Source organism: Ammodytes marinus, assembly GCF_949987685.1.
Source record: "Ammodytes marinus genome assembly, chromosome: 19".
NCBI lineage: Eukaryota > Metazoa > Chordata > Actinopteri > Uranoscopiformes > Ammodytidae > Ammodytes > Ammodytes marinus.
Window position 1 is genome coordinate 153,917 of NC_137223.1, and position 246,084 is coordinate 400,000.

At 36.7% G+C, this 246,084-nt stretch overlaps 4 protein-coding genes and 1 pseudogene across 6 annotated transcripts; 3 read left to right on the forward strand and 2 right to left on the reverse strand.

Annotated features, from left to right (window-relative positions):
* Positions 1–110,625: 110,625 nt before the first annotated feature.
* On the reverse strand, positions 110,626–118,702 carry LOC307266223 (hydroperoxide isomerase ALOXE3-like; annotated as a pseudogene). Its single transcript, XR_013845622.1, has 11 exons — positions 118,635–118,702; positions 117,064–117,145; positions 115,829–116,033; positions 115,638–115,719; positions 115,406–115,528; positions 115,138–115,241; positions 114,446–114,618; positions 114,112–114,253; positions 111,553–111,756; positions 110,892–110,978; positions 110,626–110,751 (listed from the first exon to the last, which is right to left on the reverse strand). The product of XR_013845622.1 is annotated as a hydroperoxide isomerase ALOXE3-like (transcript).
* Positions 118,703–119,145: 443 nt separating this feature from the next.
* Positions 119,146–127,411, reverse strand: LOC307265977 (F-box only protein 30-like). Of its 2 annotated transcripts, none has more exons than XM_080047837.1 (3): positions 127,287–127,411; positions 121,523–123,652; positions 119,146–119,900 (listed from the first exon to the last, which is right to left on the reverse strand). In XM_080047837.1, exons 2-3 carry the CDS (start codon positions 123,593–123,595, stop codon positions 119,706–119,708), a joined length of 2,268 nt encoding a protein of 755 aa, XP_079903963.1. In that variant the 5' UTR covers positions 123,596–123,652; positions 127,287–127,411; the 3' UTR covers positions 119,146–119,705. The 2 variants fall into 2 exon arrangements, with proteins under 2 accessions (XP_079903963.1, XP_079903964.1); XM_080047838.1 differs by lacking the exon at positions 127,287–127,411 and adding an exon at positions 125,895–125,944.
* Positions 127,412–131,728: 4,317 nt separating this feature from the next.
* On the forward strand, positions 131,729–158,608 carry grm1a (glutamate receptor, metabotropic 1a; the record flags this gene model as incomplete). Its single annotated transcript, XM_080048003.1, has 8 exons — positions 131,729–132,437; positions 135,286–135,535; positions 149,351–149,586; positions 150,998–151,244; positions 151,886–152,063; positions 153,029–153,155; positions 155,642–156,578; positions 157,822–158,608. The coding sequence occupies exons 1-8, from the start codon at positions 131,732–131,734 to the stop codon at positions 158,606–158,608; spliced, it is 3,468 nt and encodes a 1,155-aa protein (XP_079904129.1). The 5' UTR covers positions 131,729–131,731.
* Positions 158,609–161,377: 2,769 nt separating this feature from the next.
* Positions 161,378–177,723, forward strand: rab32a (RAB32a, member RAS oncogene family). The gene is made up of 3 exons (XM_080048004.1): positions 161,378–161,695; positions 171,616–171,893; positions 176,496–177,723. The coding sequence occupies exons 1-3, from the start codon at positions 161,419–161,421 to the stop codon at positions 176,643–176,645; spliced, it is 705 nt and encodes a 234-aa protein (XP_079904130.1). The 5' UTR covers positions 161,378–161,418; the 3' UTR covers positions 176,646–177,723.
* A 1,300-nt stretch (positions 177,724–179,023) lies between these two features.
* On the forward strand, positions 179,024–242,763 carry adgb (androglobin; the record flags this gene model as incomplete). Its single annotated transcript, XM_080048199.1, has 36 exons — positions 179,024–179,079; positions 179,602–179,731; positions 179,915–180,004; positions 181,517–181,588; positions 181,761–181,940; positions 185,178–185,317; positions 186,798–186,884; positions 191,009–191,163; positions 195,765–195,841; positions 196,711–196,885; positions 197,594–197,687; positions 198,857–199,007; positions 201,328–201,417; positions 201,504–201,549; positions 203,904–204,027; positions 204,137–204,200; positions 204,385–204,492; positions 206,247–206,355; positions 206,626–206,764; positions 208,359–208,473; positions 216,969–217,136; positions 217,544–217,682; positions 218,056–218,190; positions 219,893–219,986; positions 220,615–220,746; positions 220,994–221,147; positions 222,119–222,306; positions 226,016–226,182; positions 226,667–226,815; positions 230,080–230,191; positions 232,629–232,741; positions 233,670–233,825; positions 233,991–234,081; positions 234,245–234,347; positions 241,821–242,004; positions 242,560–242,763. The coding sequence occupies 36 exons, from the start codon at positions 179,024–179,026 to the stop codon at positions 242,761–242,763; spliced, it is 4,491 nt and encodes a 1,496-aa protein (XP_079904325.1).
* Between the last annotated feature and the right edge of the window lie 3,321 nt (positions 242,764–246,084).

Consider the following 246,084-nt stretch of genomic DNA (forward strand, 5'->3'; position numbering starts at 1 on the left):
CTCACTGAAATAAGGCTAATTTTCAACTTTGTTCAAAAGTGCTGTAACTTTTGTTCCAAATGGTTTTCAAGAGTCTTTCATGGCTTGCCAAGCAGAACTCAGCATGCTAAACTAGTTATATATAGTATTTGTATTGAAATATTAAGTCAATTTTATCATCAGCTTTCAGTGAAATTTTATTGCTTCTTTCTGCAGCTCTCACTGAAATAAGGCTAATTTTCAACTTTGTTCAAATGTGCTGTAACTTTTGTTCCAAATGGTTTTCAAGAGTCTTTCATGGCTTGCCAAGCAGAACTCAGCATGCTAAACTAGTTATATATAGTATTTGCATTGAAATCTTAAGTCAATTTTATCATCAGCTTTCAGTGAAATTTTATTGCTTCTTTCTGCAGCTCTCACTGAAATAAGGCTAATTTTCAACTTTGTTCAAATGTGCTGTAACTTTTGTTCCAAATGGTTTTCAAGAGTCTTTCATAGCTTGCCAAGCAGAACTCAGCATGCTAAACTAGTTATATATAGTATTTGCATTGAAATATTAAGTCAATTTTATCATCAGCTTTCAGTGAAATTTTATTGCTTCTTTCTGCAGCTCTCACTGAAATAAGTCTAATTTTCAACTTTGTTCAAATGTGCTGTAACTTTTGTTCCAAATGGTTTTCAAGAGTCTTTCATGGCTTGCCAAGCAGAACTCAGCATGCTAAACTAGTTATATATAGTATTTGCATTGAAATATTAAGTCAATTTTATCATCAGCTTTCAGTGAAATTTTATTGCTTCTTTCTGCAGCTCTCACTGAAATAAGGCTAATTTTCAACTTTGTTCAAATGTGCTGTAACTTTTGTTCCAAATGGTTTTCAAGAGTCTTTCATGGCTTGCCAAGCAGAACTCAGCATGCTAAACTAGTTATATATAGTATTTGTATTGAAATATTAAGTCAATTTTATCATCAGCTTTCAGTGAAATTTTATTGCTTCTTTCTGCAGCTCTCACTGAAATAAGGCTAATTTTCAACTTTGTTCAAATGTGCTGTAACTTTTGTTCCAAATGGTTTTCAAGAGTCTTTCATGGCTTGCCAAGCAGAACTCAGCATGCTAAACTAGTTATATATAGTATTTGCATTGAAATATTAAGTCAATTTTATCATCAGCTTTCAGTGAAATTTTATTGCTTCTTTCTGCAGCTCTCACTGAAATAAGTCTAATTTTCAACTTTGTTCAAATGTGCTATAACTTTTGTTCCAAATGGTTTTCAAGAGTCTTTCATGGCTTGCCAAGCAGAACTCAGCATGCTAAACTAGTTATATATAGTATTTGCATTGAAATATTAAGTCAATTTTATCATCAGCTCTCAGTGAAATTTTATTGCTTCTTTCTGCAGCTCTCACTGAAATAAGGCTAATTTTCAACTTTGTTCAAATGTGCTGTAACTTTTGTTCCAAATGGTTTTCAAGAGTCTTTCATGGCTTGCCAAGCAGAACTCAGCATGCTAAACTAGTTATATATAGTATTTGCATTGAAATATTAAGTCAATTTTATCATCAGCTTTCAGTGAAATTTTATTGCTTCTTTCTGCAGCTCTCACTGAAATAAGGCTAATTTTCAACTTTGTTCAAATGTGCTGTAACTTTTGTTCCAAATGGTTTTCAAGAGTCTTTCATGGCTTGCCAAGCAGAACTCAGCATGCTAAACTAGTTATATATAGTATTTGCATTGAAATATTAAGTCAATTTTATCATCAGCTTTCAGTGAAATTTTATTGCTTCTTTCTGCAGCTCTCACTGAAATAAGGCTAATTTTCAACTTTGTTCAAATGTGCTGTAACTTTTGTTCCAAATGGTTTTCAAGAGTCTTTCATGGCTTGCCAAGCAGAACTCAGCATGCTAAACTAGTTATATATAGTATTTGCATTGAAATCTTAAGTCAATTTTATCATCAGCTTTCATTGAAATTTTATTGCTTCTTTCTGCAGCTCTCACTGAAATAAGGCTAATTTTCAACTTTGTTCAAATGTGCTGTAACTTTTGTTCCAAATGGTTTTCAAGAGTCTTTCATGGCTTGCCAAGCAGAACTCAGCATGCTAAACTAGTTATATATAGTATTTGCATTGAAATATTAAGTCAATTTTATCATCAGCTCTCAGTGAAATTTTATTGCTTCTTTCTGCAGCTCTCACTGAAATAAGGCTAATTTTCAACTTTGTTCAAATGTGCTGTAACTTTTGTTCCAAATGGTTTTCAAGAGTCTTTCATGGCTTGCCAAGCAGAACTCAGCATGCTAAACTAGTTATATATAGTATTTGCATTGAAATATTAAGTCAATTTTATCATCAGCTTTCAGTGAAATTTTATTGCTTCTTTCTGCAGCTCTCACTGAAATAAGGCTAATTTTCAACTTTGTTCAAATGTGCTGTAACTTTTGTTCCAAATGGTTTTCAAGAGTCTTTCATGGCTTGCCAAGCAGAACTCAGCATGCTAAACTAGTTATATATAGTATTTGCATTGAAATATTAAGTCAATTTTATCATCAGCTTTCAGTGAAATTTTATTGCTTCTTTCTGCAGCTCTCACTGAAATAAGGCTAATTTTCAACTTTGTTCAAATGTGCTGTAACTTTTGTTCCAAATGGTTTTCAAGAGTCTTTCATGGCTTGCCAAGCAGAACTCAGCATGCTAAACTAGTTATATATAGTATTTGCATTGAAATCTTAAGTCAATTTTATCATCAGCTTTCAGTGAAATTTTATTGCTTCTTTCTGCAGCTCTCACTGAAATAAGGCTAATTTTCAACTTTGTTCAAATGTGCTGTAACTTTTGTTCCAAATGGTTTTCAAGAGTCTTTCATGGCTTGCCAAGCAGAACTCAGCATGCTAAACTAGTTATATATAGTATTTGCATTGAAATATTAAGTCAATTTTATCATCAGCTTTCAGTGAAATTTTATTGCTTCTTTCTGCAGCTCTCACTGAAATAAGGCTAATTTTCAACTTTGTTCAAATGTGCTGTAACTTTTGTTCCAAATGGTTTTCAAGAGTCTTTCATGGCTTGCCAAGCAGAACTCAGCATGCTAAACTAGTTATATATAGTATTTGCATTGAAATCTTAAGTCAATTTTATCATCAGCTTTCATTGAAATTTTATTGCTTCTTTCTGCAGCTCTCACTGAAATAAGGCTAATTTTCAACTTTGTTCAAATGTGCTGTAACTTTTGTTCCAAATGGTTTTCAAGAGTCTTTCATGGCTTGCCAAGCAGAACTCAGCATGCTAAACTAGTTATATATAGTATTTGCATTGAAATATTAAGTCAATTTTATCATCAGCTCTCAGTGAAATTTTATTGCTTCTTTCTGCAGCTCTCACTGAAATAAGGCTAATTTTCAACTTTGTTCAAATGTGCTGTAACTTTTGTTCCAAATGGTTTTCAAGAGTCTTTCATGGCTTGCCAAGCAGAACTCAGCATGCTAAACTAGTTATATATAGTATTTGCATTGAAATATTAAGTCAATTTTATCATCAGCTTTCAGTGAAATTTTATTGCTTCTTTCTGCAGCTCTCACTGAAATAAGGCTAATTTTCAACTTTGTTCAAATGTGCTGTAACTTTTGTTCCAAATGGTTTTCAAGAGTCTTTCATGGCTTGCCAAGCAGAACTCAGCATGCTAAACTAGTTATATATAGTATTTGCATTGAAATATTAAGTCAATTTTATCATCAGCTTTCAGTGAAATTTTATTGCTTCTTTCTGCAGCTCTCACTGAAATAAGGCTAATTTTCAACTTTGTTCAAATGTGCTGTAACTTTTGTTCCAAATGCTTTTCAAGAGTCTTTCATGGCTTGCCAAGCAGAACTCAGCATGCTAAACTAGTTATATATAGTATTTGCATTGAAATCTTAAGTCAAAAAAAAAAATTCGTAAAAAAATTCTTCCTATGTTAAAAAAAATCTTCCTCTCAAAATGTAATCTTCCACCAAAAAGAAAAATTTTGCCCAAACTTTTTTTCCAAATGGTTTTCAAGAGTCTTTCACAGATTGCCAAGCTGAACTCAGGATGCCAAACAAGTTGTACATAGTGTTTGTATTGAAATATTAAGAACACATATGCCATTGAAAAGAAAAAAGTTCCCCACAACAGTCACCTCAAAAAAATTCATCCTTGAGAAAAAAAAAAAATCGTAAAAAAAATTCTTCCTTTGTTAAAAAAAATCTTCCTCTCAAAATATAATCTTCCACCAAAAAGAAAAATTTTGCTCAAACTTTTTTTCCAAATGGTTTTCAAGAGTCTTTCACAGCTTTCCAAGCTGAACTCAGGATGCCAAACAAGTTGTACATAGTGTTTGTATTGAAATATTAAGAACATTTTGGAAGCAGTTTTCATTTGCCTTTGAAAAAAAAAAAAGTTCCCTACAACAGTCACATCAAAAAAATTCTTCCTTCAGAAAAAAAAAATCGTAAAAAAATTCTTCCTATGTTAAAAAAATGTTCCTCTCAAACTATAGTATTCCATCAAAAAGAAAAATTTCCTCTAACTTTTTTTCCAAATGGTTTTCAAGAGTCTTTCACAGCTTGCCAAGCTGAACTCTGGATGCCAAACAAGTTGTACATAGTGTTTGTATTGAAATATTAAGAACAAATATGCCTTTGAAAAAAAAAAGTTCCCCACAACAGTCACTTCAAAAAAATTCTTCTTTCAGAAAAAAAACAATCGTAAAAAAATTCTTCCTATGTTAAAAAAAATCTTCCTCTCAAAATGTAATCTTCCACCAAAAAGAAAAATTTTGCCCAAACTTTTTTTCCAAATGGTTTTCAAGTCTTTCACAGATTGCCAAGCTGAACTCAGGATGCCAAACAAGTTGTACATAGTGTTTGTATTGAAATATTAAGAAAACATATGCCATTGAAAAAAAAAAGTTCCCCACAACAGTCACCTCAAAAAAATTCTTCCTTCAGAAAAAAAAAATTCGTAAAAAAATTCTTCCTATGTTAAAAAAAATCTTCATCTCAAAATATAATCTTCCACCAAAAAGGAAAATTTTGCCCAAACTTTTTTTCCAAATGGTTTTCAAGAGTGTTTCACAGCTTGCCAAGCTGAACTCAGGATGCCAAACATTGCAATAAGAAGAACATTTCGGTAGCAGTTTTCATATGCTATTGAAAAAAAAAAAAGTTCACCACAAAAGTCACCTCAAAAAAATTCTTCCTTCAGAAAAAAAAAATCGTAAAAAAATTCTTCCTATGTTAAAAAAAATGTTCCTCTCAAAATATAATCTTCCACCAAAAAGGAAAATTTTGCCCAAACTTTTTTTCCAAATGGTTTTCAAGAGTGTTTCACAGCTCGCCAAGCTGAACTCAGGATTCCAAACATTGCAATAAGAAGAACGTTTTGGTAGCAGTTTTCATATGCCATTGAAAAAAAAAAGTTCCCCACAACAGTCACCTCAAAAAAATTCTTCTTTCAGAAAAAAAAAATTCGTAAAAAATGTTTTCCTATGTTAAAAAAAATCTTCCTCTCAAAATATAATCTTCCACCAAAAAGGAAAATTTTGCCCAAACTTTTTTTCCAAATGGTTTTCAAGAGTGTTTCACAGCTTGCCAAGCTGAACTCAGGATGCCAAACATTGCAATAAGAAGAACATTTCGGTAGCAGTTTTCATATGCCATTGAAAAAAAAAAAGTTCACAACAGTCACCTCAAAAAAATTCTTCCTTCAGAAAAAAAAAAATTCGTAAAAAAAATTCTTCCTATGTTAAAAAAAATCTTCGTCTCAAAATATAGTCTTCCACCAAAAAGAAAAATTTTGCTCAAACTTTTTTTCCAAATGGTTTTCAAGAGTGTTTCACAGCTTGCCAAGCTGAACTCAGGATGCCAAACATTGCAATAAGAAGAACGTTTCGATAGCAGTTTTCATATGCCATTGAAAAAAAAAAGTTCCCCACAACAGTCACCTCAAAAAAATTCTTCCTTCAGAAAAAAAAAAATTCGTAAAAAAAATTCTTCCTATGTTAAAAAAAATCTTCGTCTCAAAATATAGTCTTCCACCAAAAAGAAAAATTTTGCTCAAACTTTTTTTCCAAATGGTTTTCAAGAGTATTTCACAGCTCGCCAAGCTGAACTCAGGATTCCAAACATTGCAATAAGAAGAACGTTTCGGTAGCAGTTTTCATATGCCATTGAAAAAAAAAGTTCCCCACAACAGTCACCTCAAAAATATTCTTCTTTCAGAAAAAAAAAATTCGTAAAAATTTTTTTCCTATGTTGAAAAAAATCTTCCTCTCAAAATATAATCTTCCACCAAAAAGGAAAATTTTGCCCAAACTTTTTTTCCAAATGGTTTTCAAGAGTGTTTCACAGCTTGCCAAGCTGAACTCAGGATGCCAAACATTGCAATAAGAAGAACATTTCGGTAGCAGTTTTCATATGCCATTGAAAAAAAAAAAGTTCACAACAAAAGTCACCTCAAAAAAATTCTTCCTTCAGAAAAAAAAAATCGTAAAAAAATTCTTCCTATGTTAAAAAAAATGTTCCTCTCAAAATATAATCTTCCACCAAAAAGGAAAATTTTGCCCAAACTTTTTTTCCAAATGGTTTTCAAGAGTGTTTCACAGCTTGCCAAGCTGAACTCAGGATGCCAAACATTGCAATAAGAAGAACATTTCGGTAGCAGTTTTCATATGCCATTGAAAAAAAAAAAGTTCACAACAGTCACCTCAAAAAAATTCTTCCTTCAGAAAAAAAAAATCGTAAAAAAATTCTTCCTATGTTAAAAAAAATGTTCCTCTCAAAATATAATCTTCCACCAAAAAGGAAAATTTTGCCCAAACTTTTTTTCCAAATGGTTTTCAAGAGTGTTTCACAGCTTGCCAAGCTGAACTCAGGATGCCAAACATTGCAATAAGAAGAACGTTTCGATAGCAGTTTTCATATGCCATTGAAAAAAAAAAGTTCCCCACAACAGTCACCTCAAAAAAATTCTTCCTTCAGAAAAAAAAAAATTCGTAAAAAAAATTCTTCCTATGTTAAAAAAAATCTTCGTCTCAAAATATAGTCTTCCACCAAAAAGAAAAATTTTGCTCAAACTTTTTTTCCAAATGGTTTTCAAGAGTATTTCACAGCTTGCCAAGCTGAACTCAGGATTCCAAACATTGCAATAAGAAGAACATTTCGGTAGCAGTTTTCATATGCCATTGAAAAAAAAAAGTTCCCCACAACAGTCACCTCAAAAAAATTCTTCTTTCAGAAAAAAAAAATTCGTAAAAAAATCCTTCCTATGTTAAAAAAAATCTTCCTCTCAAAATATAATCTTCCACCAAAAAGGAAAATTTTGCCCAAACTTTTTTTCCAAATGGTTTTCAAGAGTGTTTCACAGCTTGCCAAGCTGAACTCAGGATGCCAAACATTGCAATAAGAAGAACATTTCGGTAGCAGTTTTCATATGCCATTGAAAAAAAAAAGTTCCCCACAACAGTCACATCAAAAAAATTCTTCCTTCAGAAAAAAAAAATCGTAAAAAAATTCTTCCTATGTTAAAAAAAATGTTCCTCTCAAAATATAATCTTCCACTAAAAAGGAAAATTTTGCCCAAACTTTTTTTCCAAATGGTTTTCAAGAGTGTTTCACAGCTTGCCAAAATGAACTCAGGATGCCAAACATTGCAATAAGAAGAACGTTTCGTTAGCAGTTTTCATATGCCATTGAAAAAAAAAAGTTCCCCACAACAGTCACCTCAAAAAAATTCTTCCTTCAGAAAAAAAAAATCGTAAAAAAAATTCTTCCTATGATAAAAAAAATCTTCGTCTCAAAATATAGTCTTCCACCAAAAAGAAAAATTTTGCTCAAACTTTTTTTCCAAATGGTTTTCAAGAGTATTTCACAGCTTGCCAAGCTGAACTCAGGATTCCAAACATTGCAATAAGAAGAACATTTCGGTAGCAGTTTTCATATGCCATTGAAAAAAAAAAGTTCCCCACAACAGTCACCTCAAAAAAATTCTTCTTTCAGAAAAAAAAAATTCGTAAAAAAATTCTTCCTATGTTAAAAAAAATCTTCCTCTCAAAATATAGTCTTCCACCAAAAAGGAAAATTTTGCCCAAACTTTTTTTCCAAATGGTTTTCAAGAGTGTTTCACAGCTTGCCAAGCTGAACTCAGGATGCCAAACATTGCAATAAGAAGAACATTTCGGTAGCAGTTTTCATATGCCATTGAAAAAAAAAAGTTCCCCACAACAGTCACATCAAAAAAATTCTTCCTTCAGAAAAAAAAAATCGTAAAAAAATTCTTCCTATGTTAAAAAAAATGTTCCTCTCAAAATATAATCTTCCACCAAAAAGGAAAATTTTGCCCAAACTTTTTTTCCAAATGGTTTTCAAGAGTGTTTCACAGCTTGCCAAAATGAACTCAGGATGCCAAACATTGCAATAAGAAGAACGTTTCGTTAGCAGTTTTCATATGCCATTGAAAAAAAAAAGTTCCCCACAACAGTCACCTCAAAAAAATTCTTCCTTCAGAAAAAAAAAATCGTAAAAAAAATTCTTCCTATGATAAAAAAAATCTTCGTCTCAAAATATAGTCTTCCACCAAAAAGAAAAATTTTGCTCAAACTTTTTTTCCAAATGGTTTTCAAGAGTATTTCACAGCTTGCCAAGCTGAACTCAGGATTCCAAACAAGTTGTACTTTCAATTATTTGCATTGAAATATAAAGCAGATTTCAGAAGCAGTTTTCATTTGCCTTCAAAAAAAGAATTCCCACTGTCAACCGAAAAAAAATTCTTCCTCCAAAAAAAACCAATGTCGATAAAAAAAATCTTCCTGTGATAAAAGAAATCTTCCTCTCAAAATATAATCTTCCGCCAAAAAGAAAAATTTTGCTCAGCTTTCAGTGAAATTTTATTGCTTCTTTCTGCAGCTCTCACTGAAATAAGGCTAATTTTCAACTTTGTTCAAATGTGCTGTAACTTTTGTTCCAAATGGTTTTCAAGAGTCTTTCATGGCTTGCCAAGCAGAACTCAGCATGCTAAACTAGTTATATATAGTATTTGCATTGAAATATTAAGTCAATTTTATCATCAGCTTTCAGTGAAATTTTATTGCTTCTTTCTGCAGCTCTCACTGAAATAAGGCTAATTTTCAACTTTGTTCAAATGTGCTGTAACTTTTGTTCCAAATGGTTTTCAAGAGTCTTTCATGGCTTGCCAAGCAGAACTCAGCATGCTTAACTAGTTATATATAGTATTTGCATTGAAATCTTAAGTCAATTTTATCATCAGCTTTCAGTGAAATTTTATTGCTTCTTTCTGCAGCTCTCACTGAAATAAGGCTAATTTTCAACTTTGTTCAAATGTGCTGTAACTTTTGTTCCAAATGGTTTTCAAGAGTCTTTCATGGCTTGCCAAGCAGAACTCAGCATGCTAAACTAGTTATATATAGTATTTGCATTGAAATCTTAAGTCAATTTTATCATCAGCTTTCAGTGAAATTTTATTGCTTCTTTCTGCAGCTCTCACTGAAATAAGGCTAATTTTCAACTTTGTTCAAATGTGCTGTAACTTTTGTTCCAAAATGTTTTCAAGAGTCTTTCATGGCTTGCCAAGCAGAACTCAGCATGCTAAACTAGTTATATATAGTATTTGCATTGAAATCTTAAGTCAATTTTATCATCAGCTTTCAGTGAAATTGAAACACTTGTACACTTGTACATAGTGTTTGTATTGAAATATTAAGAACATTTTGGAAGCAGTTTTCATTTGCCTTTGAAAAAAAAAAAAGTTCCCTACAACAGTCACATCAAAAGAATTCTTCCTTCAGAAAAAAAAAATCGTAAAAAAATTCTTCCTATGTTAAAAAAATGTTCCTCTCAAAATATAGTATTCCACCAAAAAGAAAAATTTCCTCTAACTTTTTTTCCAAATAGTTTTCAAGAGTCTTTCACAGCTTGCCAAGCTGAACTCTGGATGCCAAACAAGTTGTACATAGTGTTTGTATTGAAATATTAAGAACAAACATGCCATTGAAAAAAAAAAGTTCCCCACAACAGTCACTTCAAAAAAATTTTCCTTCAGAAAAAAAAAATCGTAAAAAAATTCTTCCTATGTTAAAAAAAATCTTCCTCTCAAAATGTAATCTTCCACCAAAAAGAAAAATTTGCCCAAACTTTTTTTCCAAATGGTTTTCAAGTCTTTCACAGATTGCCAAGCTGAACTCAGGATGCCAAACAAGTTGTACATAGTGTTTGTATTGAAATATTAAGAAAACATATGCCATTGAAAAAAAAAAAAGTTCACCACAACAGTCACCTCAAAAAAATTCTTCCTTCAGAAAAAAAAAATCGTAAAAAAATTCTTCCTATGTTAAAAAAAATGTTCCTCTCAAAATATAATCTTCCACCAAAAAGGAAAATTTTGCCCAAACTTTTTTTCCAAATGGTTTTCAAGAGTGTTTCACAGCTTGCCAAGCTGAACTCAGGATGCCAAACATTGCAATAAGAAGAACATTTCGGTAGCAGTTTTCATATGCCATTGAAAAAAAAAAAAGTTCACCACAACAGTCACCTCAAAAAAATTCTTCCTTCAGAAAAAAAAATCGTAATAAAATTCTTCCTATGTTAAAAAAAATGTTCCTCTCAAAATATAGTATTCCACCAAAAAGAAAAATTTCCTCTAACTTTTTTTCCAAATAGTTTTCAAGAGTCTTTCACAGCTTGCCAAGCTGAACTCTGGATGCCAAACAAGTTGTACATAGTGTTTGTATTGAAATATTAAGAACAAACATGCCATTGAAAAAAAAAAGTTCCCCACAACAGTCACTTTAAAAAATTTTTCCTTCAGAAAAAAAAAATCGTAAAAAAATTCTTCCTATGTTAAAAAAAATCTTCCTCTCAAAATGTAATCTTCCACCAAAAAGAAAAATTTGCCCAAACTTTTTTTCCAAATGGTTTTCAAGTCTTTCACAGATTGCCAAGCTGAACTCAGGATGCCAAACAAGTTGTACATAGTGTTTGTATTGAAATATTAAGAAAACATATGCCATTGAAAAAAAAAAAAGTTCACCACAACAGTCACCTCTAAAAAATTCTTCCTTCAGAAAAAAAAAATCGTAAAAAAATTCTTCCTATGTTAAAAAAAATGTTCCTCTCAAAATATAATCTTCCACCAAAAAGGAAAATTTTGCCCAAACTTTTTTTCCAAATGGTTTTCAAGAGTGTTTCACAGCTTGCCAAGCTGAACTCAGGATGCCAAACATTGCAATAAGAAGAACATTTCGGTAGCAGTTTTCATATGCCATTGAAAAAAAAAAAAGTTCACCACAACAGTCACCTCAAAAAAATTCTTCCTTCAGAAAAAAAAATCGTAAAAAAATTCTTCCTATGTTAAAAAAAATGTTCCTCTCAAAATATAATCTTCCACCAAAAAGGAAAATTTTGCCCAAACTTTTTTTCCAAATGGTTTTCAACAGTGTTTCACAGCTTGCCAAGCTGAACTCAGGATGCCAAACATTGCAATAAGAAGAACGTTTCGATAGCAGTTTTCATATGCCATTGAAAAAAAAAAGTTCCCCACAAAAGTCACCTCAAAAAAATTCTTCCTTCAGAAAAAAAAAAATTCGTAAAAAAAATTCTTCCTATGTTAAAAAAAATCTTCGTCTCAAAATATAGTCTTCCACCAAAAAGAAAAATTTTGCTCAAACTTTTTTTCCAAATGGTTTTCAAGAGTATTTCACAGCTTGCCAAGCTGAACTCAGGATTCCAAACATTGCAATAAGAAGAACATTTCGGTAGCAGTTTTCATATGCCATTGAAAAAAAAAAGTTCCCCACAACAGTCACCTCAAAAAAATTCTTCTTTCAGAAAAAAAAAATTCGTAAAAAAATTCTTCCTATGTTAAAAAAAATCTTCCTCTCAAAATATAATCTTCCACCAAAAAGGAAAATTTTGCCCAAACTTTTTTTCCAAATGGTTTTCAAGAGTGTTTCACAGCTTGCCAAGCTGAACTCAGGATGCCAAACATTGCAATAAGAAGAACATTTCGGTAGCAGTTTTCATATGCCATTGAAAAAAAAAAGTTCCCCACAACAGTCACATCAAAAAAATTCTTCCTTCAGAAAAAAAAAATCGTAAAAAAATTCTTCCTATGTTAAAAAAAATGTTCCTCTCAAAATATAATCTTCCACCAAAAAGGAAAATTTTGCCCAAACTTTTTTTCCAAATGGTTTTCAAGAGTGTTTCACAGCTTGCCAAAATGAACTCAGGATGCCAAACATTGCAATAAGAAGAACGTTTCGTTAGCAGTTTTCATATGCCATTGAAAAAAAAAAGTTCCCCACAACAGTCACCTCAAAAAAATTCTTCCTTCAGAAAAAAAAAATCGTAAAAAAAATTCTTCCTATGATAAAAAAAATCTTCGTCTCAAAATATAGTCTTCCACCAAAAAGAAAAATTTTGCTCAAACTTTTTTTCCAAATGGTTTTCAAGAGTATTTCACAGCTTGCCAAGCTGAACTCAGGATTCCAAACAAGTTGTACTTTCAATTATTTGCATTGAAATATAAAGCAGATTTCAGAAGCAGTTTTCATTTGCCTTCAAAAAAAGAATTCCCACTGTCAACCGAAAAAAAATTCTTCCTCCAAAAAAAACCAATGTCGATAAAAAAAATCTTCCTGTGATAAAAGAAATCTTCCTCTCAAAATATAATCTTCCGCCAAAAAGAAAAATTTTGCTCAGCTTTCAGTGAAATTTTATTGCTTCTTTCTGCAGCTCTCACTGAAATAAGGCTAATTTTCAACTTTGTTCAAATGTGCTGTAACTTTTGTTCCAAATGGTTTTCAAGAGTCTTTCATGGCTTGCCAAGCAGAACTCAGCATGCTAAACTAGTTATATATAGTATTTGCATTGAAATATTAAGTCAATTTTATCATCAGCTTTCAGTGAAATTTTATTGCTTCTTTCTGCAGCTCTCACTGAAATAAGGCTAATTTTCAACTTTGTTCAAATGTGCTGTAACTTTTGTTCCAAATGGTTTTCAAGAGTCTTTCATGGCTTGCCAAGCAGAACTCAGCATGCTAAACTAGTTATATATAGTATTTGCATTGAAATCTTAAGTCAATTTTATCATCAGCTTTCAGTGAAATTTTATTGCTTCTTTCTGCAGCTCTCACTGAAATAAGGCTAATTTTCAACTTTGTTCAAATGTGCTGTAACTTTTGTTCCAAATGGTTTTCAAGAGTCTTTCATGGCTTGCCAAGCAGAACTCAGCATGCTAAACTAGTTATATATAGTATTTGCATTGAAATATTAAGTCAATTTTATCATCAGCTTTCAGTGAAATTTTATTGCTTCTTTCTGCAGCTCTCACTGAAATAAGGCTAATTTTCAACTTTGTTCAAATGTGCTGTAACTTTTGTTCCAAATGGTTTTCAAGAGTCTTTCATGGCTTGCCAAGCAGAACTCAGCATGCTAAACTAGTTATATATAGTATTTGCATTGAAATATTAAGTCAATTTTATCATCAGCTTTCAGTGAAATTTTATTGCTTCTTTCTGCAGCTCTCACTGAAATAAGGCTAATTTTCAACTTTGTTCAAATGTGCTGTAACTTTTGTTCCAAATGGTTTTCAAGAGTCTTTCATGGCTTGCCAAGCAGAACTCAGCATGCTAAACTAGTTATATATAGTATTTGCATTGAAATATTAAGTCAATTTTATCATCAGCTTTCAGTGAAATTTTATTGCTTCTTTCTGCAGCTCTCACTGAAATAAGGCTAATTTTCAACTTTGTTCAAATGTGCTGTAACTTTTGTTCCAAATGGTTTTCAAGAGTCTTTCATAGCTTGCCAAGCAGAACTCAGCATGCTAAACTAGTTATATATAGTATTTGCATTGAAATCTTAAGTCAATTTTATCATCAGCTTTCATTGAAATTGTATTGCTTCTTTCTGCAGCTCTCACTGAAATAAGGCTAATTTTCAACTTTGTTCAAATGTGCTGTAACTTTTGTTCCAAATGGTTTTCAAGAGTCTTTCATGGCTTGCCAAGCAGAACTCAGCATGCTAAACTAGTTATATATAGTATTTGCATTGAAATCTTAAGTCAATTTTATCATCAGCTTTCAGTGAAATTGTATTGCTTCTTTCTGCAGCTCTCACTGAAATAAGGCTAATTTTCAACTTTGTTCAAATGTGCTGTAACTTTTGTTCCAAATGGTTTTCAAGAGTCTTTCATGGCTTGCCAAGCAGAACTCAGCATGCTAAACTAGTTATATATAGTATTTGCATTGAAATCTTAAGTCAATTTTATCATCAGCTTTCAGTGAAATTTTATTGCTTCTTTCTGCAGCTCTCACTGAAATAAGGCTAATTTTCAACTTTGTTCAAATGTGCTGTAACTTTTGTTCCAAATGGTTTTCAAGAGTCTTTCATGGCTTGCCAAGCAGAACTCAGCATGCTAAACTAGTTATATATAGTATTTGCATTGAAATATTAAGTCAATTTTATCATCAGCTTTCAGTGAAATTTTATTGCTTCTTTCTGCAGCTCTCACTGAAATAAGGCTAATTTTCAACTTTGTTCAAATGTGCTGTAACTCTTGTTCCAAATGGTTTTCAAGAGTCTTTCATGGCTTGCCAAGCAGAACTCAGCATGCTAAACTAGTTATATATAGTATTTGCATTGAAATCTTAAGTCAATTTTATCATCAGCTTTCAGTGAAATTTTATTGCTTCTTTCTGCAGCTCTCACTGAAATAAGGCTAATTTTCAACTTTGTTCAAATGTGCTGTAACTTTTGTTCCAAATGGTTTTCAAGAGTCTTTCATGGCTTGCCAAGCAGAACTCAGCATGCTAAACTAGTTATATATAGTATTTGCATTGAAATATTAAGTCAATTTTATCATCAGCTTTCAGTGAAATTGTATTGCTTCTTTCTGCAGCTCTCACTGAAATAAGGCTAATTTTCAACTTTGTTCAAATGTGCTGTAACTTTTGTTCCAAATGGTTTTCAAGAGTCTTTCATGACTTGCCAAGCAGAACTCAGCATGCTAAACTAGTTATATATAGTATTTGCATTGAAATCTTAAGTCAATTTTATCATCAGCTTTCAGTGAAATTTTATTGCTTCTTTCTGCAGCTCTCACTGAAATAAGGCTAATTTTCAACTTTGTTCAAATGTGCTGTTACTTTTGTTCCAAATGGTTTTCAAGAGTCTTTCATGGCTTGCCAAGCAGAACTCAGCATGCTAAACTAGTTATATATAGTATTTGCATTGAAATCTTAAGTCAATTTTATCATCAGCTTTCAGTGAAATTGAAACACTTGTACACTTGTACATAGTGTTTGTATTGAAATATTAAGAACTTTTTGGAAGCATTTTTCATTTGCCTTTGAAAAAAAAAAGTTCCCCACAACATTCATCTCAAAAAAATTCTTCCTTCAGAAAAAAAAAATCCGTAAAAAAATTCTTCCTATGTTAAAAAAAATCTTCCTCTCAAAATGTAATCTTCCACCAAAAAGAAAAATTTTGCCCAAACTTTTTTTTCAAATGGTTTTCAAGAGTCTTTCACAGATTGCCAAGCTGAACTCAGGATGCCAAACAAGTTGTACATAGTGTTTGTATTGAAATATTAAGAACACATATACCATTGAAAAGAAAAAAGTTCCCCACAACAGTCACCTCAAAAAAATTCATCCTTGAGAAAAAAAAAAATTCTAAAAAAAAATTCTTCCTTTGTTAAAAAAAATCTTCCTCAAAATATTATCTTCCACCAAAAAGAAAAATTTTGCTCAAACTTTTTTTCCAAATGGTTTTCAAGAGTCTTTCACAGCTTTCCAAGCTGAACTCAGGATGCCAAACAAGTTGTACATAGTGTTTGTATTGAAATATTAAGAACATTTTGGAAGCAGTCTTCATTTGCCTTTGAAAAAAAAAAAAGTTCCCTACAACAGTCACATCAAAAAAATTCTTCCTTCAGAAAAAAAAAATCGTAAAAAAATTCTTCCTATGTTAAAAAAATGTTCCTCTCAAAATATAGTATTCCACCAAAAAGAAAAATTTCCTCTAACTTTTTTTCCAAATGGTTTTCAAGAGTCTTTCACAGCTTGCCAAGCTGAACTCTGGATGCCAAACAAGTTGTACATAGTGTTTGTATTGAAATATTAAGAACAAATATGCCATTGAAAAAAAAAAGTTCCCCACAACAGTCACTTCAAAAAAATTCTTCCTTCAGAAAAAAAAAATCGTAAAAAAATTCTTCCTATGTTAAAAAAAATCTTCCTCTCAAAATGTAATCTTCCACCAAAAAGAAAAATTTTGCCCAAACTTTTTTTCCAAATGGTTTTCAAGTCTTTCACAGATTGCCAAGCTGAACTCAGGATGCCAAACAAGTTGTACATAGTGTTTGTATTGAAATATTAAGAAAACATATGCCATTGAAAAGAAAAAAGTTACCCACGTCACCTCAAAAAAATTCTTCCTTCAGAAAAAAAAAAATCCGTAAAAAAATTCTTCCTATGTTAAAAAAAATCTTCCTCTCAAAATATAATCTTCCACCAAAAAGGAAAAATGTTGCTAAAATTTTTTTTCCAAATGGTTTTCAAGAGTATTTCACAGCTTGCCAAGCTGAACTCAGGATTCCAAACATTGCAATAAGAAGAACGTTTCGATAGCAGTTTTCATATGCCATTGAAAAAAAAAGTTCCCCACAACAGTCACCTCAAAAAAATTCTTCCTTCAGAAAAAAAAAATTCATAAAAAAATTCTTCCTATGTTAAAAAAAATCTTCATCTCAAAATATAATCTTCCACCAAAAAGGAAAATTTTGCCCAAACTTTTTTTCCAAATGGTTTTCAAGAGTGTTTCACAGCTTGCCAAGCTGAACTCAGGATGCCAAACATTGCAATAAGAAGAACGTTTCGATAGCAGTTTTCATATGCCATTGAAAAAAAAAAGTTCCCCATAACAGTCACCTCAAAAAAATTCTTCCTTCAGAAAAAAAAAATTCGTAAAAAAAATTCTTCCTATGTTAAAAAAAATCTTCGTCTCAAAATATAGTCTTCCACCAAAAAGAAAAATTTTGCTCAAACTTTTTTTCCAAATGGTTTTCAAGAGTATTTCACAGCTTGCCAAGCTGAACTCAGGATTCCAAACATTGCAATAAGAAGAACGTTTCGGTAGCAGTTTTCATATGCCATTGAAAAAAAAAGTTCCCCACAACAGTCACCTCAAAAAAATTCTTCTTTCAGAAAAAAAAAATTAGTAAAAAAAATTCTTCCCATGTTAAAAAAAATGTTCCTCTCAAAATATAATCTTCCACCAAAAAGGAAAATTTTGCCCAAACTTTTTTTCCAAATGGTTTTCAAGAGTGTTTCACAGCTTGCCAAGCTGAACTCAGGATGCCAAACATTGCGATAAGAAGAACGTTTCGATAGCAGTTTTCATATGCCATTGAAAAAAAAAAGTTCCCCACAAGTCACCTCAAAAAAATTCTTCCTTCAGAAAAAAAAAAATTCGTAAAAAAAATTCTTCCTATGTTAAAAAAAATCTTCGTCTCAAAATATAGTCTTCCACCAAAAAGAAAAATTTTGCTCAAACTTTTTTTCCAAATGGTTTTCAAGAGTATTTCACAGCTTGCCAAGCTGAACTCAGGATTCCAAACAAGTTGTACTTTCAATTATTTGCAATGAAATATAAAGCAGATTTCAGAAGCAGTTTTCATTTGCCTTCAAAAAAAGAATTCCCACTGTCAACCGAAAAAAAATTCTTCCTCCAAAAAAAACCAATGTCGATAAAAAAAATCTTCCTGTGATAAAAGAAATCTTCCTCTCAAAATATAATCTTCCACCAAAAAGAAAAATTTTGCTCAAACTTTTTTTCAGCTTTCAGTGAAATTTTATTGCTTCTTTCTGCAGCTCTCACTGAAATAAGGCTAATTTTCAACTTTGTTCAAATGTGCTGTAACTTTTGTTCCAAATGGTTTTCAAGAGTCTTTCATGGCTTGCCAAGCAGAACTCAGCATGCTAAACTAGTTATATATAGTATTTGCATTGAAATATTAAGTCAATTTTATCATCAGCTTTCAGTGAAATTTTATTGCTTCTTTCTGCAGCTCTCACTGAAATAAGGCTAATTTTCAACTTTGTTCAAATGTGCTGTAACTTTTGTTCCAAATCGTTTTCAAGAGTCTTTCATGGCTTGCCAAGCAGAACTCAGCATGCTAAACTAGTTATATATAGTATTTGCATTGAAATATTAAGTCAATTTTATCATCAGCTTTCAGTGAAATTTTATTGCTTCTTTTTGCAGCTCTCACTGAAATAAGGCTAATTTTCAACTTTGTTCAAATGTGCTGTAACTTTTGTTCCAAATGGTTTTCAAGAGTCTTTCATGGCTTGCCAAGCAGAACTCAGCATGCTAAACTAGTTATATATAGTATTTGCATTGAAATATTAAGTCAATTTTATCATCAGCTTTCAGTGAAATTTTATTGCTTCTTTCTGCAGCTCTCACTGAAATAAGGCTAATTTTCAACTTTGTTCAAATGTGCTGTAACTTTTGTTCCAAATGGTTTTCAAGAGTCTTTCATGGCTTGCCAAGCAGAACTCAGCATGCTAAACTAGTTATATATAGTATTTGCATTGAAATATTAAGTCAATTTTATCATCAGCTTTCAGTGAAATTTTATTGCTTCTTTCTGCAGCTCTCACTGAAATAAGGCTAATTTTCAACTTTGTTCAAATGTGCTGTAACTTTTGTTCCAAATGGTTTTCAAGAGTCTTTCATGGCTTGCCAAGCAGAACTCAGCATGCTAAACTAGTTATATATAGTATTTGCATTGAAATCTTAAGTCAATTTTATCATCAGCTTTCATTGAAATTGTATTGCTTCTTTCTGCAGCTCTCACTGAAATAAGGCTAATTTTCAACTTTGTTCAAATGTGCTGTAACTTTTGTTCCAAATGGTTTTCAAGAGTCTTTCATGGCTTGCCAAGCAGAACTCAGCATGCTAAACTAGTTATATATAGTATTTGCATTGAAATCTTAAGTCAATTTTATCATCAGCTTTCAGTGAAATTTTATTGCTTCTTTCTGCAGCTCTCACTGAAATAAGGCTAATTTTCAACTTTGTTCAAATGTGCTGTAACTTTTGTTCCAAATGGTTTTCAAGAGTCTTTCATGGCTTGCCAAGCAGAACTCAGCATGCTAAACTAGTTATATATAGTATTTGCATTGAAATCTTAAGTCAATTTTATCATCAGCTTTCAGTGAAATTTTATTGCTTCTTTCTGCAGCTCTCACTGAAATAAGGCTAATTTTCAACTTTGTTCAAATGTGCTGTAACTTTTGTTCCAAATGGTTTTCAAGAGTCTTTCATGGCTTGCCAAGCAGAACTCAGCATGCTAAACTAGTTATATATAGTATTTGCATTGAAATCTTAAGTCAATTTTATCATCAGCTTTCAGTGAAATTTTATTGCTTCTTTCTGCAGCTCTCACTGAAATAAGGCTAATTTTCAACTTTGTTCAAATGTGCTGTAACTTTTGTTCCAAATGGTTTTCAAGAGTCTTTCATGGCTTGCCAAGCAGAACTCAGCATGCTAAACTAGTTATATATAGTATTTGCATTGAAATATTAAGTCAATTTTATCATCAGCTTTCAGTGAAATTTTATTGCTTCTTTCTGCAGCTCTCACTGAAATAAGGCTAATTTTCAACTTTGTTCAAATGTGCTGTAACTCTTGTTCCAAATGGTTTTCAAGAGTCTTTCATGGCTTGCCAAGCAGAACTCAGCATGCTAAACTAGTTATATATAGTATTTGCATTGAAATCTTAAGTCAATTTTATCATCAGCTTTCAGTGAAATTTTATTGCTTCTTTCTGCAGCTCTCACTGAAATAAGGCTAATTTTCAACTTTGTTCAAATGTGCTGTAACTTTTGTTCCAAATGGTTTTCAAGAGTCTTTCATGGCTTGCCAAGCAGAACTCAGCATGCTAAACTAGTTATATATAGTATTTGCATTGAAATCTTAAGTCAATTTTATCATCAGCTTTCAGTGAAATTGTATTGCTTCTTTCTGCAGCTCTCACTGAAATAAGGCTAATTTTCAACTTTGTTCAAATGTGCTGTAACTTTTGTTCCAAATGGTTTTCAAGAGTCTTTCATGACTTGCCAAGCAGAACTCAGCATGCTAAACTAGTTATATATAGTATTTGCATTGAAATCTTAAGTCAATTTTATCATCAGCTTTCAGTGAAATTTTATTGCTTCTTTCTGCAGCTCTCACTGAAATAAGGCTAATTTTCAACTTTGTTCAAATGTGCTGTTACTTTTGTTCCAAATGGTTTTCAAGAGTCTTTCATGGCTTGCCAAGCAGAACTCAGCATGCTAAACTAGTTATATATAGTATTTGCATTGAAATCTTAAGTCAATTTTATCATCAGCTTTCAGTGAAATTGAAACACTTGTACACTTGTACATAGTGTTTGTATTGAAATATTAAGAACTTTTTGGAAGCATTTTTCATTTGCCTTTGAAAAAAAAAAGTTCCCCACAACATTCATCTCAAAAAAATTCTTCCTTCAGAAAAAAAAAATCCGTAAAAAAATTCTTCCTATGTTAAAAAAAATCTTCCTCTCAAAATGTAATCTTCCACCAAAAAGAAAAATTTTGCCCAAACTTTTTTTTCAAATGGTTTTCAAGAGTCTTTCACAGATTGCCAAGCTGAACTCAGGATGCCAAACAAGTTGTACATAGTGTTTGTATTGAAATATTAAGAACACATATGCCATTGAAAAGAAAAAAGTTCCCCACAACAGTCACCTCAGAAAAATTCATCCTTGAGAAAAAAAAAAATTCTAAAAAAAAATTCTTCCTTTGTTAAAAAAAATCTTCCTCAAAATATTATCTTCCACCAAAAAGAAAAATTTTGCTCAAACTTTTTTTCCAAATGGTTTTCAAGAGTCTTTCACAGCTTTCCAAGCTGAACTCAGGATGCCAAACAAGTTGTACATAGTGTTTGTATTGAAATATTAAGAACATTTTGGAAGCAGTCTTCATTTGCCTTTGAAAAAAAAAAAAGTTCCCTACAACAGTCACATCAAAAAAATTCTTCCTTCAGAAAAAAAAAATCGTACAAAAATTCTTCCTATGTTAAAAAAATGTTCCTCTCAAAATATAGTATTCCACCAAAAAGAAAAATTTCCTCTAACTTTTTTTCCAAATGGTTTTCAAGAGTCTTTCACAGCTTGCCAAGCTGAACTCTGGATGCCAAACAAGTTGTACATAGTGTTTGTATTGAAATATTAAGAACAAATATGCCATTGAAAAAAAAAAGTTCCCCACAACAGTCACTTCAAAAAAATTCTTCCTTCAGAAAAAAAAAATCGTAAAAAAATTCTTCCTATGTTAAAAAAAATCTTCCTCTCAAAATGTAATCTTCCACCAAAAAGAAAAATTTTGCCCAAACTTTTTTTCCAAATGGTTTTCAAGTCTTTCACAGATTGCCAAGCTGAACTCAGGATGCCAAACAAGTTGTACATAGTGTTTGTATTGAAATATTAAGAAAACATATGCCATTGAAAAGAAAAAAGTTACCCACGTCACCTCAAAAAAATTCTTCCTTCAGAAAAAAAAAAATCCGTAAAAAAATTCTTCCTATGTTAAAAAAAATCTTCCTCTCAAAATATAATCTTCCACCAAAAAGAAAAATGTTGCTAAAATTTTTTTTCCAAATGGTTTTCAAGAGTATTTCACAGCTTGCCAAGCTGAACTCAGGATTCCAAACATTGCAATAAGAAGAACGTTTCGATAGCAGTTTTCATATGCCATTGAAAAAAAAAGTTCCCCACAACAGTCACCTCAAAAAAATTCTTCCTTCAGAAAAAAAAAATTCATAAAAAAATTCTTCCTATGTTAAAAAAAATCTTCATCTCAAAATATAATCTTCCACCAAAAAGGAAAATTTTGCCCAAACTTTTTTTCCAAATGGTTTTCAAGAGTGTTTCACAGCTTGCCAAGCTGAACTCAGGATGCCAAACATTGCAATAAGAAGAACGTTTCGATAGCAGTTTTCATATGCCATTGAAAAAAAAAAGTTCCCCACAACAGTCACCTCAAAAAAATTCTTCCTTCAGAAAAAAAAAAATCGTAAAAAAAATTCTTCCTATGTTAAAAAAAATCTTCGTCTCAAAATATAGTCTTCCACCAAAAAGAAAAATTTTGCTCAAACTTTTTTTCCAAATGGTTTTCAAGAGTATTTCACAGCTTGCCAAGCTGAACTCAGGATTCCAAACATTGCAATAAGAAGAACGTTTCGGTAGCAGTTTTCATATGCCATTGAAAAAAAAAGTTCCCCACAACAGTCACCTCAAAAAAATTCTTCTTTCAGAAAAAAAAAATTAGTAAAAAAAATTCTTCCCATGTTAAAAAAAATGTTCCTCTCAAAATATAATCTTCCACCAAAAAGGAAAATTTTGCCCAAACTTTTTTTCCAAATGGTTTTCAAGAGTGTTTCACAGCTTGCCAAGCTGAACTCAGGATGCCAAACATTGCAATAAGAAGAACGTTTCGATAGCAGTTTTCATATGCCATTGAAAAAAAAAAGTTCCCCACAAGTCACCTCAAAAAAATTCTTCCTTCAGAAAAAAAAAAATCCGTAAAAAAATTCTTCCTATGTTAAAAAAAATCTTCCTCTCAAAATATAATCTTCCACCAAAAAGAAAAATGTTGCTAAAATTTTTTTTCCAAATGGTTTTCAAGAGTATTTCACAGCTTGCCAAGCTGAACTCAGGATTCCAAACATTGCAATAAGAAGAACGTTTCGATAGCAGTTTTCATATGCCATTGAAAAAAAAAGTTCCCCACAACAGTCACCTCAAAAAAATTCTTCCTTCAGAAAAAAAAAATTCATAAAAAAATTCTTCCTATGTTAAAAAAAATCTTCATCTCAAAATATAATCTTCCACCAAAAAGGAAAATTTTGCCCAAACTTTTTTTCCAAATGGTTTTCAAGAGTGTTTCACAGCTTGCCAAGCTGAACTCAGGATGCCAAACATTGCAATAAGAAGAACGTTTCGATAGCAGTTTTCATATGCCATTGAAAAAAAAAGTTCCCCACAACAGTCACCTCAAAAAAATTCTTCTTTCAGAAAAAAAAAATTAGTAAAAAAAATTCTTCCCATGTTAAAAAAAATGTTCCTCTCAAAATATAATCTTCCACCAAAAAGGAAAATTTTGCCCAAACTTTTTTTCCAAATGGTTTTCAAGAGTGTTTCACAGCTTGCCAAGCTGAACTCAGGATGCCAAACATTGCAATAAGAAGAACGTTTCGATAGCAGTTTTCATATGCCATTGAAAAAAAAAAGTTCCCCACAAGTCACCTCAAAAAAATTCTTCCTTCAGAAAAAAAAAAATTCTTAAAAAAAATTCTTCCTATGTTAAAAAAAATCTTCGTCTCAAAATATAGTCTTCCACCAAAAAGAAAAATTTTGCTCAAACTTTTTTTCCAAATGGTTTTCAAGAGTATTTCACAGCTTGCCAAGCTGAACTCAGGATTCCAAACAAGTTGTACTTTCAATTATTTGCAATGAAATATAAAGCAGATTTCAGAAGCAGTTTTCATTTGCCTTCAAAAAAAGAATTCCCACTGTCAACCGAAAAAAAATTCTTCCTCCAAAAAAAACCAATGTCGATAAAAAAAATCTTCCTGTGATAAAAGAAATCTTCCTCTCAAAATATAATCTTCCACCAAAAAGAAAAATTTTGCTCAAACTTTTTTTCAGCTTTCAGTGAAATTTTATTGCTTCTTTCTGCAGCTCTCACTGAAATAAGGCTAATTTTCAACTTTGTTCAAATGTGCTGTAACTTTTGTTCCAAATGGTTTTCAAGAGTCTTTCATGGCTTGCCAAGCAGAACTCAGCATGCTAAACTAGTTATATATAGTATTTGCATTGAAATCTTAAGTCAATTTTATCATCAGCTTTCAGTGAAATTTTATTGCTTCTTTCTGCAGCTCTCACTGAAATAAGGCTAATTTTCAACTTTGTTCAAATGTGCTGTAACTTTTGTTCCAAATGGTTTTCAAGAGTCTTTCATGGCTTGCCAAGCAGAACTCAGCATGCTAAACTAGTTATATATAGTATTTGTATTGAAATATTAAGTCAATTTTATCATCAGCTTTCAGTGAAATTTTATTGCTTCTTTCTGCAGCTCTCACTGAAATAAGGCTAATTTTCACCTTTGTTCAAATGTGCTGTAACTCTTGTTCCAAATGGTTTTCAAGAGTCTTTCATGGCTTGCCAAGCAGAACTCAGCATGCTAAACTAGTTATATATAGTATTTGCATTGAAATCTTAAGTCAATTTTATCATCAGCTCTCAGTGAAATTGTATTGCTTCTTTCTGCAGCTCTCACTGAAATAAGGCTAATTTTCAACTTTGTTCAAATGTGCTGTAACTTTTGTTCCAAATGTTTTTTAAGAGTCTTTCATGGCTTGCCAAGCAGAACTCAGCATGCTAAACTAGTTATATATAGTATTTGCATTGAAATATTAAGTCAATTTTATCATCAGCTTTCAGTGAAATTTTATTGCTTCTTTCTGCAGCTCTCACTGAAATAAGGCTAATTTTCAACTTTGTTCAAATGTGCTGTAACTTTTGTTCCAAATGGTTTTCAAGAGTCTTTCATGGCTTGCCAAGCAGAACTCAGCATGCTAAACTAGTTATATATAGTATTTGCATTGAAATCTTAAGTCAATTTTATCATCAGCTTTCAGTGAAATTTTATTGCTTCTTTCTGCAGCTCTCACTGAAATAAGGCTAATTTTCAACTTTGTTCAAATGTGCTGTAACTTTTGTTCCAAATGGTTTTCAAGAGTCTTTCATGGCTTGCCAAGCAGAACTCAGCATGCTAAACTAGTTATATATAGTATTTGTATTGAAATATTAAGTCAATTTTATCATCAGCTTTCAGTGAAATTTTATTGCTTCTTTCTGCAGCTCTCACTGAAATAAGGCTAATTTTCAACTTTGTTCAAATGTGCTGTAACTTTTGTTCCAAATGGTTTTCAAGAGTCTTTCATGGCTTGCCAAGCAGAACTCAGCATGCTGAACTAGTTATATATAGTATTTGCATTGAAATATTAACTCAATTTTATCATCAGCTTTCAGTGAAATTTTATTGCTTCTTTCTGCAGCTCTCACTGAAATAAGTCTAATTTTCAACTTTGTTCAAATGTGCTGTAACTCTTGTTCCAAATGGTTTTCAAGAGTCTTTCATGGCTTGCCAAGCAGAACTCAGCATGCTAAACTAGTTATATATAGTATTTGTATTGAAATCTTAAGTCAATTTTATCATCAGCTTTCAGTGAAATTTTATTGCTTCTTTCTGCAGCTCTCACTGAAATAAGGCTAATTTTCAACTTTGTTCAAATGTGCTGTAACTTTTGTTCCAAATGGTTTTCAAGAGTCTTTCATGGCTTGCCAAGCAGAACTCAGCATGCTAAACTAGTTATATATAGTATTTGCATTGAAATATTAAGTCAATTTTATCATCAGCTTTCAGTGAAATTTTATTGCTTCTTTCTGCAGCTCTCACTGAAATAAGGCTAATTTTCAACTTTGTTCAAATGTGCTGTAACTCTTGTTCCAAATGGTTTTCAAGAGTCTTTCATGGCTTGCCAAGCAGAACTCAGCATGCTAAACTAGTTATATATAGTATTTGCATTGAAATCTTAAGTCAATTTTATCATCAGCTTTCAGTGAAATTTTATTGCTTCTTTCTGCAGCTCTCACTGAAATAAGGCTAATTTTCAACTTTGTTCAAATGTGCTGTAACTTTTGTTCCAAATGGTTTTCAAGAGTCTTTCATGGCTTGCCAAACAGAACTCAGCATGCTAAACTAGTTATATATAGTATTTGCATTGAAATATTAAGTCAATTTTATCATCAGCTCTCAGTGAAATTTTATTGCTTCTTTCTGCAGCTCTCACTGAAATAAGGCTAATTTTCAACTTTGTTCAAATGTGCTGTAACTTTTGTTCCAAATGGTTTTCAAGAGTCTTTCATGGCTTGCCAAGCAGAACTCAGCATGCTAAACTAGTTATAGTTTAAGTCTATTTTATCATCAGCTTTCAGTGAAATTGAAACACTTGTACACTTGTACATAGTGTTTGTATTGAAATATTAAGAACTTTTTGGAAGCATTTTTCATTTGCCTTTGAAAAGAAAAAAGTTCCCCACAACAGTCACCTCAAAAAAATTCAACCTTTAGAAAAAAAAAATTCGTAAAAAAAATTCTTCCTTTCTAAAAAAAATCATCCTCTCAAAATATAATCTTCCACCAAAAAGAAAAATTTTGCTCAAACTTTTTTTCCAAATGGTTTTCAAGAGTCTTTCACAGCTTTCCAAGCTGAACTCAGGATGCCAAACAAGTTGTACATAGTGTTTGTATTGAAATATTAAGAACATTTTGGAAGCAGTTTTCATTTGCCTTTGAAAAAAAAAAAAGTTCCCTACAACAGTCACATCAAAAAAATTCTTCCTTCAGAAAAAAAAAATCGTAAAAAAATTCTTCCTATGTTAAAAAAATGTTCCTCTCAAAATATAGTATTCCACCAAAAAGAAAAATTTCCTCTAACTTTTTTTCCAAATGGTTTTCAAGAGTCTTTCACAGCTTGCCAAGCTGAACTCTGGATGCCAAACAAGTTGTACATAGTGTTTGTATTGAAATATTAAGAAAACATATGCCATTGAAAAAAAAAGTTCCCTACAACAGTCACCTCAAAAAAATTCTTCCTTCAGAAAAAAAAAATTCATAAAAAAATTCTTCCTATGTTAAAAAAAATCTTCATCTCAAAATATAATCTTCCACCAAAAAGGAAAATTTTGCCCAAACTTGTTTTCCAAATGGTTTTCAAGAGTGTTTCACAGCTTGCCAAGCTGAACTCAGGATGCCAAACATTGCAATAAGAAGAACGTTTCGCTAGCAGTTTTCATATGCCATTGAAAAAAAAAAGTTCCCCACAACAGTCACCTCAAAAAAATTCTTCCTTCAGAAAAAAAAAAATTCGTAAAAAAAATTCTTCCTATGTTAAAAAAAATCTTCGTCTCAAAATATAGTCTTCCACCAAAAAGAAAAATTTTGCTCAAACTTTTTTTCCAAATGGTTTTCAAGAGTATGTCACAGCTTGCCAAGCTGAACTCAGGATTCCAAACATTGCAATAAGAAGAACGTTTCGGTAGCAGTTTTCATATGCCATTGAAAAAAAAAAGTTCCCCACAACAGTCACCTCAAAAAAATTCTTCTTTCAGAAAAAAAAATTCGTAAAAAAATTCTTCCTATGTTAAAAAAAATCTTCATCTCAAAATATAATCTTCCACCAAAAAGGAAAATTTTGCCCAAACTTTTTTTCCAAATGGTTTTCAAGAGTGTTTCACAGCTTGCCAAGCTGAACTCAGGATGCCAAACATTGCAATAAGAAGAACATTTCGGTAGCAGTTTTCATATGCCATTGAAAAAAAAAAGTTCCCCACAACAGTCACCTCAAAAAAATTCTTCTTTCAGAAAAAAAAAATTCGTAAAAAAATTCTTCCTATGTTAAAAAAATGTTCCTCTCAAAATATAGTATTCCACCAAAAAGAAAAATTTCCTATAACTTTTTTTCCAAATGGTTTTCAAGAGTCTTTCACAGCTTGCCAAGCTGAACTCTGGATGCCAAACAAGTTGTACATAGTGTTTGTATTGAAATATTAAGAAAAACATATGCCATTGAAAAGAAAAAAGTTACCCACAACAGTCACCTCAAAAAAATTCTTCCTTCAGAAAAAAAAAAATCCGTAAAAAAATTCTTCCTATGTTAAAAAAAAACTTCCTCTCAAAATATAATCTTCCACCAAAAAGAAAAATGTTGCTAAAATTTTTTTTCCAAATGGTTTTCAAGAGTATTTCACAGCTTGCCAAGCTGAACTCAGGATTCCAAACATTGCAATAAGAAGAACGTTTCGATAGCAGTTTTCATATGCCATTGAAAAAAAAAAGTTCCCCACAACAGTCACCTCAAAAAAATTCTTCCTTCAGAAAAAAAAAAATTCGTAAAAAAAATTCTTCCTATGTTAAAAAAAATCTTCGTCTCAAAATATAGTCTTCCACCAAAAAGAAAAATTTTGCTCAAACTTTTTTTCCAAATGGTTTTCAAGAGTATTTCACAGCTTGCCAAGCTGAACTCAGGATGCCAAACAAGTTGTACATAGTGTTTGTATTGAAATATTAAGAACATTTTGGAAGCAGTTTTCATTTGCCTTTGAAAAAAAAAAAAGTTCCCTACAACAGTCACATCAAAAAAATTCTTCCTTCAGAAAAAAAAAATCGTAAATATATTCTTCCTATGTTAAAAAAATGTTCCTCTCAAAATATAGTATTCCACCAAAAAGAAAAATTTCCTCTAACTTTTTTTCCAAATGGTTTTCAAGAGCCTTTCACAGCTTGCCAAGCTGAACTCTGGATGCCAAACAAGTTGTACATAGTGTTTGTATTGAAATATTAAGAAAACATATGCCATTGAAAAGAAAAAAGTTACCCACAACAGTCACCTCAAAAAAATTCTTCCTTCAGAAAAAAAAAAATCCGTAAAAAAATTCTTCCTATGTTAAAAAAAATCTTCCTCTCAAAATATAATCTTCCACCAAAAAGAAAAATGTTGCTAAAATTTTTTTTCCAAATGGTTTTCAAGAGTATTTCACAGCTTGCCAAGCTGAACTCAGGATTCCAAACATTGCAATAAGAAGAACGTTTCGATAGCAGTTTTCATATGCCATTGAAAAAAAAAGTTCCCCACAACAGTCACCTCAAAAAAATTCTTCCTTCAGAAAAAAAAAATTCATAAAAAAATTCTTCCTATGTTAAAAAAAATCTTCATCTCAAAATATAATCTTTCCCTCAAAAAGGAAAATTTTGCCCAAACTTTTTTTCCAAATGGTTTTCAAGAGTGTTTCACAGCTTGCCAAGCTGAACTCAGGATGCCAAACATTGCAATAAGAAGAACGTTTCGATAGCAGTTTTCATATGCCATTGAAAAAAAAAAGTTCCCCACAACAGTCACCTCAAAAAAATTCTTCCTTCAGAAAAAAAAAAATTCGTAAAAAAAATTCTTCCTATGTTAAAAAAAATCTTCGTCTCAAAATATAGTCTTCCACCAAAAAGAAAAATTTTGCTCAAACTTTTTTTCCAAATGGTTTTCAAGAGTATGTCACAGCTTGCCAAGCTGAACTCAGGATTCCAAACATTGCAATAAGAAGAACGTTTCGGTAGCAGTTTTCATATGCCATTGAAAAAAAAAAGTTCCCCACAACAGTCACCTCAAAAAAATTCTTCTTTCAGAAAAAAAAAATTCGTAAAAAAATTCTTCCTATGTTAAAAAAAATCTTCATCTCAAAATATAATCTTCCACCAAAAAGGAAAATTTTGCCCAAACTTTTTTTCCAAATGGTTTTCAAGAGTGTTTCACAGCTTGCCAAGCTGAACTCAGGATGCCAAACATTGCAATAAGAAGAACATTTCGGTAGCAGTTTTCATATGCCATTGAAAAAAAAAAGTTCCCCACAACAGTCACCTCAAAAAAATTCTTCTTTCAGAAAAAAAAAATTCGTAAAAAAATTCTTCCTATGTTAAAAAAATGTTCCTCTCAAAATATAGTATTCCACCAAAAAGAAAAATTTCCTCTAACTTTTTTTCCAAATGGTTTTCAAGAGTCTTTCACAGCTTGCCAAGCTGAACTCTGGATGCCAAACAAGTTGTACATAGTGTTTGTATTGAAATATTAAGAAAACATATGCCATTGAAAAGAAAAAAGTTACCCACAACAGTCACCTCAAAAAAATTCTTCCTTCAGAAAAAAAAAAATCCGTAAAAAAATTCTTCCTATGTTAAAAAAAATCTTCATCTCAAAATATAATCTTCCACCAAAAAGGAAAATTTTGCCCAAACTTTTTTTCCAAATGGTTTTCAAGAGTGTTTCACAGCTTGCCAAGCTGAACTCAGGATGCCAAACATTGCAATAAGAAGAACGTTTCGATAGCAGTTTTCATATGCCATTGAAAAAAAAAAGTTCCCCACAACAGTCACCTCAAAAAAATTCTTCCTTCAGAAAAAAAAAAATTCGTAAAAAAAATTCTTCCTATGTTAAAAAAAATCTTCGTCTCAAAATATAGTCTTCCACCAAAAAGAAAAATTTTGCTCAAACTTTTTTTCCAAATGGTTTTCAAGAGTATTTCACAGCTTGCCAAGCTGAACTCAGGATTCCAAACAAGTTGTACTTTCAATTATTTGCATTGAAATATAAAGCAGATTTCAGAAGCAGTTTTCATTTGCCTTCAAAAAAAGAATTCCCACTGTCAACCGAAAAAAAATTCTTCCTCCAAAAAAAACCAATGTCGATAAAAAAAATCTTCCTGTGATAAAAGAAATCTTCCTCTCAAAATATAATCTTCCACCAAAAAGAAAAATTTTGCTCAAACTTTTTTTCAGCTTTCAGTGAAATTTTATTGCTTCTTTCTGCAGCTCTCACTGAAATAAGGCTAATTTTCAACTTTGTTAAAATGTGCTGTAACTTTTGTTCCAAATGGTTTTCAAGAGTCTTTCATGGCTTGCCAAGCAGAACTCAGCATGCTAAACTAGTTATATATAGTATTTGCATTGAAATATTAAGTCAATTTTATCATCAGCTTTCAGTGAAATTTTATTGCTTCTTTCTGCAGCTCTCACTGAAATAAGGCTAATTTTCAACTTTGTTCAAATGTGCTGTAACTTTTGTTCCAAATGGTTTTCAAGAGTCTTTCATGGCTTGCCAAGCAGAACTCAGCATGCTAAACTAGTTATATATAGTATTTGCATTGAAATCTTAAGTCAATTTTATCATCAGCTTTCAGTGAAATTTTATTGCTTCTTTCTGCAGCTCTCACTGAAATAAGGCTAATTTTCAACTTTGTTCAAATGTGCTGTAACTTTTGTTCCAAATGGTTTTCAAGAGTCTTTCATGGCTTGCCAAGCAGAACTCAGCATGCTAAACTAGTTATATATAGTATTTGTATTGAAATATTAAGTCAATTTTATCATCAGCTTTCAGTGAAATTTTATTGCTTCTTTCTGCAGCTCTCACTGAAATAAGGCTAATTTTCAACTTTGTTCAAATGTGCTGTAACTTTTGTTCCAAATGGTTTTCAAGAGTCTTTCATGACTTGCCAAGCAGAACTCAGCATGCTAAACTAGTTATATATAGTATTTGCATTGAAATATTAAGTCAATTTTATCATCAGCTTTCAGTGAAATTGTATTGCTTCTTTCTGCAGCTCTCACTGAAATAAGGCTAATTTTCAACTTTGTTCAAATGTGCTGTAACTTTTGTTCCAAATGGTTTTCAAGAGTCTTTCATGGCTTGCCAAGCAGAACTCAGCATGCTAAACTAGTTATATATAGTATTTGCATTGAAATCTTAAGTCAATTTTATCATCAGCTTTCAGTGAAATTGAAACACTTGTACACTTGTACATAGTGTTTGTATTGAAATATTAAGAATTTTTTGAAGCATTTTTCATTTGCCTTTGAAAAAAAAAAGTTCCCCACAACATTCATCTCAAAAAAATTCTTCCTTCAGAAAAAAAAAAATTCGTAAAAAAATTCTTCCTATGTTAAAAAAAATCTTCCTCTCAAAATGTAATCTTCCACCAAAAAGAAAAATTTTGCCCAAACTTTTTTTTCAAATGGTTTTCAAGAGTCTTTCACAGATTGCCAAGCTGAACTCAGGATGCCAAACAAGTTGTACATAGTGTTTGTATTGAAATATTAAGAACACATATGCCATTGAAAAGAAAAAAGTTCCCCACAACAGTCACCTCAAAAAAATTCATCCTTGAGAAAAAAAAAAATTCGTAAAAAAAATTCTTCCTGTTAAAAAAAATCTTCCTCTCAAAATATAATCTTCCACCAAAAAGAAAAATTTTGCTCAAACTTTTTTTCCAAATGGTTTTCAAGAGTCTTTCACAGCTTTCCAAGCTGAACTCAGGATGCCAAACAAGTTGTACATAGTGTTTGTATTGAAATATTAAGAACATTTTGGAAGCAGTTTTCATTTGCCTTTGAAAAAAAAAAAAGTTCCCTACAACAGTCACATCAAAAAAATTCTTCCTTCAGAAAAAAAAAATCGTAAAAAAATTCTTCCTATGTTAAAAAAATGTTCCTCTCAAAATATAGTATTCCACCAAAAAGAAAAATTTCCTCTAACTTTTTTTCCAAATGGTTTTCAAGAGTCTTTCACAGCTTGCCAAGCTGAACTCTGGATGCCAAACAAGTTGTACATAGTGTTTGTATTGAAATATTAAGAAAACATATGCCATTGAAAAGAAAAAAGTTACCCACAACAGTCACCTCAAAAAAATTCTTCCTTCAGAAAAAAAAAAATCCGTAAAAAAATTCTTCCTATGTTAAAAAAAATCTTCCTCTCAAAATATAATCTTCCACCAAAAAGAAAAATGTTGCTAAAATTTTTTTTCCAAATGGTTTTCAAGAGTATTTCACAGCTTGCCAAGCTGAACTCAGGATTCCAAACATTGCAATAAGAAGAACGTTTCGATAGCAGTTTTCATATGCCATTGAAAAAAAAAGTTCCCCACAACAGTCACCTCAAAAAAATTCTTCCTTCAGAAAAAAAAAATTCATAAAAAAATTCTTCCTATGTTAAAAAAAATCTTCATCTCAAAATATAATCTTTCCCTCAAAAAGGAAAATTTTGCCCAAACTTTTTTTCCAAATGGTTTTCAAGAGTGTTTCACAGCTTGCCAAGCTGAACTCAGGATGCCAAACATTGCAATAAGAAGAACGTTTCGATAGCAGTTTTCATATGCCATTGAAAAAAAAAAGTTCCCCACAACAGTCACCTCAAAAAAATTCTTCCTTCAGAAAAAAAAAAATTCGTAAAAAAAATTCTTCCTATGTTAAAAAAAATCTTCGTCTCAAAATATAGTCTTCCACCAAAAAGAAAAATTTTGCTCAAACTTTTTTTCCAAATGGTTTTCAAGAGTATGTCACAGCTTGCCAAGCTGAACTCAGGATTCCAAACATTGCAATAAGAAGAACGTTTCGGTAGCAGTTTTCTTATGCCATTGAAAAAAAAAAGTTCCCCACAACAGTCACCTCAAAAAAATTCTTCTTTCAGAAAAAAAAAATTCGTAAAAAAATTCTTCCTATGTTAAAAAAAATCTTCATCTCAAAATATAATCTTCCACCAAAAAGGAAAATTTTGCCCAAACTTTTTTTCCAAATGGTTTTCAAGAGTGTTTCACAGCTTGCCAAGCTGAACTCAGGATGCCAAACATTGCAATAAGAAGAACATTTCGGTAGCAGTTTTCATATGCCATTGAAAAAAAAAAGTTCCCCACAACAGTCACCTCAAAAAAATTCTTCTTTCAGAAAAAAAAAATTCGTAAAAAAATTCTTCCTATGTTAAAAAAATGTTCCTCTCAAAATATAGTATTCCACCAAAAAGAAAAATTTCCTCTAACTTTTTTTCCAAATGGTTTTCAAGAGTCTTTCACAGCTTGCCAAGCTGAACTCTGGATGCCAAACAAGTTGTACATAGTGTTTGTATTGAAATATTAAGAAAACATATGCCATTGAAAAGAAAAAAGTTACCCACAACAGTCACCTCAAAAAAATTCTTCCTTCAGAAAAAAAAAAATCCGTAAAAAAATTCTTCCTATGTTAAAAAAAATCTTCCTCTCAAAATATAATCTTCCACCAAAAAGAAAAATGTTGCTAAAATTTTTTTTCCAAATGGTTTTCAAGAGTATTTCACAGCTTGCCAAGCTGAACTCAGGATTCCAAACATTGCAATAAGAAGAACGTTTCGATAGCAGTTTTCATATGCCATTGAAAAAAAAAGTTCCCCACAACAGTCACCTCAAAAAAATTCTTCCTTCAGAAAAAAAAAATTCATAAAAAAATTCTTCCTACGTTAAAAAAAATCTTCATCTCAAAATATAATCTTCCACCAAAAAGGAAAATTTTGCCCAAACTTTTTTTCCAAATGGTTTTCAAGAGTGTTTCACAGCTTGCCAAGCTGAACTCAGGATGCCAAACATTGCAATAAGAACGTTTCGATAGCAGTTTTCATATGCCATTGAAAAAAAAAAGTTCCCCACAACAGTCACCTCAAAAAAATTCTTCCTTCAGAAAAAAAAAAATTCGTAAAAAAAATTCTTCCTATGTTAAAAAAAATCTTCGTCTCAAAATATAGTCTTCCACCAAAAAGAAAAATTTTGCTCAAACTTTTTTTCCAAATGGTTTTCAAGAGTATTTCACAGCTTGCCAAGCTGAACTCAGGATTCCAAACAAGTTGTACTTTCAATTATTTGCATTGAAATATAAAGCAGATTTCAGAAGCAGTTTTCATTTGCCTTCAAAAAAAGAATTCCCACTGTCAACCGAAAAAAAATTCTTCCTCCAAAAAAAACCAATGTCGATAAAAAAAATCTTCCTGTGATAAAAGAAATCTTCCTCTCAAGATATAATCTTCCACCAAAAAGAAAAATTTTGCTCAAACTTTTTTTCAGCTTTCAGTGAAATTTTATTGCTTCTTTCTGCAGCTCTCACTGAAATAAGGCTAATTTTCAACTTTGTTCAAATGTGCTGTAACTTTTGTTCCAAATGGTTTTCAAGAGTCTTTCATGGCTTGCCAAGCAGAACTCAGCATGCTAAACTAGTTATATATAGTATTTGCATTGAAATATTAAGTCAATTTTATCATCAGCTTTCAGTGAAATTTTATTGCTTCTTTCTGCAGCTCTCACTGAAATAAGGCTAATTTTCAACTTTGTTCAAATGTGCTGTAACTTTTGTTCCAAATGGTTTTCAAGAGTCTTTCATGGCTTGCCAAGCAGAACTCAGCATGCTAAACTAGTTATATATAGTATTTGCATTGAAATCTTAAGTCAATTTTATCATCAGCTTTCAGTGAAATTTTATTGCTTCTTTCTGCAGCTCTCACTGAAATAAGGCTAATTTTCAACTTTGTTCAAATGTGCTGTAACTTTTGTTCCAAATGGTTTTCAAGAGTCTTTCATGGCTTGCCAAGCAGAACTCAGCATGCTAAACTAGTTATATATAGTATTTGTATTGAAATATTAAGTCAATTTTATCATCAGCTTTCAGTGAAATTTTATTGCTTCTTTCTGCAGCTCTCACTGAAATAAGGCTAATTTTCAACTTTGTTCAAATGTGCTGTAACTTTTGTTCCAAATGGTTTTCAAGAGTCTTTCATGACTTGCCAAGCAGAACTCAGCATGCTAAACTAGTTATATATAGTATTTGCATTGAAATATTAAGTCAATTTTATCATCAGCTTTCAGTGAAATTTTATTGCTTCTTTCTGCAGCTCTCACTGAAATAAGGCTAATTTTCAACTTTGTTCAAATGTGCTGTAACTTTTGTTCCAAATGGTTTTCAAGAGTCTTTCATGGCTTGCCAAGCAGAACTCAGCATGCTAAACTAGTTATATATAGTATTTGCATTGAAATCTTAAGTCAATTTTATCATCAGCTTTCAGTGAAATTGAAACACTTGTACACTTGTACATAGTGTTTGTATTGAAATATTAAGAATTTTTTGAAGCATTTTTCATTTGCCTTTGAAAAAAAAAAGTTCCCCACAACATTCATCTCAAAAAAATTCTTCCTTCAGAAAAAAAAAAATCGTAAAAAAATTCTTCCTATGTTAAAAAAAATCTTCCTCTCAAAATGTAATCTTCCACCAAAAAGAAAAATTTTGCCCAAACTTTTTTTTCAAATGGTTTTCAAGAGTCTTTCACAGATTGCCAAGCTGAACTCAGGATGCCAAACAAGTTGTACATAGTGTTTGTATTGAAATATTAAGAACACATATGCCATTGAAAAGAAAAAAGTTCCCCACAACAGTCACCTCAAAAAAATTCATCCTTGAGAAAAAAAAAAATTCGTAAAAAAAATTCTTCCTTTGTTAAAAAAAATCTTCCTCTCAAAATATAATCTTCCACCAAAAAGAAAAATTTTGCTCAAACTTTTTTTCCAAATTGTTTTCAAGAGTCTTTCACAGCTTTCCAAGCTGAACTCAGGATGCCAAACAAGTTGTACATAGTGTTTGTATTGAAATATTAAGAACATTTTGGAAGCAGTTTTCATTTGCCTTTGAAAAAAAAAAAAGTTCCCTACAACAGTCACATCAAAAAAATTCTTCCTTCAGAAAAAAAAAATCGTAAAAAAATTCTTCCTATGTTAAAAAAATGTTCCTCTCAAAATATAGTATTCCACCAAAAAGAAAAATTTCCTCTAACTTTTTTTCCAAATGGTTTTCAAGAGTCTTTCACAGCTTGCCAAGCTGAACTCTGGATGCCAAACAAGTTGTACATAGTGTTTGTATTGAAATATTAAGAAAACATATGCCATTGAAAAGAAAAAAGTTACCCACAACAGTCACCTCAAAAAAATTCTTCCTTCAGAAAAAAAAAAATCCGTAAAAAAATTCTTCCTATGTTAAAAAAAATCTTCCTCTCAAAATATAAACTTCCACCAAAAAGAAAATGTTGCTAAAATTTTTTTTCCAAATGGTTTTCAAGAGTATTTCACAGCTTGCCAAGCTGAACTCAGGATGCCAAACATTGCAATAAGAAGAACGTTTCGATAGCAGTTTTCATATGCCATTGAAAAAAAAAAGTTCACCACAAAAGTCACCTCAAAAAAATTCTTCCTTCAGAAAAAAAAAAATTCTTCCTATGTTAAAAAAAATCTTCGTCTCAAAATATAGTCTTCCACCAAAAAGAAAAATTTTGCTCAAACTTTTTTTCCAAATGGTTTTCAAGAGTATTTCACAGCTTGCCAAGCTGAACTCAGGATTCCAAACATTGCAATAAGAAGAACATTTCGGTAGCAGTTTTCATATGCCATTGAAAAAAAAAAGTTCCCCACAACAGTCACCTCAAAAAAATTCTTCTTTCAGAAAAAAAAAATTCATAAAAAAATTCCTATGTTAAAAAAAATCTTCCTCTCAAAATATAATCTTCCACCAAAAAAGTAAATTTTGCCCAAACTTTTTTTCCAAATGGTTTTTAAGAGTGTTTCACAGCTTGCCAAGCTGAATTCAGGATGCCAAACATTGCAATAAGAAGAACATTTCGGTAGCAGTTTTCATATGCCATTGAAAAAAAAAAAAGTTCAAAACAGTCACCTCAAAAAAATTCTTCCTTCAGAAAAAAAAAATCGTAAAAAAATTTTTCCTATGTTAAAAAAAATGTTCCTCTCAAAATATAATCTTCCACCAAAAAGGAAAATTTTGCCCAAACTTTTTTTCCAAATGGTTTTCAAGAGTGTTTCACAGCTTGCCAAGCTGAACTCAGGATGCCAAACATTGCAATAAGAAGAACTTTTCGATAGCAGTTTTCATATGCCATTGAAAAAAAAAAGTTCCCCACAACAGTCACCTCAAAAAAATTCTTCCTTCAGAAAAAAAAGAAAATTCGTAAAAAAAATTCTTCCTATGTTAAAAAAAATCTTCGTCTCAAAATATAATCTTCCACCAAAAAGAAAAATTTTGCTCAAACTTTTTTTCCAAATGGTTTTCAAGAGTATTTCACAGCTTGCCAAGCTGAACTCAGGATTCCAAACAAGTTGTACTTTCAATTATTTGCATTGAAATATAAAGCAGATTTCAGAAGCAGTTTTCATTTGCCTTCAAAAAAAGAATTCCCACTGTCAACCGAAAAAAAATTCTTCCTCCAAAAAAAACCAATGTCGATAAAAAAAATCTTCCTGTGATAAAAGAAATCTTCCTCTCAAAATAAAATCTTCCACCAAAAAGAAAGATTTTGCTCAAACTTTTTTTCAGCTTTCAGTGAAATTTTATTGCTTCTTTCTGCAGCTCTCACTGAAATAAGGCTAATTTTCAACTTTGTTCAAATGTGCTTTTACTTTTGTTCCAAATGGTTTTCAAGAGTCTTTCATGGCTTGCCAAGCAGAACTCTGGATGCCAAACAAGTTGTACATAGTGTTTGTATTGAAATATTAAGAAAACATATGCCATTGAAAAAAAAAAAAGTTCAACAGTCACCTCAAAAAAATTCTTCCTTCAGAAAAAAAAAATCGTAAAAAAATTCTTCCTTTGTAAAAAAAAATGTTCCTCTCAAAATATAATCTTCCACCAAAAAGGAAAATTTTGCCCAAACTTTTTTTCCAAATGGTTTTCAAGAGTGTTTCACAGCTTGCCAAGCTGAACTCAGGATGCCAAACATTGCAATAAGAAGAACATTTCGGTAGCAGTTTTCATATGCCATTGAAAAAAAAAAAAGTTCACCACAACAGTCACCTCAAAAAAATTCTTCCTTCAGAAAAAAAAAATCGTAAAAAAATTCTTCCTATGTTAAAAAAAATCTTCCTCTCAAAATATAATCTTCCACCAAAAAGAAAAATGTTGCTAAAACTTGTTTTCCAAATGGTTTTCAAGAGTGTTTCACAGCTTGCCAAGCTGAACTCAGGATGCCAAACATTGCAATAAGAAGAACGTTTCGATAGCAGTTTTCATATGCCATTGAAAAAAAAAAGTTCCCCACAACAGTCACCTCAAAAAAATTCTTCCTTCAGAAAAAAAAAATCGTAAAAAAATTCTTCCTTTGTAAAAAAAAATGTTCCTCTCAAAATATAATCTTCCACCAAAAAGGAAAATTTTGCCCAAACTTTTTTTCCAAATGGTTTTCAAGAGTGTTTCACAGCTTGCCAAGCTGAACTCAGGATGCCAAACATTGCAATAAGAAGAACATTTCGGTAGCAGTTTTCATATGCCATTGAAAAAAAAAAAAGTTCACCACAACAGTCACCTCAAAAAAATTCTTCCTTCAGAAAAAAAAATCGTAAAAAAATTCTTCCTATGTTAAAAAAAATGTTCCTCTCAAAATATAATCTTCCACCAAAAAGGAAAATTTTGCCCAAACTTTTTTTCCAAATGGTTTTCAACAGTGTTTCACAGCTTGCCAAGCTGAACTCAGGATGCCAAACATTGCAATAAGAAGAACGTTTCGATAGCAGTTTTCATATGCCATTGAAAAAAAAAAGTTCCCCACAAGTCACCTCAAAAAAATTCTTCCTTCAGAAAAAAAAAATTTCGTAAAAAAAATTCTTCCTATGTTAAAAAAAATCTTCGTCTCAAAATATAGTCTTCCACCAAAAAGAAAAATTTTGCTCAAACTTTTTTTCCAAATGGTTTTCAAGAGTATTTCACAGCTTGCCAAGCTGAACTCAGGATTCCAAACATTGCAATAAGAAGAACATTTCGGTAGCAGTTTTCATATGCCATTGAAAAAAAAAAGTTCCCCACAACAGTCACCTCAAAAAAATTCTTCTTTCAGAAAAAAAAAATTCGTAAAAAAATTCTTCCTATGTTAAAAAAAATCTTCCTCTCAAAATATAATCTTCCACCAAAAAGGAAAATTTTGCCCAAACTTTTTTTCCAAATGGTTTTCAAGAGTGTTTCACAGCTTGCCAAGCTGAACTCAGGATGCCAAACATTGCAATAAGAAGAACATTTCGGTAGCAGTTTTCATATGCCATTGAAAAAAAAAAAAGTTCACAACAACAGTCACCTCAAAAAAATTCTTCCTTCAGAAAAAAAAAATCGTAAAAAAATTCTTCCTATGTTAAAAAAAATGTTCCTCTCAAAATATAATCTTCCACCAAAAAGGAAAATTTTGCCCAAACTTTTTTTCCAAATGGTTTTCAAGAGTGTTTCACAGCTTGCCAAGCTGAACTCAGGATGCCAAACATTGCAATAAGAAGAACGTTTCGATAGCAGTTTTCATATGCCATTGAAAAAAAAAAGTTCCCCACAAAAGTCACCTCAAAAAAATTCTTCCTTCAGAAAAAAAAAAATTCGTAAAAAAAATTCTTCCTATGTTAAAAAAAATCTTCGTCTCAAAATATAGTCTTCCACCAAAAAGAAAAATTTTGCTCAAACTTTTTTTCCAAATGGTTTTCAAGAGTATTTCACAGCTTGCCAAGCTGAACTCAGGATTCCAAACATTGCAATAAGAAGAACATTTCGGTAGCAGTTTTCATATGCCATTGAAAAAAAAAAGTTCCCCACAACAGTCACCTCAAAAAAATTCTTCTTTCAGAAAAAAAAAATTCATAAAAAAATTCTTCCTATGTTAAAAAAAATCTTCCTCTCAAAATATAATCTTCCACCAAAAAAGTAAATTTTGCCCAAACTTTTTTTCCAAATGGTTTTTAAGAGTGTTTCACAGCTTGCCAAGCTGAATTCAGGATGCCAAACATTGCAATAAGAAGAACATTTCGGTAGCAGTTTTCATATGCCATTGAAAAAAAAAAAGTTCAAAACAGTCACCTCAAAAAAATTCTTCCTTCAGAAAAAAAAAATCGTAAAAAAATTCTTCCTATGTTAAAAAAAATGTTCCTCTCAAAATATAATCTTCCACCAAAAAGGAAAATTTTGCCCAAACTTTTTTTCCAAATGGTTTTCAAGAGTGTTTCACAGCTTGCCAAGCTGAACTCAGGATGCCAAACATTGCAATAAGAAGAACTTTTCGATAGCAGTTTTCATATGCCATTGAAAAAAAAAAGTTCCCCACAACAGTCACCTCAAAAAAATTCTTCCTTCAGAAAAAAAAGAAAATTCGTAAAAAAAATTCTTCCTATGTTAAAAAAAATCTTCGTCTCAAAATATAGTCTTCCACCAAAAAGAAAAATTTTGCTCAAACTTTTTTTCCAAATGGTTTTCAAGAGTATTTCACAGCTTGCCAAGCTGAACTCAGGATTCCAAACAAGTTGTACTTTCAATTATTTGCATTGAAATATAAAGCAGATTTCAGAAGCAGTTTTCATTTGCCTTCAAAAAAAGAATTCCCACTGTCAACCGAAAAAAAATTCTTCCTCCAAAAAAAACCAATGTCGATAAAAAAAATCTTCCTGTGATAAAAGAAATCTTCCTCTCAAAATAAAATCTTCCACCAAAAAGAAAGATGTTGCTCAAACTTTTTTTCAGCTTTCAGTGAAATTTTATTGCTTCTTTCTGCAGCTCTCACTGAAATAAGGCTAATTTTCAACTTTGTTCAAATGTGCTGTAACTTTTGTTCCAAATGGTTTTCAAGAGTCTTTCATGGCTTGCCAAGCAGAACTCTGGATGCCAAACAAGTTGTACATAGTGTTTGTATTGAAATATTAAGAAAACATATGCCATTGAAAAAAAAAAAAGTTCAACAGTCACCTCAAAAAAATTCTTCCTTCAGAAAAAAAAAATCGTAAAAAAATTCTTCCTATGTTAAAAAAAATGTTCCTCTCAAAATATAATCTTCCACCAAAAAGGAAAATTTTGCCCAAACTTTTTTTCCAAATGGTTTTCAAGAGTGTTTCACAGCTTGCCAAGCTGAACTCAGGATGCCAAACATTGCAATAAGAAGAACATTTCGGTAGCAGTTTTCATATGCCATTGAAAAAAAAAAAAGTTCACCACAACAGTCACCTCAAAAAAATTCTTCCTTCAGAAAAAAAAATCGTAAAAAAATTCTTCCTATGTTAAAAAAAATGTTTCTCTCAAAATATAATCTTCCACCAAAAAGGAAAATTTTGCCCAAACTTTTTTTCCAAATGGTTTTCAACAGTGTTTCACAGCTTGCCAAGCTGAACTCAGGATGCCAAACATTGCAATAAGAAGAACGTTTCGATAGCAGTTTTCATATGCCATTGAAAAAAAAAAGTTCCCCACAAGTCACCTCAAAAAAATTCTTCCTTCAGAAAAAAAAAATCGTAAAAAAATTCTTCCTATGTTAAAAAAAATGTTCCTCTCAAAATATAATCTTCCACCAAAAAGGAAAATTTTGCCCAAACTTTTTTTCCAAATGGTTTTCAAGAGTGTTTCACAGCTTGCCAAGCTGAACTCAGGATTCCAAACATTGCAATAAGAAGAACATTTCGGTAGCAGTTTTCATATGCCATTGAAAAAAAAAAGTTCCCCACAACAGTCACCTCAAAAAAATTCTTCTTTCAGAAAAAAAAAATTCGTAAAAAAATTCTTCCTATGTTAAAAAAAATCTTCCTCTCAAAATATAATCTTCCACCAAAAAGGAAAATTTTGCCCAAACTTTTTTTCCAAATGGTTTTCAAGAGTGTTTCACAGCTTGCCAAGCTGAACTCAGGATGCCAAACATTGCAATAAGAAGAACATTTCGGTAGCAGTTTTCATATGCCATTGAAAAAAAAAAAGTTCACAACAACAGTCACCTCAAAAAAATTCTTCCTTCAAAAAAAAAAAATCGTAAAAAAATTCTTCCTATGTTAAAAAAAATGTTCCTCTCAAAATATAATCTTCCACCAAAAAGGAAAATTTTGCCCAAACTTTTTTTCCAAATGGTTTTCAAGAGTGTTTCACAGCTTGCCAAGCTGAACTCAGGATGCCAAACATTGCAATAAGAAGAACGTTTCGATAGCAGTTTTCATATGCCATTGAAAAAAAAAAGTTCCCCACAAAAGTCACCTCAAAAAAATTCTTCCTTCAGAAAAAAAAAAATTCGTAAAAAAAATTCTTCCTATGTTAAAAAAAATCTTCGTCTCAAAATATAGTCTTCCACCAAAAAGCAAAATTTTGCTCAAACTTTTTTTCCAAATGGTTTTCAAGAGTATTTCACAGCTTGCCAAGCTGAACTCAGGATTCCAAACATTGCAATAAGAAGAACATTTCGGTAGCAGTTTTCATATGCCATTGAAAAAAAAAAGTTCCCCACAACAGTCACCTCAAAAAAATTCTTCTTTCAGAAAAAAAAAATTCATAAAAAAATTCCTATGTTAAAAAAAATCTTCCTCTCAAAATATAATCTTCCACCAAAAAAGTAAATTTTGCCCAAACTTTTTTTCCAAATGGTTTTTAAGAGTGTTTCACAGCTTGCCAAGCTGAACTCAGGATGCCAAACATTGCAATAAGAAGAACATTTCGGTAGCAGTTTTCATATGCCATTGAAAAAAAAAAAAGTTCACCACAACAGTCACCTCAAAAAAATTCTTCCTTCAGAAAAAAAAATCGTAAAAAAATTCTTCCTATGTTAAAAAAAATGTTTCTCTCAAAATATAATCTTCCACCAAAAAGGAAAATTTTGCCCAAACTTTTTTTCCAAATGGTTTTCAACAGTGTTTCACAGCTTGCCAAGCTGAACTCAGGATGCCAAACATTGCAATAAGAAGAACGTTTCGATAGCAGTTTTCATATGCCATTGAAAAAAAAAAGTTCCCCACAAGTCACCTCAAAAAAATTCTTCCTTCAGAAAAAAAAAATCGTAAAAAAATTCTTCCTATGTTAAAAAAAATGTTCCTCTCAAAATATAATCTTCCACCAAAAAGGAAAATTTTGCCCAAACTTTTTTTCCAAATGGTTTTCAAGAGTGTTTCACAGCTTGCCAAGCTGAACTCAGGATTCCAAACATTGCAATAAGAAGAACATTTCGGTAGCAGTTTTCATATGCCATTGAAAAAAAAAAGTTCCCCACAACAGTCACCTCAAAAAAATTCTTCTTTCAGAAAAAAAAAATTCGTAAAAAAATTCTTCCTATGTTAAAAAAAATCTTCCTCTCAAAATATAATCTTCCACCAAAAAGGAAAATTTTGCCCAAACTTTTTTTCCAAATGGTTTTCAAGAGTGTTTCACAGCTTGCCAAGCTGAACTCAGGATGCCAAACATTGCAATAAGAAGAACATTTCGGTAGCAGTTTTCATATGCCATTGAAAAAAAAAAAGTTCACAACAACAGTCACCTCAAAAAAATTCTTCCTTCAAAAAAAAAAAATCGTAAAAAAATTCTTCCTATGTTAAAAAAAATGTTCCTCTCAAAATATAATCTTCCACCAAAAAGGAAAATTTTGCCCAAACTTTTTTTCCAAATGGTTTTCAAGAGTGTTTCACAGCTTGCCAAGCTGAACTCAGGATGCCAAACATTGCAATAAGAAGAACGTTTCGATAGCAGTTTTCATATGCCATTGAAAAAAAAAAGTTCCCCACAAAAGTCACCTCAAAAAAATTCTTCCTTCAGAAAAAAAAAAATTCGTAAAAAAAATTCTTCCTATGTTAAAAAAAATCTTCGTCTCAAAATATAGTCTTCCACCAAAAAGCAAAATTTTGCTCAAACTTTTTTTCCAAATGGTTTTCAAGAGTATTTCACAGCTTGCCAAGCTGAACTCAGGATTCCAAACATTGCAATAAGAAGAACATTTCGGTAGCAGTTTTCATATGCCATTGAAAAAAAAAAGTTCCCCACAACAGTCACCTCAAAAAAATTCTTCTTTCAGAAAAAAAAAATTCATAAAAAAATTCCTATGTTAAAAAAAATCTTCCTCTCAAAATATAATCTTCCACCAAAAAAGTAAATTTTGCCCAAACTTTTTTTCCAAATGGTTTTTAAGAGTGTTTCACAGCTTGCCAAGCTGAATTCAGGATGCCAAACATTGCAATAAGAAGAACATTTCGGTAGCAGTTTTCATATGCCATTGAAAAAAAAAAAAGTTCAAAACAGTCACCTCAAAAAAATTCTTCCTTCAGAAAAAAAAAATCGTAAAAAAATTCTTCCTATGTTAAAAAAAATGTTCCTCTCAAAATATAATCTTCCACCAAAAAGGAAAATTTTGCCCAAACTTTTTTTCCAAATGGTTTTCAAGAGTGTTTCACAGCTTGCCAAGCTGAACTCAGGATGCCAAACATTGCAATAAGAAGAACTTTTCGATAGCAGTTTTCATATGCCATTGAAAAAAAAAAGTTCCCCACAACAGTCACCTCAAAAAAATTCTTCCTTCAGAAAAAAAAGAAAATTCGTAAAAAAAATTCTTCCTATGTTAAAAAAAATCTTCGTCTCAAAATATAGTCTTCCACCAAAAAGAAAAATTTTGCTCAAACTTTTTTTCCAAATGGTTTTCAAGAGTATTTCACAGCTTGCCAAGCTGAACTCAGGATTCCAAACAAGTTGTACTTTCAATTATTTGCATTGAAATATAAAGCAGATTTCAGAAGCAGTTTTCATTTGCCTTCAAAAAAAGAATTCCCACTGTCAACCGAAAAAAAATTCTTCCTCCAAAAAAAACCAATGTCGATAAAAAAAATCTTCCTGTGATAAAAGAAATCTTCCTCTCAAAATAAAATCTTCCACCAAAAAGAAAGATTTTGCTCAAACTTTTTTTCAGCTTTCAGTGAAATTTTATTGCTTCTTTCTGCAGCTCTCACTGAAATAAGGCTAATTTTCAACTTTGTTCAAATGTGCTGTAACTTTTGTTCCAAATGGTTTTCAAGAGTCTTTCATGGCTTGCCAAGCAGAACTCTGGATGCCAAACAAGTTGTACATAGTGTTTGTATTGAAATATTAAGAAAACATATGCCATTGAAAAAAAAAAAAATTCAACAGTCACCTCAAAAAAATTCTTCCTTCAGAAAAAAAAAATCGTAAAAAAATTCTTCCTATGTTAAAAAAAATGTTCCTCTCAAAATATAATCTTCCACCAAAAAGGAAAATTTTGCCCAAACTTTTTTTCCAAATGGTTTTCAAGAGTGTTTCACAGCTTGCCAAGCTGAACTCAGGATGCCAAACATTGCAATAAGAAGAACATTTCGGTAGCAGTTTTCATATGCCATTGAAAAAAAAAAAAGTTCACCACAACAGTCACCTCAAAAAAATTCTTCCTTCAGAAAAAAAAATCGTAAAAAAATTCTTCCTATGTTAAAAAAAATGTTCCTCTCAAAATATAATCTTCCACCAAAAAGGAAAATTTTGCCCAAACTTTTTTTCCAAATGGTTTTCAACAGTGTTTCACAGCTTGCCAAGCTGAACTCAGGATGCCAAACATTGCAATAAGAAGAACGTTTCGATAGCAGTTTTCATATGCCATTGAAAAAAAAAAGTTCCCCACAAGTCACCTCAAAAAAATTCTTCCTTCAGAAAAAAAAAAATTCGTAAAAAAAATTCTTCCTATGTTAAAAAAAATCTTCGTCTCAAAATATAGTCTTCCACCAAAAAGAAAAATTTTGCTCAAACTTTTTTTCCAAATGGTTTTCAAGAGTATTTCACAGCTTGCCAAGCTGAACTCAGGATTCCAAACATTGCAATAAGAAGAACATTTCGGTAGCAGTTTTCATATGCCATTGAAAAAAAAAAGTTCCCCACAACAGTCACCTCAAAAAAATTCTTCTTTCAGAAAAAAAAAATTCGTAAAAAAATTCTTCCTATGTTAAAAAAAATCTTCCTCTCAAAATATAATCTTCCACCAAAAAGGAAAATTTTGCCCAAACTTTTTTTCCAAATGGTTTTCAAGAGTGTTTCACAGCTTGCCAAGCTGAACTCAGGATGCCAAACATTGCAATAAGAAGAACATTTCGGTAGCAGTTTTCATATGCCATTGAAAAAAAAAAAAGTTCACAACAGTCACCTCAAAAAAATTCTTCCTTCAGAAAAAAAAAATCGTAAAAAAATTCTTCCTATGTTAAAAAAAATGTTCCTCTCAAAATATAATCTTCCACCAAAAAGGAAAATTTTGCCCAAACTTTTTTTCCAAATGGTTTTCAAGAGTGTTTCACAGCTTGCCAAGCTGAACTCAGGATGCCAAACATTGCAATAAGAAGAACGTTTCGATAGCAGTTTTCATATGCCATTGAAAAAAAAAAGTTCCCCACAAAAGTCACCTCAAAAAAATTCTTCCTTCAGAAAAAAAAAATTCGTAAAAAAAATTCTTCCTATGTTAAAAAAAATCTTCGTCTCAAAATATAGTCTTCCACCAAAAAGAAAAATTTTGCTCAAACTTTTTTTCCAAATGGTTTTCAAGAGTATTTCACAGCTTGCCAAGCTGAACTCAGGATTCCAAACATTGCAATAAGAAGAACATTTCGGTAGCAGTTTTCATATGCCATTGAAAAAAAAAAGTTCCCCACAACAGTCACCTCAAAAAAATTCTTCTTTCAGAAAAAAAAAATTCATAAAAAAATTCCTATGTTAAAAAAAATCTTCCTCTCAAAATATAATCTTCCACCAAAAAAGTAAATTTTGCCCAAACTTTTTTTCCAAATGGTTTTTAAGAGTGTTTCACAGCTTGCCAAGCTGAACTCAGGATGCCAAACATTGCAATAAGAAGAACATTTCGGTAGCAGTTTTCATATGCCATTGAAAAAAAAAAAAGTTCAAAACAGTCACCTCAAAAAAATTCTTCCTTCAGAAAAAAAAAATCGTAAAAAAATTCTTCCTATGTTAAAAAAAATGTTCCTCTCAAAATATAATCTTCCACCAAAAAGGAAAATTTTGCCCAAACTTTTTTTCCAAATGGTTTTCAAGAGTGTTTCACAGCTTGCCAAGCTGAACTCAGGATGCCAAACATTGCAATAAGAAGAACTTTTCAATAGCAGTTTTCATATGCCATTGAAAAAAAAAAGTTCCCCACAACAGTCACCTCAAAAAAATTCTTCCTTCAGAAAAAAAAGAAAATTCGTAAAAAAAATTCTTCCTATGTTAAAAAAAATCTTCGTCTCAAAATATAGTCTTCCACCAAAAAGAAAAATTTTGCTCAAACTTTTTTTCCAAATGGTTTTCAAGAGTATTTCACAGCTTGCCAAGCTGAACTCAGGATTCCAAACAAGTTGTACTTTCAATTATTTGCATTGAAATATAAAGCAGATTTCAGAAGCAGTTTTCATTTGCCTTCAAAAAAAGAATTCCCACTGTCAACCGAAAAAAAATTCTTCCTCCAAAAAAAACCAATGTCGATAAAAAAAATCTTCCTGTGATAAAAGAAATCTTCCTCTCAAAATAAAATCTTCCACCAAAAAGAAAGATTTTGCTCAAACTTTTTTTCAGCTTTCAGTGAAATTTTATTGCTTCTTTCTGCAGCTCTCACTGAAATAAGGCTAATTTTCAACTTTGTTCAAATGTGCTGTAACTTTTGTTCCAAATGGTTTTCAAGAGTCTTTCATGGCTTGCCAAGCAGAACTCAGCATGCTAAACTAGTTATATATAGTATTTGCATTGAAATCTTAAGTCAATTTTATCATCAGCTTTCAGTGAAATTTTATTGCTTCTTTCTGCAGCTCTCACTGAAATAAGGCTAATTTTCAACTTTGTTCAAATGTGCTGTAACTTTTGTTCCAAATGGTTTTCAAGAGTCTTTCATGGCTTGCCAAGCAGAACTCAGCATGCTAAACTAGTTATATATAGTATTTGCATTGAAATCTTAAGTCAATTTTATCATCAGCTTTCAGTGAAATTTTATTGCTTCTTTCTGCAGCTCTCACTGAAATAAGGCTAATTTTCAACTTTGTTCAAATGTGCTTTAACTTTTGTTCCAAATGGTTTTCAAGAGTCTTTCATGGCTTGCCAAGCAGAACTCAGCATGCGAAACTAGTTATATATAGTATTTGCATTGAAATCTTAAGTCAATTTTATCATCAGCTTTCAGTGAAATTTTATTGCTTCTTTCTGCAGCTCTCACTGAAATAAGGCTAATTTTCAACTTTGTTCAAATGTGCTGTAACTTTTGTTCCAAATGGTTTTCAAGAGTCTTTCATGGCTTGCCAAGCAGAACTCAGCATGCTAAACTAGTTATATATAGTATTTGCATTGAAATCTTAAGTCAATTTTATCATCAGCTTTCAGTGAAATTTTATTGCTTCTTTCTGCAGCTCTCACTGAAATAAGGCTAATTTTCAACTTTGTTCAAATGTGCTGTAACTTTTGTTCCAAATGGTTTTCAAGAGTCTTTCATGGCTTGCCAAGCAGAACTCAGCATGCTAAACTAATTATATATAGTATTTGCATTGAAATATTAAGTCAATTTTATCATCAGCTTTCAGTGAAATTTTATTGCTTCTTTCTGCAGCTCTCAATGAAATAAGGCTAATTTTCAACTTTGTTCAAATGTGCTGTAACTTTTGTTCCAAATGATTTTCAAGAGTCTTTCATGGCTTGCCAAGCAGAACTCAGCATGCTAAACTAGTTATATATAGTATTTGCATTGAAATATTAAGTCAATTTTATCATCAGCTTTCAGTGAAATTGTATTGCTTCTTTCTGCAGCTCTCACTGAAATAAGGCTAATTTTCAACTTTGTTCAGATGTGCTGTAACTCTTGTTCCAAATGGTTTTCAAGAGTCTTTCATGGCTTGCCAAGCAGAACTCAGCATGCTAAACTAGTTATATATAGTATTTGCATTGAAATATTAAGTCAATTTTATCATCAGCTTTCAGTGAAATTTTATTGCTTCTTTCTGCAGCTCTCACTGAAATAAGGCTAATTTTCAACTTTGTTCAAATGTGCTGTAACTCTTGTTCCAAATGGTTTTCAAGAGTCTTTCATGGCTTGCCAAGCAGAACTCAGCATGCTAAACTAGTTATATATAGTATTTGCATTGAAATCTTAAGTCAATTTTATCATCAGCTTTCAGTGAAATTTTATTGCTTCTTTCTGCAGCTCTCACTGAAATAAGGCTAATTTTCAACTTTGTTCAAATGTGCTGTAACTTTTGTTCCAAATGGTTTTCAAGAGTCTTTCATGGCTTGCCAAGCAGAACTCAGCATGCTAAACTAGTTATATATAGTATTTGCATTGAAATATTAAGTCAATTTTATCATCAGCTTTCAGTGAAATTTTATTGCTTCTTTCTGCAGCTCTCACTGAAATAAGGCTAATTTTCAACTTTGTTCAAATGTGCTGTAACTCTTGTTCCAAATGGTTTTCAAGAGTCTTTCATGGCTTGCCAAGCAGAACTCAGCATGCTAAACTAGTTATATATAGTATTTGCATTGAAATCTTAAGTCAATTTTATCATCAGCTTTCAGTGAAATTGAAACACTTGTACACTTGTACATAGTGTTTGTATTGAAATATTAAGAACTTTTTGGAAGCAGTTTTCATTTGCCTTTGAAAAAAAAAGTTCCCCACAACATTCATCTCAAAAAAATTCATCCTTCAGAAAAAAAAAATTCGTAAAAAAATTCTTCCTATGTTAAAAAAAATCTTCCTCTCAAAATGTAATCTTCCACCAAAAAGAAAAATTTTGCCCAAACTTATTTTCCAAATGGTTTTCAAGAGTCTTTCACAGATTGCCAAGCTGAACTCAGGATGCCAAACAAGTTGTACATAGTGTTTGTATTGAAATATTAAGAACACATATGCCATTGAAAAGAAAAAAGTTCCCCACAACAGTCACCTCAAAAAAATTCATCCTTGAGAAAAAAAAAAATTCGTAAAAAAAATTCTTCCTTTGTTAAAAAAAATCTTCCTCTCAAAATATAATCTTCCACCAAAAAGAAAAAATTTTGCTCAAACTTTTTTTCCAAATGGTTTTCAAGAGTCTTTCACAGCTTTCCAAGCTGAACTCAGGATGCCAAACAAGTTGTACATAGTGTTTGTATTGAAATATTAAGAACATTTTGGAAGCAGTTTTCATTTACCTTTGAAAAAAAAAAAGTTCCCTACAACAGTCACATCAAAAACATTCTTCCTTCAGAAAAAAAAAATCGTAAAAAAATTCTTCCTATGTTAAAAAAATGTTCCTCTCAAAATATAGTATTCCACCAAAAAGAAAAATTTCCTCTAACTTTTTTTCCAAATGGTTTTCAAGAGTCTTTCACAGCTTGCCAAGCTGAACTCTGGATGCCAAACAAGTTGTACATAGTGTTTGTATTGAAATATTAAGAACAAATATGCCATTGAAAAAAAAAAGTTCCCAACAACAGTTACTTAAAAAAAATTCTTCCTTCAGAAAAAAAAAATCGTAAAAAATTTCTTCCTATGTTAAAAAAAATCTTCCTCTCAAAATGTAATCTTCCACCAAAAAGAAAAATTTTGCCCAAACTTTTTTTCCAAATGGTTTTCAAGTCTTTCACAGATTGCCAAGCTGAACTCAGGATGCCAAACAAGTTGTACATAGTGTTTGTATTGAAATATTAAGAAAACAGATGCCATTGAAAAGAAAAAAGTTCCCCACAACAGTCACCTCAAAAAAATTCTTCCTTCAGAAAAAAAAAAATTCGTAAAAAAATTCTTCCTATGTTAAAAAAAATCTTCATCTCAAAATATAATCTTCCACCAAAAAGAAAAATTTTGCTCAAATTTTTTTTCCAAATGGTTTTCTAGAGTCTTTCACAGCTTGCCAAGCTGAACTCAGGATGCCAAACATTGCAAAAAAAGAACATTTCGGTAGCAGTTTTCATATGCCATTGAAAAAAAAAAGTTCCCCACAACAGTCACCTCAAAAAAATTCTTCCTATGTTAAAAAAAATCTTCCTCTCAAAATATAATCTTCCACCAAAAAGAAAAACGTTGCTAAAACTTTTTTTCCAAATGGTTTTCAAGAGTATTTCACAGCTTGCCAAGCTGAACTCAGGATTCCAAACATTGCAATAAGAAGAACTTTTCGATAGCAGTTTTCATATGCCATTGAAAAAAAAAGTTCCCCACAACAGTCACCTCAAAAAAATTCTTCCTTCAGAAAAAAAAAATTCGTAAAAAAATTCTTCCTATGTTAAAAAAAATCTTCATCTCAAAATATAATCTTCCACCAAAAAGGAAAATTTTGCCCAAACTTTTTTTCCAAATGGTTTTCAAGAGTGTTTCACAGCTTGCCAAGCTGAACTCAGGATGCCAAACATTGCAATAAGAAGAACATTTCGGTAGCAGTTTTCATATGCCATTGAAAAAAAAAAAAGTTCACCACGACAGTCACCTCAAAAAAATTCTTCCTTCAGAAAAAAAAAATCGTAAAAAAATTCTTCCTATGTTAAAAAAAATGTTCCTCTCAAAATATAATCTTCCACCAAAAAGGAAAATTTTGCCCAAACTTTTTTTCCAAATGGTTTTCAAGAGTGTTTCACAGCTTGCCAAGCTGAACTCTGGATGCCAAACAAGTTGTACATAGTGTTTGTATTGAAATATTAAGAACAAATATGCCATTGAAAAAAAAAAGTTCCCAACAACAGTTACTTAAAAAAAATTCTTCCTTCAGAAAAAAAAAATCGTAAAAAATTTCTTCCTATGTTAAAAAAAATCTTCCTCTCAAAATGTAATCTTCCACCAAAAAGAAAAATTTTGCCCAAACTTTTTTTCCAAATGGTTTTCAAGTCTTTCACAGATTGCCAAGCTGAACTCAGGATGCCAAACAAGTTGTACATAGTGTTTGTATTGAAATATTAAGAAAACAGATGCCATTGAAAAGAAAAAAGTTCCCCACAACAGTCACCTCAAAAAAATTCTTCCTTCAGAAAAAAAAAAATTCGTAAAAAAATTCTTCCTATGTTAAAAAAAATCTTCATCTCAAAATATAATCTTCCACCAAAAAGAAAAATTTTGCTCAAATTTTTTTTCCAAATGGTTTTCTAGAGTCTTTCACAGCTTGCCAAGCTGAACTCAGGATGCCAAACATTGCAAAAAAAGAACATTTCGGTAGCAGTTTTCATATGCCATTGAAAAAAAAAAGTTCCCCACAACAGTCACCTCAAAAAAATTCTTCCTATGTTAAAAAAAATCTTCCTCTCAAAATATAATCTTCCACCAAAAAGAAAAACGTTGCTAAAACTTTTTTTCCAAATGGTTTTCAAGAGTATTTCACAGCTTGCCAAGCTGAACTCAGGATTCCAAACATTGCAATAAGAAGAACTTTTCGATAGCAGTTTTCATATGCCATTGAAAAAAAAAGTTCCCCACAACAGTCACCTCAAAAAAATTCTTCCTTCAGAAAAAAAAAATTCGTAAAAAAATTCTTCCTATGTTAAAAAAAATCTTCATCTCAAAATATAATCTTCCACCAAAAAGGAAAATTTTGCCCAAACTTTTTTTCCAAATGGTTTTCAAGAGTGTTTCACAGCTTGCCAAGCTGAACTCAGGATGCCAAACATTGCAATAAGAAGAACATTTCGGTAGCAGTTTTCATATGCCATTGAAAAAAAAAAAAGTTCACCACGACAGTCACCTCAAAAAAATTCTTCCTTCAGAAAAAAAAAATCGTAAAAAAATTCTTCCTATGTTAAAAAAAATGTTCCTCTCAAAATATAATCTTCCACCAAAAAGGAAAATTTTGCCCAAACTTTTTTTCCAAATGGTTTTCAAGAGTGTTTCACAGCTTGCCAAGCTGAACTCAGGATGCCAAACATTGCAATAAGAAGAACGTTTCGATAGCAGTTTTCATATGCCATTGAAAAAAAAAAGTTCCCCACAACAGTCACCTCAAAAAAATTCTTCTTTCAGAAAAAAATAATTCGTAAAAAAATTCTTCCTATGTTAAAAAAAATGTTCCTCTCAAAATATAATCTTCCACCAAAAAGGAAAATTTTGCCCAAACTTTTTTTCCAAATGGTTTTCAAGAGTGTTTCACAGCTTGCCAAGCTGAACTCAGGATGCCAAACATTGCAATAAGAAGAACGTTTCGATAGCAGTTTTCATATGCCATTGAAAAAAAAAGTTCCCCACAACAGTCACCTCAAAAAAATTCTTCCTTCAGAAAAATAAAAATTTGTAAAAAAAATTCTTCCTATGTTAAAAAAAATCTTCGTCTCAAAATATAGTCTTCCACCAAAAAGAAAAATTTTGCTCAAACTTTTTTTCCAAATGGTTTTCAAGAGTATTTCACAGCTTGCCAAGCTGAACTCAGGATTCCAAACAAGTTGTACTTTCAATTATTTGCATTGAAATATAAAGCAGATTTCAGAAGCAGTTTTCATTTGCCTTCAAAAAAAGAATTCCCACTGTCAACCGAAAAAAAATTCTTCCTCCAAAAAAAACCAATGTCGATAAAAAAAATCTTCCTGTGATAAAAGAAATCTTCCTCTCAAAATATAATCTTCCACCAAAAAGAAAAATTTTGCTCAAACTTTTTTTCAGCTTTCAGTGAAATTTTATTGCTTCTTTCTGCAGCTCTCACTGAAATAAGCCTAATTTTCAACTTTGTTCAAATGTGCTGTAACTTTTGTTCCAAATGGTTTTCAAGAGTCTTTCATGGCTTGCCAAGCAGAACTCAGCATGCTAAACTAGTTATATATAGTATTTGCATTGAAATATTAAGTCAATTTTATCATCAGCTTTCAGTGAAATTTTATTGCTTCTTTCTGCAGCTCTCACTGAAATAAGGCTAATTTTCAACTTTGTTCAAATGTGCTGTAACTTTTGTTCCAAATGGTTTTCAAGAGTCTTTCATGGCTTGCCAAGCAGAACTCAGCATGCTAAACTAGTTATATATAGTATTTGCATTGAAATCTTAAGTCAATTTTATCATCAGCTTTCAGTGAAATTTTATTGCTTCTTTCTGCAGCTCTCACTGAAATAAGGCTAATTTTCAACTTTGTTCAAATGTGCTGTAACTTTTGTTCCAAATGGTTTTCAAGAGTCTTTCATGGCTTGCCAAGCAGAACTCAGCATGCTAAACTAGTTATATATAGTATTTGCATTGAAATATTAAGTCAATTTTATCATCAGCTTTCAGTGAAATTTTATTGCTTCTTTCTGCAGCTCTCACTGAAATAAGGCTAATTTTCAACTTTGTTCAAATGTGCTGTAACTCTTGTTCCAAATGGTTTTCAAGAGTCTTTCATGGCTTGCCAAGCAGAACTCAGCATGCTAAACTAGTTATATATAGTATTTGCATTGAAATCTTAAGTCAATTTTATCATCAGCTTTCAGTGAAATTTTATTGCTTCTTTCTGCAGCTCTCACTGAAATAAGGCTAATTTTCAACTTTGTTCAAATGTGCTGTAACTTTTGTTCCAAATGGTTTTCAAGAGTCTTTCATGACTTGCCAAGCAGAACTCAGCATGCTAAACTAGTTATATATAGTATTTGCATTGAAATATTAAGTCAATTTTATCATCAGCTTTCAGTGAAATTTTATTGCTTCTTTCTGCAGCTCTCACTGAAATAAGGCTAATTTTCAACTTTGTTCAAATGTGCTGTAACTCTTGTTCCAAATGGTTTTCAAGAGTCTTTCATGGCTTGTGCCAAGCAGAACTCAGCATGCTAAACTAGTTATATATAGTATTTGCATTGAAATCTTAAGTCAATTTTATCATCAGCTTTCAGTGAAATTTTATTGCTTCTTTCTGCAGCTCTCACTGAAATAAGGCTAATTTTCAACTTTGTTCAAATGTGCTGTAACTTTTGTTCCAAATGGTTTTCAAGAGTCTTTCATGACTTGCCAAGCAGAACTCAGCATGCTAAACTAGTTATATATAGTATTTGCATTGAAATATTAAGTCAATTTTATCATCAGCTTTCAGTGAAATTTTATTGCTTCTTTCTGCAGCTCTCACTGAAATAAGGCTAATTTTCAACTTTGTTCAAATGTGCTGTAACTTTTGTTCCAAATGGTTTTCAAGAGTCTTTCATGGCTTGCCAAGCAGAACTCAGCATGCTAAACTAGTTATATATAGTATTTGCATTGAAATTTTAAGTCAATTTTATCATCAGCTTTCAGTGAAATTGAAACACTTGTACACTTGTACATAGTGTTTGTATTGAAATATTAAGAACTTTTTGGAAGCATTTTTCATTTGCCTTTGAAAAAAAAAGGTTCCCCACAACATTCATCTCAAAAAAATTCTTCCTTCAGAAAAAAAAAATTCGTAAAAAAATTCTTCCTATGTTAAAAAAAATCTTCCTCTCAAAATGTTATCTTCCACCAAAAAGAAAAATTTTGCCCAAACTTTTTTTTCAAATGGTTTTCAAGAGTCTTTCACAGATTGCCAAGCTGAACTCAGGATGCCAAAGAAGTTGTACATAGTGTTTGTATTGAAATATTAAGAACACATATGCCATTGAAAAGAAAAAAGTTCCCCACAACAGTCACCTCAAAAAAATTCATCCTTGAGAAAAAAAAAAATTCTAAAAAAAAATTCTTCCTTTGTTAAAAAAAATCTTCCTCAAAATATAATCTTCCACCAAAAAGAAAAATTTTGCTCAAACTTTTTTTCCAAATGGTTTTCAAGAGTCTTTCACAGCTTTCCAAGCTGAACTCAGGATGCCAAACAAGTTGTACATAGTGTTTGTATTGAAATATTAAGAACATTTTGGAAGCAGTCTTCGTTTGCCTTTGAAAAAAAAAAAAGTTCCCTACAACAGTCACATCAAAAAAATTCTTCCTTCAGAAAAAAAAAATCGTAAAAAAATTCTTCCTATGTTAAAAAAATGTTCCTCTCAAAATATAGTATTCCACCAAAAAGAAAAATTTCCTCTAACTTTTTTTCCAAATGGTTTTCAAGAGTCTTTCACAGCTTGCCAAGCTGAACTCTGGATGCCAAACAAGTTGTACATAGTGTTTGTATTGAAATATTAAGAACAAATATGCCATTGAAAAAAAAAAGTTCCCCACAACATTCATCTCAAAAAAATTCTTCCTTCAGAAAAAAAAAATCGTAAAAAAATTCTTCCTATGTTAAAAAAAATCTTCCTCTCAAAATGTAATCTTCCACCAAAAAGAAAAATTTTGCCCAAACTTTTTTTCCAAATGGTTTTCAAGTCTTTCACAGATTGCCAAGCTGAACTCAGGATGCCAAACAAGTTGTACATAGTGTTTGTATTGAAATATTAAGAAAACATATGCCATTGAAAAGAAAAAAGTTACCCACAACAGTCACCTCAAAAAAATTCTTCGTTCAGAAAAAAAAAAATCCGTAAAAAAATTCTTCCTATGTTAAAAAAAATCTTCCTCTCAAAATATAATCTTCCACCAAAAAGAAAAATGTTGCTAAAAATTTTTTTCCAAATGGTTTTCAAGAGTATTTCACAGCTTACCAAGCTGAACTCAGGATTCCAAACATTGCAATAAGAAGAACGTTTCGATAGCAGTTTTCATATGCCATTGAAAAAAAAAGTTCCCCACAACAGTCACCTCAAAAAAATTCTTCCTTCAGAAAAAAAAAATTCATAAAAAAATTCTTCCTAAGTTAAAAAAAATCTTCATCTCAAAATATAATCTTCCACCAAAAAGGAAAATTTTGCCCAAACTTTTTTTCCAAATGGTTTTCAAGAGTGTTTCACAGCTTGCCAAGCTGAACTCAGGATGCCAAACATTGCAATAAGAAGAACGTTTCGATAGCAGTTTTCATATGCCATTGAAAAAAAAAAGTTCCCCACAACAGTCACCTCAAAAAAATTCTTCCTTCAGAAAAAAAAAAATTCGTAAAAAAAATTCTTCCTATGTTAAAAAAAATCTTCGTCTCAAAATATAGTCTTCCACCAAAAAGAAAAATTTTGCTCAAACTTTTTTTCCAAATGGTTTTCAAGAGTATTTCACAGCTTGCCAAGCTGAACTCAGGATTCCAAACATTGCAATAAGAAGAACGTTTCGGTAGCAGTTTTCATATGCCATTGAAAAAAAAAAGTTCCCCACAACAGTCACCTCAAAAAAATTCTTCTTTCAGAAAAAAAAAATTCGTAAAAAAATTCTTCCTATGTTAAAAAAAATGTTCCTCTCAAAATATAATCTTCCACCAAAAAGGAAAATTTTGCCCAAACTTTTTTTCCAAATGGTTTTCAAGAGTGTTTCACAGCTTGCCAAGCTGAACTCAGGATGCCAAACATTGCAATAAGAAGAACATTTCGGTAGCAGTTTTCATATGCCATTGAAAAAAAAAAAAGTTCACAACAGTCACCTCAAAAAAGTTCTTCCTTCAGAAAAAAAAAATCGTAAAAAAATTCTTCCTATGTTAAAAAAAATCTTCATCTCAAAATATAATCTTCCACCAAAAAGGAAAATTTTGCCCAAACTTTTTTTCCAAATGGTTTTCAAGAGTGTTTCACAGCTTGCCAAGCTGAACTCAGGATGCCAAACATTGCAATAAGAAGAACGTTTCGATAGCAGTTTTCATATGCCATTGAAAAAAAAAAGTTCCCCACAACAGTCACCTCAAAAAAATTCTTCCTTCAGAAAAAAAAAAATTCGTAAAAAAAATTCTTCCTATGTTAAAAAAAATCTTCGTCTCAAAATATAGTCTTCCACCAAAAAGAAAAATTTTGCTCAAACTTTTTTTCCAAATGGTTTTCAAGAGTATTTCACAGCTTGCCAAGCTGAACTCAGGATTCCAAACATTGCAATAAGAAGAACGTTTCGGTAGCAGTTTTCATATGCCATTGAAAAAAAAAAGTTCCCCACAACAGTCACCTCAAAAAAATTCTTCTTTCAGAAAAAAAAAATTCGTAAAAAAATTCTTCCTATGTTAAAAAAAATGTTCCTCTCAAAATATAATCTTCCACCAAAAAGGAAAATTTTGCCCAAACTTTTTTTCCAAATGGTTTTCAAGAGTGTTTCACAGCTTGCCAAGCTGAACTCAGGATGCCAAACATTGCAATAAGAAGAACATTTCGGTAGCAGTTTTCATATGCCATTGAAAAAAAAAAAAGTTCACAACAGTCACCTCAAAAAAGTTCTTCCTTCAGAAAAAAAAAATCGTAAAAAAATTCTTCCTATGTTAAAAAAAATGTTCCTCTCAAAATATAATCTTCCACCAAAAAGGAAAATTTTGCCCAAACTTTTTTTCCAAATGGTTTTCAAGAGTGTTTCACAGCTTGCCAAGCTGAACTCAGGATGCCAAACATTGCAATAAGAAGAACGTTTCGATAGCAGTTTTCATATGCCATTGAAAAAAAAGTTCCCCACAACAGTCACCTCAAAAAAATTCTTCCTTCAGAAAAAAAAAAATTCGTAAAAAAAATTCTTCCTATGTTAAAAAAAATCTTCGTCTCAAAATATAGTCTTCCACCAAAAAGAAAAATTTTGCTCAAACTTTTTTTCCAAATGGTTTTCAAGAGTATTTCACAGCTTGCCAAGCTGAACTCAGGATTCCAAACAAGTTGTACTTTCAATTATTTGCATTGAAATATAAAGCAGATTTCAGAAGCAGTTTTCATTTGCCTTCAAAAAAAGAATTCCCACTGTCAACCGAAAAAAAATTCTTCCTCCAAAAAAAACCAATGTCGATAAAAAAAATCTTCCTGTGATAAAAGAAATCTTCCTCTCAAAATATAATCTTCCACCAAAAAGAAAAATTTTGCTCAAACTTTTTTTCAGCTTTCAGTGAAATTTTATTGCTTCTTTCTGCAGCTCTCACTGAAATAAGGCTAATTTTCAACTTTGTTCAAATGTGCTGTAACTTTTGTTCCAAATGGTTTTCAAGAGTCTTTCATGGCTTGCCAAACAGAACTCAGCATGCTAAACTAGTTATATATAGTATTTGCATTGAAATATTAAGTCAATTTTATCATCAGCTCTCAGTGAAATTTTATTGCTTCTTTCTGCAGCTCTCACTGAAATAAGGCTAATTTTCAACTTTGTTCAAATGTGCTGTAACTTTTGTTCCAAATGGTTTTCAAGAGTCTTTCATGGCTTGCCAAGCAGAACTCAGCATGCTAAACTAGTTATATATAGTATTTGCATTGAAATCTTAAGTCAATTTTATCATCAGCTTTCAGTGAAATTTTATTGCTTCTTTCTGCAGCTCTCACTGAAATAAGGCTAATTTTCAACTTTGTTCAAATGTGCTGTAACTTTTGTTCCAAATGGTTTTCAAGAGTCTTTCATGGCTTGCCAAGCAGAACTCAGCATGCTAAACTAGTTATATATAGTATTTGCATTGAAATCTTAAGTCAATTTTATCATCAGCTTTCAGTGAAATTTTATTGCTTCTTTCTGCAGCTCTCACTGAAATAAGGCTAATTTTCAACTTTGTTCAAATGTGCTGTAACTTTTGTTCCAAATGGTTTTCAAGAGTCTTTCATGGCTTGCCAAGCAGAACTCAGCATGCTAAACTAGTTATATATAGTATTTGTATTGAAATATTAAGTCAATTTTATCATCAGCTTTCAGTGAAATTTTATTGCTTCTTTCTGCAGCTCTCACTGAAATAAGGCTAATTTTCAACTTTGTTCAAATGTGCTGTAACTTTTGTTCCAAATGGTTTTCAAGAGTCTTTCATGGCTTGCCAAGCAGAACTCAGCATGCTAAACTAGTTATATATAGTATTTGCATTGAAATCTTAAGTCAATTTTATCATCAGCTTTCAGTGAAATTTTATTGCTTCTTTCTGCAGCTCTCACTGAAATAAGGCTAATTTTCAACTTTGTTCAAATGTGCTGTAACTTTTGTTCCAAATGGTTTTCAAGAGTCTTTCATGGCTTGCCAAGCAGAACTCAGCATGCTAAACTAGTTATATATAGTATTTGCATTGAAATCTTAAGTCAATTTTATCATCAGCTTTCAGTGAAATTTTATTGCTTCTTTCTGCAGCTCTCACTGAAATAAGGCTAATTTTCAACTTTGTTCAAAAGTGCTGTAACTTTTGTTCCAAATGGTTTTCAAGAGTCTTTCATGGCTTGCCAAGCAGAACTCAGCATGCTAAACTAGTTATATATAGTATTTGTATTGAAATATTAAGTCAATTTTATCATCAGCTTTCAGTGAAATTTTATTGCTTCTTTCTGCAGCTCTCACTGAAATAAGGCTAATTTTCAACTTTGTTCAAATGTGCTGTAACTTTTGTTCCAAATGGTTTTCAAGAGTCTTTCATGGCTTGCCAAGCAGAACTCAGCATGCTAAACTAGTTATATATAGTATTTGCATTGAAATCTTAAGTCAATTTTATCATCAGCTTTCAGTGAAATTTTATTGCTTCTTTCTGCAGCTCTCACTGAAATAAGGCTAATTTTCAACTTTGTTCAAATGTGCTTTAACTTTTGTTCCAAATGGTTTTCAAGAGTCTTTCATAGCTTGCCAAGCAGAACTCAGCATGCTAAACTAGTTATATATAGTATTTGCATTGAAATATTAAGTCAATTTTATCATCAGCTTTCAGTGAAATTTTATTGCTTCTTTCTGCAGCTCTCACTGAAATAAGTCTAATTTTCAACTTTGTTCAAATGTGCTGTAACTTTTGTTCCAAATGGTTTTAAAGAGTCTTTCATGGCTTGCCAAGCAGAACTCAGCATGCTAAACTAGTTATATATAGTATTTGCATTGAAATCTTAAGTCAATTTTATCATCAGCTTTCAGTGAAATTTTATTGCTTCTTTCTGCAGCTCTCACTGAAATAAGGCTAATTTTCAACTTTGTTCAAATGTGCTGTAACTTTTGTTCCAAATGGTTTTCAAGAGTCTTTCATGGCTTGCCAAGCAGAACTCAGCATGCTAAACTAGTTATATATAGTATTTGCATTGAAATATTAAGTCAATTTTATCATCAGCTTTCAGTAAAATTTTATTGCTTCTTTCTGCAGCTCTCACTGAAATAAGGCTAATTTTCAACTTTTTTCAAATGTGCTGTAACTCTTGTTCCAAATGGTTTTCAAGAGTCTTTCATGGCTTGCCAAGCAGAACTCAGCATGCTAAACTAGTTATATATAGTATTTGCATTGAAATATTAAGTCAATTTTATCATCAGCTTTCAGTGAAATTTTATTGCTTCTTTCTGCAGCTCTCACTGAAATAAGGCTAATTTTCAACTTTGTTCAAATGTGCTGTAACTTTTGTTCCAAATGGTTTTCAAGAGTCTTTCATGACTTGCCAAGCAGAACTCAGCATGCTAAACTAGTTATATATAGTATTTGCATTGAAATATTAAGTCAATTTTATCATCAGCTTTCAGTGAAATTTTATTGCTTCTTTCTGCAGCTCTCACTGAAATAAGGCTAATTTTCAACTTTGTTCAAATGTGCTGTAACTTTTGTTCCAAATGGTTTTCAAGAGTCTTTCATGGCTTGCCAAGCAGAACTCAGCATGCTAAACTAGTTATATATAGTATTTGCATTGAAATCTTAAGTCAATTTTATCATCAGCTTTCAGTGAAATTTTATTGCTTCTTTCTGCAGCTCTCACTGAAATAAGGCTAATTTTCAACTTTGTTCAAATGTGCTGTAACTTTTGTTCCAAATGGTTTTCAAGAGTCTTTCATGGCTTGCCAAGCAGAACTCAGCATGCTAAACTAGTTATATATAGTATTTGCATTGAAATCTTAAGTCAATTTTATCATCAGCTTTCAGTGAAATTTTATTGCTTCTTTCTGCAGCTCTCACTGAAATAAGGCTAATTTTCAACTTTGTTCAAAAGTGCTGTAACTTTTGTTCCAAATGGTTTTCAAGAGTCTTTCATGGCTTGCCAAGCAGAACTCAGCATGCTAAACTAGTTATATATAGTATTTGTATTGAAATATTAAGTCAATTTTATCATCAGCTTTCAGTGAAATTTTATTGCTTCTTTCTGCAGCTCTCACTGAAATAAGGCTAATTTTCAACTTTGTTCAAATGTGCTGTAACTTTTGTTCCAAATGGTTTTCAAGAGTCTTTCATGGCTTGCCAAGCAGAACTCAGCATGCTAAACTAGTTATATATAGTATTTGCATTGAAATCTTAAGTCAATTTTATCATCAGCTTTCAGTGAAATTTTATTGCTTCTTTCTGCAGCTCTCACTGAAATAAGGCTAATTTTCAACTTTGTTCAAATGTGCTGTAACTTTTGTTCCAAATGGTTTTCAAGAGTCTTTCATGGCTTGCCAAGCAGAACTCAGCATGCTAAACTAGTTATATATAGTATTTGCATTGAAATCTTAAGTCAATTTTATCATCAGCTTTCAGTGAAATTTTATTGCTTCTTTCTGCAGCTCTCACTGAAATAAGGCTAATTTTCAACTTTGTTCAAAAGTGCTGTAACTTTTGTTCCAAATGGTTTTCAAGAGTCTTTCATGGCTTGCCAAGCAGAACTCAGCATGCTAAACTAGTTATATATAGTATTTGTATTGAAATATTAAGTCAATTTTATCATCAGCTTTCAGTGAAATTTTATTGCTTCTTTCTGCAGCTCTCACTGAAATAAGGCTAATTTTCAACTTTGTTCAAATGTGCTGTAACTTTTGTTCCAAATGGTTTTCAAGAGTCTTTCATGGCTTGCCAAGCAGAACTCAGCATGCTAAACTAGTTATATATAGTATTTGCATTGAAATCTTAAGTCAATTTTATCATCAGCTTTCAGTGAAATTTTATTGCTTCTTTCTGCAGCTCTCACTGAAATAAGGCTAATTTTCAACTTTGTTCAAATGTGCTGTAACTTTTGTTCCAAATGGTTTTCAAGAGTCTTTCATAGCTTGCCAAGCAGAACTCAGCATGCTAAACTAGTTATATATAGTATTTGCATTGAAATATTAAGTCAATTTTATCATCAGCTTTCAGTGAAATTTTATTGCTTCTTTCTGCAGCTCTCACTGAAATAAGTGTAATTTTCAATTTTGTTCAAATGTGCTGTAACTTTTGTTCCAAATGGTTTTAAAGAGTCTTTCATGGCTTGCCAAGCAGAACTCAGCATGCTAAACTAGTTATATATAGTATTTGCATTGAAATCTTAAGTCAATTTTATCATCAGCTTTCAGTGAAATTTTATTGCTTCTTTCTGCAGCTCTCACTGAAATAAGGCTAATTTTCAACTTTGTTCAAATGTGCTGTAACTTTTGTTCCAAATGGTTTTCAAGAGTCTTTCATGGCTTGCCAAGCAGAACTCAGCATGCTAAACTAGTTATATATAGTATTTGCATTGAAATATTAAGTCAATTTTATCATCAGCTTTCAGTGAAATTTTATTGCTTCTTTCTGCAGCTCTCACTGAAATAAGGCTAATTTTCAACTTTTTTCAAATGTGCTGTAACTCTTGTTCCAAATGGTTTTCAAGAGTCTTTCATGGCTTGCCAAGCAGAACTCAGCATGCTAAACTAGTTATATATAGTATTTGCATTGAAATCTTAAGTCAATTTTATCATCAGCTTTCAGTGAAATTTTATTGCTTCTTTCTGCAGCTCTCACTGAAATAAGGCTAATTTTCAACTTTGTTCAAATGTGCTGTAACTTTTGTTCCAAATGGTTTTCAAGAGTCTTTCATGACTTGCCAAGCAGAACTCAGCATGCTAAACTAGTTATATATAGTATTTGCATTGAAATATTAAGTCAATTTTATCATCAGCTTTCAGTGAAATTTTATTGCTTCTTTCTGCAGCTCTCACTGAAATAAGGCTAATTTTCAACTTTGTTCAAATGTGCTGTAACTTTTGTTCCAAATGGTTTTCAAGAGTCTTTCATGGCTTGCCAAGCAGAACTCAGCATGCTAAACTAGTTATATATAGTATTTGCATTGAAATCTTAAGTCAATTTTATCATCAGCTTTCAGTGAAATTGAAACACTTGTACACTTGTACATAGTGTTTGTATTGAAATATTAAGAACTTTTTGGAAGCATTTTTCATTTGCCTTTGAAAAAAAAAAGTTCCCCACAACATTCATCTCAAAAAAATTCTTCCTTCAGAAAAAAAAAATTCGTAAAAAAATTCTTCCTATGTTAAAAAAAATCTTCCTCTCAAAATGTAATCTTCCACCAAAAAGAAAAATTTTGCCCAAACTTTTTTTTCAAATGGTTTTCAAGAGTCTTTCACAGATTGCCAAGCTGAACTCAGGATGCCAAACAAGTTGTACATAGTGTTTGTATTGAAATATTAAGAACACATATGCCATTGAAAAGAAAAAAGTTCCCCACAACAGTCACCTCAAAAAAATTCATCCTTGAGAAAAAAAAAAATTCGTAAAAAAAATTCTTCCTTTGTTAAAAAAAATCTTCCTCTCAAAATATAATCTTGCACCAAAAAGAAAAATTTTGCTCAAACTTTTTTTCCAAATGGTTTTCAAGAGTCTTTCACAGCTTTCCAAGCTGAACTCAGGATGCCAAACAAGTTGTACATAGTGTTTGTATTGAAATATTAAGAACACATATGCCATTGAAAAGAAAAAAGTTCCCCACAACAGTCACCTCAAAAAAATTCATCCTTGAGAAAAAAAAAAATTCGTAAAAAAAATTCTTCCTTTGTTAAAAAAAATCTTCCTCTCAAAATATAATCTTCCACCAAAAAGAAAAATGTTGCTAAAATTTTTTTTCCAAATGGTTTTCAAGAGTATTTCACAGCTTGCCAAGCTGAACTCAGGATTCCAAACATTGCAATAAGAAGAACGTTTCGATAGCAGTTTTCATATGCCATTGAAAAAAAAAAGTTCCCCACAACAGTCACCTCAAAAAAATTCTTCCTTCAGAAAAAAAAAATTTGTAAAAAAATTCTTCCTATGTTAAAAAAAATCTTCATCTCAAAATATAATCTTCCACCAAAAAGGAAAATTTTGCCCAAACTTTTTTTCCAAATGGTTTTCAAGAGTGTTTCACAGCTTGCCAAGCTGAACTCAGGATGCCAAACATTGCAATAAGAAGAACATTTCGGTAGCAGTTTTCATATGCCATTGAAAAAAAAAAAAGTTCACCACAACAGTCACCTCAAAAAAATTCTTCCTTCAGAAAAAAAAAATCGTAAAAAAATTCTTCCTATGTTAAAAAAAATGTTCCTCTCAAAATATAATCTTCCACCAAAAAGGAAAATTTTGCCCAAACTTTTTTTCCAAATGGTTTTCAAGAGTGTTTCACAGCTTGCCAAGCTGAACTCAGGATGCCAAACATTGCAATAAGAAGAACGTTTCGATAGCAGTTTTCATATAACATTGAAAAAAAAAAGTTCCCCACAACAGTCACCTCAAAAAAATTCTTCCTTCAGAAAAAAAAAATTCGTAAAATTTTTTTTTCCTATGTTAAAAAAAATCTTCGTCTCAAAATATAGTCTTCCACCAAAAAGAAAAATTTTGCTCAAACTTTTTTTCCAAATGGTTTTCAAGAGTATTTCACAGCTTGCCAAGCTGAACTCAGGATTCCAAACATTGCAATAAGAAGAACGTTTCGGTAGCAGTTTTCATATGCCATTGAAAAAAAAAAGTTCCCCACAACAGTCACCTCAAAAAAATTCTTCCTTCAGAAAAAAAAAATTCGTAAAAAAATTCTTCCTATGTTAAAAAAAATGTTCCTCTCAAAATATAATCTTCCACCAAAAAGAAAAATTTTGCCCAAACTTTTTTTCCAAATGGTTTTCAAGAGTGTTTCACAGCTTGCCAAGCTGAACTCAGGATGCCAAACATTGCAATAAGAAGAACATTTCGGTAGCAGTTTTCATATAACATTGAAAAAAAAAAAAGTTCACAACAGTCACCTCAAAAAAGTTCTTCCTTTAGAAAAAAAAATCGTAAAAAAATTCTTCCTTTGTTAAAAAAAATCTTCCTCAAAATATAATCTTCCACCAAAAAGAAAAATTTTGCTCAAACTTTTTTTCCAAATGGTTTTCAAGAGTCTTTCACAGCTTTCCAAGCTGAACTCAGGATGCCAAACAAGTTGTACATAGTGTTTGTATTGAAATATTAAGAACATTTTGGAAGCAGTCTTCATTTGCCTTTGAAAAAAAAAAAAGTTCCCTACAACAGTCACATCAAAAAAATTCTTCCTTCAGAAAAAAAAAATCGTAAAAAAATTCTTCCTATGTTAAAAAAATGTTCCTCTCAAAATATAGTATTCCACCAAAAAGAAAAATTTCCTCTAACTTTTTTTCCAAATGGTTTTCAAGAGTCTTTCACAGCTTGCCAAGCTGAACTCTGGATGCCAAACAAGTTGTACATAGTGTTTGTATTGAAATATTAAGAACAAATATGCCATTGAAAAAAAAAAGTTCCCCACAACAGTCACTTCAAAAAAATTTTCCTTCAGAAAAAAAAAATCGTAAAAAAATTCTTCCTATGTTAAAAAAAATCTTCCTCTCAAAATGTAATCTTCCACCAAAAAGAAAAATTTTGCCCAAACTTTTTTTCCAAATGGTTTTCAAGTCTTTCACAGATTGCCAAGCTGAACTCAGGATGCCAAACAAGTTGTACATAGTGTTTGTATTGAAATATTAAGAAAACATATGCCATTGAAAAGAAAAAAGTTACCCACAACAGTCACCTCAAAAAAATTCTTCCTTCAGAAAAAAAAAAATCCGTAAAAAAATTCTTCCTATATTAAAAAAAATCTTCCTCTCAAAATATAATCTTCCACCAAAAAGAAAAATGTTGCTAAAATTTTTTTTCCAAATGGTTTTCAAGAGTATTTCACAGCTTGCCAAGCTGAACTCAGGATTCCAAACATTGCAATAAGAAGAACGTTTCGATAGCAGTTTTCATATGCCATTGAAAAAAAAAGTTCCCCACAACAGTCACCTCAAAAAAATTCTTCCTTCAGAAAAAAAAAATTCGTAAAAAAATTCTTCCTATGTTAAAAAAAATCTTCATCTCAAAATATAATCTTCCACCAAAAAGGAAAATTTTGCCCAAACTTTTTTTCCAAATGGTTTTCAAGAGTGTTTCACAGCTTGCCAAGCTGAACTCAGGATGCCAAACATTGCAATAAGAAGAACGTTTCGATAGCAGTTTTCATATGCCATTGAAAAAAAAAAGTTCCCCACAACAGTCACCTCAAAAAAATTCTTCCTTCAGAAAAAAAAAAATTCGTAAAAAAAATTCTTCCTATGTTAAAAAAAATCTTCGTCTCAAAATATAGTCTTCCACCAAAAAGAAAAATTTTGCTCAAACTTTTTTTCCAAATGGTTTTCAAGAGTATTTCACAGCTTGCCAAGCTGAACTCAGGATTCCAAACATTGCAATAAGAAGAACGTTTCGGTAGCAGTTTTCATATGCCATTGAAAAAAAAAGTTCCCCACAACAGTCACCTCAAAAAAATTCTTCTTTCAGAAAAAAAAAATTCGTAAAAAAATTCTTCCTATGTTAAAAAAAATGTTCCTCTCAAAATATAATCTTCCACCAAAAAGGAAAATTTTGCCCAAACTTTTTTTCCAAATGGTTTTCAAGAGTGTTTCACAGCTTGCCAAGCTGAACTCAGGATGCCAAACATTGCAATAAGAAGAACATTTCGGTAGCAGTTTTCATATGCCATTGAAAAAAAAAAAAGTTCACAACAGTCACCTCAAAAAAGTTCTTCCTTCAGAAAAAAAAAATCGTAAAAAAATTCTTCCTATGTTAAAAAAAATGTTCCTCTCAAAATATAATCTTCCACCAAAAAGGAAAATTTTGCCCAAACTTTTTTTCCAAATGGTTTTCAAGAGTGTTTCACAGCTTGCCAAGCTGAACTCAGGATGCCAAACATTGCAATAAGAAGAACGTTTCGATAGCAGTTTTCATATGCCATTGAAAAAAAAAGTTCCCCACAACAGTCACCTCAAAAAAATTCTTCCTTCAGAAAAAAAAAAATTCTTAAAAAAAATTCTTCCTATGTTAAAAAAAATCTTCGTCTCAAAATATAGTCTTCCACCAAAAAGAAAAATTTTGCTCAAACTTTTTTTCCAAATGGTTTTCAAGAGTATTTCACAGCTTGCCAAGCTGAACTCAGGATTCCAAACAAGTTGTACTTTCAATTATTTGCATTGAAATATAAAGCAGATTTCAGAAGCAGTTTTCATTTGCCTTCAAAAAAAGAATTCCCACTGTCAACCGAAAAAAAATTCTTCCTCCAACAAAAACCAATGTCGATAAAAAAAATCTTCCTGTGATAAAAGAAATCTTCCTCTCAAAATATAATCTTCCACCAAAAAGAAAAATTTTGCTCAAACTTTTTTTCAGCTTTCAGTGAAATTTTATTGCTTCTTTCTGCAGCTCTCACTGAAATAAGGCTAATTTTCAACTTTGTTCAAATGTGCTGTAACTTTTGTTCCAAATGGTTTTCAAGAGTCTTTCATGGCTTGCCAAGCAGAACTCAGCATGCTAAACTAGTTATATATAGTATTTGCATTGAAATATTAAGTCAATTTTATCATCAGCTTTCAGTGAAATTTTATTGCTTCTTTCTGCAGCTCTCACTGAAATAAGGCTAATTTTCAACTTTGTTCAAATGTGCTGTAACTTTTGTTCCAAATGGTTTTCAAGAGTCTTTCATGGCTTGCCAAGCAGAACTCAGCATGCTAAACTAGTTATATATAGTATTTGCATTGAAATCTTAAGTCAATTTTATCATCAGCTTTCAGTGAAATTTTATTGCTTCTTTCTGCAGCTCTCACTGAAATAAGGCTAATTTTCAACTTTGTTCAAATGTGCTGTAACTTTTGTTCCAAATGGTTTTCAAGAGTCTTTCATGGCTTGCCAAGCAGAACTCAGCATGCTAAACTAGTTATATATAGTATTTGCATTGAAATATTAAGTCAATTTTATCATCAGCTTTCAGTGAAATTTTATTGCTTCTTTCTGCAGCTCTCACTGAAATAAGGCTAATTTTCAACTTTGTTCAAATGTGCTGTAACTTTTGTTCCAAATGGTTTTCAAGAGTCTTTCATGGCTTGCCAAGCAGAACTCAGCATGCTAAACTAGTTATATATAGTATTTGCATTGAAATCTTAAGTCAATTTTATCATCAGCTTTCAGTGAAATTTTATTGCTTCTTTCTGCAGCTCTCACTGAAATAAGGCTAATTTTCAACTTTGTTCAAATGTGCTGTAACTTTTGTTCCAAATGGTTTTCAAGAGTCTTTCATGGCTTGCCAAGCAGAACTCAGCATGCTAAACTAGTTATATATAGTATTTGCATTGAAATATTAAGTCAATTTTATCATCAGCTTTCAGTGAAATTTTATTGCTTCTTTCTGCAGCTCTCACTGAAATAAGGCTAATTTTCAACTTTGTTCAAATGTGCTGTAACTTTTGTTCCAAATGGTTTTCAAGAGTCTTTCATGGCTTGCCAAGCAGAACTCAGCATGCTAAACTAGTTATATATAGTATTTGCATTGAAATCTTAAGTCAATTTTATCATCAGCTTTCAGTGAAATTTTATTGCTTCTTTCTGCAGCTCTCACTGAAATAAGGCTAATTTTCAACTTTGTTCAAATGTGCTGTAACTTTTGTTCCAAATGGTTTTCAAGAGTCTTTCATGGCTTGCCAAGCAGAACTCAGCATGCTAAACTAGTTATATATAGTATTTGTATTGAAATATTAAGTCAATTTTATCATCAGCTTTCAGTGAAATTTTATTGCTTCTTTCTGCAGCTCTCACTGAAATAAGGCTAATTTTCAACTTTGTTCAAATGTGCTGTAACTTTTGTTCCAAATGGTTTTCAAGAGTCTTTCATGGCTTGCCAAGCAGAACTCAGCATGCTAAACTAGTTATATATAGTATTTGCATTGAAATCTTAAGTCAATTTTATCATCAGCTTTCAGTGAAATTTTATTGCTTCTTTCTGCAGCTCTCACTGAAATAAGGCTAATTTTCAACTTTGTTCAAATGTGCTGTAACTTTTGTTCCAAATGGTTTTCAAGAGTCTTTCATGGCTTGCCAAGCAGAACTCAGCATGCTAAACTAGTTATATATAGTATTTGCATTGAAATATTAAGTCAATTTTATCATCAGCTTTCAGTGAAATTTTATTGCTTCTTTCTGCAGCTCTCACTGAAATAAGGCTAATTTTCAACTTTGTTCAAATGTGCTGTAACTCTTGTTCCAAATGGTTTTCAAGAGTCTTTCATGGCTTGCCAAGCAGAACTCAGCATGCTAAACTAGTTATATATAGTATTTGCATTGAAATCTTAAGTCAATTTTATCATCAGCTTTCAGTGAAATTTTATTGCTTCTTTCTGCAGCTCTCACTGAAATAAGGCTAATTTTCAACTTTGTTCAAATGTGCTGTAACTTTTGTTCCAAATGGTTTTCAAGAGTCTTTCATGGCTTGCCAAGCAGAACTCAGCATGCTAAACTAGTTATATATAGTATTTGCATTGAAATATTAAGTCAATTTTATCATCAGCTTTCAGTGAAATTTTATTGCTTCTTTCTGCAGCTCTCACTGAAATAAGGCTAATTTTCAACTTTGTTCAAATGTGCTGTAACTCTTGTTCCAAATGGTTTTCAAGAGTCTTTCATGGCTTGCCAAGCAGAACTCAGCATGCTAAACTAGTTATATATAGTATTTGCATTGAAATCTTAAGTCAATTTTATCATCAGCTTTCAGTGAAATTTTATTGCTTCTTTCTGCAGCTCTCACTGAAATAAGGCTAATTTTCAACTTTGTTCAAATGTGCTGTAACTTTTGTTCCAAATGGTTTTCAAGAGTCTTTCATGACTTGCCAAGCAGAACTCAGCATGCTAAACTAGTTATATATAGTATTTGCATTGAAATATTAAGTCAATTTTATCATCAGCTTTCAGTGAAATTTTATTGCTTCTTTCTGCAGCTCTCACTGAAATAAGGCTAATTTTCAACTTTGTTCAAATGTGCTGTAACTTTTGTTCCAAATGGTTTTCAAGAGTCTTTCATGGCTTGCCAAGCAGAACTCAGCATGCTAAACTAGTTATATATAGTATTTGCATTGAAATCTTAAGTCAATTTTATCATCAGCTTTCAGTGAAATTGAAACACTTGTACACTTGTACATAGTGTTTGTATTGAAATATTAAGAACTTTTTGGAAGCATTTTTCATTTGCCTTTGAAAAAAAAAAGTTCCCCACAACATTCATCTCAAAAAAATTCTTCCTTCAGAAAAAAAAAATTCGTAAAAAAATTCTTCCTATGTTAAAAAAAATCTTCCTCTCAAAATGTAATCTTCCACCAAAAAGAAAAATTTTGCCCAAACTTTTTTTTCAAATGGTTTTCAAGAGTCTTTCACAGATTGCCAAGCTGAACTCAGGATGCCAAACAAGTTGTACATAGTGTTTGTATTGAAATATTAAGAACACATATGCCATTGAAAAGAAAAAAGTTCCCCACAACAGTCACCTCAAAAAAATTCATCCTTGAGAAAAAAAAAAATTCTAAAAAAAAATTCTTCCTTTGTTAAAAAAAATCTTCCTCAAAATATAATCTTCCACCAAAAAGAAAAATTTTGCTCAAACTTTTTTTCCAAATGGTTTTCAAGAGTCTTTCACAGCTTTCCAAGCTGAACTCAGGATGCCAAACAAGTTGTACATAGTGTTTGTATTGAAATATTAAGAACATTTTGGAAGCAGTCTTCATTTGCCTTTGAAAAAAAAAAAAGTTCCCTACAACAGTCACATCAAAAAAATTCTTCCTTCAGAAAAAAAAAATCGTAAAAAAATTCTTCCTATGTTAAAAAAATGTTCCTCTCAAAATATAGTATTCCACCAAAAAGAAAAATTTCCTCTAACTTTTTTCCAAATGGTTTTCAAGAGTCTTTCACAGCTTGCCAAGCTGAACTCTGGATGCCAAACAAGTTGTACATAGTGTTTGTATTGAAATATTAAGAACAAATATGCCATTGAAAAAAAAAAGTTCCCCACAACAGTCACTTCAAAAAAATTCTTCCTTCAGAAAAAAAAAATCGTAAAAAAATTCTTCCTATGTTAAAAAAAATCTTCCTCTCAAAATGTAATCTTCCACCAAAAAGAAAAATTTTGCCCAAACTTTTTTTCCAAATGGTTTTCAAGTCTTTCACAGATTGCCAAGCTGAACTCAGGATGCCAAACAAGTTTTACATAGTGTTTGTATTGAAATATTAAGAAAACATATGCCATTGAAAAGAAAAAAGTTACCCACAAGTCACCTCAAAAAAATTCTTCCTTCAGAAAAAAAAAAATCCGTAAAAAAATTCTTCCTATGTTAAAAAAAATCTTCCTCTCAAAATATAATCTTCCACCAAAAAGAAAAATGTTGCTAAAATTTTTTTTCCAAATGGTTTTCAAGAGTATTTCACAGCTTGCCAAGCTGAACTCAGGATTCCAAACATTGCAATAAGAAGAACGTTTCGATAGCAGTTTTCATATGCCATTGAAAAAAAAAGTTCCCCACAACAGTCACCTCAAAAAAATTCTTCCTTCAGAAAAAAAAAATTCATAAAAAAATTCTTCCTATGTTAAAAAAAATCTTCATCTCAAAATATAATCTTCCACCAAAAAGGAAAATTTTGCCCAAACTTTTTTTCCAAATGGTTTTCAAGAGTGTTTCACAGCTTGCCAAGCTGAACTCAGGATGCCAAACAAGTTGTACATAGTGTTTGTATTGAAATATTAAGAACATTTTGGAAGCAGTCTTCATTTGCCTTTGAAAAAAAAAAAAGTTCCCTACAACAGTCACATCAAAAAAATTCTTCCTTCAGAAAAAAAAAATCGTAAAAAAATTCTTCCTATGTTAAAAAAATGTTCCTCTCAAAATATAGTATTCCACCAAAAAGAAAAATTTCCTCTAACTTTTTTTCCAAATGGTTTTCAAGAGTCTTTCACAGCTTGCCAAGCTGAACTCTGGATGCCAAACAAGTTGTACATAGTGTTTGTATTGAAATATTAAGAACAAATATGCCATTGAAAAAAAAAAGTTCCCCACAACAGTCACTTCAAAAAAATTTTCCTTCAGAAAAAAAAAATCGTAAAAAAATTCTTCCTATGTTAAAAAAAATCTTCCTCTCAAAATGTAATCTTCCACCAAAAAGAAAAATTTTGCCCAAACTTTTTTTCCAAATGGTTTTCAAGTCTTTCACAGATTGCCAAGCTGAACTCAGGATGCCAAACAAGTTGTACATAGTGTTTGTATTGAAATATTAAGAAAACATATGCCATTGAAAAGAAAAAAGTTACCCACAACAGTCACCTCAAAAAAATTCTTCCTTCAGAAAAAAAAAAATCCGTAAAAAAATTCTTCCTATATTAAAAAAAATCTTCCTCTCAAAATATAATCTTCCACCAAAAAGAAAAATGTTGCTAAAATTTTTTTTCCAAATGGTTTTCAAGAGTATTTCACAGCTTGCCAAGCTGAACTCAGGATTCCAAACATTGCAATAAGAAGAACGTTTCGATAGCAGTTTTCATATGCCATTGAAAAAAAAAGTTCCCCACAACAGTCACCTCAAAAAAATTCTTCCTTCAGAAAAAAAAAATTCGTAAAAAAATTCTTCCTATGTTAAAAAAAATCTTCATCTCAAAATATAATCTTCCACCAAAAAGGAAAATTTTGCCCAAACTTTTTTTCCAAATGGTTTTCAAGAGTGTTTCACAGCTTGCCAAGCTGAACTCAGGATGCCAAACATTGCAATAAGAAGAACGTTTCGATAGCAGTTTTCATATGCCATTGAAAAAAAAAAGTTCCCCACAACAGTCACCTCAAAAAAATTCTTCCTTCAGAAAAAAAAAAATTCGTAAAAAAAATTCTTCCTATGTTAAAAAAAATCTTCGTCTCAAAATATAGTCTTCCACCAAAAAGAAAAATTTTGCTCAAACTTTTTTTCCAAATGGTTTTCAAGAGTATTTCACAGCTTGCCAAGCTGAACTCAGGATTCCAAACATTGCAATAAGAAGAACGTTTCGGTAGCAGTTTTCATATGCCATTGAAAAAAAAAGTTCCCCACAACAGTCACCTCAAAAAAATTCTTCTTTCAGAAAAAAAAAATTCGTAAAAAAATTCTTCCTATGTTAAAAAAAATGTTCCTCTCAAAATATAATCTTCCACCAAAAAGGAAAATTTTGCCCAAACTTTTTTTCCAAATGGTTTTCAAGAGTGTTTCACAGCTTGCCAAGCTGAACTCAGGATGCCAAACATTGCAATAAGAAGAACATTTCGGTAGCAGTTTTCATATGCCATTGAAAAAAAAAAAAGTTCACAACAGTCACCTCAAAAAAGTTCTTCCTTCAGAAAAAAAAAATCGTAAAAAAATTCTTCCTATGTTAAAAAAAATGTTCCTCTCAAAATATAATCTTCCACCAAAAAGGAAAATTTTGCCCAAACTTTTTTTCCAAATGGTTTTCAAGTCTTTCACAGATTGCCAAGCTGAACTCAGGATGCCAAACAAGTTGTACATAGTGTTTGTATTGAAATATTAAGAAAACATATGCCATTGAAAAGAAAAAAGTTACCCACAACAGTCACCTCAAAAAAATTCTTCCTTCAGAAAAAAAAAAATCCGTAAAAAAATTCTTCCTATGTTAAAAAAAATCTTCCTCTCAAAATATAATCTTCCACCAAAAAGAAAAATGTTGCTAAAATTTTTTTTCCAAATGGTTTTCAAGAGTATTTCACAGCTTGCCAAGCTGAACTCAGGATTCCAAACATTGCAATAAGAAGAACGTTTCGATAGCAGTTTTCATATGCCATTGAAAAAAAAAGTTCCCCACAACAGTCACCTCAAAAAAATTCTTCCTTCAGAAAAAAAAAATTCGTAAAAAAATTCTTCCTATGTTAAAAAAAATCTTCATCTCAAAATATAATCTTCCACCAAAAAGGAAAATTTTGCCCAAACTTTTTTTCCAAATGGTTTTCAAGAGTGTTTCACAGCTTGCCAAGCTGAACTCAGGATGCCAAACATTGCAATAAGAAGAACGTTTCGATAGCAGTTTTCATATGCCATTGAAAAAAAAAAGTTCCCCACAACAGTCACCTCAAAAAAATTCTTCCTTCAGAAAAAAAAAAATTCGTAAAAAAAATTCTTCCTATGTTAAAAAAAATCTTCGTCTCAAAATATAGTCTTCCACCAAAAAGAAAAATTTTGCTCAAACTTTTTTTCCAAATGGTTTTCAAGAGTATTTCACAGCTTGCCAAGCTGAACTCAGGATTCCAAACATTGCAATAAGAAGAACGTTTCGGTAGCAGTTTTCATATGCCATTGAAAAAAAAAGTTCCCCACAACAGTCACCTCAAAAAAATTCTTCTTTCAGAAAAAAAAAATTCGTAAAAAAATTCTTCCTATGTTAAAAAAAATGTTCCTCTCAAAATATAATCTTCCACCAAAAAGGAAAATTTTGCCCAAACTTTTTTTCCAAATGGTTTTCAAGAGTGTTTCACAGCTTGCCAAGCTGAACTCAGGATGCCAAACATTGCAATAAGAAGAACATTTCGGTAGCAGTTTTCATATGCCATTGAAAAAAAAAAAAGTTCACAACAGTCACCTCAAAAAAGTTCTTCCTTCAGAAAAAAAAAATCGTAAAAAAATTCTTCCTATGTTAAAAAAAATGTTCCTCTCAAAATATAATCTTCCACCAAAAAGGAAAATTTTGCCCAAACTTTTTTTCCAAATGGTTTTCAAGAGTGTTTCACAGCTTGCCAAGCTGAACTCAGGATGCCAAACATTGCAATAAGAAGAACGTTTCGATAGCAGTTTTCATATGCCATTGAAAAAAAAAGTTCCCCACAACAGTCACCTCAAAAAAATTCTTCCTTCAGAAAAAAAAAAATTCGTAAAAAAAATTCTTCCTATGTTAAAAAAAATCTTCGTCTCAAAATATAGTCTTCCACCAAAAAGAAAAATTTTGCTCAAACTTTTTTTCCAAATGGTTTTCAAGAGTATTTCACAGCTTGCCAAGCTGAACTCAGGATTCCAAACAAGTTGTACTTTCAATTATTTGCATTGAAATATAAAGCAGATTTCAGAAGCAGTTTTCATTTGCCTTCAAAAAAAGAATTCCCACTGTCAACCGAAAAAAAATTCTTCCTCCAACAAAAACCAATGTCGATAAAAAAAATCTTCCTGTGATAAAAGAAATCTTCCTCTCAAAATATAATCTTCCACCAAAAAGAAAAATTTTGCTCAAACTTTTTTTCAGCTTTCAGTGAAATTTTATTGCTTCTTTCTGCAGCTCTCACTGAAATAAGGCTAATTTTCAACTTTGTTCAAATGTGCTGTAACTTTTGTTCCAAATGGTTTTCAAGAGTCTTTCATGGCTTGCCAAGCAGAACTCAGCATGCTAAACTAGTTATATATAGTATTTGCATTGAAATATTAAGTCAATTTTATCATCAGCTTTCAGTGAAATTTTATTGCTTCTTTCTGCAGCTCTCACTGAAATAAGGCTAATTTTCAACTTTGTTCAAATGTGCTGTAACTTTTGTTCCAAATGGTTTTCAAGAGTCTTTCATGGCTTGCCAAGCAGAACTCAGCATGCTAAACTAGTTATATATAGTATTTGCATTGAAATCTTAAGTCAATTTTATCATCAGCTTTCAGTGAAATTTTATTGCTTCTTTCTGCAGCTCTCACTGAAATAAGGCTAATTTTCAACTTTGTTCAAATGTGCTGTAACTTTTGTTCCAAATGGTTTTCAAGAGTCTTTCATGGCTTGCCAAGCAGAACTCAGCATGCTAAACTAGTTATATATAGTATTTGCATTGAAATATTAAGTCAATTTTATCATCAGCTTTCAGTGAAATTTTATTGCTTCTTTCTGCAGCTCTCACTGAAATAAGGCTAATTTTCAACTTTGTTCAAATGTGCTGTAACTTTTGTTCCAAATGGTTTTCAAGAGTCTTTCATGGCTTGCCAAGCAGAACTCAGCATGCTAAACTAGTTATATATAGTATTTGCATTGAAATCTTAAGTCAATTTTATCATCAGCTTTCAGTGAAATTTTATTGCTTCTTTCTGCAGCTCTCACTGAAATAAGGCTAATTTTCAACTTTGTTCAAATGTGCTGTAACTTTTGTTCCAAATGGTTTTCAAGAGTCTTTCATGGCTTGCCAAGCAGAACTCAGCATGCTAAACTAGTTATATATAGTATTTGCATTGAAATATTAAGTCAATTTTATCATCAGCTTTCAGTGAAATTTTATTGCTTCTTTCTGCAGCTCTCACTGAAATAAGGCTAATTTTCAACTTTGTTCAAATGTGCTGTAACTTTTGTTCCAAATGGTTTTCAAGAGTCTTTCATGGCTTGCCAAGCAGAACTCAGCATGCTAAACTAGTTATATATAGTATTTGCATTGAAATCTTAAGTCAATTTTATCATCAGCTTTCAGTGAAATTTTATTGCTTCTTTCTGCAGCTCTCACTGAAATAAGGCTAATTTTCAACTTTGTTCAAATGTGCTGTAACTTTTGTTCCAAATGGTTTTCAAGAGTCTTTCATGGCTTGCCAAGCAGAACTCAGCATGCTAAACTAGTTATATATAGTATTTGTATTGAAATATTAAGTCAATTTTATCATCAGCTTTCAGTGAAATTTTATTGCTTCTTTCTGCAGCTCTCACTGAAATAAGGCTAATTTTCAACTTTGTTCAAATGTGCTGTAACTTTTGTTCCAAATGGTTTTCAAGAGTCTTTCATGGCTTGCCAAGCAGAACTCAGCATGCTAAACTAGTTATATATAGTATTTGCATTGAAATCTTAAGTCAATTTTATCATCAGCTTTCAGTGAAATTTTATTGCTTCTTTCTGCAGCTCTCACTGAAATAAGGCTAATTTTCAACTTTGTTCAAATGTGCTGTAACTTTTGTTCCAAATGGTTTTCAAGAGTCTTTCATGGCTTGCCAAGCAGAACTCAGCATGCTAAACTAGTTATATATAGTATTTGCATTGAAATATTAAGTCAATTTTATCATCAGCTTTCAGTGAAATTTTATTGCTTCTTTCTGCAGCTCTCACTGAAATAAGGCTAATTTTCAACTTTGTTCAAATGTGCTGTAACTCTTGTTCCAAATGGTTTTCAAGAGTCTTTCATGGCTTGCCAAGCAGAACTCAGCATGCTAAACTAGTTATATATAGTATTTGCATTGAAATCTTAAGTCAATTTTATCATCAGCTTTCAGTGAAATTTTATTGCTTCTTTCTGCAGCTCTCACTGAAATAAGGCTAATTTTCAACTTTGTTCAAATGTGCTGTAACTTTTGTTCCAAATGGTTTTCAAGAGTCTTTCATGGCTTGCCAAGCAGAACTCAGCATGCTAAACTAGTTATATATAGTATTTGCATTGAAATATTAAGTCAATTTTATCATCAGCTTTCAGTGAAATTTTATTGCTTCTTTCTGCAGCTCTCACTGAAATAAGGCTAATTTTCAACTTTGTTCAAATGTGCTGTAACTCTTGTTCCAAATGGTTTTCAAGAGTCTTTCATGGCTTGCCAAGCAGAACTCAGCATGCTAAACTAGTTATATATAGTATTTGCATTGAAATCTTAAGTCAATTTTATCATCAGCTTTCAGTGAAATTTTATTGCTTCTTTCTGCAGCTCTCACTGAAATAAGGCTAATTTTCAACTTTGTTCAAATGTGCTGTAACTTTTGTTCCAAATGGTTTTCAAGAGTCTTTCATGACTTGCCAAGCAGAACTCAGCATGCTAAACTAGTTATATATAGTATTTGCATTGAAATATTAAGTCAATTTTATCATCAGCTTTCAGTGAAATTTTATTGCTTCTTTCTGCAGCTCTCACTGAAATAAGGCTAATTTTCAACTTTGTTCAAATGTGCTGTAACTTTTGTTCCAAATGGTTTTCAAGAGTCTTTCATGGCTTGCCAAGCAGAACTCAGCATGCTAAACTAGTTATATATAGTATTTGCATTGAAATCTTAAGTCAATTTTATCATCAGCTTTCAGTGAAATTGAAACACTTGTACACTTGTACATAGTGTTTGTATTGAAATATTAAGAACTTTTTGGAAGCATTTTTCATTTGCCTTTGAAAAAAAAAAGTTCCCCACAATATTCATCTCAAAAAAATTCTTCCTTCAGAAAAAAAAAATTCGTAAAAAAATTCTTCCTATGTTAAAAAAAATCTTCCTCTCAAAATGTAATCTTCCACCAAAAAGAAAAATTTTGCCCAAACTTTTTTTTCAAATGGTTTTCAAGAGTCTTTCACAGATTGCCAAGCTGAACTCAGGATGCCAAACAAGTTGTACATAGTGTTTGTATTGAAATATTAAGAACACATATGCCATTGAAAAGAAAAAAGTTCCCCACAACAGTCACCTCAAAAAAATTCATCCTTGAGAAAAAAAAAAATTCTAAAAAAAAATTCTTCCTTTGTTAAAAAAAATCTTCCTCAAAATATAATCTTCCACCAAAAAGAAAAATTTTGCTCAAACTTTTTTTCCAAATGGTTTTCAAGAGTCTTTCACAGCTTTCCAAGCTGAACTCAGGATGCCAAACAAGTTGTACATAGTGTTTGTATTGAAATATTAAGAACATTTTGGAAGCAGTCTTCATTTGCCTTTGAAAAAAAAAAAAGTTCCCTACAACAGTCACATCAAAAAAATTCTTCCTTCAGAAAAAAAAAATCGTAAAAAAATTCTTCCTATGTTAAAAAAATGTTCCTCTCAAAATATAGTATTCCACCAAAAAGAAAAATTTCCTCTAACTTTTTTCCAAATGGTTTTCAAGAGTCTTTCACAGCTTGCCAAGCTGAACTCTGGATGCCAAACAAGTTGTACATAGTGTTTGTATTGAAATATTAAGAACAAATATGCCATTGAAAAAAAAAAGTTCCCCACAACAGTCACTTCAAAAAAATTCTTCCTTCAGAAAAAAAAAATCGTAAAAAAATTCTTCCTATGTTAAAAAAAATCTTCCTCTCAAAATGTAATCTTCCACCAAAAAGAAAAATTTTGCCCAAACTTTTTTTCCAAATGGTTTTCAAGTCTTTCACAGATTGCCAAGCTGAACTCAGGATGCCAAACAAGTTTTACATAGTGTTTGTATTGAAATATTAAGAAAACATATGCCATTGAAAAGAAAAAAGTTACCCACAAGTCACCTCAAAAAAATTCTTCCTTCAGAAAAAAAAAAATCCGTAAAAAAATTCTTCCTATGTTAAAAAAAATCTTCCTCTCAAAATATAATCTTCCACCAAAAAGAAAAATGTTGCTAAAATTTTTTTTCCAAATGGTTTTCAAGAGTATTTCACAGCTTGCCAAGCTGAACTCAGGATTCCAAACATTGCAATAAGAAGAACGTTTCGATAGCAGTTTTCATATGCCATTGAAAAAAAAAGTTCCCCACAACAGTCACCTCAAAAAAATTCTTCCTTCAGAAAAAAAAAATTCATAAAAAAATTCTTCCTATGTTAAAAAAAATCTTCATCTCAAAATATAATCTTCCACCAAAAAGGAAAATTTTGCCCAAACTTTTTTTCCAAATGGTTTTCAAGAGTGTTTCACAGCTTGCCAAGCTGAACTCAGGATGCCAAACATTGCAATAAGAAGAACGTTTCGATAGCAGTTTTCATATGCCATTGAAAAAAAAAAGTTCCCCACAACAGTCACCTCAAAAAAATTCTTCCTTCAGAAAAAAAAAATTCGTAAAAAAAATTCTTCCTATGTTAAAAAAAATCTTCGTCTCAAAATGTAGTCTTCCACCAAAAAGAAAAATTTTGCTCAAACTTTTTTCCAAATGGTTTTCAAGAGTATTTCACAGCTTGCCAAGCTGAACTCAGGATTCCAAACATTGCAATAAGAAGAACGTTTCGATAGCAGTTTTCATATGCCATTGAAAAAAAAAGTTCCCCACAACAGTCACCTCAAAAAAATTCTTCCTTCAGAAAAAAAAAATTCATAAAAAAATTCTTCCTATGTTAAAAAAAATCTTCATCTCAAAATATAATCTTCCACCAAAAAGGAAAATTTTGCCCAAACTTTTTTTCCAAATGGTTTTCAAGAGTGTTTCACAGCTTGCCAAGCTGAACTCAGGATGCCAAACATTGCAATAAGAAGAACGTTTCGATAGCAGTTTTCATATGCCATTGAAAAAAAAAAGTTCCCCACAACAGTCACCTCAAAAAAATTCTTCCTTCAGAAAAAAAAAAATTCGTAAAAAAATTCTTCCTATGTTAAAAAAAATCTTCGTCTCAAAATATAGTCTTCCACCAAAAAGAAAAATTTTGCTCAAACTTTTTTTCCAAATGGTTTTCAAGAGTATTTCACAGCTTGCCAAGCTGAACTCAGGATTCCAAACATTGCAAAAAGAAGAACATTTCGGTAGCAGTTTTCATATGCCATTGAAAAAAAAAAAAGTTCACAACAGTCACCTCAAAAAAGTTCTTCCTTCAGAAAAAAAAAATCGTAAAAAAATTCTTCCTATGTTAAAAAAAATGTTCCTCTCAAAATATAATCTTCCACCAAAAAGGAAAATTTTGCCCAAACTTTTTTTCCAAATGGTTTTCAAGAGTGTTTCACAGCTTGCCAAGCTGAACTCAGGATGCCAAACATTGCAATAAGAAGAACGTTTCGATAGCAGTTTTCATATGCCATTGAAAAAAAAAAGTTCCCCACAACAGTCACCTCAAAAAAATTCTTCCTTCAGAAAAAAAAAAATTCGTAAAAAAAATTCTTCCTATGTTAAAAAAAATCTTCGTCTCAAAATATAGTCTTCCACCAAAAAGAAAAATTTTGCTCAAACTTTTTTTCCAAATGGTTTTCAAGAGTATTTCACAGCTTGCCAAGCTGAACTCAGGATTCCAAACAAGTTGTACTTTCAATTATTTGCATTGAAATATAAAGCAGATTTCAGAAGCAGTTTTCATTTGCCTTCAAAAAAAGAATTCCCACTGTCAACCGAAAAAAAATTCTTCCTCCAAAAAAAACCAATGTCGATAAAAAAAATCTTCCTGTGATAAAAGAAATCTTCCTCTCAAAATATAATCTTCCACCAAAAAGAAAAATTTTGCTCAAACTTTTTTTCAGCTTTCAGTGAAATTTTATTGCTTCTTTCTGCAGCTCTCACTGAAATAAGGCTAATTTTCAACTTTGTTCAAATGTGCTGTAACTTTTGTTCCAAATGGTTTTCAAGAGTCTTTCATGGCTTGCCAAGCAGAACTCAGCATGCTAAACTAGTTATATATAGTATTTGCATTGAAATATTAAGTCAATTTTATCATCAGCTTTCAGTGAAATTTTATTGCTTCTTTCTGCAGCTCTCACTGAAATAAGGCTAATTTTCAACTTTGTTCAAATGTGCTGTAACTTTTGTTCCAAATGGTTTTCAAGAGTCTTTCATGGCTTGCCAAGCAGAACTCAGCATGCTAAACTAGTTATATGTAGTATTTGCATTGAAATCTTAAGTCAATTTTATCATCAGCTTTCGGTGAAATTTTATTGCTTCTTTCTGCAGCTCTCACTGAAATAAGGCTAATTTTCAACTTTGTTCAAATGTGCTGTAACTTTTGTTCCAAATGGTTTTCAAGAGTCTTTCATGGCTTGCCAAGCAGAACTCAGCATGCTAAACTAGTTATATATAGTATTTGTATTGAAATATTAAGTCAATTTTATCATCAGCTTTCAGTGAAATTTTATTGCTTCTTTCTGCAGCTCTCACTGAAATAAGGCTAATTTTCAACTTTGTTCAAATGTGCTGTAACTCTTGTTCCAAATGGTTTTCAAGAGTCTTTCATGGCTTGCCAAGCAGAACTCAGCATGCTAAACTAGTTATATATAGTATTTGCATTGAAATCTTAAGTCAATTTTGTCATCAGCTTTCAGTGAAATTTTATTGCTTCTTTCTGCAGCTCTCACTGAAATAAGGCTAATTTTCAACTTTGTTCAAATGTGCTGTAACTTTTGTTCCAAATGGTTTTCAAGAGTCTTTCATGGCTTGCCAAACAGAACTCAGCATGCTAAACTAGTTATATATAGTATTTGCATTGAAATCTTAAGTCAATTTTATCATCAGCTTTCAGTGAAATTGAAACACTTGTACACTTGTACATAGTGTTTGTATTGAAATATTAAGAACTTTTTGGAAGCATTTTTCATTTGCCTTTGAAAAAAAAAGTTCCCCACAACATTCATCTCAAAAAAATTCTTCCTTCAGAAAAAAAAAATTTGTAAAAAAATTCTTCCTATGTTAAAAAAAATCTTCCTCTCAAAATGTAATCTTCCACCAAAAAGAAAAGTTTTGCCCAAACTTTTTTTTCAAATGGTTTTCAAGAGTCTTTCACAGATTGCCAAGCTGAACTCAGGATGCCAAACAAGTTGTACATAGTGTTTGTATTGAAATATTAAGAACACATATGCCATTGAAAAGAAAAAAGTTCCCCACAACAGTCACCTCAAAAAAATTCATCCTTGAGAAAAAAAAAAATTCGTAAAAAAAATTCTTCCTTTGTTAAAAAAAATCTTCCTCTCAAAATATAATCTTCCACCAAAAAGAAAAATTTTGCTCAAACTTTTTTTCCAAATGGTTTTCAAGAGTCTTTCACAGCTTTCCAAGCTGAACTCAGGATGCCAAACAAGTTGTACATACTGTTTGTATTGAAATATTAAGAACATTTTGGAAGCAGTTTTCATTTGCCTTTGAAAAAAAAAAAAGTTCCCTACAACAGTCACATCAAAAAAATTCTTCCTTCAGAAAAAAAAAATCGTAAAAAAATTCTTCCTATGTTAAAAAAATGTTCCTCTCAAAATATAGTATTCCACCAAAAAGAAAAATTTCCTCTAACTTTTTTTCCAAATGGTTTTCAAGAGTCTTTCACAGCTTGCCAAGCTGAACTCTGGATGCCAAACAAGTTGTACATAGTGTTTGTATTGAAATATTAAGAACAAATATGCCATTGAAAAAAAAAAGTTCCCCACAACAGTCACTTCAAAAAAATTCTTCCTTCAGAAAAAAAAAATCGTAAAAAAATTCATCCTATGTTAAAAAAAATCTTCCTCTCAAAATGTAATCTTCCACCAAAAAGAAAAATTTTGCCCAAACTTTTTTTCCAAATGGTTTTCAAGTCTTTCACAGATTGCCAAGCTGAACTCAGGATGCCAAATAAGTTGTACATAGTGTTTGTATTGAAATATTAAGAAAACATATGCCATTGAAAAGAAAAAAGTTCCCCACAACAGTCACCTCAAAAAAATTCTTCCTTCAGAAAAAAAAAATTCGTGAAAAAATTCTTCCTATGTTAAAAAAAATCTTCATCTCAAAATATAATCTTCCACCAAAAAGGAAAATTTTGCCCAAACTTTTTTTCCAAATGGTTTTCAAGAGTGTTTCACAGCTTGCCAAGCTGAACTCAGGATGCCAAACATTTCAATAAGAAGTACATTTCGGTAGCAGTTTTCATATGCCATTGAAAAAAAAAAAAGTTCACCACAACAGTCACCTCAAAAAAATTCTTCCTTCAGAAAAAAAAAATCGTAAAAAAATTCTTCCTATGTTAAAAAAAATGTTCCTCTCAAAATATAATCTTCCACCAAAAAGGAAAATTTTGCCCAAACTTTTTTTCCAAATGGTTTTCAAGAGTGTTTCACAGCTTGCCAAGCTGAACTCAGGATGCCAAACATTGCAATAAGAAGAACGTTTCGATAGCAGTTTTCATATGCCATTGAAAAAAAAAAGTTCCCCACAACAGTCACCTCAAAAAAATTCTTCCTTCAGAAAAAAAAAAATTCTTCCTATGTTAAAAAAAATCTTCGTCTCAAAATATAGTCTTCCACCAAAAAGAAAAATTTTGCTCAAACTTTTTTTCCAAATGGTTTTCAAGAGTATTTCACAGCTTGCCAAGCTGAACTCAGGATTCCAAACATTGCAATAAGAAGAACGTTTCGATAGCAGTTTTCATATGCCATTGAAAAAAAAAGTTCCCCACAACAGTCACCTCAAAAAAATTCTTCTTTCAGAAAAAAAAAATTCGTAAAAAAATTCTTCCTATGTTAAAAAAAATGTTCCTCTCAAAATATAATCTTTCACCAAAAAGGAAAATATTGCCCAAACTTTTTTTCCAAATGGTTTTCAAGAGTGTTTCACAGCTTGCCAAGCTGAACTCAGGATGCCAAACATTGCAATAAGAAGAACGTTTCGATAGCAGTTTTCATATGCCATTGAAAAAAAAAAGTTCCCCACAACAGTCACCTCAAAAAAATTCTTCCTTCAGAAAAAAAAAAATTCGTAAAAAAAATTCTTCCTATGTTAAAAAAAATCTTCGTCTCAAAATATAGTCTTCCACCAAAAAGAAAAATTTTGCTCAAACTTTTTTTCCAAATGGTTTTCAAGAGTATTTCACAGCTTGCCAAGCTGAACTCAGGATTCCAAACAAGTTGTACTTTCAATTATTTGCATTGAAATATAAAGCAGATTTCAGAAGCAGTTTTCATTTGCCTTCAAAAAAAGAATTCCCACTGTCAACCGAAAAAAAATTCTTCCTCCAAAAAAAACCAATGTCGATAAAAAAAATCTTCCTGTGATAAAAGAAATCTTCCTCTCAAAATATAATCTTCCACCAAAAAGAAAAATTTTGCTCAAACTTTTTTTCAGCTTTCAGTGAAATTTTATTGCTTCTTTCTGCAGCTCTCACTGAAATAAGGCTAATTTTCAACTTTGTTCAAATGTGCTGTAACTTTTGTTCCAAATGGTTTTCAAGAGTCTTTCATGGCTTGCCAAGCAGAACTCAGCATGCTAAACTAGTTATATATAGTATTTGCATTGAAATATTAAGTCAATTTTATCATCAGCTTTCAGTGAAATTTTATTGCTTCTTTCTGCAGCTCTCACTGAAATAAGGCTAATTTTCAACTTTGTTCAAATGTGCTGTAACTCTTGTTCCAAATGGTTTTCAAGAGTCTTTCATGGCTTGCCAAGCTGAACTCAGGATTCCAAACATTGCAATAAGAAGAACGTTTCGATAGCAGTTTTCATATGCCATTGAAAAAAAAAGTTCCCCACAACAGTCACCTCAAAAAAATTCTTCCTTCAGAAAAAAAAAATTCATAAAAAAATTCTTCCTACGTTAAAAAAAATCTTCATCTCAAAATATAATCTTCCACCAAAAAGGAAAATTTTGCCCAAACTTTTTTTCCAAATGGTTTTCAAGAGTATTTCACAGCTTGCCAAGCTGAACTCAGGATTCCAAACATTGCAATAAGAAGAACATTTCGGTAGCAGTTTTCATATGCCATTGAAAAAAAAAAAAGTTCACCACAACAGTCACCTCAAAAAAATTCTTCCTTCAGAAAAAAAAAAATCGTAAAAAAATTCTTCCTATGTTAAAAAAAATCTTCCTCTCAAAATATAATCTTCCACCAAAAAGAAAAATGTTGCTAAAACTTTTTTTCCAAATGGTTTTCAAGAGTATTTCACAGCTTGCCAAGCTGAACTCAGGATTCCAAACATTGCAATAAGAAGAACGTTTCGATAGCAGTTTTCATATGCCATTGAAAAAAAAAAGTTCCCCACAACAGTCACCTCAAAAAAATTCTTCCTTCAGAAAAAAAAAATTCGTAAAAAAATTCTTCCTATGTTAAAAAAAATCTTCATCTCAAAATATAATCTTCCACCAAAAAGGAAAATTTTGCCCAAACTTTTTTTCCAAATGGTTTTCAAGAGTGTTTCACAGCTTGCCAAGCTGAACTCAGGATGCCAAACATTGCAATAAGAAGAACGTTTCGATAGCAGTTTTCATATGCCATTGAAAAAAAAAAGTTCCCCACAACAGTCAACTCAAAAAAATTCTTCCTTCAGAAAAAAAAAATTCGTAAAAAAAATTCTTCCTATGTTAAAAAAAATCTTCGTCTCAAAATATAGTCTTCCACCAAAAAGAAAAATTTTGCTCAAACTTTTTTCCAAATGGTTTTCAAGAGTATTTCACAGCTTGCCAAGCTGAACTCAGGATTCCAAACATTGCAATAAGAAGAACATTTCGGTAGCAGTTTTCATATGCCATTGAAAAAAAAAAGTTCCCCACAACAGTCACCTCAAAAAAATTCTTCTTTCAGAAAAAAAAAATTCGATAAAAAATTCTTCCTATGTTAAAAAAAATCTTCATCTCAAAATATAATCTTCCACCAAAAAGAAAAATTTTGCTCAAATTTTTTTTCCAAATGGTTTTCAAGAGTGTTTCACAGCTTGCCAAGCTGAACTCAGGATGCCAAACATTGCAAAAAAAGAAGAACATTTCGGTAGCAGTTTTCATATGCCATTGAAAAAAAAAAAAGTTCACCACAACAGTCACCTCAAAAAAATTCTTCCTTCAGAAAAAAAAAATCGTAAAAAAATTCTTCCTATGTTAAAAAAAATGTTCCTCTCAAAATATAATCTTCCACCAAAAAGGAAAATTTTGCCCAAACTTTTTTTCCAAATGGTTTTCAAGAGTGTTTCACAGCTTGCCAAGCTGAACTCAGGATGCCAAACATTGTAATAAGAAGAACATTTTGGTAGCAGTTTTCATATGCCATTGAAAAAAAAAAAAGTTCACCAAAACAGTCACCTCAAAAAAATTCTTCCTTCAGAAAAAAAAAAATTCGTAAAAAAAATTCTTCCTATGTTAAAAAAAATCTTCGTCTCAAAATATAGTCTTCCACCAAAAAGAAAAATTTTGCTCAAACTTTTTTTCCAAATGGTTTTCAAGAGTATTTCAGAGCTTGCCGAGCTGAACTCAGGATTCCAAACATTGCAATAAGAAGAACATTTCGGTAGCAGTTTTCATATGCCATTGAAAAAAAAAAAGTTCACCACAACAGTCACCTCAAAAAAATTCTTCCTTCAGAAAAAAAAAAATCGTAAAAAAATTCTTCCTATGTTAAAAAAAATCTTCCTCTCAAAATATAATCTTCCACCAAAAAGAAAAATGTTGCTAAAACTTTTTTTCCAAATGGTTTTCAAGAGTATTTCACAGCTTGCCAAGCTGAACTCAGGATTCCAAACAATGCAATAAGAAGAACGTTTCGATAGCAGTTTTCATATGCCATTGAAAAAAATAAGTTCCCCACAACAGTCACCTCAAAAAAATTCTTCCTTCAGAAAAAAAAAATTCGTAAAAAAATTCTTCCTATGTTAAAAAAAATCTTCATCTCAAAATATAATCTTCCACCAAAAAGGAAAATTTTGCCCAAACTTTTTTTCCAAATGGTTTTCAAGAGTGTTTCACAGCTTGCCAAGCTGAACTCAGGATGCCAAACATTGCAATAAGAATAACGTTTCGATAGCAGTTTTCATATGCCATTGAAAAAAAAAAGTTCCCCACAACAGTCACCTCAAAAAAATTCTTCCTTCAGAAAAAAAAAATTCGTAAAAAAAATTCTTCCTATGTTAAAAAAAATCTTCGTCTCAAAATATAGTCTTCCACCAAAAAGAAAAATTTTGCTCAAACTTTTTTTCCAAATGGTTTTCAAGAGTATTTCACAGCTTGCCAAGCTGAACTCAGGATTCCAAACATTGCAATAAGAAGAACATTTCGGTAGCAGTTTTCATATGCCATTGAAAAAAAAAAGTTCCCCACAACAGTCACCTCAAAAAAATTCTTCTTTCAGAAAAAAAAAATTCGTAAAAAAATTCTTCCTATGTTAAAAAAAATCTTCCTCTCAAAATATAATCTTCCACCAAAAAGGAAAATTTTGCTCAAACTTTTTTTCCAAATGGTTTTCAAGAGTGTTTCACAGCTTGCCAAGCTGAACTCAGGATGCCAAACATTGCAATAAGAAGAACATTTCGGTAGCAGTTTTCATATGCCATTGAAAAAAAAAAAAGTTCACAACAACAGTCACCTCAAAAAAATTCTTCCTTCAGAAAAAAAAAATCGTAAAAAAATTCTTCCTATGTTAAAAAAAATGTTCCTCTCAAAATATAATCTTCCACCAAAAAGGAAAATTTTGCCCAAACTTTTTTTCCAAATGGTTTTCAAGAGTGTTTCACAGCTTGCCAAGCTGAACTCAGGATGCCAAACATTGCAATAAGAAGAACATTTCGGTAGCAGTTTTCATATGCCATTGAAAAAAAAAAAAGTTCACCACAACAGTCACCTCAAAAAAATTCTTCCTTCAGAAAAAAAAAATCGTAAAAAAATTCTTCCTATGTTAAAAAAAATGTTCCTCTCAAAATATAATCTTCCACCAAAAAGGAAAATTTTGCCCAAACTTTTTTTCCAAATGGTTTTCAAGAGTGTTTCACAGCTTGCCAAGCTGAACTCAGGATGCCAAACATTGCAATAAGAAGAACGTTTCGATAGCAGTTTTCATATGCCATTGAAAAAAAAAAGTTCCCCACAACAGTCACCTCAAAAAAATTCTTCCTTCAGAAAAAAAAAATTCGTAAAAAAATTCTTCCTATGTTAAAAAAAATCTTCATCTCAAAATATAATCTTCCACCAAAAAGGAAAATTTTGCCCAAACTTTTTTTCCAAATGGTTTTCAAGAGTGTTTCACAGCTTGCCAAGCTGAACTCAGGATGCCAAACATTGCAATAAGAAGAACGTTTCGATAGCAGTTTTCATATGCCATTGAAAAAAAAAAGTTCCCCACAACAGTCACCTCAAAAAAATTCTTCCTTCAGAAAAAAAAAATTCGTAAAAAAAATTCTTCCTATGTTAAAAAAAATCTTCGTCTCAAAATGTAGTCTTCCACCAAAAAGAAAAATTTTGCTCAAACTTTTTTCCAAATGGTTTTCAAGAGTATTTCACAGCTTGCCAAGCTGAACTCAGGATTCCAAACATTGCAATAAGAAGAACATTTCGGTAGCAGTTTTCATATGCCATTGAAAAAAAAAAAGTTCCCCACAACAGTCACCTCAAAAAAATTCTTCTTTCAGAAAAAAAAAATTCGATAAAAAATTCTTCCTATGTTAAAAAAAATCTTCATCTCAAAATATAATCTTCCACCAAAAAGAAAAATTTTGCTCAAATTTTTTTTCCAAATGGTTTTCTAGAGTCTTTCACAGCTTGCCAAGCTGAACTCAGGATGCCAAACATTGCAAAAAAAGAAGAACATTTCGGTAGCAGTTTTCATATGCCATTGAAAAAAAAAAAAGTTCACCACAAAAGTCACCTCAAAAAAATTCTTCCTTCAGAAAAAAAAAATCGTAAAAAAATTCTTCCTATGTTAAAAAAAATGTTCCTCTCAAAATATAATCTTCCACCAAAAAGGAAAATTTTGCCCAAACTTTTTTTCCAAATGGTTTTCAAGAGTGTTTCACAGCTTGCCAAGCTGAACTAAGGATGCCAAACATTGCAATAAGAAGAACATTTCGGTAGCAGTTTTCATATGCCATTGAAAAAAAAAAAAGTTCACCACAACAGTCACCTCAAAAAAATTCTTCCTTCAGAAAAAAAAAAATTCGTAAAAAAAATTCTTCCTATGTTAAAAAAAATCTTCGTCTCAAAATATAGTCTTCCACCAAAAAGAAAAATTTTGCTCAAACTTTTTTTCCAAATGGTTTTCAAGAGTATTTCACAGCTTGCCAAGCTGAACTCAGGATTCCAAACATTGCAATAAGAAGAACATTTCGGTAGCAGTTTTCATATGCCATTGAAAAAAAAAAGTTCCCCACAAGTCACCTCAAAAAAATTCTTCTTTCAGAAAAAAAAAATTCGTAAAAAAATTCTTCCTATGTTAAAAAAAATCTTCCTCTCAAAATATAATCTTCCACCAAAAAGGAAAATTTTGCTCAAACTTTTTTTCCAAATGGTTTTCAAGAGTGTTTCACAGCTTGCCAAGCTGAACTCAGGATGCCAAACATTGCAGTAAGAAGAACATTTCGGTAGCAGTTTTCATATGCCATTGAAAAAAAAAAAAGTTCACAACAACAGTCACCTCAAAAAAATTCTTCCTTCAGAAAAAAAAAATCGTAAAAAAATTCTTCCTATGTTAAAAAAAATGTTCCTCTCAAAATATAATCTTCCACCAAAAAGGAAAATTTTGCCCAAACTTTTTTTCCAAATGGTTTTCAAGAGTGTTTCACAGCTTGCCAAGCTGAACTCAGGATTCCAAACATTGCAATAAGAAGAACGTTTCGATAGCAGTTTTCATATGCCATTGAAAAAAAAAAAAGTTCACCACAACAGTCACCTCAAAAAAATTCTTCCTTCAGAAAAAAAAAATCGTAAAAAAATTCTTCCTATGTTAAAAAAAATCTTCCTCTCAAAATATAATCTTCCACCAAAAAGAAAAATGTTGCTAAAACTTGTTTTCCAAATGGTTTTCAAGAGTATTTCACAGCTTGCCAAGCTGAACTCAGGATTCCAAACATTGCAATAAGAAGAACATTTCGATAGCAGTTTTCATATGCCATTGAAAAAAAAAAAGTTCACAACAGTCACCTCAAAAAAATTCTTCCTTCAGAAAAAAAAAATCGTAAAAAAATTCTTCCTATGTTAAAAAAAATGTTCCTCTCAAAATATAATCTTCCACCAAAAAGGAAAATTTTGCCCAAACTTTTTTTCCAAATGGTTTTCAAGAGTGTTTCACAGCTTGCCAAGCTGAACTCAGGATGCCAAACATTGCAATAAGAAGAACATTTCGGTAGCAGTTTTCATATGCCATTGAAAAAAAAAAAAGTTCACCACAACAGTCACCTCAAAAAAATTCTTCCTTCAGAAAAAAAAAATCGTAAAAAAATTCTTCCTATGTTAAAAAAAATGTTCCTCTCAAAATATAATCTTCCACCAAAAAGGAAAATTTTGCCCAAACTTTTTTTCCAAATGGTTTTCAAGAGTGTTTCACAGCTTGCCAAGCTGAACTCAGGATGCCAAACATTGCAATAAGAAGAACGTTTCGATAGCAGTTTTCATATGCCATTGAAAAAAAAAAGTTCCCCACAACAGTCACCTCAAAAAAATTCTTCTTTCAGAAAAAAAAAATTCGTAAAAAAATTCTTCCTATGTTAAAAAAAATCTTCCTCTCAAAATATAATCTTCCACCAAAAAGGAAAATTTTGCCCAAACTTTTTTTCCAAATGGTTTTCAAGAGTGTTTCACAGCTTGCCAAGCTGAACTCAGGATTCCAAACAAGTTGTACTTTCAATTATTTGCATTGAAATATAAAGCAGATTTCAGAAGCAGTTTTCATTTGCCTTCAAAAAAAGAATTCCCACTGTCAACCGAAAAAAAATTCTTCCTCCAAAAAAAACCAATGTCGATAAAAAAAATCTTCCTGTGATAAAAGAAATCTTCCTCTCAAAATATAATCTTCCACCAAAAAGAAAAATTTTGCTCAAACTTTTTTTCAGCTTTCAGTGAAATTTTATTGCTTCTTTCTGCAGCTCTCACTGAAATAAGGCTAATTTTCAACTTTGTTCAAATGTGCTGTAACTTTTGTTCCAAATGGTTTTCAAGAGTCTTTCATGGCTTGCCAAGCAGAACTCAGCATGCTAAACTAGTTATATATAGTATTTGCATTGAAATCTTAAGTCAATTTTATCATCAGCTTTCAGTGAAATTTTATTGCTTCTTTCTGCAGCTCTCACTGAAATAAGGCTAATTTTCAACTTTGTTCAAATGTGCTGTAACTTTTGTTCCAAATGGTTTTCAAGAGTCTTTCATGGCTTGCCAAGCAGAACTCAGCATGCTAAACTAGTTATATATAGTATTTGCATTGAAATCTTAAGTCAATTTTATCATCAGCTTTCAGTGAAATTTTATTGCTTCTTTCTGCAGCTCTCACTGAAATAAGGCTAATTTTCAACTTTGTTCAAATGTGCTGTAACTTTTGTTCCAAATGGTTTTCAAGAGTCTTTCATGGCTTGCCAAGCAGAACTCAGCATGCTAAACTAGTTATATATAGTATTTGCATTGAAATATTAAGTCAATTTTATCATCAGCTTTCAGTGAAATTTTATTGCTTCTTTCTGCAGCTCTCACTGAAATAAGGCTAATTTTCAACTTTGTTCAAATGTGCTGTAACTTTTGTTCCAAATGGTTTTCAAGAGTCTTTCATGGCTTGCCAAGCAGAACTCAGCATGCTAAACTAGTTATATATAGTATTTGCATTGAAATATTAAGTCAATTTTATCATCAGCTTTCAGTGAAATTTTATTGCTTCTTTCTGCAGCTCTCACTGAAATAAGGCTAATTTTCAACTTTGTTCAAATGTGCTGTAACTTTTGTTCCAAATGGTTTTCAAGAGTCTTTCATGGCTTGCCAAGCAGAACTCAGCATGCTAAACTAGTTATATGTAGTATTTGCATTGAAATCTTAAGTCAATTTTATCATCAGCTTTCGGTGAAATTTTATTGCTTCTTTCTGCAGCTCTCACTGAAATAAGGCTAATTTTCAACTTTGTTCAAATGTGCTGTAACTTTTGTTCCAAATGGTTTTCAAGAGTCTTTCATGGCTTGCCAAGCAGAACTCAGCATGCTAAACTAGTTATATATAGTATTTGTATTGAAATATTAAGTCAATTTTATCATCAGCTTTCAGTGAAATTTTATTGCTTCTTTCTGCAGCTCTCACTGAAATAAGGCTAATTTTCAACTTTGTTCAAATGTGCTGTAACTCTTGTTCCAAATGGTTTTCAAGAGTCTTTCATGGCTTGCCAAGCAGAACTCAGCATGCTAAACTAGTTATATATAGTATTTGCATTGAAATCTTAAGTCAATTTTGTCATCAGCTTTCAGTGAAATTTTATTGCTTCTTTCTGCAGCTCTCACTGAAATAAGGCTAATTTTCAACTTTGTTCAAATGTGCTGTAACTTTTGTTCCAAATGGTTTTCAAGAGTCTTTCATGGCTTGCCAAACAGAACTCAGCATGCTAAACTAGTTATATATAGTATTTGCATTGAAATCTTAAGTCAATTTTATCATCAGCTTTCAGTGAAATTGAAACACTTGTACACTTGTACATAGTGTTTGTATTGAAATATTAAGAACTTTTTGGAAGCATTTTTCATTTGCCTTTGAAAAAAAAAGTTCCCCACAACATTCATCTCAAAAAAATTCTTCCTTCAGAAAAAAAAAATTTGTAAAAAAATTCTTCCTATGTTAAAAAAAATCTTCCTCTCAAAATGTAATCTTCCACCAAAAAGAAAAGTTTTGCCCAAACTTTTTTTTCAAATGGTTTTCAAGAGTCTTTCACAGATTGCCAAGCTGAACTCAGGATGCCAAACAAGTTGTACATAGTGTTTGTATTGAAATATTAAGAACACATATGCCATTGAAAAGAAAAAAGTTCCCCACAACAGTCACCTCAAAAAAATTCATCCTTGAGAAAAAAAAAAATTCGTAAAAAAAATTCTTCCTTTGTTAAAAAAAATCTTCCTCTCAAAATATAATCTTCCACCAAAAAGAAAAATTTTGCTCAAACTTTTTTTCCAAATGGTTTTCAAGAGTCTTTCACAGCTTTCCAAGCTGAACTCAGGATGCCAAACAAGTTGTACATACTGTTTGTATTGAAATATTAAGAACATTTTGGAAGCAGTTTTCATTTGCCTTTGAAAAAAAAAAAAGTTCCCTACAACAGTCACATCAAAAAAATTCTTCCTTCAGAAAAAAAAAATCGTAAAAAAATTCTTCCTATGTTAAAAAAATGTTCCTCTCAAAATATAGTATTCCACCAAAAAGAAAAATTTCCTCTAACTTTTTTTCCAAATGGTTTTCAAGAGTCTTTCACAGCTTGCCAAGCTGAACTCTGGATGCCAAACAAGTTGTACATAGTGTTTGTATTGAAATATTAAGAACAAATATGCCATTGAAAAAAAAAAGTTCCCCACAACAGTCACTTCAAAAAAATTCTTCCTTCAGAAAAAAAAAATCGTAAAAAAATTCATCCTATGTTAAAAAAAATCTTCCTCTCAAAATGTAATCTTCCACCAAAAAGAAAAATTTTGCCCAAACTTTTTTTCCAAATGGTTTTCAAGTCTTTCACAGATTGCCAAGCTGAACTCAGGATGCCAAATAAGTTGTACATAGTGTTTGTATTGAAATATTAAGAAAACATATGCCATTGAAAAGAAAAAAGTTCCCCACAACAGTCACCTCAAAAAAATTCTTCCTTCAGAAAAAAAAAATTCGTGAAAAAATTCTTCCTATGTTAAAAAAAATCTTCATCTCAAAATATAATCTTCCACCAAAAAGGAAAATTTTGCCCAAACTTTTTTTCCAAATGGTTTTCAAGAGTGTTTCACAGCTTGCCAAGCTGAACTCAGGATGCCAAACATTTCAATAAGAAGTACATTTCGGTAGCAGTTTTCATATGCCATTGAAAAAAAAAAAAGTTCACCACAACAGTCACCTCAAAAAAATTCTTCCTTCAGAAAAAAAAAATCGTAAAAAAATTCTTCCTATGTTAAAAAAAATGTTCCTCTCAAAATATAATCTTCCACCAAAAAGGAAAATTTTGCCCAAACTTTTTTTCCAAATGGTTTTCAAGAGTGTTTCACAGCTTGCCAAGCTGAACTCAGGATGCCAAACATTGCAATAAGAAGAACGTTTCGATAGCAGTTTTCATATGCCATTGAAAAAAAAAAGTTCCCCACAACAGTCACCTCAAAAAAATTCTTCCTTCAGAAAAAAAAAAATTCTTCCTATGTTAAAAAAAATCTTCGTCTCAAAATATAGTCTTCCACCAAAAAGAAAAATTTTGCTCAAACTTTTTTTCCAAATGGTTTTCAAGAGTATTTCACAGCTTGCCAAGCTGAACTCAGGATTCCAAACATTGCAATAAGAAGAACGTTTCGATAGCAGTTTTCATATGCCATTGAAAAAAAAAGTTCCCCACAACAGTCACCTCAAAAAAATTCTTCTTTCAGAAAAAAAAAATTCGTAAAAAAATTCTTCCTATGTTAAAAAAAATGTTCCTCTCAAAATATAATCTTTCACCAAAAAGGAAAATATTGCCCAAACTTTTTTTCCAAATGGTTTTCAAGAGTGTTTCACAGCTTGCCAAGCTGAACTCAGGATGCCAAACATTGCAATAAGAAGAACGTTTCGATAGCAGTTTTCATATGCCATTGAAAAAAAAAAGTTCCCCACAACAGTCACCTCAAAAAAATTCTTCCTTCAGAAAAAAAAAAATTCGTAAAAAAAATTCTTCCTATGTTAAAAAAAATCTTCGTCTCAAAATATAGTCTTCCACCAAAAAGAAAAATTTTGCTCAAACTTTTTTTCCAAATGGTTTTCAAGAGTATTTCACAGCTTGCCAAGCTGAACTCAGGATTCCAAACAAGTTGTACTTTCAATTATTTGCATTGAAATATAAAGCAGATTTCAGAAGCAGTTTTCATTTGCCTTCAAAAAAAGAATTCCCACTGTCAACCGAAAAAAAATTCTTCCTCCAAAAAAAACCAATGTCGATAAAAAAAATCTTCCTGTGATAAAAGAAATCTTCCTCTCAAAATATAATCTTCCACCAAAAAGAAAAATTTTGCTCAAACTTTTTTTCAGCTTTCAGTGAAATTTTATTGCTTCTTTCTGCAGCTCTCACTGAAATAAGGCTAATTTTCAACTTTGTTCAAATGTGCTGTAACTTTTGTTCCAAATGGTTTTCAAGAGTCTTTCATGGCTTGCCAAGCAGAACTCAGCATGCTAAACTAGTTATATATAGTATTTGCATTGAAATATTAAGTCAATTTTATCATCAGCTTTCAGTGAAATTTTATTGCTTCTTTCTGCAGCTCTCACTGAAATAAGGCTAATTTTCAACTTTGTTCAAATGTGCTGTAACTCTTGTTCCAAATGGTTTTCAAGAGTCTTTCATGGCTTGCCAAGCTGAACTCAGGATTCCAAACATTGCAATAAGAAGAACGTTTCGATAGCAGTTTTCATATGCCATTGAAAAAAAAAGTTCCCCACAACAGTCACCTCAAAAAAATTCTTCCTTCAGAAAAAAAAAATTCATAAAAAAATTCTTCCTACGTTAAAAAAAATCTTCATCTCAAAATATAATCTTCCACCAAAAAGGAAAATTTTGCCCAAACTTTTTTTCCAAATGGTTTTCAAGAGTATTTCACAGCTTGCCAAGCTGAACTCAGGATTCCAAACATTGCAATAAGAAGAACATTTCGGTAGCAGTTTTCATATGCCATTGAAAAAAAAAAAAGTTCACCACAACAGTCACCTCAAAAAAATTCTTCCTTCAGAAAAAAAAAAATCGTAAAAAAATTCTTCCTATGTTAAAAAAAATCTTCCTCTCAAAATATAATCTTCCACCAAAAAGAAAAATGTTGCTAAAACTTTTTTTCCAAATGGTTTTCAAGAGTATTTCACAGCTTGCCAAGCTGAACTCAGGATTCCAAACATTGCAATAAGAAGAACGTTTCGATAGCAGTTTTCATATGCCATTGAAAAAAAAAAGTTCCCCACAACAGTCACCTCAAAAAAATTCTTCCTTCAGAAAAAAAAAATTCGTAAAAAAATTCTTCCTATGTTAAAAAAAATCTTCATCTCAAAATATAATCTTCCACCAAAAAGGAAAATTTTGCCCAAACTTTTTTTCCAAATGGTTTTCAAGAGTGTTTCACAGCTTGCCAAGCTGAACTCAGGATGCCAAACATTGCAATAAGAAGAACGTTTCGATAGCAGTTTTCATATGCCATTGAAAAAAAAAAGTTCCCCACAACAGTCAACTCAAAAAAATTCTTCCTTCAGAAAAAAAAAATTCGTAAAAAAAATTCTTCCTATGTTAAAAAAAATCTTCGTCTCAAAATATAGTCTTCCACCAAAAAGAAAAATTTTGCTCAAACTTTTTTCCAAATGGTTTTCAAGAGTATTTCACAGCTTGCCAAGCTGAACTCAGGATTCCAAACATTGCAATAAGAAGAACATTTCGGTAGCAGTTTTCATATGCCATTGAAAAAAAAAAGTTCCCCACAACAGTCACCTCAAAAAAATTCTTCTTTCAGAAAAAAAAAATTCGATAAAAAATTCTTCCTATGTTAAAAAAAATCTTCATCTCAAAATATAATCTTCCACCAAAAAGAAAAATTTTGCTCAAATTTTTTTTCCAAATGGTTTTCAAGAGTGTTTCACAGCTTGCCAAGCTGAACTCAGGATGCCAAACATTGCAAAAAAAGAAGAACATTTCGGTAGCAGTTTTCATATGCCATTGAAAAAAAAAAAAGTTCACCACAACAGTCACCTCAAAAAAATTCTTCCTTCAGAAAAAAAAAATCGTAAAAAAATTCTTCCTATGTTAAAAAAAATGTTCCTCTCAAAATATAATCTTCCACCAAAAAGGAAAATTTTGCCCAAACTTTTTTTCCAAATGGTTTTCAAGAGTGTTTCACAGCTTGCCAAGCTGAACTCAGGATGCCAAACATTGTAATAAGAAGAACATTTTGGTAGCAGTTTTCATATGCCATTGAAAAAAAAAAAAGTTCACCAAAACAGTCACCTCAAAAAAATTCTTCCTTCAGAAAAAAAAAAATTCGTAAAAAAAATTCTTCCTATGTTAAAAAAAATCTTCGTCTCAAAATATAGTCTTCCACCAAAAAGAAAAATTTTGCTCAAACTTTTTTTCCAAATGGTTTTCAAGAGTATTTCAGAGCTTGCCGAGCTGAACTCAGGATTCCAAACATTGCAATAAGAAGAACATTTCGGTAGCAGTTTTCATATGCCATTGAAAAAAAAAAAGTTCACCACAACAGTCACCTCAAAAAAATTCTTCCTTCAGAAAAAAAAAAATCGTAAAAAAATTCTTCCTATGTTAAAAAAAATCTTCCTCTCAAAATATAATCTTCCACCAAAAAGAAAAATGTTGCTAAAACTTTTTTTCCAAATGGTTTTCAAGAGTATTTCACAGCTTGCCAAGCTGAACTCAGGATTCCAAACAATGCAATAAGAAGAACGTTTCGATAGCAGTTTTCATATGCCATTGAAAAAAATAAGTTCCCCACAACAGTCACCTCAAAAAAATTCTTCCTTCAGAAAAAAAAAATTCGTAAAAAAATTCTTCCTATGTTAAAAAAAATCTTCATCTCAAAATATAATCTTCCACCAAAAAGGAAAATTTTGCCCAAACTTTTTTTCCAAATGGTTTTCAAGAGTGTTTCACAGCTTGCCAAGCTGAACTCAGGATGCCAAACATTGCAATAAGAATAACGTTTCGATAGCAGTTTTCATATGCCATTGAAAAAAAAAAGTTCCCCACAACAGTCACCTCAAAAAAATTCTTCCTTCAGAAAAAAAAAATTCGTAAAAAAAATTCTTCCTATGTTAAAAAAAATCTTCGTCTCAAAATATAGTCTTCCACCAAAAAGAAAAATTTTGCTCAAACTTTTTTTCCAAATGGTTTTCAAGAGTATTTCACAGCTTGCCAAGCTGAACTCAGGATTCCAAACATTGCAATAAGAAGAACATTTCGGTAGCAGTTTTCATATGCCATTGAAAAAAAAAAGTTCCCCACAACAGTCACCTCAAAAAAATTCTTCTTTCAGAAAAAAAAAATTCGTAAAAAAATTCTTCCTATGTTAAAAAAAATCTTCCTCTCAAAATATAATCTTCCACCAAAAAGGAAAATTTTGCTCAAACTTTTTTTCCAAATGGTTTTCAAGAGTGTTTCACAGCTTGCCAAGCTGAACTCAGGATGCCAAACATTGCAATAAGAAGAACATTTCGGTAGCAGTTTTCATATGCCATTGAAAAAAAAAAAAGTTCACAACAACAGTCACCTCAAAAAAATTCTTCCTTCAGAAAAAAAAAATCGTAAAAAAATTCTTCCTATGTTAAAAAAAATGTTCCTCTCAAAATATAATCTTCCACCAAAAAGGAAAATTTTGCCCAAACTTTTTTTCCAAATGGTTTTCAAGAGTGTTTCACAGCTTGCCAAGCTGAACTCAGGATGCCAAACATTGCAATAAGAAGAACATTTCGGTAGCAGTTTTCATATGCCATTGAAAAAAAAAAAAGTTCACCACAACAGTCACCTCAAAAAAATTCTTCCTTCAGAAAAAAAAAATCGTAAAAAAATTCTTCCTATGTTAAAAAAAATGTTCCTCTCAAAATATAATCTTCCACCAAAAAGGAAAATTTTGCCCAAACTTTTTTTCCAAATGGTTTTCAAGAGTGTTTCACAGCTTGCCAAGCTGAACTCAGGATGCCAAACATTGCAATAAGAAGAACGTTTCGATAGCAGTTTTCATATGCCATTGAAAAAAAAAAGTTCCCCACAACAGTCACCTCAAAAAAATTCTTCCTTCAGAAAAAAAAAATTCGTAAAAAAATTCTTCCTATGTTAAAAAAAATCTTCATCTCAAAATATAATCTTCCACCAAAAAGGAAAATTTTGCCCAAACTTTTTTTCCAAATGGTTTTCAAGAGTGTTTCACAGCTTGCCAAGCTGAACTCAGGATGCCAAACATTGCAATAAGAAGAACGTTTCGATAGCAGTTTTCATATGCCATTGAAAAAAAAAAGTTCCCCACAACAGTCACCTCAAAAAAATTCTTCCTTCAGAAAAAAAAAATTCGTAAAAAAAATTCTTCCTATGTTAAAAAAAATCTTCGTCTCAAAATGTAGTCTTCCACCAAAAAGAAAAATTTTGCTCAAACTTTTTTCCAAATGGTTTTCAAGAGTATTTCACAGCTTGCCAAGCTGAACTCAGGATTCCAAACATTGCAATAAGAAGAACATTTCGGTAGCAGTTTTCATATGCCATTGAAAAAAAAAAAGTTCCCCACAACAGTCACCTCAAAAAAATTCTTCTTTCAGAAAAAAAAAATTCGATAAAAAATTCTTCCTATGTTAAAAAAAATCTTCATCTCAAAATATAATCTTCCACCAAAAAGAAAAATTTTGCTCAAATTTTTTTTCCAAATGGTTTTCTAGAGTCTTTCACAGCTTGCCAAGCTGAACTCAGGATGCCAAACATTGCAAAAAAAGAAGAACATTTCGGTAGCAGTTTTCATATGCCATTGAAAAAAAAAAAAGTTCACCACAAAAGTCACCTCAAAAAAATTCTTCCTTCAGAAAAAAAAAATCGTAAAAAAATTCTTCCTATGTTAAAAAAAATGTTCCTCTCAAAATATAATCTTCCACCAAAAAGGAAAATTTTGCCCAAACTTTTTTTCCAAATGGTTTTCAAGAGTGTTTCACAGCTTGCCAAGCTGAACTAAGGATGCCAAACATTGCAATAAGAAGAACATTTCGGTAGCAGTTTTCATATGCCATTGAAAAAAAAAAAAGTTCACCACAACAGTCACCTCAAAAAAATTCTTCCTTCAGAAAAAAAAAAATTCGTAAAAAAAATTCTTCCTATGTTAAAAAAAATCTTCGTCTCAAAATATAGTCTTCCACCAAAAAGAAAAATTTTGCTCAAACTTTTTTTCCAAATGGTTTTCAAGAGTATTTCACAGCTTGCCAAGCTGAACTCAGGATTCCAAACATTGCAATAAGAAGAACATTTCGGTAGCAGTTTTCATATGCCATTGAAAAAAAAAAGTTCCCCACAAGTCACCTCAAAAAAATTCTTCTTTCAGAAAAAAAAAATTCGTAAAAAAATTCTTCCTATGTTAAAAAAAATCTTCCTCTCAAAATATAATCTTCCACCAAAAAGGAAAATTTTGCTCAAACTTTTTTTCCAAATGGTTTTCAAGAGTGTTTCACAGCTTGCCAAGCTGAACTCAGGATGCCAAACATTGCAGTAAGAAGAACATTTCGGTAGCAGTTTTCATATGCCATTGAAAAAAAAAAAAGTTCACAACAACAGTCACCTCAAAAAAATTCTTCCTTCAGAAAAAAAAAATCGTAAAAAAATTCTTCCTATGTTAAAAAAAATGTTCCTCTCAAAATATAATCTTCCACCAAAAAGGAAAATTTTGCCCAAACTTTTTTTCCAAATGGTTTTCAAGAGTGTTTCACAGCTTGCCAAGCTGAACTCAGGATTCCAAACATTGCAATAAGAAGAACGTTTCGATAGCAGTTTTCATATGCCATTGAAAAAAAAAAAAGTTCACCACAACAGTCACCTCAAAAAAATTCTTCCTTCAGAAAAAAAAAATCGTAAAAAAATTCTTCCTATGTTAAAAAAAATCTTCCTCTCAAAATATAATCTTCCACCAAAAAGAAAAATGTTGCTAAAACTTGTTTTCCAAATGGTTTTCAAGAGTATTTCACAGCTTGCCAAGCTGAACTCAGGATTCCAAACATTGCAATAAGAAGAACATTTCGATAGCAGTTTTCATATGCCATTGAAAAAAAAAAAGTTCACAACAGTCACCTCAAAAAAATTCTTCCTTCAGAAAAAAAAAATCGTAAAAAAATTCTTCCTATGTTAAAAAAAATGTTCCTCTCAAAATATAATCTTCCACCAAAAAGGAAAATTTTGCCCAAACTTTTTTTCCAAATGGTTTTCAAGAGTGTTTCACAGCTTGCCAAGCTGAACTCAGGATGCCAAACATTGCAATAAGAAGAACATTTCGGTAGCAGTTTTCATATGCCATTGAAAAAAAAAAAAGTTCACCACAACAGTCACCTCAAAAAAATTCTTCCTTCAGAAAAAAAAAATCGTAAAAAAATTCTTCCTATGTTAAAAAAAATGTTCCTCTCAAAATATAATCTTCCACCAAAAAGGAAAATTTTGCCCAAACTTTTTTTCCAAATGGTTTTCAAGAGTGTTTCACAGCTTGCCAAGCTGAACTCAGGATGCCAAACATTGCAATAAGAAGAACGTTTCGATAGCAGTTTTCATATGCCATTGAAAAAAAAAAGTTCCCCACAACAGTCACCTCAAAAAAATTCTTCTTTCAGAAAAAAAAAATTCGTAAAAAAATTCTTCCTATGTTAAAAAAAATCTTCCTCTCAAAATATAATCTTCCACCAAAAAGGAAAATTTTGCCCAAACTTTTTTTCCAAATGGTTTTCAAGAGTGTTTCACAGCTTGCCAAGCTGAACTCAGGATTCCAAACAAGTTGTACTTTCAATTATTTGCATTGAAATATAAAGCAGATTTCAGAAGCAGTTTTCATTTGCCTTCAAAAAAAGAATTCCCACTGTCAACCGAAAAAAAATTCTTCCTCCAAAAAAAACCAATGTCGATAAAAAAAATCTTCCTGTGATAAAAGAAATCTTCCTCTCAAAATATAATCTTCCACCAAAAAGAAAAATTTTGCTCAAACTTTTTTTCAGCTTTCAGTGAAATTTTATTGCTTCTTTCTGCAGCTCTCACTGAAATAAGGCTAATTTTCAACTTTGTTCAAATGTGCTGTAACTTTTGTTCCAAATGGTTTTCAAGAGTCTTTCATGGCTTGCCAAGCAGAACTCAGCATGCTAAACTAGTTATATATAGTATTTGCATTGAAATCTTAAGTCAATTTTATCATCAGCTTTCAGTGAAATTTTATTGCTTCTTTCTGCAGCTCTCACTGAAATAAGGCTAATTTTCAACTTTGTTCAAATGTGCTGTAACTTTTGTTCCAAATGGTTTTCAAGAGTCTTTCATGGCTTGCCAAGCAGAACTCAGCATGCTAAACTAGTTATATATAGTATTTGCATTGAAATCTTAAGTCAATTTTATCATCAGCTTTCAGTGAAATTTTATTGCTTCTTTCTGCAGCTCTCACTGAAATAAGGCTAATTTTCAACTTTGTTCAAATGTGCTGTAACTTTTGTTCCAAATGGTTTTCAAGAGTCTTTCATGGCTTGCCAAGCAGAACTCAGCATGCTAAACTAGTTATATATAGTATTTGCATTGAAATATTAAGTCAATTTTATCATCAGCTTTCAGTGAAATTTTATTGCTTCTTTCTGCAGCTCTCACTGAAATAAGGCTAATTTTCAACTTTGTTCAAATGTGCTGTAACTTTTGTTCCAAATGGTTTTCAAGAGTCTTTCATGGCTTGCCAAGCAGAACTCAGCATGCTAAACTAGTTATATATAGTATTTGCATTGAAATCTTAAGTCAATTTTATCATCAGCTTTCAGTGAAATTTTATTGCTTCTTTCTGCAGCTCTCACTGAAATAAGGCTAATTTTCAACTTTGTTCAAATGTGCTGTAACTTTTGTTCCAAATGGTTTTCAAGAGTCTTTCATGGCTTGCCAAGCAGAACTCAGCATGCTAAACTAGTTATATATAGTATTTGCATTGAAATCTTAAGTCAATTTTATCATCAGCTTTCAGTGAAATTTTATTGCTTCTTTCTGCAGCTCTCACTGAAATAAGGCTAATTTTCAACTTTGTTCAAATGTGCTGTAACTTTTGTTCCAAATGGTTTTCAAGAGTCTTTCATGGCTTGCCAAGCAGAACTCAGCATGCTAAACTAGTTATATATAGTATTTGCATTGAAATCTTAAGTCAATTTTATCATCAGCTTTCAGTGAAATTTTATTGCTTCTTTCTGCAGCTCTCACTGAAATAAGGCTAATTTTCAACTTTGTTCAAATGTGCTGTAACTTTTGTTCCAAATGGTTTTCAAGAGTCTTTCATGGCTTGCCAAGCAGAACTCAGCATGCTAAACTAGTTATATATAGTATTTGCATTGAAATCTTAAGTCAATTTTATCATCAGCTTTCAGTGAAATTTTATTGCTTCTTTCTGCAGCTCTCACTGAAATAAGGCTAATTTTCAACTTTGTTCAAATGTGCTGTAACTTTTGTTCCAAATGGTTTTCAAGAGTCTTTCATGGCTTGCCAAGCAGAACTCAGCATGCTAAACTAGTTATATATAGTATTTGCATTGAAATCTTAAGTCAATTTTATCATCAGCTTTCAGTGAAATTTTATTGCTTCTTTCTGCAGCTCTCACTGAAATAAGGCTAATTTTCAACTTTGTTCAAATGTGCTGTAACTTTTGTTCCAAATGGTTTTCAAGAGTCTTTCATGGCTTGCCAAGCAGAACTCAGCATGCTAAACTAGTTATATATAGTATTTGCATTGAAATATTAAGTCAATTTTATCATCAGCTTTCAGTGAAATTTTATTGCTTCTTTCTGCAGCTCTCACTGAAATAAGGCTAATTTTCAACTTTGTTCAAATGTGCTGTAACTTTTGTTCCAAATGGTTTTCAAGAGTCTTTCATGGCTTGCCAAGCAGAACTCAGCATGCTAAACTAGTTATATATAGTATTTGCATTGAAATCTTAAGTCAATTTTATCATCAGCTTTCAGTGAAATTTTATTGCTTCTTTCTGCAGCTCTCACTGAAATAAGGCTAATTTTCAACTTTGTTCAAATGTGCTGTAACTTTTGTTCCAAATGGTTTTCAAGAGTCTTTCATGGCTTGCCAAGCAGAACTCAGCATGCTAAACTAGTTATATATAGTATTTGCATTGAAATCTTAAGTCAATTTTATCATCAGCTTTCAGTGAAATTTTATTGCTTCTTTCTGCAGCTCTCACTGAAATAAGGCTAATTTTCAACTTTGTTCAAATGTGCTGTAACTCTTGTTCCAAATGGTTTTCAAGAGTCTTTCATGGCTTGCCAAGCAGAACTCAGCATGCTAAACTAGTTATATATAGTATTTGCATTGAAATATTAAGCACATTTTATCATCAGCTTTCAGTGAAATTTTATTGCTTCTTTCTGCAGCTCTCACTGAAATAAGGCTAATTTTCAACTGTGTTCAAATGTGCTATAACTTTTGTTCCAAATGGTTTTCAAGAGTCTTTCATGGCTTGCCAAGCAGAACTCAGCATGCTAAACTAGTTATATATAGTATTTGCATTGAAATATTAAGCACATTTTATCATCAGCTTTCAGTGAAATTTTATTGCTTCTTTCTGCAGCTCTCACTGAAATAAGGCTAATTTTCAACTTTGTTCAAATGTACTGTAACTTTTGTTCCAAATGGTTTTCAAGAGTCTTTCATGGCTTGCCAAGCAGAACTCAGCATGCTAAACTAGTTATATATAGTATTTGCATTGAAATCTTAAGTCAATTTTATCATCAGCTTTCAGTGAAATTTTATTGCTTCTTTCTGCAGCTCTCACTGAAATAAGGCTAATTTTTGACTTTGTTCAAATGTGCTGTAACTTTTGTTCCAAATGGTTTTCAAGAGTCTTTCATGGCTTGCCAAGCAGAACTCAGCATGCTAAACTAGTTATATATAGTATTTGCATTGAAATCTTAAGTCAATTTTATCATCAGCTTTCAGTGAAATTTTATTGCTTCTTTCTGCAGCTCTCACTGAAATAAGGCTAATTTTCAACTTTGTTCAAATGTACTGTAACTTTTGTTCCAAATGGTTTTCAAGAGTCTTTCATGGCTTGCCAAGCAGAACTCAGCATGCTAAACTAGTTATATATAGTATTTGCATTGAAATATTAAGCACATTTTATCATCAGCTTTCAGTGAAATTTTATTGCTTCTTTCTGCAGCTCTCACTGAAATAAGGCTAATTTTCAACTTTGTTCAAATGTACTGTAACTTTTGTTCCAAATGGTTTTCAAGAGTCTTTCATGGCTTGCCAAGCAGAACTCAGCATGCTAAACTAGTTATATATAGTATTTGCATTGAAATCTTAAGTCAATTTTATCATCAGCTTTCAGTGAAATTTTATTGCTTCTTTCTGCAGCTCTCACTGAAATAAGGCTAATTTTTGACTTTGTTCAAATGTGCTGTAACTTTTGTTCCAAATGGTTTTCAAGAGTCTTTCATGGCTTGCCAAGCAGAACTCAGCATGCTAAACTAGTTATATATAGTATTTGCATTGAAATCTTAAGTCAATTTTATCATCAGCTTTCAGTGAAATTTTATTGCTTCTTTCTGCAGCTCTCACTGAAATAAGGCTAATTTTCAACTTTGTTCAAATGTGCTGTAACTTTTGTTCCAAATGGTTTTCAAGAGTCTTTCATGGCTTGCCAAGCAGAACTCAGCATGCTAAACTAGTTATATATAGTATTTGCATTGAAATATTAAGCACATTTTATCATCAGCTTTCAGTGAAATTTTATTGCTTCTTTCTGCAGCTCTCACTGAAATAAGGCTAATTTTCAACTTTGTTCAAATGTGCTGTAACTTTTGTTCCAAATGGTTTTCAAGAGTCTTTCATGGCTTGCCAAGCAGAACTCAGCATGCTAAACTAGTTATATATAGTATTTGCATTGAAATCTTAAGTCAATTTTATCATCAGCTTTCAGTGAAATTGTATTGCTTCTTTCTGCAGCTCTCACTGAAATAAGGCTAATTTTCAACTTTGTTCAAATGCGCTGTAACTTTTGTTCCAAATGGTTTTCAAGAGTCTTTCATGGCTTGCCAAGCAGAACCCAACATGCCAAACAAGTTATATATAGTATTTGCATTGAAATCTTAAGTCAATTTTATCATAAGCTTTCAGTGAAATTGAAACACTTGTACACTTGTACATAGTGTTTGTATTGACATATTAAGAACATTTTGGAAGCAGTTTTCATTTGCCTTTGAAAAAAAAAAAGTTCCCTATAACAGTCACATCAAAAAAATTCTTCCTTCAGAAAAAAAAATCGTAAAAAAATTCTTCCTGTTAAAAAAATCTTCTTCTCAAAATATAATATTCCACCAAAAAGAAAAATGTTGCTCTAACTTTTTTTCCAAATGGTTTTCAAGAGTCTTTCACAGCTTGCCAAGCTGAACTCTGGATGCCAAACAAGTTGTACATAGTGTTTGTATTGAAATATTAAGAACACATATGCCATTGAAAAAAAAAAGTTCCCCACAACAGTCACCTCAAAAAAATTCTTCCTTCATAAAAAAAAAAATTCGTAAAAAAATTCTTCCTATGTTAAAAAAAATCTTCATCTCAAAATATAATCTTCCACCAAAAAGAAAAATTTTGCTCAAACTTTTTTTCCAAATGGTTTTCAAGAGTCTTTCACAGCTTGCCAAGCTGAACTCAGGATGCAAAACATTGCAATAAGAAGAACATTTCGGTAGCAGTTTTCATATGCCATTGAAAAAAAAAAAAAGTTCACCACAACAGTCACCTCAAAAAAATTCTTCCTTGGGCTTCACCGTGGTCAACTTAGAAAAAAAAAAAAAAATTCCTGATGAGTTACCAGGGGCACGAAACGAAAGCACGTTGAAGCTGGAAAAAAGCCTCAAGCTTGAGGCCTTTTCGGCTTCGCCGTGGTGAACTTAGAAAAAAAAAAAATTCCTTATGGGTTACCAGGGGCACGAAGGGACTTAGGCTCTGGAGCGCAGGCAGTGAGCTGGATAACCAGGGGCACGAAGGGATTTGGCTACCTTAAGAGAGTCATGGTTACTCCCGCCGTTTGCAGTGGGCTGGGTAACCAGGGGCACGAAACCAAAGTAGGGTGAAGCTGAAAAGGCCTCAAGCCCGAGGCCTTCTGGGCTTCACCGTGGTGAACTTAGAAAAAAAAAATTCCTGATGGGTTACCAGGGGCACGAAGGGACTTAGGCTCTGGAGCGCAGGCAGTGAGCTGGGTGACCAGGGGCACGAAGGGATTTGGCTACCTTAAGAGAGTCATGGTTACTCCCGCCGTTTGCAGTGGGCTGGGTAACCAGGGGCACGAAACCAAAGTAGGGTGAAGCTGAAAAGGGCTCGGGCGGGGGGGCTCTGCCCGGGCGAAGGGACTCCTATCCTGGGGAGAGTGGTGGCTTGACTGGGGTCATAGGGAAAAATATGAAAGAGGAAAAAAAAGGTCAAATATTATGGGGCGATTCGGAGGAAGCATAGCCCAGTCAGAGTGAGTGAGAGGTTGGTGAAGGGCCACCGGGGTCTCTGCCCTGGGTCTCTCTGCCTGGATGAAGGGCCACCGGGGTCTCTGCACTGGGGCCCTGCCCGGGCGAAGGGACTCCTATCCTGGGGAGAGTGGTGGCTTGACTGGGGTCATAGGGAAAAATATGAAAGAGGAAAAAAAAGGTCAAATATTATGGGGCGATTCGGAGGAAGCATAGCCCAGTCAGAGTGAGTGAGAGAGGGAATAAAATGAAAGAGGATTGTTTTGGTAATGTGGTTAATGATGCTTCTTCTTTCGTGTAACATCAGAGGTCCAACTCAGTGATTTGTAGCCATGCCCTTGTCTCTGGTCCCACGTCAAACAGGCTGGCTTCCGAGGGTGGTCTGTACAGGGGGCAGGTGGTTGTGATATGCTCAACTGTTTGATCAGGGGCACCACACTCGCATGCAGCGCTGTCTGCCAGGCCCCACTGCTTCATTGAGGATTTGAACCGGCCGACCCCAGTTCGTAGCCGGTTCAGAAGAGTCCATTGCCGGCGTGGGAGATCGTCTCCTGTGGCGCCATCTCCTGGATTTTGAGCATATGAGCAATTGTTTTGGTGTGATGTGTCGGTTTTGAGCATATGAGCAACTGTTTTGGTGTGATGGGTCGTTTTTGAAAAGAGACAGTGAGGTTGTGTGTACGTAGCTTTAGAAAAAGTGTTTTGTGTTTAGAGTTTTGTGAAAAGTGAGGGCAGTATCGTGAAATGTGTTTAAGCAATAGAGAAAAACTGTAAATGATAGTATTTTAGGAAACATGATATTCTGATTTATTATGCTGTAAATCTAAAGCGCAGATCAGGAAAAAAGGCCTGCATCCTTTTTCGTTGCACACAAAGAGCTTGCATCAGGAATCATTCAGGAAAGGATATTTTAAGGGGTCCAATTTTTGATTAATACTCTTTGTGACTTTGTACTTTTGTGACTACACACAAAAAACAATGCAAGTATGATATTGGTAAACAAATGCCGTGTTATCTATATATGAAGTTTGTTGAAGGGTGCGTATATCTGCTGCTAAGAACACGTTTTAAAATTGGTTCATACCCAGACAAATAACATTACTTAAGGAACAGTATGAAGTCATCAAATTATAGTTTTCAGCAAACAATAAGTGACAGATCTATTAACCAAGACTTGCTCTAACCCTAACCCTGCTCAAATGTTTCCTTCCTCACAAGACCTTTGCCTAATTTCTAATGTGAAATTGTATGCACAGACCCAAGCACAGCCTCAGGTAACAGATGGGAGTTTATTGATTTGGGATATATCACTATTAGCCAAGTCCAAGGTCATTGAACCTAGCGTAGCATCTACCTGTGGGATGTTGTCAGTCTTGGCTAAGCATGACAAATACCATATTTCCATATGCAGAATTTGTAGGAATTAGATGACGGAATACATATAATGATATCAGTATTTTGATATCACACATTTCATCCCTGTAAAACACACACACACTACTGGTATTACTACAGCTCTGCATCCTACCCCGTTGTTAATATCGGAATCTGTCCAGCTGACAATGATCAATGACAGGAGGTAACGTGGACGATGAAGAGAAAAACAGAGGTATTTACGGGAAATATGGATTTCAACCGCAGCCAGTCAGTTCAGTTGCACAGTGACTTGAGGACTTGTCAAAGTAAATTACTTACTTGATCCATTTCCGCTTACCCACTATTTCCTTTCTCTGTGTTGAACAGTTGTGTGCTTAAACTGAGTGCAGTGTTTCAGTATCGTAAATGGAGGCAATCATTAGAAGTTGGGAATAGTATCCAGTCCTCGTGCAGTGATGTTCTCTGGCAGACAGAGGGAGCTGTAGGTCGTTTCGGAGAGAGACCTTCTCATGAGCTCCACCATCCCCTCATATCCAAGTGAACTCTAATAATTGATAATACACACTTTAAAACAACTACATTATGAATGAATCTAAGCCTAACACTCAATTTTGTAAGGGTGCAATGTTATTGGAATTATCTGAATATTCAGAATTATGAAAGGTTGAAGAGCAAGAGCCATACCATTGTGAAGACCCCGCCAGGTTGCAAAAGTTATTTGCGGCCCACATTGTTTATTTCAAGTGTGTACCGAAAGTGTGGGAAGAGCAGCTGTTCAGATAGTGGAGAGAATATTAAATGTCAAAGGAAAATCCTCATGTCATGCACAGCTTGTTTTTGTTGATCAGCAAAGAATGACATAAACAAATGAAACTCATTAAATTGACAATGTTTTGATATCATTTGAAACAGCAACAAAAGCACCCTTTACCAGTATATAACATTATAGTTATGGATAGAATAGTGTGGTTGGACTCACAAATGTATCTTTGGTCCATACTAATACGATTATTCACATGTGCAATGGCTTAATAGTGAAAAGAACCATGTGTGATGTCCCTAATGAGCTACCTTTCCTAGACATGTCTCTAAAATATACTCAATTGAAGGGGAAACTCTTTTACCTTCATGAATTTGCAGTATTATACAACTGGCCCAACCAAGCACACATCTTGTACAAGGTGAAGAACTAAAGGGGTTGCAATATTAATAATTCAATTGAAATTAATAATAATATTTATTTTGCATATAACCCAACCTGTTCTTACCAGTGTTTTCAGAACTATTAATTAATTAAAAAGGTTACCAACACAAAGTGCATTCCGTTCCTGATCTGTAATTGTACCTTGTAGAGGGGATGTATCACAGGCAAACAGCGGAGGGTGGCCACAGTGCAGAATTCTGCCAGGAAGTGTGTGTTCATGAGGTGATGGACTGCTCCGTGATCCAGGACATCTGCATTCTTAATAAACATCTTGGCAAGCAGCCAGTCAGTCTCCAGGTCATTGGGCAGAAAGATGGGGTTCTGCTCAGAAGGTTGTTGACGCAACTGGAAAGTGATAAATGCTCATTTAATTTATATATACAGGGTTCGTACAGCTTTTTAAGAGTAAAATTCAAGCACTTTTCCAGCACTTTCAAGATACAATGTCAACTTTTTCAAGGAAGCCGAAGCTTTAAATATATACAGTATATAAATAAATGCTTATGATTTCATACATTGCCTTATCTGTAAAATGGGAGTGTTCATAATATAATGTGTATGGACAATCACCAAATTGCAGTATGGCCCTAAGGAGACCTTTATCAGTTTAGTTCATATGCCAAAAATGACCATCTATCAGGTTAATAACAACATGACTATACTTGAGCAATATCACATGAGATGGAGCATATTGTCACTCTATATCAGTGCTGCTGCAGTGTCCTCTCTCCCAGCCAATTATTTTTGCTAGTGTCCTGCAAGTTTACATATTGTTTATAATAAATCAGAAATAAAGACAATTGGAAAATGTGATAAAACATCAAAAATCTTATTAAAATAAACTAATTCATGAATTGCAAAGTCGTAGGACAAGTTTTAAGTAAACATTGGTGTGGACACATTAGAAGTGGAGGTCTGGGGGTCCCCCCCAAAAATCTTTGAGCATTAAACACTTAATTTCCTGCATTCTGGTGAATTTTTATGAAGCAATGTGTGCCTTTTCTGCATTCATTTTAATGAAAAAAAGGAGAACATTCACGGTTCCGCTGACACAAATTTAATTGAATAGCCTACAATGCATGTGTAGTGCTTTCAAATATCTCCTGTAGCCTATTGTTAAAACATTTGGTTAAACTGTAATAAAGGTAATTATTCTATATCATGTCTACTATTGAGGGTTGAGTGGCTGGTGGTATTTTACTAGCAGCATTAGGCTTTATTCAAAGAAGAAAACAAGTAGGGAACAGTTCAACACCAATGCAAACCAACCTACTAAAATAAAAACATCTGGGGACCAACCCAGATATTTTATTTTAGTAGGCTCCCTCCTCTATGCTACCTTAATTTGTGTTATGAAAAGTGCTATAAATGTGCAATACATAGGATACAGTTAATTACACAGAAGAATAAAAGCATTTTTATTGGCGGATGAGCCATTAATAACTTTGCAAACCTAATTTTCAAACAAATGTACCAAAAACAATGTACAAAACGATCCAAAGAACTTCTGAATTTACTAGAGTGAAATTGAAGCGTTAATATGTTTGATGCATGCGCGATTGCGCGCTCACCGGCCGGCGGGGACACAATTCTTATCAGCGGAAACTTGGCACGCTATCAACACACATAGAGAAGGTGCAGGGAGGGGGCTCGCCTCACGCTTCGAATGCACAGTGCACATCAAAGTATAACGTTAATGCGCGTTCAGAAAGAGGAAGTCACGGCACTCATGTCTGTTAAGCCCGTATCTCACTGGGCTGCGACTGTTTGCGACAAGTTGGAGACTGCAGTCGCGAGGGAGTCTCTAAACTGTCTCCAAACGTTCGCGGAGGTCTCAATTTCCTCGCATGAGTGTAACATCACGTTACAATGAAGTAACCCCCAAGCTTACGTTATCTAGCTAACAACATGAATTTGGAGCAATACATTATTGAAAACTAGCTGGTCAGCTAATTGCTAACGGTGTTGAGCATCAATTTAGCATGCTATTTATTTGTATCAACAAGTCAATTACACATACAAACTCGGGATTTGGTGTAACTTGCAAAGAAGAACATGATTGAACAGTCAACCAGAGTGACATAGTCCGATACGTTTTAACGAAAAAAAATTCTCAACTGATTTACCTTTGGCAGGAACTCTAAGTGCCGATTCCCCCATTGTGTACAGCTGGAGGTACTTTAAGCAGACCGTACAGTAGCCTATGCCTGTCGGTTATTAGGGCCTCGTCATAACCAAATGGAAACGGATATCTGATATGGAAGTATCGGGAGCAATAGGTCCATGAGCAGCGACTCGTGGTTCTGGATAATTCCTGGAGCGATCGCCAGGTGTGGCGCGTGTCCCAGGAAAGAAAACACGGGGAGCAACTGCACTCGTGCATACAAGACGGCGGCGAAGAAAACATTGCGACAGATTTTTTTTTTAATTTACAGAATAAAAAAATGAAAGAATTTGATGAATTACGACACTGGTCAATAAAGAGAAAATCCAGCATTTTCCAGCACAGTGTTCAGATTTCAAGCACATTTCAAACCTTGAAAACACTCGATTGAAAATCAAGCATTTTCCAGACTTTCAAGCATCTGTACGAACCCTGTATATAAAACAATCGCATGTAATATTATTATATGACGTGTGATTTTATTTTAATGTATACACTTTACATAATGTCACTGATTAGCTCGATCAGTAAAATACCTGTATTGCAATTGGCATCAGTTTGTTTTCAAGGTTCATATAACAAACAGAGACCAGTAGTCACTTGCATAGGCACACCATTATGGCTTCTAGTTGGTAGATCATCCATTTTCTTCTGGTCATAAAGGAATATATTGCCTTTCTGAATGTGAATGATAAGGGAATACAGAAAAAATAAGGGTTAAAACATCAACAGATATCAAATATTTTTAATAAATCAAGGTAAAGGGATTCAGGGACTTTCCATGGTGATAGTACACTCCTTTTAAGTGTATGACAAATCATGTCCCATATCCAAATCTATTGCCAATTTAAAGCCCCTCATATTGCATACTTCCATTTCCTTCTTCAGAGTGCTGCCCTCTTCCAGGAACGGCTTCACCATCTCCTCAGTCACTGGAAAGTTTGGAGGAAGCTCTGAGCAGCGCTTGATCACATTGGGGTTGACTGAGTTCAAATACTGGGATCCGTAAAAGTCATCTTCCTTCCAGTGCTCTGTTACATACTCTGCAGGAATAGAAAATAAATGATGTAATTGCCAATTATTAATTTTTTCTTCAGGTTGGAATTACAGCATCATGGTCATTTTCTTAAAAATATCAGTTATGATCTCAATTATTTTAAATGCCATAACAGCTTTTCTTCAAGTGCAACCGTACTAAAACATATGTGTGGTTTTTTGCAAAACATATGTGTGTTCTTTTTCAACATTATTTCTGTCCCTCCTGGCCTTTTCTTTTCTCAGGGGAAAACTAAATTCTAGTTTGGATGAAGGCCTCAGCAGCCTACTGTGTTCAATTATCTACACAAGGAAATACAATTTTAAAAAAGAACGTTGAAGTATTTTACTCAGCAAACTTTTCCAGAAAACTGTTTCTTGTAAAATTCCATGGAAGGTATGTCACATCAATAATGCATTGTTGTTGAGGATGTTAAACTGCAGAACAGTGGTAGCAGTGAATTAATAATAGTGTGTCTGCTAAATGCTTAAATGCAGTAGTCTCTTACAAACTGTATAAAATCTACCTGACATCGTTGTTTTTTTGTACCAGAAGATTCTCTTCATGTCTTCAAAGCTTTCCCATTTTTCAGAAGATCCAAGCATTCCCTTAAGCAAGAGTTCGAAACCACTGATGAAGAAAGGGTTAAGAAAATACCATGCGGGATTAAATCACATTCTGATATTGTGCTTCAAATGTACCCTTTGCTTCAACATATAGACAATTTCATTATATTTGAACCCTGCTTTTTTTTTTTTTTTTTTTTTTTTTTTAAGATATTGATAAAAACGCACATTTTCCGTTTCTCATTTAATCCTTCAGTTGCTTTGGATTTAGAGAAGCGGACTTCAGCGGGAAGCTCAGATTCATCATTGAAATTACTGATGTGGGGTAGTCCTTCTGCCAGAATCTTCCATCTAAAAACAAACAAGCAAACAATGTTACAAAAATCACATAAATATATCTCTAGATGAGCCTCCAGAATAATATCTAGGCACATAGTTCACTGTACATGTGAAAACTTACTGGTAAAAGTTCTTCTTAAGCATCAGCTCTTTTTTTCGCTGATCAATCAACAGGGGATGGTCCTCCTCAAAAACTTTCATGGCTGAAATGTAAGAAGGACCAAACAGCAGTCAAATCTTCAATTCCAAAACTAACTCCAAATGTCAAATAATAAAATGTTCTATAAGTAATTTTGTGAATTTCAAGCAGACCTCTCCCTCCTCTCAGCTCCACCAGTTCTCCCCTGGAGATCCATCTGTAACAGGGGAAAAGAAGGACTTCTCCCTCTGGAGTGGTCACCTCTATTTTGGAGCAGTACCACTCATCTTCTGGGAGAACAAAAAACGGATTCTTCTCGACCTAAAGCAGCAGAAGTTTTCCCAGAGGCAAACAGTTTTTTATGGTGTAGGTCCCTGTCTTGGAATAAGGGTTTGTATAAATATTGTGCAAAAAACAGTACATAGGCCTATTTATGTATAATACTTTGTCTGTGTTTAAATGTAAATCTATCCCTAATACATGTTTAAGTCTTGTGACCATCCTGAATTTGTATTCATATTTATATGTTTAACTATGCTGAAGCAGAGGCCCCAAACATGGGACAACTGGGGCATTTTTAACACTGATTCACTACTGATTATTAAGCCATTTTTTCAGCTTGTTCGTGTCAATTGTGAAGACCTCTGTAAAAAAGTCTAGAAAAAAAAGCCATTGCCGAACAAGAAATGTTTTATTTTTGCATAGTTGTCGACAAAAAGCTACAAGAGGAATTATGCAACATTTTCGATAGGAAAGAAGAATGATACAGATCAGAATGCAGAACAACAAGTAGGGTTACCTTATTGCTCTGGCTTTTCCATATTGTTTAGCCTACATAACCAAAGCAAGCTTACCAAGTAAGCCAGGCTTATTTTGGTTAGCCTAGCTCATTTTCAGGATTGGCCTAATTCCATAGACATATAATATACTTATTTAACCCCTATGTTTAAAAAAGAAATAAACTAACAAACATTAATTAGTTAAAGCTTGCTTGATAGGACACCCCTCTGGATAACCGAAGATATCACGGCTTAATCTTGGGTGTGTGCACCACTAGCCCCCTGGCAAATTCCTTGCCTGCATTTAATGGTGCAGGCGCGGCACTGACGCCTCCCCGCCCAGATCAGGTAGATAATAGGCCTAGTACCATTTGTTTGGTCAGTCGGAATCTTCCGACATAGTTAATGAGCCCCAATGGTTCGTTCACAGGATAGTATGCGGAGCAAATTTAAATTTGCTAGCGGCGAGTCTGGATTTCCAGGGTAGGCCTTTTTGACACCAACCAACAAACTATAGGCCTATGTGTATGTAAACAAGAACATTAACATTGTCCTAGACCTAATTTGAAAATCACTATGACCAAATATTCTCACAGCATTATGAGCATAACCAATTGATTAATACTTACTGTCCCCTTCATTAAGTCGATACCATAGTCATCCAACTCAGTTCTCCCACTCTGCCCTTCAGATCCAAATAAGGTTACATATACAGTCCCCTCCATAAGTATCGGAACAGTGAGGCCAATTCCTTTAGTTTTGCTGTAGACTGGAGACATTTGGGTTTGACACCAAAAGATGAATATGAGACAATAGCTCAACATTTCAGCTTTCATTTCCAGGTATTCACATCTGGATCTGATACACAACTGAGAAGATATCATTATTTGAAAAAGAACACAACATTTTTAGGCAAGCAAAAGTATTGGAACAGATAGACCTTAAATAAATTAAAGTGAATAAACCGTAATATTTTGTCGCAAATACTTTGCTTGCAATAACTGCATCAAGCCTGTGACCCATTGACATCACAAAACGTTTGCATTCTTCTTTTGTGATGCTTTTCCAGGCTTTCACCGCAGCCTCATTCAGTTGCTGTTTGTTTTGGGGGGTTACTCCTTTCGGTCTCCTCTTTAGCAGGTAAAATGCATGCTCTATAGCGTTTAAGTCTGGAGATTGACTTGGCCAGTCTAAAACCTTCCATTTCTTGCCCCTGATGAACTCCTTTGTTGTTTTTGCAGTTTTTTTGGATCATTATCTTGCTGCACAATGGAGCATTTTCCAATCAGTTTGGTTGCATCTTTCTTTAAATTGGCAGACCGAATGTTTCTGTAGACTTCTAAGTTCATTTTGCTGTTGCCATCATGTGTTACTGTGTTGTTGTCAAGATGAACCTTTACCAAAGTGATGGAAAGGCTAAAGTTTGGAGAAAGAAAGGATCTACTCATGATCCCAAACATACAGGCTCATCTGTGAAACACGGTGGAGGCAATGTCATGGCTTGGGCTTGCATGGCTTCTTCTGGGACAGGCTCATTATTCTTCATTGATGATGTAACACATGATGGCAACAGCAAAATGAACTCAGAAGTTTACAGAAACATTTTGTCTGACAATTTAAGGAAAGATGCAACCAAACTGATTGGAAGATCCTCCATCATGCAGCAAGATAATGACCCAAAACACAATGAAGGAGTTAATCAGGGGCAAGAAGTGTATGGGTTTAGACTGGCTAAGTCAATCTCCAGACTTAAACGCTATAGAGCATGCATTTTACCTGCTAAAGAGGAGACTTAAGAGAGTAACCCCCTAACACAAACAACAACTGAATGAGGCTGCGTTGAAAGCCTGGAAAAGCATCACAAAAGAAGAATGCAAAAGTTTTGTGATGTCAATGGGTCACAGGCTTGATGCGGTTATTGCAAGCAAAGGATTTGCGACAAAATAGTATGTTTTATTCACTTTAATTTATTTAAAGTCTATCTGTTCCAATACTTCTGCTCGCCTAAAAATGTGGTGTTCCTTTACAAATAATGATATCTTCTCAGTTGTGTATCAGATCCAGATGTGAATACCTGGAAATGAAAGCTGAAATGTTGAGCTATTGTCTCATATTCATCTTTTGGTGTAAAACCCAAATGTTTCCAGTCTACAGCAAAAATAAAGGAATAGGCCTGTGTTCCGATACTTATGGAGGGGACTGTATGTAGTCCAATGTTCCTGCATATTGCATGTCACCTGTTTTCACCTCTATCTTGTACTCAGCCATGTTCACTCCCTTGTTTTGAATATGAAAAAGAAGGAATCTCCTAATTGCAAAGTAAATGCTCTAATTCTGTGCAAAAGAAAACAATAATGATACTCTGTATATTGATTCTCTCTTCTAGCTCCTCGCCTTGTAGCCACAGGTTTTCCTCTTGTTCAGACAATAGCCCTCCATCTCTTTTTATAGCTTTTTGCTCCTCCTGTCCTGAGGTCCTGACCCATTCAAAAGTATGTGAACAGGATAAACTGGTTTTTAGAACAGCGGTTAGTCCCTTAGGCCTACACATTTCAAGTGGACAGCCCTTGTTAACAACCACCAATTTTGTTCCCAAGCCAAAACAATCTGAGAAAAACACTTTGTGAATTGTATTTCTCTACCATTAATCAGCCAACAAAGGTTGTAAAGACTTTATTAAATGGTTGCATATAACATGCAGTGTAGGGCTATCATATTCACATCTGTTACATCCTGCGAACCCAGACCATTTTATTTGGATTGTAACCTTCAATAGGGAACTGAAAGACTAGAGCATTTAGGATCAAAGATCAACATAGGAGACAATAGCAAATCATGTATAAAGTGCTGGCAAAACTTCTGTCACGCAGAAATAATGCAATATAACCAGACATTTGTTTTTTCCCATGGCTACTAATAGAAGGCAATATAGTAAAAACATTTAAATTCCACTTTCTCAGTACATCATAGAATTATATAAATATATTTTGCCTTCAAGAAAATATACTTTATCTTCTCAGAATAAGGGAGCATTTTCAGCAAAAATCCATTCAAAGCTAAATTTGTGATGTTTTTCCCTTTCTCCACATAGGGACCACCTACAAGTAGCGACCTTCATTGTGGCAAGTAAGGTGTTATTACATTAAGGCTTTTTCCTAATATTGTGTAATACTGGAAGTGTTAATTGTTTACAAGACTGAAAATCTTTAATTGCAACATTCACATAAATCCATGGTCACTGGTGCAGCTACAAGAGATAGGCTGTGTTTGGTCAGGTGTTAATGTGACGCAGGACGCGACGCAGTGAGTGTCCATCTCGTGTGGTACACATGGCAGGAAGGGGTACTGGCTCCGTCTTGTGCTCCACGATGTTATAGTGGCACTTTCTAAGATGGTCTGACATGCTGGGGAGATCAGTGAAACCCCACGACAACACAGGACTGAAGGCAGTGCTGAATCTCCACACCTGCAAAAGTAAGCAAAACAAGATGTTGGATATTTTCCATACAATTCTTGTAGGTAGCTACACTCACTGCTCTTATTACAGCATACCCACCTCCCAGGATCTCCCTCTAGCTCAGTGTAAAAGATGTTGTTAAAGATCTCCTATTATTTTTTCCCGGAAATTATACTACTTTTCTGGTCTTAATTTCTTGTTAAAAACTGCTATAGAGCAACCTGACACGAATCACATCACAAAAAACCATGTCGATTTTCGGGACACTCTTCCTCTCACCCTAGCGAGCACAGCAGTCTGCTCCACACACTGCCTTGAGCTTCTCCTTCCCTCCCCCCCCCCTCCTGCAAACCCCACTCCGTTGTGATTGGTTACTTTCCTTCCGGAACATTTCCAGCAGTGTGCGGGGAGATTTCTGAGAGAGGAAGGTGGGGGCATGGCCGGAGCTTGCCTGAGCAGCATTACCATACATGGAAACATCCGGGGACGTGACGACACAATACCCTGAAATTTGAACAAGTGAATTCTCGACCGGCTGCCCTAGTGTTTAGTGCTCTGCATAACCATCCCAGACAGTAAGCAGGGAATACGTCTAAATGCATGTACGTAATTATTTGATACGCTAGTATGGTTAAACATGACTATAAATCATTATAACAACGTTTATAGGTCATAAAAGTCAAAAAGTATCATAGGTCCTCTTTAACGAAAATTATGTTATCTATTGATTAACAACCTTTTTTTCATTAGTCGAGACGTTGACGAGCTAAAAATGGTACGCTGGTACGAAGTACGTTGATTTTTGTTGACGAGACTGAAATGTACGGGTCGGCTATTGAACAGTCAAAATGCAGGATGTTTTCCCTCAACTGTGCATTTAGTAGTCTGTCAATCTACGAATCATGAGGCTGTTTCGAGACGAGCTATTCCTCGAAAGTAGACGAGATAAGCTGAGTGCAGTTGGGGGAGGGAGTAAAAAAGATATCTGAAGTTGACCAGCTAGGGGTTTGATCGACTCGACTGTGACAGATGGAGGAGTACCATCTTTGTGGCCTGGCCTCGCAAGCTTCACATTGGTTTCTCTACCGCAGATCAATCTGGACTTTCTCCAATTTCAGCGGGGAGGAGTCCGATCATAAAATGACTGATCACTCGTAGTGAAAAGCAGCTTCTGATTGCATCATGTTCATTCAATGAGTAAAATGTGACTAAAACTAAAAATGCACAATAACACTGTTAGCTGATAGTTACCATTTTAAGGAACTGTTCAACACCTCAGGAAATACTCTTATTTGCTCACTATTTCTCCTGTCGTTTTTGGAGGGGTTCTTTATTTAAGAGCATTTCCCCAAGTGTCAAACTATTCCTTTACAAATTCAAAACATACATTACAAGCATTGTGGGTACACCTCCTTATAAAAAAGCTTAAATAATAATTAGCTTTTATTCTATCTCTATGTTAAAAATAGGGGCACATTATATCGAAGTAATTACTGAAGAGGTAGGTGGCATATCAGCAATTACGAATTTTGCCTCTTTTGAAAGAACATGCATCTTTGATACAGTTTTTGATAATCAATCAGAATTCCATCAAAACCACTGACGTTTTCAATATAGGTTGTTCTACTCACTTTATTTTTGATCTGCCAAGACACCTTGCCTGGAGCACTGGGGCATTGTCTTTGTTCCCATTGCAGCTCCACTATGCCCCTGGTCTGGAGCAGACTGGCACACACCTCTCTCATAGTCCGTGACACCAGTGACAGCTGGCACAGGCTGAAACTGTCCAGGAAACCAGCCATGTGCCACAGTATCTCAATGGGAAGCCCACTAACTTGGTCTGACTGGGAGTCACTTGGAAGTTTTCCCCTCGGGCATGACTGAACCCCAAAGGACCTGAGGTGCCTGTCGTGAACAACTTTGGCCCCCTGGGTGGATGGGTAAAACCGTCGCTGGGAAAATGTGCAGCCATAGTATGCCAGGGGGCAGCGGCGCTCCATCCAACCGTTGAGACCGGCGTGAATGTCACCATGGACATTTGTGAAATGGGAAGAAAACTGGTCCCGACGGAATGACTGACCACAGACAAATGGGAACATGTGCTGGTAGCGGGGGTTGGGAGGAAGGTAACGGTTATGTGGGACGGCCTCCACCTCTAGAGCTTCCAGGACCAGGCCGAGGCGGAGAGTGCGGAAAGGGCTGGGGTAGGAGAGCTGGGGAGCGGCATGGTCACAGGCAGACGCAGAGGCCATGTCACCCACTCTAGTGTTGGTCACCAATATTGCTGCAGGAAAAGTGAACGTCTGTGTTCCAAAGTCCACATGGTAGCCATCAACATAGACCGTATCAGAGATCCTTCTACATTCTCTAGACTCCTCTAAACAGAAGAGCAGGGCCGCTGTGATCAGATCAATCTCTCCCAGACCCATGGGGTCGTCATCCTGCTCCAGGTCTGAGGTATCCAAGGCCTTGTCCTCCATTTTGGGTCGCAATCTATACAGTGACCTGTCTGGGATGAAACCTATCCGTCCATTGGGTAAGGAGCATTGGCCCTGGCCCCTAAAAAACTGGTAGTTGTGGAACTTGCGCTCAGGCAGATGGTTTTCTAAAATAACTAGCCCCCTATCTTCATGAACCAAATGACCAGCCCTCTGTGCCACACCCTGACCAATTTGCATTGGAGCTGCCGTTGGAGATGTGACTGACTCCTGAGAAACCCCACCGTTCTTGGCATCTTGCACCTCAACAGGACAGGCTGTCTCCATACACTCCTCCATTGCTCCATCTGTTGTGTGTGAAATCTTTGGATCTGTTCCTTTCAGAGCCCCATTTCCTCTCATACAGCTAGAACAAAGACTTTGCTCTTCAATCTCTGTTTTACTCAAACCATCAGCAGCCACAGGTGCTGTGTCTTTTGATCCATTCTGAAAGCCTCCATTGCCACTCAATGTTCTTTTCTGAATAGCAGCGTCCCCGCTCACACTCTCTCTGCTGCTGTCAACAGAGTCAGCACTACAAACAATCTCTAAAGCAGCAGCTAGACTTCTGGCCGTCTCAACCGTGGCCTTGTAGAGTTGACCTAAGTTGTCCTCATTCAAGCCATTTATTCCACAGGCAATTTTCTCCTTAGCCGAGCTTGGAGGAGGAGGTTGTGGCTGGTGTGAGGACGAAGACTGTGATAGTGACTCAGTAAAGGTGGAGGCTTCAAGGGCAGCAATCAAAGTGCTGTCTTTTGTCCTGCTCTCCTTACTAACAGGGACAAGTGGCTCTGCCTCTGCAGTAGGTGTCATGGCAATTACTTTAAGGGATTCTAGTAGAGTACGCTGGTCCTGAAGGGCAAGTGCCATGTCCAGTTGCTCCACTTCTTCCACCCCACGGCTCAGGCTCTCATAGGAAGTATAGTCAAGGCAGCTAATGGGCCATCTGTTCCACTCCATTGTGCAACTCACCACTCCGGCTGGACACACTTCGAGGTGTGCGTACATTTGGTTTCGCACCAGGGTGGCGGGGCAGCCATAGCCACTGTTTAGGCAGGGAACCCTCACCAGTGGGCAGATAATGTGGTGCTCATCAACTTTGCAGGAGTGAAATACAGCCCCACACACCAGGGAACAGGTGATAAGATCACAGGAAATGCCTGGCTGAGGTCTGAACATGCATCTCTGGTTAACACAGGATATACAGTGGATGTGGTCCTCGCCCATCTTCAGAGCTAAGGTGGTGGAAAACGTCCAAGGGCAACTGTGAGAAAATCCACCGTGCTGCCAAATAAGCAGAAAGTGCAACATTTGATTAAAATCAAGACAAAACGAAGACAGACTTAATTTATTCCTAAGAGGAATCATTATATACAGCTGTGTTGTGTGCTTAATTGAGTTTTACAAGTCTTGTAGTTCTAGAGTTAGAAAAGATGAGAATTAAAAAATATGGCGGTGTACCTTGTGTACACAGCAGTCTAAGCAAACATAAATGGCCTGTTATTCCTCTTGCTATGTCTAAAGCAGGGGTGTCCAAACTACGGCCCGCGGGCCAACTGCGGCCCGCTTTTTATTGGCCCGCGGCCGATTTTAAAAATATAATGTAATATGGCCCTTTGGAATTTATTTTTTTTATTTTATTTTTTTTGCATTTCTTACTTAACCCACTAGTGCAGGGGTGTCAAACACTGATTGATTGGCCCGTGGCACATTTTAAAAATATAATGTAATATGGCGCTTTTAATTTTTAAATAATTTAAATGCACTCATTATATTACTGAGAAATATGTCCCATAAAAGAAAAAGAGCAACAAGCCCATCCCAGAGGACCCTGAATAATATTTGATTTTAAATTAATATTATTATGGAAAATCTATGTGTCCTCCAATAGCTTCTAATTCATCTGACACAGTGTGTCCATTTTTTTTTTTCATGCAAAATTCTTCAGATTTAGCCTCTTAATTTCCCTCTCAAAGTGCAACAGATTCATGCATTTCACTTTAAAAACTTTAAAAAATCTCCCGGGGGGCATACCCCCGGACCCCCCTAGGAGGGTCGGGACCTCGGCTGGATACTATTTTCACCCTGCTGGACATTGGACGCAAAGGCAGAAAACACTGGGTGTATCATTGGCATATAAACAAGAGGGGAAATGTGTCTGTTTAATGTGCAAGGAAAGTGTTGCCGTGAAGAAGGATTACAATTTACGAAGACACTATGAAACTAAACATCAGGGGCCGTATTCACAAAACATTTTAAGGCTAAGAGTAGGTCCTAACGGGCTGATTTAGGAGTAACTCTCAAAAATAAGGGGCGTTTCACTCCTAATTTTAGGACTCCTAACTTTTTTAAATAAGTGTAATTCACAAAGCATTTTAGCGCTAAAACTAGCTCCTAAAGCTAGGAGTCCTCAAGAGGACTCCTAAGTCACTAAGAGTAAATCACAGACAATCATTTGATGGTGTTTTGGATAGCTGTAAGGGGTTAATGATCTTAGTAAAGCTATATTTAGAAAGTATAGACACATTTATATTTATTAAATGTATATAATAAAATATTTATGAAGTTCCTTTTCCTGCAGTTGCTTTGGGTTTACGATGCACTGAAAGTTACTGTTGGTGTCACGTTTGGGTTTAATTTCCTACTAGAGGCCTATATGTGGCGCTTCCCAGCATCTCCTCCGTTCCACTGGTCCGCTACTGTATAGTTGCGCGTCTCGCCTTTTTCCTTCCGCATGCACTTTACGATTTCGCCGGCTGTTGTTTCTAAATGGTGAATTTCCTGGTTTGTCGCTGTCTGACTATTGCTGCATAGTCCGCCGTTGAGAGAAATACAGTGAGAGTGCATGGCGTGCAGCTCTTCAATGAGGATATTTTTTCCGATTCAAATAATTGTAAAATTTAAAATGAATAGACCTATGTGGCGCTATTGTAGGCTAATTGTGAAATAATGTGTGGGAAACCTTGCAGTATCTTGGTTTCATGTTAAATCAGTGTCACTTGTCATTAATTGTATATAAAAACTCTTTACTTTAATACAGCGAAACAATATGGATATCTCCCACAGTGTTTCTATTATAAATTCACTCTTAGCTCTCATTCCCTCTCAGCCAATCACTGTAGGCATAGAAGGTATGAACATGACATCATCCATAGCAACAGGGTCAACACCGCCCTCTAGTCTTAGCTTAGGAGTCCCTCCCATTCCTTAGTAAAAGTTGGTCTTATCAGCTTTGTGAATAGGTTTTAAGAAATTACTCCTTACTAAGAACTTTTAGTGCTCCTTAGGAGTACTCTTAGTGCTAAGATAAAATGTTTTGTGAATACGGCCCCAGAGCAGCTACATGTCCTGATAAATGTGTTATTTTTGCAAAGTGGCCCGGCCCGTCGTAGATTTTTCTGTATGTGGCCCTCAGTGAAAAAAGTTTGGACACCCCTGGTCTAAAGCCTAGACGATGCTGTGAAACAGTGCCCCCACTCCACCCAATGTGGAACTCAACTGCAGCACTCTAGCACATGACTAATACCTTATTAGGAAACTTCCCAGCTCGATATCAAGGAGGTCAAAATATTTCCCTTCGTAAATTTTGGGAAGCCGTGAAGCTGCTCCAGAGAGACCTTAGAAAACACAAGTGTTTTAAAGCTTTCTTTGTGTAGTAGAATGTTCAGTGTGATCATACCAAACATGTGTGTTAGTATATGTCATCTTTCTTATGCAGTAGAAATAATGTACTTGACAGCATTAGGGTAGTGATAGTGGTGTTACTTATTGTGTGTTTCTTTTAGTACTGAGAAAGTTACTATGTGAAAGTTACTCATATATGATACTATTGCTGAGGTACACAGCACATGTCTGTCTGTTTCCATTAGCACTCTATTAAAAAATGTAAATTAACTTAAATCAGAGTTCCTACTACAACTTAAGGTATGTTTAGGTAAGATGTAACACTATTTTAATGCATTCTTTGGTTCAGTGGGAAAAGTAAGATGTACTTCAACTGTTATGTTATTTGGTAGGTCATTATTTAATGTCTGGTCATTCAAAACACACAATAAAAAAATAAAATAATAATGTTTCACTTAAATGGTGCAATTGTGACCATATTGGATCATACCATGCGGATCTGCGTGCAATTAATGTGCTAGGCATTTCTAAATTATATATAAAAAAAAACCATTCTACCAATTATTTTAAGTTTGTAATATTGAAACAGAGAAAAAGATTGATTACATTCTACTCCCCATGTAATGGCATGTTTGACTTTTAAAATTGTATTTAATGCGTTTAAATACCAAGTGAGGCCTTATCTTATGTTGAGATTAACTTATTCAATCCTTTTAAGACTTTCCAAGGATCTGTAGAAACTCGATTGTATGTCCAGTCGAAAAGGAGTCTGTCAATTTTAAGTTTTTGCCCAGGATCATGAATGCAGTTGGAAGTCCTTAATGGGCTGGCACATTGCATATTCACTGAGCCAAGGTATATACATTTTACACCTAGCCTAAATCATTTACATAGCTAACACGCCGCCAGCTTTGTTTTTACGCAGCAGGTAATGAGGCCGGGTCACTGGACAACAAGTGCCACAATAATGTGCATACACTGTTAAGTACAGGACTGTGGCTTGTTCCTGACAGTTGAAGTTTACAACAGTAACAAGCAGCACTGTAGAAAAGGAACCGACGATGACAAGGGAAGCTTTTCTTGCATCGTACAGTTGTTTGTATATAAGCGCAAGCCAGTTTGTTATAAAAACTATTATAGTGCTGATAACTCAACTTGTGTCTGTAACGTAACAATGCCAGGCTAGCTACTACCGGCCCGGCTAATGTTGGCTAACAACAGCTAGCCAGCTCGGAAGTTCTCAAAAGCTGACTTCACAAGGTAATGATGTGTTAGCATGCGTGTAGCTCCTCACCTTATCGTTATGTTGTCAGGAAAGCGTCTCATACGATATGTTTGGTTGTTACATATACATACAACTAGCTGTGGTGTAGTTACCTCTGTGGAGAAACTGCTATTGATAGCTAGCTGCTATTCTCGTCTCACTCATACGCACTTTTTTTCTGTCCGAAACTTTATTGACCGAATTGTATTTCAATCAGAAGTTATGGACTGAACATAAGAAAAATCAAAAACGACAACAAAAGTTGGTGTGAATGCATTATCCCTGGTCCTTTCAAATAATTCGGTCTGTAATGAAAGTTTAAAAAAATAAAATAAGGGTCTGCATGAAATTGTAGGCAATTTGTGTAGCCTACATGTAGGCCTAAAGTCCAATAGCCTAGCTTATAGTCCTACACACCTGACCAGTTAGATTGTGTTTTTGTGCAATCTTTGTGGAATATGTTTATTAATGCAACTACTTATACATTAAATGAAACCATTCACAGGGTATTATGCTATAGCCTACATTCATGGTATGGCAGTTTGTTTATAAATGTATAGGCCTATTTTTCCATGATCAATAAGTGAATCCAACGCAAAATGCTCTATTCTAAACTATTTGTTTTTAATTTAGGGAATCCACAGTCAATAGCTCTGTTTAGCAGATATAGTTACAGGAATAAGACAAACAAGACAAAAAAGGAAATCATTAAAGAAAGATCAATAATGCTCACTTACTCATCTGGTCAAAACATCTATAGTAAGGAGTGGTCAACACATAGGCTTAATGATTTGGTTGAAAGTAGAAATTTTTTATTAAGATAAAACTAATAACATGCAGTTACCATTAACAGCCAGGAGAGCTCGCTGTTGTATCATTTTTGCCAGGTGGGCTCCTTGCTAGAAATGGTCAGGCTATGCCTCAGTTCAGTGTTGTAACTGAGGGAGGACCACATTTCTAAGGTTGGAGTCTCCCATAAAGACAACCCTGGAAATGGAGAAGCTGCCTCACAGGCACAACAATAGGACAGTGCTAAGCAGAACTGAATACACTTGTCATGAAGTGTTGAAAAGAACACATTGATCACCATTTCAATGATATAAGAGCTAAATATTTGTTTTAATCCAAGGAGTCAGAAGTCACAATAGCTTGCCTTATTTAAATCAATTTTATTTTGAGCTAACTAAGCAAATGAAAGATACATCCTATTCCTAGTCTTTATCAATCTTAAAATTCTAAATGCTTACTATTGTACATACTGTAGGCCTATGTGCTTTTACTTTGACAGATAGACTCCATTGGAAATTGCAAATGTTTAAAAAAAAACACACACACACACACACACACACACACACACACACACACACACACACACACACACACACACACACACACACACACACTCCCAACCCTGTGAGAGAAATAATAAATGGCTAAAGAGATGAGTATTTTGGATAGATAACTTCAACACTAATGGTCATGTGAACATTTCCCCCACAGGGCTACCTAGCTATTTTTCAGATTCAACAGCAAACCAATTATTAATGTAAGATTCCATCCATACAATGTTGATGAAAAGGACAATTGTTGCTGAATAAGTGCCAGCCCCCTGATTCCCCCGAGTAGCACATTGCAAGCCCTACAGTGGAGCTTGCCAAAAGATCCATTGATAGGATTTATGTTTTGAGGAAATAAAACAAATGTACTTTAATTTTTTTATGGATTGATCATACAATTAAAAAAAAAAAAAAAAAAAATATATATATATATATATATATATATATATATATATATATATATATATATATATATATATATTATGAGTAGAACATTTTATGAGTAATTATATTAAGGTTTCAATACATTTATTTTAAGTTGTATTGATTGGTTTTTCTTGGCCAACATCCTCAAAATAATTATAAAGCCTTGCGGTCAGCACACACAGATCACAGTCCTCAAATAAAGCCATCGCCCCTGAAGTAGTCTCTTCTTCCATACATGTCACTTTTATTCAGGTTCAATAGCAGATGCTCGCTCCCCACGCCACGGGCACCAGCAGTGGCAGTGTCACAGCGACTCCTTTATTGTTTATTTGTGATTTATACCGCCTGGCGCAAGTCACGACAGGACCCTATACCCCATAAACAGCATTGGCCCCGGGGGTGGTCACCAGTATCTGGTGAGGGCCGGGTGACTAGGTTACACCGTTGAGACTCCCTTACTGTCTACATCACTGAGGGGCAGCTTCAATTCAGAAGTTCTGTTTAGTAACAGGAGCTTATATAGGTGGTAGGTAAACTCCTGCTGATCACCATATGAAAAGCAACCACTGATATGAGCAAAATATAGGTTTATACTTTTATGTAATTTATTTTCCAGCGATAATGTGTTTGCCTGCAGTCCCACATTAGTTTTCTTATAATACCATAATTAAAACGAGGACCTTTTGGGCTTACAGGCCTACCTTACATGTTCCTCACGGGCATAGTATTGAGGTAAAGAAGTGTTACTCTGGTTAAAAACTGAACTCTAGATTGGCCTATGTTGACCTATTGGCTGAAATGTTATTTATGACCTCCAACCAAACGCTAGATGGCGCGATGCTTTCCGTGGTGCTGAAAACTCCCATTGTAGCTTTTTATTACGGAGTACTTTAGAAGCCAATGGCGGCCTCAGGTAGGCTACACCCAAGTAACATATTCAAAATATTAGTCATGATATGTCTGCTTGTTAACACGCCGCCCAATATCCTATAAACTCATTTCAGTTCCATATAATTCAATAGGCTGCTACCTAGTCTCGCAAAGCCAGACCAAACTAGCTGCTACCTAACCAATACATGATCATTGGCACTAAGTAGACTATAGGCCTACATCTACAAATACTTCTGGTGGTAATTAAAGTCACAATGAAACACCCTCTGCCTCTGCACACAATCACGCACATACACAGTTTGTGCAGTGCTACGGAACAGACGACATTTCGGCAACGACTGACACATTCCTACATTCGCAGGTGTGCACATGACCTTGCATGTTAAAGGCAATAACTTCATCAGCAAACGCTTACAAATCTGTTCTTATAAAGTAAAGAAAATATCGTGAAATCTCAGAGATGCCAAGCTCGCTGGGGGGATTTGATATGGTATTATAGGCTACATGACAGCACATAGGCTATCGATTTTTATTCTTTTTTTAATTGTCATAATCGCTCTAATAAAAACATAGTCTTACTTCCATGAATTGTTTTGAAAACATACATGGATAAGAAGTAGATAGCCTACTGTAGCAAAAGGTGATGGTTGGGCTCGGGGGGGATCTTAATGTTCACGTTTCGAGTTGAAGGAGAGAGAGAGATGGAGAGAGAGAGAAAGAGAGTGAGAGGAGAGAGAGACTCAAGTGATACAGCCGAGGACCACGCGCTACAGAAGACGGACGAAAGCACGCGACATGTCTCAAGGATTCAGGTAAGTTTTGATGGAATGCAAAAAGAAAAAGCAGCTTACAATATGTATGATGTAAACAGGACATTGAAAAAGATCCATAGATAGATACAATGCGATATATGCTTTTGGGAACAGAGACACCATTCATGTCATGCCTCCTACTTCTGAAATATGGGCTATTAGCTTAATTCGTTTATCATTATGATTAATATTTTTCATCAATTTAGCAATTTCAACGGATGCTACCCTATGTTAGAGTAGAGAAAAAATAAATAAGAATATGATGCGTTCAAAAAATAAAACAGCGTATGGTTTCTTTTATCCATCCTCATTTGGAATTCAAATAGGAGTCGAGTGTGTTTTTTCGGCTTTATTACAAATTAGCTGAGGATGACGAGCCCAGGCAACAGTCCCAAAGACGTCCTTGTAACGTGTTTGCAAAGCGCGCTGTCCACGGTGCTGAAATCTGGTTTCTGCCTGAATTTCTCAACGGACAAGCGAGCACAGTACTTTCAGACTCTCCTCCTGATACAGGTCTGTCTATTTCAAATTTAACACGACTGCTTTTGAGATTATTAATGATGTCAGTCTATTATTAAAATACAGTGCTGCCCTCTTCAAGAGTTAACCACCTGGGCAATTCTCAGTGGGCATCAATCCTCTTCAGCCACTAGCCTACTTCCCGCTCATCGGTTGGGTGTGAGTTAGCTGCCTTGCTTAAAGGCATCTCGAATGTAGCCTATAAGAGATGCGTGAGGACTGTTGCCAGTTAATGTAGCCTAAAACAGATCGTTGTTGTTAAGGAGCATGCGTGCTTAGACTTCTCTTCCCTGAAGCACATCTGGCCTAGTTTGGCGAGCTTACAAGTCACACTCACAGCCGTTTGTCTTATTCCCTTGCAGGTGTGCGCGGATATGCCCCGAGTGTCGTGCTCACAGATTGTGGTCACTGGGATAAACGTGGATGTTCTGACAGATACAGCGGATAGCATGCCTGCACAGTTGGCACGGTTCACGCGACCTGGCACAACATGGCACGCGTAAAGATGGGTCTCCTGTTCGCTCTGTGTCTCCCCGCGTTCTTCTTCGGCGTCTCCCACAGCGGTGGCATCTATGAGCGGGCGGCGGTCCCTCGCGCCGTGGCCCGCTCCGTGGCTCGCATGGACGGAGACGTGATCATCGGTGCGCTCTTCTCCGTCCATCACCAGCCGTCTTCGGAGAAAGTGGCGGAGCGGAAGTGCGGGGAAGTCCGTGAACAGTACGGAATCCAACGGGTGGAGGCCATGTTCCACACGTTGGACCGGATCAACGCCGACCCCAACTTGCTGCCCAACATCAGCCTGGGCTGTGAGATCCGGGACTCCTGCTGGCACTCCTCGGTGGCCCTGGAGCAGAGCATTGAGTTCATCCGGGACTCCCTCATCTCCATCCGGGAGGAGAAGGACGGTTCCAAGTCGTGCATCGACACCCCCTCCAACCAGCCTCCGCCCACAAAGAAGCCCATCGCCGGGGTGATCGGACCAGGATCCAGCTCCGTGGCCATTCAGGTGCAGAACCTTTTGCAGCTTTTCAACATCCCGCAGATCGCTTACTCCGCCACCAGCAAAGACCTGAGTGACAAGACCCTGTTCAAGTACTTCCTGAGGGTGGTGCCCTCAGACACCCTCCAGGCACGGGCCATGCTGGACATAGTCAAGCGGTACAACTGGACCTACGTCTCCGCAGTGCACACCGAGGGTGAGACCGCATCACTCACTGCTCTCAGTAGAAAATCACCATGATTTGCCAACAACTATAGGTTTTTCTGCTAGTGGGTTTATAGTGTCCTCATCATCATCAACTTTGATGTTTTAATTACCCATGCCATCATCACTACAACGTTCTCAGTGATTAGTGTTCTGTGTTTGAGTTAGGTACATGCATTTTATCTTATTTTATGCTTTAAGCTTTTACAAATATTTTGAGATGTTTTCCACCGACACTTTAAAATTAAGTGTCGGTGGAAAATAAAAAGGCCCATTACATATTTGAAAAGATAACCAACAAGGTGTGCATGGACCATCTAAAATAAAAGGTTTTGCTATCCTCAAAATATCAATTGTTTTTGTTTTGTTGCTATTGGCCAACTTTGCAGTTACAATTCTGTGTTTGTCTCATAAGAGGAGCTGAATCTCTAAGAAACTTGGTTTCTCATTTACATCTCTGTCTTTGTCTGTCGTGCTCAGGCTTTGTAGCGCAGGTAAATGCTTTCACACGTATGCATATGTTAGTAGGATTTTTTTTTTTGCAGTTGTCTGGAGTTGGGGGTTGAGTGGACTTTACTTCAAGCATCTTCCCACACATCCTATTCCTCATCGTACAGCTGTGTGTGTTAGATAACCTGCACTCGGGGATGGGCTGTATGTAGAGCGGATGTTGAGAAAATGTTGGGTGGTGTCCACTTTTGTTTCTTGGACAGAAATATGTACTACTCTTTCCTGCTGATTGATGCTTCTTTATAAAATGATGTAGCATTTGGAACCAATGCTTGAGGTTCTGGACTGTGATATCACAGTCATCGTAGCAAGTTTCAATGGTCATCTCCAAAGACTCTGGCGGCAGTAGTATGCAGTATCCCATACTGACTATTTTCTTTTTCTTTTTTAGTACTCAGCAGCACAGCACACTGTGTGTTGTGTTGAAACAGGAGCTAAAAGCGAGAAAAAAGAGTTGGGTAGACAGAGTAATTAGTGTGAAGTGAATTGTGTCCAGAGCTTTTCATTAAAGTCTTAGTGAAACACAATCAGTGATGGTCACCCATATAATGCTTGACAGGCTACATTACCCAAGATCTCCCCCGAGGTGCTGCAGACTCACAGGGAATGTAAACCATCTTTAGAAAGTCCTATTTGGAGAGGGTTGCTCACAGGTTGCTATCAGATAGATGAAGAGAGGGAGTTAGGGAGTTGTAGTACCAGGAGGCATAACTAGGTGGCGTCAACTGTCTGACCTTCAACATACCTGCAGGATTGAAGTCATAACTTAAGAGTAATGAAAGACCGGTCAGAAGAAGTGTGGGTTTGACTGAAAGTATCATAGGCGACAGTAAGAGAGATAAAAGTAAGATAGTTTCCAACCTAAAAAAAAGTTTGAGGTACAAATGTGTTAGCTTTAATTTGAATGTATCTTCTTTTAACAGTCCATAAATATACATCCTAAAGTTGACCATAGGTGCAGCTTTGTAAAAGTCGATAACCGAGGAGTTTGGAGCCACAGTAAATGTTCATTACTGAAACTTCCCATCATAACTTGTCCAATACAGACCTTGCAGTGACCTTTGTGGAGCTTTAGTTATCCTCTGAAATACTGGTCACACTTTGCTTAAACTCATGTGAGTTTTCCCTCTCCAGCACCTTAGACGAGTTATAAAGGCAGCTTGTTCCCGTAGCAACAGCTAGGGTCTGTGAAAATGGTATAAATTACCTGTGCGATTACCATCGGTCGGGTAGGAATACTCTAAACAGGTTTTTCGATGGACATTGTCAAGTGGGATGGCGACAAATGTACCACCACCCACCTGTCTCACAGCCTAGATGGAAAGAGTGAAAATAATTGGATATCATTATTTCCATTTAGCTGTGGAAGAATGAAATTGACTGAAAATATCATCAAAGGACTATTGGAAAAAGCAACACATGGGCCCATTGTGTGCCAGAGTAAACGTATTACCGTGGTGCCTATTTCTGCTGCTGTCCTTCTTGCTCCATAAAGTCATGCCATGTGCAGTGTGTCCCTTCATCATCACCCATATAAGGGGCATCCAAAGGGTGGACACACACACACACATACACGCGCACACACACACACACACACACACACACATACACACACACACACACACACACACACACACACACACACGCACAAACCCATGTGTTTGAGCACGCACAAGCCAGTGATTGGATTGTCTGTGTAATCCAGCTCTAATGCTAAAGAGCCGCGGGCTTTTCCAACGATCCAGATCGTGACACATTAGTCAAGCAACAAAGTCCAAATGGAAATAGAAGATTTAGACTCAAACTGCTTTACAGGGGTCTTGATTGGCATGGTGTGCAGTCATACAAGGATAGCTATCTTTAGGCTATCCCTTTTGGCTTTGATTGCAATCAGTAGCCAGAAAACCATCTGACATTCATTATCAGAGGGTCACAGAGCTTCAACTCATTCAGGATTTGATGCACTGCTGGGGGGTTCTTCTTTAAGCATAACGTTGATTGTCCATCAGTGTAATAATTACAAATGTATGGTTGAAATTACCCGCACTAGTCTATGTGTTTTTGTAAGTAACAAGTCATATAATGCTTTGGCAACACTAAAGCATTGATTGGGTCACTTACAGTAAGCAAATATTGCCCCATATTTTTAGCTCACAATTAGTGAAAATGCCACAGTCAGTGTATTGTCCATATCCACAATGGCTCATTAAGGAAAATGGTATAAATAGACAAAGGAAAATGTTTTTCTGTTAAATTCAAGTCAGAACAAAAAGGTTTTCGGGCTGAACTGTTACTATATAAAAACAGTTTATCTTCTTCATCACCTTCAGGAAACTACGGGGAGAGTGGCATGGAAGCCTTCAAGGAGCTGGCCTCTCAGGAAGGCTTATGCATTGCCCACTCGGACAAAATCTACAGCAACGCGGGGGAGAAGCACTTCGATCGCCTCTTGAGGAAACTACGGGAGCGCCTTCCCAAAGCCCGCGTCGTGGTGTGCTTCTGTGAGGGCATGACTGTCCGAGGTCTCCTGATGGCCATGAGGAGACTGGGGGTGTACGGGGAGTTCCTCCTTGTTGGCAGGTATGGATGTTTTTTTATTATTATTATTATTATTATTATTATTATTATTATTATTATTATTATTATTATTATTATTATTATTATTATTATTATTATTATTTTTATTTTTTTATTTTTTATTTTTTAGCTTTTGGTTCACAGTGAGAACATCTTGGCAAGAAATCGGTTTACAGGCTGAGGCTAGAGGGATGCGAAATGCTGCGTTGTCTTCCTGATGTGCATGTCACCAAGGCAACCAAGACGAATTAGACCACATACCAGTTGCGCTGAATAGAAATCTTCTATACTATAGCAATGAATAATTGGTATTTCTGTCACATGCACACAACTACGGAGGGAAACAATGCCTCCAGTCCATTTTCTCCATTTTGGCATCTCTCTTATTTATTTTTTCAATGCAATGACAGTCATTGCATAGTTGGCGATCAAATAGAAGCACACATACATCTATTTGAACAAACAAAGACTATTTTCAATCAATGTGAATGGGAAGAATCTATCCCTCCTCCGATTACCGCTCCTGTTTGGTTATTCACTCCATCTTCTCCTCTCTATTTTTCCACTGTTCCTCTCTTTGTCAGTCTGTTAGTCAATGCTGAGTGACATTGACTGACTGTAGCCGTCATCTTAGTAATTAGGAAAGGGCAAGTAGAGTCGTCTCACACTTATACAGCGGCACATTTAACACATTTCCACTGCCATTTCAGAGATGGAAGAGGCACCAGTCTGTTATGGCGGTTGTCAGGCGTATGTTACAGTACATAAGGAAGACATTAATAAGACAGCTAAGAATGACCGAGTTGTGTCGCCTGGTGTAGCAGTATTTGTTGGAGATTTGGTGAACACTCTATGGGTGCAGCTCAAATTCTGAGCCATCATCTTCTGACAGGGAGAACACGATGGGGATAAAATACGGCACAGTAACTTTCATCTTTGCTGTGCGTTGTTCACACACATTGCATTTTTCAGATTTTTGGTTTGTAGATGAGGACACTGTTAGGGTCCTGTCAATCTTTATGGGCGATTTTTGGTTGGTAAATTCTACAATTTTCAATAATTCATGGAGACATTAAACCTTGCTGTTTGACCTAGTCAAAGGGTGAGTCAAGAAAAATAATTCCATGCAGAATGTATAATTGTATTTCAATTCACTGGCTCTTAGCAACAGATAGATACAGTGGTCGTGTTGCATTATGTGTGGTGAGGTTGGTAGAAGATTGTTCCGTCTTCCACTTCAATGGATTTAACCCCTTGTGTATGGACATTCTTCACTGTGAGATGTTACTCTGTGTAGAAAAAAAACTATTAAAAACACATCAATGAGCCACATGTGCACTGGATGACATGTTACTTCAATACCATAAACACTGGCACTGCAGGAGGTCCATCCGATAAAAACGTATACATTGACTTGTTGAATGGCTACAATATCTAACTGGCATGAATAGTGAATAGGGACATTTGTTGCGTTAGATAAAATTAGTTTTTGCCGTATATAATTTCCTTGTTTGGACTTACATAAATACGTGGAATTGTACCGTCTAATTGACTCCTCTTGGCATGCACTAAGGGATTTGCTTCTTGTCTTTACCATTATCCTTGAGGAAGCTTTTCCCTTTTCCTGTAATATCTCCCAGTGGTGGAAGTAAAGAGATGACAGGTGCAGTTCTAACCAGACTCTGTTTATGTTGTGTGTGTTATATTCCATGCATACGTGCACGTTTATATTCTTAGCAGGGGAAGGCTTTTTCCGATGAGTATATGCCTTTTAAATTATCCATTATAATGACACTCTAGGGTTGCAACCCTTCCCGTATCTCCCCTTTTCTTTTTCCTCAATATGAGATGGGAAAGTTGGTCTTTTTTTAGCTTTTGTGGAAGTCTCCATGGGCGGAAGAATTGCTTCTGGGTCAGAGAAAGAGAAAGAGAAAGAGAAAGAGAAAGAGAGAGAGAGAGAGAGAGAGAGAGAGAGAGAGAGAGAGAGAGAGAGGAAGAGAGCGTGCGCGAGAGAGAGAGCAAAAATCACTAATGGATCATCAAATCATCAAATGGACTTTTTTGACATCTATTGATCAACTTAATGAAGCTTGGCCCATCAAAGGAGAGCTTTTTTTCTTATTTTACCGTTTCACCTCTGAAGAAGCCTGCTCCATGAAGTCTGTGTGAGTGTGTTTTTGCACAGAGAGCTACAGAGAGTTGGAATGACGTAAGAAACGAAAATGTGTCACAACAAGAGGAGAGCAGATACCTGTAGACCAATCTGTACACAGTCTCTCTTTTATTACAGCAAATCAAATTTTACGGTTGCCATCAAAACTCTTTTAGTATGAAAACTGGTAACGTAAAGCACTGGTAAAAATTTAAAGTGGATATTTTACCCTGAAAAAAGTCCTCACATACAGCTTTCAAATCCACATCGCTAAAAAATGTGCAAATGACAGGAAGCATTATCCAACCATGTTTCCTCATGGACAGACAGGCAGTGTTGAGAAGTTTTCAAAGATTTATTTCCATTTAGATATAATTTTACGTTAGAGCATAGAATCCCCTTCAGGCCAATCAGTGAAATAATTTAAAGTCAAAGCCAAAGTGTTTGCAATTTTACATTACCTAAGGAAAGTCAGTATAAGTTGTGAAGATAGCAAAGTGCTTGCATCAGTTTACAATAAAAAAAATGTGAGATGACATCTTCCCATTTTATTGCACTTGGCACCAGTGTTGGGAACGTTACTTTAAAAAAGTAATTAGTTATAGTTACTCACTACTTGTTCCAAAAAGTAACTGAGTTAGTAACTGAATTACTTTATAATAGAAGTAACTAGTTACCAGGGAAAGTAACTATTTGCTTTAGCCTACTGTAAAAAAAAAAGTTGCTATAGGCCTATGTCAACAAATCTGGATTTTTCTGAGCAGTTTTCACAAGTCAGTTGAAATGAGTAGAACAGACAGGTAGGCCTACTTGTATGCTACATAACCTTTAATATTTATTGCACATCAACATACAGAAAGATGTTTATCACAACAAAAGTAGTAGAGGAAACTGCTGAATGTAGGCTACCGTGCTGATCTGCTATATCACTGGATTCACTTCAGGGGTGTCGGCTAAAACACCACTTAAGGCCAAAAACGTCAGACTATGAAGCATGAGACGATGAGAGGAGGAGTACGGATTTATCCTATGTTTATTTCCTTCTTTAACATGCACAGAAGCATACAGATCCCAGGAAAAGACAAATAGCAATATTCGGCTCGTGATGACACGCTAAACAGCTGTTGCAACTGGCGAATCGCGGCCGTTTAATAACGTGCATAAATTATAATTTGTAGAGATCGGAAATTCCATGCACTTACTCACAAGGGCGATGCAAACAAACTCAGGGAGAGCACGTTTCAACCGTGGATTGATAGGTGGTTACTGCGGGAACGTGCACTCTCGCACAACAGTGAGAGAGAGAGAAAAATAAAATTCACTAAACAGGCGCTCTGGCTGACTGACGTGACGGCGCAGTTATAATGTCATCCACACTGAATAAAACACAACTTAAAACACACCGGTCTCCTCACTAGCAATTTTTGTAGAATGAAGCCAGGGGTGCGTTCGGATTACACAGTTTATTCAATCAATTCATAGAAACGCACCGCATTTAACGTTCAGTAACGATAACGGCGTTGTAACGCCGGAAAAAGTAATGAGTTAGATTACCCCGTTACTGAAAAAAGAACGGCGTTACCTAACGCCGTTATTTTAAACGGCGTTATTCCCAACACTGCTTGGCACAAACTAAACCGTATAAGAGATGGTGTACCAGACATAACAAGAAATATATTTTGAAGCTCCAAGAGTTAGGGAGTGTTTTGTTTTTTCCACCACATCTTATTTAGACATCATGGACACCATAGAGGCAGACCAAAAAAAAAAAGAAAAGTTGGACACGCTGAGAGTTTTGAATCTGAAAGCTTTTGTTATTGCCGGTCAACTAACCTGCTCTTCAGACAAGGGCCAGGTGTGGCAGCTTGCGCAACCCACTTTATCCCTGACCTGCAGACTATACTCTGCATCACTTCAACACTAAAAACCCACTTTGCTTCCCCATTGTCAGTCAGAGGGGATCTTGTCTTGCCTCCATTGCTCTATGACTGTACAGGCACACGCAGATACACACACGCATGAAGAGACAACATTCAATCCATGCACACACTCTCTGGCACACAAATACGGGGACACACATTCCAAAATGGATTAGCCATTTCTTTGCAATGAAGAAGACACTGATGTGTCTGCCTTCTTGTTTTGTTCAAGTACATTTCACAAGGATTCGGTTAGATGAACAAAACGTATTCTGTTGCTGAGCCAGAAAGAAGCAGGAAGCACAGGAAATGTCTTGCTATAACCTTGGTTCATTCTTAAGAACAAACTGATTAAAGGACTGAGATGGAAGCTGGTTGGTAAGCAGATGTTTGTCGGTTAAGATAAATATGAGTAGACTTTGTATTCTTTGGCTTTTCTCTTCATCACAATTTGCCAGGAATTCAATGTTCACCATACCTATTTAGAAAATCACTGCAACAAGAATGATTTTAGATTTGTGCGCATGTCACAAAAGTGAGTCAGCCGCCTGCCTGACGTTCCACATCCATATCAAACTTAGAGTCTTTCAGCCAGTAGAGACGTGCATTAATTGTCGGCTGTCTTCTGAGCCATAAGGGGAAGTTCATAAAACTCTCATTACATACTGAAAAAATGTGTGCAGTAAAGTACACCAAAAGAAACTGCCTGTAAAACTGAAATGTATAGGACTTTTTATATTCGTAAGAAACTTAAAGCCTTGACCTTTTTGAACAGAGATGAAATACTCAAAACATTGTGCAGATTGTATGCAAAAAAATTGCCAGAATAGTGTTGTGTTCTTTCGGGTCCCATCACCCTGACAACTCAAAAAAGTTGAAAAAGTTTTTATGTTGAAATAGAATCCATGAAAATATGTAGCAGTGTATGTGTGTGTGTGTGTGTGTGTGTGTGTGTGTGTGTGTGTGTGTGTGTGTGCGTGCGTGTGTGTGTGTGTGTGTGTGTGTGTGTGCGTGCGTGCGTGTGCGTGCGTGCGTGTGTGTGTGTACTGTGTTTTTGTAAGATTTCCCTGAGGCAAACACAATTAAATGCTTGCAGTTGAACAATAAATATTACAATTCTCTTTCAGTCCTTATATTACTGAATTTGCACCTGCTCAGTTATTTTAAATAGAATAGCCATTTAATAGTTTTCTGCAGCTTTGGAAGCTAGATATACATCTACTGCACAGTGCAAAATGTTATCATTCCCTCTCTGCCTGTTCCCGAGCACCGAGCCTTTAGTTTCTGAATGGCAGCATGAAGCGAACCCACCCACCCATTTGCCCGCCTGCTTGTTCGCTTGCAATTAGCAGTATTTGTTTTTCTCTCTTCCTGTAATGCTGCTTGAATATTGTTATTACTAAACATAATTTGCATAAGCTGCTTTACAACACGTAACACTCATTTCTGCCCCCGTCTTACACACACAGTTTTGGTCTGCCTCCAATTTTTAAATGCTTGATTCTTGTTTTTTTTAAATCATGAAAACATGGAAACTGTGACAGCAAACGTGTATGTTCTGCCTTTTAGCAGGGTACGACTGTGTCTTTTGAGACTGTGCTGAGGTGCAAAGAAAGCTGTGAACCCATATCGTGTGTGTCATGTGAATTTCTTCATTTGGCTCTCCTATTCCTATCTGTAACAAAGCGACTCAGGTTTTGCTCTGAGCTTGAATACATGAAAGGTTTAGAGCGCCGGAGAGATAGAGAGCGAGGGAGAAGAGTTGTGGCGCGACACATTTACTTGCCTTTTTTCCTGTAATCTCTAAGGCTTTCATCTCCTAACCATTTTAGGAAGAGGAGAGCGCGTAGGATGTGGACTTCTGCCTGTCGACTTCTTCTTGTGATACATTTGGCAGGAGAAAGGGGCATGGGAAAAAAAGAGACCTCATCTCTGGCAAAGGCACTTGCAGCAACACCAGAATACATGGGTATCTTTCTCGTCTAGAATTGAAGATGTTGAGACTTGAGTTTTGGTTTCTAGGCCATGGTAAAAATCTGTCTATCATAAATTCATCTGACCAGAATGTTATAGAATATATTTTGATTCATATAAAGGGTTCGGATCACAGGATCAAGTCAATTCAAGATGGAAGAAAATGATTTCCATTATTTAGTAACTTGATGGCTATTATTGGTAAAGAGAAGAAAATGGATGAGTTTTCTTGCTTTACATACTTCAGGACTGTGTTGCGCCTAAAATGGCACGCAGGTTTTTCTGATCATCCGCAATCCTCCTTTTGCCCTTTTTCAGGATTATCTGGAGATGTGTGTGTGGCGTGATCCCCTTGGCTGACAAGACACGGCACTCTCTTAATAGGCTCACTTTCCAGAAAGAGCTTTCTCTCATAAGGCTTTCCACTCAGAGTACAATGGCGACCGGTACATTAGTTATGAATGTAAGGACTCGGAGAGCAAGAGAGGAAGTGTGGAGGGTGGAGAGGGTGGGTTGGGACGGAGAACAAAAAAGCTGAACAAAAGTGATGTCGCGCACCAAGCATCTGTCCTCTGCAGCAAGGCCATCTACATGTAAGTTTAGTGAAAGTATACTAGGGGTCTTCTCAATATGATTTGTGTCAGTGAGCAAGGCAGGATTAACTGTAGCACTGGGATTCAAGGATTGTGTGCTTCTGCTACGGTCACCATGGAGATTTTGTTTTGGCTCATCGTGGCATAGAGTTGATGTGATCGTCTCACCGCAGATCTGTCATTCAGTCTGTCAGCACCCGCGCTCCAAAAAACACAATAGTCCATTCTCTGAAAAAATATGGCTGACGTCTGTTAAAATTCCTACCAGCAACAACAACAGCAACAAAGATTGTAATTACAAGATACGGGCGCCCTGTCTACGCTCATTCAGTAATGGAGCCCTGCTTGCGTACACGCGTGTGATTATGGAGCAGTACATTCGAGTGGAGTTAGGATTCGTGATTGCGTCCGTTGTGTTCCTGTGAGTAAGGGAACACAATGAGATGCATTTGAATATTTATAACACGCCGCGCTCTGATGTTAATTGAAAGCAGCCACACATTGTCAAGGACATCTCTCTCTTTCCAATTGAGGCCCTGTGTTCCCTAGTGCGAGGGGATGGGTGAATGACATTGAGTGATCAACAATAGCACACTGGCTTTGCATCTGGACATAGTTGTCACAGTAGGATTCTCAGAAGCTGAAATGCTTCCTCGTACAGACAGCTAACATGTGAGCGAAATGCATGGATATATGAAGATATGTATAAGCTATTACCAGTAGAATGACGATTGATTAAAATGAAGGTAGCCTAGATAGATAGATAGATAGATAGATAGATAGATAGATAGATAGATAGATAGATAGATAGATAGATAGATAGATAGATAGATAGATAGATAGATAGATAGATAGATAGATAGATAGATAGATAGATAGATAGATATTCCCCTTTTTCTCCCCTAGATAGATTGAATAAACTATAAAAGTATATCTGGTATACTGCACTGTATATATTGGTTATGTGGAAGACATTTTTATTTTACATCAATTAAACTAATCTTATACCACCTTATTTTAAGTTAAACTGATTTTCTTTTTTGTTGTAAATGGCAATTATGAGAACCAGTTGCTTATTATAAGATCATGTCCACAATCAGTCACTCCCGCTGCTGATATTGGATTCAGAGAAGTCATGGGGCTTCATAGTGAATATATGTCCCGACCTTTGGTATTAATAAGCAAAAAGGATTTGTGCGCCTGTCATTGTAGAGGAGGTGATCCCCCATTTTAAATTGAGGCATGATAAATAAGTAAAAGCAGCTTGGATGGGTTCTTAAAAGGTTCCTCAGATCACCCAGTGTCCTCTGTGTGTCCCACCAGACACAGAAATAAGAGGAATAGAGGAGAAAAGGGGAAAGGGAATATAAAGAAAATGGAGATGTTTTGAGATGTAGAATGACTGTAGTGCCTGTCTGTTTTACATTAGATCCAAGACTTAATGAAATTACCTTACAGGTGGAGTCAAAATCCCCTTTTGTTAAAAAACAGCTCTGTAAGTGGGTATATGAATAAAGGGTATGTAAACAAAGGGGCCCCACCTTGGGTAGAAACATACTGTACCTGTTCACAGAGCCTAGGCTGTGTATTAATACACATTTTTTGCAGCATGTACACAGTACAGACAGGTAGCGCATCGTGAGGAGATATTCACTGATTTTGACAAAAAGTGATTTTGACAACAAGTGTCCACCTTTAATTAGTCCAGTACACATTCCAGTGGTCTGTGAATGGCATACGGATTAAAAACTGATATTACATTAACCACATTAACTTTTATTTTCATGCTGGCATAGAGCAATTAGGGAGCTTGTGACTCCCCTATCCTCCCCTTCCTCTTTTTAAAGTAACTCTTCCCATTCATCCCTCCAGGGGAAACAGCGCATGTGATTAAATCTCTGCCCTGCCAATTAATTCATGGCTTCATAAAAAATATACAAATGTTCTATCAAACTGGAACTGGATCATCCGGGAGAGTCGGGGGGGGGGGGGAGCTCTCTGTCTACTCACTGTTGTATATATTGTATAAATCATCCAGCTGTTGGCAGGCTGCACTGCTCTAAACAATGCCACTCACCATAGAGTGTCAGTACTAAATCATCTTACTATACACATCCCATTATTAAGCATATGGATCAAAGGAAAAGCAAGCTACCGCTGACTTAACAGAGATAACTACTGATTTAAATGATGTATTAAATGTATTTGCAAAGTTGAGGGTTTTAGATACATGAAATTCAGTTTGTGCTTTTTCAGATTATCCTCACTCTTGTGGGTTTTACTTATTTGCTTCCACGGTGGCCAGAATAAATTTGTTGTTTAATTGTGGCCCCCTCACCCCTGTGGATAGCATTATGATGCATTCGGAAGTCACACGTTCTGAGGTCTGATTCATGGTATGTTGGCTGCGGGTCATGTTTTTTTATTTAATAACATAGTAAATAACTTATTCTACTGATGTTGAATTAAATGAGTGAGTTTGAGAGTTTAGCAAAATTGTGCTCACCAGGAGAACAGCAGCAAACAATCTGTGTTTCGTTTTTCTGGACAAACAACCTCTTGTGGTTTGACGAAAAATACCCGTCTTCCTTTAGAAGTAAACATGGAAGAAGGGTGACATTACTCCACCTTAAAACCTCGGACGGGTTGGGTGGTTGGTTGGTTGGTTGGTTGGGTGTCTATCTAACAATTTGGCTCCACCCAACTTTTTCATATTGGTACCCTGGAGGCTGGTTTTGCTTTACTGGCCTCCTATCATAGTGGAGTTACTTTGCACTTGCAGTGACTTTCTTGTTCTTGCTGCCTTAATCATAAGCACAGTGTTCTTAATCATAAGCGCAGAGTTGACAGATGAGACTAAGCTCAAATAAAATTGAATGGCTTTTTAATGGTCATGCGGGTACTGGAGGGCATTGCTCATAGGCTGGGCAATGACAATATATCTATTTTGTGTTTTAGAATTCCATCAACAAGGATTGTTGAATTAACAATAAGTACTGAAAACACAGTGTTGGCATTTGTGATAAAGTCCCTTATATTAGCATTGCTGTTAAAAGTATCTTGTATTCAATAAATTGCCTTGAGTGAGTCACCAATCATCTTCCTTATGTTAAAGGTTGAAACTAATGTTAAAAATAATATAAAAATGGTTATCATTTTAGGTGTGCTCTGATTTAATCTCTCAGTCCTATTGTCCTTGTCGGTCTCCAGTGCAACAACCAGGCAGAACTATTAACATACTTGAGCAGCGTTGACACACCTTAATCTCCTTAAATAGTTATCCCTCTGGTAGATCTGACACAGGTTAATGCAGTAATGGGCCTTCCAACATACAGCGTGAATGGGGCCGAACACTGAGGTGACATTAAATCAGATTTTGTCCCATTAGGCGTCCTCTCTGATGGCCCCCAGAGTTTTGATGAGCTGTTTGGACTTCTGCCAGAACTGCCGATCCTGTAGAGGGGAGAGCGAGAAGAGAGAGAATGTCACTTTTACTTTCTAGCACCAACAACACAGTGAGAAACAGTAATGCCTTTGGTGCTTCGTGCATTATTCATGTAGACTGTTGAGCAGCACTTCTGGCCCCTTTCTCTCTATGTTCATATAAAAACAATCTGTTTTCCGCTCCTCAGTAAAGGACAAATATGACTGCATTGTATTGAATCAGACCATTTTTAAAGATGCAGTAACCCTGTCAGATAACTGAGATAAGGTGTGATAGTGATAAACAAGTGCACTCAACAGTAAGGTGATTTTTCTGTCTGTAAGAGAGAGGGAGGGACAGAGACAGTATTCACAGGGAGTGAATGAAGGAAATATGGACCGGATAGTTAAAGGAGTAGTTTAAAATTTTTAATTTGAAGCTTTTTGCCTCACTCTCTGGCTCAAGAAAAGGTGCGAGACCGTTCCTGTTACTGTGCGTGCATTTTTTAAAGATATTTTTTTTGCTTTTTTATGCTTTATTGATAGTGTAGAGACAGAGTTGAAATGGGGCAGAGAGGGGAGTGACATGCAGAGAACGACCGCGGGCTGGAATCGAATCCGGGTCCGCTGCTGGCCGAGGCCCATGGGGGGGGTGGGCGCCCTACCAACTGAGCTAAGGGCGCCCCCGTGCATGCATTTTTTTATGTAGAAATGGGCAAAGGTCGCTCATCCAGGTTAACATAGCTCAAACACTGGTAGTCAAGGGGAGCAGGTCAAAAGATAAACTTCACAACATCACTAAACACTCCTGTGTGCTTGTTGGGACTTGTTTTTTTACCACGTTATGTTGCACTCTATATTTTTACACATTATGTCATTCAAAAAGGACATACCTAGTGCCTGTGATGGTCAAGTACTGTATGCATTTAGCTCTAAACTATAGAGCGCAACATAACCCTTGACTACCAGTGTTTGAGCTGAGTTGAGGATGAGTGACCTTTGTCCATTTATATTTCAAAAATGCACGCACCGTTACAGAAACGGTTTCTGTCACCTTTTCATGAGACCGAGAATGAGGTAAATAGCTAAAATTGTAAAAAATTTAACTGTTCCTTTAAGGACAGGAAAATTAAATGCACGTGTTTTTTTACACGGTAACCTAAATTCAATTAGGAGAGTGAAAAGGGTTGAATCTGTTGAATTGTTTCTTTATAATTTTAAATGCAGCAAAAAAATACAGCAAACCTTTGTGAAGACTTAACAAAGAGATAGCTGTAGAATCCGAAGAATAAGACATAGGTTTTAGTGTGATGTGGATAGTGCATACTGCAGTCATTTTGCCCTCTCGCTATTTCCCAACACTGTTCTTGTCTCCAACAGTATTGGTTCCAGATATACAAGGGTTATTAATTTTGTATTTAATGGATAGCCTAGTCCACTAAACACCATCCTTCACTTTTTTTTTATTTAGACAATTTTTCCTCATACCTTTTCATCATCAGGTATCTCAGGACACCTTTTGTCAACTTTCACACATTCACTATAATACTTCATTATAATCCCTATACATCTCCACATGAAATCTGTTATGTTTTGTGTGCATTTATGCAAAGATGCGAGGGTGTGTTGTCTTAGCGGCATCCCACACGCCAAAACATATCCAGCTGGCTCTAATTGCAGGAAGGAACCATGTAAGAATAGGTGAAAATGAGACACAAAAAAATTATCAATGTAAAGCTTGGCACTGACAAATAAGATTAGATTTGCTGGCCATTATTGAATATGTATGAGTGGCAGTAGTGGAATGCAGATGACTAACAGCTGTGTCATGCTGAACATCTTCCACCTACTGATATCAGCCTACATTATGTTTATAAAAACATACCCTTTGGGGGCTATTGGACTTGAATTTACTTTCATTTGAATTTCTTTGTTGAGAATAAGGTGGATATATTATCATAATATAAGTACTGCCTGTGTGGTGGTGTTTGGGGTTATTCTCTATGCCAAGTTGCCCAAAAAACGACTAAAAACAAACCAGTGATGCAACCATTGCACTGGGTGATGTTTACTTACCTTTGTTGCAGTGTGAATACTTGTTAGTGCACCAAATGTGTATTCATTCACAGTACACACGTTTCATTAGAACTACAATGTCCAGCTTTCGGAAATGACTTTGCCTTTTTTAATTATTTTTTTCATACTATTTTAAAGCTTTGTCAACTTCTAGATGACATGGACTCTATTTTGAGGATAGTTTCCAAACTGGCCAACCTCCTGCTCCCCAATATATGTAGGAATCCATATGCTAGAAAAAATATACTAGCTCTATCCTATTGGTTTTAGAGTTTCCACATTCTCACAAATTTTCTTGACTGACGGTAATGCTGAACATAATGGTCAGAAACTCTGACCTGCACACACACACACACACACACATGCACACACACACACACACACACACACACACACACACACACACACACACACACACACACACACACACACACACACACACACACACACACACACGTCTTTATCCATCACCCAGAACATCCCATGGGTGAAAGGTAATTGGTTCCATGGTGTGCCATACCTAATTGATGTGTTGCTGTCAAGGTAGCACAGGTATTTCAAGGCAACAGCCCGCAGTCAAGATCAAAGGTAAGGAGACACAGGATAAAATAAAGCTCTGTAGACCCATACTGGCTCGGATTAAGAGGAAGAGCAGAGCGTTGCTGTTTATCTGTTAATTCACTTCATTAGCGTCTCCTGTTTCTCTTAGAGCCCACTGGCCAGCTGCATGTCCAAATGAGCGCGGTAGTAGGGTAGTAAATCTCGCGACATAGGGTTCCACAAGCAAACAAACAAACAAGCAAGCTGTAGGGATTGTGTAAAGCCTACAATTACAGTTGAGGCCCTTTTGTTTTTCCAGATTTCCATCCTTAAATTGAGGATTGCTGCAGCGGACTTAAGTCCAGCCTCCAACCAGTGCTGCTAGGCTAATTTAACATCGAACAGGGATAGAAGAAGCTGTAGTCCATCCACTTGTAGTAGTCGTGGAAGCTCATTATTTAAATTTAAAACAGCACATATTGGTCACCAGTGAGGTGCGAGCTTCACTGCTGACGGCCAAACGTTCTGTCATTGTCAGTGGTGGTTCGGTATAGTCAGTTAAGCCTGCAGGATTTGGTGTAGAAGATGTTTCTCTTACATGTAGACGTTCAGGACGTAGAGCAGGTTGTCCACTGATCTCAGGGTTGGTGGTTGATCCTCAATTCCTCCTGTCCACATGTTTAAGTTTCCTTTGGCAAGAGGCTGAACCCCAAATTGCTACAAATGCTTAGCAAGCACGCTGTTGCTTGCCATCAGTGTGTGTGAGTTTGTGCCTGAATAGGTGATCGAGGAGCAAATAAATGGTAAAGCTGTTTGGATAAAAGCACTCTTTAAATGTCTAATGCAATTGACCAAAGAGCTCTGCGGCCCTATCACCCTATAAAAAGATAGAAATCATCAAATTGAATACAGAGTTTACAGTTGTCATGATTGATGCCCCTCTTGTGTATTGTGTTATTGGCATGTCAATGAATCTTCGTCAGCAGCGAAGTGTGAATTATTATATACATGTACAACAACCCTATAAAAGAGTATCATCACTGTCTCGCGTGATGCCTCTTACTCTAAGTTATGACAATGTTTTTCATAATATTTTACCGCAATGGTTATTTCATAGCCTCTTCCTGTCTTCCTCCTGCAGTGATGGATGGGCCGACCGTTATGAGGTGGTGGAGGGTTATGAACAGGAAGCCGACGGAGGAATCACCATGAAGCTCCAGTCAAAGCTGGTCAAGTCCTTCGATGACTACTTCCTGAAGCTGCGTCTGGCCTCCAACACCAGGAACCCCTGGTTCTCCGAGTTCTGGCAGTACCGTTTCCAGTGCCACCTGCCGGGCCACCCGCAAGAGAACAAGAATTACAAGAAAGTCTGCTCCGGTGGGTGACTACTACAGATATACAGTATTCATATGCTTTTTTGTAGCAGTTTTATATATTTTGTTCTTATGTAGGCCTATTGTTCTCAAGCTTTGTCATCTATTATTTGATGTTACCGTCAGTGAGAGCAGAGGGTTAAAGAGCACCAGATTGCCAAAACTCATGAATAATAACAAAAACGTTTTTTTTTTTCTCTCTCTCTCTCTCTCTGATTTCCTGTCTGAATACTCTCTCTCTTTGCTCTCAAAAGGTGATCATGGTAAATTGTGTTCTTGACTTGTTAATAGCATTTAAATCACAAATTCAAACCTAATCTCACAATGAATCCAATTAAAAAGGAAATGGTAAAATTAACACATCAAATGACCGATGCTTACGAATGAAATTTAAAAAAAGTGCACAGCATGATTTTTCAAATGATGAATGCAAACGATTAGTGGTGTGTGTGATACCTGTTATTATCTCAGTACAGTCACAGTTCCTGTCATACTTACTCTGTATCACACCTTTACATAATATTCTTTAAGACCTTCAAGCTAGTGAGTGCATTTTTCTAGTCATTTTTCTATGGTGATTACTTGAATCTGAATTGCACCCACACTTTGCTTGATGGACGCGTTCTTCAGTAACACTCATAATACTGTTATTCAATCAAACGGGGAGATGTCTTTATCCTGGCAGTCTCATCAGGCTCTCCGCTAGTATTGCATCATTCAAACTCTGATGTGAGGCTTGGGGCTTGTTTATATTGTATGAGTAATTGAAAGGAAAAACACATTTGATTTTTTACACAAGAAACTGCACAAGGAATGGCTCACCCAATGCACACTGTTTTGAGATAGATCACATCTCTTTGGTTCGACTGTATGTGCATGTTGATGATCACGTCAAAGACAATAAATACCCATACCTTTAAATCACTTAAGTCTTAGGATGCAAAGACGTCCTGAACATCAGAAGAAATACCTTCATACAAGGATGCAAAAATGTAAACATGTTCCGATTTATTTTTAGAATGTCCCACCCTGCAAAACATTGAGGTTTCACTGTGGGAAAGTGTCCGTGGCTGGCTGATTATAAAGTACAGCCAGTCATGGGACTTTCCCAGGCAATAGTTCTTCTCCACATCTATTGTCTATTGAACTTTTAGATTTTTTTTTTGTTGATTTCCTTGTATGCTAATATAATTTTGCAGCAAAAGAAGGTTCTGTTTTACATTATATTCTCTATGACTGGTTCACATTTCATCATGCATTGCTGAAAACACCAGATGTATTTTATTGGCACAGTGCAGCTGCCCTTTTACAGTATACACAGCACAAAACTCCAGACAAACAAGACAGGATTCTTCAATAGTTATTCAAACGTCTTCCATCCTTTCTGATTCCCTCTTCTTTTCCCCCTCTAACAGGAAATGAGAGTCTGCATGACAACTATGTTCAGGATAGTAAAATGGGCTTTGTCATCAATGCCATCTATGCCATGGCCCATGGCCTCCACGATATGCATAAGGAGTTGTGCAAAGGGCAGAATGGGCTCTGCGAAGCCATGGACCCTATCGATGGAAGCAAGCTCCTGGACTACCTGCTAAAGACGTCTTTCGGAGGAGTTTCCGGAGAGGAGATTTATTTCGATCAAAACGGAGACACCCCAGGAAGGTAAGAGAGCGGGGAAGGAAAGTAGAACAAATGGAAATAGAGATTCCATATCATCAAAGTGCTTGTAATCTTTGAATTCATCCCATATCTAACATACTCCTCCTACTCATTAGCACACACACACGCACATGCACACACAGATGTGCACCAATCTTTGAGCACAAAAAGGATTTAATTAGTTTGGAGCGGAACAGATTCAGTGGATTGTCCGCTGTGGCAGTCACTTTAATCTCTCTGCACTCCCACACACATCAGTTGACAGTCAGAACACACAGCCATGCATGTCATTCCTCCTGTCAAACTAGAGGTCAGGTGGAGAACATCCCGGTTCCATATATAAATGAGGTCACAGTGTGCACTGGCATGAGCTCTTGATGTCACACTATCGGGGTTGTACGCTGTCTAAGTGACTCTGGGTAAGATAAAAAAGGTTTTACTAAGCTGTTGAGTCATTATCATTAAATTATCTGTCACTCTCTCCTTCTCCCCGCATTCTATATCCCCCTCTTCTTCACACTTTCTCTGTCTGTGATCTTTCACCCTCCTCCATTCTCCTCCGTCTCTCCATCTTAGCGTATTCTTTGTAAATGCGATTTTTGCTCAAGATGTCCTCCCCCTGTCCTGGCCTCTGTCTCATCCAGGTATGACATCATGAATCTACAGAGTGTTGCTGATGTGGGTGATGGTCGCTATGACTACATCAACGTGGGCTCCTGGCACGAGGGCATGTTGAGCATCGATGACTACAAGCTGTGGATGAACAGCAGCGACATGGTCCGCTCAGTCTGCAGTGATCCCTGCTCCAAAGGACAAATCAAGGTAGAGGGATTTTCAAGTAATAAAATGAACTCATCCAGAGGGTAAATTAGTCAACTTTAGGCAATTGAACCTGAAGTCTGAAAAAAAAATCAATAGTCATTAACAGTGGAGGATTTGCTTAGTGAGTCTGGGGAAATGGGAGCGCTAATTCAACAGTGTTTCAGTGTAAGTATTGACTAACAGAGCTAATTCAACAATGATTCTTCTCTAGCTAATTTTGTATTGTGACAAGTATACATTAAGTTTCGGAAGGGAACTTAATCTTAATCAAGTCTTTCCGAGTTGTCAGGGAGTGGTAAAACCCCACATTTGAAGGAATATAGAGGCAATCTATTGACTTAGACGCTGTACGGAATCATGTCAGTATGCTAACACGCTGACAATTATAATGCTAAAAAGTTGATGTTAAGCAAGTAATTTCTACCATTGGCACTATCTTAGTTTAGCACATTAGCATGCCAGAAAAGCTACACAAACCACAGTCTTTTTGCTTTTTACAAGAGTTTCAAGTCTTATCAGTTTACGTTAAATCACACACAGAGTTTAAGTTTGCACAAATCATGATACAGTCTGCTGTGCCTTTCACTCTACCTGTTCAAGAAGATAGCGTTTTCAGGACAGTCAATTATGACTATCCCTGAGGGAGGGTGCATCCTCTCTCCTGCCTGCTCGTGCGTCCCCCATTCTACCGTCTTTGTTTCCTGCCCCACTTGTCACCCTGCTTTACACATCACAGGGCTGCTAACAGCAGAATGTAAAAGCAGCTGCCCTTGTTTTATAAACAGCATGTCAGGGGCTCGAGAAAAAAAATAAAAAATAAAAACAACAACACATCCTTGTCTTTGATATCCCCTCGAAGCCGATTACTTATTCATGTCAGGGTTTGATTAGTGTTGTGACTGGCTGCTAATACTGTATGTCTGTGACCCCTGAGTCGTTCATGCGTGGCCTCTCTCTGTGTGCAGGTGATTCGGAAGGGTGAGGTGAGCTGCTGTTGGATCTGCACCACATGTAAGGACAATGAGTTCGTCCAGGATGAGTTCACCTGCAAGGCATGTGAGCTGGGATGGTGGCCCGATGATGAACTGGCAGGTAGGGACATGTCAAAAACCAGACACATTGAGCTGAATCGATTTTTTTCGTTTTCATGAACAATATTCATCCATACTCCCCATTTCTTCCTACACCTTTAAGCTCCTGTAAAACCCAAATCCACAAACCCCTTCTAAGTAATTTTGGGGTGGGGGGGGGGGGGGGGTGGGTTGCATGATAGTAAGCATCTGAAAAGCATTAGGCATATTTATCAATCCAAATGAAATATATTGTCATTTATGTTTTATACACTTACAGGAATTTGGTTTAGCTATGGCGGGCTATGCTCTGGTTCCTATAACACGATAAGTATTTTCAACCAATCACGGCAGTTCTCTGCCCGAACGTTCTTTAAAAACAATGACTGTTGCCATGGAGAACGCTTGATACGACCACGCCCACACAGTCCTGTCAAACGGTCTAGGCAGTAAAAAAAATAGTTTATTTTAACTAAGTTCTACAGTATTAACGAACATTTATTTTCAATCAGATTTTTCCTAAAACTAATTAAGAAGACACCCAACTTTGATTTCATATATTGATTTTTTACTATTCAGACCAGGTTTGCAGAGGCTTTAACTAACCTGCACGCATTATTTTAACCATTTCTTGTATTTGCAGATAAAGCTAAACCTATCTTTTGCCATTTTAATCTAATAACACTTATCACACTAAAATGGCACAAACTCTCTCTCTGGCTATTTTGTTCCGTCAAAAATCACCATGATCCTGTAAGCCCATTCATACTTCACAGCCTGACACCTGCCTCTATCATCCAAGTCTTATCATGGCCCTTATTTCTTAGCTTTCTCAACCTCCACACTCCTCCCTAAAGGTGACAGTGCTCACTCACCTCCTCTCTGCCCTTTGCCTTGCAGTGGCCCAGTGGTTGTTTTGGCAGCGAATGTAAAGATTCGAGTGGAGCTCTCAGGTTCCCAGGTGTGAAATCCTATTGCAAGAGGCTTGGGGATACTATTTCAGCAGACTGTCGAGAAAGAAATTCTCCCTTCACTATACAATACAATACATGTCCCTAGTAGGGCTGCAACTAACGATTATTTTGATAATCGATTAATCTGTCGATTATTTTCTCGATTAATCGATTATTAATCGATTAGTGTTTTGGTCCGTAAAATGTCAGAAAATGGTGAAAAATGTTGATCAATTTTCCAAAGCCCATGTTGACGTCCTCAAATGTATTGTTATGTCCAAAACACACAGATATTTCAGTTTACTGTCATAATAGGATAAAAAAAACTGAAAATATTCACATTTGAGAAGCTGAAATCAGAGAATTTGGAAATTTTTTATTAAAAAATTACTCAAAACGATTAATCGATTATCAAAATAGTTGGCGATTATTTTAATAATCGATTAATAATCGATTTGTCGATTAATCGTTGCAGCTCTAGTCCCTAGTGTCTTGAGAATACGAATAGAAAGATTGTCTATCCTATTCATAGAGTGAAATTGTACTGTCCATATGTTCACAAATGAGCTCATTTAGGGCAGGACAAACTTTTTTTAAATGATTTTTTTTACTTATTCTTTTACAGAATTTCATTATGGTTCTTGAAGTCAAATGTGAATTTTACCAGACACAATGTAGAGTAGGAGGGTCTGTGATCTGTGTCTTTGAATTATGGAAAGGCCTTCCAAGAGCTTAGATATGACAGTATAGGTTTGAGAGGAATTAGGTATTTGAAAATCGTGTACGAACAAATACAAGTGCGTTTCATCTTTGCCGGCCGCCCTTGTCCGTTTACATGCAGTGTGACTGATGCCTCTGAAAGATAAGCTGCCGTGGGTGGTCAAAAGAAAACATGCAACAGCTCACTGCAATACACTTCAGACTCTTCATCCTGAAGTGCACTTTTACAGAAGTGCTTTAAATAATACTTAAATTCCAACAGATGATTTAGCTTGATCTAGTGTTGAAAATACCCAAGCTCCCTGAGGTGACAAGTTAGGGGGTAGGCTACTTTAAAATTTCACATTTCTCACGATTTGACATATTGGGAATTAGCTATGCAGACCAGAAGTGGGTTCCTCCATGCATAGCCTTGCTTGTGATTGCAGTGACTGTAATGCTATAAGCGGCAGCATGTCATTTATGGAGTGTTAAGCTGTGGAAGTCCAGGGATGTCAGTTTTTCTCCCATTAAGCTCTTCATACGAAGCTAGTATGCAACTGGTGCGGCAGGACAGAGTTGACACACAAATCCACATGGCGGCACATACACATTTGGGATAATGTTAAAAAAATTAGAGAAATCTGACAGAAGTGGAGCTCTCGGTATACAGTATGTATGATGATACATGCAAATGAGTTCCTGTGCAACTTTAGTCCGTCTTGGAAGACTCTGATCTCTGCTAAACATCTGACTTAACTTTTGTCTCCAGTCTCTTTTCACCTTTTTATTACATAAAAAATGTACAGTAGTCCCAACAAAAGATTAACCTGACACAACCTCTGCTTTTTTTCAGTCTGCTATCCCCTACCTATCAAGTATCTTGACTGGGCGGATGTGGAGTCCATAGTGGCCGTGGTTTTCTCCTGCGTGGGCATCCTGATCACCTTCTTTGTCACATTCGTGTTCATCCAGCACAGTGATACTCCTGTGGTGAAGTCCTCCAGCAAAGAACTCTGTTACATCATCTTGGCTGGCGTCTTCTTGGGCTACATCTGTCCATTCACCTTAATCGCACGTCCTACTGTGGCCTCCTGCTACCTGCAGCGGCTCCTGGTGGGCCTCTCGTCTGCCATGTGCTACTCCGCTCTGGTGACCAAGACCAACCGCATAGCGCGCATTCTGGCAGGCAGCAAGAAGAAGATCTGCACCAAGAAGCCCCGTTTCATGAGTGCCTGGGCCCAGGTGCTCATCGCCTTTATACTGATCAGTGTACAGCTTACTCTGGAGATTACCCTCATCATTCTGGAGCCTCCTATGCCCGTCAAGTCCTACCCGAGCATAAGCGAGGTCTACCTCATCTGTAATACCAGCACCGTAGGCATGGTGGCGCCGCTGGGCTACAACGGACTGCTAATCCTGAGCTGCACCTACTATGCCTTCAAGACGCGGAACGTACCGGCCAATTTTAACGAGGCTAAATACATCGCCTTCACCATGTACACCACCTGCATCATCTGGCTGGCCTTTGTGCCTATCTATTTTGGCTCCAACTACAAGATCATCACCACATCCTTCTCCGTCAGCCTGAGTGTAACAGTGGCACTGGGCTGCATGTTCACACCTAAGATGTACATTATCATCGCCAAACCAGAGAGGAACGTCCGCAGCGCCTTCACCACATCGGATCAGGTGCGGATGCACGTTGGAGACGGGAAGGCTGCGCCGCCATGCTCCAGCAGTGGCTTCTTCAATATGTTCCGCAGGAAGAAGGCCATATCCGGCAATGCCAAGTGAGTGACCTTTTATGTTGTTCACTTCATGCTAGATTCTGTGTTGTTTCTTGGGGTATGTCAGTGATTATTAGAGTATAGATTTCAAACATTTAAACTAGACATAAGACTTGCATATAACTGTTTTGAGATCCACAGCAGTGAGTGACACATGGACAGGTGTCTAAAGTAAGACGTGGGGCAGAGTATGAGAGTGATCCCAATATGTTTACGTGTTGTCTTTCACCCTTTGTTATGCAGCCTGTCTAATCTTCTAACCCTCCAAACTGAACGGCATACTGTTTGCAAAGTGTCCAGGCTGGCAAATGTTTTGGCATGGGGGTTATTCAACTCCTCCCTGGAGAGCTGCACTGTCAACGGAGACACAGACATACATTATTTTATTATTATTTACAACCAGGGGAGAAATGTAGACACTCACTAACCAGACAATCATACATTCTCCATCAAAGAGATGGAGTTGTTGGAAAATGCTCGGTTTAATTTGTAGCTTCTTGCATTGAGCAAGGCTTGATTATCATGAGAGAAATAAAGGTACAAGTAAAGCAAGTAAACATTCTTAATATAGTCGAGTTTTTTTTGACAAAGCCTATCTGGGGGTTTAAAGTATATGGGGAATTAAAGGGATCACTTGCCTCTAGGATCCTGTCAGTCTTGAAATGACATTGGCCAAATCAATGTTTTTGACAGTGCAGCCCTCCAAGAAGGAGATCTGCCACCCTGCTTATTTTGGTTTCTCCTGAATTAACCTCACATTTAACTTTTCTCAGCATGAACGCCCCTCACCTTCACACCTGTCTAGCCAATCACATTAGAGCCAGCCCCCCTAGCTCATTCTGCACTAAACTCTGTATATGGTCTAAAGGCCACTTCAGGCACAAACTTGAAATAGTGAAACGCATGTGTATGAGCAAGTATCTAAGGCTGGAAGGGAATGAGCTGGATGCTAAAATGGTTGATGCAATTTGAAGATCATAATGCTGTCCACACACAGCACATTATGAATCACTATTTTTTGTGAAGTGCCTCAGTCGACAAATTTGAAAATCTATTTAGGAGTGAACCCCTTTAGCAAAAGCTGTCAATGCCATGTGGTTTTAAAGTGTTTTAACATGCATCGGAAATGTTAAAAAGAAATGCTGTGCTGCTCTGCTGTGGTATGTTGCTGCTCTGTTGATGCTTGCTTTTTCCCCTTCCGTTGTTTTTCTGCAATAGTAACTTTGGGTCTCTATCTCGTTCATAGTTCTAATGGCAAGTCTGTGTCATGGTCTGAATCAGGTGCAAGACACCCTCCGAGGGGGGGGAATGTGTGGCACAGACTGTCTGTGCATGTGAGGAAACAGGAAGCCGGCTTGAATCAGACGGCGGTCATCAGGCCCCTAACTAACACCCCCGACCCCCACAGTTGTGAGCCCTCCTCCGCCTGCGACCCTGGCACCCATCTCCTTCCCCCTCAAGAACCTGCCCGTGGCGCTGCTAAGCCTCTACACAACCCGCCGGAGGAGGACGACCGCCAGGGTGCTGCGTGCCGCCCACCCTGGACTCCCACTCCCTCCGGACAGATGCAAAATAGGCCGGAGTCCGATTTAGATAAGCCGGCTTCTCATTTGCCCTCTCGCTCGGCGGGGGGCCGCACCGCAGAGCGCTTACAGGGGGCTGTGGTGGACACACACAGCTCCCATTTCCCCGCACTGAGTGTCAACGACGAGCCTTTGAGCTTGACAGCGTCCCAGCTTCCTTTAGTGGGGGCGTTTGAGGAGGAGGATGAGGAACTGGACCTCTTACAAAGCTACATTTATGCTGCCAAGGAGGAGGAGGACGAAGGGGAGGGTTTGGATTTACTTGGGAACAAACCCGTTCTGGAGGATACCCTGGCCCTGTCTCCCCCGTCCCCCTTCAGAGACTCCGTGTGTTCGGGGGAGTGTGTCAGCGGCTCCCCCGGCATGGAGTCCATGTTCGGCAGCCCTCCGAGCTCAGTCTACACCTCGACCATCCTCCAAGACTTTGCACACAGCTCCTCAACACTGTGAGAGCAAAACAGGCACTGACATGATGACACCATCACAATCACACACACACGACATGACATGCTTTTCCCACACACAGAAACATACATAGATAGACACTGTACAACATTATTTTAGTGTATCGTTTTAAGTTTTGAATATTTATTTCATGTTTAAGCTCTCTCATTTGCTTGCTTGTTATTATTATGCTGCATTTATCAGTAAAGGGTTAATCAAAAAAACGTGGAAAGTGGAAAAACACCAGGAATCATCCACGAGTGCTTACATTTCTGAAGTACTGTCGCTGCACAAAGCCTTTCTGTATAATGTAAAACCGGGGAACAGTGCCAAAACTAGTGGGTTCTCATGCCAATTTCTGATGAATTAAGCAACACAAAATCATGGCTAAAGGACGTAGCTGTGGTTAGAATAGCAATGGTGCCATTTAGTTGTATATGAGGAACAAATGGAGTGAACAAAAACAAACAATTATTTGTGTTTTATATGTGCTGATTGTCACCGTGACACTGTTGTAAGATACAATCAGAGACCAAACTGGCTTCTGCAATAGATCAAGTGCATTTCACGGCAGTTTTGAATAGCTCCGCTCTTCTCCGCTCATGCGTGTGGCAGCAGTCGCAGCTGCACCGAGAAAACCGATTCGCTTTTTGCCTTTTTCCTCATTCATTAATTTTCGCGTCAGCTTGCACTCATCGGAGCTCACTGCAATTTAAATATTACAAGGAGATACAATTATTAAGAAGAAAAAGAGCAGTGAGTTGGTTGACTATTTATTTTATGTGTTATGAGGTGTACTCAACATGACAAAAATATTATCATTGAATACGTGGTTCTGGACTGCTGTATGATATATGATATGGATATAATGTGCCAATCAAAGTTGTTATCAACCTACATCCCTGCTTTCCTTTTCTTTTTTTTACAATGTAGCTGATACAGGTAAGCTTGATTGTAGATGATGGCAATGTTTTTTTATTACATGTACACTCAATCATCATAACCCTGAGAACAAGTTTTATGATCATTGGAAGTGAAAAATTACTTTTTTTTTGCTCTTCCAATGCAGTGTTGATATTTCTCATGTTTTTCTGAATTTACTGAGTCATTGTAATGAAAAACACATTACCTGTACAAGTCCTCAAAGTTTGTAATACTGGTAAGCCATCTCTTGTTTTTCACACAGGTGGTATGTTTGTAATACTGATAAATGTTTCTATATTTAGAATGTCAACAGAAAAAAAGAAGACTTTATACATTTTGAAACTGTCCTCAGATACTTGTCAAGGAGCGGTGTGTTGTTTGGTTTTTGGGTAACTTTTAAGCTAACTTGAGTCAAACTGTATCCTCTTGAAAAATATTCAGTTGTAAAAGTAACAAATTGATTAGTTGCTTCTTGTAATGGAATTATTCATGTTTCAATTTTTTGCTTAAATCTTGCATTATGAATTTAAGTAGTTTACTTGAGGTTAAGTTTCTTGGTTCTTTATATATAAGACTGCAAATTGTTTAAAAGTTCAAGCCTATACAGTACACAGTGCAATTGTATTGTGTTTCCAAATGTTTTGAATCTATTATAGTGTAAGTTGTTAAATGATTTTAAACCAATGTTAAATAAACAAGGGTGCCACCTGTGAAACACTGTCAAATCTAGAATGAAATAGGCCTTTGTGTTTTGGGCAAGCTGAACAATGCTGTAAAATAAAAACTATTTATATTAAGAAGACTGGTCATTGCCTACAATAGCCTGAAGAAAAAAACATTGTTGTCATTAGGTTAGACTAAAATAAATCCTTACACTTTATACCAATATTCCAAAATTGAGTTTGGGGTGTAAATACAAGATATCCCAAGCTGAAGTTTAAAGACCACTTTGACAGAAAACAATAGCTTTTCTTGTTTTTGTTACTTCATAAAGTTTGAGCTTCTTTTTGATATTAAAAGGTGAAGTCAGCGATTCTGGAGAAGGCATGTTCTCAAATCCCTTTTCTTTTTAGTGTACACAGTAGTTGATTGTGAGGAGATATTCACTGATATGGACATAACGCTTTTTTTAACAACAAGCATTCTCCAGAATTGCCGACCCCACCTTTTAAAAAGAACATTTTCACTTTGATCAGCTGGAGGGGGAAAGTTCCTCTGAGTTCATTCTTAAAACTCTCTCTTTTTTTTTGGACGTGTACATGTGACCTTGGTATTGCGACATGATTGCTTGGAGCATTGACTGTAGTCTATAGCCTATATAAAAGAAGTTTGGAGGCAATCCTCACATGTAAGGGATGTGTAAACCTGAAAGCTTCTGACCAGCAGTTGAAACATTTGATGTGAAAACTGTACGAGTGCATATGAATGTTTTTTTCAATTGAGAATTAATTTCCCCCACTTACTTGCATCAAGCAAAAGACATAAACTATGTGAAAAAAAAGAAAAAAATAAGAATAAGCCTATGGCTTTAAAACACATGCCTTGCCTATTTGCATTTGGTTAATGATTAGGCTACCTGGTGGTAATTTCGCCTTCCATGAATAGGAGCGTGAACTGAATTTGAGCAGCTCTCTAAGCTAAACGTGACAAGCAACACGAGGATTCTCTCGAGAACGTCAGGTTTCTCTTACAAGAAAAAAAAAGTTCCCCTTAGCCTACATTTCCGGGTCCTATGACTTATCAGGTGGTTTCTGCTATCGGGAGGAGGAGGATAATTTGAAAGTAGGGGGGGCGAACCAATGTCATTTCTGTTGCATCTGGCCCTTAGCCCTCTCACTTCCCAGTCCAGCCCCGGTTCACACAGCAAGCTCCTCACACAGGGAACAGTCTACATGCGCGAGAAAGCAGAAGCTCACATCTGGGTTAACCAAAAAGTTCACACTGTCACTCTCAGCATGTCCGGGGCCTCGGTGTCTGAGTGCAAGGAGTACTTGTTTAAAGTGCTGGTCATCGGGGAATTAGGCGTCGGCAAAACCAGCATCATCAAGCGCTACGTGCACCAACTTTTCTCGCAGCACTACAGGGCGACGATCGGCGTCGACTTCGCACTCAAAGTTATCAACTGGGACAGCAAGACGCTGGTCCGGTTACAGCTGTGGGACATCGCAGGTAAGGACACAAAAACAAACGCTCAGTTCAGCTTAAACGCGCGACTTAAGTGGTGTATCAGATGGGTTTTGGATGGAGCAGTCAGATGGTGTCGTTTTTTGCTGTCATGGGGCCACAGGTGTCAATATATTCAACCCAGAAAAGTGTTTACTGTTTAGGGAACAAGATGTGAGGTTTTAAATTGTCAGACGGCCAAGAACTTAAAGAAAACGGGAGAGGAATTTCCAGCAGAATATACCGGTTGGTCATGTCACGTCATGTTCCACTTCATGATCACACGACAGATCCTAATTGTCACTGGAATGTAGGTCACATTCATTGCTACCGACTGAGCACCGCCCCCTTCCACAAAACTCACCATAACACTCATGTGATATTTTTTTCTCAATGGGATGTAAAAGTGTGTTTATGGGGTTGACTTTGGGAGTTCATTGCCATTATCTTTATTACAGGTGGTTCTGCTTATCACAATGTCACTTATATTCTCCCATTGTCCCTGTCCCTTTAATTTAACTGTCAGTGTTTCTGCAAATGATTTCAGTCAACTTCACTAAGCTGGTCTTCCTCTAAACTTGGCACAAACCATATGTGCATTCCAGTAGCATGGGTAAGCAAGCCGAAACAAAAACAAGCAGGAGAGTTGTAAATAAAAGTTCCTCACAAGCAGGCGGGCAAGGAGTCCTGCACAAACTCTTACTGTTTGTCATGTCCAGGCACTGAAATATCACAGTGTAAACCATGTAGTATGAGAATGATATGCCTGAAAGTACAGCAGGTTAGGGAGAATGGGACTGGGAGGAAAACATGATATGGGCACACCAACAAAACCTTTAATGGGATAGTTGAAGTATATTTGAAGTGTGGTTGTATGAGGTACAGTACATATGCATAGTAAGTCTGTTACCTTGTGGAGATGGCAATTAGAGCATTCATTTCAAGCAGTTTTGGGAGCGACATCTCTGTAGTCAGCCTTGCACTGTTGCAGAGGGGTCCAGATGAAACGTTTTTTTTTCTTTATACAGTATATAATTTTTTTGCAGACTTCTACGCTGCACTCGAGTTGCGTAATAATTAGCGAACTACGCTTGAAAAAAGTGCAGAAATACATGGCTACTGGCCCATGCAGTGCAGCATACCCTGCAAATCATCACTGAAAAAATCCTAAATTTAGAGTACAAATGAATGGATATTTATTTTTTAGGTAAGCGGTTATGCCTGGTGAAAAAAAGATGTTTCGCTGGCCCCTTCTGTCCTCCTCCCCAAACTCCTTAAAATGGCTGTGTTTAACGCCATCTCCATAAGGCAACAGATATGCATAAGTACTGGCTATTGTTGAATCAGCTGGAACAAGCTGGGTGTGCCCTTGAACATTGGTTGGATTAGGATAGTCTGTGATGTCCCATTAGCCTCTTTCCTTTCATCATTGGTTTTATGAGTTAAAGTATGTGACCAGACAATTTGTGGTGGATATTTTTTATGTTGGGTGTAATGAGATTGCGCGTGTGTGTGTGTGTGTGTGTGTGTGTGTGTGTGTGTGTGTGTGTGTGTGTGTGTGTGTGTGTGTGTGTGTGTGTGTGTGTGTGTGTGTGTGTGTGTGTGTGTGTGTGTGTGTGTGTGTGTGTGTGTGTGTGTGTGTGTGTGTGTGTGTGTGTGTGTGTGTGTGTGTGTGTGTGTGTGTGTGTGTGTGTGTGTGTGTGTGTGTGTGTGTGTGTGTGTGTGTGTGTGTGGAAGGGTTGGGTAGGGTCGTCACAACAACTTGCATTTCTGTCACCGACTGATTGGTAGTATGGGCCAAATTCTGACACTTGGGGCTCTGGCAGCCGGAGCTCAGTGTACAGGGGCATCTGTGACTTAGTGCCAGTGAAGGCCATCTGCCGGTCATAGCCAGACAGCACTCCATCAGAGGATCTGACTGCGAGGGGTGAATACAACGCAGACACACACAGACACTTGGACAGACTGATATCATTCAGAGAGACAAGGGAACGTGCTTACACATATTTGGGGGAACAGAATCGTTTTAGACGCACTGTGACGAGAATGGAAGGTTAAGGTTCGATTTACACGGACACTAAACCTCATTGTTCACACCTACCCGAGGAGCGGCCTAAGGGACACTCAGAGGCTAAAATAAGCAAACGAGACGTGGGCGTGAAAGGGCGAAAGCTAGAGGTATATTATTTACCAAGTCATTTAAACCATGCAGCCATTAAGCCATTCAATCGTGCAGAAAAGGAGGAGGAATTATTTTCTTGGCAACACTAAGATCAACTTTAGAGTTGCGTTGTCTTCTACCATCCTTGATACTAATTACGGTCCGTTGAGAATGATAGTAATCAGAGGCTTTTACAAGATAGGGGGCACCATGGGAGGCAAGAGTGAAGCTTCCGGCTTTCACACCCACTTTTTATTTGCCCAGAATTTGCTGTTCTGTCCTCTATTTGTCTATTCTAGTGGACAAGATGATTACCACCATGGTAAGCCTGCACCTTATAGGCCCAAACATTCCTGTAGAAGATGACGTCGCACATGAACAGAAGATATGGAGTTTTTCTTCCATATATTGTAAACTGTAGTCATGTCAGAAAATCCCATTTTTATATTTCTGTGCTCAGCGCAACCAGTGCTTCCAACCCCAAGAGGTCTTAAATTACCGTAGATTTGATAGGATAAGAAAACATTAATTTGTCTAAACAACATTCTATTGATATTTTCTGACTTTTGTCCAACATTGGCTTTTGTCTGAAACTCCAGATACTCATTTTTAAGCTTCTGAAAATCCTTCACATGAAGCAAAGTGGGAACTCATACCTCGTGTTCACACTTACATAACATGTGAATAGGGATCGTTTGGTCTATAAATAGCAAGAAGTGAGTGAACAGGTCCACTCACACCTTCCCAGGGACCCCCCCTTCAGATTCCTCTTTGTTTCTCAGATATTTAGTATACTGCCACTCAAGACAAAGACGAAACCACCATATCCGCACAAACTCGAAAGTGAAAGTTTGCATGAACAATTCCTTAACTGATGATCAAAGTAGTTCCTAAATCATTTTCTGTCGACCATCTGCTATGAAAAAACTTGTTTCAGCTCTAGTTGGCAACCATTTCCACTGAGCAAAACTTAATAACTGCCAAACAATTTAGCTCTGTTTGGCAATTGAGAACAGTGCATACTAAAGATGACAAACATTTTAAAGTGCACAATGGGACCAATAAATGCCACCAGTATAGAAGGAGCAAGGGTCTCCTGCAAAGAGCAGAGTGGACTTATGTAAGACACAGGAAAAAACAACATAGGGTCTCATTAATGCTCCTTAGTATAGATTTTACACAGGAGGTGGTGAGTGCTGTCAAACACTTCCACTTCCATACAATCTCCCATAATGGAGGTGATTAACTGAATTGAGATCAGGTGACTGCAAAGGCTAAAGCATATGATTCACATCGTTTTCATACTTATGAAACCTTTTGGCGCCCTATTTAAAAGCGACTGGATTTCTTATGTTTCTAGGATTCTTTTTTCTTTAGTTTGACACAAAGGATGCTCCTGAGTGGTTTCCCCCTCTTTCATTACTTTCCTTGCTATTCAAATAACAGTCATTGCAATAGATTTTGTCACTCCACTTCCACACAGTCATTATCTGTTAGTGTTTGTGTCTCTGGTGCATTGTTGCTTGTTAGTGGTACTGTGAAGTATGAAGTGTTTTACTGCTCACTCTTTGCTATCTTTTCAATATTAAATATGCTACAATTATATTTCATGGTAACATTTACCTTAATAGGGATTGTGAAAAAGAAATATCTCAAGATTATTCCAGATTTCCGAAAAGGCTCTTGGTACATGCATATTTAAAATGGGTCACGTGTAGTAATTCTGCTTAAAATTCTAGTACAAATATTATCGTTTTGAGTCCAATTGCTCAACCTTGTGCCAAGGCTTTACGTCGATCAGCCCCGAGCAAGTTGGAAGGTGAGGGCAAAACAATGGTAATTCCACTTAAAGGTTGTGGATTTTCCCACAACTCAGATGTGTTTTAGTGCTGCAGGCAGTGGTAAGCTGTAGTAAGTCACTCCTCACATGCTGCTCACTGGAATTTGAACGTGCCAGTCATGTGCTGTTCACAGTCGCTCTCTTGAAGCTTGTGCTGAAGACCACCTTAAAGGGGTAGTTCAGTATTTTTGAAGTGTGGTTGTATGAGGTATACTTTTGCATAGTAAGTCTGTTACCTTATGGAGATGGAGGTCATTTTAAGGGCGTTTGGGGGGGACATCATTGTAGTAGTCAGCATTGTACTGTTACAGAGGGGGCCAGAAGAAAAGGGCTTTTTCGCCAAATATATAAATGCTTACCTAAAAAATTAATATCAGTTCAATTATACACTGAATGTAGGAATTCTTCATTGCTGATTTGTGGTCTGATACACTGCAGTGCACCTGCGGGAGTTGGCTGTCTGCAGGTGCAGTACAGCATATCAGTCCGCAATCGGCAGTGAAAAAATCCTAGATTTAGCATACAATTCAACGGCTATTTATTTTTTTGGTAAGCATTTAAAGGCGTGGGCGAAATTTCTTTTTCTGCTGGCCCCCTCTGCCTCAGTACAATGCGACGTCTCCCCCAAACTCATTATAGTGACTGTGATGAGTGCGATTTCCATAAGGTAACACTAACAATGCATAAGTACCCCCCCATAGAACACCACTTTCAAAAAATCCTTATCCATCCCTTTTATGCCTGGACCCTGTGCCGCCTCGTTAGTGTAGTTGTCGGGAGGGCGAGTTGGGGAAGTTTCACAGCCAGTTGCCTCCTAACAACAGACTGGAGGCTGCTGCTGTTTCTACTGCCGTGTCTGGCTTGGACAGTTTCTATGGTAACCCACCCACAGGATGGCAATGTGCACGGCCATAATCGGGGTTGCTAAGGGCTGTGGATAATGATGAGACTTTTCTTTCTGTATCTCCCACACAACCAACATGAGATGAGATGATACAGTGGCTGGCTGTAACTAAACCCATTTCTTTTTCATCATGTAGCCGCAGATTCCTGACGTGTTCACGTGTTTTCAGGGTGCAGAATGCCAGGAACTTGACTTGAGGTCATGCACACCAGTACTCATCATCAGTGTGCTAGACTGAACTGAAATGTCCTTGTTTGAAGCCTTTGGAATTCCACATTTAGTTCACTGTCTACCTTTTGTACGGACATATCCAGACATTACTCCTCCTTAGTTGGTGGGCATGAGCTTTTAAGGCGGCAGATCACGTCTTTGTTCTCTCCGGCAGTCTCATGCCCCTGTGGCTTTCACTGGGTAAAGACTCCATTGTTCTTACATTTCTTCCCAGTCCTGTGTTTTACGCTGATTGGGTTAGAAGCACATGCGACTCGTATATCATTTAATGTCATTTCATTAGTCCTTTACTTAGAAAGACATACACATTCCTTTGCAGGATTATGATGAAATTATTAAAAAGAACACACATCATCAGATCAGTAAGGCAAGGCAAGGCAAATTTATTTATATAGCACAATTCAAACACAAGGCCACTCAAAGTGCTTTACAGGGGCAAGATTAAAATACATAAAACACATTAGAAGACATTTAAAAGCGAATGAAAAGAAGTAAAACATTTAAATAAAATAAAAAGTACAGGTTAAAATGGAAACAGAAAAGTCTTCAGACTCGATTTAAAAGAACTGAGGGTTGCAGCAGACCTCAAGTTTTCTGGGAGTTTGTTCCAGATATTTGGTGCATAAAAACTAAAAGCTGCTTCTCCTCGTTTAGTCCTAACTCTTGGGACTGTAAGTAAACCTGTCCCAGACGACCTAAGGGCTCTGGACGGTTCATAACGTATCAGCAGATCAGTAATGTATTTTGGCGCTAAACCATTTAGTGCTTTATAAACCAACATCAGTATTTTGAAATCAATTCTTTGAGTGACAGGAAGCCAGTGTAAAGACCTCAGAACTGGGGTAATGTGATCCACTTTTTTGGTCCTAGTGAGGACTCGAGCAGCAACGTTAGAGCAAGTAACATTACATAAAAAAAAAATCTATCAATTTGTTGACTTCTGTGAGCATTGAGAATTAACATTGACAAAGCAGGGAGACAACACACTGTAAAGACATGGCTTGAGAGAAATAAAGAGCTTCAGAGTGATGGATGGACTACACTTTCAAAATATTGTAATTTTATATCCAGCTATTGAAATGTGCAGCCATTACAGACTATGTAAATCTATACAATACAAACATAAAGCAAACTATAGATCGGTTCACTGAATTCCAATTTCTTTTTGCTGTTTATTTTTCATTAAAGAATAATTTGGGGGATATTCTCTAGAGAGCTACAGCAGTACATTGATCATTAGAAAATTGTATCCGCAACTATTTTAAGAGTTGGTATAACAGTTTCATTTATTTATGAATAATTACAGTATAAACTAGTTCCAGCATCCTAATTGTGAGGATTCAATGTTTTTCCTTGTCCTACATGATAGTAAACTAAATATTTTTGTGGGTTTTAGACTGCTGCTCGGGCAATCATTATTTCAGAGAAATTATATATACAAAAATAAAAGTACTACTCACAAAAACAGAGAATATCTCCAACCTCATCATTTAACAACATAGCACACAGTGGGAAGAGGGAAGTAGCTTTTATCTAACAAAGCAATACATCAAACCGAGCAGAATATCCTCCTATCCATACGTATTGGGTTTATTAAAAGTAGCAGAATGATTATCAAGACTTGCCTATGAAACTTGAAAAGGTCAGGCATCATGGGATTTGCAGTCATTTAATGTCAGAGACGTCTGCAACCAACCATAGCGACTTATCAATACCCCACAAGTCATTAGAGCCTACAGCAGTCGGGTGTGTATCTGTGTGCAACCGCAATTGAGAATATTGACTGATTTATAATCAACCCCGTATGAGTGTTTTTCCATAAACCCCCCTTGTCTCCCGGGAGGGAGGGAGGGAGGTTAACACCCCCCGAGACCTGAAACTGTCAGAAAATCAAGTGAAGTGTGGAGTCTTGACAGTGACATGCTGTCAAGGCCTCTCAGGGTTTATTGAACTGTTTTGTCCTTAGTTCCTGTAATGAATGAATGATCACGCTAGTTCTCTGGGTTTATTGGCTTAATTTTAAATTCACAACAAGAGGCAGAAAATAAAGTAGAATACTGACTGCTTAAGACACACACTGCTATGCTTTACAGGGGCAAGTCGATGTGTGCATGACAACCTTGGTTGTTGCCCTTTATTAAAACCGTGTTATAAATATTGGTAACACTTTACAGTAAGTATACATTAATTAACTGTTAGTTAATGCTTAGTAAATGCCTAATAAACATTAACTCATCATTAACTTACTGTTAATAAATGCTTAGGCAATGCTTAATAAACATTAACTAAGTATTAACCAACTTTTATTACCAATAATAAGTTGGGCTCTGTCAGACCTTGCAATAGAATCAAAAGAAGACGGGGGCCTTTTTGAATAGTCAAACCAGTAATTTCTTCCTATCTTTCTCCTTTACCTCCACTCTGCTGGAGCTCTACAAGGTCCGGAAACAAAAAAGCCTTATTTCAGTCTATCGGCTCTTCATCCCACTGTGTCGTGTCTCTGGTGAATTCACCTGGGGTTACATCACCTAAAATTAGACTCTCAATTATGAGCAATTACCGTCAGGCCTGTGAGCCCCACAGTGTATTCACTCTCTGGCTCACACCCGCACTGCGCCACGCCACTCCAGTTCCTAGAGCGTGGCTGGGTAAGTACCTACAGTGAAAGTGAAAGTATATGCTTCTTGGAGAAGCTGTGCTCACAGTTCCTCAAATCCTTTTTCTTGGTTCATTTTCTGTCTTTGAAAGTGAGCTTTGGAAGCTGTCAACCGTTTAATACACTGTACAATTACACTTGCCCCGTAGGCTCTCTTAAATTGGAGCTGTCTTGCAAAGATATTAGTCAAATCCTGTCTTTGGAGGTCTGATGTAATTGCAGAGACTAAATCTATAAAATTAAAAGTGAAATGAGTGGGTGCTAAAGAAGCAATCAAAAAACTAAATCTAAGGGAAATGTTTTAGATGCTATATATTTACATCAGGGTCAGGGTTAAATCTGTAAAAACCCTTTTTACTTTCGTTGATAATCAGCATTTTGTGTACTTCATAAAGAAACATCAATTATATGTGCTTGTGAATATAACTCAGTTTTGCCATACTTTTAAACACGTCAAGCTCTTGTGAAAGATACAACATACAAAAGCTCTAAAACAGGAACCATGACTGTGTGTGTGTGTGTGTGTGTGTGTGTGTGTGTGTGTGTGTGTGTGTTTGAGAAACAATTGTCTTTTTGAGGAAAAAAACACTGCTGTCATCTGAGAGTACAACAGGCTAGCCCAGTTTCCCCCGGTTTCCCCACCCGAATAGACGGCTCTAAACAGAGTGCTTCCAGACCCTACTACTTGCTGTAGTTTGGTCTGGCTTTGCGAGACTATCTGAGAGTGAACCAGACCTGAACTTTCTGAAACCGTATTGTAGATGTTATTTTTACCGTTGGCTCCAGGCATGAACATGAAGAATTATTTTGAATAATCTCAACAACTTTCTGTTGAAAAATGTTTTGCAATCCAGACTGAATATGATTCAGTGGTCTGGCCATCTTGTGTTCAGTTCCTTTAGCTGCAGGCGGTGACAACAAACATATCCGTTTGGTTCTCCGGTAAAAGAGTGAGCATGACAGCTCGGATACAAGGCCTATTTTTACAGTTACCAACTGACCAATTTAGGTTACATATTGAGGTAACCAATTTATAGGTTATAACGTTTTTTTTTATAGTGATCTGGCTTAAAGTTTTAAATTATCGTGAGATGCATTATCATCTGGATTCTTGGTTTTTAGTCTTTTCATGGGCTTTGTTGACAGTAAGAAAAATATACAGTAATGGCAGCCTTACAGTATTGTTTCAGTTTTTTTGTCAAACCAAGTTGGTTAAGTTGGAGGCTCCACCAGTAGCTGTTACTGTTGTGCATGCCTAGCAAAAAACACAAGTGCTGAACAAAGGCAAATAGAGGTTTATTGATGGAAAGATATAGCGGAGAAGGTGCCAGAATGCTTCACATGAATGTAAATACAGTTACCTGAACTTTCCATCAGATAGGTATGCTTGAAGCTCGACGTCAGCCGAGCGTTAATCTAGCAGAGTTAACCTTTCTCCAGTTGAATTGCTGATCAGATTCACTTCCCCCCCAAAGAACGCCTCAGTGCACTGCACACTCAGGCAAAGGTGAAGTGAAGTGGGCGGACATTTAAAACTATGTTAGAGCGCTGGTCCTGCAATTCTTTTTCTCTAAAACCTATCCCCTCTTCATTTTAGATATGTTAAAAGTATTGAGATTTACTTTCACTATGACTTTTAGAGTTCTTAAGCCTTAGATCTGCCTGTAGTCATTTTCCATGATATGGTGGAATCCTGAAAAATTAATATACTTCAAATACAAAATAACAGTGAAAGACACAATTCAGCTTAGGTTGATGTATTGAATCGCAGTCAGTAGATTTAAGAAAAGAAAAAGAAAACCTCTAAGCGTTAAGTATATAAGAAAGAGGCCTTTTCAGATTGATAGTGACACACACCGCTATTTAATTCCCCTTGCTTTGGCTTTGTGAAATATCACCTCCCAGGTTTAGTCAGTAGAATGACTACAGCATATAGGCTCATTTATTCGGCAGATCACCGCTCCCATTCTCTGTAGAGTATAAAGTAGGTCCAATAAGAACCATCACCATATTGAGGGAAAGTGCTGAGCCTCTCACTGAGTAGAGAAGAAAAATGACATTTCAAAGTCTTACAACTTTTCAGGGGTAACAAGCTTTTTTAACATACTTTTTTTTGGACCCCCCCCCCCCCCAGGTCAGGAGCGATTTGGGAACATGACACGGGTGTACTACAAAGAGGCCGTGGGGGCGTTCGTGGTGTTCGACGTGACAAGGGGCTCCACCTTTGAGGCCGTTTCTAAGTGGAAGCACGACCTGGACAGCAAAGTGAAGCTGGCTAATGGCACTCCCATCCCCTCAGTGCTGCTCGCCAATAAATGCGACCAGAAGAAGGAGACCTCCAACAACACAGCCTTAATGGACAATTTCTGCAGAGAGACGGGCTTCCTGGGCTGGTTTGAAACCTCGGCTAAGGTGAGAGGTCGATACATCAGACGGAGAAGAGCCATTAGGCACACACACGTACAATTTGCATAAATGCGCTTTCCCATACATTCCTATTTATATATCTGTTCAACTGGGTTATTTTTTTTTCAATTATTGTTGCTCTATGCTTTTAAACCAGGATTCAGAAGCATGAAATGACCAAAGTTAGGGCTCATATTAAAGGTGGAGTAAGCGATTGCTTCTTGTCGAAATCACATTTTGTCAAAATCTGTGAATATCTCCTCACAAACCCCTACCTGTCCGTACTGTGTGTGCGCTCAAAATAAATCCAGTGTAAATCCAGTACGGACAGGTAGTGGATCGTGAGGAGATCTTCACTGACTTGAAAAAAAGCGATTTTGTACAATAAGCGTTATCCAGAATTGCTGACTCCACCTTTAAGTTTACATATTTCCTTTCAAAGCTTCTCGAGTTATGGTCCAGACCCGACATGAACAGAAATTGCTTGGAATCTGATTTAAACACATGAGCATGACTTATGTTTGTGGCAAATCAGATGCGATAAGGGCTTTTGAAATGCCCACATAGCCGAATAAAAACAAATGGAGACATGGGATTTTTTACCATTTTATTGAATGGCTTTCTTCACTTTTTCATGGCAGACAGGAAATCTCAAGCCTCGAGGAAGGGAACCGGGCCCCTTCCGAATGGTGAAATCACACTGGTTACACTGTGGCTATTGTGAAATGGTTACATGTCGTGACTGTTTTTTGTTCAACAGTTTTAAACATGAAAAATGGAGTCAGCGATTCTGCGTTTTGTAAAAAAAAAAAAAAAAAAATGGTCAAAATCAGTAGATACTTTTCACGGTTCTCTGCCTGTCTGTACTGTGTGTGCGCTGTTCATACAAAGCCTAGGCTCTGTAAATTGGCATGTTGCTAGCTATGGGTGGCCCATTTGTTTACATTTCCCTTCTTTACATTACATTTTTACAGAGCCTAGGCTGTGTATTAAGACCACCCCCCCACCTCCCCCTCCCAGCACACAGGACAGTACTGCCAGGAAGCGGATCTTGAGGAGATATTGTGGACATATTATTTTGATTGAGACAACAAGTGATATAAACAACAAGCGTTCTCCATAATCGCTGACAACTCCTCCAAATTCAGTGTTGGCAGTTTGTAGATAAGAGTTTCAATTGTTTCATAAATCTTTGAAACTTTGACTAATTAAATTTGCGAAAAACCTTTTTTTTTCAAAACCAGCTGTTAATACCATCCATGCACGACATCTATGGACATTTATCTTTCCAACCAGTGAAGGGATATGTTGGACAGCTGGTGTGATAAGGTATCAGGTGAAGTTGATTGATGTTGCAGCCCGGAGCTGTGAGGGTTTAGAGGAGTACGGCCGAAAAAGATAATGTTCTGTATTGTTTCTCCTCAACTTTGGTCATAGTTTGGTGTTCGGTGTGTTTATGCTTTTCTACTTTTGTCCTTGTGTTGAGAATTCTGTATTATGTGATCATTATTGATGCAAAGCAGTAGTTTAATGATGAAGTATCAATTATGTTATACACTGTTGGGTAATTAAATATTTTACAATGCATAGATATCATTTTCCTAAGTGAATCATGTTTTGTATGTAACATTTATATCTGTAAAGTAAGTAGTAACTATGGCTATGAAACAAAATGCAGTGGAGTTTGAGTTTTCCCTATGAAAAAGCTGTAATGAAGTGTAAAATGTGAAAAGGATTCAAGTATAGTAAGTAAGTACAGTCCTTTTCTACTTGAGAAAATCTACTTACTTACTTTCCACAGCTGTCTGTCTGTGTTGTAAGGCAAGTTGTGCTGTAATAAAGTGATCAGCAGTTAACTCTGTGAGAGCACGAGGATGACGCAAACAAATGACTGCATGTTGTGTGCATGTGCCGACTCATGTGCAGAGAGGAATGACTCCCCTTTGAAAGGTGCATGCTTGTCTGACGAGTGATCATGGGGGCTTTGTGCCTCGTGGGTTTGAGGAAAACAATTAGCCAAGAGATGCTTAGAAACACACACACATGTTAAACAATGCCTTTCTTATACAGGATACTGACTCACTGTTGTAGGGTATGCCTTGATGAGTTTTGGCAGCCGCCAGAGTAAGCTATATTACGCCTCAAAATGACCTTAGGCCCCGCAGCTGTGTCCTGTTGTTTATTTTTAATTTTTTTTGCCATTTCCTTGTGTGAAAGTCATAAAGTGTTGTCGGTTAATGTGTCACTCAGTCACATATTGAAGGGCTCTTCATTTTCTGTTGGTTCTAAGCAGCCATTGCTATGCTGTAGTCAAGTGCTTTAGTCAGTCTACTGTGGAGGTTCCTGCGTCGCTCTGTACTCTTTGAAGTTATCTCAAGTTATCTACAGTGATGAATGATTATGCAAATGATATTTTTCTCCGATTTTCCTAAATAGTCGATGCAAATGACAGTCAGTACAATTTTCAAGTCATCAACCGTTAAAGTATGATTCAAATTTTATTGAACAAACCTCCAAATGATAACGGTATTTTTTTCAAAAATAAAAAACTCAAAATGCACCGTTCCAAATTATTATGCACAACAGAGTTTCAAAACATTTTACAAGTTGTAAAGAAATAAAAATGGTCATTTGTTGAATTTGCAGGATGTGAAGGTCATATTTAGTGAAATCAAAAGCTATTTCAATCAAAAACATCTTAACAGGCCAAGTTACATGTCAACATAGGACCCCCTCTTTGATATCACCTTCACAATTCTTGCATCCATTGAACTTGTGAGTTTTTGGAGAGTTTCTACTTGAATATCTTTGCAGGATGCCAGAATAGCCTCCCATAGCTGCTGTTTTGATGTGAACTGCCTCACAACCTCATAGATGTTTTGCTTGAGGATGCTCCAAAGGTTCTCAATAGGGTTGAGGTCAGGGAAAGATGGGGGCCACACCATGAGTTTCTCTCCTTTTATGCCCAAAGCAGCCAGTGACACAGAGGTATTCTTTGCAACATGAGATGGTGCATTGTCATGCATGAAGATGATTTTACTACAGAAGGCACTGTCCTTCTTTTTGTACCACGGAAGAAAGTGGTAAATCAGAAACTAAACATACTTTGCCAAGGTCATTTTCACACCGTCAGGGACCCTAAAGGTGCCAACCAGCTCTCTCCCCATGATTCCGTCCCAAAACATGACTCCGCCACCTCCTTGCTGACGTCGCAGCCTTGTTGGGACATGGTGGCCATTCACCAACAATCCACTACTCCATCCATCTGGACCATCCAGGGTTGCACAGCACTCATCAGTAAACAAGACTGTTTGAAAATTAGTCTTCATGTATTTCTGAGCCTAGTGCAACTGTTTCTGCTTGTGAGCATTGTTTAGGGGTGGTCGAATAATAGGTTTATGCACAACTGCAAACCTCTGGAGGATCCTACACCTTGAGGTTCGCGGGACTCCAAAGGCACCAGCGGCTTCAAATACCTGTCTGCTGCTCTGTAACGGCATTTTAGCAGCTGCTCTCCTAATCCGATGAATTTGTCTGGCAGAAGCCTTCCTCATTATGCCTTTATCTGCACCAACCCGTCTGTGCTCTGAATCAGCCACAAATCTCTTCACAGTATGATGATCACACTTAAGTTTCCATGAAATATCTAATGTTGTCATACCTTATCCAAGGTATTGCACTATTTGACGCTTTTCGGCAGCAGAGAGATCCTTTTTCTTTCCCATATTGCTTGAAACATGTGGCCTTCTTGATAATGTGGAACGTCCTTCTTAAGTAGTTTTTCCTTTGATTGGGCTCACATGGCAAACTAATTATCACAGGTGCATGAGATTGATTTAAATGATCCAAGGTGCCCTGAGACACAATATCATAAATGAGTTAAATTGAAAAACAAAAAATGTAAAGTTTATGACACTTCAATCCAATTTGCATAATAATTTGGAACACGGTGTAGAGATTACTCGTATTCATGGAGTTCACTGTCTTCCATTTTATTTTGAAACTCACAGATTCGAAGAAGTAAATGTGGGTAAATACAGAACCACGTTGCTTCTTGTCAGATTTGCAATTATTTAATAAAATGGTTAGTACATTAGAACCAATGGACATAGTAATTTTCTTTTATGCAAGCCTTTTTTTATATCTTGTGTTAAAAAGAAAAAGAAAACAAGCACTTGACCTCTGTTTGAGGTCTTCTTTCTTTTTTGTTAACATCTCTTTTACTACAGAGCGTGGAAAAGGCCATTTATATTCATTACCTCTTCAACCCACGGGGTGACAGCTTGTGGCCACAGTGTGAAGGCCAGAGGCAATGGTGTCAGATTGGCTCCATGGAAGCCACTGCTGTCTTTTAGCTGCTGCTTTATCAGGCTGTGTCATACATAAAGGGGGTTAGGGGACTTCTAAAGCTATGCGGAAAAGAGGTATAATGGACTGCTATTCTTCTCCCTTAACATGGCTTGCTACAAGTACTGATGGGCAAGCAGATACAAGGAACGGACTAGCCTAGTGAATGTATTCTCACGAAGGTGTAAATGAATATGTAATATATGTTTTAATGTCTTATTATCACCATTCTGAGGCACTGTTTTGACCTTTTTATCCTAGGACAACATCAATGTGGACGAGGCGGCACGTTTCCTGGTAGAGAATATCTTGGCCAACGACAAAGGTTTGCCATATGAGGAGAACAATGGAGAACGCATCAAACTGGAGCAGGAGACTGTGGCTGCTGAGAGCAAGTCAGGCTGCTGCTAACTGGCAGTTAGCACCTACATGGTAGCCATCCTGGCTGGCTATGGCGGGGTCTCACCCGAATATGAATTTTTTTCAAAGCTCGAGAATCCTCTTCTCCCTGCACAGACGCCCGTTTGACCTTCACATTGTAGCTCTGCATAGGCCAGAAGAGAACCCTCTTTTATCTTCATGTTGTCGCTAATGTCGTCGCAGCCCCCCCCCCCCACCAAGCTCTGTTTTTTCTTTATTTGTCCCACACTCTCGAAACCACAGGATCTTCATTTCTGTGTTTCTCTCACTGCAAAATTTCCCTGATTGTGTATTCCACCGCCAACTATGAACTCAACCTAGCCCGACACACTTCAAGCCTGATACCCCACCTGTTGACCAGAAAGCCTCTGAAGCCATGAGTTGGGGCTGCACAGTAAAAAACCAGTGTACTCTTTATTTCTGTCATCTTGATCTGTCAGCTAACATTTCTGCGTGAAAAAAGTCCAGTTACTGTTTCGTGCCTATTCAGTTACTAACATGGATAATGCCCGTTGAACGATCAATCACACAAATCATGCACGTTGGTGTTTCCAGCTGTTCTTAAAACTAGCCCTGTGTAAAAAGTATTCTATTATGATGTCATATAGCTGTAAAATTATTGTCATATTTTCTCTGAAATAATGTGCCCTAATACGTTTTGTTGTTGTTGTTGTGTATATAAGAGGGGAACACATTTGGTTGTTCACCCAAACATTTAAAAGGACGCAGATGAACAATACAGTATTTCAGGAAAAAAAGAAAACTCTATTAATGTTACTTACTGAGAAATCTCTGTTTGATTGATTCTCCATTGGTATGAGAATGTAGATCTGATTTACAGTGATGTACTTTTTAAGAATGTTGTTGGGTCATGCATTATACACATGGTGAGATGTTATACAAGCGGAATCTGACAGAGGGCTACGCTCTCTTGTACATAGGGATGGTAATCTATTGAAAGTGTTCAAATTAAATATAAAATTACTTTTTAAACATTGAGTTGAGATTCAGTTTACATGTGAAAATACTTTGAATATAAGACCAAAATAGAATAAACATTTTAACAGATTTTTTGTTTTTGTCGACTATTACTTATAGTCTGTATGATATCAAATGCTTGTATCTGTCAAAGTGATGCATGATGTAGCAAAACACTGGAGCAACTTTTGGCATTGCCTCACATGCTCCAATTCAGTCAGAATTTGATTTGATCATATCGAAATGAAACACTGAGGTCTGCACTATACACTGAAAGCACAGCATACAGCTGAAATACAGTATACACATTTGGTTTCGCTGTGTGTATTATGTTGTTCATTGTCCCAAGCAAATGAGCAAATTTAGATTATAAATGTAGTTATATTTTTTCAATTAAATGGCTTTCCAGAAATTCTGACAGTTTAATTTCCCAAACCTTGATAGTCTGCATGTGTTTAGAGTCACCATTGGGATATAGTTGTGTCCCAGTAGTTGGAAAAAAAGGCTTGTGTTTCTGTACAAAACATTTAACGCTATTCATATTGTGTTAAATTTCCCCCTCGTAGAATATCCTAGCACCACTGTCTAAATCTGTATGGGTGAAAAGTAAGACTCACAGTGTGTGTGAGAGAAAGAGAGAGGGGGGGGGGGGGGGAGAGAGAGAGAGGATCATGTGATTCCGCTCAAGAAATGTGCGTGATAGTCATCAGAGGCATGTGCTCTACAAGACTGGAGCTTGTGCTTTTCCACACACACACCTAAGTTCCCCAGAGCAGGAATGCAATGGAGGCGTGCCGACTGTGTTGTGTGCAGGCATTAGGCTACAGCAGCTCTCATTCATTTGCCAATACTGCAATTCACATCACGTCATTAAAGCATCTCAGAATGGGCTTCAGAGAAGGCTGGAACCTTGAGTCACAAAGTCTATTATTGCCTAGAGGCTATTACATTTTATCTTGGAGTTTATTTCAGTTTTTCTGTGTAAGTGGTGCTACAATCGAAGTTTTATGAGCCATTATGTGCACCATGTTGTTTGGATGTTTTGGAATACAATCCTAGTGAATGGTGGCTTTAATATTTTTCTAGTTTAAATGAAACAAGGACATTCAGAACAGATATTGAAGTTTTTGTATTACAGTTGTTAGCTATGAAGTGAACTTTCTGAAAAATAGGCCCTATCCAGAGCCATGTGTGCTCGGCTCTGCTCCTATCCATATTATCAAGAAAATCTGTCCATCCCTCACTATGGCAACAAGTGATGCAACGGCTGCAGGCCCCGCCCACGTCAAAGGACCATCGCTTAGCAACGTGGAAACTTTGAAGAGAAGGAACCAAACGCACCACCGTCAGACATTGGTCTTTAGCTTGCACATTTCCACACTCGATGTGCAATGTCCAAGGCACCACCAAAGAAGAAGGACACCAACTCCAGTAAAGTTATTACGGAGTGAGTTTGGTGAATGTCGGCAATTAGCGCTAATTAATGTCAGCTGTAGCTAGCATTACCGTTAGCATTAGCCACGTAACATCAAAATAAACCGGCTAGGATTCAGGAAGGCTGTCAAGGACACGGATATAACTGCAGTTGGTTTCATACTATTTCAATTATCTATCTATCTATCTATCTATCTATCTATCTATCTATCTATCTATCTATCTATCTATCTATCTATCTATCTATCTATCTATCTATCTATCTATCTATCTATCTATCTATCTATCTATCTATCTATCTGTAAGTCATAAGTCTAGTAGCCATTTGAGACATGCAGCCTACATCAAATATGACATGTGTAAATTATCCTGTCATCATGACAGACAGCCAGCATTATGAGCTAATATTTTTTGAGGGATGGTGAGGATAAACAAGGAATTTATGGTTTTGCTCTATATGGAGTCTCTGGAGTTTTCAGATTTTGCTGCTAACTATTGACAAACTAAAATAAATAACTGTTTGTCCTCAATGCAGCGGGTCTTCCTCTGAGAGCCTGGGAGGTGTACCGAGATGCAAATATCCTATCTGGCCCGAGTGGAACGAAGCCGAGATCAACAAGGAGAAATGGGACGGAGATGGAAAGCCAAGCAAGGGTCAAGCTACTGTAAATGAGGAGTATAACCTTAACACTTCAATATATTATTCACTGATTTGCCATCAGCAACGTGTACTGAACTGTGTATTTCTAAAAATGCGCTTTACAAGGGACTTTAATTCTGACATTGTGTTGATTCTCTGTTCATTGTGTTTCTGTATTTCACTTTCATTTGTTCGCATTTGTCTGCAGCCATGTTTTGAAGATCCCGAGGGAAAGAGTTCCCTGCCTCCATCTTTGAAAGTGCACTGCTGGAAGCGACCCGCAGAGTTTGTCACCAAGGTAGCCTTCGTGCTTCTGTGTGTGGATGATAGGCTTTCTAATGGTATAGCAAAATGCCACACGTCTGCCTGTCCCAACATGACATTTATATCACAGCAATGAATAATCAATTATCAAATGAATGATGTGTAAATGTGTATCAGAAGTACACGTTTGCGGGATTTATTTTTCTTAAGAGTTGCTATTTTCCTGCCTCTCATATAAATATAAATAGTAAATAGATTACATGTTGGTCAGAAAAAAAGTACGAATTTGGAGAAGGCATTTACGTTTAGCCTTTTTTATTAAATAAATTAACTTGCATCGACTAAATCTAATGATTAAAAAATAAATAAATAATTGATTATTAAGTAGCTTTTGATTGCAGCCATTACATGTATTAAAAAAGTGCATTTCTTTGCCACGCAGTGTGAAATGTCAGCTCTCTAGTCACCTCCAATGACGTTTTAATTGCATCACTCCACGTTTCTGTCACCCTCTCTCAGTGCAGTGTTGAGCAATTACTGGAAGCTTCCTGCTTTTTGAATTAGTCCTTGCCAGGTCACGAGCTGCCTATTCAGATGTCAAAAGCGTTTCATTAATTTCATTCAAGAGGAGCCCGGGCTAATCACAAAAGCAATCAGCTGTGCAGATGCAGGCAACGACTCTACAGTGAAACTTGGGCTGCGTTCCAAATCGCATACTCTTTCTTTATTCTATACATCCGAACATAAAAAAATAATCTAGTTAGCATGCAGTAGGAATACAATTGGGACATACTTTTACTTATTTATTTCATTGTAACATTGTGCCTTGATCTTGCCTCTTGCTTTTACAGCCGTCGCATCCCTGTTTGTTTTTATACGGAGGCTCCGTCGATGTGACACCACTTCCGGTGCGCACTGTATTGTGGTTCAGAATGTAGTAGACATCAGGGTATTTTTAAGCATACTAAATCTGACCAGAAGAATTGGGACATCCTGAATCTTTTTTCTACCATACTAAATAGCAGAAAGTATGGGGATTGGAACACAGGGTCATTCTTCGTCAGCCTAAACCAGTCTGTATTTTCATACCGGTGTTACATACTGACGTAATTTGAAGTTTGGCTCTCTCACTTAGATTTGCTGTAACGATGGGAGGAAAAGACAAACCTCCCTTTGCCCACGGCTGATCTCTTTCACTGTCAGCTGACCCATTAATTCATATTTAATTTGTAACATTGTAGAGCGTATTAACTTGTTAGTGAAAGATTTATTGTAGACCGGAAAACCATGGCTTTTGGTTAGACCTCTGGGATGAGTAGGGAAGCATTCAGTAGGTCAGACAATTATGTCCATTTTAAACAGCCATATTCTAAAGCTGATTGACCTGTCAATATATTATCATAATGAAAGTTTTCATATGTACAGATGCTAAAATGAGACTGTTTCAGAAATATTTACAAGTTCCTCGTAGCACCTTTTAAGCTGCAAAAATGTGAATTTACTAATCTGTGCCTACGATTGAAACAATGATGTGCTTGATTTTCAGGGTCCGACCGTTGTTGAAAATCAAACGACGTTTGACTTGATATCACACAACGATCATCTTATCTGCAGTGAGGTTAGTTATCAACAGTTATTTCCTACTTTCCTGATAAAGATTGATTGACTTTCTGCTAACCACTTTTGATCAAAATGAATTAGATAGATCAGATAATTGCTGATTCAACCAATATATATTTAAACATTGGTTGATGAATACTGTTATGTCCCTTCTCTCCTCCATCTCCAAGCTGATGAGATGGATTGTCAGTGAGATCCATATTGTTTGGATGCTGCAGAACGCTGCCAAATCTACAGAACAAGAGTGTTGGAGACCTTGGGAGCACATCTACTCGCTGTGTAAGGTGGTGAAAGGTCATGTGCCACTCTACAACAACTATGGGAAATACGTGGTCCGACTCTACTGGATGGTGAGACACACACGCACACACACACACACACACACAACACACAACACACACACACACAATGGCCTACTAAAGACTTTATTTTGAGGAGAAAGATCTGACATCACTGCAGAAGACGAGAGGGGGAATGGGGATGGACTGAGGGTTGGGGGGGGATGAGAAAGCCATATCCACTCAGAGCTCAAATCAATCAGCCTCGCCGCTGTGTCAAAAAGTGTCCGGCCTTCATACATGGCTTGATGAATAGATGAGGCCTAACAGGAGTCAGCTGCTTCTCAGAGAGCAAGGCTCATGTTAGACATCTACGCCTAGGAAAACCACAAGACAAGCTTGATCCTGGGAGGGCTTAATGCAAGGCAGTGTCATTCATATCAACTATTATGCAAGTCAGTTGTTTATTTTATTTTGTCTTTAGTTTTGGTGTTCATTTATTCTGTTGTGTCTGTGTATTTTCTCTCTAAAAATATATATATAAAAATTTCATGCAAGTCTAAAGTCTTTTTACAGATGTTTGGCTCTTAAAGGGACTCACACCCATGCTGCAATTGAGAATTACAGCACTATCATACCATCCCGCCTCCCTCCAATGAAGAGAACGGAAACTAAACAGGCTCTCTGTCCGACTGACGTCACGGCCCTAACTGACTGCTATCCACACTGAACAAAACACATTTTAACACACTGTAAGAACTAACAACACTGTAACTTATGAACATTGGGGCCTTTTCTACAATGGTTGCTACTCGCTACTGTCTGCCGTGGAATCAAAACAAACCCTCTAGTTGAGAATGCGCAATACAGAAGCAGACCGTAAACAGACAGGTCTGTCGGCCAATCAAATCGTCCGAACAATTTGATTGGTTGAATTTTATATATATTTTTCATAATATTATGAGATTGAAATCATTGTTTGTTTTTACTCCTGGTGGGTCTGTCTTATATTTTAGAGTGTAATTACCTTATTAATACCATTTTAACCTAATCCAAAAAAAGTGTAAAAATGCATCAAAGGTAAGAGTCGCTTTAATACAGGTAATTTTTTCATAGCGATAGAGTTGTAAGATGCCGGCCTTGTGAATTTCAGTATGTTTAATTGCGTATATTGCTTGGCACGGATCTCTTTAGTAGTGGAAGAAAACGGCATCATTGCGTCATTTCAAAAAGGGAACTTCTTCTTCTTCCAGCACAACAATGTGGGTCAGCAAAGAGAGTGAAAAAGACAGAGCAAAAAAAAAAGGATGTGTGTGTGTGTTCTGCAACACTGTGACTCCTGCCTTGACAAACAAGCATGACACAGTTGTAGGCAGCAGTCCTTGTGCCAACAATGGCACGCTAACAGATGGTTGTTAAGAAGCCATTAGGCACCCAGCCCCCAACCCTGCTTCCTGTTGGTGTTATCTCTCCTAGTTACCTCCTTTATGCTTCCGTGCCTGTTTTTTGCTCATAGGCTACTGCTACTGCTTCTCCTGTGCTCATAATTTATTTTTTCTTCTGTTGCCCAACAATCAATTTTTCCTCCTTCATGCTGCAGAGCATATCCATATATCCATCCACTGTATTCTTTTTGTTTTTACCCCATCTTCGAACACATTGAGCTCCTCCTTGTGGTGATGGGTTTGACAAGAAAATACAAATACACACAAGAAGAGTGTGCTCGCCCTGTACTCTGCATAGGCTTGCATTGCTTGTGCATCACTGCTGCCTCCATATACAAGGATAGACACATCTGTGAACAGACAGTCAGACTATCACCTGCTTTTTCCTTCCAACAAGCAGAGTGAAACTCCCCCAGACGGCCAGTAGACAGACACACCACACCATAGACAGCATGTAACAGGCTCTGACACCAAACAGCTTAAATGCAAACAGAAGGTAGCAAATGCTAAATAAATGTTTTGGGATTGAAACCCATACAGTATATCAGAGAATTTGAGGTGACAAGTTACATTTTGGGTATTTTTAGGAACAAAATCCACTTTTTGTGGTGCTTTTGCTTATGATCTGAGTATATCCTTCACACATGGACATGGGGAGATGAATCTTACATTTTAAATAGGCAGATGTGTTAGGGTCTGGTATCATTCGGCTAACTATGCATTCCCTTTTTAAATGCATTTATAGATTGCAGTAAGTCTCTGCCACACAATGTACTGACAGTCCTGTAAAGAAGTTAAGACAAGATCCTCTAACAGGAGACTACTTGTTCAGTCAGAAACATTTAAGTCAAGGAATTCACTGTGTTCCAAATAGTTCTATATTTGAACTTGACAGAGTGGTATTGATCTTCTCATCTAACTCTTGTCAAGACATTCCCATAATATAGACCTTTTCAATTGAGTTTTACCTGAATTGCTATAGTCTGAATAAAATTGAAAACTACTTTTCACTACCTTTAGCAAGTAGCTATAATAATCCTGCTAGTTAGGATTTTTTTACTTATATAATAGCTTAAAGGCCAGGACACACCGGCCCGATAATCGCCGTCGTAGAGTTTCGAGGGGACGGGGACATGAATCTGTTTGGTGTGTGCCGTGAAATTGGTCGTCGTAGATGTCGTCGGGCTTCTTTTGAGCGGGCAGTCTTTCAGTTGGAGCAATTTGATTTGTGGAGGGCTAGCCAATCAGTGAAGCCCGGAAGTGAGGCGGGTAGCACAAACAGCTAACAACAGTTAGCCATTGTTTTAATGTGTTTGTTTTGTTCAGCGAGTACTCACATGCATCAACCCTTGTTGACTGCTCGACACTATGCTCGACACTCTCTGCTAAAAATGGTGCTCTTTATGGTCCATAAATATAAATACGTATTTCTATCTATGTTTATGGTCTAGAGAGCCGTCCCATCATTTCTGCCTTCCGTATTTTTTCGGGCCACAATACAGATTAGCGCCGCCTGCTGTTATGGAGACATTACGTCCCGCGCAAGCGCAGAGCGTACGGAAAGTCAGCAGTCAGTTTGGTGTGTTCTTTGCACTTTTTCGGCCGCGACGGGAAGACTGGAGCTCCCTGAATCGGCAGTCTCCATTTTCGGGTAGTCGAACTGGTGTGTCCTGGCCTTAAAAGAGCTAACGAATTTCTCCCGTGGGATCAATAAAGTATTTCTGATTGTGATAAACATAATGCTTGATTATAATATAATTGATGTCAATTTCGAGATTGACAAAAAATCCTGAAAGTACTTTTTTAAGCCCATTGATGGTTTCACCATTCCTTCCCTCACTTTATGTCTCTTCCTTGCTTTTAGGGTTGTTGGAGGAGGATAACAGTAGACGACTCTATGCCATTTGATGAAGAAAAACGGCTTCTTCTCCCTGCCTCCACTTGTCAGTCTGAGCTGTGGCCAATGTTGTTGGCTAAGGCTCTCATTAAAGTGGCCCACACAAAGTGAGTTACTGTACATGCATACCAACATGAGTTCTATAAGCATCTCAGCGCTGCCCCATGGAGTTGGGAAACAGTTGTTAAGGCCTCAATGTAAGAGGGCTTAAGAAACAGACGCAACCCCTTTTCCAACTTTAAACCCACTATGCAGCCTGAATCTTATAAGCGCTTATAGCACTGTACACTAACCCTGCTCAGAAAAAGCTGAATACAGAGTGGTACTGTACTATTTTTGATTCCAAATTAATTTCATGTAAATTCATACGAGAGGTCATCACATCTGGATTGAGAGAATGAAAGTATAATTGATTGATTATTTTAACCGATACTAGAGGAAAGTTTTTACCCTGCCTGAACAAGGACATTAATGAAAGCCTTACGTCCTTATTTTTAGCATTTTGTCAAGAACTCAGTGTTTCCAGAGATGACGAACGCTTTACTTTAAAGTAACTTAAGGAGATAAGAAGGGTTAATCAGGGTTCAGAATGTTCCTTACTGACATGTCATGTCGTACCTAGTGAAGTGAACCAAACGATATGAGGCTCACACACATGGAGAACCCCCAGAGACTGCTTTTTTTGCTGACTAAGACAAACCTTCACTTGACCTAAGTGCTGCCTAGGGCTGTGTTAATTCGGGTGACAGATAGGCAGTGTGCGTGTCTGTGATTGGGCAACATGGCGTGTGTAAAGGTGGCTGTTCCAGTGTCCACACAAGGTCGAGACATCAATGTTTCATCCGAGACAGCAAACAAAGAAGCCTCTCTCCTGGTGAATTATGTATGAGTGAAAGTCATAGTGAAAGTTCTACGTAGTGCACTAGTACCAAACTTTGCCAAGGTGTCTTCTGTGGAAGTCTTTTTTTAATAGAAAGCTGAATTTGAGGGCTCCTTCACTTGGCTGTTGAGTAGCCTTTTTTTGTATTGGTTATTGATTGCATTTTTTTCCTTATGATTTAAGCTGTATTGATTTCACTTCTTCGGGTATCATGACTGCGATATGGACAGGTTGGCCACAGTATCCCGAGAGGACCAATTAGAGCTGGTTCAGCCATCTGGTTTTTCAACTGGACACTGTGTGTGAAGGATTCATACACATGCTCACACACCCAAAAATCTGTTCTAGAGACCTAAATAATAAATGGCGATACACAAAATTTGAAAATGCAGACATAAGCTGAGCCTGTATCAATGACGTTTAGTCACAGAGAGTTAAATAGTAACGACATAGTTCTGTTGACTTGTTAAGCAATTTTTTAGAATTGTATAAGTCTTATCATAAAGAGATATTTTAACTTTTTGCAGGTGAGTTGCATTTTTTATCGTTACTTAACATAACGTCAAAATAAAAAACAAGTAGCCTGAGTAATTTTTTGTTGTCAATTCCCTAAAAAAACCTTTCTCATGAGTGAAACCACTGGAATGTCAAGCTTGTGCCAGAGTGTCTTGTTTTTTTTAACAATCGTTTGTCTATTTGTCTCTCAGTGTGGTGTCAGAGACCTGCGGGGAGATAGGGGAGTTCACCTTCATCCACATCCTCACTGGCTGGATCCCAGAAATCAGTCCTATAAAGTAAGGTCCTCATGGGGTTGACATTATCTCCATTTGTACTTGCAGAAAAAAAAATCAAATATACAATCTATTTGCTGGTAGTTACATACTTTGATTTGACATTAAATGCACTGATACAGTCTGACAAGCTGTGCCTGTTTTTCCGCCTGGGGAATATCAACTTTAAAAGGCACTGATGTATAGGTTTGTAGTCATATATAGCCTACACACATCCACACGCATACAGAGGTTATTTATTTACACTATCTACTAATGTTCAACAAACAAGAGAGCAATTCTACCATTATTTGGGCTGAAAAATAAAATACAATTCATGCTTCTGCTAGTGTTATTAGTATTCCTAGAATAATATAAAATGCTAATGGAGGCTGCATGGCACAAGAACTCTGGGGATGTGTATTATTCTAAATAAACTTACAATCAGCAAGTAAACCAGAAAACTATCCAAAGGTGTGTATCAAAAAGAGCACACTCATTACCAGCCAATGTCACTACCTTCCATAAACTAGTATGCTAACAAGATGGAAGATCAATTTTTGGAGGGGTTGTCTGTCTAAAAAAAACTCTAGTTTAAGCCAGATTTCAACCAATGAACAACAGAGAGAGCTGTCAGTTGCACTGGAGACAAAACACATAGTGGTATTTTTTTAAATGTCAAATCTGTGTAAAAAGTGTCAGATTTGGGTGAAAAGTGTTCCTTTAAACGAACAGCAGTGAAATAACACTACGCACAACGTAGCATTAAAGGACACTTCCAACAAGCTAATAATAGACAATGAAATAATTAATAAGAAATTTGCAACATTCTATGGAAATTTATATAAATCTGATATAACTGAGAAATCTGACCCAATGCCCTTTCTAAAGTCAGTTAAACTTAAATGTCTCTCTGATGAACAAAAAGAAGACCTAAAGAAGGAAATAACAATATCAGAAGTCAAAAGTGCGATTGATGGTTTTCTCCCAAAAAAGGCATCAGGAAATGATGGATTCCCAATTGAATTCTATTCTATATTCTGGACACAGATTAACCCACTATTATTGAAAGTTATTAATAATGCATGGAAGCACCAGGTTCTTCCACAAACAATGTATCAAACAATTATTAACGTGATACCAAAACCAGGACGGGAGTGCAACAAACCATCTGATTTTCGACCTATAAGTTTAATAAATAGTGACAATAAGATTATTACCAAAGTCCTAAATAATCGTATAGCCAAATTATTACCTGATATAATCCACCATAATCAAACTGGCTTTATACAAAATAGGAGTCTCAAAACTAATATTAGAACTTGTATATCATTAATTCAATATGCTAAAAGGCAAAAGATTGATCTGACATTGATGGCTGTGGATGCAGAGAAAGCCTTTGATCGTTTAGAATGGGTATATCTTTTTAAAGTATTAGAATTATTTGGATTCCCTGATTAAATAATTACCATGATAAAGACGATTTATAAATTACCAACATCACAGGTTTATGTTAATGGGACTTTATCTGAAATATTTAGGTTAGAAAGAGGCACTAGACAAGGATGCCCGTTATCCCCCTCCTTATTTGCGTTGGCCATTGAGCCCTTGGCTCAGAAAATTAGACAAACAGAAGAAGTGAGCGGTATTAGTGTAGATAAACAAAAATATAAACTGAGTCTATTTGCTGACGATTTATTGTTATATTTAACTAATATTAAAACATCTCTTCCAAAGGTAATGAAGATCATAGACGAATTTTCTAAAATATCTGGTTATAAAATGAATATTGAAAAAACTGAACTGATGCAAATTAATAAAGGAGCGTGCATCCCAGAAGATTTAAAGAACCTTCAGTGGAAAAAAAAGTTAAAATACTTAGGTTGCATCATAAGCCCTGAAAAAACACAATTATACAAAGATAACTTTATCTCTCTAATAAATGAATTAAAAATTAGTTTTAAGAAATGGTCAGACCTGCCCATAAATATAATTGGAAGGATAAATCTTTTTAAAATGATGTGGTTACCAAAATTTCTCTTTATCTTCCAAACAATACCTTTAATCCCTCCAAAACAATTCTTCACACAACTAAACTCTTTACTCACCTCGTTTGTCTGGTCCAATAAAGCACATCGACTGAGTAGAACTCTTCTTCAAAATGTAAGAACAGAAGGTGGTCTTAAACTTCCAAATTTAGAACTGTACTTCTATGCATCACAGATGTTTTACATAGATCGGATAATCAATAATACAGCTGAAGAACCCTGGATTGATATAGAAAGTAACCAACTAAAACCCCAAAACCTGTTCACAGCTTTGTTTACAAAACGCAATATAAAAGTATCAAACTTTGTTACAAATAGTACTTTAAAATCATGTAACAAAATTGGAAAAATACTTGGAGCGCAGATTAGTATCCCTAGGAACACAGAACTTTGGAATAACCCATCAATTAAAATCCAGAATGACGAGCTCAATTGGAGTACTTGGAGTACAAGGGGAATTAATCAATTGTCAGATCTAATTTTGCACAATAGGGTTCAACCATTCACAGAGCTTCAGAATAAATTCAAACTGTCAAACCAAGAATCGTTTAGATATTTACAGCTAAAAAACTGGATAATGGAAAACTTTAATTTACAATATGATTTGGTTCCAGGACCATTTGAGGAGGTTATGTTTAAAAAAGGAAAAAAGAAACAGTTAATTGGTAGCATATATAATATTCTCTTGAAGGAAGAATCTAAACACTACTCAATGCATAAGCTCTATGAACAATGGAATAAAGATCTCCAATTCAAAGAAGCCAATATAAAATGGAAGAAATGCTTGTATCTTACAAATAAAATTACCACAAATGAAAATCTCAGGTTAATACAATATAAACTCATGACAAGAATATATTATACTAGAAATAAATTACATAAGTTTTATGCTGACTCCTCTGACCAGTGTGTGAAGTGTGGCTCTCAAGACTCCCTCATTCACGGCATTGTATGAAAGTGAACAAAGGATGGAATGAAATCCAAGAATGGATATCAACCATTTGTAAAACAAAAATGCAGTTCTCAGTTCAGCTCTGCATTTTTCAGAATCCCGAGGGTGTAAGGGATGGCTAATTGTTTTCTTCCCTTGTTTACAAGAAACTAATTTTAAAATACTGGAAAGATGCAGAGGCCCCTACATTAAAGAACTGGAAAGAACTTATGAAATATTATCTGACCATAGAAAATACATTATCCGAGGACAATAACAAAACAAAACAATTTAATGAAGTATGGAAACACATCTACGAGGCACTATGAGAAAGAAAGCTTGTAGCATTGCTAAGAAGGGAGGGGGGGACTACGGTGGAGATCACAGGACATGGATTTTTCTTTTTGTGTTTGTGTGTGTCTTTGAATGTTACGTGTGTGTGTGTGTGTGTGTGTGTGCGTGTGTGATCATGCGATGAATAACTTCATGTAAAAGTATTTTATTTATTTTATATATAGGTTTGAAATCTTTAAGGATGCATTTCTCTGCATGTTTTCAGAGGGTGTCAAGAAGATCATCTGTCCATTTTCTTTCTTTTTTTCTCTCCTTTCTTAGTTTGTATGTACTGTTTGGTGTTGTTTGTTTGTTTGTTTGCTTATTGTTACAAAAAAACAAAATAAAAAGAATTATACAAAAAAAAAATAACACTACGCTACCTTTCGCTTGCTTATCACACAGGGAAATCATTCTCACTGATTCTGGTATGCTAACCTACTTCACACCATGCCATGAGCCAAGTGTATTGAGATAACCCATACATCTGGGAAGGTAGAAGTAGGTTAGGAACCTGCTTCAGCTTCATTCTTCAATATGTTGAGTCTCAAATGTGTTGAAGTAGATGGTAGATTGTATTGTTTACTTCAGTTCAAGACAGAGAGAAAGATGGATATGCAAACAGTACAGTACCAGTAACTGCAATAGACTCTTGGCTAAGTGATAACTGTATGAACAGTCTATGTGACTCAAACTTGTCATTTTGCATTGGACAAGTACAATTTGACAAGCAAACAAATTCCATTCAGAACTGGCTCAAAAATTAAGTTGGTTCTAAAACGCAAAGGATGGATATATTGTATGCCCCTGTGACCAATCATAATTTACTCCTACAGGTCTTTATACCTGGGAAAAACCTGGGCTTTCTTAAAAGACACCATTCCCATATTTACACTCCCAGAAGAGACGGAAGAGAAACCCCAGACTGCAGACCCAGCTAAAGGGAGAGATGATGGCAAGAGTCAGCTGCCAGAGCCAGAGAAAAGTCAAGGTCTGAACCGTGCCACAGTCTCTCTCACTCACTCACATTCGCACACACACACACACACACACACACACACACACACACACACACACACACACACACACACACACACACACACACACACACACACACACACACACACACACGCACAAACAAATACTTTCCATGTAATGCACACAATTATGCACGCATGTATGCCCTCAAGTATACATCTCAATTGCACTCTGCTAGCACATTTAATTGAATGAGTCAGTTCAATAATTCGTCCATTAGATTGCAATCAATTATATGCACAACATTTAACTACAGCTAATCCATTTATCAGTGGCTTGTTTAAAAAAAGTTTTGCTGTGTTCTGTGTATGTAAGCAGCACTATACTTTATATTTGTATACTTGTATGTGAATGCGCAGTGTGTGTAAATCTCTATTTTCCTCCCTCTGCAATCAATAATTCAACTAGTGTGAGTTTGACAATGAATATTTCATTATCATAAAGAAACCTGCCCTTTATCACCTATCCTATAAGGGAATTCCATTCTTTTACAGAAGTATAATAACCTCTATACCGTTGCAACATTCATAGCACTGCTTGGTGATTTACTTGAAGATTGTGAAAAACCCGAGACCTAACGTACCTATCTTGCTATACTGCACAATATGTAAGCCGGCGCTCTGTTGCCTCTTTTTTACTGTTGTCTCAAAAAATCACTTCCTGTTTTCCCAAGCTCATGTATAATGGAGCGTGGGGAGTGATAATACGTGTAGGGTGGACTATAAATAAACCAGCAGAGGGAGCACTGGCAGGGTGAATTATTTGGTGTTCCCGCAGGGCAGAAGAGCCATCCCAAGTCAAGTGTGGTTATGTGACTGAGGCAGAATTTAAAAACGTTTTCGGAAAAGAGTGTGTGTGTGTGTGTGTGGTTTGGAGTTGTCTAAGGCCACCGAGATACAGTGAACGTTTGATTAAGGGTGTATTCACACATGGAAAGTCCGTTAGTTCACTTGCTTTGGTCCAGACCAAATAGAATTTGGATTTTTTTTTTTGGTGTGGTCCACTTTCATATTGCCCCTTTTGCAAGTGAACCAGCATTACGAAGCAAAACCACACGTGATCTGAGGTCATTCATTCATTGGACAGACATTCTGGGGTGGAGAGAAGCAGGAAGAACGAAGTAAAAACTGCGAATTTATCATTGATATAATATGGGGTTAAAAATAATAAAAATGCCTACATCTAGCCTATAAATAAATGAAGAAAAACATCAAATTATTGTTGTTTCATATGGTTATAATATGTAGCCCTATGACAATGCCATGTTATGTGGCTTCTAGCCTACGATGTGAAACATAATTTTTACTGTATTTTTGCTGCTGGACGCGCGGCTCGCGTGAAGAATAGGCTCAAACTGAAACACAGCTGATTAAGCTGTGTATCAGCTGGGTGTCAGTTCGGCGCAGTTCAGCACCAAACTGACACGGGGACCGTATTGACGGTCCCGTTGGGAAGAACAATAAAAACACACACTTCATGCAAAGCGCAGCGTGAACCTGTTGGCACTGTGCGGGAGACGCTCCTCTCCATCTGATCGCTGAACATATCAGCATGTGTACGCCGCACGCGTCATTATCAAATGTAATATTTTCGCTCGGGGCTCCCGGTCAAACCACAACTAATCTTCCTAACAATGGCGACAACAACACTTTCCCATGATGTGAAGCTGATGGCGATTTATTAAAAAAGAAAAGAAAGAAAAGGCGCAGTGCTTCCTGCAATTGGGTCGGATCGAGTCCGGCAGAGTGCGTTTCGAAGCGCATCGAGACCACCTCTTCAGCTGGGTCTCGGAGCGTTTGTTTGGTCCGCCCCCAAGTGCGATTGCTGTATTCACACCTGTCTGAAAGATGCGCACCGAAGGTGGAAGTGCATCTGAGTTCGTTTCAACCGAACTAAACACAGCATGTGTGAATACACCCTAAGGTTGTACAATTAAGAATGCAAAGTGGCATTAATGTGTTACAAAGTCTTCTTCTTGTATTGTGATTAATATTGTATTCAAAGTATTAACACATAAAGTTTTGTCATGATTTGTCTGTGCTTTGTATTTCTACACTCTTGCCCTCATGCTTTTAGTGACTGCACTCCCCTTGGTCTCTCTATTATAAAATCCCACTTCTTGTTCACACTAATTAAAAGGGTGTTGGTACACACACAACAATCTTATTAATACTTAATCTCTCAATGTTTTGGTCGCTCACTGTTCTATTCTATTGAAATGCATACATTTAAATGCGTAAAATCACGATGCAGTGAGAGACCCACTTCTCTGTTAAATTCTTAATGAGTAGCCTTTATAATAGTGTAGCAGTGCTTCCATCTCTCTCCACCACCATGACCCTTCAGATTTAGTTTCCATGTCTCTTGGCCCAAGTGCTCCTCTGTGATGCAACACATGAGGCAGGGCCATCCACAGATTACCTGTACTCTCCTGTTGCATTCTTTATACCTGTGGAGAGACCAACAGTGCTGCCACAAATCTGGGGTTTCACTCTATATTGTCTTTTTATCAGCCTTACCTGTTATAGCTGATAAGTTTAACTATAGCAGTAGGTTATAGACAGTCAATTATTTTAATCCATCTAGAAAATATTCCGTGTAAGTGATACGGTCGACAATCTCGGTCACGCTGTAAACGTTTGTGTGTTGATCAGGGTTTTTCCTGGCTCAGAATGGGCCTTTGGGGGGTCAGTACGCGACCGACTTTTTTTGGGGTCGCGACAGTAAAGGCAAACGGTTTGTGTATTTTAAGAGGGGTGTTGGGTTGGGAGAGGGGAGTTTCTGTCCAGCTCAAGAGCATTTCAGTCAGCCTGTCAATCACTGTGTTACCATGGAGCTCACTGACGCTTATGAAATCACAATAAACAACCTATATATGAAGTCAAAATACTAATAATGACTAGGCCTACCTATTTAGGCCTAATACTTTAATTGTTTCTAATTGATCTAAACCATGGAAGAAGGTAGGGCTGCTCGATTATGAAAAAATCATAATCATGATTATTTTGAGTAATCACATTGTGTTATCACGATTATTAAAGACAGTTAATCATTCATTTAAGAACATTATGCATTTATTTTACTTTTAACAAGGTTTTTTTCTAATAACACCATGACTTTGGACTTTAAACAAAGGCCTAATTGAACTGAAAACAGGGAGAATAGAAATAGGCTAAATAAGTGAAACATATTTTTAATAATTTAAAAAAAATATGTCAAAATAAAAATAACCAGTTGTAAATGGTGTTGATAGGGCACGTCTTTTGCTAGCATTGAATGTAAGGGCATGATTTATTTATGTCATGGAGCTGGCTGGATAGGCAGTTGCATTGTAGTGTTGACAGTTGTGGTGGCAGGAGTCAAGGAGCTTTAAACTTCCTGTGTTTTTATTCATTGATTGCTTGGTCATAGACCACTATGATTCGACTTAAAGTGAATAAACAAATTGGTCGGGATGTTTAGAGGTGCAGATTGAATTGAATTGAAAATGTTTTTATTTCGAACAAGTAAATAATAAAAAATAAAAAAGCAATAATAAACAATAAAATAAATTAAACAAGTGGACAGTTACAATAAAGTAATATTTACACACAATGAAAACCACAAATGAAAATAAACTGTCTTACACTTGCTTTACCTGTTCGAAAAGGGGTGAGAAGAAGAAAACTTATTTAATCTCACCCCTTCTCCCTGATTTATATATCTATAATGACTATTGGCTTCCTTATTAGAGATCTAATAATAATTGAAAAATAATAATACATATTAATATATATTAGTTTTCAATATGATACAATTTGTTACCAATTGCATATTTATCTAATAATATCGTCGTATTTATCTAATAATATTGATAAGATCAGGTCGTATATCACTTTTCTTTCTCTCTCTCTGTCTCTCTCTCTCTGTCTCTCTCTCTCGGTCGCGTATGTCACGTTACTCGCGTGTGACAAATCTTGCACATTATTTTAGTCTGTTGTGAGTCTGAAGTGTTTTCAGACAACACAATTAGTTTTACCTTTATTCTCGTCATCTAGAAGTTTTTCAAAACACCCGGCAATGCGCAACATCTCCCTCCTACTCTGGACGAGCCGATAGCTAAACTCATGTAAGGGAGGGGCCGAGCGGAGCTCACGGCTGAAAGGGTGCGCTGCATTTATAAGCCTGCATGCCCCGGCGAGCGGAACAATGATAGTTTAATAACGATTATCCCCGACCTGATTTATTTTTTTACAACTGAGATTGCAAGTAATATGACTGGAATGGCGCGGAAATGGAAACACATTTGGAGCCGTTTTAAGTAGATTTTTATTTATTTATCTATATAGCCTATATATAAAAAAAAACACTTTGGCGCTGAGGATTTTCCTTTGGCGGGCGCTAAAATTCCTTTGGCGGGCGCCAAAATTTTTTGAATGCAGGAAAAACCCTGGTTGATGTTGGAGTGTGTGTGTGTACTGTGTACTGTACTAATGTGTGCTTGTGTGAGTTTATGTCTATTGTTGGGTCCACATGTGTTACATCATGTGAGTCTTCTTTGTGTGTGTGTCTCAGGTACCTCTGAGTTAGCTGTGTGTGCCAGCTACTACCCTTTACAGCCACATGACAAGTCCTTTGGCTTAGGACAAATGGTATGTCTCTTTTCTCTATTCAATTGCACAGTTATGAGACACATTCTCATCCGTTCAATATAGATTTCACAGATTTGATGGCAGCATACGATATGGAGATTCACATTCGGATGCAAATTTTAAAGTGTATAATTTTAGTCACCTCTGTTATAGCAGAGTAATGTGAAACTGTATACTGAAGCCCCACAATACCAATGGATAGTTGAGATGAAACATAACAGTGCTTATGTCCTAAGGGCATGATGTGTTCCACTTGGATGCTTTGCCTCGACAGCCGTCGCGTGTTTTATTATTTAAAACGACAACAACAAAACAATAAGGCTAATTGGTGGACAGTTTGCAGGATTTTCCTTATTTGATGTTTCATATCTCCTCAACTCCTCCACTCCTGATCTTGGATCAGAAACCCCATTTGACATTTAACTTGATTCAGCTGTAGAGATCGCAGTATGGAAGCATATGTTTTTATCAGCATTAAAAGGTGGAGTCAGCGATTCTTGAGAACGTTTGTTGTCAAAATCACTTTTTTGTGAAAAAAATCAGTGAATATCTCATCTTGATCTCAACTGTTTCTACCTTGAAAAAGAATCCAGTGCAGCCTTGGCTCTATTAACTCATATGTAAACAAAGGGGCTCACCTTAGCTAGCAACATGTCCGTTTACAGAGCCTAGGCTGTGTATTACAACCAGATCTTTTTTCAGCGCACAAACAGTACAGACAGGTAGTGGATCCTGATGCAATATTCACTGATTTTGACGACAGTGATTTTGACAAGAAGCATTCTCCAGAATCGCTGACTTTATAATTGTTCATGAGTAAGTGCTACATGAGTGTTAACTTACCGGTATGTGCATCTGTCTGCACACAGGTTAATTCCTCCGAGTTTCTTCGTCAGTACGGCCTGTCCTTGCTGTACAGCCACATTGTCCTCTTGACCCGGACTAGGGCCTGCCAGCTGGAGGCCCCACCCAAACCTCCACCTGTCCCCCGATGGAAACTCATCCGCCAGCGCAAAGAGATCGTGGTCACAGATGAACCTCGGAGTGCGTGAGAAACAGAGCAAGAGGCAATATGTATGGTGGCCTTGAGAGCTTTAAAAACGCATGCAAATAGATAAAACAAAAGCAAATTAAGAAAACATCTTCATCAATTTGACAGCACATGCACAGCATTAAGAAAAAGTGCTGCAAAGACCACAACACATTGAGAAAAAGCACTTTTTGCAGTGTTTTTTCCTAATGCTGCACATTTGTTGTCAAAATGACGACGATGTTTTCTTAATATGCTTGTGTTTTGCCTATTTCATGTGTGTTTTTTTGCAGTGCTGTGAGCTCTCAGGGCCACAGTAAATAAGCAAATAAAAAAAATTAAAAATAAGTCAGGGAGAAAGGTGATAAAGGGGAAACCAGGAGGAGGATGCAGGGGAGGATATCAAACAAATAGAAAATCACAAACCATGTGGTAGGGTGTTGGTGAATTTCATAAATAAATATGACTAGGAAAGGAAAACAAGGGTCGATGCAGGATATTTAGAAGAACCAACAGAACAGAGGGCATACCGTACCGATTGCTGAAATTAAAAAAGGGGGGAGGATTTGTTACAATATTTCTGTGATGAAAATAGCTCCAGGCTTGTGCTTATCTAATATCATCTGATCTCTGAGTAAACCAAAAAAATGCATTTAAAAAAGTGTTAAAAAGTATTGCTGGAATGATGTGTGAGATGCTTGTCCTTTTTTAACTTCTTGCAGTGCCTCCATTGTCCAAACCAGAGCAGTTTGTTGAGATTGCCAGCCCATTTCTCTCCCGCCGTGACCAAAGTGGCATAGTGCCAATCCCGGAAGTGTGCGTACATACCCAAATGATCCAAAACTGAGAAATTATACTGCATGTGTCTTTTCTGTCTGCTCATTTACCTGTACTATAGTAGTTGCATGGTATTACCGTTTTTAATGTTCTATAGCTAGCCTGACCTCACTGTGAAGAAAGGGGAACAAAACATCCAAATTTAAACCGTATGAGCATTTTTCTTTTTTATATGTCTGTGTTGGGAAGCCTACAGTGTTATAGAATCTGGTTTGTCCCCACCATAGATAGTAAATAATATGGATGTAGCATCCGGGCTGACCTCAGTTATTCACACGGCATCCAATAATCCTGGTTTGTGCGCGTCACCATCTTGTGAGATTTGTACTCCGCCTCACTCCTCTTGCCGAAAAGGGGAATCGACGTCACATCGGGGGGAGAGAGATAGCTGACGTATACCTCCGAGGTAAAGTGAGGGACATCTGGCGGGGAGAGCTGTCACTCAAGAGATCGCGCCAATACATTTTAACCTCCAAAAGAATAAAAACTAGCGTGGGCCAAAAAAATTCACCCCCCTCAGTGTTGTCATGGAGATATGACCTAAACACACAGACTAAAATGGTTTTGTGGCCCAGGCTGTAAATAGGTTTAATAAGACTTTGAAAACGGCCTATCTAACAAGTGAGTCAAACAAAAACTGCTCGTCTTGGCGCCACCCCCAGTGGCACTTTCTGGTTACTACAGTTGTAGGTCACTTCCTTATTGGATGCCGGTAAAAATCGCTGAGGTTGGGGCTTGGTCCCCACCTGACTATCACCATATATACTCACTGTAAGACACGTTTTGGCCAGCAGCAGACCCGGGTTCGATTCCAGCCCGCGGTCGTTCTCTGCATGCCATCCCCTCTCTGCCCCATTTCAACTCTGTCTCTACACTATCAATAAAGCATAAAAATGCCAAAAAAATATCACACACACACACACACACACACACACACACACACACAAAAAAGAAATGCTTTTCTGGTGTTGTTTAATTTCTGTAATTTGGGACGCATGACTCGATTGCATATGATATGGTGTAATGCTTTCAAATGTGTAACCATGCGATGACATACATATAAGTCACGATGATAATATGATGCGTGATATGATGCGTGCTGTTTGTCCATGTAACATGTGGCATGACTATATGACTTTGTGTGTCAGAGAGGCCAAGCCGAGCGCTCAGAGGAAGCATTCCCACGGATCCCTGCTACTGTCTATTTCTGAGAGAGAGGAAGCTGAAAGCAGAGAAGGCCTTGAGCCAGACGCAGCTGTACGAATCAACTCAACAAACAGCACCACGAACAAAGTAGAGGTACATAGAATTACTGTCTGCTGAGGCACAAAGGCCATTGATGCTGTCAGCATGTACATTGTACAAACGTACAACCTCAATTAATTGTGGTAACCCCGAGTCATTTCATTATAAAGACTATGAGGATCTGTGAAGACACTATGATAATAGCAGCTGGCCCCAAAAATGTTGTTGCCTCTTGTTATTTTCTAGCTTATTTTATTTTTTCTTTCACCCCTCTGTCTACCCTGTAAGCATGCAGTTGAGGGCTCATCAGTCTAGCTCTGTGTGTCACTGACAACAAGGCTGCCATCCCCCAGTCTCAAAGTCACTTCTGTTGTCTCCCGGGCCAGGGCCACAACTGTCTAGGGGCACATCTGCACAGAAGAGAACATCAGCAAGGGAGGGGAGGGGGGGCGAGAGATACAGACAGAAACAGAGGTAGAGAGAACTAAAGATGGACGACAACTGTTCTGAATAAGAAAAATAGAAAGAAACGGGACAGGGAGAGATGAAAATCGTGCAGGAAACACGGAGATGGGGAAAAAGGGAATCTCTGGTATGTGATGGTGGTGAATGGGGGAGCGTGGGTTTTCAAGCTGGGAGAGGTCGTGTGCTGTGCTGACGAAAAAAGCAGTGCAATTAGATGGTGAGCCATCAGTGTCTGCGTCTCCTGGGGGGCTTCATTATCACACTTCACTCCTAGCATACAGAGGAAAAAATAGAGTTGGTATTAATCGCCCTCTTGTGTAACTGTGACCAGTTATAGAGCGGTTGGGCTAGGGCAGTATGGACACGCTAATTTGATGTGTCGTTTGATGTGTGTGTGCGTGCGCCGATGTGGATTGCTTTTATGTCATATAATAAGTGTGCCACATTTTTACTAATTTTTAGTGTCTGTTCCCGCACCATTCCGTGAGCACGGGCTGGGTCACGTGCTGAGGGGACTCGACATCAAGAGAGAAGGGATTTTTTTTTTTGCTGTTTTGACCCCTCCCTCTGTTTCTGTCAACCCTGGCCAACAGTATCAAGCCTTGTGTCTATAGCTCCTAGAATAGAAAGGAAGTGGTGTCACATGATGTGGCTTATGACCTCAATGGCCTACTACTCACTCAATATTAGTGTGGGTTAAAGAATTAGATCCAAGTGTAACAACACTGTTTAAACATCTTATATGCTTTGAATGTGTGTAATCACTAAATCACCAAAGCCCCTCCATGGATTCATTCTACTTGTGCCAGAGAACTACACGCAACTGTAAATACATTTGAACTGTAAAATCTTTTTGATTTTTAAATAGATTTTATGTGATATTTTCCATTTATGAATTAGGGTATACTTCAGGGGAAAAATGTGAAATGTTGAGTGAGTCCCTTGGAGAGCAACAACTTAACTCTGGCTTGTAAAATAAAGACCTGTGAAGTGTGGGATTAAAAGAAATGCCAACCCCCTTTCCACCCATCAACCCAAGATTTGATCACAGAGAAAATAGATTTCTCCACGGAAGGCAGCAGCAACTTAAAAATCCCAGGAGCCTTGTGAGTGAGATCGATCAGCCTCAATGTCCTCTTGCTATACGGGTTAGAAAAATCTAATAGAATGGCATGCTGTGGGTGGACAGAGCTTGACTCAGAGTTTTACGCCCTCTTGTGAAAAACAGAAACGCACACATTTCCGTTTTTTTGGTTGCAGCAAAAGAATAGCTATAGGGGAAGCGAAGAGATCAAATGTGCCTCCCAATCACAATGCCTCTTTCCGTCTGTCTGCGTCTCAGGGAACATATTCAAATAAACGGTGACTCACACACACACACACTCACTCTGACTCATTAGAAAGTCTTCGCTGGGGTTGCTTTAAAGTTGTACGATGACACAAAGCCAATATTGTTATTAAAACTTAGTAAACTGTGAATTAACCGACATATTTCTCAAGGGAGCATCATTTGGAGAAAATCCCTCAAAATAGGTTGAGCTAGTTGATACAGGTGTACCACTTCTTGCACTTGAATCTAGCATTGTTATCAAAGCAGCGGCGATGCTCTTTGTTCCACACCACACATTATCTCATGCCTGGCTGAGACAGGAGAATGTGCTATGTGAAGGATTTGATTAGAAGGACTCATTAGCTATTTTACTGCATGGTGTAGGGGGCAGACCAGCATGACATTAGAGCCGTTGAGTAATTTCCCTCTAAGACAAATAACACACTAAACAACATAATAACTCCTAGTTTGTCACCGGAGGTCAGAGTAAATTAGAGCTGGTTGGTTATTCCCCTGGTGGTGGAGCGGGGCAGCCCCATGTCACATTAAAGCGCGTCTTGTGTCCTGTGGTCTTTTCAGAAATACTGGCACAAGACCACAGCTGGGATGGAATCGCTAGAGGGTGGAGGGGCGGATCTCTGGCAGTGTAACTCTAATCAGCATCTCACTGTTCATGCCTCTCTCTCTCTCTTTCTCTCTGTCTCTCTCTTTATGTCTGTCTCTCTCCCTATCTCTCCCTTTTCCTCTCCCTTTAGGTTACTGCAGAGGACAAGAAGAAGGACGATGATGAAATCTCCATTGGTAACAAAAAAATAAATAAAAAATTCCTTTGCAATTCATGTTGGAAATAATCTGCACTATATCCGTACCCAAGATCACATAACCTGAGGTCAAATGTTAAAAATGCTGAAATGGGCAGATTAATTAATTTTTTTTAAGGAACTAATGGATGTGATGAAGGCTGACTTCCAAAGCATACACACAGGCAGCACACTCTCCAATTGATGTGATTGGAAGTGTTTGTATCTCTCGCTTTCTTTCCCTCCTTCTTTCACTCCATGCTTTCATCTGTTTGGCCGAGACACTTTGAAGAAGATGGGACTGAAATTATGCGTAATGACAACCAGCCAATTACCTGCCTTCTCCCTGCCCTCGTTTAGTTGCTTAGTAACACCTGCAGTAGGAGTTAGAGGACCACCATGGCCCTTAGCCGCCTCAGCTTTCTGATCAGACTTCTTACTTTGAGCAGAGCTTGGGGGCAGAGCGTGTGTGTGTGTGTGTGTGTGTGTGTGTGTGTGTGTGTGTGTGTGTGTGTGTGTGTGTGTGTGTGTGTGTGTGTGTGTGTGTGTGTGTGTGTGTGTGTGTGTGTGTGTGTGTGTGTGTGTGTGTGTGTGTGTGTGTGTGTGTGTGTGTGTGTGTGTGTGTGTGTGTGTGTGTGTGTGTGTTTTGGGGTGGAGAGTGTATCTGTTTGCATATGTCTATGACTTTGCTCTGTATGTGTTGAGGTAGTGGGAGTCGGTGAGTGGGAGTATGGCTGTGCATGTGCGCTTACACTATGCCATTATGTGGGAGTTTGGCCAATTTGGCTCACTGTGTTTCAGATGATGATTTGAGTCTAGGATAACTTGCTATGAGTCACAAGAGGGAAAGCATATTGTTACTCGCAGCATTTTTTGGCATGGGCATTTCGATATTTGCTATTAAGTGTGGCATTAAAACGTGGATGCTACTGTATACATACTAGGGCTGTCAAGCGATTAAAAAAAATAATCTAATTAATTACAGTGATTAATTAATCTAAATTAATCGCATACTTTTATGACACTTTTATACCTGTTTATAAACAGCTGTATAGCCTACTACAGTTTGTTTCTCTCGCTCTCTCTCTCTCTCGCTGCACTGCCACATATGCGCATGCATAGCCTGTGCCGATTCATTCACCATCGTCGTACTCATAGGCAAAAATATTGACACACACACACACGCACACGCTCACACACACACACACACACACACGGGGCGGGTGTCCGTTTATGCTGGATATGAGACAGCTAGCAAACAAAATTGAGACACACGGAGGAAGATTGAGAGATACTGTTTTGAACCTACATTGTTGCACCCACTAAATCAATAATGCACAGACACTGCGGAGAATGAAGTAAGATGTCTTCATACCTTCATGCTTATTTGCCCGAAGCATCCCATAAACCGTCCATAGAGCCCTCGGCCCCTTTTCCCTGCTTCTCTCTTTACTTTTCTCCCTTTTACCCGTACGGGCCGTGTCTGCAAGATACAGATGGAGCTGCGTACCACTTTTGCACCGGGTCAAAGGGCATTATAAAAGTGCGATTAATCTGCGTACATTTTTTTAATCACGTACATTTTTCTGTGATTAATTAATCGAAATTAACGTGTTAATTTGACAGCCCTAATAAATACACAATTTGATATATTGAGATGCTGCAGATTTGTGAATGATATTAAATAAAATACTTTGTTTTATAATTAATCTGGATTAGCCTGGTGAGAGCAGCCTGATTTTGCGAGCTTCACATACATTTTTCTCCCACAGATCAGTCTGGCATTTCTACAATCTTCGAAAATTACCCTGGCCAATCAGTGCCCGCGTACTGACCTAACGTCTTTCCCTTAGTGGAAGGCAATCCCTGATTGTTTCATGCAGTCGTCGATCTAGCCTCAACTGACAGAAAGTGGGGAAGAGCCAACTCAGCCCAGTCTGACTGAGGCTAGATTAACGACTACATGAACCAATCAGGGGCTGCCTTGCAGTAACGGACGGACAAACGCAAGGTCAGAACGTGGGCCCTGATAGACCCGGACCTTTTTTGACTGGCTCCTCCCCATGGAGATTGGAGAGATAACAGACAGATCTGCAGGTGAGAAACGAATGTTAAGCTCACAAGATCAGGCTGGTCTCATCAGGCTGCATCTTGGTGGCTGTATACTGAAGTCCTGCTGCCTAACACAATAAGTTTAACCCAATGAAAATGTTTAGAAATGCATTCATTTCGGGAAAAAAGGGGAAAAAATTTGTACTCGTTGTGCTACAATTCCGTTGTTACTAACATTTAATAAAAAAACCTTTGAGAAAGAAATGCATTCATTATCATAAAACCTTCAATGTGGAATTTTAGCCTTCCCTCCAGATCGGCCCAAAACTGCAATGAAGGAGCCTATCATTCAGGAACCCTCAGTTCCTGTCAGACCAATATTGCAGGAGACCTGGGTTGACCTTGATGACTTTGCTAAATGCTTTCAGTAAGACACACATACAAAAATATGGTTGACAAACATAGACCTTTGTGATAGAAAATAGCGTGAATATTAGATCTTTAAAAAATAACATGTATTTGTGTTGTTCTTCCAGGACTCTCCTGGTGTTCCATAAACCACATAAATACAAATATCATGTCCAGAAATCTCATTTTAAGGTACAGTATGTAGACAAATTTACATAAGGCACTGATTTCTGCATTTTTAGTCACTATTGCCCAACCCTTACTTCCTTAGGTTTTCCTTTGTTTTACCAAATGATTCCATGTGTTTGTGCTTTAACACAATGAATGCTATCGGTATTGGATATATTGTTATTAATTTAGCTGTTGATGTCTGCAGAGCACCATCTTGTCCAAAACTGCACCAGGAACCAACCCTGCTGGATCATCTCCACACTGTCTTTCGCCCGGATCCCTAACTTTACCAACGGCTGTAACAAGTCCTGAAGTATGTTCATGCAAACACACACCTTAATGCACACCAAGGATTGCACATAATTTGAAGTTTGAGAGCCAACCTAACCCACACAGTAATCCACTGAAGATAAGGTGCCCTTCTGTTGTAAACCAACAGAAGTCACAGAACATTTGCAAATCCAGAATTCTTAGCTAGCTTGCGGTCTACCTTTTTGAAGGGGGCATTGCTGCATTTCATGGCATGTTACTGCCACCTGTAGATAAGCGAAATAGTGTTAAACCACTTTTTCAGAAAAGTCCATGACTCCTCCATAGTGCTATGGTTGTAGAGGTAACAAATACATTTCATAGAAAGATGTCATCGCATCTACTAAGTGAATGGGTTGGTACCTTTTACAGTTAGGTTGGATAATGGCTCCAGTAAAACACCGCTTCTCCTCAGCAGTGGTAGTATGCCCCCTTTAATCCCAACAGAAAATGTAACTTTTTTAATCGGACAGGACAGCGTGCGGAAGTTTACTTTCTTTTTCCATGCGACAACCTCTTACAAGCACAGGGGTGTAACGGAAAGAAAAAAAAACATACATTTTCATTCGACATAAACAGTTTTTACCCAAGGACCATTCACTAGAGTTTGTGGTCATAGAGTTTGTCCAACAGCGTTCGTCAACAGATGGAGTTTGCCTAGTTATTATGGATCACATTTTAGACACAATGGAGATCATAACCCATGACTTTCTAAAAGGACAAAACAAAATCAGCAGATGAGTTAAGTGTTCAACTAGGTCAAACTACTATTTTCCAAGGCCAGTGATGAGCCATGCGTAAATGATTGAGCCAAGGTTTGCTAGCCTAGCATTTAGTCTGGAGCCAACAGTCAGCCGTACACCCAGGTCATTTATCTGGGAGCAAAAAAAAGCAATAAATAGATCTAGATAGAATAGATAGACAATAACTTCTTGACCTTCTTGGTCAGAAATGCACATATCTAGTGATTTCAAACTGCACAGCTTTGCACTAAGGCTTACCAGTAACATGATCTGCTTCACTGAGGCCAATCTAGCATGTACAATAGATTTGGTGTTATCACTCTTCTGCCTGTCTCCATTGAAGTAATGAACCAGTTGCCCTGTCTGTTTGTGTCACACGCATCACAGACACACACCTTTTGAAGTCGTCTGAGAGTGTGTGTAGAGCAGGCTTTTGTCTGTGTGTGCGTTTTCATGTCTCTGTGTGTGTAGTAAACCGCCGAGTCTACTTGCCATTCCAGACACGAATGCATTCTCTCCCTCTTCTCTTGTTCTTTATTTTCTGCCTTTCTCTCTGTCTCCTGCTTTGTCTTTCTCACTGATTGCTTTTTCTTACGTTCCTAAATACAATGTCTTGGCCTCCACCTATGCAGGTGTCACCTCAAGTGCTTCTTTAACTCGCTCGGCCCTTTTTCTTTATCTTCTGATCTCCTCGGCTTACCTCTCTTTCTCCCCCTTTGCTCCCTCTCTTCCACTAAGCCATCCAGCTATCAGTTTATCCATCAGCACTCCCTACAGCTTTCTCTCTTTCACTCGTTCTTTTCCCTGTCTGCCTTCACACTGATAACCAAGGCCTGTATTTGTGTGTGTGTGTGTGTGTGTGTGTGTGTGTGTGTGTGTGTGTGTGTGTGTGTGTGTGTGTGTGTGTGTGTGTGTGTGTGTGTGTGTGTGTGTGTGTGTGTGTGTGTGTGTGTGTGTGTGTGTGTGTGTGTGTGTGTGTGTGTGTGTGTGTGTACCGCCCCACTCTCCCTCCAAGTGTCCAGAGGTGAGAGGCACTCACTACCTGTGTGTGGACAGCGTACAACCTTCCCAGATCCTCATCAGCTTCTCCGCTCTGCTTCTCTGGGGAGTTTCAGCTGAGGAGAGTAAGGATTTATCTGCACACACACACACACACACACACACACACACACACACACACTCTCTCTCTTTTTGTGGTAGATTCATAATGATTTCCGTTTGTAAGAAATTAATGGGGCTCGACTCAAATCTTTATCAGCAATTATAAGTCTCTCTAACCATACACGTACCTCATATGAGAGTTACAGTATATACAAACGTAAGAACATTTTATGATTGTGACCTGCTGTGTTTGTTGTATTCGACCATTACACATTTTTGTCACACCTCCATAGAAAACGCAATGTCAGCAGCATATAGGTCCGCAGTTCTCATCTGCCAGCCGTTCTCCTGGAAAAGCCAGCAGTCTCAGCTGCCACTACTCACCATCAAGACCACCTCTTCAAAGGCAGCCAGGCTTAACCTACCCCCAGGGTATGTACTGACTACTCTGTACTGTTTTGATAAAAATGAAACGCTTAGATCAAGTTAAAAAGCAGGTAACATCACAAAGCTATGCCCTTACCCTGTGTAATGTGCATGTAGGCTAATCAGGCTCCCCTTTATGTAGTGCATGTGGCAATCTGATGACATTTTGGCTCATATCAATTTTCACATTTCGATATTTTTCCAAACTAAGTGTAATCCTGTCTCAGATTTCTTCACGTTTCGTCATGTTTCCACTTTCAGGCTTTCACCTGATACCGCTCTAAGCGCTTATCAGCACAGCACTAATGCTGCCAACCATAGCACTTTATTTCCCGTTATATCACCCTGTTTTCAAAATGTTTGCACACAGCCCCCCTGGGAGTTTTTTATGAAAGGATGCATTTTCACCCTAGTTGTTGTGGTGTAAACACCTACGCAGACATCTACTTAAAGCTATCATAAAATGAGCAGTGGATATCTGGCTACCTCAGAGGCTCTGATAACAGTAAAAAGCATCTGTCCTAGTCTCTATTATTGGGTGCTACTTGGCCTAGAAGCAGAAGGCCTAGTTTCTGGGGTCATGTGCAGGTATGCAGCAGTGCAATTACCACTGAGCCATAATCACACACATAGCACTCAACGCATCACGCCCATACACCCTATAGTATACTCCCACTGACAAAGAATAGCTGACATCCTTGGTTTTTGGGTAGCAATAAGTTTTGAAAGCACTTCCACTCTCTTTTTCTGTGCATGTTCCTGCCAGTCCTTCTGTACGTGGTTCACTATTATGCCAGTGTGTTATTGTCTCCAGTCTCTCCACTGACCTGGTGTGCTTTCTCCTTCTATGTTATTTGAATGTACTGTATTGTTTCTTCTTTTGTACATTTCCATTTCTCTCATATCCATTAGTCTCTCGTTCCTTCTACCTCTACCATCCATTTCCCCTTTGTATGCTGTCCTATTTTTCTGCAGCCCTAGCCTAGCACCACCTCCGTGCTCATCCATCTAGTTAGGCTATGACTGCTGCATTATGTAAAGTTAATGGGGCCATAGGGAGTGGGATTCCACCTCCCCATGCCTTACCAGGCCCAGTGACCTCAGCTTGGCACTCTGCAGAGTGGAAATACGGCTACAGCACTTCTGACTCTTTGACCCACACAGTGTTACTTGAGAGAAACATACAGTAGTTTCACTATTAAGAGTAGAATGGGATTCGTTCCAGTCCTGTTGTTTAATGCATTTTTCCATTTAATTGTGCAGTGAGTTTAACCAGAAAGTGGGTTAGTGGAGGGATACGTCTGTACTCGGTCATTGTGGTGATCATTTTTGTGAGATGATGAAAACAAATTTTTTTCATTTGATGATTTCTATTAATTTGTGTTTTTTACATTTTATTCCTGTGGACCTCTTAAAAAGAAACTAACAAGACAACATCACTCTTTAAATGAGCCACTAGCAATATTAAGAAGTATAGAATCGAGTCATGACTACACCTTGCATATCTTACAAAGTGTCTTTTAGTCCCAAAAAATTGCAATTGATATAATTTGCAATGTGCAGAACACCAAGTGCTCAGTGTTCTTTTTCTCCCCTCCAGGCGCCATGTGTTGTCCTTCCACACAAAGGCAGTACTGGGTTACCACGTTCACCTGTGCAGCAAGACACCTTTCATCTTTGGGGATGAAGAAACCGTCATGTTAGACCTGACCAAGGTGACGGAAGGCTTACATCTATGGCATTGATAGTCATTTTATCACACATGAAGTGATTTTTTTTTTACGTTTTTGAAGTGGATTTGAGAGATTATTCTAGTTTATCTGCAGAATATTATAACAGTGGCGTAACTTTGATGTTCATATTGGTGGGGACACATTTTGGCGAAACGTCACACAATTTGGCGAAACGCCCTCGCCCCAGACCCAGCATCCAACCGCTCACTAGTTTATTAACCAAACCAGTTTTATCATGTATCTATGTACAGTTTAGTCAAGAGTTGAGCGGCTATCAATCGTTTTGTACTAAAAAACGTATTATATTCATACATCCTTGGCTGCTTATGTTTTACAGTAGGGCTGTCCCCGACTCGGAATTTCAGTTTACGAGTGAACCGGGGAGTTGGAGCGCAGCTGAAGCGCGAGCGTGCCCGAGCCTCGACGAGCCGGTGAGAGAGAAACAACACAGAGCCGGTGACAGCTGCAGAGAATGGTGATTTGCGCGAGTAAAAAAGACAAGATGCTCGCGGTCTACGGGGGATTAATTGTTTCCAAGGCGACCTATCTTTACTACAGCACATAGCAGAGCAGAATCAATAGGCATATATGGTGCGAAATTTGCACAGTGCTTTGGTTCTGCTTTCTCCTTTCCAGTGGCGTGGCGTGGGGATTTTTTTTTGAGGAAGCCAAGTGAGACAACACCTTTAATCTACATGTGTATTGGAAGGTGCGGGACAGTAAAGAGTAGGCTACGTCGCAGCTTGTATTTAATGTAACTACAAGAGCTATTATAGCGCCTGGTCACTTTACCAGGACTTACACACGCCTGTAATCTGCCCGACACCGCTCATTCGCTCTCTCTCTCTCACTCACTCACTCATTCACACACTTCCTTATCGTCTTATTAAATTATAAATTTTATTATAAATGCACCCCCCACCCCGACCGGAATGCACAACTAGCCGCTTAATGCCCAATGCAGATTCGAATTCATTCACAATATAATTAGGGGACGTTTAAGGCTATTTTAAGTTTCACGTTCACATGAGACATGACTCACACAATCAGTTGTAGGTGCTTGACATAGACACATACTTTTTATACATCCTTTTCGTTTAAGTACTAGGCAAAATGTTCATTACAACACTATACTTAAGACAACCCAGAACAACTTCAGTGGATATACAGTAGGCCTACCAATGCAACTTAATCCAGGCAATCAAGGCACAATTAGCAATAAAATAACACAAAACATAACACACATAGTTACACAGACAGTTAAGGGAACAGTTAACCCGCGCCGGGAGGAGGTGTGTATTTTACTCACTATTTGTAGAGGAAGGCCATTAGCTGAAGTTTGCCGCTACCAGCTAGCCACTCGGTGCGGACATAGTTATCCTCACGGAAAGTGCGATAAACTTTCTTTCTCTCCACACACATTGGCCTGCCGTCAGATTTGATTTTTAATGGCTTCTCAATTGGCAGTTTGGTAAAATAATTTGTTACTAAATACTCAAAATCTCCACCCTCCATAACTGTTCTTGCTAATATGATAACAATGCAAACATGCTAATCTCCCGCTATTGTTATTGTTGTTAAATTTCAGTGACGTTGATAAATGATGCTTTGATTTGATTGGTGTGAAGCCAAAGGCCGAGTGGCTTCCCTTGGCACCCTCCTGACACCCTCCTGACCAATCACAGAGGGCAGTGTCTTGGTAATAGCCTCACCTGATTGGTCAATTATTTTTCTTTTTTTTACCAAGGGAAGCCAGCTCGGCCTGGCTTCCTCGCAGACATACAGTGTGCAGTGTCGTGTTTCGCCGCGTCTTCAGAATCTAAATGTAAAGGGGCGCTGTTTCGCGCATTGTGAAATGCTCAACGAGAGGAGAGAAATGGGGAAGAAATGACAGGAGCACAGCACCAAAGATTACCGAAACTGTTAATATAAATGTTTTTATTGGATGACAACTACAGCCTAAAAAACAGGGAAGCCTGGCTTCCCTTGGCCACCGGGAGAAAACGCCACTTCTTTCCTTTATTTCCCCGACATTCTTCCTCAGTTGACGTCAAACTTCAGCCGCATTCATAGCGCAGCAGCTGAGCTGATAGATTCCGAAATGACAGCAGAAGCTGTTTTGCCGCTCTCAAATTAAGCAACCAATCACCGCTAACCGAAACACAACCCACGACAACCAACAGGAGGCAAAGCAAAATACAAAATACTTAAGGCGGGACTATAAAGAGGCAACGCATTAACCCTTTCTCGTCGTTGTCATATCCTTCTCATATTGGTGTGGACAATTTCAGAACATTTGAATATTGGTATGGACACGTCCACACCGTCCATACGCAATTTTACGCCCATGTATTATAATAATAATAATTATAATATTGTCTGTGGATGCATTTACCAGCTGATGGGTCAACCACAGCTGAAGAAACACAGCAAAGGAAACACTACATGACCTTTTCCTTGCTTTCGACCCTTTTTTTTAAGCATCAACACAAACAGACCAATTAAAATATGGATATTCCTTCAACAAACCATCAAATCTACAATAGACAAAATCAAAGAGGCTGTGAGAGGGGCATATAGTGAGTGAGAAATACAGTGGTGACTAAACAAATTAACCAAAAAGCACTCAGAGCATGAATACCTCTGCCAAGGCTGAGTCAGCCTTTTTTATTTTGGTTTTTAAATAACAAATAATTTAATATTTGTATTCACACAAAAAATAAATAAAGAATACAATAAGTTTAACCTTCAACATGACAATGTTAAAATTACGGAACAGAGCTGTGTTGAACATGAAGATGGACCAGAGGAAAATGTTTGTTATGAGGTCCTTTTTGATAAATGTTTTGAGTGGGTTACATTACAGCTTCAATTTAAAAAATCACATCATGTTAGTTTGAAAACACCTCTGCTAGATGTTTGTGTCACTGAGTAGGGGAAGGTGGGGTGATTTGTGCGTTTTGGAAGTTGCAAAACCCCTTGTTTCTAGAAAACCGTGGAAGAAATTGGAAATGTGACCACATATTTAAGAAGAGCCATCCATTTGACTCATCCTGTAAAGAAGGGAGACACAAGGAATAAGATATAAGCACATTTAAGCTCAAAAAACTGTGTTTTGCCTTTCAAAGTAAAATTTCCATGATCAAGGTTTTTTGATTATTGTGTCTGAACAATTATAGACACGTTTGAAAACATTTGACACATGTTTTAGTGCTTTGGTATGCTACACTTTGAGTCTATATAGTTAGCACAATGTCAACCCTAAATTGCTGCATCATGCCTATTATCCAAAATTCTGGGGATGGGGTGATTTGTGCGCAAGGGCCTGGGTGAGTTATAAGTAAGTAAGTAAGTAAAATGTATTTATAAAAGCACATTTATGACAGTTTGCACTGTCCAAAGTGCTGTACATAGTGCATTCAGTAGGTAAACAATGAAGGTACAATAACAATAACCAAAATAAAAGACGTAAAGCCCATACATCCACATAAACACAGATAGTAGTGCAGAGGTAAGATAGTTAATGGGGAGGAAACACCAGGGTGTACATATGGGTTTTGAGCCTTGATTTAAAGGCAGAAATGTAGGGGGAATCACATTTGTCAGGTGGCAGTTGGTTCCACAAGCACGGAGCAACTAGTGCAAAGTACATTTCTGAGAGTTGTGCCAGTGGCATGGCTGTATACGCTGGTCACCAAAAGAAAGTGATTGTCTACAGTAGCTCAGAAGAGAGTGACATCTCAATTCCACTTAACGACACCACTGATGAGAGTTCAGATGGCCAGAAAGATGATGATGGTGACTTTGTCATTGTGACACAATGACGCACAAATCACCCCACGTAGTGGGGTGATTTGTGCGTCAAGACAACTTTTTTTCCGAAAGCTATATTTCTTAAACAGTTTATTCCAGATCCAAAGTTTTTATTGCCAGGGATGCACAACATCCTGAAATATATGTACATATTTGAGTTGGAGACATAACTGTCAAGGCCTCACTTTAAAATCACTTTGAGTAAAAAGTTGCACAAATCACCCCACCTTCCCCTATATAATTATTCAGAGGTCTTATCTTGTGACAGAAAAACATGCTTTCAGTGTGTAGGCTGATGGAATTAAATGTTTTCATCTTGCCTATAGCCACAGTCCAGCACAGGTAAAATACTTGTAGCAAATTTCCTGTAACAATCTTGATTAAAGGCGCTAGGAGGAACTTTGGAATATTTCTGAAACAAATTTATGTCATAAATGACATGAAACAGGAAACGAGACCATCAGTGCAAAGAATGCTATTTTTATTTAGTTTTTCTTAATGCCTTTATCATGGGTACGCTCACCCAGGAACAACAGCTTGTGTCGTACACACTACTGCTTTTGTCGAAAGGGGGTGCTAGAATTAACACAAACTGAAAGTTCCTCGGAGCACCTTTTAAGTTTCACAAATTAAATTCACCAAAATGTATCTGTATTGTGGGCTATCTGCATGGCAGTTCTATTTAACCCATTGATGACTATGGCAATCTAGGATGCATGTCCTTAATGCCTGAGGGTTTTCTGAAAAAATAGTATGAATTGTAAAGTCTACCAAAACCTTGATATCTAAGCCTGTGTAGCACATAGAAACATGAAATAAAATACATTTAAAAGTTAAGGTTCACAGGTTTTATTTAAAGCTCCCATATTATACACTTTTCGGTTCTATTATACACCATATTATATGGTCTTAGTGGTCCCTAATATGTTTTTCTTTAATTGTTTGCTGAAAAAAACTTTCAGATAATTTATTGTACTATGCTGATGTTCAGCTAATCTCACAATGGCCTATTTTTTAAAAAGAGCTGCAGCTCCCCTCGTAAATATACAATCTTTGAGCTGCCCCCGCCCCCTGTCCGGAAGCGAAGCCAGATACGCCTCGCCCTCTGTCTGTCAGGGCCGTGGACCAATAAGAAATAAGGGTGTGGGCTGCACAGTGGAATCTTCTGGCTTTCCAGTTTGTGAGGTCAGAAAAGGGGAAAATTCTGACTGGAGTATATTGGGGGGGAGGGGTGGGGGTTTCAGAAAGGGGGAGAGTGAGAACAGGAGAGATTGTTATTTTTTTAAATATTTTGGCAGTCTCTAGGCACACCGTGGACCCATGGATATGTTAGAACACATTTAAAAAGTGCATTTAGCATAATATGTGACCTTTAAACATGCTCCCTTAGCGCTTACAAACCAACACATTTTTCTAAAAATCGTCAAAATTAGATGGGGGAGAAAAAAAAGAATAAATAGTATAAAATATTTAAAAATAATGTGCTAAACAAGGTTATAATCCTACTTCCTTTTAGCATGGATAGTAGTGACTGAGTGTGCAGTGGAGGGATAAAGATAGACAGATATAGGAAGGAGAAGATAGCTTTATTTTATTATTTAGTTCAGTTATCACTGGCACCATAAATCCGACTTTCCAGTACAACTGGAACGCAGACTGACTCCTGCTGTCGGGAGCCGATCAGCTGGTCCAAACGGCTGTATACCACGGAGATGAAAACGAAACTGAAACTTAACTATCGCCTGGCTGGGCTGAATTTGAGTTGGAGCAGCAAAATATAGCCTAAATTCATAAATATTGTTAATAAATAGATGCAATGTGTTGTGTGATTTTCGTCAGTAGCCTATAGTAGACCTTGATTCTGCGCTCTGAACACCACTAACTGTTTTGTAATACACTATCGCCGACACAGCTGGCGTATTTTTGGTGTGAATGTTACAAGCATTCACAGTATTGATATCCTACAGTTTTCAAATTATTATTCCGCCGTTTCTTCGCTGTTCCATATCTTCAACATACTTCAACCTTCAAACCTGATTCACATATCTACATGTTCAGCTCTTCAAGGACTTTATTGCTCCCCTTCAACATTTTTAAAAAAATTCATAATTTCATATTTTTTCAACGTTTTATGAAAAATATTCAAATCCCAGCCACTCATTCATACTTATTCCCACAAACTTCATATACCCTTCCAATTGTTCAGCTATTTCAGGACATTAATTTGTATGTTTCAGAATTTTTTGGAACCTCCGCAAAATTCTGAGATAATTCAACTTTTATGAATTTTAATATTTCATGCAAAATTATGATCATTCCTACTCGTTCATACTTCATCGTAGAAACTCCATTAAAGAGGACCTATTATACTACTTTTCTGGTCTTAATTTCTTGTTTTACACTGCTATAGAGCAACCTGACACGAATCACATCACAAAAAACTATGTAGATTTTCGGGAAGCTCTTTCTCTTATTTTGGCGATCCAGCACGTCCTGTCAACACTTGAGTGTGTGTGCTTCGGCAATCTCCGCTCCCTCCGCCTGTGCATCGGCCATCTCCGCTACCCTCCCCCCCTCCTGCAAACCCCACTCCGTTGTGATTGGTTACCTTCCTTCCGGAACACTTTCAGTGGCGGGAAGCGCGAGCATGGACCTATAAGGGCGCGAGGCAGACACGAGGCAGACGCGAACAGGGAAGTGACAGCATTACCATACATGGAAACATCCGCGTGGTGACTTCACAAAGTTACATGCGACGTCACAAAGTTACAAAGGGTAGACCGCTTTTAACACGTGACTTCTCGACTGGCTAGAATAGTGTTTAGTGCTCGGCACAGACACCCCAGACGGTCAGCAGGGAATACGTCGAAATGCATGTAAGTCATTATTTGATAATTTAGTATGGTTAAGCATGACTATGAATCATCATAACAACGTTTATAGGTCATAAAAGTCAAAAAGCATCATAGGTCCTCTTTAAACGTTTTTCCTGTTCGTCTTGCACAGGTGCACACTTTATTCATAGGCACTAAAATCAAAAAATCAAAATCAAACAGTGAGTGGATTGAGCAACGTCCCTAGAAAAGAGGCCAAATGTACTCCATTTTCAACTTGCTGGCCTAGCCAAATTGTTTACACTACAGACCCAAATTTCACACTGAATATTAATTGGAATCTTCTGGTTCTCACGGTATAATTATTTTTTCTGTCAGACAAGCGGTTTGCGAGATACGGCCATTAGTTCGGGCTTAGCGTTCATTTGAAATCGTCTGTTTCATCCCAGAGGGGGAGAGATCTCTAACTGCATGCATAACAGCTGTTTGCAATTGACACACTGATTAGCTGTCAATCACTATAGAGACCTCTGCACCTGTCTGTGACATCATAGGCTAATGTAGGTCAAACTCCAATCATTAGGATCCATAGAGAGAGAGAGGGAGGGAGAGACACACACACACACACACCCTACACACACCACAGAGACACACACACACACACACACACACACCCTACACACACACACACCCACCCTACATATACCACAGAGACACACACACACATGCACACACACACACACACACACACACACACACACACACACACACACAAAGACACAGACACACACCACAGTGAGACACACTCACACACACACGCACACGCAGGCACGCACACACACACACACCCTACACATACCACAGAGACACACACACCACACACACACACACACACACACACACACACACACACACACACACACAATTCAAGTTGCGTTTACTCAGTCAGTTTTCATCCGATAAACTTCATACCACATTCTACATGTTCAGCTCCTTCAGGACATTACATGGTAGTATCCTGATTGAGCTGAACACAGGGTTGGGGGTTCAATTCCCCGTTCCAACACCAAATTTTAGACTTCACCGGATTTTCTTCAAATTTTGCACAGATGTTGATTATGACTCAGAGATGACATCACAAGAGTTTAGAGGTCAAAGGTGAAATTTCAAGGTCACTGTGACGTTGCCTTTTGTGACTGCATTCTCATGAACGCTTCCACGGTTTTTCTTCCAACTTTGCACAAATGTTGATTCTGACTCAAAGATGAACTGATTACATTTTGGAGGTCATACTTCAAGGTCATAATTCATTCCTCAATTCAGCTAGAAAGTCCATTCAAACTTCCAAATATTCCACATTTCTCAAACATTCTATTTTTCAACCATTCTGTTCATTCAGATATATTCATCCTTCGTTCTTCATCAACATTCAGCAGTAAAGTTTATTCAGCATCAGCTTCAGTTCAGCAGCGCAGCATTCACACCGCAATTTCTTCAGGAATTGCATTTCTAGTTATTATTATTATTTATTTTTTATTTTTTTGATTGGCGTGATTTTCGGCAAACCACACATTTTTTGGGTGGTCACGTGGTCTTAAAAAATCAACAAATCCCACCTCATGTGTATTTGAACCAATGACGGTGCATTCTATGCTGCGTGCGCCATGAAAATTTGATAAAGTAACAATGCTGCGTTACGCAGCATCAGGCAGGAGATACAATGTGGCATCGCGCAGCAGCCGTCATCAATGGGTTAACTTGCATTCTATTTCATTGGCACCAAGTGAACAACATTAAAACACTCGCCTTGTGTTTTCCCATATTATACAGGAAAGTGCTCGTTTCAATGATCGGGCCTCATCCATTTTCACGGCCCTGTCCAGAGTGGTGTCTTCCTTTAGTGATGAGCAGAACCAGCCAGAAGGGAGAAATAAACTACAGTTGGCTCACTGCCCCCAAAACATCAAGACTGTCCGCGGAAAATGGAAGCACACCAAGGTAGATTATTGAGCAATGGTCTTATGGTGGTACACAGTTGTGATGATGCATATCCAGGCATCAGCTTATCTTCCTTTATACTTCACACATTGGGAAACAGTCCTTAGTTGCTATCTACTAAATCCTATACTTCATGAAATAAGAACATAACATGATTGCATGTTAGAATACCACGTGTCCCCAAAAATTTGAAATGTCTGCATAGCTTGATGTCTATATATGTGGATCGATAGAAAGTCGTTTTGGATAAAAGCATTGATTTCTTATATAGTATGAACTGTGGACTCTTATTCCTCCCATATTTATGAGGGTGTAAATCATAGTATTATTATGCTTCAGTCACTCACACGCACACACAACTGCTATCATCGCCTGGTTTCTCCTGTGTGTGTTTACTGTGTGTTTAGGTGTTTCACTCTGCAGTTTACCACATGCTGTGTGAGGCTGTGGGCAGGAAGCTGACACCAGAGGAGAGGTTTGCTGTACTGGCCCTCACGGCTGACCCTTCACTCCTGGCCACTCAATCCAAAGAACACTCCCTGACATGTAAGTGCTATTTGTGTTTTTGTGAATTTTCGTACATTGTAGATCTACAGTATACATATGTTTGTAAATGTAGTATATGCCTAGCACATGTGATTACATATGTGAGTATCACAGGTTAAAACCTTACATTACTCATTCAATTGCCTCCTAGCCCTACATCTTCATTCTCCCAATTATTACAATTGATGCATTAAAACACTATATTAGATTTATTTTATTCCAACTAAATGAACTTTGATATACAAGTACTGCATACATTACATCACAGAATAGCAAACTTATTTAGATTAATTCATTTTTAAAGTGGTTAAATGGTTCAACAGTTATGATAGTTGATTATTATCTTGCAATATTCTGCTGTTACTTTCTAAAGTGGATGGAGAGTCAAAGCCTCCAGGAAGCTGGACAGACAGGGTGCCAACAGACAGGGAGGTCAATGCAGTCACCATTCTGCAGGCTGGATTCAGAGGATACTTAGTACGAGAGGTACTAAACGCCTCAAAACCAGGTAAACACATCTTAATAAACACTAAGATACACAAAGGATACACATCCAAATCTCATGGCCAGGTGCAAATACTAACTTTTTCATCAGAACGTCTCAGAATCCATCTTTTTTTAGTTTGATGCTCTATGTTTGATTGACAAACAATTATTTAGCAGTTGGGAAAACACAAGGGAACCCATCAGGGGGAAGAATACTAAAACAACAGAATACCCCTGTTTCATTCGTAGATTATTATTTAGTGTCCGAAAAAACACACAAACACACACCTTTTCACTGTTTGATTTAGCCCCTTGGCTTGTATTGAGCCCCTGAGCAGAGGCACACATATGTATTGATGAGACTGCCACTCTTGCTAACACACCCTGACAGATGAGGGGTGGCCACAGAGGGGACACACACACACACACATGAAGGAAAACGCACACACACACACAAGCGCACATCATTGCTGCATCAACAGCCACACCTGTCGACAGCCAGGCGACAGCAAGTGAAAGATGGGGAAGAGAAAACATGGCGTCATTTGACAGTTCCTAGGAAATAATGAGAGATTAAATGGAGAGATTGAGCTGATTCGTTTTTTCCCTTGTAAAATGATACATCAATGTTCCTTTGGAATAATGCTTTTCTTTTTTTGTACTGCTTTAGTGCCTATGAATAAATTGCACATGTGGGAATATGCCCAGCCTCCTTTCTGCATAAAACAGTGCCGTCCAATAACGTCGATACTATTTAGCTTATTACTTTATGGCTTGAAAATGTGGTTTGAGCACACCAACCATTTTGAATATCCACAGTATCAAACAAATATCACTGGTCGTTCTGTGCCATTAGCACAAGGAAGAGACACATACACACACACACACACACACAGGCTGAACAGCTTGATTTCTAAGATGTAGACCTGTCATTGGTGAGCTCTCTTGAATTGTATTCATTTACTAGTCAGGACACAAAGTGCAGCTGTCGGAGCAAAATCGCAATCACATTTTAAAAATGCTGCCTGTCTGACTGCACTACGAGAAAAGTTAGAACTAGCCGTCTGTTATTTTGAACATTAAAATTGCCCAACATATCTGTTTGTGCCAGAGACTACCTCAAACAACCCCCTGCTCATCCCACATTTCCTTTATAACTTTTCCACTTGATGTTCTCATTTCACTGTTTCATGTCCACCTCTTCTTTATCTGTCTGTTGCCTCTCTTTTGTTATAAAGATGATAGGAGGTCTTCATCTCTCAATAGCCCGTCTTGGCTTGCTGTAGTGGCTGTATCAATTTGGGGAAATGGCCATTTGAAAAGGGAGAGCTGAGCACTAGGGAGGGGAAGGGTGAAGGGAGGATATGGGGAAACCTATGCCAAATGTCAGATGTGGAAACCATCTATCATTCCGCTGTCGCCTCAGAGGGTTTCTGGTTCCGTTCTGTCATGGTTACCTGTCTGCTGAGATGAGTGTGAAACTAAATGTCAAGGTGTGAATAATCTCCTGCTAACACCTTTCACTTAACAATGCAAAAATGCATTTTGCAATATATGTTTCCTACCTTAAACTAGTTCAGCTAATAGTATTTTCACGTGTTTGTCAGATACATGGATTGTCCTTCATCTTTAATGCCTGTTACTTGTGCATGCGTGCATGTGTGTGTGTGTGTCTGTGTCTCTGTGTGTGTGCGTGTTTGTGTGTGTGCGCTCATATCATCCAGGTACAAAGAAGAACCTCAGTGCATCTATGATCCTTACAGACATGTGGTCGAGGGTCGAATCGGATGCAGAAAAACATGCCGCCATGGTGCTACGGTAAATGTAGAATAAAAACGCATAGTCAGAATCACTGACGGCTAAGAAATAATTCACACAAACATATGAATTGTGGTCTGTTTGAAAATATGGAGGGCTCTTTTTCTAGTACACTCCCTTGCCAATACTTCTTGATTGCATGGCATGCGTTTTTAGCCTCTCTGTTGCACCGCATGTCCAGAATCTGCTCCCTCTCCTGGTTGCGGCGGCCTGTGGTGGCCAGGCAGGGAGCATTTTTCCACATTGTGTTCCATCTTTTCCCAGTGGTACCATCTGCTGTTTATCCGCTCCTTCTTCCAATCGGCTAGCAGCGTCTGCCGAATGACCCGCTGCCTGGGGGAGTATGTGCGTGCATGAGACTGTGTAGAGCTTGGTCAATGTGTGTACAGAGGATGGAGTGGGGGGTTTGTTCAGTGCTGTGTGCCTTTTTAGCATGCTTTAGCTTTAAAATAAAATAAAATTATATTGAATTTTTTTCAAAATCAACCACATCGGGGCTATATTTTCTCCCAAGTAGTTTGCATAAATTATTTTATGAATGTCATGGTCTTCTCACTGTTTATTAAAATATCCACCCTTGACAGGGAAGTTTCTAAATGTAGCCTGGCCTTCTGTGTTTGGTTCACAGGTATACCATTGACCGCACCGGGCAGAATGCAGAGTGCTACCCCTGTCAGCAGGATGAATGGTCCAGAATCAACTTTGCTGATTACTCCGTCTCTCTTCAAGACACAGCTAACTCCTGGGTCTTGGTCTTTAGGTAAGAGAACATTGTCACTTAAAGGTTAAAGCTTGTCAGTGAAGGAGTATTCACCACCTGGCTTGGCTGAATTCAGGTGTTAATGGCTGCTGTCCCCCCTTCTTACTAAATGCGATAATGTTTTAGCCCATCGAAACAAATGGAAGATATTTCTATAACATTACATTTGAGACTGCCAACTTAATGGAAAATTACTTTGGAATTTAGCCGTATGTTGGAAAGTGATTTCTTTCTGTTGTTTGTGAAGAGAGGTGTTCCTGGTTTCTAAGGAGATGCTGCTGGTACCAAAAGTCTACTCTCCCATCCCTAACTGTCTGCTGCATGTCATAAATAATGACACCGGAGAAGAGCTCGACATGATCTTCAACAAAGTAGCGGCCCATGTCTATCAACCCAACACGGTATGTGGATGTTTTCAATCTTTACTCCTCAAACCTTGTATTTGTATGTATTTTAATTTTTTGGGGGGTATTTTTGAAATTATAATATATTCACAGTTTCACTATTACCATGATTAATTAGCCTGGTCCAACCAGACCATCGTACTTCATTTAATTTGTACAGTAGGTCTGGAATTGCTGTAATTGGCAAACGTTCACTCACTTGGAGGCGGGTGTCTGTTGAAGTTTAAAACTATTGGTTCTGCCCAGTGCCACTCTGGATTAGCCAACCAATCACATCACGTTTGGTCAGACGTATGTCATGAGCCGGCTTCTGGCGGTGCGTTTCAGTTGTACTGGGAAATAGGAAATTTCCGACTTCACTATATTGTAGTCTATGGACTACCTGGCAACGGTAATTTGCTAGAGGCTAACGTTTAGTTATTTGGATGAGAAAGGTTGTAGGCATCCATACTTTCCCGAGCAGATGCACTGGAACACAGACAGGTCGGAACTCGAAACTACCAAGTCGGAAATTTCCGAGTTCCGAGGAACGCAGCATTCAACTGAAACTGGAGCGCGACTTCGACGTCATCGTTCTCAGCCACTCGCTCTGATCGCTGATTGGGCCGCCAAAAATTTGGATGAGCAGATTCCATGAACACCCCCCACCCCCAGACTGACTACTGAAGTGAAATGAAAATTGAGCGGAAGTAGGTAGGCGGGCGGAGCCAGGCTAATGATTAATTGCTTCACATTAGGAATGCATCCTGCTTAACTTAATCGTAAATTGCTTATAAAGTTGTTTTTGGGTGATATGTAACAAACTGTGACTGCCTGGTTTAATAATGTTGGAAAACTATCCAATCAAATAAACAGTTATCAACCCCTTGTTGTGCTTTCCCCTATTTTAAATCTGTTTTACACATTCCCTCTGAAAATGGACATATTTCAGAATCAAAAAGTCAATGTCTGTATGTCTCTTGTTTCAGCTGGGTTATACCTTTGTAGCAGAGGCTGTCATATCTGAATCACCCCATGCTAGTGCAAAGTGGAGGATGCGCTTGATTGGCTCAAGCGACCTCCTTCCAACTCTACTCCATGATGGTCCACTCAACACCTTCTCAGTGAAGGAATTCAGGGATTATTACATTCCCAACGACCAACACATCATATGCCGGTAAGAGATTCCAGTGGTATATAGTATATACAGTGTACACACAAACCTAAAAGTCTCAAGGATGTTGTTGAATGTATGTATACATAAAGATCAGGGCTGTACGCTTATTTTTTTAGGTGGTAGCACTGGTGCTAGCAATCAAAAAAATTCAGTAGCACAAAAATAAATTTGGTAGCACACAAAGTATGATCTAAAACTTGCATAACCTCAACCCTACATTTCGCTCTAATTACCTTTGAGCCTGTCATCTTGGTCTCATTATGTGCAGTAATAATTATAGAAGAATGAATAGGGGTGCACTGATTGCAATTTAGACAAAAGAATCTAACCTGCCAATTGCAATTTTTTGCTGATCCAGAATTATTTCGCCCCATAAAAATAATATCTATAGGGGAGAGTGGCCTAAGTTGTGCAACTTTTCACTCAAAGTGACTTTAAAGTAAGGCCTTGACAGTAAAGTCTCCAACTCAAATATGTACATATATTTCAGGGTGTTGTGCATCCCTGGCAATAAAAACTTTGGATCTGGAATAAACTGTTGAAGAAATATAGCTTTTGGAAAAAAAGTTGTCTTGATGCACAACTTGACCCCGGTGTGGTGTAAGTTGTGCGGTTGGAGAGAATTGTATACCATGAGGTGAATTGTGCCATTGATATATATCTCATAAACTGTAATGCAAGACAAATCCATTAGACAATCACTTATTTAAGGTGTATTTAAAGTAAATAAATTAAATAGTTGACAAAGATTGAAGGACAATTTTCTTAAACAAGGCCTAGCATATCTAATGGTTTTACCTGCAAAGCTCACAATGACAAAGTCACCATCATCATCTTTCTGGCCATCTGAACTCTCATCAGTGGTGTCGTTAAGTTGAATTGAGATGTCACTCTCTTCTGAGCTACTGTAGACAATCACTTTCTTTTGGTGACCAGCGTATACAGCCATGCCACTGGCACAACTCTCAGAAGCCCCTTTTACACAGCCAGTGAAAGCCGGGAATATGCCGGCCTTTCGGCCCTCCGCCCTGCTGTTTAAATGCGACAGTTGCGGAACGAGGGAAGAAAGGTGCGAGAAATTGTTCCGGGAATTTTACTACCTCGGCGGGTAGTAAGATTCCCGACACAATCAGTTCCACCTCTCTGTTTAAATGCTCCAGCTTGTTGTTGCGGAACAGGGGGGCGTTTGACGTTCCATAGCCTATGTTCTAAACATGCGACCATGTTAGCAGTTGAAGGACGTGTGTTTAACATTAATCACGGCGGCCTGATGTCCCGTAAAAATCACCAAATAAAAGGAACGGCGTATAATCTAGCTGACCATAAGGTCCGTTGCTCAATCCAAACCCCCGCGCTTCATTTTGCAGTGTATGAGTCTATTTCTGCCCAGGAGAAGTTGTACAATGGGAAAGCTAGGCTAGGCTAAGTAAGGGATAAAGTATAGCGAACGGGCCACAGAGCTACTGTTTTGCTAACACAACTCAAGACTCGCACACTCTACAAATAATAATTCTAATCGGCCAATATGTTTAACAAGAGCTCCATCTAGCTAACAAAGCATTATCCCCCAACATAAATAACACAATTCACGGAGAAAATTGCGGGCTGCAGCCTGAAGTTACTGTCTAACTGTCAATATGCAGCCAAACATACTCACGTCGTCTTGACTGGATTCCTGTCGGACATTAACCATAACTCCTGTGTTCCCTGCTCTCCTGATACATGCAAAGTCATGTTGAAAAAGTATTCCATTGTTTTCTGAACGAGTAGTAGCCCTGTTTGTAGACGTCTATCCATCAAAACTATGATGTAGATCCTTAGCAACGGTCATTATACCCTTGACAGCGGTCTGTCAATACGGCCCTCTTACTGCAAGCTCCAGCACTTCTGCTCTCAATTCACCAGCCAGTGTTGTTGCTGTAAAGCAGCTGACCGGCGCGGCGCTAAATGTTTACATCACACATGACGCTGTTTACAAGCACCTCTTTCATTCCGGAACGCTGTGTAAAAGGAGCTACTGATGCGCCAGCAGGCCGGCGTTGCTTGGTTCTGTGTAAATAACACAGAAGCAAGCAAAGCCGGCATTTTGGAGTGATGTTGTTCCGTCAATATGCCGCAATCTCTGTGTAAAAGGGGCAAGAAATGTACTTTGCACTAGTTGCTCCGTGCTTGTGGAACCAACTGCCACCTGACAAATGTGATTCCCCTACATTTCTGCCTTTAAATCAAGGCTCAAAACCCATATGTACACCCTGGTGTTTCCTCCCCATTAACTATCTTACCTCTGCACTACTATCTGTGTTTATGTGGATGTATGGGCTTTACGTCTTTTATTTTGGTTATTGTTATTTTACCTTCATTGTTTACCTACTGAATGCACTATGTACAGCACTTTGGACAGTGCAAACTGTCATAAATGTGCTTTTATAAATACATTTTACTTACTTACTTACTTACTTATAACTCACCCAGGCCCTTTGGCACAAATCACCTCAATCCCAGAAATTTGGATAATAAGCATGATACAGCAATTTAGGGCTGACTTCGTGCTAACTGTATAGACTCAAAATGTAGCATACCAAAGCACTAAAACATGTGTCAAATGTTTTCAAACTTGTCTATAATTGTTCAGACACAATAATCAAAAAACCTTGATCATGGAAATTTTACTTTGAAAGGCAAAACACAGTTTTTTGAGCTTAAATGTGCTTATATCTTATTCCATGTTTCTCCCTTCTTTACAGGATGAGTTTAATGGATGGCTCTTCTTAAATATGTGGTCACATTTCCAATTTCTTCCACAGTTTTCTAGAAACAAGGGGTGGCACAACTTCCAAAATGCACAACTTAGGCCACTCTCCCCTATCTATATATTTTTTGTATATACATATAATTATTATATTAATAATAATATTTTTTTTAGAAAATGTCCTTCTGTTAATTAAAACCAAACTTTAAAACATTAAACATATTACATAAATAAGTATACATATTGGTACAATTTAGGATAAATTATAGGTTGTTGTGAATATGTTGGGAGTCGTTTTTCAGTGGCTTATTGTGTAACTTTCACAAAGTTTGAAATAAGTTATTTCAAACTTTGTTTAAATAGACTACTGTTGACTGCTCTCTGCAGCTGAATGAGTTGCCTTTCAAGCTAGAGCACTACAGTGCTGTAAAGCGCTAACTTCCTGTTCTTACCGGCTTCAAAATAAAAGTCAACTCACGTTTGGCTAGCAACAGGCTTTTAATGTGAAGGCGCACAGGAAATGTTCTGTTTGCACACGCGCTAACTTAACTGCGGTAATGTAAAGAGAGCAGAGAGCCGTGTCCTTCCGATTATTACCGTTGGTGAAGTTTATTAGACGCTAGAATCGGCGCACGAGCACAGATCCCGAGCACACATCTTTCACCAGCCAAAGTGGAGGGTGGACTCAATAACTTACTTTCCTAAGACTCATTTACCCGCAGTGTTAATGTAGAGCCCTCTAAGCAGTGTTGTGCAGCGCTCCTCTGTGTTTCAAAGACAGCCTCTCCTCATTAGCACTAGTGCGAGTGGACTTGTATTCATCATCGCACGTGATCAATTTCAGTAGCAAATGCGATCAAAACTGTCGCACTGTACAGCCCTGATAAAGATACATACTTAGGATATAATTAACAAAAGAGACTAATGGTATCCACGTCATCATTTCAAACCATTCCACAGTTACCCTGTGCAGGTGACGGCAGACGTCCTAGGAACAATTCAGTTTCAGACTTCTAAGCTGGACGTATTGATCCGTCTGTCCATTCTGGACCAGGAGGAAGAGGTGGTCGGCAACACCGGGAAGGGCTATGTGGTCATTCCTGTCTTCAACTTCCAGGCCAACAAAGGTACACGGTACATTAGGTGTAGTCATTGAAATGATAGATGATTCGGCAGCCCTTCGTCCTATCTATTGTATGGTAAAATGTTACATTAGCTATAGTGTCTGTTTTCATCTGTGACTGTGTCACTGTTTGACCATTGTTCTTTGTTTGAACACTTTTTCATGTTCCAGTAACAGCTTTTCAAATTATACTCAAAGGGTCAGTTCTCCCAGGTCTAAAGTGAAATATTTTACTTACTAAACTAACCCTTTTGAATATTATTGAACTGGCTTTTTTACTATCAGTATGCCAGGCCGATTAACAGTAAAGTACAAGCTGACGGCACAGGCACTACACACAAGATCTCTTTAAAACCTGCCTCTCTCAAACTCTTCGGTCTGCTTTTCAGTCGATGTGTCCGTCAGCATCAAACACACTGATTGCTGACTGGCGCTCTTGTCTCTAGGCAGATATGGGCTTTGGTTTAATATCTCTCTTTCTGTTACAGACCCCAGTTGCACCGATGAGAAGAAACAGAAGAACCAGGCCAAGGTTGTCAAGGGGATAGACACTTCCCAGCAAATAGATGGAGAGGACGACGCAGCTGGGAAATCAGACTCCTTGTCTGACCAGTCAGAGCCTCCCACAGATACTATGGTATCACTGACAACTGCCTGTGTGGAATCTGCTGCTGCTCCAACACTCCACTGATCTCACTCATCCATGCACACAAGCGGACAGCTCACTTTCCCTCTCCGTCTTTGTCACCCACTTGCTTGCCGCCTGTGTTGATAGCAATTGTTCAATGCCAGAGACACATAGCGCCTTACTTACAGATACACACACATGAACTTACACACACACACCCACACTCACATTCTTGCACAAGCAAAAAAAATGTTTAGAGGCAGAAACTGGAGGGGATACGTAGCTTTAGTTGTTACTGTTTGACTTATCAGTGCTTGTCAGAGAGTGGTGATTTGCGCATGATTCATGAGTCACTTGATTGTGTGACGACCCCCCCCCCCCATCTCTGAGACAGTTGGTATAGTTTGATGATTGCCAAATATATAGCAGGTTCTATACAGTATGTGTGTGTGCTATCAATGGCCCCACATACTTATTGTATGACGTCCGTGGACTTACGTGAAGGCTGTCCATGTTCACGCAGTTATATTCATAACTGCGCAAGCGGTCCACACATGCAGTGTTAATTTTGGCAGCAAATTCTGATTTAGTCTTAGTCTTAGTCTTTTGAATATCACACCATTTAGTCTTAGTCCTATTCTAGTCATCTAAAATATTTTAGTCTTAGTCTAGTCTAGTCTACTAAATATAAGCAGATTTTAGTTTGACTAAATCTACAGCGGACTTCGTCGACTAAGTGTTTTTCTTCATTGAATGGTATTAAGGTTTGAATATGCAATACAGACAGATTTAATGGTTGTAATACAAAACATGTATTCTATTTCATTAGTAATGATCTCACATAAAATCAGTGTACCTGACTGGATAGGAGGGGGGGCTTTAAGAGCCTGTGCCCGGGGGTCCATTATCTCATGATCTGTCTATGAACCAACTGGATTCCACAATATTTTTTCTTTTTGCGGGGAGCATGCACAAGCATTATTTATAAAAAAAATTAAAAATAAAGAAAATATTTTAAAAAAGTGGGGGGCCCCACACTAGGTCTTGAAACGGACCCCGAGATCGTTAAGGCCGCCCCTGGGCAGCAGCAGCAGCACGCAGTTGAGGTGCTGATAAAACTGAGCAACTGCGCCTTCCTTTAAGCAACACTGCTGCCGCTGTGTGTGTTCGGACTTCTTTTGCATCAAAGCCTTTTAGATAATACAATTGCGGAGTAACTTAAAAACAGAAACTAACGGACGGAGGCGGCAGTTTCACATGGCTCTGTGTATTCAAACTCGAGACAGAGCCTACTACAAACAGATCGCGGAACTTAGCCGTTCCCCTAGACATCGTTAACGGGCAGGATATCCCTGACTATCATTTTTGTCCATCATACCGCAGAGTTTTTCAGCACAGCGGCTCACTCCACCCGCTCACACCTGCGCGGTCTCCCGTCGATTTTCACCAACACAGGGTTGCATTCGCTGCTTTGCACTGATTGGATTTCTTCCCAACTTGTCCCACAAAAAGAGTAGTTCTGATTGGATCTCTTCTCCATTCGTCCCGCCCTAACAGTTTCGTCTAGTTCCTATTCGTAGACTATAGTGTCATTTAAATTAGTCTCAGTCTTCGTCATCACATCTGCCTTTTTATTTAGTTTTTATTTAGTTTACGTCCGTGAAAAAGGTTCGTAGACGAATATTTTTCGTCATAGTCTTAGTCTACGAAATTAACACTGCACACATGCACACTTTGCCGAGCCACACGTCCGTGTATCGTTGTGAGAATAAGTCTACAGTTTTAGCACAATGGAAGTTAATACCACACTACTACACACAGGCGTGGAACCCATCACCAGACTGTACGAGCAGAAAGTGCAATAAGTAACTCTGCAGAAAATTGATCCCTCTCTGTATTAGCTTACAATATTGCTTGGTTGCACAGTTTTCTTCTTGATATTCTTCTCTGAAAACCAACCAACTGGACAGGGGTGTGGAGCAACCATAGACTGTACAGTATATAAAAGAGGGAACAACGGATATTTATATACTAGAGCATTGCGTAATTTGTGCGCTTTCCACACCGACAGGGCGCACAGTTACAAACAGGTGTGGGCGGATGATGATTTTTACGCCACACATACCAGAACATTCAGAGTATGAATTGGCCTTCACACACTCACATACACACGCAAACACACCATAAAACCGATTATGTATCGCTGTGTACACCAGTCCATAAATCTAGGATAATTACCTGAGAGGTTTATTTGTTTAGCTCCAGTGAATTTAAGCAATGCCAGTGACATATCTAGAACTAATCATTTAAATATCCCCTCTGTAAGTGCTTACACCAAATGAAGTTTACAGCAGTGGATTGAGGCTTTTAACAACAAAAACATTTATTTTTCAAAAGTCAGATCTCACAGAACAGGTGGACAGCCATTCAGGACTAAGACCATTGATCAAGACTTAGAGCAAAATGTCAGCGATCAAAGCACTGTTACGGACACACAGCCGACATATTGATGTTCAGTAACAGTGCAGTGGTAATGAAACAGGCTCCTATAGTGTAATACATTTGGAACATGACTAACATGTAAAAAATTGAAAAAAATACCCCAAAATTTGTAGGGTCTGTACGGGCAACTGCTTGATTTCAAATATTGTGTTTGAAATGTGTTTGAAATCTGAACACATAATTGGAAATAGTGAGTTTTCTCCACATTGACCGGACTGATTTAGGGACTGTCAGTAAAATATTCTCTAGTTTACACAGATGATCAAATGAATTACTAATTTTGATTAATTTTCAATAAATATTTTAATAAAAAAATTATTGATCGATTTGAATTAAATACCGGTACCTTCGGGGTCCTCATTTTTTTAACCTTAAAAGTGTTGGAAAGTGCTTGACTTTCAGTCTTTAAAAGCTGTATAAACCCTCTATACGGCAAAATTATCTGTTTCTAGACAATGTGTCTTACTCTGTTAGTCTGAGGCTCACCTTGGGATTTTGTTGATATTCTTTACTCTCTGTACAGTGTGATGGATGTGGGAGTTACCACCCTGATATAATCTTGGCTTATCACGCCGTCTGCCTCCTCTCTCCTTCTCTCTTTTGCCCAGCATGTGCTTAGAGGACAAAGAACAGCAAAAAATAAAAGTTCTTCCTCAATGTCTCAATCATCAGCTTCCTTTTTGTTGTAAAGTGTGTTATCTGTCTATCATGTAGTGTTCACACTGTGATGTTGGTTTTGTTCACTGACCTTTGCTTGTCTGTGTTTCACAGGATCATAAGTATGTGGTGCAGGCCCAAGTGCTTTATAAGAGCTGGGATTTGGATGAATCCGAGCTGGCTTTTGTCCATCTGCTCAAAGACTTGGAGAAGAAGGAAATGAAAGGTACATTCTAATGCTTTATCAAAGAGTCAAATGCACTAGCCCCAAAGGGAAAGACAGAGAAGAACGTCACTGTTTATTTTTTTGCTGCCCTTGAAAACATACAAATGTGTAAAGTTAAAGATGGAGTCAGCAATTCTGGAGAACGCTTGTAGTTGAAATCTCTTATTGTCAAAATCTGTGAATATCTCCTCACGATCTGCTACACGTCTGTACTGTGTGCACTGAAAATATTTATTTAGTTTGCACTCAAATCTTTAGCATTTGAGCCGTGGCCTCTAAATGGATTTTTCTAATATGCCCACCCATTTTAGTTTTTTTGCACAGCTTGTTTTTGTGTTCAGTGTGAAATGTGGCAGATACTCAGTAGTCAGTGTCGGGGGCCAAGGCAGACGCTGTTTGTTCTGTGCTTCCGCTGACCAGGGGCCTGTTAATCAGAAGCCTAATGGAAGCCAAATTAATACAGCTGCTTTCGCTGATCAGAGTGTGATTCCTTGTGCCTGCTGGTCATTGGCTGAGACAATAATCCCGTCCTCCGCCACCAACTCTGCGTCACTGCCCTTTAATCATGTTGCAACAAATTGGATCGAGTGAAAATTTGGGGCTTTTGAAATTTGCAGAAGTGTTGAAAAATGTCCGAGGGGATGAATTAACTGTGGCATTGGTGGATGTTGATGCAGAAGAGATGCTGTATGGGTAACAATTTGCATGATTGCCTGAAGAGAAGGGCAAGCCTGCTGTCACTGAATTATCATTCTCTTTGCTTCGGACAATTGTCCCCATATTTACCCACTTAGTTTGCATGGTGTGTGTATGTGTGTGTATTTCAAAATTAGCAAGGCAGATATCAGAGTTTGGCTATAGAGGAAGACAAACCTCTGTATATATTACGCAAATGATCACGTACAAGATAAACAGTAATGATTTGTTGCTGCTTAGATAGGCCGTGCGTTCATCTAATCATTTGTGTTTCTGTTCATATGTACTGCATATAATATGTGTGTGTGTGTGTGTGTGTGTGTGTGTGTGTGTGTGTGTGTGTGTGTGTGTGTGTGTGTGTGTGTGTGTGTGTGTGTGTGTGTGTGTGTGTGTGTGTGTGTGTGTGTGTGTGTGTGTGTGTGTGTGTGTGTGTGTGTGTGTGTGTGTGTGTGTATACCAATGTCCACACAACCCTCCTGTGGATTTCCAATAAGCTTGTGAAAGTGGGTCAATGGGAAGTCAAATGAAGTTGGCTCTTGCCCCCTGGTGCCCTGGGAAATATCTCGGTAGGAAAGTGAATTAATTTCACCCAGTTAAACTCAGTCTCAGTGGTGAGGCTGTGCCCTTGATCATGCTCCCCACATGCTATGCGGATACACACGCACTACATGCCACGGCAAGCTTTGAAACCTCTCTTAACAAGCTGTTTAACAAGCTGCAGTCAAAATACTGTGCAGTGCATGTTTAATGCATGCACATTCACACATGTTGGCTTTAAACCGCAGTACAGTTAAAGCAGTTAGCTGTCAATACAAGCTGTATATGCATTTGTGGTATTAGTATAAGTTCCCTTACCGAACCATCTTAAAATGTCTTTACTGTGCCACTAAGAAAACTTAGGCTTTCAGTGAATAAAAGCTGTCATACGTTCCAGCTCAAAATCCGTTTTCAGTACATGCATCGGTCTGATATTCATAACATCACAGATTGATGGTTATATCCAATTTGAACTTTGGATTTCTGTATGAATTGAGGTAAGGGTTACTCAATGAGCATGCACCAAAGCTGTTCAGGCAGAATGGACCGCGTGTCAGCTGAATGATGGATTGTTATGCCTCTCCATATCAGAGAAGAGAGACTCCTAGTTAATGCTCAATTTAAACTAGGGGGAGGGGGGGGGTTGTCATTTCAGCTATGAAGTGCAACAGTGCCATCTAGCACACTTGTGGCCACACAACATGTACAGTGTTCGCCTGTTTCGTCACACTCCCGCTTCAGATTAGCTTTGAGTAGGATGTTAACAGGTGAGGTTCAGAAGATGAATGTACACTAATGGACATGGTGTGTATTGATGAAGGAAGTGTTTTAGCCTTTCACGTTATAATTAAATTGATCGAAATGTGTAAAAGGTTAGGAAAATAAATGAATACAATCATTTTGCAGAAATGTAAGGTATTTTGAACACTCCTAGATGCCGCTCTCACATTTCAACAGTTTCAATACATTTGTACCTACCCACTGAAAGGTTCGAAACACATTTTTTCAAAGACATGGGAATACTATTTCATGCCGAAAAGTTCAAATGTTTACAACCCATTTTTACTGCAGAATACTTAGTGATAATAGTCATGCTATTACATCATAGTAATAGATACAGTTTTTGACATATAAGTACACTGCTGACTTTATAAATAGGGATATACAGAAGTAAATCTACGTATTCTATGTTTTCAAAATGTAGTATTCAAGATTGAAGAGCCTGGACACAAATCTGACACAGCCAAGGGCCACCGCAGCAGAGGCGAAACTGACAAGGGGAAGCCAGCTGCCCCCTCCAAACCTTGCTCCAAGCCGGTAATGTTAATACTACACTACAGCACTGTGACAGACATATAACACAACTCCACAACATTGCCTAAGTTTTTTTATATCATATCTTCCAAATTGCATTTCCAAATCATAACCGTTTTTTTTTTTTTAAATGGTCTTTTTATTGCATTTGATATTCTTAATCAGTTGCAGTAGGCAATGATATGAGAATGCTAGAACTTAAATACACAACTCAGTAATTACGATAGGCAACATGCACTCAAACTAAAGGTCATGCACTGCGTTGATGATCCTTACATAAGTAAATACAGTAGTATTTCAAAGTGTATTTTCCACAGTAGCATATGTTAAGGAATGGTGCTTTTCATGTGAAAAAGTAACAAAGTACTGATATTAACCTATCTGAGAGGAGGGTGTGGAGGCACTTGAGTGGAGTAGACTCTTAACTAAATTCAAACTACATACAATTATACTTGTTGACCTCAGTCCTTCATATTTGTACTGTTTTTAATCAGGCAGGTCAACGTCTACATATTTGATTGAGTCTTCTTCAACTGCCACAATGATTTGTGCACACCCTACTGAAGAACATATTACCGGTTGACTGGCTACCAGACTGTCTGTGTTTGTGTAGCTCATTGAAAAAGACGCACTCATAATGTATTGTAATGCAGTGACCTTCAGCTGGGATCTGTGTGTGTGTGTGTGTGTGTGTGTGTGTGTGTGTGTGTGTGTGTGTGTGTGTGTGTGTGTGTGTGTGTGTGTGTGTGTGTGTGTGTGTGTGTGTGTGTGTGTGTGTGTGTGTGTGTGTGTGTGTGTGTGTGTGTGTGTGTGTGTGTGTGTGTGTGTGTGTGTGTGTGTGTGTGTGTGTGTGTGTGTGTGTGTGTGTGTGTGTGATTGAGCACTCTGGCTATTGTTTGTGTCTGTGTGCTTTGTGTGCATGTACGTACAGAGCTTTGACCTGACCAAGCCGTACTGGACGCTGCGTGTGGTCAGTGACAAGAGCAAAGCAGACACCATCAAGGTTAAGAAGGACACAGAAAGGGTGGACCAGATTAAAGCCGTTAAAAAAGCCTGGGAAATGGCCGAACCAGGTCGCTGTGCCAAGGTAACCCACAAGTTTGAAATACTGATTTAATGTAATTTAAAAAGTCCTTTTTTGAAGTGTTTTATGTATATAGCCTGTCTCCTATAGAAATATGATGTTGACTTTTTTTTTTAAGGGCATCACTTATACTACAACATCACTGACAATGTTTTGCTGTCTTCCTAGGCTTTACAGTCTCGTCTCAAGTTTCTTAACCAAGTTCAACATCAAGGAAGTAATGACACTACTGCAGATGATGCAGAAATCAGACAGCACGGTACGGCACTCTAGACTCATACACACACACACGCACACGCACACACACACACACAGATACGTAGCCTGTACATACATATACACATTTGGGCACTTTCTTTTTCTATTACTTGTTACATACAGTATGATAATGAGGCCTTTTGTTGATTGTTTTTTTTATACAGCTGGTTCCAGATCAAGTCATGGCACCTCTCTCAGTCCATCTGATCAAAAGCTGAGTGAGACCCTAGGCTATTCTACCTCCATGGACTACACTCCCTTCATCAGGTGCTCTGCCACTCTTGCACTCTTTCAGCCTTTTTTCCCCTTCCTGAAAATCATGGATAGAGCCGGTTGTATTGTCCCACCATAATTTGCACACATAATATTATTAAGGCTGTCAAAATTAACGCAGGGTGATTAATTTCTGGAATTAACGCATTAATATTTTTTATCGCAATTAACGCATGTACAGAATGATCCGCCCCGTGCATCCCACCGGCTCTGTACTACAGTCACTCTAACGGTGTGGCTGACCCAGGATCAGTAGCTGCGCGCAGCCAAACATAATAGCACGCTAGCCCATGCCGTGTTTTAAACTATCAAGTCTGTGTCGGGGGCATAGATATTATATAAAATCAACTGCCGCGGGGGTGACAGTTGATGTCGGGAGCAACAGGAGGAGACACATTGTCCGCTCTGTTCAGAGCCCGCGAGGACACAAACGTCTGCAGTCTTCAGAGGTGTGTGTGAGTAGACATCAACATAACATCGGCTTCCTGGCACAAATGAACAGTCCCCTAGGACGTGTTTGCACGTACAAACACACACACACACACACACACACACACACACACACACACACACACACACACACACACACACACACACACCGCGGACTGTAATCAAGTTGTATTCAAGAATGCACAACCTATAGATTCACAAAATAAATGCCATTATATAGCCTATATTTGCCCAAAGACATAGTAAAGAGACCAATTATGGTGTGTTAGGTATATATTTTAGTTTGATTTAAATTTATTTTCAGTATAAAAACCATCATTTGGATTTTCAATTAATAAAAATACTAATTTTAAATGTACATATCCACCTTCTGTCCTTTATTTTTCCGTTCATACAACAAAATACAGAGAAAATTTGAATTTTTCGGGCATATTTCGAATGGTAAAATTAATCGTGATTACTCGTGATTAATCCACAGAATCCTGTGATTAATCTGATTAAAAATGTTAATCGTTTGACAGCCCTAAATATTATATATTTACTGTATATACATTATCATTTTCATTCTGTTGAAGCAAGGCAGGTTGTTTACCTCCCTGCAACAGCCTGTTCTAAAAGACAAATTGATGTTGGTCCTTAGAGAGCTGAGATGGAATATATGCCATAAACAAAAAATTAATTTTTCTAAAAATAGTTTTTTATCTTCTGTTGAATGCACACATTTTCCTAATGTAGTTGTTGGATCATTATTTAGCTTTATGAGTCTGAATGAAGACTTAGTTGCAAGGTTTTATTGCTCTAAGGGGGTTGATGTGTTTATGAATATGTGTGTGTGTGCCCGTATGTGTTCAGTATGCATGTGGCGATGTTGGTGAACATACCAGCATCCCTATCTTCAGCCGATTGCTTTGTACAGTATGTGAAGGACATTTTATTCCTGTTTTTTTTTTTTTTTTTTTTTTTTTTTTTTTTTACCACTTTGTTTATTGATTTTTCACAATATTGCAAAACATCATTTTACAAATGTAACAATTTTTTTTTTTTATCCCCAAAGACAAACAGACAAAAATAAATCAATAATCAATGATTATTATAATAACAATAAAACAAACAATGACAACAAAAAAGAAAAAGTGTGTGTGTGTGTGCACAGTTTGGAGTTATTGGGATCCATAGCAAAATACAAGTGGAAAAAAATCAAATTAAAAAATAAATGTGTACATCCTTAGAGCTGGTCAAGCAGATATGTAATGAAAGGCTGCCAAACATTGCTAAAATTGTCCTTTGAACCCTTTAAAGCAAATCTTAACTTTTCAAGCTTCAGAAATTGTAGTGTGTCCCTAATCCAGTGTTTAAAGGAGGGTGGAGTAGCCTGCTTCCAATTTAGTAAAATGAATCTTCTGGCTATCAGAGTGACAAAGGCAATACAGTTTGATTGTGCTCTAGAAAGATGATCATCACCCTCACATTGAATGCCAAAAACGGCTGTAAGAGGGTTCGGAGCTATTGGTCTCTTAAGTGTCTTGGATAGAGCGTCAAAAATAGAGGACCAGTAACTAACGAGTTTCGGGCAAAGCCAGAACATATGAGCTAGTGTTGCAGGTGAATTTTTACATCTGTTGCATGAACTATCACTTGATGGATACATTTTTGAGATTCTGGCTTTAGAGAGATGGAGTCTGTGTGCCACTTTAAACTGGATCAAGCCATGTCTGGCACATATAGATGAAGAATGTATTCTTAAAAAAACATTCGACCACTCAACATCTGTAAATTGTACATTCAGATCAGCCTGCCACGCCGCTCTCAATGCATCCAGAGACGCTGATTGCACAGAAGAAAGTGTTGTATATATAACAGATATTGTGCCCCTGAGCTCTGGGTCTGCTGGGAAGAGACTATCCATAGGTTGAGGCTGGGGGATTGCAGGGAATGTTCCTGTATTGTTACGTGCCCAGTCCCTAACCTGTAAATAACTAAAGAAATGTACATTCCGTAGATTGAATTTAGTTTTGAGCTGTTCGAATGAAGCAAAAACACCTGTTATGTACATATCTTTAAATGAAATGATACCCTTCTTTTGCCAGGCCGAGAAATAGTCATTATGGAATGAAGGGGCAAATCGATGATTAGACGCAATCGGGGCCCAGAGTGAGCCAGCCTGCCAACCAAAGTGTCCTCGCACTTGAGCCCATATACGTAAAGACTGATGTACTAAGGGGGCACTTGAAACATAGCTTGGAGTGAAAGGCATTGCAGAATACAATAAAGCAGGGAGGGACGATGGCAAACAGGCAGTGGTCTCTATCTGAACCCAGGCAGGAGTCTCATTGTCGATGTAGTTTTTAAGCCAATATGCCATAGCTCTTAGGTTGCTTGCCCAATAGTATAATTGGAAATGTGGTAATGCCATATCACCCATTGATGTGTTTTTGACCTTTTAATGTTGCTGTGAACAGCACTTTCGCAAGACTACACACTTTGGCTGGCCTCAAAGGGCAATGCATGGGATCCAGAGGACATTGAATTGAAATGCTATTATAGTGTATTGTTGTGCTGTAAATTATTTGATATAATTTGAGTAATTCGATACTATAAAAGCAAACTTGAAATATATATATACAGTGTATATTTTTTTTGGCATTTTCAAGCTTTATTAGAAAGTACAGAGTTGAAATGGGGAGACAGAGAGAAAAGGGGGATGACCTGCAGTAAAAGTCCACAGGTCGGATTTGAACCCGCGACCACTGCAACGAAGGCCAGAGCAATATGGTATGCGCTTTATCCACTACACCACCGGAGCGCCCCAAAATACATACAGGTCCTTCTCATATAATTAGCATATTGTGATAAAGTTGATTATTTTCCATAATGTAATGATAATAATTGAACTTTCATATATTTTAGATTCATTGCACACCAACTGAAATATTTCAGGTCTTTTGTTGTTTTAATACTGATGATTTTGGCATACAGCTCATGAAAACCCCAAATTCCTATCTCAAAAAATTTGCATATCATGAAAAGGTACTCTAAACGAGCTCTTAACCTAATCATCTGAATCAACTAATTAACTCTAAACACCTGCAAAAGATTCCTGAGGCTTTTAAAAACTCCCAGCCTGGTTCATTACTCAAAGCCGCAATCATGGGTAAGACTGCCGACCTGACTGCTGTCCAGAAGGCCATCATTGACACCCTCAAGCAAGAGGGTAAGACACAGAAAGACATTTCTGAGCGAATAGGCTGTTCCCAGGGTGCTGTATCAAGGCACCTCAGTGGGAAGTCTGTGGGAAGGAAAAAGTGTGGCAGAAAACGCTGCACAACCAGAAGAGGTGACCGGACCCTGAGGAGGATTGTGGAGAAGGGCCGATTCCAGACCTTGGGGGACCTGCGGAAGCAGTGGACTGAGTCTGGAGTAGAAACATCCAGAGCCACAGTGCACAGGCGTGTGCAGGAAATGGGCTACAGGTGCCGCATTCCCCAGGTCAAGCCACTTTTGAACCAGAAACAGCGGCAGAAGCGCCTGACCTGGGCTACAGAGAAGCAGCACTGGACTGTTGCTCAGTGGTCCAAAGTACTTTTTTTTGGATGAAAGCAAATTTTGCATGTCATTCGAAAATCAAGGTGCCAGAGTCTGGAGGAAGACTGGGGAGAAGGAAATGGCAAAAAGCCTGAAGTCCAGTGTCAAGTACCCACAGTCAGTGATGGTCTGGGGTGCCATGTCAGCTGCTGGTGTTGGTCCACTGTGTTTTATCAAAGGCAGGGTCAATGCAGCTAGCTATCAGGAGATTTTGGAGCACTTCATGCTTCCATCTGCTGAAAAGCTTTATGGAGATGAAGATTTCATTTTTCAACAAGACCTGGCACCTGCTCACAGTGCCAAAACCACTGGTAAATGGTTTACTGACCATGGTATTACTGTGCTCAATTGGCCTGCCAACTCTCCTGACCTGAACCCCATAGAGAATCTGTGGGATATTGTGAAGAGGAAGTTGAGAGACACCAGACCCAACACTGCTTAAAGAGGACCTATTATACTACTTTTCTGGTCTTAATTTCTTGTTTTACACTGCTATAGAGCAACCTGACACGAATCACATCACAAAAAACTATGTAGATTTTCGGGAAGCTCTTTCTCTTATTTTGGCGATCCAGCACGTCCTGTCAACACTTGAGTGTGTGTGCTTCGGCAATCTCCGCTCCCTCCGCCTGTGCATCGGCCATCTCCGCTACCCTCCCCCCGCTCCTGCAAACCCCACTCCGTTGTGATTGGTTACCTTCCTTCCGGAACACTTTCAGTGGCGGGAAGCGCGAGCATGGACCTATAAGGGCGCGAGGCAGACGCGAGGCTGACGCGAACAGGGAAGTGACAGCATTACCATACATGGAAACATCCGCGTGGTCACGTCACAAATTTTTATGCGACGTCACAAATTATGAAAGGGTAGACCGCTTTGAAGACGTGACTTCTCGACTGGCTAGAATAGTGTTTAGTGCTCTGCACAGACACCCCAGACGGTCAGCAGGGAATACGTCGAAATGCATGTAAGTCATTATTTGATAATTTAGTATGGTTAAGCATGACTATGAATCATCATAACAACGTTTATAGGTCATAAAAGTCAAAAAGCATCATAGGTCCTCTTTAAGGCCGCTATCGAAGTATCCTGGGCCTCCATAATACCTCAGCAGTGCCACAGGCTGATTGCCTCCATGCCACGCCGCATTGAAGCAGTCATTTCTGCGAAAGGATTCCCGACCATGTATTGAGTCCATAACTGAACATAATTATTTGAAGGTTGACTTTTTTGTATTAAAAACACTTTTCTTTTATTGGTCGGATGAAATATGCTAATTTTTTGAGATAGGGATTTTTGGTTTTTCTTTACTTTTTTGCCAAAATCATCAATATTAAAACAATAAAAGGCTTGAACTACTTCAGTTGTGTGTAATGAATCTAAAATATATGAAAGTCTAATGTTTATCAGTACATTACAGAAAATATTGAACTTTATCACAATATGCTAATTATATGAGAAGGACCTGTATATTTTTTTAACTTAAAATCTTTAAAGGTGCTCCGAGGAACTTTCAGTCTTTCTTAATTCTAGCACCCCCTTAGGACAAAAGCAGTAGTGTTTTTATTAGCCAGCCGTGGTTCTTTGGTGAGGGACCCATGACTAGGGCATTAAGAAAAACTATATAAAAATAGCATTCTTTGCACTAATGGTCTCGTTTGCTGTTACATGTAATTTATGATCATCAGAGGAAAAATTAGACGGTTTCAGAAATATTTAAGTTCCTCGTAGCACCTTTAAATGACAATTGTATTAAAATTATACTGTACACATTTCCGAAATATTGAGTCTGCCATGATCATGAAAATCTTCAATATATCAATACATATTTGATGTCAAAGTGTCAACTTTCGGCTTTTGTCCCTGTCACTGCTCTGAAGGGATACATCTCCCTTCACAGGTTTCCCCCTGACTCACCCGTTCACACTCTCCCTCACACCATCCTCTCCTTCCCTCTCTCCACCTCTCCCTCTGTCCGTCCCTCTCCGTGATAAATGAGATGATATTTGGGTCTGTTAATTAGAGAGCTATTTCAGGACCCCAATGAGCTCGCCGCTCCAATGAGATGTGCCCTCTCTCCCATCACCTCTCTATCCTCTCCTGTGTGTGTGTGTGTGTGTGTGTGTGTGTGTGTGTGTGTGTGTGTGTGTGTGTGTGTGTGTGTGTGTGTGTGTGTGTGTGTGTGTGTGTGTGTGTGTGTGTGTGTGTGTGTGTGTGTGTGTGTGTGTGTGTGTGTGTGTGTGTGTGTGTGTGTGTGTGTGTGTGTGTGTGTGTGTGTGTGTGTGTGTGTTAATGGCTGCTGACACCGTGGCCTGCAAACCGAGCCGAGAGAAAGATCCTGAAGAGCAGTCTATTAGGGGAGTCTGATTAGTCTGCAATACACTTCTTTCTCACAAAGGTGCACCACGGGACACACCATAGTTTCACATGCACACACACTAATGCGTACAATCTTTATAGAAATTGCACACACGTTGTTACAGGCAGGGAAAAAGGTTGAACAGGGCAATGAACATAAACCAAATTAACTCTATCATCACCTCCTCTGAACTCCCCTCTTCATTAAGGTCACTTTATAGGGAACAGGCCATATTTTGCACTTATAGGCTCAGTTTGAATTCCTCCCTCCCTCCCTCCTTGTGTGTGTGTGTGTGTGTGTGTGTGTGTGTGCGTCAGAGGGCATATTTCTTTTTACTCAGAGTGTTTCCGTTAACACATTTACCCTATATACAGTATATATGTCTCTTATTTCCATACACACAGTTATACAGTTCATCCCTAACAGTGGAACACCAGCATATGGCGGTTACAACTGAACCCAAATGGAATTCTCAGATATGAATCTGGATAATGGATATACAACTTGGGATATAAGATAAGGCATGGGACTGTGTGTGTGTGTGTGTCCATCATTTCCTCTGCCTTATCTCTGCATTTTATCAGGCAAGATTTCCATTTCTATTTGTCCCGCCTCCGCCAACATTGTCACACAGAGTAGCTCTTCAAATCTGGTAGAATTTGATAACACTTGCTGATGTTTGAGCTGACCGCATATTTATTTGATATCAGATCCCTTTGGAATTTGATTGAACTAATGAAAACGATGTATTTTATATTGTGAGAGAGATTCAAAGACTATAAAAAACCTATACAACAGACAATATTCAAACTGTGTTAAAAGGTGACAGCTCGAGGGGGGAGGGGGGGCACAGTGATTTACCGTGCCTCGCAGCGGACCCGGGTTCGAATCCGACCCGGGTACGTTATCTGCATACCTCTTTGCCCCATTTCAACTCTGTCTCTCCAAATCTGCCTGATAAAGGAAAAATGCCAAAAAATAATCTTAAAAAAAAAAAAAAAAAAAACGTCAGCTTGTGTGGTAGTGAATAAGGAATCATACACATGTTATATTAAAGTATTTTGTGTATGTCCCATAGACGGCAAAAGGATTCTCCGGTGCTGATGGACTCACAGATAGAGGAGAGCCAGCAGAGGGAGCGCTTTGAGAAGATCCAGAGTTACCGGCTGGTCCGAGACAACGTGCTGGAGCACCAGAACCAACAGGAGCTCAACAGGAAGGAGATCATGAGGTGTCAGCTGCAGATGTATGAGGACATGCAGGTCAGTCCACAAAGGGAAAGAACATGTCTTCATTAGAATAATAAGCATTTTTGTATCGACTATCGTAGTAAAATAGAGTGAGAGAGAGATCTGTTTTCCCCACCGCCTTTTTCCCTTCTGGTAAGGCAAGGCAAAGCAAGTTTATTGATATAACAATATTCAGACACAAGGCAATTCAAAGTGCTTTACATGGGGCTTAAAATACATCAAGATTTGACATTAGAAATTGCATTTAAGAGATAATAAAGACAAAGAACAAAGACAGGCAGACAAATTGCTAGAAACATTGTATTTCTCACACACTGATTTTGGTGTAAAGACAATCTAAACAAACTGGAAACAAATCATTAAAATGAAATAAAAAAAATACAGGTTATAAGGGAAACAGAAAAGTCTTTGAATTTTTTTAAAAGTTGAGAGTTGCAGCAGAACTCAAGTTTTCTGGGAGTTTGTTCCAGATATGCGATGCATAAAAACTAGAAGCTGCTTCTTGCGAGATCTCATTCTGTAACTTCTTTTATATCTCTCTGCCTCTCTTCTCTGTCTTGTCTCCAGGCAGCCTTGTGGCAGCGCTGTAAGACATTCCTGGGCGCTTGCAAGGCGTTGAGTAGCCGTCAGATGGCAGTGGTGAAGAAGGAACAAGAGGAGAAACAAGCTCTGGAGGAGGCACAGCAGGCAGCGCTAGAGAAAGCAAACCTCGACTTGGCTGCAAACAAGGAGGCCGCCAAACGGGCCAAGAGTGCCGGCAAAAAGAAATGAGGGTCATTTGGCATTGACTTCCTCTCAATTTCCCTCACCAAACACACCTCGACACGTCTGCTTCAAACATTTAAGACTCTTCATTTAATCATAAAACATTGTTTACACTTTATTATATAATACCTGACCAAACGATTGTTGTTCTTGCTCTTTAGAAATAGCAAAGTGTCATATTTGTCAAATGCAACATAGGTTGGTGGCAGATCTTCACCGTAACATGGCAAAGAATCGATTGGCATAATCCCCAAGGTTAAAAGTGAACGTGTTCCAAAACAGATTGGGTTTTTCTAACATGCTGGTGTTTCTTTGTCAAATAAAATTGGGTTTTTCTAACATGCTGGTGTTTCTTTGTCAAATAAATTGGATATAGTAAAGTAAGTGCCATTTTATCTCAGCTTAGTATTTGCAGTGCATCCAGTTTGTCTCCATTCCACAGAGAGAGTCAGCTGATCAGCTGAGCAATGGGAAGCCAAATTGGAAATGAAAGGGAAGAGTGTGCCATCTAGTGGCTGTGGACATTAATACATTTTCATTACCATGGCTGCGATACGCCGTGTTCAAGGTTGACAGTAATAAATAGTTCAATTCTGTGCAGCTGCATGAAGATAAAAGGTCATTATATGCAGTGTGTGTGTGCATACAGAGGGTTTGGATGTGTGATTGTGTAGATAGAGGAAAAGGTTATTTGTGCCTGCTCGTATGTGTGAGCATGTGCAAAGTCATCCTGCAGTAACCCACTCCTGTTCTTAAGCTTTTGTTCCCTGCTGCTGCCCATTTGCTCTATGAAATTCTTCATCGATCCCAATGTCTGCATCATGTGTGCATTCTCCAGTGTTGTTTGTTTCTGCTTATTGAAGTGTGCTGCTTCGTTAAGTGTGTATTTTCCACTATGCGTGTCTGTTCGGTCTTTCGGCCCCCAATGTTTCTATGCCTGTAAGTGCAAGACAGAACTAATCATGAAAGCCTTGTTCTTGGCACAGCACATTCCCTCTTTTTCTCTGCTCTGTTCCCAATTGCCTAAATCAATCCTCCCTTTCTAATACGTTAGCTGTTTTCCCAACACGTGAAGCCCACCTTCTCATCTCCCTCTTTGGTGTAGTGGTTGGGTTAGTTTATGGTTGTCTATTATGAGAGAGACAGAGACAGAGAGAGAGAGAGAGAGATCACCTGACACCTTAATTGACAGTGACGTGTGTATTAACGTAGAGGCTGTTTCTTAATCGGCAGCTGTTGCCTGGCGGGTTGATGCAAATGTGTTGTGAGAGAGAGAAGAAGTGTGGCGTAACCTTGAAAACAATGGGGGAAAATCGTCCATAGTGTATAGTCTGTGTGTGTGTGTGTGTGTGTGTGTGTGTGTGTGTGTTTTACTGCATGTGTGCATTAGACTACCCACAAGTACTAAGAGAATATTCAAGTCCTTTTTAAAAGACCCTTTATAGAGGGATGATGAAATTAAGTGAAAATAGATAGATTCACTGAGTGGTGTGGGATATGGTGGCTCTTTAATTCCCTTTGCCATTCTGGAGGTAATAATTCAAGAGTTCCTTAATCAATTTCTTCTCTGCCACCTTTATGAATGAAAAAGAAGGACTTGCCTTTTCATGGTTTCTCAGTTCAGTGAGCTATGGTGCTGTAGATCTGTATAGTGTGGCTCAGTATCACGGGTCACAACCTTTTCATAATGTCATCTCATTAACTTACCTGGATACCAGTTGGTTGTTATGTCTGATGTATTGTAATGCGCCAGTTTAGGCTAAATGATCTTGTGGTGTGCAAAGAGAATAATACACACAAGCAAACTGAATTGCTTAGCTTTTTTTTAAGTGCAACACTAGATTAATCAAAGACAGATCCCAAAGCAGGACACAAAATCAAAGATTTGGTCTACTTTACACAGTGTATTAATCCATCGTTATTCTCTATCACTCCTTTGGATAACGGTGTGGCATAAGATTCGAGATAAGCTACTGTATGTCCTTTTAGATAAATCATATAGATGAGAGGATCAATACCACCCTCACATTGGTACGCTAAAAATTATGCTATAGATCCTGTAGACCGTTAGCTTAGCTCAACATAAAGACTGCTATTCAAATTTTTAACTATACTCCTTATTAAGAAAGTGACATAATGTACATCTCAGAATACATACAGAACCCTGAGATTTATTTTTCATGAGAAAATGTTTATTTATATTGCATTCAGGTCATGCCCTTCAGGTCACGCATTCCCCCACACATTAAGAAGCCCACATGAACACACACACACACACACACACACACACACACACTCCCAGCTGGCTTGGGGTGGATACAGGGTCCCTTGGCGTATTGCTTCAACATGCTGCAGCATTGTCTCATTGTTGCTGCTCTCTCCCTCAGGGACTAAACACAGTCTCTAGAGGCCCGTCCTCAGAGTCTGCTGTGCTGATAAAAAAAACAACAGAAGAGCAAGACTTTGTAAGAGTGAAGGAGGCTGTGCTGCTGTGGCTTAGTCGCCTGATCAGACAAGAGGGTAGCGAAAGGCCAAGCTTTATACTGTATGTTGACAGAGCGATAGCACTGAAGGGGAAAAAGGTGAGGGCTCACACACACACACACACACACACAGATTGACGCCCGGGCTTTACTGCAGTAATCCAAAACGCCAGTAACTCTGTCTCCAATGCAACACACACACACACACACACACACACACACACACACACAAACAGATAACCCCAGACTTGCAGGCACAAAAATGCTGACCTGGTTGCAGCCTCATTCTTGTAACCCAACTATTCCGCTCCCCTATACCTCACCTTTCTTTGGCATCAACCCTCTCTTCACGCTGCCTCTCCCTTCAGCCAACACAGCAAACCTCTGCAGAGAGAGAGAGAGAGAGGTGGGGGGGCAACAATTCAGATTTGTAGGTGGCCAGCACTGAACACAAGGTCATCATCACCACAGGAAAAAACAGCAGCAGTCATCACATTGAGGTGACAAGAAGAAACCCATAGTGTGATACATGCATCCTATGTGTGTTCTGGTCTGGTGTATCTTAGACAGATTAGCTTTTGAGCATTGAATCAGCCTATATCTCCCCATGGCCCCCTCATTTGTCAGCGGCCTCCCTGCGGACAACCAGTTAATACTGTGTGAAGACTAGTCTATTCCTATTTGAAGGTCAAACAGAGTCAATATTTGAGCAGGGCTGAGGAATCGCAAGGGGAGGTGGGGGGTCTTGATAATCTGTCTGTGGTTAAGGCTCTGTGTAAACTTGAAGATTTGACAGTGACCGCAGACTCGGAGGAAGGCTGGTTGCTATTCAGAGCACCAGGCC

What these genes read in the sequence shown, in the direction of transcription:
- rab32a (XM_080048004.1), top strand. Translation starts at nt 161,419, where the DNA reads ATGCGCGAGAAAGCAGAAGCTCACATCTGGGTTAACCAAAAAGTTCAC. An exon ending in ACAGCTGTGGGACATCGCAG is followed by an intron (nt 161,696 to 171,615) that starts GTAAGGACACAA and finishes CCCCCCCCCCAG; the next exon opens with GTCAGGAGCGATTTGGGAAC. An exon ending in GGTTTGAAACCTCGGCTAAG is followed by an intron (nt 171,894 to 176,495) that starts GTGAGAGGTCGA and finishes TTTTTATCCTAG; the next exon opens with GACAACATCAATGTGGACGA.
- LOC307265977 (XM_080047837.1), bottom strand. Translation starts at nt 123,595, where the DNA reads ATGGGCGAGGACCACATCCACTGTATATCCTGTGTTAACCAGAGATGC. An exon ending in CTTGGCAGATCAAAAATAAA is followed by an intron (nt 119,901 to 121,522) that starts GTGAGTAGAACA and finishes TTACTTTTGCAG; the next exon opens with GTGTGGAGATTCAGCACTGC.